Source organism: Rutidosis leptorrhynchoides, chromosome 5 (genome assembly GCF_046630445.1).
Source record: "Rutidosis leptorrhynchoides isolate AG116_Rl617_1_P2 chromosome 5, CSIRO_AGI_Rlap_v1, whole genome shotgun sequence".
Taxonomy (NCBI): domain Eukaryota; kingdom Viridiplantae; phylum Streptophyta; class Magnoliopsida; order Asterales; family Asteraceae; genus Rutidosis; species Rutidosis leptorrhynchoides.
The window spans coordinates 330319363-330607720 of NC_092337.1; the positions used below are offsets into that span (position 1 = coordinate 330319363).

At 33.2% G+C, this 288358-nt stretch overlaps 1 protein-coding gene across 1 annotated transcript; it reads left to right on the forward strand.

The window, feature by feature from the left end:
- Nucleotides 1-345: 345 nt before the first annotated feature.
- Nucleotides 346-795, forward strand: LOC139849548 (uncharacterized). The gene has a single exon (XM_071839191.1). The coding sequence runs from the start codon at nt 346-348 to the stop codon at nt 793-795; it is 450 nt and encodes a 149-aa protein (XP_071695292.1).
- Nucleotides 796-288358: the final 287563 nt, after the last annotated feature.

Here is a 288358-nt window from a genome sequence, read left to right on the forward strand (position 1 = left end):
CAGATTCCAAAGACTTGTGAGGCTGGAAAAAAACACAAGTGTATCAGTAAAAGACAAACTTGTTTGGGATGGAGAAAAGGTCACGGCAAAATGGGACTGGTCAAGGGATCCGTATGGGCGAGCTACAAGAGAACTTTCTGATCTTGGCATTTTGTTAAACTCAGTTTGCTTGAACCCGGATAAGCTTGACACTTGGGGATGGGACGGCAGCAGCAACAAATTGTTCACAACGAAGGGCCTGACACAATTGATAAACGAGAAGACGATAGGTATGGATGCAAATGCGAAGGGAACAATGAAAAACAATTTAGTACCAAAAAAGTGGAAGTGTTCATTTGGAGAGCCATGAAAAAACGTCTACCGGTGCGTACGGAACTAGATAAAAGAGGGATCGATCTCCACTCGGTCCGTTGTCCTTTATGCGACAATGATCTCGAGTCAGAAGGTCACTCCCTCCTCTCGTGTTCAAAAGTGGTTGAGGTTTGGAATAAAGTATATGGATGGTGGAGTTTAGGTGGGGTAATGAATTTGAGTCTTGAAGATCTTCTACAAGGGGATGTGAGACAACAATATTCGGATTCGAGCAAGCTCATATGGCAAGCGGTGATTTGGGTATCTACCTATCTTTTGTGGCGAAATAGAAATCATGCGGTTTTCAAAAATAAATGTTGGAGCGCTCCGGTTGCATTAAGCGAAATCCAAATCAAAAGCTACGAGTGGATTGCGAAAAGGAACAAAGGAAGGGTAATTGATTGGCACAATTGGTTTCATAGCCCGTCATGTTTTCTTGTTTAAATTTGTTGTGGTATTAAGATGCTTGCTTAGCATCTCTTTGTACATGTAAATATTTGTTGCGACTGTACTAGCCTGTATGGTTACAAATAGTCCATGCAGGTCCTATGTGCACCTTTGTAGCTTTGAGAATTGGGAATATAATTTATTGCTTTAAAAAAAAAAAATCATCAACAACATTGAAAATATTATTAGAAATAAAAAACCTATCAAGTTTACTGAGTGTGTTATCAACTTTATTGCGATAAGTGAACCGAATACCTCCGAGGGGGATCTCGTATAACTCATTTGCATCAATGAAATCATTAAACGAACGAGTTTCTTGCGGGCAAAACTCTGAGCCGCATCGATCATCTCTACACCTTACCGCATTCCAATCACCCATGAGAATATAATCTCCTGGGTGTTCAGTCATAAAATTCGTTAACTTTTGCCACAATAACTCTTTATCCGCTAATGATTGGGGAGCGTATACGTTAACCATAAAAACCTCCAAGTTTTCTTTTATCCACATCCCCTTAACAATCACATAATATAAATCACACCACATACAAATCTTAGAGAAAGAATTAGGATCCCATAACGAGATAATACCACCCGAGAACCCTCTAGCTAAAGACAAAGCATAATCAAAATTGGGATTGCCCCTAAATGATTTCAAACGAAACATATGAAGACGAGACATCTTAGATTCCTGAATCCCCAAGAATTGAACCTTTAATGAAATACACATTTCCCTTATCCAAGAACGCTTGGCGATCATTTCGGACCCGTAACTATTGATGGACAAGATCTTCATTTAAAACTATTAACTTCGTTTACACGATTCAGAAGCTTATGACAACCATTTAAATTATAACCTAATAGTTCTCCAATACCAAAGATATCTTCACTCTGCTCAATGGAATTCGACCCAAAACGAAACTCTGGGTCACTGTTAAACTGTTGGAAAATTAGTTAAAAAACAAGTGTGTTTTTCACCAACTTTGGACACTAATTAATATATGATAAATTTATATATATTAATAATCATTTAGTGGGTTTTGTAGTCCTTGACAGGGGCTTTACAATGACTTAAAGTGTGTCCAAAACGAATTAAAGGTGAATGAGATATCGAGTCTCAAAGTTGATAGGTTTGTGCAAAATTAACTTGAAGAATAAAAGTGTTTTTGTCCCACATCGGTTGTGGAAGCAAACCTAAGGCTATAGTCTTCACTATAAATAAAGGTCTTAGGCTTGTAGAAATATACACCAAAAACTAGAGAGCACAAACACAATTAGTTTTTCTCTCTCAGCTGCAACAAGGTCTCCCCGTTCCGGTTACCTTTCAGGCAAGTGTTCAAGTCCGGCAGTACGCTGCTTCGAGCCAGTGTACCCTGGGAATAGACGTCGAATCTGTTTAAGGGAATTGTGTCAAACACAAGCCCGGTTCAACCCTTCAATTCGGTTAGATCGTCAAATCGGGTAGATCGTGTTAGAATACAACTACAAAGTCAATAAAAGTCAAATTACCATTTTAGGTAATTTGACTTTAGGATCAGAAGATGTTATCTTCATCATTTCCATATTTAGAAGACCACAAGACAGCATATGGTTCCAAGTTTCAACGGATATAAGTCAACCACAACAGTCAACCCCCACAGCATCTTTCCCTTTAGAGTAAAGTGGTTCCAAAAGTAACAATGGAGCCTAACTTCATTAGGAAATAGCTGTTAGAGATTTTTGTGTATAAAAACACTTAGCTTTGTAACAGATTAAAAACAATTAAGCTTGTATCAAATACTTAAAAGTTATCAATACAAACGATCATTTTCTTATTAATTTTACATGGTATCAGAGCTAACGGTGTCGATCTTGGATCAAGACAACCGTTTTTTTTAGCTTCAATCATTTTCCCAAAAAAAAAAAAAAAAAAAAAAAAAAGAAAAAGCTTCCATGTCAAAAATTGACGGTAGCTTAATTCATCGAACCAGCAGTAGTATGAAACCTGAACAACTGAGGCTGATTAAAAATAGTTACCTTAATGTTCTCTGTAAACCACCACTGGTCACCACCAGAACCGAAAACTTCATAGCCTACCAAAAAGGAAAAAGGCTGAAGATGGCGGAGACGGCGACAACAGTGGCAAAGACGGCAGCGACAGTGGCGACTGGAGCAGCGGTCAGAAACAACAGTGAGGTAACAACAAACAACACTTCAGCAATCAATCGAGGTACAGGGTTGAGATTAAAAATCTCAAACCCTAATAAAAACTCCTATTTTAATTTGCATAAATCAGGAAAAAGGGTGAGAAAAAAACCCTCAAGCCCGAATTTTAACCCTGGTATTAAACTTAATAATTCGACTAAAATGGTGAGGAAAAAGACCTCTAACCCTCTGTTGCAACAACCGATCAAATTGAAAAGGGAAAACCCTATACAATTGCGAGAACAATCAATTGTTGAAATAAATCACTTCTGGTGTCTTCAACATGAAGAATAGGGTTAAACCCTAAATTAAAAACTTCACAAATTAACGATGAGATGGAAATGGGTGGGATGAGCTGTAAAGTGAAGCTCTCTTCCCAAGTTAGAAACCCTTCAAGTAACAAGGAGGCAAATAAAGGGTCAAATGACTTTTCAAGGAATGAATCACACAGTTATTTTACAAATAAAGAGTCAAAAGAAATGTTTGAAAATAAAGGAACATTCTCGAATTGTAATTTTAAGTCTAATAGACCATCAATTATTACTAGCCCTTTTAAAATGTCCTCTAATATATGTCATGATGAGCCAAAAATTAACCCAACTAAGATTACCCATTTTAAAGGTAGTAAAAATAGCAATGGCCCAAATATAATCAAGTCTACTTGCTGTACATCCTTTAATGATAAAAAGTCTTCAAATTTAAAAAATAAGCATTCTTATGGGGAAATTAATATTGTTACAAACAAAATAAAAAATAATAATGAATGGATTTTTGACTGCGGTGCTACCCACACCATGACTTTTGAAAAATCCGATTTTTGTTCCGAATCAAAACCTCGGGTCAATAAAATTCAAACGGCCAATGGGGACATTGTTCAAGTTGAAGGGGGTGGGAGAATTGACATTACTTCGACTATGAAATTGTCCAACTGTTTATATATTCCAACCCTGTCTCATAAACTGTTGTCTATTAGTCACGTTACAAAAGAATTAAATTGTTCCGTTTTACTACACCCCACTTTCTGTATCCTACAAGATATCAGGACTGGGGTGATTATTGGGCGTGGTACCGAACGGGGTGGGTTGTACTATGTGAACGAAGTAACCCAACAAGGTACCGTGATGCTTGCTCACGGAACACCTACGAGGGAAGCTTGGTTATGGCATAGAAGGTTGGGTCATCCGTCTGCAGGCTACTTACATGCTTTATTTCCAAGTCTTTTTCCGTCCAATGTTACTTTAAATTGTGAAACGTGTATTTTGGCTAAAAGCCACCGAAGCACTTTTAAACCTAGTAATACAAGGAAAGATGTACCTTTTACTTTAATTCATTCGGATGTATGGGGTCCTGCACCAGTTATTGGAGGAAAAACTTTTCGATATTTTGTCTTATTTATTGACGATCATACCCGAATGACTTGGATTTATTTTCTAACCCACAAATCAGAAGTTTTTGAGAAATTTTCTCACTTTTATAAAATGGTACAAACCCAATTTAATAAAAACATACAAATGTTAAGATCCGATAATGGGGGTGAGTTTGTAAACTCATCAATGAAACTTTTTTGCGAAAATAATGGGATTATTCATCAAACCTCGTGTGCTCATACTCCTGAGCAAAATGGTGTTGCCGAACGAAAAAATCGACTACTTTTAGAAATGACAAGAGCATTATTAATTGAATCCAAGGCTCCGAAAAGTTTTTGGCCCGAAGCTCTTGCTTCCGCTACCTATCTTATCAACCGATTACCTACTAAAATTTTGGGCACAAAAACTCCTAAAGATACTCTTTCCCAATTTCATACCCTTCCGACCTCAATTAGCATTGAACCTCGCATATTTGGGTGTTCCGTCTTTGTTCACATCCCAAAAAGTGAGCGCACCAAACTAGATCCATGTGCAGAAAAGTGTGTGATGGTTGGTTATGGGATCAACCAAAAAGGGTATCGGTGCTATAGTCCAAAGAAACATCATGTCTACACTACTATGAATTGTGACTTTCTCGAAACTGAATATTTTTATCATACCCAACTCACGAGTGAGGGGGAGAAAGAGGATAACGACACTCTAAGTTGGATACAATGGATACCTAGATCCGACAATATCCAAACATCAACACCAAACCCAAGTCCCAATTCACCAAACTCGAGTCCTGAGTCACCAAACCTAAGTCCCGAGTCACCAAACCTAAGTCCCGAGTCACTAAACTCAAGTCCCGAGTCACCAAACCCAAATCCCGATTCACCAAATACTGTGCCACAAGATTCTGATCCCACCGAAATCTCCTCAAACAATGAACATCCAGTTCAAGAGGAACAAAACAACACAACTTCCGATAACACAAATGAAAATGAAACCACAGAAAGATATGTCTTACCTCAGAGAGTCAACAGAGGTATACCGCCAAAAAGATATTCTCCGGAACAAGAAGCTAAAAGGTCAAGGTATCCTATGGCTAATATTGCACAGGGAAACCTATCAAGTGAAGCGAAAAAGTTCAATTCGGCTCTATATTCTGAAGAAATCCCATCAAGTGTTGATCAAGCCATGAAATCTGAAAAATGAAAGAAGGCCATGGAGGAAGAAATGGAAGCACTCATGAAAAGTGACACATGGGAGAAATGTGTCATTCCTCTAGGGAAAAAACCAGTAGGGAATCGATGGGTGTTTACAATAAAATACAAACCAGATGGTACCATTGAAAGATACAAAGCCCGGCTAGTTGCCAAGGGATATACTCAAACATATGGAATAAATTATTCCGAAACTTTCTCACCAGTTACGAAGATTGATACTATCAGGGTTCTTTTCTCAGTTGCTGCAAATGAAGAATGGCCACTTCACCAATTTGATGTGAAGAATGCCTTCCTACATGGTGAACTAAAAGAAGAAGTCTATATGGAAGCTCCTCCAGGATTCTCCAAAAACTTCAAAAATGGGGAAGCTTGTCGACTTAAAAAATCTTTATATGGGTTAAAACAATCTCCAAGGGCTTGGTTTGGGAGATTTACTTTATTTATGAGAAAATATGATTTCAAACAAAGTAACTCGGATCATACTCTCTTTTTTAAACGAAAAGGAAATTTAATTACATGCTTAATCATTTATGTTGATGATATGATAATAACAGAAAATGATAAAGATGAAATTTCTAACTTAAAAATGAACTTATTTAAAGAATTTGAAATGAAAGACTTGGGCAGACTTAAATATTTTTTGGGGATTGAGGTATTACGGTCCCAACAGGGAATATTTATCTGTCAAAGGAAGTATATTCTTGATTTTCTTGCAGAAACAGGTATGATTGATTGCAAACCAGCTGACACTCCAATGATTCCAAACCAAAAGCTATATATGGAAGATGAAGCTGATCTTGCTGATAAAGGGCAATACCAAAGGATGGTGGGAAAACTCATCTATCTTGCTCACACTCGGCCAGATATAGCACATGCAGTTGGAGTTGTGAGCCAGTTTATGCATCAACCACAGGTTCACCATATTGAAGCTGTAATGAGGATCATCAGATACTTAAAGAAAACAACAGGCAATGGAGTTGTATTCAAAAAGAATGGGCACCTTGAAGCACAAGTTTATACGGATGCAAGTTGGGCTGGAGAAAAAGGAGATAGACGATCAACTTCAGGTTTCTTCACAATAGTTGGAGGAAACTTAGTTGCGTGGAAGAGTAAGAAACAAAAGGTCGTTTCCTTATCAAGTGCCGAATCAGAATTTAGAGGAATCGCAAAGGGAGTGGTGGAAGCTTTATGGATTCGAAAGCTCTTGACAGAAATAGGATTCCCCCCAAAAGAAGCTATCCAAATCTTGTGAGACAATGAAGCAGCAATCGCTATTTCAGAAAACCCCGTTCAATATGATCGAACTAAACATATTGAAATCGATCGACATTTTATTAGAGAAAAATTAGATGGTGAAATCATTTCTTTACCATCAATCAGATCAGAAGACCAACTAGCCGACATCCTCACCAAATCAGTCAACGGAAGACTCTTCAGCGAAGTTCTCGGCAAGTTGAACATTGGAAACCCCACTATTCAACTTGAGGGGGAGTGTTAGAATACAACTACAAAGTCAATAAAAGTCAAATTACCATTTTAGGTAATTTGACTTTAGGATCAGAAGATGTTATCTTCATCATTTCCATATTTAGAAGACCACAAGACAGCATATGGTTCCAAGTTTCAACGGATATAAGTCAACCACAACAGTCAACCCCCACAGCATCTTTCCCTTTAGAGTAAAGTGGTTCCAAAAGTAACAATGGAGCCTAACTTCATTAGGAAATAGCCGTTAGAGATTTTTGTGTATAAAAACACTTAGCTTTGTAACAGATTAAAAACAATTAAGCTTGTATCAAATACTTAAAAGTTATCAATACAAACGATCATTTTCTTATTAATTTTACAGATCGTTCTATCCTTTTCGTTCTTATTATGATTATTTATTATACATATTGTCTATCTGATTATTACGTTTGTGATAATATGTATAATTGTTTCAGTTTCGTATACAATTTTCCTACAAACTTAAACAGATTTTTATATATAAAATTACGAAACTGATGGGATTAACAAACTTAATAAACTGTTGGATATATTCTTAAGAGGATTGAAGTTCAATATTTATGTTACATAAACTGAATAATTATATTATTTTGTGAACATCTCTACGAGTAATAGTTATAAACTGAATTGGCATGGCATGTTTTTAATTAGTTTAATATATACATTTGCTTATGATTGAAAATTGTTACGGAGTATATAATATGAATACTGATATTATATCTATTACGATCATACATGTTATTTGCGAATTAATCTAGGGTAGCCACCGCTCGTTAATTACTCCGTAGCTGTTTATTTGCGTTGTATATGTATCACCGACGTATATTTTGCTAATGATAATGATTTGTTTACTAATATAACCGTTATTATGCATCAAGTCTAGAATCTTTATGGTGTTAATTGCTTATACAAATATTGAGACGTGGATATCATAAATTACATATGTGGGCCTCCTTAGTTGACTGCATTGGACACGTTTTGAAAAAAAAAAAAAAAAAAAAAGTAGCTTATTATAAGTGACACTCATCGAAGGTGTTAAAGTAAATAAAAATTAGAGCGCTTCCTTCACTAATATAGAAGATATTGTAACGATCCTAGATTTTTTAACGTTTATTTATTAATAATTGTTATTATTAATACTTTTGATTTATCGAATGTATGTTATTACATTTACATGTTGTCATGATTGCCCGTACTTGACTTTAATTGCCCGAAACGTCTTTGTGACACACGAAACTTTCACGAATAATATTTTTAGAATATTATTTACATTCATGATTAAGTTTTATTAATCATTTTAATTAACTAAAGTTATTAGTTAATTACTTGGGCCTTTATTAGTGTTAATGGACTTTTACTTGGATTAATTTGTTAATTAATACATACTTGGGCTTTATGATTGAACATGGGCTTATAAAGCCCACCCCACCCATATTAATGGACTTAGTTAGCCCACTAACACTTGTAAGTATCACTTTTTAGAATGAACTAGTTAGTTTAAGAGACTTGGAGTCTAGTTACTACACAATCCCCATGAAATCAACTCCATTAACCAACTTTTAATACCTTTACCATGCATGAACTAGTGGTTTTTTTGCCTCCCCCTTTGTTGAGCTGCAGGCCGTCGGCCTTGGGGACCCTTTAGGGGTGTTTTGGTTCAAATTTTCTTATTACAAACTCACTAGTTTTCTCTCATTCCATAACACACACATACTTGCTTTTATTTTCTCTCTTTTCTCTCATAGATTTGTAAGTAACTTGAACACTTTTCTCTCTTTTCTCCTTGCTTAAAACCTTTACCATAACAACCCTTAAACATCATCATCATTTGTTGTTCAATGTTGTTTTGTTACATGTTCTTGTTTAATGTTCAAGTACTTACTTGTTGTTGTAGTTATTCTTTACTAATTTCAAGAATCAAACTTACTAGTTTGTTCTTCATTTATCTTGTTCATAACAAGAACACACAAGAACTAACTTACTAGTTATGTTCTACAATTATTGTTTTAAAAAGATTGTAAGTTCATGGTTGTAAATCATACTTGAAGCTCATGAAGTAAACTTAAAGTTTACTTTCTAAAGATCAAACTTTGGTTTGAATCTTTAAAGTATGCAACCCATGAACTTATTAACTTGTTTACCTAGCTTATTTACTTCATTTACTTGCACTTTAATTTCATGATTTATGTTCTTGTTGGTCAAGTGTTACTAGTTAACATTGATCTCATTAATCTTGAACTAAAAGTTAACTTTAAAAGTTCAAGAACATGTAAGTAAGCTTTCTTTAATTATAACTTTGTACACTTATGTTAGATATAGACTTTTGAGTCTTGGATCTTCAAGATCTAACTAAGAACTATGTTCTACATCTTAAGATCTTGATTAGTTAGTTTACTTTCAAGTTTGTAGTTCAATAATACTTTTACATTTCTTGTATGTGTTAAATCTAAGACTTTTGATGTAACTTTGGTTCATCAAAACACTTGCAACACTTAAGTGAGTTGTGCTTCATGTCTTAGACTTACACTTGGGTTATGATGGTCAAACCTTGGTGAAAATGATGCAAACACATCAACGAGTTGTACACTTGAAGCTATACGCATCAAGGATGAGACCCATGATAAGCATCGAGCACCAAGAACCACAGGAACCTAATAACCCCACTGTTTTACTGTTTATGTGTCTGACCTGTACGACCTAGGCTACTGTAATTATGATTTTTAGATATCTCTGTTCGAGTAGATAACTTTTCATATAGGACTCGTCTTAATCCGAGTTACGGTTTAGGATTTATGGCCCTCCGATCGTCACTATGTCCATTTAACGTTGTGCTGAAAATTCAGACCTACTCGCACTTAGGCCGTCGCCACGGTCAAACGAAGACGAGTTTGCTTCTGTAATTTTTACCACACTTAAAGGACTAATAGACGGAGCCATGGCCACTGGTCTCACCTTATTTCAGTAGGTATAGAGGCCATGGTGACTGACCGAACTCAGCCTTTGTTTAAAACTCTTACTTGAACGAAACTTACTTTACACCTTTTGTTTAATGATGAATGATGATGACCTTTAAGACCTTATTTACATACTTTTAAACCTATTCGGATGATTTTCTGACTTAGTACTATTTGACTTCGGTTGAGGACCCGTTTGGACAACCTTCATTACTTGCTTACTTTCCGAGTCATACTTTACCGCTACTTTATCATTGTGAGTTATAGCATTCCCTTTTTACTTTAACTTATTTTGGGAACTGAGAATACATGCGGATTTTATGTTTTACATACTAGGCACGCGTACTTAAACTTTATATATGTGTGGGTTATATAACGGCAGAAACATTCCCTTTAGCTCGGTAACGTTTAGTCATTGGTTTTTGAACCGGTGAACGCGAATCTTAGATATGGATCCATAGGGTTTGATATCCCCACTCGGGCTAGTCACGCTAGCATTTAACGAGTGTTTAATACTTCGTAAACATACGCACTTGCCAAGTGTACTTTCAGGGGGTATAAACGTTAAGTTAGTTACCAAGTGCCCACAGTTAACATATACTTTATCATACTGTTTTGAAACGCTCTTTGTAGCACTGAAATCTAGTGGCCTACCTTACATACTGTTATACTTAAACTATAGCTCACCAACCTTTGTGTTGACGTTTTTAAGCATGTTTTTCTCAGGTGCTTAAGGTTACTTGCTTCCACTATCGTGCTAGTCTTGCTGTAGACACCCGCTGCTCTAGAGTCATCACCGCATGAACTGTTTATCTTGCATTCAAACTTTAATACATTTGAAACTATGTTTTGTAACGACCTAAGGGTCACATACATTTATTCATTCTTGCTATTCGTAGAAGCATACAGTTGGTGTAAAACAAATGATGTCGGTTATGACGTCATCTTTTTATCTTGAATGCAACTTCTTTTGAAACAGCATATAGTACTTAACCTTGTAATGATCCTGTTGTTGATGATTCGTACACGATGGTTTTGTACGGGGCATTACATTTGGTATCAGAGCATTAGTTGCAGGGAATTAGGTTGCAGTAGTGAGTCTAAGACCGACCCGAGTAGGATTCACTAATAGGACTAATCTACAACTTGCTAGTTTACTTGTTTTCGCTGAACTTACTGCATGCTGCTGCTTACTTTTACTGATATATGCCGTATGCTATTACATGATTTCACTACTGTATGATATTACTTGCTTTCGATTGCATGCTACTTCTATACGATTCGTTATTATTGCCATGCTACTTATTGTTATACATGATTTAAACTGTTGGCCTAATACATGCTTGCTTTATGACTTACTGACATGGAAATATTTATTTTTCCTTGTTCAGATGTCGGATACTCCACCTGCTATCATTTTGGGCAGTTCAGACTCGTCAGCCACCCCACCTGCTGCTGCTGCTGCCGACACACCGATCCCGCTACCCACGAGTGACCCCGGCACTTCATCTTCCGGGACTAGCAGCCAGGTGCCTGCCCCAGTGGTTACTTCTAGCGGAGCCCAGGACCCTTCGGAGATTCCAGCTCCATCTGCCCCTGGACCCTCAGGATCACAGCCCCGCTCCGGTGAGATTGTGATTCCCGCGGAGTTTGGGGAAGGTCCTTTCCGTAACCGGTATCGCCATTGGTGCCGACGCGCCCCTGATGGACGTCTCATTCCGATCGGACCCACTAGGTACAATCAGATGATGGCCGCTCAAGGACGACCAGTTCAGCCACCCGTACAGCCACCACATGATTCGGATGACCCATCATCCACTGATGCTTCATCCGACGACACCTCCTCAGACGACTCCAGTGATGATGAGGACCCTGCTGATATACCTATACAGGCACCCTCCACCCCGCCGAAGAAGCGGTACTATTTTGATGGCACCGTCATTCCAGGGGTGAATGGAGGTCGTGCTTTCACTGACGCATTTGGTCGGCGTCGTAGGGTTACTGCTCGTAAGCGGCTTGTGCCGTACCCTGTCGACCCACAAGTGCGTAAGGCACCCCGTTACGTACTGACGATTTCTGGAGCTGGAACATCTGCACCCCGTTATGTAATGTCTGCACCACCGGCACCACCCGCACCGCCAGCACCGCCAGCACCGCCTGCCCCACCATCTCCCACTGTCGAGGAATTGACAAGGGAGGTGGAGATCCTCCGAGCTCGAGTTGCTGAGCTAAAGGACCAGATGGCCCATGTTATGGACATCCTACACCCACCTTCACCGTAGGGCTTTTGTATTTAGATTTCATTATGTAATCTAGTTGTAGTTTTATGTTTCACTTATGTATTGTACGGACTTATTCAGATGTATGCAACTTATTATTAATGAATGGAACTTTGCGTTATTTAATTCTTGCACGATGTTCTATTTACATTACTGTACGATGATTCTGTGGTATTTGTACCTAGATGCGTTATTTAATAACATGTGATGTGTTGATTCCATGTTGGTTGTCGTATACTGTATTATTACTATTTGAATACTGGATTTTGACTTGAGTCAAAATTTTTGTTTAGAACATCATGGCTGACTGTCGATCCACACCTACTGCTGCTCAAATTGAAGAGATGATCCAAGAACGTGTAGCCGCAGCCATTGCGGAAATGCAACCCCAAGCTCCACCGCCACCGCCACCACCACCGGTTATTCAACCCATTCGAAATGGGTGTACTTACAAGGAATTCCAGAGCTGTAAACCACATAACTTCAGCGGCACTGAGGGACCGGTTGGTCTCACTAGATGTTTCGAAAAGCTAGAATCAGTATTCCGAGTTAGCAACTGTTCGGAGGACAACAAAACCAAATTTGCTTCTTGCACGCTGTCTGACGGCGCGTTCACGTGGTGGAACACAATGGCACAGGCACAAGGCATTGATGAGGCGTATGCTACGCCATGGGAAGAATTTAAGTGTGCCATGATTGAGGAGTATTGTTCGAGAACCAAGATACAAAAGATGGAAATGGAATTCAAGCAGTTAAAGGCCTTTGGGAACGACCTTGATGGTTACAACAGGAGATTTTTGGAGTTAGCCCTGATGTGTTCGACAATGGTCACCCCAGAATTCAAGCGTATGGAGAGATACTTTTGGGGACTCCCTAAGTCCATCAAGGGTAATGTCACCTCGTCCAAGCCACCGAATGTTCCCGAAGCAATGCGCATGGCGCATACACTCATGAATCAAATCACCATTGATGAGCCGGAGAAGGCTAAGTTTGAAGCTGGTAGTAGTGAAAAGAGAAAGTGGGACAACAACAACAGGGGGAGAACCTACGATCAAACCCCCGCCAAGAGACAAAACAGCAATGGTGGAAACCCCAACCCCAACAACAACACCAACTCCAACCCGAACTATAAGGGAACCCTACCTCAATGCAAGAGGTGTTACAAACACCACACTGGGTATTGTAATATTGTTTGTGAAAAGTGCCAACGGACTGGGCATATCGGGAAAGACTGCAAGGTCACCACTTTGAATGGGAAGCCGAACACCAATGGACTGAAGAAGTGTTATGAATGCGGACAGACGGGCCATTTCAGAAATGCGTGTCCAAATAAGCGAAAAGATGGTGGATGACCCCGTGGTAGAGCTTTCAACGTTAATGCAAGGGACACACGCGAAAACCCCAACTTGGTGACAGGTATATTCAAAATCAACAATCTTTTAGCTTCTGTCTTGTTTGATACTGGTGCGGATAGAAGTTATGTATGTAGATATTTTTGCGATAAGATTAATTGGTCATTAGTCCCGTTAAAAGAGAGTATGCTTGTCGAAGGTCGCCATTGAAAAACTTGAGAAATTTGGCCATATTAGTCGAGGAGCTATTATCAACATAGCTGGTGCAGATTTCGAAATTGATTTGATACCTATCAAATTGGGAAGTTTTGACGTGATCGTCGGTATGGATTGGTTAAGCAAGATAAGAGCCGATATTATTTGTGGAGATAAAGCTCTTCGTATACCACACGGAGACGGTGAGCCACTGATCATCTACAGAGAGAGATGTACCTCGAAGCTGAACCTCATTAGTTGCGTGAAAGCGCAAAAGATTATGAAGAAGGGACGTCTTGCTGTCCTAGCGCATGTGAAAACAGTAGAAACAGAGGTGAAGAGTGTGAACAACGTTCGAATTGTGAACGAATTTTCCGATGTCTTCCCAGAGGAATTGCCCGGATTATCGCCGCCAAGAGCAGTAGAGTTTCAGATCGACTTAGTGCCAGGAGCTGCACCTGTAGCTCGCGCACCTTATAGACTCGCACCTTCCGAGATGCAAGAATTACAGAGTCAACTACAAGATCTGTTAGATCGAGGATTTATCCAACCAAGTTTCTCGCCTTGGGGCGCACCTATTTTATTTGTGAAGAAGAAGGATGGATCCTTCCGTATGTGTATCGACTACCGTAAACTCAACAAATTGACAATCAAGAATCGGTATCCCCTGCCCCGAATTGACGATCTTTTTGATCAACTACAAGGATCGAGTGTCTACTCAAAGATTGATCTACGGTCCGGTTATCACCAGTTGAGGGTGAAGGAAAGCGATGTAATGAAGACCGCATTTAGAACTCGTTATGGTCATTATGAGTTTCTCGTGATGCCATTCGGATTAATCAATGCACCTGCCTTGTTCATGGATCTCATGAATCGAGTCTGCAAGCCGTACTTGGATAAGTTTGTTATCGTCTTCATAGATGATATCCTCATCTACTCTAAGAGTGAAGAAGAGCATGAGCAACACCTCCGACTAGTACTTGAACTCTTGAGACAAGAGCAACTTTACGCCAAATTCTCCAAGTGTGAATTTTGGTTGAAGGAAGTTCAATTTCTGGGTCATGTTGTGAGCGACCAGGGTATCAAAGTTGATCCCGCCAAGATTGAAGCCATCAGAAAGTGGGAGACCCCCACTACTCCAACTCATATTCGCCAATTTCTAGGTCTCGCCGGTTACTACCAAAGGTTTATTGAAGGTTTCTCTCTGATTGCGCGTCCTTTGACCGCGCTGACTCACAAGGGCAAGAAGTTCATTTGGGAACCCGCACACGAATCAGCATTTCAAACTTTGAAGAAGAAGTTAACCACCGCACCTATCTTATCGCTTCCCGAAGGCAGTGACGACTTTGTTGTTTATTGCGATGCTTCGAAAAGTGGTTTTGGTTGTGTACTGATGCAACGATCAAAGGTTATCGCTTATGCCTCCCGACAACTGAAGATTCACGAGCGGAACTACACTACGCATGATCTTGAACTTGGAGCCGTTGTCTTTGCACTCAAATTGTGGAGACACTATTTGTATGGAACTAAGAGTACTATCTTCGCCGACCACAAAAGCCTCCAACACATCTTCGATCAGAAGCAACTAAATATGAGACAGCGTCGATGGATCGAGACGCTCAACGACTACGATTGTGAACTTCGTTATCATCCTGGCAAGGCCAATGTTGTAGCTGACACTTTAAGCCAAAAGGAGAGGACGGTACCTCTTCGTGTTAGGGCTCTGAACATCACCATCCATTGGAACCTCAACAGCCAGATCAGAGTAGCCCAAGATGAGGCTCTCAAGGAGGAGAATATATCTCACGAACATTTGAACATACTTGTCTCTCGATGCGAGGTTAGGGAGTCTGGACTCCGATGTTATGCCGGAAGAATTTGGGTACCTTATTATGGAGATCTACGGAGCCTTATACTTGATGAAGCCCACAAGTAGAGATATTCGATTCATCCCGGAGCGGGAAAGATGTACCACGATCTTAAAGAACAGTATTGGTGGCCGAATCTTAAGAAAGACGTTGCGACTTATGTTGGTAAGTGTTTGACTTGCTCGAAGGTTAAAGCCGAGCATCAGAGACCTTTTGGGTTACTTCAGCAACCGAAAATCCCACAATGGAAGTAGGAAAGGATCACAATGGATTTCATTACTAAGCTACCAAAGACGGTGGGTGGATACGATACTATATGGGTTATTATTGACCGTCTTACCAAATCTGCACACTTTTTAGCGATGAAGGAAATGGATACAATGGAGAGACTTGCTCAACTATACATCAAGGAGGTTGTATCTCGTCATGGTGTACCTTTATCGATCATCTCAGATCGCGATCCCCGTTTTGCTTCTAGATTTTGGCGTTCCTTACAAGAAGCCATGTGAACCCGTCTCGACATGAGTACTGCTTATGATCCACAGACTGACGGGCAAAGTGAACGAACGATTCAGACATTGGAAGACATGCTGTGTGCATGTGTCATCGATTTCGGAAAGGCCTGGGAAAGGCATTTTCCACTCGCCGAATTTTCTTACAACAACAGTTATCACTCGAGCATTAATGCTGCACCTTTTGAAGCATTGTATGGCCGTAAGTGCCGATCTCCTATTTGTTGGGCTGAAGTAGGCGAAAAGCAAATCACCGGACCCGAGGTAGTCCACGAAACGACGGAGAAGATTGCTCAGATTCAAGCTAGACTTAAGACTGCCCGTGATCGCCAAAAGAGTTATGCTGATCTTAAACGTAAAGACTTTGAATTCAACGTGGGTGACCGTGTAATGTTGAAGGTTGCACCTTGGAAAGGTGTAATCCATTTTGGAAAATGTGGAAAGTTAAACCCACGATACATTGGTCCTTTCAAAATTTTGGAACGTGTTGGACCCGTTGCTTACCGTTTGGATCTACCAGCATAATTGAGCTCAGTTCATCCTACCTTCCACGTGTCAAATTTGAAGAAGTGTCTTGCTGCACCCGAACTTATCATACCAGTGGAAGAACTTACAATTGATGACAAACTCCACTTCGTGGAAGAACCTGTTGAAATTATGGATCGTGAGATCAAAACTTTGAAACGCAACAAGATTCCGATCATCCGAGTACGATGGAATGCCAAACGAGGACCTTAGTTTACCTGGGAGCGAGAGGATCAAATGATGCAGAAGTATCCTCACCTTTTCCCGACTCCTCCATCTACCTCAGCTTAAATTTCGGGACGAAATTTTCTTTAACAGGTGGGTAATGTAACGACCCTGGATTTTCCAACGTTTATTTATTAATAATTGTTATTATTAATACTTTTGATTTATTGAATGTATGTTATTACATTTACATGTTGCCATGATTGCCCGTACTTTACTTTAATTGCCCGAAACGTCTTTGTGACACACGAAACTTTCACGAATAATATTTTTAGAATATTATTTACATTCATGATTAAGTTTTATTAATCATTTTAATTAACTAAAGTTATTAGTTAATTACTTGGGCCTTTATTAGTGTTAATGGACTTTTACTTGGATTAATTTGTTAATTAATACATACTTGGGCTTTATGATTGAACATGGGCTTATAAAGCCCACCCTACCCATATTAATGGACTTAGTTAGCCCACTAACACTTGTAAGTATCACTTTTTAGAATGAACTAGTTAGTTTAAGAGACTTGGAATCTAGTTACTACACAATCCCCATGAAATCAACTCCATTAACCAACTTTTAATACCTTTACCATGCATGAACTAGTGGTTTTTTTGCCTCCCCCTTTGTTGAGCTGCAGGCCGTCGGCCTTGGGGACCCTTTAGGGGTGTTTTGGTTCAAATTTTCTTATTACAAACTCACTAGTTTTCTCTCATTCCATAACACACACATACTTGCTTTTATTTTCTCTCTTTTCTCTCATAGATTTGTAAGTAACTTGAACACTTTTCTCTCTTTTCTCCATGCTTAAAACCGAACCATAACAACCCTTAAACATCATCATCATTTGTTGTTCAATGTTGTTTTGTTACATGTTCTTGTTTAATGTTCAAGTACTTACTTGTTGTTGTAGTTATTCTTTACTAATTTCAAGAATCAAACTTACTAGTTTGTTCTTCATTTATCTTGTTCATAACAAGAACACACAAGAACTAACTTACTAGTTATGTTCTACAATTATTGTTTTAAAAAGATTGTAAGTTCATGGTTGTAAATCATACTTGAAGCTCATGAAGTAAACTTAAAGTTTACTTTCTAAAGATCAAACTTTGGTTTGAATCTTTAAAGTATGCAACCCATGAACTTATTAACTTGTTTACCTAGCTTATTTACTTCATTTACTTGCACTTTAATTTCATGATTTATGTTCTTGTTGGTCAAGTGTTACTAGTTAACATTGATCTCATTAATCTTGAACTAAAAGTTAACTTTAAAAGTTCAAGAACATGTAAGTAAGCTTTCTTTAATTATAACTTTGTACACTTATGTTAGATCTAGACTTTTGAGTCTTGGATCTTCAAGATCTAACTAAGAACTATGTTCTACATCTTAAGATCTTGATTAGTTAGTTTACTTTCAAGTTTGTAGTTCAATATTACTTTTACATTTCTTGTATGTGTTAAATCTAAGACTTTTGATGTAACTTTGGTTCATCAACACACTTGCAACACTTAAGTGAGTTGTGCTTCATGTCTTAGACTTACACTTGGGTTATGATGGTCAAACCTTGGTGAAAATGATGCAAACACATCAATGAGTTGTACACTTGAAGCTATACGCATCAAGGATGAGGCCCATGATAAGCATCGAGCACCAAGAACCACCGGAACCTACTGACCCTACTGTTTTACTGTTTCTGTGTCTGACCCCTATGACCTAGGCTACTGTAATTATGATTTTTAGATATCTCTGTTCTATTAGATAACTTTTCATATAGGACTCTTCTTAATACGAGTTACGGTTTAGGATTTATGGCCCTCCGATCGTCACTATGTCCATTTAACGTTGTGCTGAAAATTCAGACCTACTCGTACTTAGACCGTCGCCACGGTCAAACGAAGATGAGTTTGCTTCTGTAATTTTTATCACACTTAAAGGACTCATAGATGGAGCCATGGACACTGGTCTCACCTTATTTCAGTAGGTATAGAGGCCGTGGTGACTGACCGAACTCAGACATTGTTTAAAACCATTACTTGAACGAAACTTACTTTACACCTTTTGTTTAATGATGAATGATGATGACCTTTAAGACCTTATTTACATACTTTTAAACCTATTCGGACGATTTAATGACTTAGTACTATTTGACTTAGGTTGAGGACCCGTTTGGACAACCTTCATTACTTGCTTACTTTCCGAGTCATACTTTACCGCTACTTTATCATTGTGAGTTATAGCATTCCCTTTTTACTTTAACTTATTTTGGGAACTGAGAATACATGCGAATTTAATGTTTTACATACTAGGCACGAGTACTTAAACTTTATATATGTGTGGGTTATATAACGGCAGAAACATTCCCTTTAGCTCGGTAACGTTTAGTCATTGGTTTTTGAACCGGTGAACGCGAATCTTAGATATGGATCCATAGGGTTTGACATCCCCACTCGGGCTAGTCGCGCTAGCATTTAACGAGTGTTTAATACTTCGTAAATATACGCACTTTCCAAGTGTACTTTCAGGGGGTATAAATGTTAAGTTAGTTACCAAGTGCCCACGGTTAACATATACTTTATCATACTGTTTTGAAACGCTCTTTGTAGCACTGAAATCTCGTGGCCTACCTTACATACTGTTATACTTAAACTATAGCTCACCTACCTTTGTGTTGACGTTTTTAAGCATGTTTTTCTCAGGTGCTTAAGGTTAATTGCTTCCGCTGTCGCGCTAGTCTTGATGTAGACACCCGCTGCTCTAGAGTCATCACCGCATGAACTGTTTATCTTGCATTCAAACTTTAATACATTTGAAACTATGTTTTGTAATGACCTAAGGGTCACATACATTTATTCATGCTTGCTATTTGTGGAAGCATACTGTTGGTGTAAAACAAATGACGTCGGTTATGACGTCATCTTTTTTTTTATCGTGAATGCTACTTCTTTTGAAACAGCATATAATACTTAACCTTGTAATGATCCTGTTGTTGATGATTCGTACATGATGGTTTTGTACGGGGCATTACATTTGGTATCAGAGCATTAGTTGCAGGGAATTAGGTTGCAGTAGTGAGTCTAAGACCGACCCGAGTAGGATTCACTAATAGGACTAATCTACAACTTGCTAGTTTACTTGTTTTCGCTGAACTTACTGCATGCTGCTGCTTACTTTTACTGATATATGCCGTATGCTATTACATGATTTCACTACTGTATGATATTACTTGCTTTCGATTGCATGCTACTTCTATACGATTCGTTATTATTGCCATGCTACTTATTGTTATACATGATTTAAACTGTTGGCCTAATACATGCTTGCTTTATGACTTACTGACATGGAAATATTTATTTTTCCTTGTTCAGATGTCGGATACTCCACCTGCTATCATTTTGGGCAGTTCAGACTCGTCAGCCACCCCACCTGCTGCTGCTGCTGCCGACACACCGATCCCGCTACCCACGAGTGACCCCGGCACTTCATCTTCCGGGACTAGCAGCCAGGTGCCTGCCCCAGTGGTTACTTCTAGCGGAGCCCAGGACCCTTCGGAGATTCCAGCTCCATCTGCCCCCGGACCCTCAGGATCACAGCCCCGCACCGGTGAGATTGTGATTCCCGCGGAGTTCGGGGAAGGTCCTTTCCATAACCGGTATCACCATTGGTGCCGACGCGCCCCTGATGGACGTCTCATTCTGATCGGACCCGCTAGGTACAGACAGATGATGGCCGCTCAAGGACTGCCAGTTCAGCCACCCGTACAGCCGCCACATGATTCGGACGACCCATCATCCACTGATGCTTCATCCGACAACACCTCCTCAGACGACTCCAGTGATGATGAGGACCCTGCTGATATACCTATACAGGCACCCTCCACCCCGCCGAAGAAGCGGTACCGTTTTGATGGCACCGTCATTCCAGGGGTGAATGAAGGTCGTGCTTTCACTGACGCATTTGGTCGGCATCGTAGGGTTACTGCTCGTAAGCGGCTTGTGCCGTATCCTGCCGACCCACAAGTGCGTAAGGCACCCCGTTACGAACTGACTATTTCTGGAGCCGGAACATCTGTACCCCGTTATGTAATGTCTGCACCATCGGCACCACCCGCACCGCCAGCACCGCCTGACCCACCATCTCCCACTGTCGAGGAATTGACAAGGGAGGTGGAGATCCTCCGAGCACGAGTTGCTGAGCTAGAGGACCAGATGGCCCATGTTATGGACATCCTACACCCACCTTCACCGTAGGGCTTTTGTATTTAGATTTCATTATGTAATCTAGTTGTAGTTTTATGTTTCACTTATGTATTGTACGGACTTATTCAGATGTATGCAACTTATTATTAATGAATGGAACTTTGCGTTATTTAATTCTTGCACGATGTTCTATTTACATTACTGTACGATGATTCTGTGGTATTTGTACCCAGATGCGTTATTTAATAACATGTGATGTGTTGATTCCATGTTGGTTGTCGTATACTGTATTATTACTATTTGAATACTGGATTTTGACTTGAGTCAAAATTTTTGTTTAGAACATCATGGCTAACGGTCGATCCACACCTACTGCTGCTCAAATTGAAGAGATGATGCAAGAACGTGTAGCCGCAGCCATTGCGGAAATGCAACCCCAAGCTCCACCGCCACCGCCACCACCATCGGTTATTCAACCCATTCGAAATGGGTGTACTTACAAGGAATTCCAGAGCTGTAAACCACATAACTTCAGCGACACTGAGGGACCGGTTGGTCTCACTAGATGGTTCGAAAAGCTAGAATCAGTATTCCGAGTTATCAACTGTTCGGAGGACAACAAAACCAAATTTGCTTCTTGCACACTGTCTGACGGCGCGCTCACGTGGTGGAACACAATGGCACAGGCACAAGGCATTGATGAGGCATATGCTACGCCATGGGAAGAATTTAAGTGTGCCATGATTGAGGAGTATTGTCCGAGAACCGAGATACAAAAGATGGAAATGGAATTCATGCAGTTAAAGACCGTTGGGAACGACCTTGATGGTTTCAACAGGAGATTTTTGGAGTTAGCCCTGATGTGTCCGACAATGGTCACCCCAGAATTCAAGCGTATGGAGAGATACTTTTGGGGACTCCCTAAGTCCATCAAGGGTAATGTCACCTCGTCCAAGCCACCGAATGTTCCCGAAGCAATGCGCATGGCGCATACACTCATGAATCAAATCACCATTGATGAGCCGGAGAAGGCTAAGTTTGAAGCTGGTAGTAGTGAAAAGAGAAAGTGGGACAACAACAACAATTGGGGGAGAACCTACGATCAAACCCCCGCCAAGAGGCAAAACAACAACGGTGGAAACCCCAACCCCAACAACAACACCAACTCCAACCCGAACTACAAGGGAACCCTACCTCAATGCAAGAGGTGTTAAAAACACCACACTGGGTATTGTAATATTGTTTGTGAAAAGTGCCAACGGACTGGGCATATCGGGAAAGACTGCAAGGTCACCACTTTGAATGGGAAGCAGAACACCAATGGACCGAAGAAGTGTTATGAATGTGGACAGACGGGCCATTTCAGAAATGCGTGTCCAAATAAGCGAAAAGATGGCGGACCACCCCGTGTAGAGCTTTCAACGTTAATGCAAGGGATGCACGCGAAAACCCCGACTTGGTGACATGTATATTCAAAATCAACAATCTTTTAGCTTCTGTCTTGTTTGATACTGGTGCGGATAGAAGTTATGTATGTAGACATTTTTGCGATAAGATTAATTGGTCATTAGTCCCGTTAAAAGAGAGTATGCTTGTCAAGGTTGCCATTGGAAAACTTGAGAAATTTGACCATATTAGTCGAGGAGCTATTATCAACATAGCTGGTGCAGATTTCGAAATTGATTTGATACTTATCAAATTGGGAAGTTTTGACGTGATCGTCGGTATGGATTGGTTGAGCAAGATAAGAGCCGATATTATTTGTGGAGATAAAGCTCTTCGTATACCACATGGAGACGGTGAGCCACTGATCATCTACGGAGAGAGATGTACCTCGAAGCTGAACCTCATTCGTTGCGTGAAAGTGCAAAAGATTATGAAGAAGGGACGTCTTGCTGTCCTAGCGCATGTGAAAACAGTAGAAACAGAGGTGAAGAGTGTGAACGTCGTTCGAATTGTGAACGAATTTTCCGATGTCTTCCCAGAGGAATTGCCCGAATTACCGTCGCCAAGAGCAGTAGAGTTTCAGATCGACTTAGTGCCAGGAGCTGCACCTGTAGCTCGCGCACCTTATAGACTCGCACCTTCCGAGATGCAAGAATTACAGAGTCAACTACAAGAACTGTTAGATCGAGGATTTATCCAACTAAGTTTCTCGCCTTGGGGCGCACCTGTTTTATTTGTGAAGAAGAAGGATGGATCCTTCCGTATGTGTATCGATTACCGTGAACTCAACAAATTGACAATCAAGAATCGGTATCCCCTGCCCCGAATTGACGATCTTTTTGATCAACTACATGGATCGAGTGTCTACTCAAAGATCGATCTGCGGTCCGGTTATCACCAGTTGAGGGTGAAGGAAAGTGATGTAATGAAGACTGCATTTAGAACTCGTTATGGTCATTATGAGTTTCTCGTAATGCCATTCGGATTAACCAATGCACCTGCTGTGTTCATGGATCTCATGAATCGAGTCTGCAAGCCGTACTTGGATAAGTTTGTTATCGTCTTCATAGATGATATCCTCATCTACTCTAAGAGCGAAGAAGAGCATGAGCAACACCTCTGACTAGTACTTGAACTCTTGAGACAAGAGCAACTTTACACCAAATTCTCCAAGTGTGAATTTTGGTTGAAGGAAGTTCAATTTCTGGGTCATTTTGTGAGCGACCAGGGTATCAAAGTTGATCCCGCCAAGATTGAAGCCATCAGCAAGTGGGAGACCCCCACTACTCCAACTCATATTCGCCAATTTCTAGGTCTCGCCGGTTACTACCGAAGGTTTATTGAAGGTTTCTCTCTGATTGCGCGTCCTTTGACCGCGCTGACTCACAAGGGCAAGAAGTTCATTTGGGAACCCGCACACGAATCAGCATTTCAAACTTTGAAGAAGAAGTTAACCACCGCACATATCTTATCGCTTCCCGAAGGCAGTGACGACTTTGTTGTTTATTGCGATGCTTCGAAAAGTGGTTTTGGTTGTGTACTGATGCAACGATCAAAGGTTATCGCTTATGCCTCCCGACAACTGAAGATTCACGAGCGGAACTACACTACGCATGATCTTGAACTTGGAGCCGTTGTATTTGCACTCAAATTGTGGAGACACTATTTGTATGGAACTAAGAGTACTATCTTCACCGACCACAAAAGCCTCCAACACATATTCGATCAGAAGCAACTAAATATGAGACAGCATCGATGGATCGAGAAGCTCAACGACTACGATTGTGAACTTCGTTATCATCCTGGCAAGGCCAATGTTGTAGCTGACGCTTTAAGCCGAAAGGAGAGGACGACACCTCTTCGTGTTAGGGCTCTGAACATCACCATCCATTCAAACCTTAACAGCCAGATCAGAGTAGCCCAAGATGAGGCTCTCAAGGAGGAGAATATATCTCACGAACATTTGAACATACTTGTCTCTCGATTCGAGGTTAGGGAGTCTGGACTCCGATGTTATGCCGGTAGAATTTGGGCACCTTATTATGGAGATCTACGGAACCTTATACTTGATGAAGCCCACAATTCGAGATATTCGATTCATCCCGGAGCGGGCAAGATGTACCACGATCTTAAAGAACAGTATTGGTGGCCGAATCTTAAGAAAGACATTGCGACTTATGTTGGTAAGTGTTTGAATTGCTCTAAGGTTAAAGCCGAGCATCAGAGACCTTCTGGGTTACTTCAGCAACCGGAAATCCCACAATAGAAGTGGGAAAGGATCACAATGGATTTCATTACTAAGCTACCAAAGACGGTGGGTGGATACGATACTATCTGGGTTATTGTTGACCATCTTACCAAATCTGCACACTTTCTAGCGATGAAGGAAACGAATACAATGGAGAGACTTGCTCAACTATACATCAAGGAGGTTGTATCTCGTGATGGTGTACCTTTATCGATCATCTCAGATCGCGATCCCCGTTTTGCTTCTAGATTTTAGCGTTCCTTACAAGAAACCATGGGAACCCGTCTCGACATGAGTACTGCTTATCATCCACAGACTGACGGGCAAAGTGAATGAACGATTCAGACATTGGAAGACATGCTGCGTGCATGTGTCATTGATTTCGGAAAGGCCTGGGAAAGGCATTTGCCACTCGCTGAATTTTCTTACAACAACAGTTATCACTCGAGCATTAATGCTGCACCTTTTGAAGCATTGTATGGCCGTAAGTGCTGATCTCCTATTTATTGGGCCGAAGTAGGCGAAAAGAAAATCACCGGACCCGAGGTAGTCCACGAAACGACGGAGAAGATTGCTCAGATTCAAGCTAGACTTAAGACTACCCGTGATCGCCAAAAGAGTTATGCTGATCTTAAACATAAAGACTTTGAATTCAACGTGGGCGACCGTGTAATGTTGAAGGTTGCACCTTGGAAAGGTGTAATCCGTTTTGGAAAACGTGGAAAGTTAAACCCACGATACATTGGTCCTTTCAAAATTTTGGAATGTGTTGGACCCGTTGCTTACCGTTTAGATCTACCAGCACAATTGAGCTCAGTTCATCCTACCTTCCACGTGTCAAATTTGAAGAAGTGTCTTGCTGCACCCGAACTTATCATACCACTGGAAGAACTTACAATTGATGAAAAACTCCACTTCGTGGAAGAACCTGTTGAAATTATGGATCGTGAGATCAAAACTTTGAAACGCAACAAGATTCCGATCGTCAGAGTACGATGGAATGCCAAACGAGAACCTGAGTTTACCTGGGAGCGAGAGGATCAAATGATGCAGAAGTATCCTCACCTTTTCCCGACTCCTCCATCTACCTCAGCTTAAATTTCGGGACTAAATTTTCTTTAACAGGTGGGTAATATAACGACCCTGGATTTTCCAACGTTTATTTATTAATAATTGTTATTATTAATACTTTTGATTTATCGAATGGATGTTATTACATTTACATATTGCCATGATTGCCCGTACTTCACTTTAATTGCCCGAAACTTCTTTGTGACACATGAAACTTTCACGAATAATATTTTTAGAATATTATTTACATTCATGATTAAGTTTTATTAATCATTTTAATTAACTAAAGTTATTAGTTAATTACTTGGGCCTTTATTAGTGTTAATGGACTTTTACTTGGATTAATTTGTTAATTAATACATACTTGGGCTTATGATTGAACATGGGCTTATAAAGCCCACCCTACCCATATTAATGGACTTAGTTAGCCCACTAACACTTGTAAGTATCACTTTTTAGAATGAACTAGTTAGTTTAAGAGACTTGGAATCTAGTTACTACACAATCCCCATGAAATCAACTCCATTAACCAACTTTTAATACCTTTACCATGCATGAACTAGTGGTTTTTTTGCCTCCCCCTTTGTGGAGCTGTAGGCCGTCGGCCTTGGGGACCCTTTAGGGGTGTTTTGGTTCAAATTTTCTTATTACAAACTCACTAGTTTTCTCTCATTCCAAAACACACACATACTTGCTTTTATTTTCTCTCTTTTCTCTCATAGATTTGTAAGTAACTTGAACACTTTTCTCTCTTTTCTCCTTGCTTAAAACCGAACCATAACAACCCTTAAACATCATCATCATTTGTTGTTCAATGTTGTTTTGTTACATGTTCTTGTTTAATGTTCAAGTACTTACTTGTTGTTGTAGTTATTCTTTACTAATTTCAAGAATCAAACTTACTAGTTTGTTCTTTATTTATCTTGTTCATAACAAGAACACACAAGAACTAACTTACTAGTTATGTTCTACAATTATTGTTTTAAAAAGATTGTAAGTTCATGGTTGTAAATCATACTTGAAGCTCATGAAGTAAACTTAAAGTTTACTTTCTAAAGATCAAACTTTGGTTTGAATCTTTAAAGTATGCAACCCATGAACTTATTAACTTGTTTACCTAGCTTATTTACTTCATTTACTTGCACTTTAATTTCATGATTTATGTTCTTGTTGGTCAAGTGTTACTAGTTAACATTGATCTCATTAATCTTGAACTAAAAGTTAACTTTAAAAGTTCAAGAACATGTAAGTAAGCTTTCTTTAATTATAACTTTGTACACTTATGTTAGATCTATACTTTTGAGTATTGGATCTTCAAGATCTAACTAAGAACTATGTTCTACATCTTAAGATCTTGATTAGTTAGTTTACTTTCAAGTTTGTAGTTCAATATTACTTTTACATTTCTTGTATGTGTTAAATCTAAGACTTTTGATGTAACTTTGGTTCATCAAAACACTTGCAACACTTAAGTGAGTTGTGCTTCATGTCTTAGACTTACACTTGGGTTATTATGGTCAAACCTTGGTGAAAATGATGCAAACACATCAACGAGTTGTACACTTGAAGCTATACGCATCAAGGATGAGAACCATGATAAGCATTGAGCACCAAGAACCACCGGAACCTACTGACCCTACTGTTTTACTGTTTCTGTGTCTGACCCGTACAACCTGGGCTACTGTAATTATGATTTTTAGATATCTCTGTTCGAGTAGATAACTTTTCATATAGGACTCATCTTAATCCGAGTTACGGTTTAGGATTTATGGCCCTCCGATCGTCACTCTGTCCATTTAACGTTGTGCTGAAAAATTCAGACCTACTCGCACTTTGACCGTCGCCGCGGTCAAACAAAGACGAGTTTGCTTCTGTAATTTTTATCATACTTAAAGGACTCATAGACTGAGCCATGGCCACTAGTCTCACCTTATTTCAGTAGGTATAGAGGCCGTGGTGACTGACCGAACTCAGCCTTTGTTTAAAACTCTTACTTGAACGAAACTTACTTTACACCTTTTGTTTAATGATGAATGATGATGACCTTTAAGACCTTATTTACATACTTTTAAACCTATTCAGACGATTTACTGACTTAGTACTATTTGACTTAGGTTGAGGACCCGTTTGGACAACCTTCATTACTTGCTTACTTTCCGAGTCATACTTTACCGCTACTTTATCATTGTGAGTTATAGCATTCCCTTTTTACTTTAACTTATTTTGGGAACTGAGAATACATGCGGATTTTATGTTTTACATACTAGGCACGAGTACTTAAACTTTATATATGTGTGGGTTATATAACGGCAGAAACATTCCCTTTAGCTCGGTAAAGTTTAGTCATTGGTTTTTGAACCGGTGAACGCGAATCTTAGATATGGATCCATAGGGTTTGACATCCCCACTCAGGCTAGTCGCGCTAGCATTTAATGAGTGTTTAATACTTCATAAACATACGCACTTGCCAAGTGTACTTTCAGGGGGTATAAATGTTAAGTTAGTTACCAAGTGCCCACGGTTAACATATACTTTATCATACTGTTTTGAAACGCTCTTTGTAGCACTGAAATCTCGTGGCCTACCTTACATACTGTTATACTTAAACTATAGCTCACCAACCTTTGTGTTGATGTTTTTAAGCATGTTTTTCTCAGGTGCTTAAGGTTAATTGCTTCTGCCGTCGTGCTAGTCTTGCTGTAGACACCCGCTGCTCTAGAGTCATCACCGCATGAACTATTTATCTTGCATTCAAACTTTAATACATTTGAAACTACGTTTTGTAATGACCTAAAGGTCACATACATTTATTCATGCTTGCTATTCGTAGAAGCATACTGTTGGTGTAAAACAAATGACGTCGGTTATGACGTCATCTTTTTAACATGAATGCAACTTCTTTTGAAACAACATATAGTACTTAACCTTGTAATGATCCTGTTGTTGATGATTCGTACACGATGGTTTTGTACGGGGCATCATAGATATGCTTAATTATGTTAATAAGATCGTTTAAGAATGGTGTGATTAAATTGCTTTGATAGATTAATCTTTAATTGGATTAAGCTAGTATTGTGACCTACATCATAAATTGTTTTATGATAACATGTATATTTGATTAATTCGGAGTTCTATTTTGTGGTATATTATAACATGGATCTTGTTTGTAACTCGTGAATTGCATAATTGATCTGTATTCTTTATTCTGATATGCTAAGGTTTTGCCAAAATCTGAAGCATATGTTCTGCTACTAATACATAGTTGGTAGTCTGCTATTATTGTCGAATGTGGATCTTTCTCATGTTGAAAAACCTAGAAAGTTCATCGGTTTGAACTTTAAACGTTGGCAGTAAAAGATGTTTTTTTTACCTGACCGCATTGAACCTTGCGAGGTTCTTGACTGAACCTTGCGAGGTTCTTTACTGAACCTTGCGAGGTTCTTGGTTGAACCTTGCGAGGTTCTTGACCGAACCTTGCGAGGTTCTTGACCGAACCTTGCGAGGTTCTTGTCCCAAGTTGCTAAAGAGGAACATGATGCTCAAACTGTAAGTGCGGTTCAGGCTTGGAATCATTCGAATTCCTTATGCCGCAACTAAGTCATGAATGACATAGTTGGTTCGTTATATAACATGGTATTGAACATTTTTTTTGGGACCATTTTTGAACCGTTTTCCGGACGGATTTCGGACGATACGTTCCAAACAGTAATCGAAACTAGTTATGGATTGTCTTTGGAACAACAATGAGATAGTTTTAAACTGTTATTGGACTGGTTTAAACTTGTTGGTTTAACAGTTGGGCTTTAACCTGTTTGGTTTACATGTTTGTGTTTAAACCTGCTTGGTTTAACAATAGGGTTGAAACCTGTTTGGTTTAACCATTTGAGTTGAAACGGTTTTAGGTTAAAACCTAGTTGGTTTGAAACCTGTTTAGTTTAATTCAGGTTGTTCATGATAAACCGAAACTTTGATTTTTAGTTGTAAACTCAAATTAATTCAGTTCACGTAATACTTGTTGTAATGTTAACAACAGTTGAGCCACTGAAACCTTCTATTTTGTTAAACAGTTTAGTTTTCAGATGATTTATGAAGTTAACTTCATTGGTTCTAACACCAAGGAATGGTAGATTTATACAGGGGTTATCTGTCATGTATGTGTAATGGAGAAAAGCTCTTCATGTATAACTCTGCCTTTGATGATATCAATGGCAAGTGAATTGTAATCCTGAAATAAACTCCAGGAAAAGAACTTACATTGAACAATGTGTTATATGTTCATGAGATTCATAGAAATCTGGTGTCCAGATGGTTGTTAACCATATTTGGTGTCAGAATATAGTTTGAATCTGATAGGGTCATGTTGACCAAGAATGGAAGAATATGTTCAAAGTAAGTGCAATTCTTGTTAACAATGATATGAATTAGGTTGTTTCTAATTCTGCTTATGTAAAATGTGTGGCATGAACGACGTGGTCATTGTTAACATAAATTATATTCGTAGTTTGATGACATTGAACTGCATACCAACATTCTATGTTGAATTGTGTGATGAAGGAAAATAAACAAGATTATCCTTCAAATCGGTTGAAAGAATAACCGAACCCTTGATATGATCCACATTGATGTGTGTGATTTGAAATCCATTTCAACCAGGAATGATAACAAGTACTTCATTACGTAATAATGATAGCATGAAGTATTGTTATGTTTACTTATTGAATAGTAAAGATTAAGCAATTGAGAAGTTTATTGCTCATAAAAACGAAGTTGAGAATCAACTTGAACGAAAAATCAAGGTTGTTCGTAGTGATAGAGGTGGTGAATATGTAGCACATTTTGCTGATATTTGTTCACAAAATAGCATTAGACATGAATTCACCGCTCCTTACTCACGTCAATCGAATGAGACTATTGAAAATAATAGAACCTTGAAATAAATGGTGATTGCCATGTTGTTGAGTTCTGGTCTAAGCCAGCCAATGTGGGGGGATGTCATCCTATCGCAAACTATCTTTTAAATAAGATTCCCCAAAAGAAAAAGGATGAAACCCCATACGAGTTATGGTGGAAAAGAAAACCATCCTATGAGTACCTCAAAGTGTGGGGGTGCCTAGCAAAGGTAGGTGTTCCACTACCTAAGGCACAAAAGATATGATCAAAGACTGTTGATGCATATTTATCAGATATGCTGAACACAATAGTGCTTATCACTTCCTTGTGCATGAATCCAAGGTTTCAGATATACACAAAGGTTCAATAATAGAATCGAGAAACGCTTCATTCTTCAAAAATGTATTTCCATACATTACAAATGAACGTGAAAGTTCATCTATAATAGACGAGAAGGTGTTCATGATGAGACACCTAATGAGCTAGTTCAAGAGGAACTGGTAGATAAAGGAATTTCCTCAAAAGGATCTCAATGGAGAGATTCCATCAGATATTTATTTTGCGATAATAAATTGAATTATTTGATATCGACGCGAGGAATTTCTAAGGAAAATTCTATTTATATAGAATTAAAGGACTTTCCTCGATAAATGGCATAAACATCATGTTATAGAGGAACTAATACTGAATGTATGAAAAGATATACATGATATTTTAAACCTTCTTAAATGGTTATATTTAAGGCGGTGTTTAAGTATATGAAGTCGATTTTGTCATGATACAAGGTATATGGTATGAATTTTCTTGTGAGTAAAGCTATGGAGAATATGAATGATGCGTCATTTATTCTAATGCTTTGAACATAAAGTCTATGGAGTACTAGACTTGGACTTGTTAATGATGATCATCTGCAGAGATCAGTTAACAACTAATATTTCACTGTGTTGCATTTATTTAAAGATAAAATCGTTTTCATTCAGTAATAGAAGCATTTGGTATATTTTGAAACCAGATTTGTAAACATCATTGATGATGTGAATTATTCCATTTTGTGAGGAAGATGATGTTGAAGATAATTATAAATATAAAGATGACAATCTTTATTATATTTTTATCTTGAGATCTGAATTACCTAATCAGCATTCAGATACAAATATAATTTGAGTACGAAACTTTTGTTAAGTTTTCTAAATTCGACGTCTCTAGGTCAAACCTTGAATATGACTAAGAATTGCTCAAATGTGTTAAAAATATAGATCACAAAAGATGTAAATCTTATGTGTGGGCATTTGAACGATTCATTGATTAGAATCATATTAGATATATATGATTATGATATCAAGTTGCAAGACATGTGGGGGAAGCTTTATAAGGATAAGCGGTAACCCTAGTTGGTTGTGTAAAATGAACACAGTAGCTTGAAAATGTGGGGGTGTCTTGCATTTTGATAGCAAGAACATGATACATGATAATGCGTTCGAATGTATCTAATGAGTTGTACTCGATTCGACTTAACATATGTTGTAAGAAAGATGAGTAGATACAAGAGTAATCTAAGTACATCTCATTGGAGTTGTATGATTCCAGAGCGACAAGTGGATATGTATTCACACTTGGAAGTGCTGCTATTTCGTGGAAATCATGTAAACAAATGATTATTGCTAGACCCACGATGGAATCATAATTCATCGCTTAAGATAAAGGTGGTGAAGAGGCAGAATGGCTACGTCAATTCTTTGAGGATATACCAAGATGGCCTAAACCGGTGTCGGCCATAAGTATACATTGTGATAGCCAATCGGTAATTGGTAGAGCTCATATCACAATGTGTAATGGTATGAATAAAAATATGAGACGTAGACATATATAGTACGACAACTAATCTCTACAAAAATTATCATTATTGACTATGTGAAGTCAAAGGATAATATTGCAGATCCGCTGACAAAAGGCTTAAGCAGAGAGTTAGTATATGAGTCGTGCGTGGGAATGGGACTGAAGCCCATGAAAAGCTAAGTTTATATGAAGGAAAACCTAACTCAGTTGACTGGAGATCCCAAGATCTGAGTTCAATAGGACAACCTACTTTATTGAACTGGCGACGGTCACTGTGGGGGAGATAATTACTAAACTAGAAACCCCTACACTTTTAAAGGGAGTTTACTAATTAAGAGTAGACTTTCTAGTCCATTCCTAAAAGTGACATGTACGAGGATAAGCCTATGGCTTTTAATGATTCAATTGAAATAACCATACGTGGTTAATCAGTAGCCATTCGGTGGTGAATCACCTATGTGAGAGAGAAGTGGGGTCGCTTCGAAGGGTATTGTTGGGGCACAATACTTGATAAGATCTCGCAGAACCAGGCTAATGTTCATGACCATAGCGAACATAACTATGAGGACTTGAAGTTGTCAGGGAGAGTGTTGTGTGAAGCGTATTGTCACCTACACAAACGGCAGACGAGTTCAAAGACATCGCCTTCTACTAAGAGCCAGTAGACTAAGTGCGTTTTAACAAGCAAAAGTTCAAAGGGTAACACCTACTTATCGTATGCAAGATTCAACCACTGAAACTTAATAGGAATATTGTTGTTTCTAATATCGATCTCCATTCATGTGGGGGATTGTTGGAAAATTAGTTAAAAAACAAGTGTGTTTTTCACCAACTTTGGACACTAATTAATATATGATAAATTTATATATATTAATAATCATTTAGTGGGTTTTGTAGTCCTTGACGGGGTCTTTACAACGACCTAAATGTGTCCAAAACGGATTAAAGGTGAATGAGATATCGAGTCTCAAAGTTGCTAGTTTTGTGCAAACTTAACTTGAAGAATAAAAGTGTTTTTGTTCCACATCGGTTGTGGGAGCAAACCTAAGGCTATAGTCTTCACTATAAATAAAGGTCTTAGGCTTGTAGAAATATACACCAAAAACTAGAGAGCACAAACACAATTAGTTTTTCTCTCTCAGCCGCAACAAGGTCTCCCCATTCCGGTTACCTTTCAGGCAAGTGTTCAAGTCCGGCAGTACGCTGCTTCGAGCCGGTGTACCCTGGGAACAGACGTCGAATCTGTTTAAGGGAATTGTGTCAAACACAAGCCCGGTTTAACCCTTCAATTCGGTTAGATCGTCAAATTAGGTAGATCGTTCTATCCTTTTCGTTCTTATTATGATTATTTATTATACATATTGTCTATCTGATTATTACGTTTGTGATAATATGTATAAATGTATAATTGTTTCAGTTTCGTATACAATTTTCCTACATAAACATCATGCGATGGGTGTTACAATTTACAGAGCACCCTGAATGTTGTTTTTCCATTCTCTTGTTATGTTCCTTAGTATAACCAGGAGGATAAGACTTGTTCGTGCTCGTAGCATCACAATTTATGTCTGCGTTAACCGTAGCCTCACCATGCTCACCATTAACCAAAACATCCACCTTACTGTTTTCTTCTTTACGGCTTGAACCCGAATCTAAATCGACACCAGCAAATTCTTTAAAAGGATCTGTTTTAGTCTGCGTTTCTTCAACGTACGAATGACCAGAGGAGTTACTAAGGAGCTCCTCATTAATAGATGCATTTTCAAAACTGTTACTTGATTCGATTGTTGAATCAATATCAAACCCCCAAGAACCAACTTCATGACTATAGACCTCTACCTCTTTGCCACAAACTACTACCATAACAGAACTTGAGATTGGTTTCTTTTCATAAGTTGCTATACATACTCGTCCCGAAGATAAAGGCACATTACTATTAGCTTCAAAGAAAAGGAAACGACCAAACAATGATACCACTTTCTTGAACGCGTTAGTACCCCAAGCACAAGTCGGTAGCCCAGAGATTTTGATCCACACAATTCTTTCATCGATAATAAACTCATCGAATGCATCCTTTACACATGTGAACATTCCTTAAAAGCCAAATAACTTTCCTTCGATTCGAACTTCAACCAAATCCAAAAACCATCCACATATTGAATTTTAAAATCTGTGAAACCTTCTGTTAAACAAACTCGATAAACAGTAGACAGTGCACCCATATCTTTAACCTTAACCATGATGACATGATCATTTGCCTTCACCTTTATTAGGTCCGATTCCATGAGAACAATTTTTTTCAAATGAGTTTTTTGCGCCGAAACCTTAGAACTGTACGATGAACCATCAGCTTCATCAGGAACCTTCACAGGTGGACTCGGAACATCAGAAAGAATAGGTTTAACAGCAGCAATATTGTTTTGTGGATTCGTTTGTGTAGCTTGTTTCTGGTTATTGACACTAACATTCTTAGCCTGATCCGATGCAATACCACCATATCTGGATGCTTCTACAAATAAATGGAAACCATCGATCCAAACATCTGCTAGCCAATTTTCCATGGCCAATATATGTTTTACACTTATAAACCTGATAAACGCAAAACGCTTACCGGTTCTTGCATGTTTCTTTGCAATATACACATCGACCAAGCATCCGAACCCATCAAATGCCTTCCATAGCGAGTCAGTGTTTGCATACTCTGGAAAATTAGTGATGAAAAAAGATTGATAATCTTTATCAGACCTTTTCTGGAAATCAATGTCAATTTTCCGATATGTAGGTTTAACGTTTCTTCGTTCCTTACGATACCATCCATCCCTTAACGGAGTATTTTGAGTGTTACCGACCATGGTGATAAGTGTTTGAACCCGCTTAAGATCACCGGAAATTGGAACGAGTGGCTGCTAAATGCTAGCATTTATGATGATCATGTTTAGCGACTCCAAGCTCAACATGTTCAGCCGTCCTTCGAATGTATTTCGATTGTTTAGCTAGTCCCTGCTCGCATTCCTCTCGTATTCTTTGTAAAGTGTCTTTAGCATGATCTTTATGCTAGATACCCAAATGTGATGTTTATAATATCAATACAATTTTGTCTTAAAAAAATGTGAACTTAAATTTCGTTAATCAAACTCGATGTTTTTAATGGTAAAATTCATCAATGAATTCTTTTTGTTAAATATATCACTAATGAATTAATATTTTATTTAAAATCAAATATTAATCGTTAGAATATAAAATTTTCAAAAGAATAATATTTGTAATATTTACCAAAACATTACTCCGTGAAATTGCTTTTAAAGTATTTACAATAATAGAAATTTACCCCACTAGATTATTTTAACGTCAGTATCGGCATCACCTTGAGGATTTAACCACATTCGCGATCATATGTCACCCACATACGTGTTAGGAGGAAACTCAAAATCGCAACAACCCTGGCAGTACGGTTGAAGGTTGAGAAAACCCCCTTCAAAAAGTTAATTGATGACAGTACCACTCATGTAATGACTCGGTGGTTTTACCCCACTAGATTAACTATCCATCCTTAAATCACTTTTATAGTGAAAGGATTTCGGATAACTAATTTATTAAGAGATCTTCTTTATCTATTTGCAAGTCTGTTCTATGTAAATTTTTGTTTGTGGTGTGGATATGTAATAATTCTTTCACTACCAACACCCTAACCCCCTAAGGGATGACTTATTTCCAAATATGTTCGATAAGCTTTTGTCGAAGTAGATGATGAATAATCGAATTCCGTAATTCTTTATTCATGTGAATGTGCATTTCAACTCTCTCCACAATTGATCTTTGTGGAAGATGAGCCAACCTATAATTCTCTTCAAGTCGACACATTGCACGTTAGTTGTCTTCGGTGATCATATTGTGCAATACAAAACCAACAAACATAATTCTTCGGATTCTAGCGATATAGAATTGTCCGCACGAATTTTTAATAATTTTCCAACGAACTTGTAGTACTCTAAATGCCCGTTCGTTATCTATTCGTGCATATTCTTGATACTTTTTGAATTTTGATGTTTGTGGACCAGGAAAACTTTTGAACAATTTTACTAATGTCGCCCAATCTGGATAATTTGATTGGTTAGATAGTAACCCTTGAAATGTCCCGTTCATATTGATTTTAAACGTTTCATATTAATTGATTTCGTTGCGAGGTTTTGACCTCTATATGAGACGTTTTTCAAAGACTGCATTCGATTTTTAAAACAAACCATAACTTTTATTTTATCGATAAAGTTTTAAAATCATAACGTAGATTATCAAGTAATGATAATCTAAAAAATAACGTTTTACACACGACCATTACATAATGGTTTACAATAATATTACACATTGATTTAAATCTCCGAATGCAGTTTTTAAATAATATATTACAAGCATGCTGACTCCAATTCTTGTCCTTAAATTAGCATGCAACAGCGGAAGCTCTTAATAATCACCTGAGAATAAACATGCTTTATACGTCAACAAAAATGTTGGTGAGTTATAGGTTTAACCTATATATCAAATTGTATTAATAGACCACAAGATTTCATTTCCATTTTTCATAAACATCATGCATGCATATAGCAATCTGCATAAAAATCATTCATATGTTGAATACCTGGTAACCGACATTAATAAAATGCATATAAAATATCCCAAAAACAGAAATGCATCTGTATTAATAGCTCGAAGTACTAAAGCATACCATTTTCCAGTATAGAGGGAGTTAGTGCCCGTAGATCTACCTTTAGGATTCACGTCAATTAGGGTGTCTGTTCCCTAATTCTTAGGCTACCAAGCTAAAAGGGTGATATTTGGTATTTATAATCAAACATAGAATGTAATTTCAAGTACTTGTGTCTATTTTGTAAAACATTTACAAAACTGCATGTATTCTCATCCCAAAAATATTAGATAGTAAAAATGGGACTATAACTCACTTTCACGTATTTTCACTTCGTCGAAAAATAAGACTTGGCCACGGGTCGATTCACGAACCTATAAAAAATATATACATACATATCAAAGTATGATCGAAATATGTTCACAATATTTTTTATTACGTTTTGATGATTTAAATTGTTAAGTTAGCAGTCCAACGTTAGTATTCCACAATTAATTGTCCACAGTTAGTAGTACAGAAATAAATCAATATAATTTCTCGAAGCAATCCACGACCCAGTGTATACAAGTCTCAGACTCGATAACAACTCAAAGTATATATATTATTTTGGAATCAACCTCAACCCTGTATAGGTAACTCGATCATTACCGCATATAGAGTGTCTATGGTTGTTCCAAATAATATATATAGATGACGTCGATATGATATGTCAAAACATTATATACGTGTCTATGGTCTATCAAGATTACATAATATATACATGTATAATACAATATAAGTTAGTTAAGTTATGGTTAGTATAAATTTGTTACAAATTTCACGTAGCTACAACAAGCAAATTTATCTAATTTTGTTTTACCCATAACTTCTTCGTTTTAAATCCGTTTTGAGTGAATCAAGTTGCTATGGTTTCATAATGAACTGAAATTTATGAAACTAAACAGAAAAATTATAAGTTTATAGTCGTAAATACAAGTTACAAGTCATTTTTGTAAGAGTTAGTCATTTCAGTCGAAAGAACGACGTCTAGATGACCATTTTAAAAAACATACTTCCACTTTGAGTTTAACCATGATTTTTGGATATAGTTTCATGTTCATAAGAAAAATCATTTTCCCAGAAGAAAAACTTTTAAAACAAAGTTTATCATAGTTTTTAATTATCTAACCCAAAACAGCCCCCGGTTTCACTACGACGGCGTATGTCCGGTTTTACGGTGTTCTTCGTGTTTTCAGGTTTTAAATTATTAAGTTAGCATTTCATATAGATATAGAACATATGTTTAGTTGATTTTAAAAGTTAAGTTAGAAAGATTAACTTTGTTTGCGAATAAGTTTAGAATTAACTAAACTATGTTATAGTGATTACAAGTTTAAATCTTCGAATAAGATAGTTATATATATATATGAATCGAACGATGTTATGAACATCATTACTACCTCAAGTATAGTAGGTAAACCTACTGGAATTAACAAGAAATGATCTAGATCTTCAAAGGATCTTGGATGGCTTGAAAGTTCTTGAAGTAGAATCATGACACAAAAACAAGTTCAAGTAAGATTTTCTACTCGAATTAAGATAGTTATAGTTATAGAAATTGAATCAAAGTTTGAATATAAGTATTACCTTGAATTAGAAAGATAACCTACTGTAAGTAACAAAGGTTTCTTGATCTTAGATGATTACTTGGAATGAATTAGAAAGCTTGGAAGTATACTTGCAAACTTGAAAGTATTCTTGATTTTATGAAACTAGAACTTATAGAATTTATGAAGAACACTTAGAACTTGAAGATAGAACTTGAGAGAGTTCAATTAGATGAAGAAAATTTAAGAATGAAGGTGTTTGTATATGTTTTAGGTCGTGATATATGGATTAGATATAAAGGATATGTAAGTTTGTTTTCTTGTAAATAAGTCATGAATGATTAATAATGTTTTTATAATCTTGCTAAATAATTCATACTAGTTTACAAAGAATGGTTCCCAAATGTTTGATGACTCATTAAGGGCAGTTAACAACTGATCATTGAAGTGTATATACCAATAGTATGTACATCTAGGAGCTGTGTATTGTACAAGTACGAATACGGGTGCATACGAGTAGAATTGTTGATGAAAATGAATGAGAATGTAATTGTAAGCATTTTTGTTAAGTAGAAGTACTTTGATATGTGTCATGAAGTCTTTCAAAAGTGTAACAATACATCTTAATACATTACATGTGTATACATTTTAACTGAGTCATTAATTCATCGTTAGTCGTTACATGTACATGTTGTTTCGGAACCTGTAAGTTAACGATTTCGTTAAATGTAATTAATCCCATTGTTATTATATCTAATGAGATGTTAAATTATTAAATTATTATGATAACATGATGTACTAATATATCTTAATATGATATATAAATATTAAGACGTTATTACAACGATAATCGTTACGTATAGATATCGTTTTGAATTTCTTAGGTTAGTAGTCTTGTTTTATGTATAAGGTTCATTGTTACTATAAATAATAAGATACTTACTTATCATTTCATCATGTTAAACATATATATATATATATATATATATATATATATATATATATATATATATATATATATATATATATATGTCCATATATATAATATCATGTCATATACAAGTTATAACGTTCGTGAATCATCGGACAAACTGGCTGGTTAAATGTTAACACAAAATCCGTTTCAATTAATCAAGTCTTAAAAAGTTTTATTGCTTAACATGTTGGAAACATTTAATCATGTAAATATCAATTTCATTTAATATATATAAACATAGAAAAGTTCGGGTCACTACAACCCTTGTTGAAGTTACACCCACACACCGTAGAATTTCATGATGGCGCTGTATCTTGAAGTAACTCGTTAAATAAATCCTACTAAGTAAGCTCATTTATGTCATTTTTTGAACCAACAGGTCCAAAGTAAGCGTGTCACATCTATAAATCATACGAAGCCAACGCTTCTAACATGATTGCTGAGTATCCATGGTCGCCTCGTATAGAATGCATTTGTATATATATGGACAATTTTTCCATGCCCAATGCATACAATCTTGACTACCTAGCATTCCCGAAAATCATGTATTTCTGAATGTATGGAAATTAAACATTGTACGTCGTTTGGAATCGGTTTTCTCAAATATTGAATTGAGTACAAGTGAAACCCACTTTTACAAAGGTTATTTAAACAATCGTAAGCTATTTTTTGGCCCATATGTAAATACTCATCAAACACATCGTCAAAAATACCGTATGCTAATTATCGTATCGCCAAATTACATTTTGAAATACATAGCATCCCGCCTTTGACGAAGATATATAACATGATAAGGTATTGGTTCTTGAGAGTAAGACATAAATGTATGACATATGCGGATAAAAAAGACTTGCTCATCCTATAATGTCTTTGAAAGTAATCTTCGGGAAAGTCGGCTCTTTAGAAAAATAATCATCCCATAAACAAATAGCAGTTCCCTATCTTTCAGTAAGAATCTTCTAGGTGACCTAGGATTCGGTTCGACAATTTCTTCATCTTCTTCATCACTTAACATATCAACATCGAGTGCGAGATTTGGAAAATTAGCAGTCGCAATTGCTAATGCATCTCACGTAATATTGTCAATAACGTTTCGAGACATATTGAATAATATTAAATAGAATTTGATATGGTTTATGTTGAATAAAGAGAGATAAATTAGATGTAGTTTGTGTTGGTATATATAATGTAAAGAAGTATAATAAATATTAAATGAAATGTGCCATTAGAAGGCCAACGGTTTTCTAGCTGTTTGAATTTTTCATTTTGGTTCATGATTATGATTGCTATTCTATAAAAAATTGATGGAGATCTTGGATATTTTTTAAAGGCAAAGCAATCAAGCCTTTCCATCGGTGCCTGATATCGGCTAAAAAGTCACGTTTTCACCCCGGTATTGAGGCCCAAAAACAATAAAGTTCCAAGCTTTATCGTCAAAATACTCGCTTCGTCGGTTTAAATTGAAGATTATGTGATTACGAAGACGGTGAAAAAAGAATCGAGAGAATCGGACCTAAAACGAAGATTTTAGAGCAAAAACGGTGAAAGACAAGAAACCAAGCTACGACCATGGAAATCAAGTTGCGATCCAGTGAAATCTGTGACGACCCGGAAATTTCCGACCAAATTTAAACTTAATCTTTATATGATTTCGACACGATAAGCAAAGTCCGTAATGTTGAAGTCTCAAAAACTTTTGAACTGTGTTCATGTATTCATTTACCCTTTGACTGTTCTCGACGATTCACGAACAATTATGTGTAAATAGATATGTATGTGTGTGTGTGTATATATATATATATATATATATATATATATATATATATATATATATATATATATATATATATATATATATATGTATATATTAAATTGAGAAATATTAATAAAACATTAAACGGTTTGGTTGATATGAAAATAAATTATGAAATTTATTATATGACTTGAAAACGTTAACAAAGTATTAAACGTATATAACGTTATACTTATTCGTTTTAGATAAACATCTACGTAATAAAACGTGTTATGTGAAACGTGTAATACAATATATTTCGAAAGATTAGTACATTTTACAACATGTCAAGAATTAGATTATTAAAGTTATTATCATTATCTTTTATATATTGATATAAATTTTAGAAATTATAGGATTTGAGTGTCACGTCTTCTTTAAAAAGAATATAACTTTATAAATATCTGGAACCACTTTTGACAAATTGTTACCGAGCCATTTTAATAAGGATAAAGGTTTTAACGTTATCTTAAAATTTAGAATCTTTCTAGAAACCTTTTGACAAATTATAAATGATAACGGTCCGTGATTCAATTAATATAAATAACTTACAACGTGTAATAAAAAACGTGTTTATATATATTTTGAATTATTTAATAAACAATATTAGTATTCAATTATTGAATCGATTGATATTTAGATAAGTTAACTTATGAGAATTTGATGCATGAATAAATTATATCAATTATATGTTTTAAAATATAAACGTTATATGATATAATAATTTCTATTATTTAAACGATTCTAAAATGAACTTTGAAATATAATTAGTTTCGAAAAATTAAATATTATATTACTAAATAAATATTTAACTTATATATATATATATATATATATATATATATATATATATATATATATATATATATATATGTGTGTGTGTGTGTGTGTGTGTGTGTGTGTGTGTACAAACTATATTTTAAATATATTTATCTTACAATGTGATAAAATATAATATTAACTAGATACAAAACGTTTTGATTTTATATAGGTATATGTATATATAACGAGACGATGATGTATTGAAGCAAATGACCAAAACACTCAAACGTTCAAAGTATACTTCGAGTGATATAGTTTATTAATGAGTTAAGTCTAAATGTTAACAAAGGTACACTTCGCGAACGTAAAGTACTAGATATTAAAGTGTACGAAGTAACGATCGAAAAACCAGAACCGAGACTTAAGTCGAGCGTAAACGTACAAGTTATCGGAACTGAAATTACAAGTCATCTATACTCGTAAATATAATATAATATATATATAATTATATAAATTAAATAAATAAATAAATAAATAAATATATATATATATATATATATATATATATATATATATATATATATATATATATATATATATATATTAAATATTAATAAAAAGTGTCGGCAAAATAAGTTAAGAGTTCATGAGCTGGAAAGAGAAGCCATGTGATCGCATGGCCATTGCTCCTTTGACCCATGCGATCGTATGGTGTGGTTAGGTGGGCAAAATGTGTTTAAATACGAACGAATGCTGGTTCAGTTTTCTCATTTAATCTCTTGATAACTCTCTCTATATATATATTAATTATTATTATTATTATTATTATTATTATTATTATTATTATTATTATTATTATTAATAAAGATTATTATTAATCCTAATATTATTATTAGTAGTATTAGTATTATTATTATTAGTATATACATAAAATAGTACGACGGGGTCATGAGCGAGTTATTTCAAAATGGGTTTTACGAGCGGGATAGAGCTAAGGAAATTATGGGTTATAGCTATGGAGGTTATGGGTATTGTTTGGGGGTATTACTCGTGAGAACAAACTAGTGTTTATCATTTCCGTTACGTCTACGTACTTTCCTGCAATATTGAATCACAATATTGATACGTGAGCATTCATATCTTATCTTTTATATATTAATAGTGTATTCCTGACTAGTGCTCGAGTATATATGATTATGCATGCTTGTATGTTTAATTTCGTCGTTAAATAGTTTATGATAAATCACGAATATAATTCATATGATATTGAGATAAGGTATATGATATGCATGTCATTGGAAAGCTGACGAAAAATTAATAACTTTTCATTTAGGAATCGTGTGATTTCGATGAACGAATTAAAAGATATGGTCAACTGAATTATTATTAATTCTATTATTATTATTATTATTATTATTATTTTTATTATTATTATTATTATTATTATTATTATTATTATTATTATTATTATTATTATTATTATTATTATTATTATTATTATTATTATTATTATTATTATTGTGATGACCCGGAAATTTCTGACCAAATTTAAACTTTAATCTTTATATGTTTCCGACACGATAAGCAAAGTTGTTAAGTTAAATCTCATGAATTTTAAACTGTGTTCATACATTCATTTAACCTCGACCAAATTTTAATGATTCACGAACCATTATATGAACGGATATGATTATATATGTATATGTGTATACACTATAACTTGAAAACGTTAACAAAGTGTTAGACGTATAATACTTTACATGAACGTATTTGTTTCAAAATATAATTAATATAATTATCTACGACATAAAACCTAATATTTAAAAACATAATTATATATATATATATATATATATATATATATATATATATATATATATATATATATATATATTAGCCGAAATATATATATGATATCTATACATAAATAATACTATATGTATATTGTTAAAATGTATAAATATTAAATATACATAGTATAAAGAATATAAATATTAAATATTGTATAATTAATAAATTGTGATATGAATATAGGTAATTACAAGATTAAATATAATTATTATATTAATATCATTATTATTACTTTTATTATTATTATTATTAATGTTAATATTAATATTAATATTTGTATTATTAATACTATTATTAATAGAAAATATATAGATATGAAATTGGATACAGGTAACTTGCTATATCTTAATTATTACTGGTATTATTATTAGATATTATTATTACCATCATCATTAAAAATAATTATTATTATCATTAATAATAATATTATTATTATTATTATTATTATCATTTCTATAATTATTATTATTATAATTATCAGTATTATTATTATTAATATCAGTATTATTATTATTAATATTATTAGTATTATTATTATTATTATTATTATTATTATTATTATTATATATTACTAATTATTAATTATTAATATTAAATTAAATATATAATATAAATTAGATATATACGTGCATGAGATCTATATCTCTTTCATCTTTATTTTTTTCCCTTTCTTTCTATTTGCTCGTGAATTCTTACCGATCCAATCATCACCACAAAAAAATTCGATCAATATTGTTGCTGCATAAAAATCAATTACTTGCATGATATACATCTACTACTGCTATTTGAAGAATCAAACAGATATTCACAGAAACAAAAACCAATTTTCTTTTTCGCGATCTGTTTCAATCCATGATCCCTTTTCGAATCAAACACCAAAATCTAATAATGTAGAGTTAATAGGAATCATCCAGTGAAGCTCTATGTAAATTTTTGAGCTTTAATTCATCAAATTGAATGTTAATTTGATAGTCAAAGATTTACGGCAAAAAGTCAAATCGAAGTTCTTCTTTCAAATTAAGATGTTTGCAGTGGTTTTTAAGTATCAATTCTGGGTGTTGAGTGACTGATATGTGATTTATAACAATTCATATGTTGGGATTATAGCTTGAAAGGATCGAATTGGATGATTTGAATTTGAAGGTATATATATTTATTCCGGTTCTGTTACAGATACATATATTTATATAATTTTTTTTCTTGACAATCAATATACTTCTTAAATGATGACTGCTGATGTTGATGAAACCTTGTAATCCTTGTTTGAATAAATCATGTAAACCGCCACTTATTAGTTATTTTTCGATTTAAACAATAAAGTATGATGATGATAACTTGATTCTGTAAATGGTATTGATGTGCTGCAGTGTTGTTTACAGTAGCAATAATATGATGATATTGATATTAAGATAATGTATGACATATGATGAGATATGATATGATAATTATAATAATACATTGTTAAGCTTATGATGATGATAATGATACATATACGATGATGATGAAATTAGATGATATGAGATGATATTTGATATCGTGTTAATGATAACCGGGTATGATTATGAAGTATGATTATGAATTACAATTTATGATTTATGATTTATAATTATGAGTTATGAATTTTGATTATGATAATTAATTTTTTTTTTGATATGAATATGATTTAGATGATGAATAGTTATGATGTTAAAATGATGATGGTAAAATGATGATGTTAGAACAGCAATAATAATGATTCAAGAATGATAATATGATGATATTGATATTATATGAAATAGACATGTTGATGATAATCGATTATGGTGTATGATATGGTAATCATGATGGTATAATACCTGTCATCATAAATATTACAAATAATAATAATAGTAATAATAATAATAATAATAATAATAATAATAATAATAATAATATTGTTATTATTATTATTATTATTATTATTATTATTATTATTATTATTATTATTATTATTATTATTATTATTATTATTATTATTATTATTGTTGTTGTTGTTGTTGTTGTTGTTGTTGTATTAATCTGATTATTATTATTGTTGTTATTATTGACAGTATTAAAATTATTATTAGTTAATTATCATTACCAATTTATGTAGTAAATATTATTTTTACAAAAATGAATAATATTATTATTATGGTTAAGTTAAGTATTATTATAACTATTATACTACAATTTATTATTACTATCATTAAATATTAGTGTTATCATCATATTTACAATTGTTATTATTACAATTATTATAATTATTATCATAACTATAATTATTATTATCATCATTAACATTAATATTAAGATTTTATTTATTACCACTAATATGATTATAAGAATTATTATTTATATCAACATGAGTATTATTATTATGTAATTACTAAAATTATTAACACAACAATCATTAACAGAAAAATTAATATTTTTATAGTTATTATTATTAATATTATTATTATTGTCAATAATAGAGTTATTAACATTATTACCTATATTAGTAATATTAAGTATTATTATTATTAATGTTAGTATTTTTACCATTTCCAATATTATATTAATATTATTATAATTACTATTTTAAAACGAACAATATACTTAATACATATAACATAATAAACTTTATATATTTTATATACAAAATGAATATATGAAACATAAATATATATATATATATATATATATATATATATATATATATATATATATATATATATATATATATATATATATATATATATTATTAAGATAAAAAGGATATAATTAATAAATTCTATATATATAAATTTATTCGATTACAATTGTGAATATTAATAAATATATAAATGATATAGGTTCGTGAATCCGAGGCCAACCATGCATTGTTCAGTATCGTCATATGTATTTTTACTACAAAATACAGTATAGTGAGTTTCATTTGCTCTCTTTTTAAATGCTTTTGCAATATATATTTTTGCGACTGAGAATACATGTGCTTTTATAAATGTTTGACGAAATAGACACAAGTACTCAAAAATTACATTCTATGGTTGGATTATCGAATCGAATATCACCCCTTTTAGCTTGGTAGCCTAAGAATTAGGGAACAGACACCCTAATTAACGTGAATCCTAAAGGTAGATCTACGGGCACTAACTCCCCCCATACTGGAAAATGGTATGCTTTAGTACTTCGAGTTTATATTATACAGATGGATTTCTGTTTTGGGGATATTCTATATGCATGATGTTAATGTCGGTTACCAGGTGTTCAATCCATATGAATGATTTTTAAACACTTGCGAGTGTATGATTATTGATTAAAAGAAATCTTGTGGTCTATTATATTATTGGAAATGATTGTTTATGATAAACTAATGAACTCACCAACCTTTTTGGTTGACACTTGAAAGCATGTTTATTCTCAAGTATGAAAGAAATCTTCCGCTGTGCATTTGCTCATTTTAGAGATATTACTTGGAGTCATTCATGACATATTTCAAAAGATGTTGCATTCGAGTCGTTGAGTTCATTAAGATTATTACTAAGTCAATTATAGTTGAATATATTATGAAATGGTATGCATGCCATCAACTTTCGATGTAAAGAAAGATTGTCTTTTAAAAACGAATGCAATGTTTGTAAAATGTATCATATAGAGGTCAAATATCTCGCGATGTAACCAAATGTAATGTATTCGTCCAGATAGATTAGGACGGGTCATTAGAATTATTACTATCGTCGTTATTATCATCGTTATTGTTACTATCTAATAATTATTATTTTTATTATTATCATTATCCTTATTAATATAAGTATTATCATTAAAAATTGTTATTATTATTAGTATTACTATCATTATTATCATTAAGGTTATTATGAATATTATTATGAATATTATTATTATTATTATTATTATTATTATTATTATTATTATTATTATTATTATTATTATTATTATTATTATTATTATTATTATTATTAATTATTATTATTATTATTATTATTATTATTATTATTATTATTATTATTATTATTATTATTATCATCATCATCATCATCATTAGTATTATTATAATAATTATTATTAGTATCATTATCATTAAAACTAATATTAGTATCATCTAATTATTATGATTACTATTATTATCATTATTATGAATGCGATATAAAAGAGGACTAAAAGCTATTAAACAAATCGATTAGAAATTAATGAGTATAAGTATCATGATGAAATTAAAATATTGTAAGATATTGAGTTAGATAAAAATATCATTTTCATTATTTTTATCATTATTATTATTAAAAGTATCATTAATATTAAAACTATCATTTTTATTAAAATTATCATTTTTAAAAGAAATATCATTGTTATTATAAAATATCATTATTATCATTTTACTATTATTATTATTAAAAATTATCATTTTGAATAGAATTATTATTTTTATATAAAATATTATTAGTATTACAATTAATATTAAAAAGTATCATTATTACTAAAATTATCATGATTAGAATTATCATTTTATTATAATTAATATCATCATTATTAAATAAATATTGTTATTACTATTATTAGCAGAATAATAATAATAATAATAATTATTATTATTAGAAAATAATACAACTTTTACTCATTATTATTATTATCAATATTATTTTATCAAATAAATATGTGATACAAAGATATTTTTACCAGACGTAATATAATTACATTAATAATACATATCACTATATTTTTATGATATTAAGTGAATCTTATAAACTTTATTACGTAAGATATATAAAAGTGTATTTTTATCATATATAAGTTTTAATATAATTTTTTATTTATTAATAAAGGACTTGTATTATTTACTCTAATAAAATTTGATAAATATATTTAAATATATAAAACGACTATATTTAAGTTATATAACAAACATGTATAGATTTTGGAAGTCATTTTAGGCCAAGTTAACTTTTGTTGACTTTTGCATATCGATCTCGAGCATTAGGATTGTTACACTACGACTTGACCTAAATTGTTAGACAGATATTGATCAACAGATAAATATATATACTTAATATAGGTTCGTGAATCCGAGGCCAACCCTACACTTGTTCAATGACGTCATATGTATTTTTACAACAAAATACAGTATCGTGAGTTTCATTTGCTCCCTTTTTAAATGCTTTTGCAATATATATTTTTGGGCTGAGAATACATGCACTGCTTTTATAAATGTTTTACAAAATAGACACAAGTAATCAAAACTGCATTCTATGGTTGGATTATCGGTATCGAATATGACCTTTTTTAGCTTGGTAGCCTAAGAATTAGGGAAATGGCCCCTAATTGACGCGAATCCTAAAGACAGATCTATGGACCTTGACAATTCCCATTCGGGTTATGAATGCTTTATTACTTCGATTTATCATATCTGATGAGAGTCCCTGAATGATGGGGATATTCTATATGCATCCTGTTAGTTCGGTTATCAAGCATTCACCATATGAATAATTTTTATCTTTATGCAGTTTGCGAAATGCCTGATATGAGATGATGTTTATGAAAAATGGAAATAAAAATCTTGTGGTCTATTAAATTATTGGAAATGATTGTTTATGTTAAACTAATGAACTCACCAATCTTTTGGTTGACACTTGAAAGTATGTTTATTCTCAGGTTTGAAAGAAATCTTCCGCTGTGCATTTGCTCATTTTAAAGATATTACTTGGAGTCATTCATGGCATATTTCAAAAGACGTTGCATTCAAGTCGTTGAGTTCAATCAGGATTATTATTAAGTAAATGACAGATTAGGTCACTTATAGTTTGGATATTTTAAAATGGTATGCATGTCTGTTAACTTTTGATATAATGAAAGTTTGTCTTTTAAAAACGAATGCAATGTTTGTAAAATGTATCATATAGAGGTCAAATACCTCGTAATGTAACCATATGTTATTGTATTCGTTCTTATGGATTAGGACGGGTCATCTCATGTGGTATCAGAGCTGGTTTAAGCTGTCTCTTTGGCTTAATCGTAGAGGGGGTTCTCACAGTGTTACTTGTGACGAAGCATTGGCTCTTACTCCTCGCGATCTGATTATGGTTGGCTTTCGTCGAGAGGCGGGCTGTAAAATCAGTGTCTGAGGTACGCTCAGTGGTCACCAAGCGGTTGGCTGGGAAGGCACTGAGTGGGATGCGTCCCCACATATGACATGTGGTATCAGAGCGGTGGTCTTAGCGAACCAGGTCTTGTATTAGTGTGTCTAACTGATAGATATTAAGATGTATTAGTAAGTCTAGACTTCGACCGTGTCTGCATATCAAAAGTTTTGCTTATCATTTTGGTCGGAAATTACCTGCTTATCATCTTAAGTCTAGACGCGTCTTACGGTATTCATTGCATAGATAGTGTATAGAAAAATTCAGATCTTTACATATCTATTACAGTAAACTCTGTATGACATCTTTCGAAAATTTCTCCGTGACTTATGGGATCTTGGTATTATATATATATATATATATATATATATATATATATATATATATATATATATATATATATATATATATATATATATATATATATATATATATATGTAAAATATGTATTGAAGAATACCAAATGAAATCCTATAATCTAATTCAGTTCAAAATTCATTTCCCTGATTATACAAGCTGGATCCCATATCTAGTTCAAATTCCTTAGATTCCGACAGCTATTCCGATATGGTTTTCCAATCAAGCTCCGAAAGCAGTGTGATCGGAATGAATCAATCAATTAGCCATCATCTATTCTGGATGAATTGGGGATGGGTTCGTAGCCTACTTAATCATTGGAGACAAGAAGAAGGTGATCCCTTCCATCCACTACATTTCCCTCTTGGCGAAGAACCTGAAGCACTTACCGGCGAACCTGTTCGAGACACCATTTTCTTTCTCATTTCTAGAGTATCTCGTCACAATAATATACTATCTCAAGTTCTAAATCTTATTCATCCGCTCGTCCGAACCGACAATCATCCCGGTGTAATAGAAGAAGTCAACGAGCTTCGCTCTCGGGTAGTAACTTTGGAGAATATGGTGCAAAGGTTACAAGCACCAGCAGCATCACCGACATCAGCAGTAACACCATCATCAACACCAACAGTACCATTACCACCATCAACAACAACCTCCACATCCCACACCACAACATCACAATTTGAACCTTGAGCATCAACATCATACGCACTGTAAGTACCAAGGAATACCAACAACAATAAACGATGAAGTATTGATTTATAACTTCATCGAAGAAGTATTCTGCAGAGAATATGTGATTTCTAAAAGTTTTAGAGATTATTTATTCTAGTTCTAATTGTAAACCAGATGAGTGGGCGAATACAAATGATGAAATGAAACCCTGACCGGAATGGTGCACGATTTACAAGCTAGACTTGTTATACCAACAACATCAGCAGTACCGTCAGCATCGTCAGCACCAGCAACATCTAACACATTGCAAGCTCCGCCAGATCCATAATCACCGCGAACAACATCACTAATCAACAACAAGTATGTCATATAAACTAGTTATGAAGTATTAACTCATTTCCACTGAAGAATTTATATGTATATCTTATATATAAAAATTTTTGGAAACCATAGTATATCTTTTCTTACTAAGTTATTATGTATGGATTGAATAAGGGTAGATACTACTCGGTTAATTCATATTACTAATATGCAATGATGTACATCCTTCGTTAAAGACTTAACCATCGTTAACTATAATCTCCGTTTCAATTCAATGAATTCCATTTCATAATAAACCAAGTGTATAATTCAATTATATGTTTGAATTTACACCTTCATTTTCGATGTACTAGAAACTTTCTAGAAAACATCATTCATATCTCGCGAAGTTCACAAGAATTCCACGAGCACCAACATCATTCACTGAGGAAATACCAATAAAAATGAACAATGAAGTATTGATTACATTAGTGAAATACTCCGCAGAGATTATGTAATCTTTAATGTTTTAGAGATTATTCATTTCTAATTCCAGCCTAAAATCAAATGAGTTTAATTTAATATTAACTCATTAAATCTGTATTATATTTGAAGAAAATATACATATATTTTCATAAAGACTGTAATAAAATTCCCTTGTACAAAATATTACTTGTGAAACTTTTAACGGGTAGGTAATACCCGAGAGATATATAAATTCACAATTAATATGTTACATTCTTCGATTCTGATTCAGCAAATCATCAACTATACTCACTACTTTCACAACAATATACATTCTTTCATAAAAACCAGAAAAATATCCATTTTGTTCAAAATTCTAGAACATCATATGTATATTGACGATGACAATCTGCGTTCAAACCCTTCATGATTCTTAAAACCCCTCAATTAAGAAACAATCGAGATGATGATCCAACCATATGTTATCCACAGTCATGCACTGGAAAAAAAAACTCCCGGAACCTAAGTAGAAGTTTAACACAAATTCGTGATCCATTGGCGTGGTAATTACCGAAAATAACTTTACAATACCTCTCCAAAGTAGCCAATTTTGTCACATCTCCAACAAATCAACTTCGACTTTCATTCGAATTAGCCTTATTATAACCTTGATATATACGTTTGCCCTTTTCGTCGTCGTTACCGGGGAACCGTTTATGTCCCACCACATTAGCAGTAAACTTACCAACAATTTTGTTGATCTTTGACTTTCAGAAAAATCATTATATTCAATGAAACCCTATCATATACTCATCCGCACCTTGTAATGAGAATTGCCATACCAATTACAGGGAATCAGCAATCAGTATTTTGAAATCTCGCAGCATATCTACATCAACAGTTATATGTATACATATAACATTTATCTCTTAGAATTATGATCTTTCATTCTGAAATTCTGAAAAGCAACCAGTCTATGAATCAATACTCTGAATGTTGAAAAAGTTGAATGAAGCAGCAAAAACTGTAAACGATCTTAACAGTCAAAAGTTTGATGATAAAGAATAGTGGATGAAGAAGCTCAGAAGATGAGAAAATTTGGTACTGAAAAACGGATTGAACAAACCATGAAGGAGGCTGTAGATAAATCACAAAGGCTAAACCTTCCTTTAAAGAATCCAAATGATTCAATATCTGCTAAAGTCATTAACGAATACCTTGCTCCTGACTCTAAACCTTTACGACAAATCTTCTTCTTCATCCTTCGATATTAGAAATTCTAAGATATCATCGTATCTTTCATTATAAATATCCTCGATATTTCTGAAGATATTTTCATAAATATCCTTATCTGAAATCATTTATCTCTTCGCGCTATCTGCGTTAAGTCATAAAGGAAACTGTTTTAGTTTCTAAATTCCGAAAAATTCGAATTTAAAATATGAATGTTTTTGGAGTGGTGTTGGGAAATGAAGCATGAGTTAGTATAATATAATGACAATTGATCAACGTGATTATATTACAGTAAGTCATGCTGAGTTTCTAATGGAACGTGATGATTCACAGATCATAACGTCATCATGTGCCATGTTACACGACTCTTGTATTCTATTTAACCTCTAAACATATCAAGAAAATATTTTTCTTGATGATTCGGCCTTTTCCATGATATTCTGGTAATTTGACAAATCAAGATCGTGCAATTACAATTTCTTTCTTAGAACATTAACTATGGTCATTCCGAAATTCATACCTACGAATTCTGGACCATTACTTGCGGTACTTAATGGCAAGAAGAGAAAACAAAAGAATGAAGCTCCGAAGTAGAAATGGGAGTATAAATCATAGCAAAATGGAGAGAGCATTAACTTTGGATGTTAAGGATTATAGAAAGACAGAAGTAGAGACATCGAAATATAAGGAAGATATAAAACCCAACAACAACCCAGAAATTACAAACCGTATATATCGATGCATATAGTAACATAAAGACACGGAAGGACTAAAAATACTATAAAACCAAGAGTATAGTAGAAGTGAATAGATTCTTCCGGCGGCAGATGAAAAAGAAGAATAACAGATATGAAAATTAGGAGAATATCAAGAATCAGAACTGGATGGAGCATATTGACGAATGCTTTAAAGTATGAATTGAGGGGGAAAGAATAGAAGATGTAAAAAATAAGGAAACAAAGGGAGTGGATTTATAGTAAAATATCCGACAGAGAAATCGAAACAGATTATTGCATTTAAACAAAGAAGATCCTAATTTCCTTAATTACCGAAGGACCAAATCTTATTACGAAGATTTTCTCTAAATCCCTCGAACTTCGAAAATTAACTCTATCTACCTTAAAAGATATGACGAAACTTTACTTTTCTCATTTCACTTTTCTGTGATAGCTTCACTCGTACTCTTCACAAAATCAAATTATTTTATCTATATTACTCAATGATGATAAAACTCTAATTTTCAGCTCGTATGCGTCATGAAAACATACTTATTGTCAGCAATGACGATCCCACTCAAATTTCGGGACGAAATTTATGTAACGGGTAGGTACAGTGACGACCCGAAAATTTTTGACCAAATTTAAACTTAATCTTTATATGATTTCGACACGATAAGCAAAGTCTGTAATGTTGAAGTCTCAAAAACTTTTGAGCTGTGTTCATGTATTCATTTACCCTTCGACTGTTCTCGAAGATTCACGAACAATTATGTGTAAATAGATATGTATGTATATATATATGTGTATATATTAAATTGAGAAATATTAATAAAACATTAAACGGTTTGGTTGATATGAAAATAAATTATGAAATCTATTATATGACTTGAAAATGTTAACAAAGTATTAAACGTATAACGTTATACTTATTCGTATTAGATAAACATCTACGTAATAAAACGTGTTATGTGAAACGTATATATATATATATATATATATATATATATATATATATATATATATATATATATATATATATATATATATATATACAGAGAGAGAGAGAGACAAAGTATATTGAACTTATATATAAGCGGTTTCGTATACAATTAATAGATATAGTAACACCTGATTGATATTAAACAAGTTAATACAAACTTATGAGGATAAACATAAGTTCTAGTAATAGATTATGTGATCTGAATATAATTAGTTTTAGAAGAATAAACTTTATGATAATTATCTGATTTAGTTTCAAACGTATGAACACGTTTTCAGTCTAAAAGAATTCTATTATTAAAACGTTTTATAATGTAATTTGAATATGTATATAAAACCTAAGTAAAGTTTTATGCTATGTTTTATGCTATATATATTAAATCACATTTACACACACACACACACACACACACACACACATATATATATATATATACATATACATATATATATATATATATATATATATACATATATATATATATATACATATATATATATATATATATACATATATATATATATATATATATATATATATATATATATATATATATATATATATATATATATATATATATATATATATATATATATATATTGTTTTAAAGATATAAAACGTAATACAATATATTTCGAAAGATTAGTACATTTTACAACATGTCAAGAATTAGATTATTAAAGTTATTATCATTATCTTTTATTGATATAAATTTTAGAAATTATAGGATTTGAGTGTCACGTCTTCTTTAAAAAGAATATAACTTTATAAATATCTAGAACAACTTTTGACAAATTGTTACCGAGCCATTTTAATAAGGATAAAGGTTTTAACGTTATCTTAAAATTTAGAATGTTTCTAGAAACCTTTTGACAAATTATAAATGATAACGGTCCGTGATTCAATTAATATAAATAACTTACAACGTGTAATTAAAAACGTGTTTATATATATTTTGAATTATTTAATAAAAAATATTAGTATTCAATTATTGAATCGATTGATATTTAGATAAGTTAACTTATGAGAATTTGATGCATGAATAAATTATATCAATTATAGGTTTAAAATATAAACGTTATATGATATAATAATTTCTATTATTTAAACGATTCGAAAATGAACTTTGAAATATAATTAGTTTCGAAAAAATAAATATTATATTATTAAATAAATATTTAATTATATATATATATATATATATATATATATATATATATATATATATATATATATATATATATATATATATATATATATATATATATATATATATATATATATGTATGTACAAACTATATTTTAAATATATATATCTTACAATGTGATAAAATATAATATTAACTAGATACAAAACGTTTTGATTTTATATAGGTATATGTATATATAACGAGACGATGATGTAATTAAGCAAATGACCAAAACACTCAAAGGTTCAAAGTATACTTCGAGTGATATAGTTTATTGATGAGTTAAGTCTAAATGTTAACAAAGGTACACGTCGCGAAATGTAAAGTACAAGATATTAAAGCGTACGAAGTAACGATCAAAAAATCAGAACAGAGACATAAGTCGAGCGTAAACGTACAAGTTCTCGGAACTGAAATTACAAGTCATCTATACTCGTAAATATAATATATGTATATATATATATATATATATATATATATATATATATATATAATTATATAAATTAATTAAATATATATATTAAATATTAATAAAAAGTGTCGGCAAAATAAGTAAAGAGTTCATGAATTGGAAAGAGCAGCCATGCGATTGCATGGCCATTTCTCCTCTGACCCATGCAATCGCATGGTGTGGTTAGGTGGGCAAAATGTGTTTAAATACGAACGAATGCTGGTTCAGTTTTCTCATTCAATCTCTCGATAACTCTATATATATATATATATATATATATATATATATATATATATATATATATATATTAATTATTATTATTATTATTATTATTATTATTATTATTATTATTATTAAAGATTATTATTAACCCTAATATTATTATTAGTAGTATTAGTATTATTATTATTAGTATATACATAAAATACTACGACGGGGTCATGAGCGAGTTATTTCAAAATGAGTTTTACGAGCGGTATAGAGCTAAGGAAATTATGAGTTATATGGAGGTTATGGGTATTGTTCATGTAGTGACCCAAACTTTTCCATGTTTATATATATTAAATGAAATTGTTATTTACATGATTAAGTGTTTCCAACATGTTAAGCAATCAAACTTTTTAAGACTTGATTAATTTAAATAGGTTTCATATAGACAATTGACCACCCAAGTTGACCGGTGATTCACGAACGTTAAAACTTGTAAAAACTATATGATGACATATATATGATTATATATATAGTTAACATGATATTATGATAAGTAAGTATCTCATTAGGTATTTTAACAATGAGTTATATACATAAAAATGATACTATTGAATTTAAGAAACTCAAAAACGATATATATAACGATTATCGTTATATCAACGTCTTACTAAGTACATATGAATCATATTAAGATATTGATACACTTAGTTAATTATGTTAAATGATAATTAAATATATCATTAAGTGTATTAACAATGAACTACATATGTAAAAATAAGACTACTAACTTAATGATTTCGAAACGAGACATATATGTAACGATTATCGTTGTAACGACATTTAACTGTATATATATCATACTAAGATATATTATATATCATAATATCATGATAATGTAATAATTTAACATCTCTTTAGATATAATAAACATTGGGTTAACAACATTAAACATGATCGTTAACTTAAAGGTTTCAAATCAACATTTACATGTAACGACTAACGATGACTTAACGACTCAGTTAAAATGTATATACATGTAGTGTTTTAATATATATTCATACACTTTTGAAAGACTTCAAGACACTTATCAAAATACTTCTACTTAACAAAAATGCTTACAATTACATCCTCGTTCAGTTTCATCAACAATTCTACTCGTATGCACCCGTATTCGTACTCGTACAGTACACAGCTTTTAGATGTATGTACTATTGGTTATACACTCCAATTATCAGCTCTTATCAGCCCATGTGAGTCACCTAACACATGTGGGAACCATAATTTGGCAACTAGCATGAAATATCTCATAAAATTACAAAAATATTAGTAATCAATCATGACTTATTTACATGTAAACAAAATTACACATCCTTTATATCTAATCCATATACCAACGACCAAAAACAACTACAAACACTTTCATTCTTCAATTTTATTCATCTAATTGATCTCTCTCAAGTTCTATCTTCAAGTTCTAAGTGTTCTTCATAAATTCTATAAGTTCTAGTTTCATAAAATCAAGAATACTTCCAAGTTTGCTAGCTTACTTCCATTCTTGTAAAGTGATCATCCAACCTCAAGAAATCTTTCTTATTTACAGTAAGATATCTTTCTAATACAAGGTAATACTCATATTCAAACTTTGATTCAATTTCTATAACTATAACAATCTTATTTCGAGTGAAAATCTTACTTGAACTTGTTTTCGTGTCATGATTCTGCTTTAAGAACTTTCAAGCCATCCAAGGATCCTTTGAAGCTAGATCCATTTGTCTCTTTTACAGTAGGTTTATCCACAAAACTTGAGGTAGTAATGATGTTCATAACATCATTCGATTCATACATATAAAGCTATCTTATTCGAAGGTTTAAACTTGAAATCACTAGAACATAGTTTAGTTAATTCTAAACTTGTTCGTAAATAAAAGTTAATCCTTCTAACTTGACTTTTAAAATCAACTAAACAAATGTCCTATATCTATATGATATGCTAACTTAATGATTTAAAACCCAAAAACACGAAAAACACCGTAAAACCGGACATACGCCGTCGTAGTAACACCGCGGGCTGTTTTGGGTTTGATAATTAAAAACTATGATAAACTTTGATTTAAAAGTTGTTCTTTTGGGAAAATGATTTTTCTTATGAACATGAAACTATATCCAAAAATCATGATTAAACTCAAAGTAGAAGTATATTTTTCAAAATGGTCATCAAGACGTCGTTCTTTCGACTGAAATGACTACCTCTTATAAAAACGACTTGTAACTTATATTTTCGACTACAAACCTATACTTTTTCTGTTTAGATTCATAAAATAGAGTTCAATATGAAACCATAGCAATTTGATTCACTCAAAACGGATTTAAAACGAAGAAGTTATGGGTAAAACAAGATTGAATATTTTTTTTTTATTGTTGTAGCTACGGGAAATATTGTAACAATTCTATACAAATCATATCCTAGCTAACTTATATTATATTATACATGTATTCTAATATATTATGTAATCTTAGGATACCATAGACACATATGTAAATGTTTTGACATATCATATCGACCCATGTATATATATTATTTGGAACAACCATAGACACTCTATATGCAGTAATGTTGGAGTTAGCTATACATGGTTGATGTTGATTCCAAAAATATATATACTTTGAGTTGTGATCTAGCCTGAGACGTGTATACACTGGGTCGTGGATTGATTCAAGATAATATATATCGATTTATTTCTGTACATCTAATTGTGGACAACTAGTTGTAGGTTACTAACTAGGACAGCTGACTTAATAAACTTAAAACATTAAAACGTATTAAAAATGTTGTAAATATATTTTGAACATACTTTGATATATATGTACATATTTGTTATAGGTTCGTGAATCGACTAGTGGCCAAGTCTTACTTCCCGACGAAGTAAAAATCTGTGAAAGTGAGTTATAGTCCCACTTTTAAAAAATAATATTTTGGGATGAGAATACATGCAGTTTTATGAATGTTTTACGAAATAGACACAAGTAAATGAAACTACATTATATGGGTGAATGATCGAAGCCGAATATGCCCCTTTTTCTTGGTAACCTAAGAATTAGTAAACCGATCTACTAATTGACGCGAATCCTAAAGATAGATATATTGGGCCTAACGAACCCCATCCAAAGTACTGGATGCTTTACTACTTCGATGTTGTTTTTATCATGTCCGAAGGATTTCCCGGAATGATAGGGGATATTCTTATATGCATCTTGTTAATGTCGGTTACCAGGTGTTCACCATATGAATGATTTTTATCTCTATGTATGGGATTGTAACGTCCTCCCAATAGGGTCTGGAAGGAACGTCACTAATATCAAAACATACCAACATATTATAATAAACGAGAACAATACTAAATGATGAATTTAACTTTAATGAGTACGCAGCGGAAAATGAAATATCGTTACAATAACAGGAATAACAATATCATAAATGTTTACATGCAGAAGTAATAAATGCGATATCTCTTGATCCTATGTCCAAGTAGCATCACATAAGCAGTAAGTATAAGAGCTTGAATCAAACAGTACCTGAGACAAAACATGCTAAAGTGTCAACCAAAAAGGTTGAGTGAAGTTCATAGGTTTAACAAAAAGTTTGTCGTTGTTTTAGACCACAAGATTTAGTTTGTAAAGTTGATCTCCCGCAGGATCAAAAAGTTATGCCAATGCGTGATATTTAGACTAAACGTTCAAGTTTGCCCCATGACAAGTTGTGTCTGTCCTTGTCTGTTTAATTTCATTATTAAGTAATACAATGACTTGGTCAAATGTATCGGGGACGTTACTCCCGATAGGCCTATCCCCAATAATTAAGCATGCCGCAGCAATTAAAAATATCATTGTAGGGACTTAGTCGGACATAGCCGAGTATAGCATAGTTTAACAGTTTGGTACTTGTGTCTAAAGTGTAAAAAGTAAAAACAGCATGTGTCTCACCCTAAGTAAAAGTAAGTAAGTTTGCTAGCAATAAAGAGGGGCTATGAATTCACCTTAGTAAGTAGAGAGAGAGTTATTCCTCGGAATAAAGAGTTGAACGAGTGAGCAGGAAAATCAACCTATTGACATTTAAGAGTAGTTAAGTGTTTTGCCCATGTTTAAGTTTAAGTATGTGTTTAAGTATAGTTTGTTTTACTAAGTTTCTATTCCTAGTAAGTTACTATTTTTATAAAGTTTCCATTTTTAGAAAGTTTCTTATTTTACTAAGTTTCTATGACTAGAGAGTTTATACTTTTATCAGTGTTTTTCATTTTAGGATACTTGTCGTATTAGATAAGCTTCCAATCACCCCTTTCCCTTCGAATGGCTAATTTAGATCTAGGGGCTTGAGCCATAGGACCCTTTAAATCGGAAATCCAAACCCTCTGCCTAGAATCTCATAGAAACCATTCGTCAAGAAAGTTCGAAGATCTATACATCTCTAATACATATCCCAAAATGTTTTTATGTTACAATATAAGTAGTAGGTTATAGGTGCTAGTAATAGTAATAGTGTATACATGTTATTTATTTTATTTTTAATTGCATATAATTTATAGCATTATTTACATGTTTCAGTAAAAATAATAACTGAAGTAAAAAGTAAAAAGTAAAAAGTAAAAAGTAAAAAGTAAAAAAAAATAAAAAGTAAGAAAAGAATACTTACTAGTAGTAATTCTTCAAAGAGAGAATGAGAGAAATTTTGGTGTGAGTTTGAATGAGAAATGAGGGGTATTTATACTTGAAAAAATTGTAAAAAGAATAAAATAATTAAAATAAAAAGAAATATTTTAATTCTTAATGGGATTTTAAAATTAAAAAATATTAAATGTTAGGTCATGGGATAATGCACAAAATAAAATAATAAAAGTAGTTTTTCCATTACAATTTTTAATTAAAAAGTAATTTATTTATTTATTTATTTTTTTCATTTATTTTAAGGTTTTTTTTATATAAATAAACAAATTGATTTAATGCTTTTCCAAGAATATTTGTCAATAATATTTTATTTTTTATTTTTATTTTTGTTTTATTTAATTAATAAATACAAATTTTGCATAAAAATAATAAATAATTCGGTATTTTGTATTTTTAATAATAATTATGATTTTAATTATTAAACTATAGTTTTAGTAAGTTTGTAAATATTATTACATTTATATATAATTGGATTTATTATATAGTTAAATATATAATACATTAACTAAATAATAAAAGTGATACAAAGTTTATATACTTAGTTAAATTATGTCAAATTATATAAATTAATAATATATTATTTATTTAAGCGTACATTGTTGACTAAAAATTACTATTCGGTCAATATTTAATTGTATATAACAACCCTTAATACATATAGTCAGACATATAACCCTAGGGTTAATTTAGTAATTTAGAAGTCGAAAAGTGAGGGTTGTTACAGTACCTCCCCGTTAATAAAAACTTCGTCCCGAAGTTTTAGGTAGACTTCTCAGATGCATCAGCGGTTGAGAAGAGATGGAGATATTTCTGTTTCATTTGGTCTTCACGTTCCCAGGTATGTTCGGGGCCTTGCGTGTTTTCCAAAGGATAGAATATTGTTTTGTTTCAAGCGTTTAAGTCATACAAACCATAATCTCTATAGGTTCTTCTACGAAGTGCATTTTATCATTAATGCAGAGATCATTCAAAATGATGATGTTATGCAAGTCATTTCAGTAAATTGGATACATGAAATGTGTTATGAATAATATTGAGCTCATTTAAAACCTTGAGCGTTTATGCTGCAATATTAGGCAGACAAAACAGAGAGGAGTTCATGAAAATCATAGTCATGAAATTTGATAGAGATCATCATTCTTTATAACAAGAATGATGAATTAGAGTTTTATCGACATTAAATAATATGGATAAAGTAATTCGATTATAGAAAGAGTATAAACGAAGCTATCGTAAAAGAGTAAATGAGAAAATTAAATGTTCCCCTTAACTTTTGACGTAGTTACGATTGATTTCAAGATTTCAAGGAATTAAAGAAATCTTCGAAATCTTTATAAGATTTGATTTTCTGGTAATTACGGAAATTAGGATTTTCTTTAATTAAATGCGGTGAATTGCCTCGATTGCTGTGACTGGAATTTTTGCTATAAATTAGCTTCTTCCGTTTCATTATCTTCACCACTTATATACTTTCTTTCTCAATTCATACTTCCAAAAGTTTTGTTAATATGCTCAATCTAGTTCTTGTCTTTGACATTATATTGGTTATCGCCACAATCATCCTTCTTTTCCAACTCCCACTAGAGGAGTCTATTTACTTCTACTATGCTCTAGGATTTATTGTGTTTTTAGTTCTCCCGTGTCTTTATATTGCTATACGCATTGATATACACGGTTTGTAATTTCAGTGTTGTTATCGGGATTTACATTTTCCCTTATATCTCGAAACTTCATGCTTTTGTAAAGCAAGTAACGGTCCAGAATTCGTAGGTATGAAGTTTCGAATGATCATGATATTCAAAGCAGAAAGAAAGATAATAGCACGATTTGATTTGTCATATTACCAGAATATCCGGAAAAGACCGAATTATCAAGAAAAATATTTTCTTGATATGTTTAGAGTTTAAATAGATAAGAGTCGTGTAACATGATAAATGATGATTATAAAGTCTATGAATCATCATCTTCCATTAAAAATTTAGCATGACTTACTGTAATATAATCACGTTGGCCTGACGTCATTATATTATACTAACTCATGCTTCAATTCCCAACACTACTTCAAATCATTCATAATTTAAACTTGAACTTTACAGAATATAGAAACTAAAACAGTTTCCTTTATGATGTTATAAAGATATCGCAAAGAGATAATTAATTGCTGACAAGAATCGTTATAAAGATATCTTCAGAAATATAGAGGATATTTATAACGAAAGATACAGTGATATCTCAGAATTTCTTAGTTCCAATGACGAGGAAAATTCTTTTGTTTCCTCTGCATTTAATGCTACCATATCTGAATCATTGGTTATCAATCCGAGATGGTTTCAAGAAATTTTATTTTTTAGATGATTAAACGCTGATTGTAATCGTCAACGGATCTAATGGTTAACGAATAGGCGTTGTTGATGATAATTTCTGTGGTTTGATGTGATAATTCATCATAGAATACGAATGAATATAATTCATGAATGTAGTGATCTTTAGGAAGATAACACCTGCTAAAGCTTTACTTGAATTCTGGTATGTTAATTTTAGAATGTGTAATTAAATTTGTATGAAAATGATTGTGTATCACAGTGAAGGCAGTGAGTATAATTAATGATTTATGAATCGAAATTGAAGAATGTACAGTGTATTTATGTGAGATGTAAATATTTCTCGGGTATTACCTACCAGTTAAAATATTTTCACAAATAACAGTTTTTACAATCTTTATGAAGATATACGTTCATATATGTATTCTTCATATATAATCATGGATTTAATGAGTTATTATATATTAAACTCATTTGATTTGCGGTTTGGAACGAGAGTAAATAATCTCCAAAATCTTAGAGATTTCATAATTGTTGCGAAATATTTCGCTAATGAAGTTATGAATCAATACATTCATCGTTATACTTGATTTATTATGAAATGGAGTTTATTGTGCTGAAGCAGTGATTAACAATTGTTAAGTCATTAGCGAAGGGTGTACATCATAGCATATTAGTGATATGAATTAACCAAGTAGTACATACTAGTTGAGATTCTCACGTAATTGCTTAGTACGACAAGATTTATTATTGTTCCAAATCATATATATAAGGTATACATATATAATTATTCACGAAGAATGAGTCAATACATCTTAACTCTTTATTGCTAATATTCCTTGGTATCTATGGGGCGCATCATGTTGATGTTTGAGGTACTGAGTGTGTTGTTGAGGCGGGGGATGCGAATGTTGTTGTTGATGAAGCTGATGCTGTTAGTGGTGATGTTGATGGTACTGATGGTACTGGTGGTGATGCTGGTTATGCTGCTGGTGCTGCTGCTGGTGTTTGTAGGTTTCGCACCAGATTTTCCAGAGCCACTACTCGAGTGCGAAGCTCGTTGACTTCTTCTATTATTCCGGGATGATTGGTGGTTAGAACAAGGGGGTGAATAAGATCTAGAATCTTCGATATTATATATTCGTGACGGGATACCCTGGAAAGAAGAGAGAAAATGGTGTTTCGGACTAGTTCGCCGGTAAGCGCTTCAGGTTCTTCGCCAAGAGGTGAATTCGGTTGGTGGAAGGGATCACCTTCTTCTTGTCTCCATTGATTGAGTCGGCTACGAACCCATCCCCAATTCATCCAGAATAGATGATGGCTGATTGGTTCGTTTGTTCCGGTTACGCTGCCGTGGGAGCTTGAAGAGTTTGAGAAATTCATATTATATGTTTGGAATAGGGTTTGATATGAAATGGGTATTGAATACCGAATAATATATTCGTCTCCTTGAATACGTATTTATAGCAAAAAGATTTCCGTAATTTACGGAGGAAATTTAGGATAAGTGGTAGACAAAGTTTATAGACATGATAATATATGATAAGATATGATGTGTCATCCATTTATGTAATAATGGTGGTATGACGTGGTGAGATTTGTAACCAGATATTGATTAAAGAATTTCAATTCGTATACTGTGATAACCCAATAATATTTTTCCGGTTCGCAAACCGATGCATAAAGGCATAAGATACGTGAGTGTTTGAAGTAGTAGCAGGAGCTTGTGGACGAACCGTTATCTTCAATAACATATAGAATTTTGATAAACTTGATAGGTCATAAGTTTGAAAAAAAAAATTAAGTGGAATAAAGATGAATATGATATAAACGAAACACTTTATTTTATTAAGAACAAGGCTTTAAACAAGCCTTCTTATTACACGATTCGGGGATAGAAATAGTTTAAGGCCTAGCCTTTGCATAGATAGAAAATAACTAGGAAATATTAAGATTGAAGTAGTCTTCATATTTCTTCTTCTCGTTCTCAACCTCCTTCATAAACTTCTCAAACTTGTCGTTCTTCTCCTTTTGTTCCTCATAAAGATACTCGATGTTATCATAAAGATTGGAAACATCATTGTTGATTACATGGTACTTGTGGTCCCTCATAGAAAATTGATTATTCACGCGGTTTTCCTCCATCTTCAATCTAAAGTCAACATCTTCTCTTAGGTAGGAGAGATATTGCTTCCCCCATCGGCCATTTCTTGTAAGGGTGCAAACCAAAGTCCACATCGGTCATGGGATAAAACAAATGTATGTATATAATCTCTTTCTTTAGCTCAGCATTTTCCTCCATGAGCTTCTTGATTGCTAGGTCTTTTTCCTTCATTTGAGCATCGATCCTTGCAATATGGCGAATAAGGTCATCGGTAGTTTTTCGCAGATTCATGAGCTCGTACTTGGCATCAACTTCATCGTAGAAAGGAGATCGGGATCTTTTCTTTGACGGCCCAGTTTCTTCAAGACATTTTCTCTTGTCTTTATTCCTTGGGGTTGGATAGTATTCAGGAGACCCATGTAACTTTAGAGTAGTATTTGGCTATAATTTGGTGAGGGAGGACCACCAAAGTCATAAGGTGGACTTTGGAATGGTCTTTCTGTGGAAGACCTTTCAGTATCTTTTTCGGTTGGCTTGAAAAGATTCATTTTGGTCATTTGATGATAATTAGACATCCTAACATTAGGAAGGATATTTTGATTAGAATCTTTAAGCATAATCGTTAAGATTATGGGGCAATCCTAAGTGCTTTAATTCTAAGGCAGGAAAGGTTATAGTTTCCTAGATTCCTAAGGCACCCTAGCTAACAAGTAAGGCACACATAAAAATGCAATCCTGGTTCTCTATAACAGCCTGGTTATGCTCTGATACCAATCTGTAACGTCCTCCCAATAGGGTCTGGAAGGAACGTCACTAATATCAAAACATACCAACATATTATAATAAACGAGAACAATACTAAATGATGAATTTAACTTTAATGAGTACGCATCGGAAAATGAAATATCGTTACAATAACAGGAATAACAATATCGTAAATGTTCACATGCAGAAGTAATAAATGCGATATCTCTTGATCCTATGTCCAAGTAGCATCACATAAGCAGTAAGTATAAGAGCTTGAATCAAACATTACCTGAGACAAAACATGCTAAAGTGTCAACCAAAAAGGTTGAGTGAAGTTCATAGGTTTAACAAAAAGTTTGTCGTTGTTTTAGACCACAAGATTTAGTTTGTAAAGTTGATCTCCCGTAGGATCAAAAAGTTATGCCAATGCGTGATATTTAGACTAAACGTTCAAGTTTGCCCCATGACAAGTTGTGTCTGTCCTTGTCGGTTTAATTTCATTATTAAGTAATACAATGACTTGGTCAAATGTATCGGGGACGTTACTCCCGATAGGCCTATCCCCAATAATTAAGCATGCCGCAGCAATTAAAAATATCACTGTAGGGACTTAGTCGGACATAGCCGAGTATAGCATAGTTTAACAGTTTGGTACTTGTGTCTAAAGTGTAAAAAGTAAAAACAGCATGTGTCTCACCCCAAGTAAAAGTAAGTAAGTTTGCTAGCAATAAAGAGGGGCTATGAATTCACCTTAGTAAGTAGAGAGAGAGTTATTCCTCAGAATAAAGAGTTGAACGAGTGAGCAGGAAAATCAACCTATTGACATTTAAGAGTAGTTAAGTGTTTTGCCCATGTTTAAGTTTAAGTATGTGTTTAAGTATGTGTTTAAGTATAGTTTGTTTTACTAAGTTTCTATTCCTAGTAAGTTACTATTTTTATAAAGTTTCCATTTTTAGAAAGTTTCTTATTTTACTAAGTTTCTATGACTAGAGAGTTTCTACTTTTATCAGTGTTTTCCATTTTAGGATACTTGTCGTATTAGATAAGCTTCCAATCACCCCTTTCCCTTCGAATGGCTAATTTAGATCTAGGGGCTTGAGCCATAGGACCCTTTAAATCGGAAATCCAAACCCTCTGCCTAGAATCTCATAGAAACCATTCGTCAAGAAAGTTCGAAGATCTATACATCTCTAATACATATCCCAAAATGTTTTTATGTTACAATATAAGTAGTAGGTTATAGGTGCTAGTAATAGTAATAGTGTATACATGTTATTTATTTTATTTTTAATTGCATATAATTTATAACATTATTTACATATTTCGGTAAAAATAATAACCGAAGTAAAAAGTAAAAAGTAAAAAGTAAAAAGTAAAAAAAATAAAAAGTAAGAAAAGAATACTTACTAGTAGTAATTCTTCAAAGAGAGAATGAGAGAAATTTTGGTGTGAGTTTGAATGAGAAATGAGGGGTATTTATACTTGAAAAAATTAGGTAAAAAGAATAAAATAATTAAAATAAAAAGAAATATTTTAATTCTTAATGGGATTTTAAAATTAAAAAATATTAAATGTTAGGTCATGGGATAATGCACAAAATAAAATAATAAAAGTAGTTTTTCCATTACATTTTTTAATTAAAAAGTAATTTATTTATTTATTTATTTATTTATTTATTTTTTTCATTTATTTTAAGATTTTTTTTATATAAATAAACAAATTGATTTAATGCTTTTCCAAGAATATTTGTCAATAATATTTTATTTTTTATTTTTTTATTTTTATTTTTGTTTTATTTAATTAATAAATACAAATTTTGCATAAAAATAATAAATAATTCGGTATTTTGTATTTTTAATAATAATTATGATTTTAATTATTAAACTATAGTTTTAGTAAGTTTGTAAATATTATTACATTTATATATAATTGGATTTATTATATAGTTAAATATATAATACATTAACTAAATAATAAAAGTGATACAAAGTTTATATACTTAGTTAAATTATGTCAAATTATATAAATTAATAATATATTATTTATTTAAGCGTACATTGTTGACTAAAAATTACTATTCGGTCAATATTTAATTGTATATAACAACCCTTAATACATATAGTCAGGCATATAACCCTAGGGTTAATTCAGTAATTTAGAAGTCGAAAAGTGAGGGTTGTTACAGGGATGTATATTGAAATATGAAATCTTGTGGTGTATTATTATGATTTGATAATATATAGGTTAAACCTATAACTCACCAACATTTTTGTTGACGTTTTATTCTTTTGTTATTCTGTTCTGCTCGTGACATTATGTCCAACCACACATCAATTCTACGAAATGCAAGATCGATCATCTTTATATTTTTATTTGTTTGTTTGTTTGAATCATTCAATTCAGTTAACCATCAAAATCACTTTTTATTTTTTTTTTATTATTTTTATTTTTCTTTTTGTCCGTGTTTGTTTGTTGATCCATACAAATTCTTTATAAACAATCAATCAATTCCTCCACTCAAAATCACACCAAAGAACTTTGCTTTTTGTTGTCCGTTTCTTAACCCACCATAATTTCTTCTTTATCTTTACATATATATAAACGAATTCTTATATGTATATATATATATGTGTGTATATATGATAATATATATAATCACCAACATCTTTACCTCTTTAAAACTATCACTCTTCACCCATCACAAACAACACTATGAAAACAATACTGCTACTACTATACTCTACCTTCTCACTTCTATATTGTTATTCGAACAACTCAACCACCTCTTAACCGACCACCACCCTATGATCACCTTCGACAACCTCCATAACCGAACACCACTTCCAACCACCACCTTTTATCATCAAAACAACCAACTCAGTCTACTCTTTATTTACTACGACTGCAACTATATCCCTGGTGCTTGTCACTATAAAACACCCCCAACGAACCACCACCCTCCACATACTTCAAACTCATTTAAACCACCATCCTTCAATCTCATCTCCACGACCACCGGTGAACCCCAACCTGCAACTTGTTTTGATTACTACGCTGGCTATTATAATTCTGTCAATCCAAGCTGAGCGCCACTCATGAACCACCAAAACAAATCATACGCCACCATGAAATGTTTCTGTTTTCTGTTTCCGGAAATGACAAACAATAGACATCGAACAAAGTTTATTACTTTGTCAATTTAAATAGATTAAAGATTATAACGCTTTATAAAAGAATCCAAGACAAATTGTTGGATGTGGGACACGATTTAAATTCATGGCACGTTCCTTTTATATTTTGTTGGCCACCCATGTGGCGTTTCATTTCTTTTGTTAATATAGTAGGACGCACTCCGTAATTATTATTGAATTGTGAGAGATGGGAACCGACACTTTTACCCCACTTGGGGATTAAAGAAATGGAATTAGAAGCTGGATAGCAGATTTTGAAAAAGGGTCGAATAAAGGGGATCTTTGTATATATATTTTTTTTGTGGAACACAAAATAATTATGATCATAAGGTGGCAGACAAGGGAAGCAACTTGCGTTTTTTTTATATTTACTTCCTTCTTGGCCGACTAGTGGGGTGGTTAAAGGGGAGGTGATGTAATACCCATTTAAAACGAATCTAAGGTTGATTATTCAGCAATGTTAAATCGTGTTGTTCCTGCCAGATACACTCGAGGTATACATGTTGGGCTACAACATGACGGGCTGCAGAGATTTAATTGTTTTCTGTTTGGATTTTTAGATCAATATTGGGCTCTCAAAGAAACGGTCCACAATACAAGCTCGTTTATATATATATATATATATATATATATATATATATATATATATATATATATATATATATATATATATATATATATATATATATATATACTGTTCGATTTCCTTTTCCTATTATGATGATGATGAACAAAAATTATGGATATGATAACATGATCATGATGGTGTTATCGAAGAAGATGGCGAAATGATTATGATGATGATAGTAATACGATCATGGTGTATGGAAGCTTGAAGAAGAAGAAGAGCAGACGATATAGAATATATAGATTATTGTTCGATTTAAAAATAGAAATGGGAAGGCAGAAGGATGGTTGGGCATCTTATGTGTTAAGCGAGAGGTCACGGGTTCGAGCCCGGGCGTGGACAACTATTTGTTTTAGAACTCTTGTGAGGTTCGTGAATCCGAGGCCAACCCTACACTTGTTAAATGCCGTCATATGTATTTTTACTACAAAATACAGTATGGTGAGTTCATTTAATCCCTTTTTACTCATTACATTTTTGGGCTGAGAATACATGCAAATGCTTTATTAACTAATTTACAATATTTATATGCGTGAGTTCATTTTCTCCCTTTTTTACTCTTTACATTTTTGGGACTGAGAATACATGCGCTATTTTTACAACTGCTTTATTAAATGCTTTTGAAATATATTTTGAACTGCGAATACATGAAATGCTTTTATAAATGTTTGACGAGATAGACACAAGCAAAACATTCCTCGAATGAATTATTATGCAGACAGAAGTTCTGCGGATTATTATTGAATTATGTGGACATGATAATTGCCACCATTGAATTATGTGGACATGATAATTGCCACCATTGAATTATGTGGACATGATAATTGCCACCAATTGATGTGAATGTTATGTATCGAGAGAATGATTTTATACACAGGTTATGTGTATGTTATTTTTGTGCACGAGATATGTGTACTGTTACTAAGATTTATGAAAAATGATTTCGTACACGAGAAAGGTGTACTGTATTTAAAAGATATCGCATGTACATTACAGGTGGGTATAGGATTCGGGCCCATTTGTACCATGCAGCATTTAAATCTTGTGGTCTATCAAAATGATGAATTTTATTGTTTTATGATAAACCTATGAACTCACCAACTTTTTGGTTGACACTTTAAAGCATGTTTATTCTCAGGTATGAAAGAAATCTTTCGCTGTGCATTTGCTCGTATTACATGGAGTCGTTCATGGCATATAGAGGTCCGTTCATCGCAATGGTACCGGATGTTATTGTATTCGTCCAAGAGAATTTAGACGGGGTATGACACCTTCCATCCTAGAGTTTCGTAGACGCCACCCGTCAAGAAAGTTTAATGATCAAAAATAAATCCAATACATTTATTTGTTCGTGAAAATATTTACTCCCAAATATTTTACGAAAGTATAATATTAATCGTATATTAGAAATCACGCGCATAGGAATACGACACTTTAAATTTTACTTATACAATATATTATGATAGTTTGAATATATAAGTTTTTATATTATTATTTACTAATCTTTAATTTAAAATAATATTTGATTAATACTTATATTTTATATATATATATATATATATATATATATATATATATATATATATATATATATATATATATATATATATATATATATATATATATATATATATATATATATATATATATATATATATATATATATATTGAATTTGCTTTTATTAACCATATAAATTGCAAATAAATGTAAATAATGTTCAAAAATTCATACAACTTAGTAGAAATATTTTAGAAAGTAATTAGGTATTTTATAAGTAATATAATATGTTAGTGATAATTTTTAATAATTAAAATTGATTTATTCAATTTTATTATGTTTCACATGAATATAATAACAAATAAATTATAAATTCGATTTAAATACATATAAAAATGATAAAAATTATTATTGATCAGAATGATGTCATATTAAGGTTAGGAAACCTTTAAAATTATTTTATTTGATTTTTCTCTAATTATTCCTTATATATATATATATATATATATATATCGTATATACATATACATATATATATATATATATATATATATATATATATATATATATATATATATATATATATATATATATATATATATATATATATATATATATATATATATATATATATATATATTCATTAATTCAATTTTAATTTCAAAATAAATATAATTCTGAAATATTAATCCATAAAAATATTTTTATAATTTACAGTAATATCTAATACTAATTATAACGTGTTATATATATTTGCTTCAATTATAATTAATTTATAGCATTATTTACATATTTCGGTAAAAAATAATAAATAGAAATAAATAAATAAAAATAAAAAAAAAGAAAAGAATACTTACAAGAAGTAGTTCTTCAAAGAGAGAAATGAAGGTTTAAGGTGCAAGTTCAAATGAAGAAATGATGGGCTATTTATACTTGAAAAAATTAGGTAAAAATAATAAAATAATTAAAAGAAATAAAAAGAGAAAAATATTTTAAGTCTTAGTTGGTTTGATAATGGGATTTTAAAAATTAAAGGTATTAAATTTTAGGTCATAAAATAAAATAACAAAAGATTTTTTCCATTAACATTTTAAAATAAAAAGTAAAAGTAGTTTATTACTTTATAAAAAAATAAATATATTCTTTTTTTTTAAATGGGCTGTCCCTTTTTTTTAATTTTATATATTATTATTTTTTAATTTTTTTTAAAGAGAATCTTGATCCAAATATTTATTTGTCATTTTATAATTTTTTTATTTGTATATATATATATATATACCTAAATATACATGTGTATATATATATATATATATATATATATATATATATATATATATATATATATATATATATATATATATATATATATATATATATATATATATATTTGTTTTTTTAATATTTATAATTTAATCCTAATCATTTTTAATATTTTAAGTTTTATAATTTATATATTGGACATTATATACTAATTATAAAGTTAATTATTTAACTTTATATATAGTTTCGTACCGGGTTTTTATATACTTTCATATAATATTAATAGTTAATATAATTTACTTAATATTAAGGTTAGAGTTTGAGTTATCGACTGAAAATTCATCATCCGGTCAACGTTCATTAAATAATCATCGATTGCGTTTTAATAACAACCCTAACGTTAGGGATAAAATAGTTAATTCAAAGTGAAAAATTGAGGGTTGTTATAACCTGTCTTCACAAGCCAGCCAGTTTCTTTACAAGCAACAACGACTATCCGCTGGGGGTACTCCTTTCTTCCCGTTACTAGCTCAAATTTTAATTATGCCACATCCTAACTAATCACTAAGTGTGGGATTCCAACCCAAATACACACTCGACAAATATCCCAAATCTCTAACTAAAACTCCTAAGTGTGGGATACACTAGGAACATTGGGGACAATGTTCTTCTAAGCATGTGATGTTGGTATAATTATTTTATGCTGAATTTAAATAACCCCGAAGATTCCGAGTTCTTAAGCCAAATTTCAAAATTTTTAACAAGAGAAAGCCTTTTCGAAAAAGTACTTTCGAAAACCTAAAACGTTTGTAAATAAAATTAAGGCTTAAGTAAGGTAGAAATCTTGTTGGGACGAACCGAATCTCTAATAGAGCATTGCATGACTAGGCATTATCGACCTAAATTGATTATGGTGAGGCACCCAAATAAGACCATATAAGCATTCATCCTTAATGCTTCATTATTTTCCGTTGGGAGTGTCTATGTCTGTACTCAGAATCAGAACTTGCTCTTGGTCTGCATTTTCGAGTAACAAAATGTGATTCGTGTATAATCAGAAGAGCTAGCCATTTGAAAAAATAAGCCTTTCACACCTTCACCACTTCTACCACAGCAAACCCTCATCCACATCATCTTTACTATCACTCAAAAAATCCAGCAAATGAGATTCCTTCCGATAACCCGATGTTATAAACCTCTCAAGTATCATGGAAAAGGTATTGAAAAAGTTTACCGGAAGAAAGTTTCTCGAGATAAAATCTCCAAAAAAAAAAAGAAAATAAAAGTGCCTCTAAAAAATATCAGCACTCCTATCTATCTTATATTTTCGAAATTCCGAATAAAAGTCTTCAAAAAGACTATATTACTCCTTCCTCACTCTTTAAAACAACTTCACCATCACTCCAAAATTCCTTTCCATTATTCCAAATTGACAAATGACCTAGAAGCTATGGTTATTACCGTTTTTACATTAGTAGTAAGGATTTGAGTCTTTATCAAGCCTATGACGATGGGTGCAACATGAATGGCTATGAGTTAATTCATTTCTTATATCTATATGGAACCCTAAACACTTATGTGATTTGAGTGACCCGTGAAAGCTAGTGTAAGTTATGTAACCTCCTCGCATGCTTGAAGAGATTGTTTCAACCCTGACATAGATAACTCACCTTATTTTTCGCACTTATAATAAAGAGCAAACCGCTTAGCCTAATAAAAAGGAAACTACAAAAATATTTCTTAAAGTAAAAATGAGAAGTTTGCTTGAGGACAAGCAAAGTCTAAGTGTGGGATATTTGATATCGGCTAAAAAGTCACATTTTCACCCCGGTATTGAGGCCCAAAAACAATAAAGTTCCAAGCTTTATCGTCAAAATACTCGCTTCATCAGTTAAAATTGAAGATTAAGTGATTACGAAGCTGGTGCAAAAAGAATCAAGAGAATCGGAGCTAAAACAAAGATTCTAGAGCAAAAACGGTGAAAGACAAGAAACCAAACTACGACCAAGGAAATCAAGTTGTGATCCAGTGAAATCAGCAAACCAAAGCAGGCCATATGGTTTTCCATACGGCTTGCCATACGGCCTGCCAAACAGCCCAGGCAAAAGGCCAGGAAAAACGGCTGACCAGTGCAAACGGCCTACCATATGGCTTTCCAGCCGTATGCAGGACAATTTCAAGTCTATTTAAAGGGTCTTTGTCTTCCATTTTTACACACACTTCAATTCACTTCCTTCTCTCTCTTACTACAATATTAGTCATACCTTCAACGTCTTCGACTCCGTGTGGGAAACCTAGGACCCGTAGAAGAACGTCGAAGATTGTATTAGGAGCGGTTTAGTGTTTGAAGTTGTCAATTTTGTATTCGAAACTCGTTTAATCTACTGGTACTTCTACCCTTTGTCTTTATATAATGTCTTTCATTATTATGCTTTGTGATATTGTTGCCATGATTAGCGAATAGTTATATTTAGTGTATGCTATGATGTAGTCAGTTATAATGCCGAAATAATCTTATGGTTAGTGTATGTTGTCGAGATGCTTTCCGATTATGCTTTAAACTCAATCGCTTTTCCAACTAATAGAATGTAGTTATTAGCTTTGTTATTGGGAAGTCACGAACCCGATTCAGAGTACACTATCTGTGTCACCCCTTGGTAAGAGAAGTCTATAAGATACAACGTAAGTTTGATTGAGGTACACCGGTTGTAGTAAGTCCACCGATATGGCCAAAAAGGACGGTTTTATTTGTGCGGTGTCGTTAGGTCGCAACACGTCAGAATCAGCCACCAAGAAGGGGTACTGTTTTAAATTTATATTTAGCAGGGCCTAAATCGTACTACTCATTATTATGAGTAAGGGAAGTATGACCTAGGGTCGTATTTTTAAGATATCAGTAGAATCGAACCTATATTTAAAGCTTAAGATGGTTACCTAATTTTGGGGTTTTCTAGTTTATAAGATAGATAAAGTAGAAGCAATAAAATTTGTAATTCAGATAAGGTTAAACAAGTGCATACTATGATTTCATCAGTTATTCTGCCGAGACTATGGAATGCTGGCTCATGAATAGGTAGAGGCCTTGTATTCATTACACTGGTCCTAAACGCCCCTGTCATAAGACATGTCACTGGGTAATGCGACAAGCTTGAAGATTATGAATAGACAGCAACGTCCCTTACCCCCGATGCCCGTACAGTCTGACTACAGGCATACATATTCAGATGTCTCATCCAATTGAGCGACTCGGTTGGGTGACGTATTAACATTCCAAAAAGGTCTAAAATTTCTTAAGCATAATAGAATACAGGGTTTACCATATCCGAGAGATGTGATGTGTTTCAATGCTTTCATTAATGATTGGGTTTAAAAGATAGTTAGGCCCTTAAAAGAGTTCAACCATAAAGAACACCATGGCCAAGTCAAGTTGACTTCCATGAACACGTTCGGTTATCCCAACGGTCCAATCCTTTATGTGTTTAAAAAAACAGTTCCTTAATTAACCAAGATAGTGTACTCTGGATCGGGTTCGCGAATTCCCAATAACAAAGCCAATAACTACGTTCTATTAGTTGGAAAAGCGATTGAGTTTAAAGCATATTCGGAAAGCATTTCAACAACATACGCAAATCATAATACTATTTCAGCATTATAACTGGTTATATCATAGCATACACTAAAGATAACTACTCGCTAATCATGACAACAACATCACAAAACATAATGATAAAAGACATTATAATAAGATAAATGATAGAAGTACCAGTAGATTAAACGAGTTCCGAATACAAAAGTGAAAACTTCAAACTCCAGACCGCTCCTAATACAATCTTCGGCGTTCTTCTCCGGGTACTAGATTTCCCGCATGGAGTCGAAGACCTTGAAAGTATAACTAATATTGAACAAGAGGGAGAAAGAAGTGAATTGAAGTGTGTGTTGGAATGAATCATAAAGACCCTTTAAATAAGCTTGAAATTAGCTTGCAAATGGCTAGCAGGCCGTTTAGAAAGTCGTTTGGCAGGCCTTATGCAGGGGCCGTTTGCCCAGCCAGTCCTTTTAACGTGCCCGTTTGATCTGGGCATATGGCAGGCTATTTGCCATACTGGCAGGCCATTTGGAAGCCCGTTTGACAATCCGTTTGGCTTGCTGATTCACTGGATCGTAACTTTATTTCTTGTCTTTCACCGTTTTCGCTCTAGAATCTTCGTTTTAGCTCCGATTCTCTTGATTCTTTTTGCACCGTCTTCGTAATTACTTACTCTTCAATTTTAACCAACGAAGCGGGTATTTTGTCAATAAATTTCGAATCTTTATTGTTTTTGGGCCTTAATAGCGGGGTGAAAACGTGACTCTTTAGCCGATATCAAATATCCCACACTTAGACTTTGCTTGTCCTCAAGCAAACTCTCATTTTTACCTTAAAAAATCTTTTCGGAGTATCTTTTCTAATAGCCTAAGCGGTCTGCTTTTTATTATAAGAGTGAAAAGTAAGATTAGTTATCTATGTTTGGATTGAAACTATCTCTGCAAGCATGCAAGGAGGTTACATGACTTAGGATAGCTTTCACGAGTCACTCAAATTACACAAGTGTTTAGGGTTCCCTATAGATCTATGAAATGAATTCACTCATAGCCAGTCATGCTGTACCCATTGTCATAGGCTTGATGAAGACTCAAATCCTTGCTACTAATGTGAGAACGGTAGTAACCATAGCTTCTAGGTCATTTGTCAATGATGGAAGGGAATTTTGGAGTGGTAGTGAAGTTGTTTTTGAGGGGTAAGAGAAAGGGGTAATATAGACTTTATGCAGACTTTTATTCGGAATTTAAGATAGATAGGAGTGCTGATATTTTTGAGAAGCACTTTTGAACTTGTCTTCATTTGACAATCATTTTCGTCAAGCTCTTCTTCGGTGTTTCACTTTATAAGTTCTGCTCCTTTTTTCAGAACTTTGAATTTTTATTTAATTTTTTTTGATGATGAACATTTCATCTCGAGAAACTTTTGGCCGGTAAACTTTTTCAAGACCTTTGTCATGATACTTGAGAGGTTTATAACATCAGGTTTTGATATTGCTCTAAACGAACATATATTTAGTAGCAATATCATTCCAATATGTAATATTTTTAGTTGTAATTGTTCTATTTTTAAGTTGTAATCGTTTAAATAAATAACTGCGAAGACAAAAGGCGAAAACGAAGATTTGAAGACGTAAACGTCCAAAATGCTCAAACGTACAAGTTAAACTCCAAGTGGTTCAATTTATTGATGATTATCGTCTAAATATTGATAAAAGTACAAGTCACGAAACACAAAGTACAAGATATCTAAGCATACGAAAAGCCGTTCAAAAATCCGGAACCAAGACATAAATCGAGCATCAACGCGCGAGTCAACGGACCTAAAATTACAAGTCAACTATGCACAAGAATATAATATAATATATATAATTAATATAAATTATATATATATTATTTATATTTAAATAATATGTCGACAAGCTAGTATACAAAAATAATTGGAGCTGGACAGCCTGGCCATGCGAGTGCATGAGAAATGCACTAAAACCCCATGCACTTGCATGAGCCCATGAGAGTGCATGGGAAATACATTAAAATCTCATGCGAGTGCATGGGCACCAGATTAGGCTTCTGCTCGACGAAAAAAGGACACCATCTATATATCTCTCCCTCTGTTATATATATATATATATATATATATATATATATATATATATATATATATATATATATATAATATATATTAGTTTAGTTTTATATTAGTTAGTTTGGGTATTGTAAGGATTATTTTACGGGTTTTATAGTCGAAATTCTGTCCGTGTAAAGCTATGCAATAAATAATCATCGTAAGTTATGTTATTCCTTTTTAAATTAATGTCTCGTAACTAAGTTATTATTATGCTTATTTGAGTCGAAGTAATCGTGATGTTGGACTAAATATTAAGATGGGGTTATTGGGCTTTGGACCATAATTGGGGTTTGGACAAAAGACCGACACTTGTGAAAATTGGACTATGGGTTATTAATGGACTTTATATTTGATTAATATAGAGATTTACAATTTGATGTATTTATAAATAGCCAAATACGCTCGATCGGGTACAGTGAGCGGGATATTTATAAATACTAATAATTGTTCATTTGACCGGAGACGGGGATTGATTAATAGTCAATGGACTCATTAAAATAGGGGTGGATTACATACAAGGGTAATTGGTGTAATTGTTAACAAAGTATTAAAACCTTGGATTACACGCAGTCGATAACCTGGTGTAATTATTAACAAAGTATTAAAACCTTGTTACAGTTTAAATCCCTAATTAGTTGGAATATTTGACTTCGGGTATAAGGGTAATAGGACGGGGACACTCGCCCTTTATAATTATGACCGATGAAAATAATTCTGGACAAAGAACAATTAACCCAGGGTAATAAATTAAAATCAAAACATCAAACATCATGATTACGGAAGTTTAAATAAGCATAATTATTTTATTTTATTTCTTATCGCAATTTTGATTATCGTCATTTAAATATCGTTATTTATTTTACGCACTTTAATTATCATCATTTATCATTACGCTTAAAATATAAAATCGACAAGCCAGTCATTAAACGGTAAAACCCCCTTTTATAATAATAATAATTGTAATATATATATATATATATATATATATATATATATATATATATATATATATATATATATATATATATATATATATATATTTATATTTATATTTTGAACAAATATAGTTGTTTAAAATATAGTGTAAAATAAGCCGTCTCCCTGTGGAACGAACCGGACTTACTAAAAACTATACTACTCTACGATTAGGTACACTGCCTATAGTGTTGTAGCAGAGTTCAGGTATATCCCATTTGTAAATAAATAATTAAAACTTGTGTAATTTGTATCGTATTTTGTAATAAAAATAATGGTATAATCGTATACCCCCGCTACCACATCAAGTTTTTGGCGCCGCTGCCGGGGAACCGGTGAAACGCTATATTTTAATCTATATTTTTAAAAATATAATTTTATATAAGTTAAATAAAAAAAAGAAAAAAAAGAAAAAAATATATATTTTTAAGATTTTGTTTAAAATATATAGAAATAAAAAGTATTTTTGTTTTATTTTTAGTTTTTAGATATAAGTTTGTTTTTATTATTTTGTAAAAATTAAAAATCAAATAGATATATAAATTAATATTGGGCCGAAGCCTGATTAAAAGCCCGAATTGTTTCTGGACTACTTAGCCATGCGATCGCATGGTCAGTAGTGCAAAACCCATGCGATCGCATGGGATGACCTGACACAGCCGAAACCATAAAAGCATTAATTACGGAGTAGGTTAATATTGTTAATATTATTTAAATTAAGTAGGGTTTAATTTAATTAATATTTAGCTATTAGTTTTAGTTTAATTTGTAATTTTAGTTTTATTAATTTTATTAAATATATAGAATAATATAAATTAATATTTTTATATAAAATTTTATTTTTATCTTTTTATATCTTTTTATTAATTATATTTTTTTAATCGTTTAGTTCGTAATTATAATTTAGTTTCATTTACGATGCCGCTTTTTCCTTTAGAATTTTTAGACTTTAGGCGCAACTTTTAGTTTTAAGTTTTTAGACGATAAACTTTAATCCGCTATTTTAGTTTCTAAGTTTTAGTTTGTTTTTCGACTTTTATTTTTAGACTTCTTGTTTTTCGACGCTCTTTTTCTTTTTCATTTCTACACTCTAGTTTTTAGGACATAAAATTTTCTTTATTTTCTTTAAATTTCGAAGAAAAATTATTGTAAGCGATTAAATTAATTGACGCCAATTTTCTGGTTCGTAGTAATAGTTGGATTTATTAGTGGCGAGTTGTGGACTTCTGATTTAAAGGGTCCTGGCTACCTGCTGTATCTTTTGGCTATTCGAAACGTGGGCAAAAGTAGAAAAGTCTATTAATTTGATAACTTATATAATTTTTACTTTTATATCTAATAGGATATTTAGTAAATGCACCACATTGTAGCTAAAATTTGATAATAAGTATACAATGGAAAATCTCGAAAATATTTTGGAAACTCTTTCTAACATACGAAATCAATACCCTCAAACGAGTGTTGATGACAATTCGTTCGGTCAATCTTGGATCACCAATGACGAAACAATAACTGGTTGTGAAATCTGTGGAAATTATTATTCAACATGGGAATGTTATTATTACGTTCCTATGGAAAATTACACACCCATGGAACTTAAATGGAATGATTATGAGGAATACAATTCAAATTGAGATTATTCCCAAGAATATATCCAAACTCAACAACCAGAGGACGAGGAAAATTATGTGTTAGAAATTTTTTTAGATTATATGAAAATCAAACTCGAAGAATTTGATGCTCAAAATGAACAAATAAGAGAGTTTGCAAATAGGCAAGCTGAAACTCTATCAGACTACACACCTGTTGATCTGAGGAGTATTGTGCAAGAAAATCTCATATCATCGAATTTTGATGAATTCGAGAGCTCCGAAATCACCAATTATCCCGAAGATACTTTTTATTCGGTTTTACCAATTTCACAACATATCGACACATTAGCCTCTACCGAAAAAATCATCAATCCATCAACGGATGAAGAAGAAGTAAGGGTGACAAATTGGTACTCTTGGAAAAACGATAACGATGAAAACTTTACCCCCGAGACCAAAGTGGTGGGACCGATAAGGACCGTTAATGAAGAAGAATTTGCTTCAATCCCGAAATTCACCATTTCACAACCTTCCAACCCAATATTCTCAATAAACGAGTCATCTACCGAAGATGAACTACGAGCTGTAATAGATATTGACACCTCGAATTTTACCCAAGTGGGTAATAGAGGTGAAAACTTTGATTCCGAGAATGAACGGAAGGAAATGTTAGGAATTGTCCACCCTATAGAAATATGTATGTCGGTGTATAACGATCCATTTGACCAAGAACCAGAGAAGAGACATATCCATTTACTAAAAGCTACACTTAAAAAAGAATTAAGTAGTGACAATCGGGCGGGTCTAAACTTTAAACCCATTGATATATTATACACCACCCGAGATGTAATTAAATGGCTCACTATTCTAATTCGTGGAACTTATTCTACCGACTTCACATGTCGTCAGCTAAGTGTGGGGAAGTCTAACCCCACTTAACGTTAAATACGGGGTTCGGGTTAGTGCATAACTTGTTAATAAAAATGCTTGATAAATTAAGGTAAAAGACACATTTTCAAAGATTAGTAAACAGTTCAGAAAAGCAACCATTTTTAAAGAAAAACATGTGTGATAAAATAACAAAAGTAATGAACGATGAGGCGCGCCATCTATCATTCAACGAGCTTTAAAATTACAAACTGGGTATTTTTAATCACTTTTATACACTAATCACCCTCATAAATTTATAATTATAGTCTGATTTCATGCAAATGAGGGTATTGCACGATCTTAAGTGTGGAGAATGGTTATAAATTCTCTCAGGTTTATACTTGGCTTATTTTCTAAATTTTATGAAAATTTGAAAAAATTTCAACTAAATGAATTCAAAATCATGTTTATACATATTTATGAATGATAAAACTAGGTGTTAATACCGAAATTGTCGTTACCTCGGAAAGGACATAAATTGAGAAACAACCTAAAACGCTTGAATTTATTTATTAGAAAGAAAAAGACGCATGAGAAAAGTCAAGTGTGGGGAGAATGTACCAAGTTATTCAATTAAAAACTATCTATCACATAATTCTGTAAAGTTATTGCAGGTGCTTTTGTTTTGGACTAAATTAACTGTTTTACCCGGTATATTGTAATAAAGATGAAAGAAAAGATAGATCTACACGATGCATCAATTCCTTCATTGAAAGGATGTAACGTCTTCCGAGAAAGAAATGCGCTTCTTGATGTAGGTCAGGAAGTTGTCATCCAGACCAGTTGTAGAGTCTACGAAAAAACTTGAAAAGTTTTCTCGAAAATCAGCTGGAAATCCACGGACCTCAGCATCAAACAGGGTCGCCAAGTGGTCAGACTTATCCTATCCGTGAGAGGATCTGTCTCGTAAAATGGGGAGAGCGCAGTGCAAATTAGCTTGATAAGACTAATGAATCAGACCCCCAGAAAGGATAATCTCCATAAAGATTAAAAATCAGCATTTAAGCCTGATATTACTCAATCCTTGAGATTGACCTTAAAGATTGAGAATTACAAACTCATGGAATTCAATGATATCTAAACTCGAGCTTGAACAAGAAAATATGTTGATCAAATTAAAACTGATTTGTTTTCTGAAAACCTATTTTCAATGCGTTCATTACCATTGAACGTAAAATCCTGAGAATTCGTCAGAATGCATTAGGTCACCTGAACCAAATCGGGTGTCAACCATAAGAACGGTGGTTGCATAGCATGGTCGAAGACAGGACCTTGTGCCAGACCAAAAAATTATAGGGTGATCTTTACTATTTCTGCTACAAAGGATAGTAATTGCATCTGACACGTTATGGACCATGATTATCTGCATGTCATTAGACATTTCCTTAACAGTTGCTTGTTCAATGCTTTCCTTTACAACCGGACGGTAGTTTACTGAAAGGTAATATACGGAGTAAGTAAACTGGACGTGTTGCTTTTCTAATAAAAGGGTAGCAAGTGGGTGACACAAAATCGCAAGTTTTGAGCTAAAATTTTAAAATCTGAAACCCACACAACCCACAAAAACATTTTGCAAGCACTGGTGAATACTGATGTATAAAGTGTGAGAATAAAAAACTGATTCGAGTGAAGTGTGATTTAATTTCAAGTTATGTATTGCTTGAGGACAAGCAACGTTCAAGTGTGGGGATATTTGATATTGCTCCAAACGAACATATATTTAGTAGCAATATCATTCCAATATGTAATATTTTTAGTTGTAATTGTTCTATTTTTAAGTTGTAATCGTTTAAATAAATAAGTGCGAAGATAAAAGGCGAAAATAAAGATTTGAAGACGCAAACGTCCAAAATGCTCAAACGTACAAGTTAAACTCCAAGTGGTTCAATTTATTGATGATTATCATCTAAATATTGATAAAAGTACAAGTCGTGGAATGCAAAGTACAAGATATCTAAGCATACGAAAAGCCGTTCAAAAATTCGCAACCAAGACATAAACCGAGCATCAACGCGCGAGTCAACGGACCTAAAATTACAAGTCAACTATGCACAAGAATATAATATAATATATATAATTAATATAAATTATATATATATATATATATATATATATATATATATATATATATATTATATATATTTAAATAATATGTCGACAAGCTAGTGTACAAAAATAATTGGAGCTGGACAGCTTGGCCATGCGAGTGCATGATAAATGCACTAAAACCCCATGCACTTGCATGAGCCCATGCGAGTGCATGGGAAATACACTAAAATCTCATGCGAGTGCATGGGCATTAGATTCAGGAAATATTCCTATAAATACCAGGCTTCTGCTCGACGAAAAAAGGACACCATCTATATATCTCTCCCTCTATTAATATATATATATATTATATATATATATATATATATATATATATATATATAATATATATATAATATATTAGTTTAGTTTTATATTAGTTAGTTTGGGTATTGTAAGGATTATTTTACGGGTTTTAAAGTCAAAATTCTGTCCGTGTAAAGCTACGCGATAAATAATCATTGTAAGTTATGTTATTCCTTTTTAAATTAATGTCTCGTAACTAATTTATTATTATGCTTATTTGAGCCGAAGTAATCGTGATGTTGAACTAAATATTAAGACGGAGTTATTGGGCTTTGGACCATAATTGAGGTTTGGACAAAAGACCGACACTTGTGGAAATTGGACTATGGGTTATTAATGGACTTTATATTTGATTAATATAGAGATTTACAATTTGATGTATTTATAAATAGCCACATACGCTCGATTGGGTACGGTGAGCGGGATATTTATAAATACTAATAATTGTTCATTTGACCGGAGACGGGGATGGATTAATAGTCAATGGACTCATTAAAACAGGGGTGGATTACATACAAGGGTAATTGGTGTAGTTGTTAACAAAGTATTAAAACCTTGGATTACACGCAGTCGATAACCTGGTGTAATTATTAACAAAGTATTAAAACCTTGTTATAGTTTAAATCCCTAATTAGTTGAAATATTTGACTTCGGGTATAAGGGTAATAGGACGGGGACACTTGCACTTTATAATTATGACCGATGAAAATAATCCAGGACAAAGGACAATTAACCCAAGGTAATAAATTAAAATCAAAACGTCAAACATCATGATTACGGAAGTTTAAATAAGCATAATTATTTTATTTTATTTCTTATCGCAATTTTGATTATCGTCATTTAAATATCGTTATTTATTTTACGCACTTTAATTATCATCATTTATCATTAAGCTTAAAATATAAAATCCAAAAACAGTCATTAAACGGTAAAACCCCCTTTTATAATAATAATAATTGTAATATATATATATATATATATATATATATATATATATATATATATATATATATATATATATATATATATATATATATATATATATATATATATATATATATATATATATATATATATATATATATATATATATATATATATATATATATATATATATATATATATTTGTACAAATATAGTTGTTTAAAATATAGTGTAAAATAAGCCGTCTCCCTGTGGAATGAACCGGACTTACTAAAAACTATACTACTTTACGATTAGGTACACTGCCTATAGTGTTGTAGCAGAGTTCATGTATATCCCATTTGTAAATAAATAATTAAAACTTGTGTAATTTGTATCGTATTTTGTAATAAAAATAATAGTATAATCGTATACCCCCGCTACCACATCAGGTTTTCGGAAGGAATCTCATTTTCTGGATTTTTCGAGTGATAGTAAAGATGATGTGAATGTGGTGGTGAAGTAGAAGTAGAAGTAGTGGAGGTGCGGAAGGCTTATTTTTGACAAATGGCTAGCTCTTCAGATTATAACCGAATCACGTTTCGCTGCTTTGGAAATGTAGATATAAAGCAAGTTCTGATTCTGAGCACAGACATTGGCACTCTCAACGGAAAATAGTGAAGCGTTAAAGATGAATGTTGGTCTTATTTGGGTACCTCACCATAATCAGTTTAGGTCGATAATGCCTAGTCATGCAATGCTCTATTAGATATTTGGTTCGTGCTAACAAGATTTCCATCTTATTTAAGCCTTAATTTTATTTACAAACGTTTCAGGTTTTCAAAAATACTTTTTTGGAAAGGCTTTCTTTTGTTAAAATTTTTTGAAATTTGTCTTAAGAACATGGAATCTTCTTAGTGGGTTATTTTAATACAGCATTATACCAACATCCCACACTTAAACGAATATTGTCTTCAATGTTCCTAGTGTATCCCACACTTAGGAGTTTTAGTTGAAGATTTGGGAGTATTTTTCTAGTGTTTATTTGGGTTGGGATCCTACACTTAGTGATAAGCTAGGATGTGGCATAGTTTTAAAGTTTGGGCTAGTAATGGGAGGAAAGAAGTACCCCTAGTAGATGTTGCTTGTGAAGAAACTGGCTGGCTTTCAATCCTTGCGTCCTTTATTGATCGGCTCATTTGTCATCCTTTATTCTTCTACTCTACTTTATTGTACGGGTTGCCTCCCGAGAAGTGCTTTTGTTTAAGGTCGTTAGCTCAACCCTAGTGATGCTTAAAAAGAAAACATTCCTCGCTGGTGGTTGTAATCTTGGTCTTCTCGAGGGAATGTGAGTCTTGGTGGGTAAATCCTGAGAATGTGTCTGACCAAAAGTGGTAGAAGATCCGGTACTTCTCTTGAAGATCTTCTGAAAGATAGGCAGTGTGTAGTTTCAGCTCGTGATAAATCTTGAAGTTCGATGAGAATATGATCACGGCTCTGCGGGTTGATCCATGAATGTCAATCATAGAGGAAGTGCTGGTGGTGATTATCTCTCTGATGGGATGCTCATTTTGGAGGTCTTCAAATAGTATAAGAAACTGTATCTTTAGTATTTCGAAACCTTCGAAATAGTGATATCCACGGTAAGAGTCTGTAGCTTTGCCCAGATTGGTCAGAAGTCGAAGCTGAAAAGAAGTGAAAACAATCCTGACCCTTGCATTAATGTCACCGTCTTTGAGTATATCTCCCGACATGCGGCTTTAAATGTAAAACTTGGATCTGTGGATTCGTGGAAGATACGTGCTATCTGCTTCGTGATGTAGGTTGCAATGTTGACTCGGTCTGGTTCAAGATGAGAGAACAGATTGTTGCGTCGTACTTCTTCTGTAACTGCATCTCGTAACTCTTTGATAATCAGATCAGCGTGGTGATCAACTATTATATAAATCTCTAGTATGTCTGGTGTGCTTTCGAAATTATCTCTTTCCAAGAGAGCGAAAAAGCTGTGAATATCCGCGATCATTTGCAAATCAGAGTGAAAAGTCGGGCTTCCGGTTGAAAGATCCATATGCTTCCGGATGAGAGTTGTGCTCGTTGGTTTGCTGAGAAAGGAAGTGCAGATCCTAGTAAGGCGTTGTAAACCTTAGAGTAAATGATCTTCTGATCTCGACAGAATCTTGTCCCAAGGATAGTTCGTACTACTGAATCGTGCTCTCGTTGCCTTTCTTCGCGGTATATGATCATAAAGGGTATTGATAAAGTCTTGAATGCGTTCTTCTAGGATTTCAACATCATTGTCTTCTCTTTGGAGATAGAGGTTGTATTATTCTCGGATAGCCATGATTCGTTCCGTTAAGTGTAGCGTGAAATCAATTGTTGATTTATGGATGGCTTCGAGAATATCTTCAAATTCATCGTTGTCATTGATGAAAGTTATCATGTCGGCTTGTGTAGATATGACCGGAATCCGATCTGAAGAAGAGTCCGGCTCCCCTTGATCTGGTTCGGTTGGAGAGTGTGAGTTATCCAGAATGTCTGCATGTTGCTCTTCCTCGTTATCATCGGGGTAATGTTCTTCTGAGAATTTGCCTGATGAACGGGCTTCTTCAGTATTCTGGTTCTCCACTTTGATACTCGGAGGGTCAATTTTTATATCTTTAACCTCAACCTTATCAGTCTTTTTTCTTAAAACGAATGATTAAACTGTGATCTTCTGTCTCAAGCCTCATTAATTCTTCATGACGCTTAATGCTTAGAGAGGGTATTATCGCAGTTTCTTTTACATCTTCCATTACCTCTTCCTCTTCAGATTCTTCCTCTTCCTCTATTTCTTCATTTGAGCTAGTAATGGGAGGAAAGAAGTACCCCTAGCAGATGTTGCTTGTGAAGATACTGGCTGGATTTCAATCCTTGCGTCCTTTATTGATCGGCTCATTTGTCATCCTTTATTTTTCTACTCTACTTTATTGCACGGGTTGCCTCCCGAGAAGCGCTTTTGTTTAAGGTCGTTGGCTCGACCGTAGTGATGCTTAGAAAGCAAATATTCCTCGCTGGTGGTTGTAATCTTGGTCTTCTCGAGGGAATGTGAGTCTTAGTGGGTAAATCCTGAGAAAGTATCGGACCAAAAGTGGTAGAAGATCCGGTACTTCTCTTGAAGATCTTCTGAAAGATAGGTAGTAAGTTTAGGCTCTGCTGGTTTATCCATGAATGTCAATCATAGAGGCGGTGCTGGTGGTGATTATCTCTCTGATGGGATGCTCATTTCGGAGGTCTTCAAATAGTGTTAGAAATGGTATCTTCAGTATTTTGAAATCTTCGGAATGGTGATCTCCACGATAAGAGTCTGTAGCTTTGAACAGATTGGTCAGAAGGCGAAGCTGAAAAGAAGTGAAAAGCAATCCTGACCCTAGCATTAATGTCACCGTCTTTGAGTATATCTCCCGACATCCAGCTTTAAATGTAAAACTTGGATCCGTGGATTCGTGGAAGATACGTGCTATCTGCTTCGTAACGTAGGTGGCAATGTTGATCGGTCTGGTTCAAAATGAGAGAACGGATTGTTGCGTCGTACTTCTCTTGTAACTGCGTCTCGTTACTCTTTGATAATCATATCAGCTTGGTGATCAACTGTTACATAAATCACTAGTCTGTCTGGTGTGCTTTCGAAATTATCTCTTTCTAAGAGAGTGAACAAGCTGTGAATATCCTTGATCATTTGCAAATCAGAGTGATAAGTCGGGCATTCGGTGGAAAGATCCATATGCTTCCGGATGAGAGTTAGTAGTGCTCGTTGGTTTGTTGAGAAAGGAAGTGCAGATCCTGCTAAGGTGTTGTAAACCTTAGAGTAAATGATCTTCTGATCTCGACAGAATCTTGTCTCAAGGATAGTTCAGACTACTGAATTGTGCTCTCGTTGCCTTTTTTCGCGGTAGATATGATCGTGAAGGGTATTGATAAAGTCTTGAATGCGTTCTTTTAGGATTTCAACATCATTGTCTTCTCTTTGAAGATAGAGGTTGTATTCTTCTCGGATAGCCATGATTCGTTCTGTTAAGCGTAGCGTGAAATCAATTGTTGATTTACGGATGGCTTCGAGAATATCTTCAAATTTATCGGTGTCATTGATGAAAGTTATCATGTCGGCGTGGGTAGATATGACCGGAATTCGATCTGAAGAAGAGTCCGGCTCCCCTTGATCTGGTTAGGTTGGTGATGTAGTGCGAGGTGTATATGAAATAGTTATATTTTTACTACGAAATACGATATAATTTATACAAGTTTTATTTATTTATATAGATGGGATATACCTAAACCTTGCTACAACATTTATAGGCAATGTACCTAATCGTAGAGTAGTGTAGTTTTTAGTAAGTCCGGTTCGTTCCACAGGGATTTAGTGATACGTACTATATTTTTAACAACTATATATATATATATATGTATATATATATATATATATATGTATATATATATATGTATATATATATATATATATATATATATATATATATATATATATATATATATATAAGTAGTAATAATATTATAAAAAGGGGGGTTTTACCGTTTAATGACCGGTTTGTCGATTTTATATTTTAAGAGTAAAGATAAATGACGATAATATAAATGACAGAATTTAAATTGCGATAAAGTAAATTGGAGTAATTAAAATGATAGTAAATAAAGGTACGATGAAATATGAAATAAAAGTATTATGCTTATTTAAACTTCCGTAGTCATGATGTTTGACGTTTTGATTTTAATTTATTTATCTGGGTTAATTGTCCTTTGTCCTGGATTTATTTGATACCTATCTGGTTTTTTATCCATAATAGTCCATCGGCCATTATTATAAAATGTTCGTCAAATTAACCTTATTCCCGAAGTCAAATATTACAACTAATTAGGGATTCGAACTGTAACAAGGTTTTAATACTTTGTTTAATAATTACACCAGGTTATCGACTACGTGTAATCCAAGGTTTCAATACTTTGTTAACAATTACACCAATTATCCTTGTATGTAATCCACCCCTGTTTTAATGAGATATGAATATTAATTTACCCACTTGATCAGAATGAATAATCAATTACCCAACCCGAATAATTAATTAAATGATCGTAAAAGATGTCGCATAAACGTCACTAAATAGAACATACATAATCATTTTAATAATTATTAGATTAACTAATTTGAAGATAGGTTCGACAGGTTCCAATGAGTTGTCATTCGATTAGACAATACCCCCTATCTATTAATAGTTAATAGTCCAATGTCCACAAGTGTCGGTCTTTTGTCCAAACCTTAATTATGGTACAAAATCTAATAACCCTGTCTTAATATTTAGTCTAACATCATGATTACTTTGGCTCAAATAAGCATAATAATAACTTAGTTACGAGACATTAATTTAAAAAGGAAGAACATAGCTTACAGTGGTGATTAATCGCGTAGCGTTACACGGACAGAATTTCGACTTAAAACCCGTAAAACATTCCTTACAATCACCCAATTATTATTAAACTTAATTTAAAATTAAAATTATAATTAAAAATATAATTATGATTACAGAGGAAGAAGAAGAAAAAGGTATATATTACTCGTCAATTCGCTGGCCTTTTATAGATGTCAGCTGATTTTGGGATCCATGCGATCGCATGGGTTCCCTTTGTTATTTCCATGCGATCGCATGGACAGGCTGGCCAGCATACATTACTTTGTTTTCTAGTTTTGCCAACGTTTTATTATATAATATAATATATATATATAATTTTAAGAATTATTTATATATTATATTATATTTATGTGCATAGTTGACTTGTCATTTTTGCTCCGTTGCGTCACGCGTTGATAGTTGGTTTATGTCCCGGTTCCGGATTTTCGAACGTCCTTGCGTACTATTTAATATCTTGTACTTTGCGTTTTGCGACTTGTACTTTTGTAATTTTGAGACGTTTCTCATCAATATTTCGAACCACTTGGATTGTACTTTGTACTTTTTAGCTTTTTGGTCATTTGTGTCTTCAAATCTTCGTTTTCTTCTTTTGTCTTCGCACTTATTTATGTAAACGAATATTACATAAAAATAGAACAATTACAACTAAAAGCTTTACATATTGGAAGGATATTGTGCCTAATTATATGTTCATTTGGAGCACTATCAAATATCCCCACACTTGAGCGTTGCTTGTCCTCAAGCAATACAGTACTTAAAATAAAATCACACTTCACTTGAATCACTTTTTTATTCTCATACTTTATACATCAGTGATTTTAATACGGCGGTATAAACAATGATAGTAACGATGTGGTTTACAGTCCCACATGACTATAAAAATTTAGATCCTTTAAGGAAATTGGATCTTTATGAAAACATTTGATCTTTTGAAAATTCATTCTAGCTTTTACTCTAGATGTCACGACTCGGAAAATTTCGACTAATTTTGAACCAAACTTTCGATACGATTTAATACTTTTGACACGATAAGAAAAGTCTGTAATGTGGAGTCTCAAAAATTTTGAACTGTTTCATACAATCATGTAACTTCGACCATTGCCGACGATTCACGAATCACTAATTGTAAATAGAAATGTACATATTTTAAATATAAATATATATATTTTGAATTATAATTTATGATGTAATTGTTAGAAACTAATTATGTAAAATAAAATAAAATAAAATAAAAACTATTTAAAACATATCTATATATATAAATAAAGTATATTGACTAAGTATATATAGTTTCAAATTCATTTTGTACTCATCCGTAGCACTCAATTGTCATTTGATGAATATTAAACAAGTTAAAAACGAACTCAGGGTAATATAAAACTTTACGTTAGACCTTAATTAGGTTATGTAAAATTTAGGGTTATTGAAAATATATTTTTTTACCTTGATGAGTTAAGTTTTAATACTCCGTACATTTTACTTGGGATTGAGCGCTAATGACAAGTCCATTTTTTTTTTAGATTTGTTTTACACAGTTAATGACCTAAAGAAAAATATGTATTTAAATTAAAAGATAGTATTCATCTGGAACTTTTGCCTGTCACCTGATTAGCAAGGGAAGATGGAATATTACCCAAATTTTGGATGTCGACACATAATGATCCAAATTAGTGACTGCTAAACTGTTTCCTTTAATTATATAATTCTTTATTACTTTTGTTGATTGGTTGATTCACAATCATAAACTATACGGAGTAATATAATTGCATATATAATTCATAAGATATAGATAGATGATATACACCTAAGTAAAAACCCATCACCACACCCTTTATCCTTTTCTTTCTTTTTCTCTGCTAACCCCACCGCCTATGAACAACCCCCACTCGTCACCATCTTCCGTGAGCTACCCTAACCACCATCTTCAACCTCTAACCACCCATCTCCTGCTGTCCACCGTGAAGACCACCATCACTCGCCACCACCATCAAGAACAACCATCCCTCTCACTACCTCTCTATCTTCTCCTTTTTGTTTTCTTTTCGGGAACCATCATCAACAACTAAACCACCGGTTCATCACCACCGTCATAATTTTTGTGAACCTATCTTCCATCACTGCCACTATCGATCTCCACCCTTCGACCCATCTAAAAACCATCACTAGATCACCACGAAATCTTCTTCTGTTATTGATCCGATCACCACCACTCTCTCTCATCAGCTCTCTCACTCTTCTCTCTTCTTCTTCTTCTTCATGAATTAAACCACCTGCAACCATCGCCTTGTAAACTCTTGTTTATTTCTGTTTCAATTTTCTATTGGTGCTGCTCGTGTACACTGCTGCAATGCTTTCCTGTTTCTGTTTCTTCCTCGCATCATGATCATGTCTCACACCCGTCACCACCATTAACTGTTAGCTGATTTCCAGTAAACCGAATCAAAACACACGGATTGTTGCTGTTGTTACATTATTTTTCTGTTTTTAATTGATAAAGATTATGATGATGATGATGAGAGGATAGAAGATGATGAAGATAATAATTGATGTTGATCGAGCTGTTTTCCATTTACTCTTCTGTCGAAACCCTACAAGCCCCACCACAATTACATCAAGCAATTCAATTTAAAACGTGTTCTTGGGCCGTGAATGTTTGGATCAACTATATTCTTGGACTTGTAACACGATTTGGGCCATGTCAATGTTAGGATTATTTTTTTGAGCCGTGATAATTAATAGGGTTTTTAGAAAAAGAAATAGGAAACAGAATCAAACGGGTTAAAAAAATTAATGGGTTGAGTTAATCACAGAAAACAGAATTGGAGGGATGGTTAGAAGGGTGTTCGGGTTTGCGAGAGGTCTAGGGTTCGAGACCCAACAGAGTCATTTATATTTTTGAAGTTCATTTCATTAAGGTAGTCTTTCAAATACAATTATTATTATTTTATTGCTATTATTATTATTATTATTATTATTATTATTATTATTATTATTATTATTATTATTATTATTATTATTATTATTATTATTATTATTATTATTAAACTAACACTAAATAATAAAATCATAATTATTATTGTCAAAAGTATTACTATCATTATAGTTATTAATATAAATATTAGCATCATTATTATTATTAGTAAAATCATTATTTTTATAATTATTATTTATTATTATGAAAATTAACATTTTTATTAAAAAGTATCATTTTTAACCCTATTATCATTATTATTATTTTTACAATTACTAATATTATTTTAGTATTACTATAATTTTAATAAACAAATGATATATATATATATATATATATATATATATATATATATATATATATATATATATATATTTATATGTATATATACAAAAATATATTTACCATATATAGCATAACAAAATTTATATTTTTATTTATTTTGAATATATAAAATGAATATATTAAACATATAGGTTAATAATATAAAAATAATATAACTAATAAATTTATATATATATAACTTTGTTCGATTACAATAATGTGTGTTAATATATATATATATATATATATATATATATATATATATATATATATATATATATATATATATATATATATACAAATGATATAGGTTCATAAATCCGAGGCCAATCTTGTATTTGTTAAATGACGTCATATGTATTTTTACTACAAAATACAGTATGGTGAGTTTCATTTGCTCCCTTTTTAATTGCTTTTGTAATATATATTTTTGGGCTGAGAATACATGCACTGCTTTTATAAATGTTTACGAAATAGACACAAGTACTTAAAAATACATTCTACGTTGAGTTGTACCACTGGCATACTTCCCTGTAGCTTGGTAACTACTATTTACATGGGTATTGTAAACGCGAATCCTGTTGATAGATCTATCGGGCCTGACAACCCCAACCGGACTGGACGACCAATATTCAATGGTTGCACAGTACTTCGTTTTGTAGGCTACACTTGGTACAGTGTAGTGAGATTTCATAATAAAGGGAATATGCGACGTTGATTAATAGTTAAGTATGGTTACCAAGTGCTCAACCACTTAGAATGCTTTACATACACTTGAAAATGTATTATGTTTATGATTATGAAATCTTGTGGTCTATTAATATATTGAAATGATTGTTATAATAAACCTATGAACTCACCAACCTTTTGGTTGACACTTTTAAGCATGTTTATTCTCAGGTACGAATTAAGTCTTCCGCTTTGCATTTGCTCAATTGAAAGATATTATTTGGAGTCATTCATGGCATATTTAGGTCAGTACCTCGCAATGGGACCAGATGTTGATGACTTCGTCCAGGGGGATAAGGACGGTCAGTAACACCCCAGGTAAAACGTTCCCCGTAACATGATATTGTCTGCTTTGTAGAGATAGGGACGTACCCTTGTCTCCCCCGTAGGTTGTTCACGGATTTTTCTAGGCGACCAAACACGACGAGCACTTTCTCAGTAGGTCACCCATCCTGGTAGTGCTCTCGCCTGAGCACGCTTAACTGCAGAGTTCTCATGGGATCTACTGCGCTTGTGGTCCCAAAACGCGTCATGCTAGGAAAGGTCTCCACACCCTTATAAGGCATGCTTCGTTCCCCTCTCCAACTGATGTGGGAAGGATGTAACACGGATGTTACAATCCTCCCCCTAATGGGACACAGCGTCCTCGCTGTTCACGTTTGGTTCGGGGCCTGGCTCTGATACCATTCAGTAACACCCCAGGTAAAACGTTCCCCGTAGCATGATATTGTCCGCTTTGCAGAGATAGGGACGTACCCTTGTCTCCCCCGTAGGTTGCTCACGGATTTTTCTTGGCGACCAAACACAACGAGCACTTTCCCAGTAGGTCACCCATCCTGGTAGTGCTCTCGCCTGAGCATGCTTAACTGCAGAGTTCTCATGGGATCTGCTGCGCTTGTGGTCCCAAAATGCGTCATGCTAGGAAAGGTCTCCACACCCTTATAAGGCATGCTTCGTTCCCCTCTCCAATCGATGTGGGACGGATGTAACACGGATGTTACACTAGATAAGTTTCCGGAATAACCCTTCACCAATGTTTGCAAATTGTTTTTGTGGGTTTGGTGGGTTTCAGATTTGAAAATTTTAGCTCAAAACTTATGGTTTTGTGTCACCCACTTGCTAACCTTGTATTGGGAAAGCAACACGTCCAGTATACTTGCTTCGTATATTATCTTTCGGTAAACTACCCTCCGGTTGTAAAGGAAAGCGTTGAACAAGCATCTGTTAAGGCAATGTCCCGTGACATGCTTTTGATTATGGTCTATATCGTGTCGGATGCAATTACTATCCTTTGTAGGAGCAATAGTAAAGATCACCCTATAGTTTTTCGGTCTGGCACAAGGTCCTGTCTTCGACCATGCTATGCAACCACTGTTCTTACGGTTGACACCCGATTTGGTTCAGGTGACCTAATGAATTCCGGTGAATTCTTAGGATTTTACGTTCAATGGTAATGAACGCATTGAAAATATGTTTTCAGAAAACAAATCGGTTTTAATTTGATCAAAATATTTTCTCGATCAATCTCGAGTTTAGATATCATCGAATTCCATGAGTTTATAATTCTCAATTTTTAAAGTCAATCTCAATGATTGAGTAATATCAGGCTTAAAAGCTGATTTTTAATCTTTAAGGAGATTATCCTTTCTGGGGGTCTGATTCATTAGTCTTATGAAGCTAATTTGCACGGCGCCCTCCCCATTTTACGAGACAAATCCTCTCATGGTTAGGATAAGTCTGACCACTTGGCAACCCTGTTTGATGCTGAGGTCCGTGGATTTCCTGCTGATTTTAGAGATGACTTTTCTAGATTTTTCGTCAACCTACAGCTGGTCTGGACGACAACTTCTTGACCTAAATCAAGAAGCGCGTGTCTTTTTCGGAAGACTTTACTTCCTTTTAATGATGGAATTGATTCATCGTGTAGATCCATCTTTCTTTCAAATATATTACAGTAAATCGGGTAAAACGGATTAGTTTAGTCCAAAGCAAAAGTGCCTGTAATAATCTTGTACAAACATATGTGATATGTGTTTTAAATAACTTGGTAAATTCTTCCCACACTTAGCTTTTATTTATTTTTTTCTTTGCCTTTTTATTCTCCTCTATTCCATTTTAAATGAATTCTAACGTTTTGGGTTGTTTATCCATTTAAGTTCTCTCCGAGGTAACAATAATTTCGGCATTAACACCTAGTTTTATCGTTCATAAATATGTATAAACATGATTTTGAATTCATTTAGTTGAAAATTTTTCAAATTTTCACAAAATTTGGCAATTAAACTAAGTGTAAACCCGAGAGAATTTATAACCCTTCCCCACACTTGAGATCATGCAATGCCCTCATTTGCATAAAATCAGACTATAATTATAAATTCATGAAGGTGATTAGTGTAGAAAAGTGATTAAAAATACCGAGTTTGCAAACATATTATTTTATATCACATTTGATATTTTGCGTCTTGTCGTCAATATTAGTAGCTTTTGCTGAACTTAATGTCAGTCTTTAAAAGTGCACTGTTTTACCCTGTTTTGTACATGAGATAACTACAAACATATATATACATACTTTTACAGATATATATTTTTATTTTTTTTATAAAACATTTATTTATTAAAACAATTTAAATGAATAATTTTTAAAATTTTGTTTCCTTTTACTTTAAGTAGTTTCGGTATGTTTACCTAGTCCGTTCCTTGACAAAATTTAAAATTTGTCGTTAAAGCGATTGTTTTAAAAGCAAAGATTTTTGGGTTTTTTAATTTTTTTGGTATACTTTAGATCAATAAAATTAAAAATAATGATAACAAAATTTTTCGCCCCGCCCTCGGTTAAAGCAATTTCGGTTCCATGACCTAGTCTTCAACTTACGATGAATTTTAGAAATCATTTTTTAAACTTAATGAAATAAAGTAAATTTTGTTTTTAAATTCACACAAAACTTAAATTAAAAAATGCATATTAATTTCATACAAAGCCTACAAAAATAAATTCAGAATGGGGGGAGAAAACTAGTTCTTTAGTGTCTGCTAGTGGAAAAGACCAATCGGATTCCATTCTCGGAACTACACGAGAACAGAACAACTAACTCTAGACAGCATTTTATTTTTAGAATATCTGAATCTCCCCACACTTAGGTAGCTGTGGTGTCAAAATTGTGATTAATTTCATCGTCAATTTCTCTTGGACCATAATCAACTTGCATATCTGTGACTTTTGCTTTAAGCCATTGGTCGGATTCTTGTGCAATATCCACAAATTCAACTAGTTTTTCCTTTTCTTTAGGCGATAGATTGGTTACTAACCGGTTACATAACTTAAAGTTCCCCTTGGTTCTAGCATCGCGAATCCGTTTAATAAGTTTCTTTATTGAACAATTAATAACGAGGTCGTTTAATTTCGTATCAACAATGGGGTTCTTTGTTATCAGGTCATCATTAGGTGTTACTTCATTTTCCCCACACTTAGGCGTTTTATTATTATTAAGCACTACCGTTGGAGTTGGTAAAACAACATGGTTCTTACCAATCATTTTTGTTGGTTCAACGGTTTTGGTTGGTGGAGATTTAGTCTTTCGAATCACAAAGGTGATCGATTTTTCACCATCACTAAGTGTCATTCTACCTTCTCTTACATCAAATAATGCCCCGATGGACGTTAAGAATGGTCGACCTAAAATTAGAGGAATGTTTGAGTCCTCTTCTATGTCAATGACAATAAATTCGACTAGAAAGGTTAAATTACCTACTTGAACGGGTAGGTTGTCAGCAATTCCAACTGGGTGCCTAATGGTTTGATCAAAGAGTCGGACACTTATTTTCGTTGGACTTAACTCACCTACTCCTAATCTCTTATATAATGAAAGAGGCATAACACTCACACTTGCACCTAAATCTGCTAGTGCATCATACATGACACAATCACTAAGTAGACAAGGAACAATAAATTCACCCGGATCACCCACCCTGGGTGGAACTTTTGGTGGAACTGTCTTCACCGAGTTTATCTTTACGGTTTTTGTTTCTTGCACTTTCTTATTCTTCTTCTTCTTTCCAGAGGTATCACAAACTTTATTACCTATTACTTGCTCATAATCAACTCCTTTTCTTGAAAACGGGATGGGTGGTCTGTATGATGCCACCACTGGCTTTACATACTCGGGTGGTGGTGGTGGTGGTGTAACTTCTTCAATGTTACTCACATCTAAAACCTTCCCATCTTCTGGAGCTGGTTTTTCAGAATTTGTTGACACCATATTAACATTCTCATTCCGAGGATTTACTTCAGTATTACTCGGTAGCTTTCCTTGTTCTCTCTCACTCATCATGCTAGCAAGAGTACCTACGTGTTTTTCTAGATTCAAAATGGAAGCTTGTTGAGTTCTTAATGACTGATCAAATCTGTCATTTGTTTGGGTTTGAGATGTAGTAAATTGTGTTTGAGATTCCATTAGCTTTGCCATCATTTCTTCCATATTTGGCTTTTTCTCTTCGGTTTGTTGTGGTGGTTTATACAAGCTAGGTCTTTGTTGATTGAAAGTGTTGTTTTGAGTTGGTTGGTTATTCGGACCTTGTTGGTTGTACGAGTTATTGTTGGGTCCATTTGGATTGTAAAGAATGTTTTGATTTCGATTGAAGTTTGGCCTTGGCGATTGATAATTATTTCCCAGCCTTTGGTTCATGTAGGAAACATTCTCACGTTATTCCATCGTTTCCTCGATGTGACAATCTTTTGTTAAGTGTGGTCCACCGCATTGCTCACAACTGATTTGTATTGGCTAGAATCGGCTCTAGCCGCTTTAGATGAACGAAAGATATCTTTTTCCTGGTGCCACTCATGTGAGTGGGAGGCTGTGTTATCAATGATTTTGTAAGCCTCAGTTGCGGTTTTCTTCATAATGGAACCACCAGCTGTTATGTCGATGTCTTTTCGTGTAGCAACGTCGCATCCTTGGTAGAATATTTGTACTATTTGATAAGTGTCTAAACCGTGCTGAGGACATCCTCTCAACAACTTTCCAAATCTTGTCCACGCCTCATATAGAGTTTCATTTGGCTTTTGCGTGAACGTAACTATTTCTCCTTGAAGTCTCACGGCTTTAGATGCCGGAAAGAATTGTTTAAGAAAATTTTCAACTAAAACATCCCATGTATCAATCGCCCCTTCAAGTAACGATTCTAACCAATCTTTGGCTTCTCCCTTTAAAGTCCAGGGAAACAACATGAGATAGATCTGTTCATCCTCAACTTCTCTGATTTTGAATAGAGTACAGATCCTATTAAAGGTTCGAAGATGTTCGTTTGGATCTTCCTTCGGCGTACCACTATATTGGCATTGATTAGTTACCATGTGTAGGATTTGTCCTTTGATTTCATAATCTGGCGCATTAATGTCTGGCTTAATAATGGCGTGACCTTGGCCAGTGCGTGTGGCTCTCATTCGATCTTCCATACTTAGAGGTTCCGTTACTTCCATAATTGAAATTGTTGAATACGAATCACTAGAGGATTCTGATTTAACGGTTTGTGGTTCAGGAGGAATGATTAGTGGTTCAGGATCTCTGAATTGTCCCTGAATATCCTCCGGATTCTCAATTGTGAGGTCGGGTTCAAAAAATGGATTATCGGAAATTTGAATTGGAGTACTTGGTCGACTAGATGGCGATTCTAAAGAAAAATCAACGGCGACAATGTTGGCTAGATGTCTTGATCGAGTTACAGGTGGTGAAAGTATGAAAGGTGGTGAACGTTTTGCTCGCTGCATTCACTGAATATCCTATTAGTTATAAAAGATAAAAATTATATAAGTTATCAAATTAATAGACTTTTTTGATTTTGCCCACGTTTCGAATAGCCAATAGATGCAGCAGGTAGTCAGGACCCTTTAAATCGGAAGCCCACAACTTGCCACTAAAAAATCCAACTATTACTACGAACCAGAAAATTTTGGATGTCTATCAATTTAACCACTTAAAATAATTTTTCTTCGAAGTTTTGAAGAAAAAAAAATCTATGTCCTAAAAACTAGAGCGTCGAGAAATAAGAAAGAAAAAGAACGCGTCGAAAAACGTCGAAAAATAAAAGGTCGAAAAATAAAGGTTGAAAAAAAATAAAAAGAAATTAGCGCGTCGAAACTTAAAAGGTACTAAATACTAAATATTAACAATTGCGTCTAAAGGTATTAAAGCTTAAAACGTATTCTAAATCCAAAACGGTAATAACTTAAAAAGGCACTAAAACTTAAAACGGCGTCGCAAAATTCTATTGCACCTAAATCTTAGTCTAAAGAAAAAGCACTTAAGGGATTTTACGGCAAGGCCTAAAAATCTAGAAATAAAAATAACTACGGCAAAATACTAGTCTTAAAACTAATTACGAACGAAAAATATACAATTTAAATGAATTATACGATTAAAATATACAATTTATAAAAAGAAATAAAAATGATAATATTACTTATTTTTATAAAAATATTATTTTTATATTATTATTTTATAAAAGTTAAGTTTATATATTTAATAAAACTAATTATAACTTAAAAATACAAATTAAATAAAACTAAAACTAATTAATAAAATAATTAACCCTAATTAGGTTAATAATAATAATAATAATAAATAATTTAAATCCTAAACCGTACCAGCTCTGGGATCAGACCTGTCAGACAGGCTCATGCGATCGCATGAGTCTTCTGTTATGAGGCCATGCGATCGCATGGACTGTGGATCCAGGCCATAAGTTGGGCTGCTACAGTGTTCGGCCCAGTTAGTTTTAATTATATATATATATATATATATATATATATATATATATATATATATATATATATATATATATATATATATATATATATATATATATATATATAGATTTTAATTTTTACAAAATAATAAAAACAAACTTATATTTAAAAAAAACTAAAAATAAAATAAAAATACTTTTTAATTTTATATATTTTAAACGAAATGTTAAAAATATTTATATTTTTATATATATACATATTTTTTTTCTCTTTTTATTATTTTTAACACTTATTATAAATACAAAATATTTTTATGAAATAAGAAATAATATATTTTTACAAAAATATAATTTTACTAAAATATAGCGTAAAAATATAGCGTTTCGCCGAGTCCCCGGCAGCGGCGCCAAAAACTTGATGTAGTGCGAGGTGTATACGAAATTGTTATATTTTTACTACGAAATAAGATACAATTTACACAAGTTTTATTTATTTATATAGATGGGATATACTCAAACCTTGCTACAACATTTATAGGCAGTGTACCTAATCGTAGAGTAGTGTAGTTTTTAGTAAGTCCGGTTCGTTCTACAGGGATTTAGTGATACGTACTATATTTTTAACAACTATATATATATTATATAAAAGGGGGGTTTTACCGTTTAATGACCGGTTTGTCGATTTTATATTTTAAGCGTAAAGATAAATGACGATAATATAAATGACAGAATTTAAATTGTGATAAAGTAAATTGCAGTAATTAAAATGACAGTAAATAAAGGTACGATGAAATATGAAATAAAAGTATTATGCTTATTTAAACTTCCGTAGTCATGATGTTTGACGTTTTGATTTTAATTTATTTATCTGGGTTAATTGTCCTTTGTCCTGAATTTATTTGATACCTATCTGGTTTTTTGTCCATAATAGTCCATCGGTCATAATTATAAAATGTTCGTCAAATTAACCTTATTTCCGAAGTCAAATATTCCAACAAATTAGGGATTCGAACTGTAACAAGGTTTTAATACTTTGTTTAATAATTACACCAGGTTATCGACTACGTGTAATCCAAGGTTTTAATACTTTGTTAACAATTACACCAATTATCCGTGTATGTAATCCACCCCTGTTTTAATGAGATATGAATATTAATTTACCCACTTGATCAGAATGAATAATCAATTACCCAACCCGAATAATTAATTAAATGATCGTAAATGATGTCGTATAAACGTCACTAAATAGAACATACATAATCATTTTAATAATTATTAGATAAACTAATTTGAAGATAGGTTCGACAGGTTCCAATGAGTTGTCATTCGATTAGAAAATACCCCCTATCTATTAATAGTCAATAGTCCAATGTCCACAAGTGTCGGTCTTTTGTCCAAACCTTAATTATGGTACAAAATCCAATAACCTTGTCTTAATATTTAGTCTAACATCATGATTACTTTGGCTCAAATAAGCATAATAATAACTTAGTTACGAGACATTAATTTAAAAAGGAAGAACATAGCTTACAGTGGTGATTAATCGCGTAGCGTTACACGGACAGAATTTCGACTTAAAACCCGTAAAATATTCCTTACAATAACCCAATTATTATTAAACTTAATTTAAAATTAAAATTATAATTAAAAGTATAATTATGATTACAGAGGAAGATGAAGAAAAAGGTATATATTACTCGTCAATTCGCTGGCCTTTTATAGATGTGAGCTGATTTTGGGATCCATGCGATCGCATGGGTTCCCTTTGTTATTTCCATGCGATCGCATGGACAGGCTGGCCAGCATACATTACTTTGTTTTCTAGTTTTGCCGACATTTTATTATATATAATATATATATATATATATATATATATATATATATATATATATATAATTTTAAGAATTATTTATATATTATATTATATTTATGTGCATAGTTGACTTTTCATTTTTGCTCCGTTGCGTGGCGCGTTGATAGTTGGTTTATGTCCCGGTTCCAGATTTTTGAACGTCCTTGCGTACTATTTAATATCTTGTACTTTGCGTTTTGCGACTTGTACTTTTGTAATTTTGAGACGTTTCTCATCAATATTTCGAACCACTTGAATTGTACTTTGTACTTTTTAGCTTTTTGGTCATTTGCGTCTTCAAATCGTCATTTTCTTCTTTTGTCTTCGCACTTATTTATTTAAACGAATATTACATAAAAATAGAACAATTACAACTAAAAGCTTTACATATTGGAAAGATATTGTGCCTAATTATATGTTCATTTGGAGCACTATCAGTTGGAGAGTGTGAGTTATCCAGAATGTCTGCATGTTGCTCTTCCTCGTTATCATCGGTATAATATTCTTCTGAGAATTCGTCTGATGAACGGGCTTCTTCAGTATTCTGGTTCTCCACTTTGATACTCGCAGGGTCAATTTCTATATCTTTAACCTCAACCTTATTAGTCTTTTTCTTGAAACGAATGATTAAACTGTGATCTTACGTCTCAAGCCTCATTAATGCTTCATGACGCTTAATGCTTAGAGAGGGTATTATCGCAGTTTCTTTTACGTCTTCCATTGCCTCTTCCTCTTCAGATTCTTCCTCTTCCTCTATTTCTTCGCTGGGATCCTCTTCTTCCATTTTTGGGTCGTCTGCAGATTGTGATTCGACACCCATTTCGATATCATCAGCTGGTGGTGAAGACTCGTCATTGGAAGTGTATGCCTGTAGTCAGACTGCACGGGCGTCGGGGGTAAGGGACGTTGCTGTCTATTCAGAATCTTCAAGCATAACATATTACCCGGTGACATGTCTTATGACAGGGACGTTTAGGACCAGTGTAATGAATACAAGGTCACTACCTATTAATGAGCCAGCATTCCATAATCTCGACAAAGTAACTGACAAAATCATAGTATGCACTTGTTTTAACCTTATCTGAATTACAAATTTTATCGCATTTTCTTTACTTTATCTTATAAACTAGAAAACCCAAAATTAGGTAACAAACCACTACTCCTTCCCTTTAGGATTATCTTAAGCTTTAATTATAGATTCGATTATATTGATATCTTAAAATACGACTCTAGGTCATACTTCCCTTACTCATAATAAGGAGTAGTACGATTTAGGCTCCGCTAAATATAAATTTAAAACTACCTACCCCCTCTTCGATTGGCCGATTTTGACGCCTTGCGGCCTGACGACACCGTATAAATTAAACTGTCCGTTTCGGTCATATTAGTGCCCTTGAGGGCGATCCTCATGGGCGATCCTGTTGGTATTGGTCTAATTAACCATGCTTTATTTTATCCTTTGTTTATAAGATAATTGTTCACTTCGATTTCAAAGAATTAATCATCAATCAACAATCAACAATATATATTATTTGATCACCTTTATAGAAGTATCGACATCAAATTTTTTTGGCTAAAGCATATGTTTTTGGAGTGACTTTTGAAACTAAGTACTTTGCATGCATGCATTTACAGAACCAATATACCCGGCCTTGAGAATCCCATGTTTGCCACCTCATCCTGTAGCTGAACTTGGCAACGTTGAGTTAGGCTTACGTGGCATCCATCTTGAACCTCATTTTCTTTTTGGTAAACCCTAAAAAAAACTGGATTTGCGAAGGCCGATTTTGTCAATTTTTCGTCATCTGTTACTAAACCTATGTTTTGTGAAGGCCGAGTTTTAAAAACCCTAACTTGAACCTCATTTCTCCATATAAAAAAGTAGTTTCGGGCTCAGTTTCATCAAACCATTTTGTTGCCAACTAAATACAACATATTTCACAACTAAATACAGATAATGACTAAAATGATGTCATTAAATACAACTGTAATAACATCCATTTTTTTAACACACAAGAAGTCTTAATTATTTAAACCACAACATTATTACATAAATCCACGTAATTAAGTTTAAGTTTACACAAAGATGTTACTTTATTACAAATAATTGTTACAAAAGTTCATATCAAAGTTCATTCGTCAAACATGTCTTCAATCACCAGCACCCAGCCCAAACAACAGTACCTAAACCTGCAGGGTTGGAAATTGTGGGGGAGTTAGCACAAGGCTAAGTGAATGAAATCTATTAAACAGGACAAGCTTAAGTACCAAACATGCAATCACATCACTAACATGCCATCTACCAACTAGCATACAAGTACAAGACAATACGAGAATCGACGGCTCCTACGGGCACACGACCCAACCTAACTTGGCTCAGTTGACCTCATACGGACTACAACCTTCCTAGGCACGGTTGAAAGTCCCTAGCCTCCCTAGGCACGACTAGTTTCAAACACAGTTCGCACATAAGATCACATAACAACAATAAGCACGCAATATCCAACTAGCATGACAACCTTATCTAAACATGACATTAATATCACAATAAAGCATGATAATAGCAAGGGCGGATCTATATTAGATCCGGTGGTAGCACGGGCTACCACTGAAATACGCGATGCATTGGAAAATTTTCGGAGTTTTGAACTAGTGATACCACTGGATAGTGTAATTTGTTGTGTATGACACCACTGGATGGTGTAATTTTTTTTTAAACTTTTAACTAGTGACACCAGTGCCTCCGAAACCTAGATCCGCCACTGGGTAATAGAGTAAACCACAGTAGCATGTCATGCTACTTAAACTCTATCCGGAGATAGACCCACTCAACGATTAATCGTGGAACCAAGGATTCCGACTAAGTTGGTCAGAATAAATTAACTACATTTATTCTCCCACCACTCTCTTTCAATTTTCATCACAATTACTATTTTCCACGTTATAAAAACTACATTACAACCTTTTATCGAGATATTTATTTCGTATACATATGTAACGTAATTAATCTCGTAAAGAGAACCCGTATTTGAATTTGAATAATAATATAATAATTACAAATATAAGTATAATTATAATGTATAATAATAAAGTTTACTTTAAAAATGAGTATTTATATTTTTAATAATATAATAATTATTAATAATAACAAATGTCTCTTGAAATTTTTTGAAAAATTAAAATACAATTATTATATGAAAGTTGTACAACATGCTTCAAAGTTTGTACATGTGTTCATGTGGTATTTTGTAAAAAATTGTACAATTAAAGTTTGTCCATATGGTCATGTGAGTATTTTATTATAAGGTTGTACATAATACTTCAAATATTGTAAATATGATTATGATGTGATTGTACCATAAGGTTGTACATAATGCTTTAAATATTGTACATATGGTCATGAGGTGTTTATTATAAGGTTGTACATTATGCTTTATATATTATACAATTAACATTTTAATATTTTTATTAAAAAAAATTATTATTTTAATGACATTATCATAGGGGTTTAGATTTTTTCTATTCATTTTTAAATTTTTTTAAAGTTAAATAATACTTATTTATGATATCATCATTTTAGAGATTTATACAGTAAGAAAATGGTAGTTGGTTCTTCGTGAAATCTGTAATAAGGCTTTGTAAACGATTCTGTTGCAAATAAATGGTTGAATGGTGATTGGAATTGGTTGTGGTCTAAAAATGACATTTGCAGCCGAAATTTGAAAGTGGATATTTTTTATAAGACTATCAGCAATAGTTGGTTGTCTTCAATTGTTGATACATGTTCGCGCACCATTTCGACTAACTTGTTGCCTAACGAATTATCCAATGTGCAGCTTGTTGATAGAATGTCTAGGTGGACATACACCTTGAATACAGTTGGTGCTTTTATGGTGAAATCGGCGAGATAATAAAATGATAGCAGATTGCTATTGTCATCTTCTAATATAGCAACGGATTGGTTCTATTTTTTATTGCGGAAAGTGAATGTTCTAATTGTGGCGTTTCAAGTTAATGTGCTACCGCTTTATTGGAATCTTTCGGTCAAAGGATTAGAGATCAACACTATCATTTGCCGGTTTGTTAAGATGGGATAGAGCATCATACTCATTTGTGTTTTGGGTGTTCGGTGGAGGTTGAGTTATGGAGAAAAATTCGTATTTAGTTGGAGTGTGATTTCTCATCGGTTTCTTCTTGGGAAGATGTTATGTCATGGATTGCGGGATGTCAAGTTTCTTCTACTTGCAAGAATCAAATCATTACGGTTGTTTCATGGGTGTTATGGCTGTTTCGGAACAGCATTATGTTTAATGAGTCATCTTTTGTGTTTAATGAGTCATCTTATAGTAGAAAGTCGTTTTGATATAATTAGAATATTTTCTTTTTGTTAGGTAGTTTCTAATTGGAATTTTGGCTTCAAAAACTATTTTAATTTCTTTCTTAACATTTTGTTATGGAGCGTTTATTAATACAATCATTTTTGGAAAAAAAAAAAAAAAAAAAAAAAAAAAACTTTGTGAATGCTCTAAATAAGTTGGGCTGTCAAAGCCTTACTATATTGGGCGTGGGCCTGCATTATTGAGCTATGTTACGATATTTAATTAGGCTAAAAATAGGTATTTGATGCAAAATGCAATTAATTAATATATATATATATATATATATATATATATATATATATATATATATATATATATATATATAACAAAATCACGAATCACAATCATTAAATGAATAAATGTGGTTTTAACGATTAACGATATTTGTTTATGGTGTACTTAATATATATATATATATATATATATATATATATATATAACAAAATCACAAATCACAATTATTAAATGAATAAATGTGGATTTAACGATTAACGATATTTGTTTATGGTGTACTTAATATATATATATATATATATATATATATATATATATATATATATATATATATATATATATATATAGGGTGAGGATTCATGGGGAACTAGGGTAGTGAGAACCTAGAGAACTCATTTACGCGGAGGGGTATTTTTGACATTTCACCATTAAAATACGCCGCCTCCTGTATCGATCAAAACGTTCCCTATTTCCAACTGAGATCAATCGTCGTGCCCTAATTTTTGAGATCAATCGAACGTTCCCCCAATTTTCAACTGAGATCAATCCAAAATCACAAACTAAAATGACGAAGATGAAAAATAAATCTATAAACGAATCTGAATCAATTAGTTCAAGTTCGTATAAAAAGAGGCGAACACTTGAATTAAGCGTATCAAATAACGAAAGCGTTTGTGAAACGTCTGTTGATCATTCTGATGATGTTAAAGACGATTCTACTGATGTTTTAGCTTCTTTTCACTATAGAGATGGTTCTCAAGGTAAATTCACCTAATAAAATCACCTGAAATGCTCAATTGTACGTATATTGAATTAGCTAATTACTCTCTTTCGTCTGTATCTTGCCCAGTTAGATCACCTAGTTAAAATCACCTAAAAGCTTATTGGGTCAATATGCACGCAGGTTGAGTCAATCTGCACGCAAGTTGGGTCAATGTGCAAGCAGGTTTGGGCAATATGCAAGCAGGTTGGGTCAATCTGCAAAGCAGGTTGAGTTAATCTGCATGCAGGTTGGGTCAAATCTGCAAGCAAATTGAGTCAATCTGCACGCAGGTTGGGTCAATGTGCAAGTAAGTTAGGTCCAATGCGCAAGCAAGTTGGGTCAATCTGCAAGCAGGTTGGGTATTTCGTAATTTGTACAAGCAGATTGGGTTAAATCTGCAAGTACCTGAATGATTCATTGTTTTCACCCGATCATCATCATCATCACTCCCTGCAACATCTTCTTAATAGATATAACATATTAATATTAATCTGCACATATCTAGCAACTAATATATGCATATAGATTGGGTCAAATGTGCAAGTAGATTGGATTCAATCTGCAAATATTTTTTGGATCAATGTCCATCTAGTGAATTCACCTTCACCTTCGTCTATTATGTATTATATATGGTGTATTTGAACTATTTAAATACTCAGTCTGTATCCAACACTTCAGTCTGTAACTTGCCAAGATTGAAATTTAGTATTAATCTGCAAAGATTTATTTTTCAATCACCTAGTTAAAATCACCTAGTATATTCACTTTCACCCTTGACCTTCACCTTCATCTCTCAATCTGTGTATATAATTTCAGTCTGTATGTGAAAAATACAGTCTGTACATACTTAAGTGTATAACATTGTTATATATATATATATATATATATATATATATATATATATATATATATATATATATATATATATATATATACATATATATGTATATATATATGTATGTATATATTGCAGAAACAAAACAAAGTGATTTTTGATGCTGTATCCTTGTACAAATCAGAGGGTAAAAGTAAAGGAAAAAAGAAAAATATGGAAGTGAGTTTTAGATTAAAAGTCAAGAATAATTCAAAGACAAAGAGTAAATTTACAAACAGAAAAAAGAAAACAAAAGTTACAAAGTATAAACCAAAAAAAAATAAATAATAATAATCTATTGTTACAAGGCAAAGTCCAAAATCATTATTTAAAGTTATAAAAAACTTAAGTGCTGAACAGAAAAATTTCAAAGTTTGATACCTTTTAGAATTAATAAATTACCTGGAAGATTGTGTTTATGGCTTGTTGAAATATTGAATGCAAGAGAGTTGAAACTTGATTTAGGGTCGGTAGTACTTCAAATTACAAAAGAAGATGTATATGATATACTTGGATTTCCAAGTGGAGAAATACATTTAAATGCCGTAGAGAGAGCATGTATCGGTACAACATGGTTTATTAATAATTTCAGACGTTGATTTGCGAAAGTTGCTAGAAAAACACAAAGGATATTTGTCAAAAGTGTTCAAGACTCAATTATGTCTAGTAAAAATGGGGGATTTGATTTTAATTTGAAGATATTAGTATTGATAATGACAATAATGACAGAAGGTGTTAAAAATAATTGTGTAAATCAAAAATTCCTTCCATCAATAGCTACAATAGATGATGTGATAAAAATGAGTTGGTGTGGATATATTCTTGAATGCCTGAGAAGAAGTAAAGATGATTGGTGCACGGATAAAAGTAAGAATTGGTATGTTGGTCCTTTGACGTTTTTGGTGGTGAGTATTCATTAACTAATTTTTGTGTGAGAATAATTAAGTATCATACATATAGATATAAAAAAAATCTTACAATTTGTTTACATGTCATTTCTTTTAGGTCTGGTACGTTAGACTTCAATGACAGATCAACATGTTGATAAAGCAACACCTGAAATAATGAACTGGACAACTGATATGTTGATGGAAAGAGAACAAGATGAGTTAAACGATGGGGGTTTTGGGAATGAACGTATCTTAAAGAATTTATATAAAATGAAACAAAAAGTTGTTTATAGTCCACTAACAACAATAGCAGATGAAGATAAAGGTATGTTAATCAATATTTGAAAAAATTTTTGTTTTAAGAAGATGTGAAAAACTGTATTTGCAAAGTAAGTTTCAAAAAATTTAATTAAATATGATGTTGCAGGGAGTGATGATGATGATGATGATGATGGATTGGGTGAAGACAATGAAGACACGGGTAACGGTGATGATGGAATGATTCATTCAGGTAATTGATTTGTTGAGTCAAAATTGTTTTTCTCACAAGGATTTATAAGCAGTGACATAGCCAAAACAGACGGTTTATTTTAGTGCGATGTCGTTAGGTCGTTAAACGTCAATTCAGGATATCAGCAGGGGCTGAATGTTTAATTTATATGTGCTGGGCCTAAATATATTATTCCTTCCTATGAGTTAGCAAGGGCAAATATGACCTAGGGTCGTTCTTTGAGCGGTCGAATTTGAAACGGAGCTTATTCAGATAATTTACTAATTAAGATAGGGTTTGTACACAATTTAGTATCCATGACTAGTGGCCAGGTACACCTTGTGTGGAGAGGCAAGATCCTTTTAGTCCCAATAAATTTTCGACTGTTCGGTAAATCTAACAACCAAGTCCAATCGGTTTATTCTAGACACCACTTTATCCGGAATATTAAATTATGTAAAGGCTATAGTTGGGTTGATTTGATTTATAATTGCATTTTAAAATATTAAAGCAATATAACTAAAATAAGCTAGCTAGCATGCAATAGCTAAGGACAGAGAAGACGTGGTTCACCATGATTTAAGATAACGTAGTATCTGGATGATTGGGAGACACTCATTGGATAGATATACCTTGGTGTAAATACTAGATTCCCTACTAATTGATTTTTCGATTAGCATGTCACGAGGAACTAGGCTATCGTGATTCTGATCCGATGGACTATGCTCAACTCCCGATACTTTATCCAGTTTAAGTATATAAGCGGCCCATCTTGGATGCAATGCATACCTTGGGCGCACGAATAAAGTAGCATATATATATATATATATATATATATATATATATATATATATATATATATATATATATATATATATATATATATATATATATATATATATTATCCAACATTTCTTAACACCTTAGTGTATCATCCAAGTGAGTGGTTATGATTGTGTTTCGAATTCCTTTCTTCAATGGTTTAGTAAAATCTAAGGGTTCGTAGACAAATTAGAACATCTGATAGTTCTCAGTCATCCTTAAGGATTTAAAGCTTAGTTTGTATTGTAGTGCGTTAAATTTTCATTTATGATTTAAACCAGCCCTTACTTAAATCGACCCAATAAATCCCTTAGTTATTCACCATGTACTAGACTTATAGTGGTTCCATAGCTTCTAACCTTGTCCATGCTCAAGTGGTCCTATAGTACATCAACACTGTACTGTACTGTTGGATAATATTTCCTCGACTCTTATACTCTTAGCCAATGTCTTGATCTGGTCCTACGGTAATTCTCCATGTACTTTATAGTATTTCCGATGGGTTCATACCTTGACTAATGTATACACACAGATAATTAATTACCTTATAATTGTCAACTTTATAAAAGGTTTTAATCACGTTTATTGGTGAAAGGACAATAACAACGAGGTTTAATATCATAGACAGAAAGTAACTACGAAACGATAATCATCCCTACTAACATTATTAAATTATGGCAAGCAATCAAACAATTACTCACACATCATGGCAATAAGCATTTCAATCATTAATAAATCACAAACATCAAACAAGAACATTATGACGAATTAATAAAAGAAAGGATAGATAGTACCGGATAATAATGCCGAATAATTGATGTTAAAGCTAAGGGGTATAAAATACTATTAAATTTTATTAGAAAACACTATTAAATACGATACAATTTTACACAAGATATTTATTTATTTATAGAATGGATATACTTAAACCTTGCTACAACACTTATAGGCAGTGTACCTAATCGTACAGTAGTGTAGTTTTTAGTAAGTCCGGTTCGTTCCACAGGGAAATCTTTAAACAAAGCTCAACGCTATATTAGTTTACTTTTATAAAAATACAAATATATATATAAGTAATATTATTATTATAAAGGGGGGTTTTTACCGTTTAATGACCGGTTTGTCGATTTTAAGATTTTAGTCGCAGTTAAAACCTAATGTAAAATATAAAATAAATACAAGACTTAAATTAAAGCGTAAAGTAAATAACGATAATGAAATTGCGAATAATAAAAATGCGATAAATAAAATTGCGATAATTAAAAAGTACGATAATTAAAAGTGTGATTAAATAACAATAAATAAAAGTGCGATAATTAGAAGTGCAATTAAATATAAAATAAAGGAAATTAAATATGAAATAAAAGAATTATGCTTATTTAAACTTCCGTAATCATGATGTTTGACGTGTTGATTTTAGTTTTATGCCCATGGGTTAATTGTCCTTTGTCCTGGATTATTTAATATGTCCGTCTGGTTTTTGTCCATAACAGTCCATCAGTCATAAATATAAATTGCAAGTTTCCTTGTCAAATTATTATTATACCCGAAGTTAAATATTCCAACTAATTGGGGATTCGAATTGTAACAAGGTTTTAATACTTTGTTTAATGAATACACCAGGTTATCGACTGCGTGTAAACCAAGGTTTTACTACTTTGTTAACAATTACACCAATTACCCTTGAATGTAATTTCACCCCTGTTTTAATTATTCTAGTGGCTATTAATCCATTCCCGTGTCCGGTTAAATGAACGATTATTCGTACATATAATTACCCCGCCCATCGTGTCCGATTGAGTGTATATGGTAATTATAGGGACGCCCAATTGTAAATCTTTATATTAACATTAACAAACTTTCATTTAGTTAAACAAATATAAAGCCCATTAATAGCCCATAGTCTAGTTTCCACAAGTGTTGTTCTTTTGTCCAAACCCCAATTATGGTACAAAGCCCAATTACCCAATTTTAGTAATTAGCCCAACATCATGATTACTTCGTTTTAAATAAGCATAATAATAACTTAGCTACGAGACATTAATATAAAAAGGTTGAACATAACTTACAATGATTAAAAATAGCGTAGCGTTACACGGACAGAATTTCGACTTACACCCTTACAACATTCGCTAACATACCCTTATTATTAGAATTATAATTAAAATTAAAATATAAATTATATATATATATATCGTATATATTGAGAGAGATAGATATCAGGTTATTAAAACTCGGCAGAAAACTGGCTTTATATAGGACCTGACCAACATTTTCACTCCATGCGACTCGCATGGATTTTGTGCCTCTGGCCATGCGAGTCGCATGGCTACCCTGGATCCAGCCAAATTGCTTTGTTTTCTTCTTGCCGACGTAATATAATAATAATATATAATATAATATATAATTATATATAATTATATATATATTATATTATATTCTTGTGCATAGTAGACTAGATATTTTTGGTCCGTCGCGTCGGGCGTTTCTTCTAGGCTCAGGTCCCGGTTCCGGATTTTCGAACGTCCTTGCGTACAATTTAATATCTTGTACTTTGCATTTTGAATCTTGTACTCTTGTAATTTCGAGACGTTTCTTATCAATAATTGGAACCTTTTTTATTGTCTTTTGTACTTTTGAGCTTTTTGGACCTTTTTGTCTTCAATTTGTCGAATCTGCCTTTTATCTTCTCTTTTTAAAATTTAAACGAATATCGCTTGTAAATAGAACAATTGCAACTAAAAGCTTGTCTTTCTTGAGGAATAATGCTATGAAATATATGTTCGTTTTTAGCATTATCAAATATTCCCACACTTGAGCGTTGCTTGTCCTCAAGCAATATCGTCTTGAAATACTAGAATCACTTCTTTATTCTTCACACTTTGTACATCAGTGATTTCTATACGGCGGTATAAACAATGGTAGTAACGATATGGTTTACAGTCCCACATGACTATAAAAATTTAGATCCATTAAGGAAATTGGATCTTTATGAAAACATTTGATCTTTTGAAAATTAAATCTAGTTTTTTTACCCTAGATAAGTTTTCCGGAATAACCCTTTACCGGTGTTTGCAAAATATTTTTGTGGGTTTGGTGGATTTCAGATTTGAAAATTTTAGCTCAAACTTGCGGTTTTGTGTCACCCACTTGCTAACCTTGTATTTGGAAAGCAACACGTCCAGTTTACTTGTTCCGTATATTACCTTTCGGCAAACTACCGTCCGGTTGTAAAGGAAAGCGTTGAACAAGCAACTGTTTAAGGCAATGTCCCGTGACATGCTTTTGATTATGGTCTATAACGTGTCGGACGCAATTACTATCCTTGGTAGGAGCAATAGTAAAGCTCACCCTTATAATTTTTCGGTCTGGCACAAGGTCCTGTCTTTGACCACTATGCAACCACCGTTCTTACGGTTAACACCCGATTTAGTTCAGGTGACCTAATGAATTCCAGGTGAATTCCTAGGATTTTACGTTCAATGGTAATGAACGCATTGAAAATAGGGTTTTCAGAAAATAAATCGGTTTATAATTTTGATCAAAATATTTTCTCGTTTAAGCTCGAGCTTAGATATCATCGAATTCCATGAGTTTGTAATTCTCAATCTTTAAGGTCAATCTCTAGGATTGAGTAATATCAGTCTTAAAAGCTGATTTTTAATCTTTAGGGAGATTATCCTTTCTGGGGATCTGATTCATTAGTCTTATCCAGCTAATTTGCATGGTGCCCCCCCATTGTACGAGATAAATCCTTCTCATGGTTAGGATAAATCTGACCACTTGACGACCCTGTTTAATGCTGAGGTCCGTGGATTTCCTGCTGATTTTAGTGATGACTTTTCTAGATTTTTCGTCAACCTACAGCTGGTCTGGACGACAACTTCATGACCTAAATCAAGAAGCGCGTGTCTTTTTCGGAAGACTTTACTTCCTTTTAATGATGGAATTGATTCATCGTGTAGATCCATCTCTTCTTTTCTTTCATCGGGTAAAACAGTTTAGTTTAGTCCAAAGCAAAAGTATTTTCAGTTATTTGTTACAGATATATGTGACATATGTTTAAAATAACTTGGTAAATTTTCCCACACTTGGCTTTTATTTTCCTTTTTATCGTCCTCTATTCCATTTTAAATGAATTTTGACATTTTAGTTTGTTTCTTAATTTATGTTCTTTCTGAGATAACAATAATTTCGGTGTTAAAACCTAGTTTTATCGTTCATAAATATGTATAAACATGATTTTGAGTTCATTTAATTGAAAATTTTGAAAAATTTTACTAGAATTGGGTAGTTAGTATATAAGACTAGGGCTGTTCTTTTTTATCAGAGAGCACTAGATTCTAATACAACTACTGCTTTACTAGTATTTTTAATGGTAACCAAGTGTTTAATATAAAAATTTTAAAATCCGAAAGAATTTAACCCCTTCCCACACTTAAGATCTTGCAATGCCCTCATTTGCAAGAAATCAGTAACAATTTAAATTATTGAGGGTGATTTGTGTGAAAATGATTAAATTTTTACCAAAGTTTCCAAATATATTGGCGTTTGTTTGCTGAATGATAAATGGTGCACATCATTTGTTCATTCCGTCTTGTTGTTATTTCACATATATTTTGCATCTTGTCGTCAAAATTACTTGCTTTTGCTGAACTTAATGCCAGTCTTTGAAAACGCGTTGTTTTACCCTGTTTTGTGCATAAAATAGAATACATACAATACAAATATAATCATACATGTAATTTGAAATGGAACTTTGGCATCCCACTTTCAAACTATAAGAAAAATATTAGTACACAATAATAATAAGAATATCAAACATTACATAAACGTAATAAAATGTTAAGTGTTTAAAATAAAAAATAAAAATTATAAATTACCAACTTATCTCTACTGATCAGGAGGTGGGTTAGGAGGATAATTAGGATAGGGATCCCAATTCATGTTCGGATCAGGGTTCCATGGCTGTTGATAGGTGAACTGGTATGCTGCGTCATAATCATATGAATCATAGGGTGGTCTCATTTCTGGCTGATGTGCGGGATAGTATGCGGGTCGGGTCGGATAATACATCTCGCCAGGCTGCAACTGGCTTATAATTTGGCGCTGATGATAATCCCATCGGCCATGCTCTCGTTGCCGGGAATGCTCGTAGTCATTCCGACGTTGCCATGCCTCGTACTGCATATGCCTATCATAGTTCGTCATGTATTCATCCTCCATACGAACGCCTAAATCAAGAGCAGTCTCCCGAACAACTCCTATAATGTTGTTCGCCTCTTCCATTTCGTCATCCGAACCTCTTTCTACCTGTCGCTGAGGTCCCTCGTATCGATATACCCGACCACGTCTCATCAATAATACCCTTGCACCGTGATAAAGGTTTGAACTTATAGTTTCACCTTCGTCCTCTATTTCGTTCATTGGACCCCCTTGGTGCTTATCCACACCTAAATACTCTCCAATGAGAGTAATGAAAATACCACCACCTATAATACTCCCCGATTTCATCCCCGAAACTACATTAGCGAGATAATAACCAACACAATAGGGAATGTTAACGAAACTCCTCGGGTCTCTAATACACTTGAGGTAGAACAAATCGTTTACGGTCAATTTCTCCTTATTCTTACCCCTTTGTGTAATTGTGTTTGCTAAGAATCTATGAATCACCCGGAGTTCAGCTCTATCTATATCTAAGTATGTATGATTTCCACTGGCGTGAAATTCATTAAAGTGGGACATACGCCTCCAGACGGCGTTAATATCAAATTCCCTATCTATCCTTTCTCCTTGGGCAATCAGGCTATTACAGTCGGGGCTCAAAAGTTCAGCAGGGGTGTAAATCTGTAAGGCCCTGGCTAAATCTATCATGGACATTCTGTACATGCGTCCACCTAACAGAAATCTAATAAAGCTTCTATCATCTATCCTCCTAACATCACTGTTTAACTTAATAGTACTAAGTAATTCTATACACCATTCCCTATATATGGTTCTACGAATTGAAAATAGGCGCATCCAATCGTTAAACTGAGAATTACCATACCTTTGCACCAATAATCCCCGAATCGGTTCGGCAAGGTCAACTGTTTCCAAAGGTACCCAGTCAATTGCCCTTGGCATTTCAACAACCTTAAAGTAGAGAATGTGCATGTTCTTTTGATAATCTGGATACTCTATCCAACATCGATCAAATCTCAGATTTGGGTGTAACTGATCTTCATTAATGTCTAAGCTCAGAATCATTTGATGTGGAGCGAATTGACGAAACTGATTCATGAATAATTGATCTTGATCGTGATAAGGAATATGTTGCTCCTCATGTTCTTCTTCTTCTTGTTGCATATGTTGTTCTTGTTCATGAAACATTTCTGGTTCGGGCTCTGGTTGTCTGGACGATGATGCACCGTCCGTATCTGTATTTCTCTGCAAAACACATTAAACACAAAATTTGTGCATCCAAATATGCATTAGTGTTAGCAAAATAATAACTTGAAACAATTATGATGACATGTTCAATTCATAACACATTTTATACATATTTTCTTAACAATAACAATTCTACACTTTTACATACGAAAATGTGTACAATGTTTTATCACATTTAAACTCTTAAACATGTCAACAATAATCATTATAGCAATTAAACACTTGTTACATGGCATTCAAATCAAACTAGTGCTCATTTTCATATTTTTGTCAAGTCTACACTTTGTCAAATAAGCATATACGAAAAATGTACATCAAGTTCATAAGCATTTATCTCAAATAACATGCCAAAATAATCACTACTAGCAATGAAACAAGTTTAAAATGGCCTTTACATTAAATTATCCAAGTTCATGAATTTTTTAGACTTAAAAAGTCCACTTTAATTCTCAAAAACATGTTTAGGCTCAAAGTTTGGATCAATTAACTACCTAAACATGTTACACTACTTAATTTAGCAACAATTCATGAAAAAAATCGGCCATAACCTGTTTATATCAAAAAGCCCCAAATTGCTCAAGAACACAAACCCTAGATTCTTAAAAATTTGAAGCTTTTAGCTTCAATTCATGTTAAATAGCTTCTATCTAGGATATACATGCATAATATAACAACAATTTAGCTCTAATTACACCTAAAATTAACAAAATCAAAATATAAAATTTCTAGCTCAAGAACACAAAAATTCGAATTTAAAGAGATTAGGGGTGAAATCTTTACCTTTCTCCTGAAGGGGTTGAGACTACTGAATCTAGGCATGATTGTTGTGAAGTTTTGCAAAAAATTTGGTGAAAAATGATGAATTTTTAAGGGGATTTGGGAGAGTTTTCGTGTTTGTGTATGTGTGTTTGTGAAAGAAGCAGAACTCGACTGAAACTTGTATCTGACCTGTTTTTCTGGTCCATGCGAGTCGCATGGTTTTGCTCTTACCCCCATGCGAGTCGCATGGGGTGTAATTCTGGTAATTTTTTTTTTTTTTTTTTTTTTTTTATATAAAAACCTTATACTTTTAAAACATAAAATTTAATAAAATTTTAAAAATTTTGTTTCTTTTTAAGACGAGGTCGTTTCGGGACGATGCCCTAGTCCGTCCTTCGACAAAATTTTAAAATTTGTCAATTTCAAGCAATTGTTTTAAAAGCTTAGATTTTTGGGTTTTTTCAATATTTTTGGCATACTCTAATTCAATAAGATTAAAAATAATGATAATAAAAGTTCTCGTCCCTCCCTCGGGTAAAGCAATTTCGGTTCAAAGACCTAGTCTTCAACTTACGACGAATTTTAAAAATCATATTCTTAACTTAATGAGATAAAGTAAATTTTTGTTTTTAAATTCACACAACTTAAATATGAAATTCAAAATTATTATTAAAAATTCACACCAAACTTAAAAATTAAAATGCATAAAATTAAAAATAAAAAAAAAAATTCACACCAAACTTAATTTAAAAATTTATAGATTCATATCAAACTTATATTAATTTTTCAAATATTTACAATTTTAAATATATTGTTTTTACAAAGTTTACAATATTAATTTAAGATTTAAATATTAATTTTAAAAACATGTTAAAAATAAAATTAAAAATCTTTTTGTCTTTTTATCCCACTTTAATCAATAAAATATTATCAAAAATATGCGCCCCTCTTTTCGGTAAAGTAATTTCGGTTCCAAGACCTAATTTAACTCATGACGAATTTTTGAAATATTTTGGGTCGATTGTTTAAAGATATTTATACCTTAAGAATAAACGTTAAATTTCGCAGTGATGTAATAAATTTTTGAATGATATCAATAATTTCGGTCGCCAAACCTAATTTTATTTAATACCAATTTAATACTTTTTAGCGAACAAATTAGCGTTTATTATCAAAAGGTTAAAAATAAAAATAAAAATAAAAACTGTACAGACATACCTGTGAAATAGATTTCTTAGTTATATGATCTATTCCATTCATAAGATAGTCGATTTAATTGGTTCTCCAAGGCTGCATAGGCGTAACCTCGAGCATTCAGTGTCTTTTCCTCTAAACATATGAACGGTCCGTCTCTACATAAAGTAACAAATTCGGTATTTGAATAGGTTTGATTATTTGAACATTTACCTCCATGTGACCATTTTCCGCATTTGTGACATCGTTCTAGGTGTCGTGCTCTTCTTTTCGCTGCGGATTTTGATTTTCATTTACCAAATTGTAACTTATTATCTTCGCATCTGGATTCTTTTCTAACTCCGTCCATTCTTTCTCTGATTACTGATACTAATTCGCTCGGTAGTATGTCATTATTACGTTTAGTGATCAAAGCGTGTAACATTAGACCATGGTTTAGTTCACAGGCAGTCTTCATTTCGTAAAAACCTAAAAAATAAAAATTCAGAATGGGGGGAGAAGACTAGTTCTTTAGGGTCTGCTAGGGAAAGACCATTCGGGTTCCATTTTCGAGAACTACACGAAAACAGACAATCTAACTCTAACAGAAATATATATTATCCTTTAAAGATTTGATTCTCCCCACACTTAGTTAGCTGTGGTGTCGAAATTGTGATTAACTTCGTTGTCGACTTCCATCGGACCATGTATGTAATGTTTAACTCTGTGACCATTAACTTTAAATTCAATCCCATTTGAATTTATTAATTCTATCGTTCCGTATGGGAAAACTCTTTTGACTATGAATGGTCCAGACCATCTTGATTTCAATTTTCCAGGAAATAGCTTGAATCGTGAATTGAAAAGAAGAACTCTGTCTCCTTCTTTGAATTCTTTTGAACTTCTGATTTTTTTATCATGCCATTTCTTCGTTCTTTCTTTATAGATTAACGAATTTTCGTATGCTTCATGTCTTAATTCTTCTAATTCATTTAGTTGACTTAATCGTAGACGTCCGGCTTCATGTAAATCAAGATTACATGTCTTCAAAGCCCAAAATGCTTTGTGTTCAATTTCTACTGGAAGATGACATGCTTTTCCATAAACAAGTCTAAAAGGTGTGGTTCCAATTGGAGTTTTGTAGGCTGTTCTAAAAGCCCAGAGTGCATCCTCCAATTTAATGGACCATTCCTTCGGATTTGATCCTACGGTTTTCTCTAGAATACGTTTTAAAGCTCGGTTGGTATTTTCAACTTGTCCACTTGTTTGTGGATGATATGCGGTGGAGATTTTATGAGTTACTCCATATCTTTTAAGAACTTTCTCAAGTTGATTATTACAGAAATGAGTACCCCGATCACTTATTAAAGCTTTCGGTGTTCCAAACCTTGCAAAAAGACGTTTTAAAAAGTTAACTACAACTCGTGCATCGTTCGTTGGGAGAGCTTGTGCTTCCGCCCATTTAGATACATAATCAATGGCTACGAGTATATATAGATTATTATGAGATTTTGGAAATGGACCCATAAAGTCAATACCCCAAATGTCAAATACTTCACATACTTGGATGACATTTTGTGGCATTTCATCACGTTGACTTATTTTTCCGGCCCTTTGACATGCATCACAGGATTTGCAAAGAAGGTGTGCGTCTTTGTAAATTGTAGGCCAATAGAATCCAGCTTCATAAACTTTTCTTGCTGTTAGTTGAGGCCCATAATGCCCTCCTGTTGGTCCTGTGTGACAATGATTTAATATTTTACTGGCTTCATCTCCGAATACACATCGGCGTATTATTCCATCGGGACAACTTTTAAACAGATGTGGATCTTCCCAGAAATAGTGTTTTATATCACTGAAGAATTTCTTTCGTCTTTGGTACGATAATCCTTTTTCAAGGAATCCACAAACTAAGTAGTTTGCATAGTCTGCAAACCATGGGATTTCTTTATAATCTATCTTCAATAGATATTCATCAGGAAAGTTGTCTTGTATGGCTGATTCATTTAGAACTTCTAATTCGGGATTTTCAAGACGAGAAAGATGATCAGCGGCGAGATTTTCTGCTCCTCTTTTATCTCGGATTTCAATATCAAACTCTTGTAAGAGTAAGATCCAACGGATTAATCTTGGTTTAGCATCTTGTTTTGAAAATAGGTATCTAAGAGCAGAATGGTCGGTATAGACCACCGTTTTTGCTAGAACGAGATATGATCGAAATTTGTCAAAAGCAAAGACAATAGCAAGGAGTTCTTTTTCAGTAGTTGTATAGTTCGTTTGTGCTCCTTGTAATGTCTTACTAGCATAATATATAGGTTGAAATCGTTTTTCAATCCTTTGTCCTAAAACGGCTCCCATTGCAAAATCACTTGCATCGCACATTAGTTCAAATGGTAGATTCCAAATTGGTGTTATCATGATCGGCGCATTAGTGAGTTTTTCTTTAAGAATATTAAAAGATTTGATACATTCATCTGAAAAGATGAATGGCGCATCCTTTTCTAGGAGTTTATTCATAGGAGTGGCAATTTTAGAAAAATCTTTTATGAAACGTCGGTAAAAACCGGCATGCCCTAGAAAACTCCTAACTCCTCTAACATTTGTGGGATGTGGAAGTTTAGCAATTACATCTACTTTAGCTCTATCCACTTCAATTCCTTCTTTTGAAATTTTATGTCCAAGAACGATGCCTTCTTTAACCATGAAATGGCATTTCTCCCAATTAAGTACTAGATTTGATTTTTCGCATCTAATTAGCATTCGTTCCAGATTAACTAGACATGATTTAAATGTATCTCCGAAGACTGAAAAGTCATCCATGAAAACTTCCATGCATTCTTCTATCATGTCATGAAAAATCGCCATCATACACCTTTGAAAGGTTGCAGGGGCGTTACAAAGTCCAAATGGCATGCGTTTGTAAGCAAAAGTACCATAAGGGCACGTGAATGTGGTTTTCTCTTGATCTTCGGGTGCTATTGGAATTTGAAAATATCCGGAAAATCCATCTAGAAAACAATAGTAACTATTTCCGGCTAATCTTTCCAACATTTGATCAATGAAAGGTAAGGGAAAGTGATCTTTTCTGGTGGCGTCATTTAATTTTCTATAATCAATACACACATGCCATCCTGTTACAGTCCTAGTAGGAATAAGCTCATTTTTCTCATTTGTAATGACAGTCATGCCACCCTTCTTAGGTACGCATTGAACTGGGCTTACCCATGGACTATCAGAAATTGGATATATCAAACCTGCATCTAGCAGTTTAATAATCTCTTTCTTAACTACATCTTGCATATTAGGATTTAGTCTTCGTTGGCGTTGCACATACGTTTTATGACCTTCTTCCATAAGGATTTTATGTGTGCAATACGAAGGACTTATTCCTTTAATATCATGAATCTTCCATGCAATGGCTGGTTTATGAGATTTCAACACAGAAATGAGTTGTGATTTCTCATTTTCAGTAAGAGAAGACGATATTATTACAGGTAATTCAGATTCACCATGTAAATAAGCGTATTCCAAATGGTTTGGAAGTGGCTTTAACTCTAATTTCGGAGGTTCTTCTATCGATGATTTATATCGATATCTGTCTTCTTCTTTTAGCATTTGAATTTCTTCTGTTGTTGGTTCATATCCATTAGCTATAAGTGTAGCTAACATTTCAGCTTCATCAATTGGTTCATTACCTTCTCCTAAAGAACATTCTCCTGTTCCTTGTAATTCTGGAAATTCTTCTAATAATTCTGCATGTGCATCTATAGTTTGAATATAATAACATGTATCATCTGCAGATTGTGGTTGTTGCATTGCTCTATCAACTGAAAAGGTAACACTCTCATCCTCTATACTTAGGGTCAGTTTCTTACCGAACACGTCTATCATTGCTTTAGCCGTGTTTAAGAATGGTCTTCCTAATATGAGAGGAACTTGAGAATCTTCTTCCATGTCCAAAACAACAAAATCTACTGGAAATACTAAAGTACCAACTTTAACTAGCATGTTCTCCATTATCCCTCTAGGATATTTTATTGATCTATCGGCTAGTTGTATACTTATTCTTGTTGGTTTCAGTTCTCCAAGGTCTAGTTTAGCGTATAGTGAATACGGCATTAGATTTATACTAGCACCTAAGTCTGCCAATGCTTCTATTGAACTAAGACTACCCAGAAAACATGGAATTGTGAAACTTCCTGGATCAGATAGTTTTTCTGGTATCTTATTCAACAGCACTGCTGAACAATTAGCATTCATAGTAACAGCCGAGAGTTCTTCCATTTTCTTTCTATTCGTGATTAGATCTTTCAAGAATTTAGCATACCTTGGCATTCCTGAAATCACATCAATGAAAGGAAGATTTACATTTATCTGTTTAAACATATCCAAGAATTTGGATTGCTCGGCTTCAAGTTTTTCTTTCTTCATTTTACTCGGGTAAGGAAGTGGTGGTTGGTATGGTTTAACATAAGGTTTATCCTTAACTGTGTTATCTTCATTATCCTTTTCAACTACCGGTTCTTTTTCCTTATCTTGATCAGGTTGTGGTTCTTGTGGAGTAGGAATAGTTTCATCAGAAGTTACAAGTATTTCAGGTGGTTTAAGTGTTGTACCACTTCTTGTGGTAATAGCTTTAGCTGTTTCATTCCGGGGGTTAGCATTTGTATCACTAGGTAGACTTCCCAGTTTTCTTTCACCTATTAACCTTGCTAGGTTACTTACTTCTTGTTCCAGATTTTGAATAGAAGCTTGTTGATTTCTAAATGCTTGAGCATTTTGTTCATTGGTTTGTTTCTGAGATGTGAAAAACTGCGTTTGAGTTTCAACTAGCTTCGTCATCATATCTTCTAAATTCGGCTTTTTATCATCGGTTTGTTGTGGTGGTTTGTTTTGAAAATTAGGTCTTTGCTGATTGTAAGTATTATTGGATACTTGTTGATTGCTAGGACCTTGTTGGTTGTTGTATGGAATATTTCGGTTATAATTCTGGTTTTGATTGTAAATCGGTCTTGGCGGTTGATAATTATTCTGATAATTATTTCCAGGCCTTTGGTTTATGTATGAAATATTCTCTCTTTGTTCCATTGTTAATTCAATACTGAGACAATCTTTTGTCAAATGTGGTCCTCCACACTGCTCACAACTAATTCGTATTGAGTGAATATCCTTAGTCATCTTTTCCATTCGTCTCTCCACAGCATCTATCTTTGCGGAAATGGAATCTAAGTCATGGCTAGAATCGGCTCTAGCTGATTTAGATGATCTAATGATATCTTTTTCTTGGTGCCACTCATGTGAGTGGGAAGCAGTGTTATCAATAATTTTGTAAGCATCAGTTTCGGTTTTCTTCATAATAGAACCACCAGCTGCTATATCTATGTCTTTTCTTGTAGTGATGTCGCATCCTTGGTAGAATATTTGTACTATTTGACAAGTGTCTAAACCATGTTGCGGACATCCTCTTAACAACTTTCCATATCTTGTCCACGCCTCATATAGAGTTTCATTTGGTTTCTGTGTGAACGTAACAATTTCTGCTTGAAGTCTTACGGCTTTAGATGCAGGAAAGAATTGTTTAAGAAATTTGTCAATTAAAACATCCCATGTATCGATCGCCCCTTCAGGTAACGATTCCAACCAATCTTTGGCTTCTCCCTTTAAAGTCCAGGGAAATAACATGAGATATATCTGTTCATCCTCCACTTCTCGGATTTTAAATAGTGTGCAGATCCTATTAAAGGTACGTAGATGTTCATTTGGATCTTCCTTCGGCGCACCACTAAATTGGCATTGATTAGTCACCATGTGTAAAATTTGTCCTTTGATTTCATAATCTGGCGCATTAATGTCTGGATGAGTAATTGCGTGACCTTGGCCAGTGCGTTTAGCTCTCATTCGGTCTTCCATACTTAAAGGTTTCAGATTCTCCATAATTGAATTTGTTGAATCGGTATCACTAGATGATTCTGATTTAATGGTTCGTTCCTCAACAATCTCTGTTTGAATGATTGGTGGTTCCGGAGGAAAGTTTAGTGGTTCAGGATCTACGAACCGTTCCTGAATATTCTCCGGATTCTCAATTGTGAGGTTGGGTTCAAAAAATGGATTATCGGAAATTTGAACTGAAGTACTTGGTTGACTGGATGACGATTCTAAAGAAAAATCAACGGCGGTTATATTTGTTAAACGATGTCTTGATCGAGTTACAGGTGGTGAACGTACAAAAGGTGGTGAACGTCTTGCTCGGTGCATTCACTGAATATCCTATTAGTTTTAAAAAGGAAAGAAAAATTATAATAAGTTATCCAATCAATAGACTTTTCTGATTTTGCCCACGTTTCGAATAGCCAAAAGATGCAGCAGAGGGGCAGGATTCGTTTGGTCTCAATATAATTGAGGACTGTTTGGCTCCAATAACCCGGTCCACGTACAAATCCAACTATTACTACGAACCAGAAAATTTTGATGTCTATTAATTTAACCACTTAAAATAAATTTTCGTAATTTTAAGAAATTTAGATAAGAAGTAGAAAAAATTCTAAGTCCTAAAAACTAGAATGGCGAGAAATAAGAGAGAAAAAGAGTTCGTCGAAAAAGGTTGAAAAAGAAAAAATGGTTGAAAAATAAAAGGTGACGGAAAAAAAAAAAAAAAAAACTTATAAAAACTTAAAAATACTTGACTAACCTAACCTTATTACTACAACTAACTTAAAATTATAATCGCAAATTGAAATTACTAATTGGAATGATAATTGGTACATAGTAAAAGGTCTAAAAATATTAAAGCTTACAAGGAAAAACTAAATCCCAAATGGAAATAACTTAAAAAAAAAACTAAAACTTAAAAAGGCGTCGCAAAATTCTAAAGCACCTAATACTTAATCTAAGGAATAAGCACTTACGAGAGTTCTACGGCAAAGCCTAAAAATCTAGGAGTAAAAATAACTATAGCAAAAACTAAGTTTAAAATTAAATATGAGCGAAAAATATAAATATTACGCTACAACGATTAAAAAGGGACAAAATATTAAAAATATACAAAAAGTTGTAAAAAGTATAATTTTTATAAAAATATTATTTTTATATTTTATAATAAAAGTATTAAGTTTATAATAAATAAAACTAGTTTAAAAGTAATATAAATAAAATAAACTAAAAACTTAATTATAATAATAATAATAAGATTAGGGTTTAATTAATAATAATAAAATAATATCCGTAATAAATGCAGAATTAGGGTTCGGTTGTGGCCTTGTCAGACCCCTCATGCGAGTCGCATGGAATAAGGGGGTGGGTCATGCGAGTCGCATGGACACCCTGAACTGGTTCAATTGGACTGGTTCAAATGACAGGTCACGACATATTTTAATATTTATTTTTAATTTCTGTTTTATATATAATATAAGATATAAATATATAATTTAAATAAAAACTTAATAAAATACTAAAATACAAATACTTTAATATTTTGTAAATAATAAAGAAAAACGTAAAATACACTTTAAAATATGTTTTTTTTTTTTATATATTTTTAATTTTTAAACAAAAATATAAATTTTACAAAAACTAATTATAACTTAAAAATTAAAAATATGGCGTTTCGCTTCGGCGAGTCCCCGGCAGCGGCGCCAAAAATACTTGATGTTAAAGCTAAGGGGTATAAAATACTATTAAATTTTATTAGAAAACACTATTAAATACGATACAATTTTACACAAGATATTTATTTATTTATAGAATGGATATACTTAAACCTTGCTACAACACTTATAGGCAGTGTACCTAATCGTACAGTAGTGTAGTTTTTAGTAAGTCCGGTTCGTTCCACAGGGAAATCTTTAAACAAAGCTTAACGCTATATTAGTTTACTTTTATAAAAATACAAATATATATATAAGTAATATTATTATTATAAAGGGGGGTTTTTACCGTTTAATGACCGGTTTGTCAATTTTAAGATTTTAGTCGCAGTTAAAACCTAATGTAAAATATAAAATAAATACAAGACTTAAATTAAAGCGTAAAGTAAATAACGATAATGAAATTGCGAATAATAAAAATGCGATAAAATAAAATTGCGATAATTAAAAAGTACGATAATTAAAAGTGTGATTAAATAACAATAAATAAAAGTGCGATAATTAGAAGTGCAATTAAATATAAAATAAAGGAAATTAAATATGAAATAAAAGAATTATGCTTATTTAAACTTCCGTAATCATGATGTTTGACGTGTTGATTTTAGTTTTATGCCCATGGGTTAATTGTCCTTTGTCCTGGATTATTTAATATGTCCGTCTGGTTTTTGTCCATAACAGTCCATCAGTCATAAATATAAATTGCAAGTTTCCTTGTCAAATTATTATTATACCTGAAGTTAAATATTCCAACTAATTGGGGATTCGAATTGTAACAAGGTTTTAATACTTTGTTTAATGAATACACCAGGTTATCGACTGCGTGTAAACCAAGGTTTTACTACTTTGTTAACAATTACACCAATTACCCTTGAATGTAATTTCACCCCTGTTTTAATTATTCTAGTGGCTATTAATCCATTCCCGTGTCCGGTTAAATGAACGATTATTCGTACATATAATTACCCCGCCCATCGTGTCCGATTGAGTGTATATGGTAATTATAGGGACGCCCAATTGTAAATCTTTATATTAACATTAACAAACTTTCATTTAGTTAAACAAATATAAAGCCCATTAATAGCCCATAGTCTAGTTTCCACAAGTGTTGTTCTTTTGTCCAAACCCCAATTATGGTACAAAGCCCAATTACCCAATTTTAGTAATTAGCCCAACATCATGATTACTTCGTTTTAAATAAGCATAATAATAACTTAGCTACGAGACATTAATATAAAAAGGTTGAACATAACTTACAATGATTAAAAATAGCGTAGCGTTACACGGACAGAATTTCGACTTACACCCTTACAACATTCGCTAACATACCCTTATTATTAGAATTATAATTAAAATTAAAATTAAAATATAAATTATATATATATATCGTATATATTGAGAGAGATAGATATCAGGTTATTAAAACTCGGCAGAAAACTGGCTTTATATAGGACCTGACCAACATTTTCACTCCATGCGACTCGCATGGATTTTGTGCCTCTGGCCATGCGAGTCGCATGGCTACCTTGGATCCAGCCAAATTGCTTTGTTTTCTTCTTGCCGACGTAATATAATAATAATATATAATATAATATATAATTATATATAATTATATATATATTATATTATATTCTTGTGCATAGTAGACTAGATATTTTTGGTCCGTCGCGTCGGGCGTTTCTTCTAGGCTCAGGTCCCGGTTCCGGATTTTCGAACGTCCTTGCGTACAATTTAATATCTTGTACTTTGCGTTTTGAATCTTGTACTCTTGTAATTTCGAGACGTTTCTTATCAATAATTGGAACCTTTTTTATTGTCTTTTGTACTTTTGAGCTTTTTGGACCTTTTTGTCTTCAATTTGTCGAATCTGCCTTTTATCTTCTCTTTTTAAAATTTAAACGAATATCGCTTGTAAATAGAACAATTGCAACTAAAAGCTTGTCTTTCTTGAGGAATAATGCTATGAAATATATGTTCGTTTTTAGCATTATCAATAATAATGCGGATAGAGTAACATTTGTATTTCTTCATAATATTCAAAGCGTTACAATGCTTGATAGCTTCTACAACTAACTACATACTAATCTCCTACTGAACACTAGAGAGCGACAATAGAGAGATGACTACATTCCTAGTCCCTGTACTTTTCTCTCTAGTATCTAGAGAGAGAAAGTAGAGAGAGAACTAATCTCCTATAAAACACTAGAGAGTGATTATAGAGAGATGATTAAGAGAGAATTGAAATAAAAATGGTGTCTGTTGAAATGAGAAATGAAGCCCTCCTTTTATAAGCAAAGCTGATGGCATTTCCGTAAATAAGTTTACCGGCAGCAAGTTTGCAATTCGGTGACCAGTTTACATACATTCGGCAGCGCGCTTTTTCCATTCTGTAGCGCATTTTTAATTAGCTATGGTCACCCATTCTTTTGCTCTGGCATGCCGTTTTTTATTGCGGCAGGCCGTTTAATAGGCCCGTTTTTCTGGAAGGCCGTTCTGGCAGGCCGTTTAATTTCCTGGCAGGCCGTTTAATCAACCCATTTTCTTGGTCACCCATTTTCCATACTTCGGCAGGCCCTTTTTTGGACTGGCAAGCCGTTCTTCTTGAAGGTTTCTAGGGTTTCACCGTTTTCGCTCTAACTTCTTCGTTTCTTGTTCGTTTTAAGCGATTCTTGTGCCCACGCGTTAGTAATTAAGAATCCTACAACATAGGATCAACTAAATAATATTTTCCAAAAACTATAAAATAATTAATTTAAACGCGAGTTATTCGTCTTTTGCCGATTTTGCTCGCTTTTCCTCGTTTTTCATCCGTTTTTAGTGATTCTTGAAACATAGCCTCTGTAATGACATATTCTTCCAAATGAAGCAAATAAATGCTTATTTAGATGATAAAGTTTGAATCTTTATTAGTTTTATGCTTAATATCGGAGGTAAAAATGTGACTTCTTAGCCGATATCATGTATCCCACACTTAGAATTTGCTTGTCCTCAAACAAACTCCTCATTTATTTTGAGTTCAAGGATACTTCTGAGGTTTTCGTTCTATATGTCAAGTGGATTATTCTTTATTATAAGAGAAAAATCAGACAAACTGTCTTCTAAAAGGGTAGAAACTATCTCTGCAAGCATGAGGGGAGATTACATGACTTTGGATTCCTTACACGGGTCACTCAAATCACTCAAGTGTTTGGGATTCCCTATCAATCTATGAAATGAATTCGCTCATAGCCAGTCATGTTGCAAGTATTGTCATAGGCTTGACCAAGAATCAAATCTCCACTGGTTAGATAAGGACGACACTGATCTTCTCCCTAATCATTCTTTCAAGAGGAAGAGCGAGTTTAAAGGCTGGTTTGTGGAGAAAAGTGAAGGTTTTGATATGGCGAAAAGGGTGATTTTTGAATCATTGAAATTTAGAGAGATTCGATAGATTTCAGTTTCATGAGGATATACTTTTTCTAGAAAAAAAAGATAGCGATAAATCCTAAATTATACAGTATTTTGATAACATTTTAAGGAGTTATCTTAGCATTTTGAAGTCAATTTAATCCTAAAACACACTAAAATTGGTAAAAAGGGAAAAAAAGTTATTCTAATGATTTTATTGAAGTTATGTATAAGACATGATCAAAATAGTTACAAATTGTAGAAAATGCTTGAAGCCGTCGGCCTGGTACCTGAAGCAGCCGGCTTGGACAGAAAGTTCTAGAAAATTCCAGAACTCTGCAGAAAACACCAGAATTCGAAAGATAGCTATAAAGCCTCCGACTTACATCTGAAGCCACCGGCCTTAAAACGTTTCGTGTACTAAAAGCCGAAGAAAAAGTTAAAAATGGAAATGAAATAAAAAAGATTGCCAGATCTCTGAAGCTGCCGGCTTGGCAACAAAGCCGCCGACTTGACCAAAGACGGTCACACGTTTATGTGCTTGCGGATCAAGTTAAACTTGCAAAAGAGGTCACCGACCAACTGAAGCCGCCGGCTTGGCCGCCGATTCGGAAAAGTATAAATTAGGGCATTTTGTATCATTTTTCAATATAGAAAAATATAGCTTAGTTCTTATTTCGTTTTCTTTTAGGGTTTTCTCTAAAACCTTTAGATTAGGGTTTATTTTCAAGTGTAATCAAGATTATCAAAGTTATTAATTCAAGTTTTTTTTCAATTACCTTTTTGAGGTATGATTCTATCTTTATATTACCGTTTATTCTGTTTTATTTACTTTAACTTCTTCTGTTCTTCTACCACTATTAACTAAACGTTCGTAGTGGTTACTTGGACGAAAACTAAAACTTTGTCTAGGAATCAGATGAAGCCGCCGGCTTCCTCAGTCCAAGCCGACGTCTTAACTGAGCCAAAGCCGTCGGCTTCATGCTTTAATCCGTATAGTTTCTGGTTCTTTTCCAGATCTGTATGCTCGAGTTTCTGTAATGATATTTGATTTTTTTTTGAATCTGCTATGTTTTAATATACTTGATTGCCATGCTTAATGATTAGATAACATGATATTAGGATTGATTAATACATAATCCGATGATCTATTATTCGATTCATGCTACTTGTTTAGATCTAGTCCATCAAACTTGTTAAATTGAATTGCATGCAACTAGCTTAACAACATAATAGTGATAAACTTGTTTAATTTGAATTACACTTATATAATAGAGTTTGATATTGTTAGGCTTAGTCGAAGATCATTTGTTTGGATATGTTTAATTAATGATTGCATGAAAACTTAGTAGTAATTGACTTTCAGCTAGTAACTTGAGTTGATCTACATGGTGTTTAATAGCTTATATAATTTGTCAGTCTATTTGCATGTTGATCCACATCATAAGGTTGATATGTTTCATGTAATTGAATTGAACATGAAGAATTGAGATGTTAGTTATGCACATCACATAAGTCCTGCCTATTGAATGATATGCAACACTTGTCTTAACCTGTTTAGGGATAATAGTTGGTCTATGATTATTATCTTGATTTATGTTAATATAAGTTATGAAACTTGCCTAATATGATTCCCGTATGAGTATTCGTTCATGTAACTGCTTTTATTTACAATTGTTTATTTTGAATCTTCAATTCCTTGTTTTATTATTTTACTATTTTGTTTAATTGCAATCATCTCTTTCCTAAGAGATAAAAATCTACAACCTTAAAACACATAAAAATATATCTTAAGTTCTTCAATAAGAATTAAATTATTCAATAAAAACAACTTAAAACGCATCTACGTTCTCTTGGGAAAATAACCTAAAATATTACATCTGATCGGGTTTTGTTGCTCGTTAGGGTGTTAAAGTGTATTAAAGGTTTTATAAATTTAAAAGCTTAAATAAAGGATTAAGTACTACTGCACATACTTTCCACACATCAGGTACTCTATTTTTGTTGAAGATTTCTTTTAGAGGGTTCTGATTTACAAAGAAGACTTTGTTTCTTTTTTGAAATCCTCCTGGGTCACAATCTTCATTTTCTTGAAAGATCTACGCTTTTATTCGAAGATTTTTCTCTTGTTAATTTTTTTTGAGACTTTGCTCAACATCTTTTTTTTTTTACGCATATCCCATCTTCATAACTTTGTCTATTTTTTCTTGTGCCCTGAGAGAAAGGTATTTCACCAGAAATAAGTCTTTTATGACCTATCAAAAACAGTCTGGAATTTTAGAATTTTTCGACAAGTGTTTGAAGTAAACTTGGTCGATCTATCTCTTGTGAATTTCTAGATTTTGGAAATGAGAAAGAAAAGGGGGTGGAAAGGGTAACGTATTTGATAGTGAATTTGGGGGTGAGTATTTTCTTATTCATCAACTCTTTGGCGTGAGTTGGTCGGTTTAAATGCGTGGAGTGGAAACGGAAATGGATGGTTTTTTTTCCTCTCTATTCATAATGATTTCAAAAGGAGTATATCACCTACACCACGTATGGCACTTACTAACCATTGGCCTCGAAATATATGTCAAGGTCAAGTTCTAACTCTAAATGGTAACATCGGCAATCTCAACGGAAAAGATAGTGAACCATTAAAAATGAATGCTTATTGGGACATTTTTGGGGTGCCTCACAATAATTATATTGGGTCGATAATTCCTAGTCATGCAATGCTCTTTTAGAGAATTAGATCATCCTTAAGAAGATTTATGTCCTCATTTGTCTAAATTTTAGAACAAACAAGGTTGATTTTCGAAAGTACTTTTTCAGAAAGTATCATTTAGCCAATTTTTTTTTAAATATACATTGAGGACAAAGAATCTAAATAGTAGGTATACTCGAAAAGCTTAGTAAAATTTTAAGTTAAGAACAATTTTCGAGCATCCCATAGCTAATTACGGTGTACTACACCACTATCCCACACTTAGAAGAACATTGTCCCTAATGTTCATTCTTAGATTTTAGGGAGATAAAATCCCACACTTAGAGTTTAAACATGTCGAAAAATTTATTTAAGCTCAAATTGGGTTGGAATCCCACACTTAGTGATAAGATTAGGATAGGGTATAGTTTAAGGATATAACGAAGAAAAATAAATAAACGAAGAGAAAGAAACTAAAAACTCCCCTAGGGGTCAGGTGTGAGCTGAGGATTTGAAGGTAGACTGAGTCAGAACCATCTTCTGCTGGATTCGAATCGGTCTTCTTGAAGTGTACTAGAGCTCATTAGGGCGTTCTCATCCTCCATTCAACATCCACCAATAACTTGCAACGAAATAATCAACGGGGTTTCTTGTTGCTTCATCATTGTTCAAAGAGTCTCTATCACAGGCATCAATAACTGTCTATTACTTGTAAAAATGGAAATGATCACACCTAGACAGGTGATTAAGCTTTAGGCTATAGACTCATAGATTTGCGTTTTGATGAAAAAGTTATATGAAAACTTGAGGATTTCAAAATTAGGTTTTGAAAATCCAACAAATCAGTGTATGACTAAGAAGCTTAATCACGCACTTAAAGTGTTGACTGCCTTTAATTTTAAGACTTTTGAAATAATGTAGCAATTAATTCATTTAAGCTCAAGACAAGTAGGAGAAGTGAATTCGTCCTAAGAAACATTGAAATTTTATTTTAAGTTTCACTTTTCACTTATTCAATTAACCTAATTATCCTAATCTAACTACTACTAAGGCTATTGTAAAATAAACACACGGGTTGCCTCCTGAGAAGCGCTTGATTTTGTTTGAGTCACGAGCCTGACTCTAGCCTTATTTTTTAGGAAATCTAGGCGGCTCGCTTGCATCCATTAGTAGACACAAGAGGTGATATTGGAACATACCGATGAGATTGGAGCGGACATAGAATAAGGTATGTCCAATGAGATGAGTAGGTGGTTTGAAGTGAATGCTTTGTTGAACTTGAGGTATAACAAAGGTATCAACTTCTTTTACCTCCTTGAGTGGTGCGGGTTAGTCAAACGGGTCCTCATCACTCAATGATGTGTATGTCATTATGTATTTGAGTGATGGTTTATAGGGTAGCCCTGACGCAAAACCCGTCTTTCTTCTTTGTGACTACAACTTGGGCATACTGTTGTACTCTAAGGATGGAGATGGGACGATGTCCATTGACGTCTCTAATATGGTAGCAACATTAACAACTACTTCGGTACTAGAATCCTCCATCTCTTTCTTCTCATCCGGGCTTTCCATTTCTATTTCTTCATCCACCTCCTCGTCATCTGGGCTTTCCATTTCTATTTCTTCATCCACCTCCTCATCACTTTGGTCGGGAGTTTCAAGTATAATTGGTTCAGAGAGTTCTTCTAGAATGAAATCCTCTCCAATCATTAAAAGATCAAAATAAGGCGGGAGTGAAGATTGGGCTTGTGTAGAGTGGTTATTCTTCTTGTCTTCTACTTCTATCTTCTTCTCTTCATTCTCAGAATATAAGGTGACTTTCCTAGTGGAGATGGTATTTATTTCGTCGTTCCCATCAGAAGGACATACAGACTTGTCGATCGTGAAAGTGACCTCTTCTCCACGGGCTCTCAAGGTGATAGTCTGTGAATAAACGTCAACGATCGCTTTGGCTGTATTCATGAAAGGACTTCCTAAGATGATAGGGGTTTTCATGTCTTCTTTATAGTCCATAACCACAAATTCAGTCGGAAAAAGGAATTTGTCGACCTTAACCATGACGTTCTCAGCTATTCCCTTAGGATATCTAGTGGATTGGTCAGCTAGCTAGATGCTCATTTGGTAGGTTTAAGGTTTCCAATTTCGAGTCTCTGGAACAGTGAGTAGGGCATGAGATTGATGCTGGAACCAAGGTCAGCGAGAGAATAGATATTACTAGATTGGTAGATAGAACAAGGAAGGGTAAATCGTCCGATATCTTCTAGTTTTTCATGAAGAGTATTTAAGAGAACGGCTGAACAATCCGCGTTCAGCGAGACATTGGGTACTTCGGGTACCTTATCCTTGGTTGATAGGAGTTTCCTAAAATACTTCTTACTATGAGGATTTTTAGACACAGTGTCCAAAAATTTACTGTCAACCTTGAAAGATTTCATCTTGTTATGTCTTTACTTGAGACGGCCCGGGAATGGAATGGGTGATTTGCCATTGGATTTAGGTGATGACTCAATGACTAATGTCGAATTAGTTTGTTTCTTTACCCGAGAAGAAACTGAAGGTTGGCTATGTGCCACCTTTAAGTCATTATTAGAAACACTACCTAGAGAATCGAGACGTTGGTTCAGCTGGCTTATTTGATTTTCTAGACTCCTCAAATGATTAGTCATGACTAAGTCATCCGCATCTTGTCTTGCTGTAATCATTAGTAGGACATCGTCTGGACTTATCTCTGGTGGGGTAATGGGTTTGGTAGGTTGGTTTTACAGATGAGCTAGGATATTATAAGAAAATAAAACAGAGTCCTCACATTCAGCTTCGTAAACCTTGGCTGGATGTGGGTTAGTACAATTCTGGCATAATTGTACTTGAGACACATGTTGCGGGAGTTTCTTCAGCTCTCCGACTTCTTTGGTGAGGGTTTCTATTTGTACCGAGAGATATTTTATGGTTTTGATAGGATCGGAGGCGGAAAGTGTGACGACCGAGAAAATTTCGACTAATTTTAAATCATACTCTCGATACGATTTAATATTTTTGACACGATAAGCAAAGTTTGTTAGGTTGAGTCTCAAAAATTTTGAACTGTTTCATATATTCAATTGACCTCAACCAGTTTCGACGATTCACGAACAATTATTTGTAAATAGATATGTGTGTGTGTGTGTGTGTGTATATATATAAATGGTAATTGGAAATATAATTGGAAAAATTATATGTTGTTGTTATTAAAATTAATTTTGTAAAATAAAATAAAATATGATATTATAATAATTATTATATAAAATATATCTACATATATAATTGAAGTATATATATATATATATATATACACATATATATATATATATATATATATACATATATATATATATATACATATACATATATATATATATACATATATATATATATATATATATATATATATATATATATATATATATATATATATATATATATATATATATATATATATATATATATATATATATATATATATATATATGATTTTGAATTTATTTAGTGAACGACTATGGCACTCATTTATCATTCGATCGATATTAAACAAGTTAGAAAGGAACTTATGTGTTTAAAAATAATGATCCGAAAATAAGTTATATAGATTATAGCTTTGTTAAAAAATATATTTAGAATCTATATGTTAAGTTTTAACACTCCGTATATTTTACTTGGGATTGAGAGTTAATAATTAATTTAATTTTTATTTAATAATTTTAAACATTTAATATATTTAATTTGAAATTATGGGATTTTTCTGAATACTTTTTACCAGCCACTGATTAACAATGGATCACGAAATACCAGTTCGTAAAAATACGGGTTCGAAAAGTGAGGCAGCTAAGGTTTTTAAACGTGTTAAATTATTGATTGATTATTAATACTATTACATGTTCCATCACTTTCAGTTTCTGTGTTTTAACATATTAACATTGATTTGAGAATTCATATATTATATACATACATACTTGCCTACACCATTATACACATGCTATCACCATTCTTCAGCCAAAACTCACCAACTTCACCTTCACCATAACCACCGTCGACACTGGGTATCACCACCCCTTAACCGCCACCATGATTCCATCATAATCCATCCATCACCACAAATCGATCACCATTTCCTGCTCGACTCAAACCCGAACACCAAACATCACCTACGGCTTACAACCACCACCAGCCACCACCTTGAACACCCTACAACCACCACTTCACCATCCTCACCGCCACTCTCTCTCTCTCTCTCTCTCTCTCTCTCCCTCTTCTCTCTCTCTTCTTCTTCTTCTTCGTGAAATCCACTAGAATCACCACCACAAAACTGCAAACTACTACTGCATCATCTGTTTGTTTATCTCTGTCATGAAACACCAAGATCACCATGACCAAACCGTTGCTACACTCGTTAACTTTTACTACGATATACTTTATGTTTTCTGTTTTCTGCCGTAAAACCCAACACCAAAACCGTCAATCACCATCACCTAGCTCCTGCAATACGTTACCTGTTTCCTCTCGCTGTTCCACAATCCAATCACCACCGTTAAAAACAATCACAACTGCTACAGTTTTGGGTTTATGTTAAATCACTGTACGATTTGAATTTAGTAGAGAAGATAACGATACATGAAGGAAAGCATGACGATGATTATGTAATATGGTGGAATGATGATCAAAATGATGAATCACGATGCATAATGATATTGATGATGTCATTTATGATGATAAGGTGATGAATTATATTGATGATAATGATGGTGAAGCACGATGAAAACGAAGAAGATGATGAATAGGGTTGTGATGTTGATAGTGATGCTCGACGAGGTGATGTACAATGATGATTTTAACGGTGTTGATGATCAAGACGATAATGGTATCACGAATAGGGATATGATTATGATGATGATAATGATGTACGGTTTATATGATGCACGATGGTTCTATGGTGATAAAGATGATGATGATCGATGGTATTATGATGGATGATACGAAGATGATGAAGATGTTGATGGTGATGCTCGTGACTGTGATGATAGATGAGTAGATATTGATAATGATATGTACCATACGGTGATGATGATGGATATCACACGATGATGATGATAAAATAAGATGATGATTATGATGATGAAGATGATGATAAAACCGTATGATGATGATGGTTCTATGATGATGTTAGATGGTATGATGATACATGATGAGTATGATGATGATCACGAAGGGTATAATTTCTATTATTATTGTTGTTACTAATATTATCAATACTATTATTATTATTATTATTATTATTATTATTATTATTATTATTATTATTATTATTATTATTATTATTATTATTATTATTATTATTATTATTATTATTATTATTATTATTATTATTATTATTATTATTATTATTATTAATTATTATTATTAATATAACCATTATTATTACCTTATTATTATGTTATTATTAATGTAATTATTAAGTATTATTATTATTAGTATTATGATAAAAATATTGTAAAGATTATAATGATATATAGATATGAGAATAAGTAAAACTATAAATAAGCCATGATATAAATAAATTATTATTATTATTATTATTATTATTATTATAAGTATTATTATTATTATTATTGTTATTATTATAGTTATTATTATTATTATTAGTATTACAATTATAATTAGTATTAAAATGATTTTAAGATCATCATTATTATTATTAACATTAATATTAGTATTGTCATTAAGTATATTATTAGTAGTATCATTATTATTAACATTACAATTATTATTAAAATTATCATTTTATATAAAAATTATCATTTCTAGTATTATTATTATTATTATTATTATTATTATTATTATTATTATTATTATTATTATTACTATTATTATTATTAAGTATATTTACTAATATTATTATTATAAAATAACACAACCTTTTATTTATTATTTTTAATATATTTTATCAAATGATTTTTTAGTTATATAACACCATAGTTAATACATATAACATATCTATATTAACATTTTTATAATAAATACTGATTATTTATTTAAAGTATATAAAATAAAAATATTTAAATTAGTTATTAATGAAACATATAATTTATTAAGATACCATTTATATCACTAATAATATATAAATTTGTTCGATTACAATTATATATATATATATATATATATATATATATATATATATATATATATATATATATATATATATATATATGATATAGGTACGTGAATCCGAGGCCAACCATACATTGTTCAGTTCCGTCGTATGGATATTTTTACTACAAAATATTGTATCGTGTGTTTCATTTGCTCCCTTTTTAAATGCTTTTGCAATATATATTTTTGGGACTGAGAATACATGCGCTGCTTTTATAAATGTTTGACGAAATAGACACAAGTACTTAAAATTACATTCTACGATTGGATTATTATACAGGATATCGCCCTTTTAGCTTGGTAGCCTAAGAATTAGTGAACCAGTCCACTAATTGACGCGAATCCTAAAGATAGATCTATGGGCACTAACAAGCCCCAGTCAGAGAATTTGAACTGCTTTAGTACTTCAATTTTATTAATACAGACGAGAGAATTCTGTTTTGGGGATATTCTAGATGCATTTTCTTAATGTCGATTACCAGGTGTTCAATTCGTATGAATGGATTTTCAGCAGTGAGCAGACCTGCACCTTATTTTTGAATTTGAAATCTTGTGGTCTATTAAAATTATTGAAATGATTATTATGATAAAGCTATGAACTCACCAACCTTTTGGTTGACACTTTTAAGCATGTTTATTCTCAGGTATGAAAGAAATCTTCCGCTGTGCATTTGCTCATTTTAAAGATATTACTTGGAGTCGATCATCGCAATAGAACCAAATGTTAAAGACTTCGTCCAGGTGGATTAGGATGGGTCGCTACAGTTGGTATCAGAGCTGGTTTAAGCTATCTCGTCGGCTTAATCGTAGAGGGGGTTCTCACAGTGTTACTTGTAATGAAGTATTGGCTCTTACTCCTCGCGGTCCGATTAATAGTTGGCTTTGCCAAGAGGCAGGGCTGTAAAATCATTGTCTGAGGTACGCTCAGTGGTCACCAAGCGGTTAGCTGAGAAGGCACTGGGTGGAACGTGGTCCCCACATGCTACAGTTAGTATCAGAGCGGTGGTCTTAGTGAACCAGGTCTTGCATTAGTGTGTCTAACTGATAGTTGTTAGGATGCATTAGTAAGTCTGGACTTCGACCGTGTCTGCATGTCAAAAAGTCTTGCTTATCATTTATTGTCGAAAATTACCTGTTTATCATTCTTAGTCTAGACACATCTTACTGCATTGATTGCATGAATAGTGTATAGACAAAATTCATATCTTAGTGTATCTGCTAATTCATATCTTAGCATATCTGTTACTGTAAACTTTGCCTGATATATTTCAAAAATTCCTCCGTAACTTATGGAATTTTGGTATTATATATACATATGTAAATTATGTATTGAAGAATACTAATCTAAGTTCTATGATCTTCCTCATATCGAAAAATCATTTCCCTGCTCTGTACGAGATGGATCCTGCAACCAGTTCCAGTTCCTCGGATTCTGACAGCTATTCCAATATGGATTTCCACTCGAGCTCCTAAAGCAGTGTAATCGGAATGGATCAACCAATCAACCATCATCAATTTTGGATGAATTGGGGCTGAGTTCGTAGCCGACTAAATTAATGGAGATGAGAAGAAGCAGATCCTTTCCACCCATCATCTTACCCTATTGGCGAAGAACCTGAAGTACTCACCGACGAGCCAGTCTGGAACACCGTTTTCACCCTCATTGCCAGGATATCTCGTAATGATTATATAATATCTCAGATTCTAAACCTTATCCATCCGCTCGTTTCAACCGCCAATCATCTCGGAGTAATCGAAGGAGTCAACGAACTTCGCGCTCGAGTAGTAACTTTGGAGAATATGGTGCACAACTTACAAGCACCAGCAGCATCACCGACATCAACAGTACCAACAGCATCAACAGCACCAATAGCTCAACATCACATGCCTCAACATCACAATCTATGCCTCGAGCATAATCTTCATTCTACATATCATTATACATCATTCATCTTCGTTACACATGGCGATTATGTAATCTCTAATGTTTTAGAGATTATGTACTCTAGTTCTAATGGTAAATCTAATGAGTTTAATATTACATTAACTCATTAAATCCACGATTACATCTGAAGAAAATATATATATAAGAATATTTTCATAAAGATTGTAATTAAAAATTCTTTTGTACAAACTGTTAATCGTGAAAATATTTTAACGGGTAGGTAATACCCGAGAAATATTTAGATTTCATGTTAACATGTTATACTATACATTCTTCAATTCGGATTCAGCAGTCATTAACAATACTGATCAAATCTACATATATACATATCCGATCACCAAAGAACAACTATTTTCATTCAATTTCATATTCGGATTTTGACCGATCAGAATCCAAGTCAAGATTTGACAAGTGGCATAATGAAGAAAATAATGGACAAAATAAAATTTATTAGTAACCAATTAATTAACTACGTAAAAATTATAAATCTATACTAACCAAATCCTAGCTAACTTTTCTTAGCTAACTGTTCCTAGCTAACTGTTCCTATAACCGTTATGACTATTTCTTTATTACATTTTGTTTATTGTCATTTTAATTATCGCAATTTTTTATCGCAATTTTAATTATCGCAATTAATTTATCGTAATTTTAATTATCGCAATTTATTTATCGAAATTTTAATTATCGCAATTTATTTATCACAATTTTAATTATCACAATTTTAATACTCGCAATTTTATTTATCGTCATTTAATTACTCTTATTTATTTTACGCACATTAAATATCGTCGGATAAATCGGGACACGTATACAATGTTTTGACATATAATATTGACATCATCTATATATATTATTTTGAATAACCCATAAGACACTATATGCGGTAATGCTCGAGTTAGCATATAATGGGTCGAGGTTAATTCTAAAATAATATATATACCATGGGTTGTGATCGAGTATGAGACATGTATACAATGGGTCACGATATGTCTTGATTAATTAAATTATATATTGAACTATTGGACTATTGGACTACCAACATTGGACTACTAACCTTGGATAATTAAAAAGTATTAAAAGAGTAGGAAATATTAATTACAACATTTTAACTTAAAATATTGTTAATAAGTTACATCTACTACAGTTAAATAATTCCTCAAGTTTGCCACTTGATTTCATCTTAAACAATCTTTTGTATCTTGATGATTACAATCTGCGTTCAAATCCTTTGAAATTCTTGAAACACCTCGGATTGATAACCAATGATTCAGTAATGATGACTTTGAATGCTGATGAAGTAGCAAAACTGTAGATGGTCTTAATGGCCAAAAGTTTGATGATAAAGAATAGAGTGTTGGAAACACTCAATAGAAAATTGATACTAGAAAGCCGATTATGCAAAACTATGAAGGAGGCTGTGGACAAATCACCAGGACTAAACTTGTATTTAATGAATCCAGATGATTCTGTATCTGATGAACTCTTCAGCGAATATCTTACTCATTATTTATTCTAAATCCTTGCGGAAGGATTTTTTCATCAACCTTCGATCTTAAAAATTCCAAAATATCGTCATAAATATCTTCGATATTTCTGAAGATATATTCATAAATATTCTTGTCCAAAATTTTCTATCTCTTCTCGCTATCTGTGTTACATTATAAAAGAAACTGTTTTAGTTTCTATCCTTCTATAAAATTTAAGTTTAAATTATGAACGATTTATGGGGAAGTATTGGGAATTAATGCATGAGTTAGTATAATATAATGACGTCAGGCCAACGTGGTTATATTACAGTAAGTCATGCTAAATTTCTAATGGAACGTGATGATTCACAGACCATACCGTCATCATGTGTCATGTTACATAACTCTTTCATTCTACTTAACCTCTAAAAATATCAAGAAAATATTTTCTTGATAGTTCTATTTTTTCCTAATTTTTTGGAAATTTAACAAGTCAGATCGTGCTATTACCATATCTTTCTTCGAACGTTAGCCATGATCATTCGAAATTCAAAAACTTAATCTACGAATCTGAGACGTCTTAATCGTTTTAATTGGAGACGGGAAGATAAACAAAAACATGGAGCTTCGGAATATAAATAAGAATATGAGCGAAATCAAACAAGAAATTACAAACTGTGTATATCAATGCGTATAGCCATATAAAGACACGGGAGAATTAAAAACACTATAACCCCAAGGTAATAGTAGAAGTGAATAGATTCCTCCGGTGGTAAATGGAAAAGAAGAATGAAAGATGCGATAGTTAGGAAAAATATCAAAGATCAGAACTAGATTTAACATTTTCAAAAATCTTTTGGAGGTATGAACTGAGGAAGAGATTATAGGAATGGTGAAAATAATGGAACGAAAGAGGTTAATTTATAGCGAGATGTCAGACGTAGCAATCGAGACAGATTACCACAATTAATTAAAGAAGATCCTAATTTTCGTAATTTCCGAAGAATCAAATCTTATATAGATCTCGAAGATTATCTCTAAATTCCTTGAAATCCGGAATCCACCGTGACTACGTCAAAAGTTAAATCTCTATCTCAATCTTTTTTGACAACTTCACTAGTACGCTTCACATAATCGAATCGTTTTATCTATATTAATTAATAATGATAAAACTCTAATTTTCACCTCATATTCGTCATGAAAACATTTTTATTGTTAGCCATGACGACAACAATCAAATTTCGGGACGAAATTTCTTTAACGGGTAGGTACTGTGATGACCCGAAAAATTTCGACTAATTTTAAATCAAACTCTCGATACGATTTAATATTTTTGACACGATAAGCAAAGTATGTTAGGTTGAGTCTCAAAAATTTTGAACTGTTTCATATATTCAATTGACCTCGACCAGTTTCGACGATTCATGAACAATTATTTGTAAATAGATATGTGTGTGTATATATAAATATATATAAATGGTAATTAGAAATATAATTGGAAAAATTATATGTTGTTATTAAAATTAATTATGTAAAATAAAATAAAATATGATATTATAATAATTATTATATAAAATATATCTACATATATTATTGAGGTATATTATATATATATATATATATATATATATATATATATATATATATATATATATATATATATATATATATATATATATATATATATATATATATATATATATATATATATATATATATATATATATATATATGTGTGTGTGTGTGTGTGTGTGTGTGATTTTTGAATTTATTTAGTGAACGACTGTGGCACTCATTTATCATTCGATCGATATTAAACAAGTTAGAAAGGAACTTATGTGATTTTAAAAATAAACGGTGATCCGAAAATAAGTTATATAGATTATAGCTTTGTTAAAAATATATTTAGAATCTATATGTTAAGTTTTAACACTCCGTATATTTTACTTGGGATTGGGGGTTAATAATTAATTTAAATTTTTTAATAATTTTAAACATTTAATGACTAAAATAACTAGATATATTTAATTTAAATTTATAGGATTTTTCTGAATACTTTTTACCTTAACAACGGAGCACAAAATACCAGTTCGTGAAAATATGGGTTCGAAAAGTGAGGCGGCTAAGGTTTTTAAACGTGTTAAATTATTGATTGATTATTAATACTATTACATGTTCCATCACTTTCACTTTCTGTGTTTTAACATATTAACATTGATTTGAGAATGCATATATTATATACATACATGCTTGCCTACACCATTATACACATGCTATCACCATCCTTCGGCCAAAACTCGCCAACTTCACCTTCACCATAACCACCGTCGACACCGGGTATCACCATCCCTTAACCGCCACCATGATTCCACCATAATCCACCATAAACCCACCATCACCACAAACCGATCACCATTTCCTGCTCGACTCAAACCCGAACACCAAACATCACCTACGGCTTACAACCACCACCAACCACTACCTTGAACACCCTACAACCACCACTTCACCATCCTCACCACCACACTCTCTCTCTCCCCCTCTTCTCTCTCTCTTCTTTTTATTCGTGAAATCCACTAGAATCACCACCACAAAACTGCAAACTACTACTGCATCATCTGTTTGTTTATCTCTGTCTTGAAACACCAAAATCACCATGACCAAACCGTTGCTACACTCATTAACTTTTACTATGATATACTTTACGTTTTCTGTTTTCTGCCGTAAAACCCAACACCAAAATCGTCAATCACCATCACCTGGCTCCTGCTATACGTTACCTGTTTCCTCTCGCTGTTCCACAATCCAAATCACCACCGCTAAAAACAATTACAACTGCTACAGTTCTGGGTTTATGTTAAATCACTGTACGGTTTGAATTTAGTAGAGAAGATAACGATACATGAAGGAAAGCACGATGATGATTATGTAATATGGTGAAATGATGATCATAATGATGAATCACGATGCATAATGATATTGATGATGTCATTTATGATGATAAGGTGATGAATTATATTGATGATAATGATGGTGAAGCACGATGAAAACGAAGATGATGATGAATAGGGTTGTGATGTTGATAGTGATGCTCGAAGAGGTGATGTACGATGATGATTTTAATGGTGTTGATGATCGAGATGATAATGGTATCACGAATAAGGATATGATTATGATGATGATAATGATGTACGGTTTATATGATGCACGATGGTTCTATGGTGATAAAGATGATGATGATCGATGGTATTATGATGGATGATACGAAGATGATGAAGATGTTGATGGTGATGCTCGTGACTGTGATGATAGATGAGTAGATATTGATAATGATATGTACCATACGGTGATGATGATGGATATCACACGATGATGATGATAAAACAAGATGATGATTATGATGATGAAGATGATGATAAAACCGTATGATGATGATGGTTCTATGATGATGTTAGATGGTATGATGATACATGATGAGTATGACGATGATCACGAAGGGTATAATTTCTATTATTATTGTTGTTACTAATATTATCAATACCATTATTATTATTATTATTATTATTATTATTATTATTATTATTATTATTATTATTATTATTATTATTATTATTATTATTATTATTATTATTATTATTATTATCATTATTATCATTATTATTAATTATTATTATTAATATAACCATTATTATTACCTTATTATTATGTTATTTTTAATGTAATTATTAAGTATTATTATTAGTATTATGATAAAAATATTGTAAAGATTATAATTATATATAGATATGAGAATAAGTAAAACTATAAATAAGCCATGATATAAATAAATTATTATTATTATTATTATTATTATTATTATTATTATTATTATTATTATTATTATTATTATTATTATTATTATTATTATTATTATTATTATTATTATTATTATTATTATTATAAGTATTATTATTATTATAGTTATTATTATTATTATTATTATTATTATTATTATTATTATTATAAGTATTATTATTATTATTATTAGTATTACTATTATTATTAGTATTAACATGATTTTAAGATTATCATTATTATTATTATTATTATTATTAACATTAGTATTAGTATTGTCATTAAGTATATTATTAGTAGTATCATTATTATTAACATTACAATTATTATTAAAATTATCATTTTATATAAAAATTATCATTTATAGTAATATTATTATTATTATTATTATTATTATTATTATTATTATTATTATTATTATTATTATATTTATTATTATTATTATTATTATTATTATTAATTATTATTATAGGTATATTTACTAATATTATTATTATAAAATAATACAACCTTTTATTTATTATTATTAAAATATTTTATCAAATGATTTTTTAGTTATATAATACCATATTTAATACATATAACATATCTATATTAACGTTTTTATAATAAATACTGATTATTTATTTAAAGTATATAAAAATATTTAAATTAGTTATTAATGAAACATATAATTTATTAAGATAACATTTATATCGCTAATAATATATAAATTTGTTCGATTACAATTATATGTATTAATATATATATATAAATGATATATGTTCGTGAATCAGAGGCCAACCATGCATTGTTCAGTTCCGTCATATGCATATTTTTACTACAAAATATTGTATCGTGAGTTTCATTTGCTCCCTTTTTAAATGCTTTTGCAATATATATTTTTGGGACTGAGAATACATGCGCTGCTTTTATAAATGTTTGACGAAATAGACACAAGTACTTAAAATTACATTCTACCATTGGATTATTATACCGGATATTAGCCCTTTTAGCTTAGTAGCCTAAGAATTAGTGAACCAGTCGACTAATTGACGCGAATCCTAAAGATTGGGTCTGTACACAATTTAGTACCCAAGATTAGTGGCCATGTATAACTTGTATGGAGAGGCAGGATCCTTTTGGTCCCAATAAATTGGCGACTGTTTGGAAAAATCCAACAACCAAGTCCAACCGGTTTATTCTAGACACCACTTTATCCGGAATATCAAATTATGTAAAGACTATAGTTGGGTTGATTTGATTTATAATTGTATTTTAAAATATTAAAGCAATATAAATAAAATAAGCTAGCTAGCATGCAACAGCTAACGACAGAGAAGACGTGGTTCACCATGATTTAAGTTAACGTAGTGTCGGGTTGATTAGGAGACACTCATTGGATAGATATACCTTGGTGTAAACACTAGATTCCTACTAATTGATTTTTCGATTAGCATGTCACGAGGAACTAGGCTATCGTCATTCTGATCGGATGGACTATGCTTAACTCTCGACACTTTATCCAGTTTAAGGATATAAGCGTCCCATCTTGGATGCAATATGTATGTGTACACACACACACACACACACACACACACACACACACACACACACACACACACATATATATATATATATATATATATATATATATATATATATATATATATATATATATATATATATATATATAATATCCAACCATCCTTAACACCTTAGTGTATCACCCAAGTGAGTGGTTATGATTGTGTTTCGAATTCCTTTCTGTCAATGGTTAGTAAAATCTAAAGGTTTGTAGACAAACTAGAACCTCTGATAGTTCTCAGTCATCCTTAAGGATTTATAAGCTTAGTTTGTATTGTAGTACGTTAAATTCCCATTTATGATTTAAACTAGCCCTTATTTAAATCTACCCAATAAATCTCTTAGTTATCCACCTTGTACTAGACTTATAGTGGTTCTATAGGTTCTAACCTTGACCATGCTCAAGTGGTCCTATAGTACATCAACACTTTACTCTACTGTTGGACAGTATTTTCTCGAGTCTTATAATCTTGACCAATGTCTTGATCTGGTCCTACGGTAATTCCCCATGTACTTTATAGTATTTTCGATGGGTTCATACTTTGACCAATGCATAAACACAGATAATTAATTGCCTTATAATTGTCGACTTTATAAAAGGTTTTAACCACGTTTATTGGTGGAAGGACGATAATAACGAGGTTTAATATCATAGATATAAAGTAACTACGAAACAATAATCATCTCCACTAACATTATTAAATCTTGACAAACAATCAAACAATTAATCACACATCATGGCAATAAACATTTCAATCATTAATAAATCACAAACATCAAACAAGAACATTATGATGAATTAATAAAAGAAAGGATAGATAGTACCGAATAATAATGCCGAATAATAATGCGGACAGAGTAACATTTGTATTTCTTCATAATATCCAAAGCGTTATAATGCTTGATAGCTTCTACAACTAACTACATACTAATCTCCTACTGAAAACTAGAGAGCGACAGTAGAGAGATGACTACATTCCTAATCCCTGTACTTTTCTCTCTCTAGAATCTAGAGAGATAACGTAGAGAGAGAACTAGTCTCCTATAAAACACTAGAGAGCGATTATAGAGAAATGATTGAGAGGGAAGTGAAAGAAAAATGACGTGTGTTGAAATGAGAAATGAAGCCCTCCTTTTATAAGCAAAGCAAATGGCATTTTCGTAAATAAGCTGACCGGCAGTAAGTTTGCAATTCGGCGACCATTTTACATACATTCGGCAGCCCGTTGTTTTGTCATTCGGCAGCCCATTTTTAATCAGCTATGGTCACCCGTTTTTTTGCTCTGGCGGGCCGTTTAATAGGACTGTTTTACTGGCAGGCCGTTCTGGCAGGCTATTTAATTTCCTGGTAGGCCGTTTAATCGACTCGTTTTCTTGGTCACCCGTTTTCAATCAGGTCACCCGTTTTCCATACTTCGGCATACCGTTTTTTTTGGACTGGCAAGCCGTTCTTCTAGAAAGTTTCCAGGGTTTCACCGTTTTCACTCTAACTTCTTCGTTTCTTGTTTGATTTAAGCGATTCATGCGCTCACGCATTCGTAATTAAGAATACTACAACATAGGATCAACCAAATAATATTTTACAAAAATTATAAAATAATTAATTTAAACGCGAGTTATTCGTCTTTGCCAGTTTTGCTCGTTTTTCCTCGTTTTTCATACGTTTTTATTGATTCTTGAAACATAGCCTTCGTAATGACATATTCTACTAAATGAAGCAAATAAATGCTTATTTAGATGATAAAGTTTGAAACTTTATTAGTTTTAGGCTTAATATCGCGGGTAAAAACGTGACTTTTTAGCCGATATCAAGCAGATTAAACTCAAAAACTACATGCAGATTAAACCCAATCTGCTTGCAGATTGACCCAACCTGCTTGCAGATTGACATAACCTACGTGCAGATTGACCCAATCTAATAGAAGGTAAATGATTTTGAACTGAATATTAAAATATTATTCTATTATTTACATTATAAATGTTATCACCCGAAATCTGCATTGATACAAAACAATATTCAGAAAAGTGATAGATCCAAGAGACGAAAAAATTGAAGATTTCTACAGATATCCAAAATGTAGGAATGTAATCAGTCAAGACCCATAAACAAAACACCTTAACAAACACATAAAATACACTAACACAAGGCATCAACACATGTACTTAAACATTCAAACGAGTACCTAAGCGTTACTTTGATCTCTAATTTCTTTAGACAGCTCATTGAAACTTGAGGTAGATGTTTCTACAAAAATATATATTGTCCTATATTAGAACTTTCTCATTGTTACATTAATAAAATTTAACATTAACTAAAATAAACAACATTAACAAAATTAAGGTGATCAATATATGTTAATACTTTTGCAAGACATCATTTTAGTCTGTCCTTCAACATTTGCAGTTCTAGTTTCCTCATTGCAGACTGGCTCTTCAATTTGTGTTGAATTTATATCCTCTTTTCCTCTATCATCCATCAGCTTTTCAGTTTCAACACTATTAATTATCACATAATTGTAGTCAATGCCATCATCCATGCTAGAATCAATAGTCATTTTATCACCCGAAATATGCATTGAAAAAAATAATATTTAGAAAAGTGATAGATCCAAGAGACTAAAAAATTGAACTTTTCTACAGATATCCAAAATGAGGATGATGGATTGGGTGAAGACAATGAAGACAAGGGTATGAATATATAATGCACATTATGTAACTATAATGGTTTTGCCTGATTATTTCCTTCACTTTTGTATGTACAAAAAAAATCTAAAAGACATGGCAGAAAGATTGCCAGTGGGAGCTGCACAGGAAATCAAATCTCCTTCCTTCACTTCTTTTGACTCCAATGTTTCGAATACTAGTGACATTTTGTTAAATCATACGTCACCTGACCAGCCTATTATGGTCAGGAGACATTATATAAAGAGCCCGATTTAGACACACCCCGCTTGCAGATTGACCAAACCATCTTGTAGATTGACCAAAACTGCTTGAAGATTGACCAATTCTGCCTGCTGATTGACCCAATCTGCTTGCAGGTAATTGATTTTGAACTGAATATTAAAATATTATTATGTTATTTGTATTATAAATGTTATCACCTGAAATCTGCATTGATGCAAAAGAAAAGTGCTAGACCCAAAAGACAAAAAATTGAAAATTTCTACATATATCCAAATTGTAGCAATGTAATCACTCAAGACCTATAAACAAAACACCTTAACAAACACATAAAATACACTAACAAAAAGCATCAACACATGTACTTAAACATTCAAACGGGTACCTAAGCGTTACTTTGTTCCTTGATTTCTTTAGACAGCTCATTGACACTTGAGGTAGATGTTTCTATAAAAATATACATGGTCCTATATTAGAACTTTCTCATTGTTACATTGATAAAATTTAACATTAACTAAAATAAACAACATTAAATAAATTAAGGTGATAAATGTAGTGACCCGAACTTTTCCATGTTTATATATATTAATTGAGATTGATATTTACATGATTAAATGTTTCCAACATGTTAAGCAATCAAACTTGTTAAGACTTGATTAATTAAAATATGTTTCATATAGACAATTGACCACCCAAGTTGACCGGTGATTCACGAACGTTAAAACTTGTAAAAACTATATGATGACATATATATGGATATATATATATAGTTAACATGATACTATGATAAGTAAACATATCATTAAGTATATTAACAATGAACTACATATGTAAAAACAAGACTACTAACTTAATGATTTTTAAACGAGACATATATGTAACGATTATCGTTGTAAAGACATTTAATGTATATATATATATCATATTAAGAGATATTCATACATGATAATATCATGATAATATAATAATTTAAAATCTCATTTGATATTATAAACATTGGGTTAACAACATTTAACAAGATCGTTAACCTAAAGGTTTCAAAACAACACTTACATGTAACGACTAACGATGACTTAACGACTCAGTTAAAATGTATATACATGTAGTGTTTTAATATGTATTTATACACTTTTGAAAGACTTCAATACACTTATCAAAATACTTCTACTTAGCAAAAATGCTTACAATTACATCCTCGTTCAGTTTCATCAACAATTCTACTCGTATGCACCCGTATTCGTACTCGTACAATACACAGCTTTTAGATCTATGTACTATTGGTATATACACTCCAATGATCAGCTCTTAGTAGCCCATGTGAGTCACCTAACACATGTGGGAACCATCATTTGGCAACTAGCATAAAATATCTCATAAAATTACAAAAATATGAGTAATCATTCATGACTTATTTACATGAAAACAAAATTACATATCCTTTATATCTAATCCATACACCAATGACCAAAAACACATACAAACACTTTCATTCTTTAATTTTATTCATCTAATTGATCTCTCTCAAGTTCTATCTTCAAGTTCTAAGTGTTCTTCATATATTCTACAAGTTCTAGTTACATAAAATCAAGAATACTTTCAAGTTTGCTAGCTCACTTCCAATCTTGTAAGGTGATCATCCAACCTCAAGAAATCTTTGTTTCTTACAGTAGGTTATCATTATAATACAAGGTAATAATCATATTCAAACTTTGGTTCAATTTCTATAACTATAACAATCTTATTTCAAGTGATGATCTTACTTGAACTTGTTTTCGTGTCATGATTCTGCTTCAAGAACTTCGAGCCATCCAAGGATCCGTTGAAGCTAGATCCATTTTTCTCTTTTCCAGTAGGTTTATCCAAGGAACTTAAGGTAGTAATGATGTTCATAACATCATTCGATTCATACATATAAAGCTATCTTATTCGAAGGTTTAAACTTGTAATCACTAGAACAAAGTTTAGTTAATTCTAAACTTGTTCGCAAACAAAAGTTAAGCCTTCTAACTTGACTTTTAAAATCAACTAAACACATGTTCTATATCTATATGATATGCTAACTTAATGATTTAAAACCTGGAAACACGAAAAACACCGTAAAACCGGATTTACGCCGTCGTAGTAACACCGCGGGCTGTTTTGGGTTAGTTAATTAAAAACTATGATAAACTTTGATTTAAAAGTTGTTATTCTGAGAAAATGATTTTTATTATGAACATGAAACTATATCCAAAAATTATGGTTAAGCTCAAAGTGAAAGTATGTTTTCTAAAATGGTCATCTAGACGTCGTTCTTTCGACTGAAATGACTACCTTTACAAAAACGACTTGTAACTTATTTTTCCAACTATAAACCTATATTTTTTCTGTTTAGATTCATAAAATAGAGTTCAATATGAAACCATAGCAATTTGATTCACTCAAAACGGATTTAAAATGAAGAAGTTATGGGTAAAACAAGATTGGATAATTTTTCTCATTTTAGCTACGTGAAAATTGGTAACAAATCTATTCCAACCATAACTTAATCAACTTGTATTGTATATTATGTAATCTTGAGATACCATAGACACGTATACAATGTTTCGACCTATCATGTCGACACATCTATATATATTTCGGAATAACCATAGACACTCTATATGTGAATGTTGGAGTTAGCTATACAGGGTTGAGGTTGATTCCAAAGTATATATAGTTTGAGTTGTGATCAATACTGAGATACGTATACACTGGGTCGTGGATTGATTCAAGATAATATTTATCGATTTATTTCTGTACATCTAACTGTGGACAACTAGTTGTAGGTTACTAACGAGGACAGCTGACTTAATAAACTTAAAACATCAAAATATATTAAAAGTGTTGTAAATATATTTTGAACATACTTTGATATATATGTATATATTGTTATAGGTTCGTGAATCAACCAGTGGCCAAGTCTTACTTCCCGACGAAGTAAAAATCTGTGAAAGTGAGTTATAGTCCCACTTTTAAAATCTAATATTTTTGGGATGAGAATACATGCAGGTTTTATAAATGATTTACAAAATAGATACAAGTACGAGAAACTACATTCTATGGTTGAATTATCGAAATCGAATATGCCCATTTTTATTAAGTCTGGTAATCTAAGAATTAGGGAACAGACACCCTAATTGACGCGAATCCTAAAGATAGATCTATTGGGTTTAACAAACCCCATCCAAAGTACCGGATGCTTTAGTACTTCGAAATTTATATCATATCCGAAGGGTGTCCCGGAATGATGGGGATATTCTTATATATGCATCTTGTTAATGTCGGTTACCAGGTGTTCACCATATGAATGATTTTTATCTCTATGTATGGGATGTGAATTGAAATATGAAATCTTGTGGTCTATTATTATGATTTGATATATATAGGTTAAACCTATAACTCACCAACATTTTTGTTGACGTTTTAAGCATGTTTATTCTCAGGTGATTATTAAGAGCTTCCGCTGTCGCATACTTAAATAAGGACGAGATATGGAGTCCATGCTTATATGATATTGTGTAAAAACTGCATTCAAGAAACTTATTTTGTTGTAACATATTTGTATTGTAAACCATTATGTAATGGTCGTGTGTAAACATGATATTTTAGATTATCATTATTTGATAATCTACGTAAAGCTTTTTAAACCTTTATTGATGAAATAAAGGTTATGGTTTGTTTTAAAATGAATGCAGTCTTTGAAAAACGTCTCATATAGAGGTCAAAACCTCGCAACGAAATCAATTAATATGGAACGTTTTTAATCAATAAGAACGGGACATTTCAGTTGGTATCCGAGCGTTGGTCTTAGAGAACCAGAATTTTGCATTAGTGTATCTTATCGAGTTTGTTAGGATGCATTAGTGAGTCTGGACTTCGACCGTGTTTACTTGAAAAATGATTGCTTAACAAATTTTGTTGGAAACTATATATTTTTAACATGTGAATATTATGTGATATATTAATCTCTTAACGCGTTTGATATTATGTGATAGATGTCTACCTCTAGAACAAGTCCCATTGACTCACCTAATAATAATGAAGAGTCAAATGTAAATTGGAATGATTCGTGGACTATTTCACAAGTTACCGAAGAGGAACCGGAAGAAGAGTCGGAACCGGAAGAAGAATCGGAACCGGAAGAAGAATCGGAACCAGATGAAGAAATAGAACCGGCGGGGGAAATAATAAAACGGTTAAGTAAAAGAAAATCCTCAACCAACCGACCAAGGTTAATTATGGTCAATGGTGTTTCCGCCAAGGAAGCAAAATATTGGGAGGATTACCAATTCTCCGATGAATCGGATTCCGACGAGAATTCTGATGATGTTATAGAAATTACCCCAACTGAATTTAAAAAGGCAAAAGAAAATAATAAGGGAAAGGGCATAAAAATAGAGAAATCTAATTCCAACCCCGATGAACTTTATATGTATCGTCAACCCCCGAAGTCCTTAAGTTGTAACAATGACCCGGGAACCTCTAAACCACCAGGTTTTTCTAAACCAATGTGGAAAATTACGGATCGTATTAGGGGAACATCATATATCCCTAGAAACTTGGCAAAATGAATCAAAACCGAAGAAGAAGAAACAAGCGAGTCGGAATAAGATAGTTGTATTCGTGTGGTGTAATATATGTAATATAGTGTGCTTATGCTTTATGATATATGTAAAAATTGCTTGTATTAAATAAGTATTTTTTTTTATGAAGCTAACTCTTGTCTATTTTACAGTATAAAAACACAAAATGGATAGACAACCCAATATTTTAAGAGACCTATCCGGAGACATGATTGATGAAATCTTGTCTAGAGTCGGTCAGAATTCTTCGGCACAACTATTTAAGGCGAGATCAGTTTGTAAGACATTCGAAGAACGTTCCAAGAATGCCTTGGTTTATAAAAGGCTTTCGTTCGAAAGATGGGGGATATCACATTGGGAAATCCATAAGTTACGATGTGTTTACTTTGACGCATATATTGCGGGGAACCCAAATGCTATTTTACGCAATGGGTTAAGAAATTATTTTGACTCAATATATCCGAATATTGGACTTCGTGATTTAGAAAAAGCGGCTAACATGCAACATAAAGAAGCATGTTATGCTTACGGATTAGTAATGTTCGCTTCTCACCAAAGTGAGAACAAGAACATCGGCCTACAACTATTAAACAAAACGTTCCCAAAAGTGACGGAGTCGGTAATTGGGGTAAGAAATGAGGTTTTTAGATTGTTACGGGACTGTTGGACATTACGTAACCCTCGTCCCTTTGACGACTGTGATGACCCGGAAATTTCGACTAAATTTAAACTTAATCTTAAATGTTTAATGATTTTGACACGATAAGCAAAGCCTATGAAGTTGAATCTCAAAATTTTGAACTATTCAATTACCCTTCGGTTGTTCTCAACGATTCGCGAACCATTATATGTAAATAGATACATATATATACTATAACTTGAAAAGGTAACAAAGTTTTAATTGCATGATACCATACATTAAACTTATTGGTTTATATATCTATTTGAATATATATGATTTCAAGTTATTTAGTAAACGATAGTAACATTCGTTTATTGATTCGATTGATATTTAGATAAGTTAACTAAAGCGTTTAAGATGAACCAGTAAAACACTAATTTGCTACAGTGTTTTCAAATTGCCACATTACCCAAAATGGTACAGTGTTTTCGAAAATCACTATTTGCTACAGTGAAATGGACTTTGCTACAGTGAATTGCTACAGTGAATTGCTACAGTGAATTGCTACAGTGAATTGCTACAGTGGTATAGTTTATGGATGATTTAAGACTATATTTTGACAAAGGTACGATTCACGAAACGTAAAGTACAAGTTTTCTCAGTATACGATAGGACGTTCGAAAAACCGGAACCGGGACATAAGTCGAGTGACGACGTACGACTTATCGGAACGAAAATTACAAGTCAACTATGCATGTGAATTTAATATAATATATAATTAATTATTAATTATATAAATTAAATATATTATATTTAAAATAAAAAAATATGTCGACAAACTAGAAGTTAAAAGATCATGAGCTGGAAATCCATCCCATGCGATCGCATGGGAAATGGTCTTGGAGGCCATGCGATCGCATGGCAGCCCTGGACAGGCCACACCTATAAAAGCTCGAGATATCTACCTCTGTTTTAATTTAAAAATTACTCCGTATTATATTTATCAATTATATTATTATTATTATTATTATTATTATTATTATTATTATTATTATTATTATTATTATTATTAAGATTAATATTATTATTAATCTTATTATTATTAGTAGTATTTGTATTATTATTAGTATTATACATAAAATACTACGACGAGGTCATGAGCGTGTCACTTTCAAAATAGTTTTATGAGCGGGATAAAGCTAAGGAAATTATGGGTAATATTCATGGGTATTATTTACAAGTCAAACCTAGTGTTATCATCTCCGTTAGGTCTACGTACTTTTCTACAATATTGAATCTCAATATTGATATGTTGAGATCTACGGTTATTTAGTAATCCGTGTTTCGATCACATTTTTGTGAACGACTTTATATGCTGCTAAGGTGAGTTGCATTTTCCCCTTTTTACTCTTTACATTTTTGGGCTGAGAATACATGCAAATGCTTTATTAACTGTTTTTACAATATTTATATGCGTGAGTTTCATAAGATCCCTTTTACTCTCTACATTTTTGGGCTGAGAATACATGCAAATGCTTTATTAACCGATATACAATATTTATACGTGTGAGTTTCATTTGCTCCCTTTTTAATTGCTTTTGCCATATATATTTTTGGGCTGAGAATACATGCACTTTATTTTAAACGCAATGGATACAAGTACATACTAAATTCTACACTGAGTTTGAACCGAAAATCCCTTAGCTTTGGTAACTGTTAACTGCCAGTTATAAGAACTGGTGGGCGCGAGTAGTAGTATATGGATCCATAGGGCTTGATATCCCCGTCCGAGCTAGAGCACTAGCCTTTTAACGGAGGTATGCTATTTGAGAAGCGTACACGTTGGTTTGCGTGTATTATTAAGATGATTATACAAAGGGTACAAATTATATATACGTTAAGTTTAGTTACCAGGGTGCTCAATTTCGTAGAATATTTTGATAAACATTTCTGGATGAAACAACTGAAATCTTGTGATCCACCTTTATATGCAGATTATATGAAACATTAAAACTATGAACTCACCAACCTTTGTGTTGACACTTTTTAGCATGTTTATTCTCAGGTTTCTTAGAAGTCTTCTGCTGTTTGCTTAGATGCTAGACAAGCTATGTGCATGGAGTCTTACATGACATATTTTTCAAGGAAACGTTGCATTCACCAAATCATCACCATGTATCTTATTTTGACTGCATTGTCAACGGAAGTACTGTTGTAAACTATTATTTATGGTGATTATCTATATGTAGAAATCATCAGATGTCGAAAACCTTTGATTTAAATATTCATTTATGGTGTGCCTTTTCAAAAGAATGCAATGTTTACAAAACGTATCATATAGAGGTCAAATACCTCGCAATGAAATCAATGAATGACGTATTCGGCCAAATGGATTTGGAGCGATCGTCACAACGACGTTGCAACACGCTGTTTTATCAACGGCCATAACGGTTATGTTCCACAAGACCAAGGATGGGAAGTAGTCCTAGTAAAACCAGAATGCATGACTTGTTTCTGGACGTATGAATTACGTGTCTTTATTGCCTTTGCTGAACGACTTGTGTACTAGCTAGAATTATCTTCACAACTATCTTGTATCAAAGTTATTGTGTGCTATATTTCATGCTTTATGTAAAATAAGCGGTATTGTAAGTTTGTAAAATATTGTATAAAAGTTTGAACGCGAAATATTATTATAATCAGTTTTTCATATAGAATTGTAGTAGTTGAATTGTATATTAGCTACTAAGTATGAGCTTAACGGGTAGGTACTACCTGAATTTAAACTTATAAAATGCTAATATGAAGAAAAAGCTTTTATAAATGAGTTCATATTATGCTACGAAATACTATTAACTACTCTTAATATTCTGTATGATTAACTTGTTCCATTTGACTATTTTGAAGGAAATGGCACCGACTACTCGACACACCGTGAATATGAATGAAGAGGAATTCCGTACTTTTCTAGGTTCAAACATAGCCGCAGTACAGGCTGCGCTACATACCAACAATAACCTTGGATCTAGCAGTACAGGAAATCGTGTAGGATGCACCTACAAAGAATTCACTGCCTGCAAACCTTTGGAATTTGATGGAACCGAAGGACCGATCGGATTGAAACGGTGGACCGAGAAGGTCGAATCGGTGTTTGCCATAAGTAAGTGTACTGAAGAGGACAAAGTAAAGTACGCTACGCATACCTTCACAGGTTCTGCGTTAACATGGTGGAATACCTATCTAGAGCAAGTGGGACAAGACGATGCGTACGCACTACCGTCGTCAGCATTCAAGCACTTGATGAACGAGAAGTACCGTCCCAGAACCGAGGTCAATAAGCTCAAGACAGAACTTAGAGGGTTACGAACCCAAGGATTTGATATTACCACGTACGAAAGACGATTCACAGAATTGTGCCTATTGTGTCCGGGAGCATTCGAAGATGAGGAAGAGAAGATCGACGCGTTTGTGAAAGGATTACCGGAAAGAATCCAAGAAGATATAAGTTCACACGAGCCCGCCTCCATACAACAGGCATGTAGAATGGCTCACAAACTAGTGAACCAGATTGAAGAAAGAATTAAAGAACAGACTGCTGAAGAGGCCAATGTGAAGCAAGTCAAAAGAAAGTGGGAGGAAAACGGTGATAAGAATCACCAATACAACAACAACAGTAATTATAACAATAATCGCAACAACTATCCTAACAATCGCAACATCAATCGCAACTACAACAAACGGCCCAACAACAACAACAACAACAACAACAACAACCACAACAATCATCTTAACAACAATAATAACCGCAACAACAACAACAATCAGAAGCAGCTATGCCAAAGGTGTGAAAAGTATCACTCGGGGTTCTGCACCAAATTTTGCAACAAGTGTAAAAGAAATGGTCATAGCGAGGCGAAGTGTGATGTCTACGGACCAGGGGTTAACAGAACGAAAGGAACAAATGGTGTCGGAACGAGTAATGGCGGAGCAAGTAGTGTCGGAGCAAGTTATGCCAATGTAGTTTGTTATAAATGTGGAAAACTGGGCCACATTATTAGAAATTTCCCGAACCAGGAGAACACGAATGGACAAGGCCGCGGAAGAATTTTCAATATTAATGCGGCAGAGGCACAGGAAGACCCGGAACTTGTTACGGGTACGTTTCTTATTGACAATAAATCTGCTTACGTTTTATTTGATTCGGGTGCGGATAGAAGCTATATGAGTAGAGATTTTTGTGCTAAATTAAGTTGTCCATTGAAGCCTTTGGATAGCAAATTTTTACTCGAATTACCAAATGGTAAATTAATTTCAGCAGATAATATATGTCGAAATCGAGAAATTAAACTGGTTAACGAAACATTTAAGATTGACTTGATACCAGTAGAGTTAGGGAGTTTTGATGTGATAATCGGTATGGACTGGTTGAAAGAAGTGAAAGAAGAAATCGTTTGTTACAAAAATGCAATTCGCATTATACGAGAAAAAGGAAAACCCTTAATGGTGTACGGAGAAAAGGGCAACACGAAGCTACATCTTATTAGTAATTTGAAGGCACAAAAACTAATAAGAAAAGGTTGCTATGCTGTTCTAGCACACGTCGAGAAAGTACAAACTGAAGAAAAGAGCATCAATGATGTTCCCATTGCAAAAGAATTTCCCGATGTATTTCCGAAAGAATTACCGGGATTACCCCCACATCGATCCGTTGAATTTCAAATAGATCTTATACCAGGAGCTGCACCAATAGCTCGTGCTCCTTACAGACTCGCACCCAGCGAGATGAAAGAACTGCAAAGGCAATTACAAGAACTTTTAGAGCGTGGTTTCATTCGACCAAGCACATCACCGTGGGGAGCTCCTGTTTTGTTTGTCAAGAAGAAAGATGGTACATTCAGGTTGTGTATCGACTACCGAGAGTTGAACAAACTTACCATCAAGAACCGCTACCCACTACCGAGAATCGACGACTTATTTGATCAACTACAAGGCTCGTCTGTTTATTCAAAGATTGACTTACGTTCCGGGGATCATCAAATGCGGGTGAAAGAAGATGATATTCCAAAGACTGCTTTCAGAACACGTTACGGTCATTACGAGTTTATGGTCATGCCATTTGGTTTAACTAATGCACCAGCTGTGTTCATGGACCTTATGAACCGAGTGTGTGGACCATACCTTGACAAGTTTGTCATTGTTTTCATTGATGACATACTTATTTACTCAAAGAATGACCAAGAACACGGTGAACATTTGAGAAAGGTGTTAGAAGTATTGAGGAAGGAAGAATTGTACGCTAAATTTTCAAAGTGTGCATTTTGGTTGGAAGAAGTTCAATTCCTCGGTCACATAGTGAACAAAAAAGGTATTAAGGTGGATCCGGCAAAGATAGAAACTGTTGAAAAGTGGGAAACCCCGAAAACTCCGAAAAACATACGCCAGTTTTTAGGACTAGCTGGTTACTACAGAAGGTTCATCCAAGACTTTTCCAGAATAGCAAAACCCTTGACTGCATTAACGCATAAAGGGAAGAAATTTGAATGGAAGGATGAACAAGAGAAAGCGTTTCAGTTATTGAAGAAAAAGCTAACTACGGCACCTATATTGTCATTGCCTGAAGGGAATGATGATTTTGTGATTTATTGTGACGCATCAAAGCAAGGTCTCGGTTGTGTATTAATGCAACGAACGAAGGTGATTGCTTATGCGTCTAGACAATTGAAGATTCACGAGCAAAATTATACGACGCATGATTTGGAATTAGGTGCGGTTGTTTTTGCATTAAAGACTTGGAGGCACTACTTATATGGGGTCAAAAGTATTATATATACCGACCACAAAAGTCTTCAACACATATTTAATCAGAAACAACTGAATATGAGGCAGCGTAGGTGGATTGAATTGTTGAATGATTACGACTTTGAGATTCGTTACCACCCGGGGAAGGCAAATGTGGTAGCCGATGCCTTGAGCAGGAAGGACAGAGAACCCATTAGAGTAAAATCTATGAATATAATGATTCATAATAACCTTACTACTCAAATAAAGGAGGCACAACAAGGAGTTTTAAAAGAGGGAAATTTAAAGGATGAAATACCCAAAGGTTCGGAGAAGCATCTTAATATTCGGGAAGACGGAACCCGGTATAGGGCTAAAAGGATTTGGGTACCAAAATTTGGAGATATGAGAGAAATGGTACTTAGAGAAGCTCATAAAACCAGATACTCAATACATCCTGGAACGGGGAAGATGTACAAGGATCTCAAGAAACATTTTTGGTGGCCGGGTATGAAAGCCGATGTTGCTAAATACGTAGGAGAATGTTTGACGTGTTCTAAGGTCAAAGCTGAGCATCAGAAACCATCAGGTCTACTTCAACGACCCGAAATCCCAGAATGGAAATGGGAAAACATTACCATGGATTTCATCACTAAATTGCCAAGGACTGCAAGTGGTTTTGATACTATTTGGGTAATAGTTGATCGTCTCACCAAATCAGCACACTTCCTGCCAATAAGAGAAGATGACAAGATGGAGAAGTTAGCACGACTGTATTTGAAGGAAGTCGTCTCCAGACATGGAATACCAATCTCTATTATCTCTGATAGGGATGGCAGATTTATTTCAAGATTCTGGCAGACATTACAGCAAGCATTAGGAACTCGTCTAGACATGAGTACTGCCTATCATCCACAAACTGATGGGCAGAGCGAAAGGACGATACAAACGCTTGAAGACATGCTACGAGCATGTGTTATTGATTTCGGAAACAGTTGGGATCGACATCTACCGTTAGCAGAATTTTCCTACAATAACAGCTACCATTCAAGCATTGAGATGACGCTGTTTGAAGCACTTTATGGTAGAAAGTGTAGGTCTCCGATTTGTTGGAGTGAAGTGGGGGATAGACAGATTACGGGTCCAGAGATTATACAAGAAACTACCGAGAAGATCATCCAAATTCAACAACGGTTGAAAACTGCCCAAAGTCGACAAAAGGGCTATGCTGACATTAAAAGAAAAGATATAGAATTTGAAATTGGAGAGATGGTCATGCTTAAAGTTGCACCTTGGAAAGGCGTTGTTCGATTTGGTAAACGAGGGAAATTAAATTCAAGGTATATTGGACCATTCAAGATTATTGATCGTGTCGGACCAGTAGCTTACCGACTTGAGTTACCTCAACAACTCGCGGCTATACATAACACTTTTCACGTCTCGAATTTGAAGAAATGTTTTGCTAAAGAAGATCTCACTATTCCGTTAGATGAAATCCAAATCAACGAAAAACTTCAATTCATCGAAGAACCCGTCGAAATAATGGATCGTGAGGTTAAAAGACTTAAGCAAAACAAGATACCAATTGTTAAGGTTCGATGGAATGCTCGTAGAGGACCCGAGTTCACCTGGGAGCGTGAAGATCAGATGAAGAAGAAATACCCGCATCTATTTCCAGAAGATTCGTCAACACCTTCAACAGCTTAAAATTTCGGGACGAAATTTATTTAACGGGTAGGTACTGTAGTGACCCGAACTTTTCCATGTTTATATATATTAATTGAGATTGATATTTACATGATTAAATGTTTCCAACATGTTAAGCAATCAAACTTGTTAAGACTTGATTAATTAAAATATGTTTCATATATACAATTGACCACCCAAGTTGACCGGTGATTCACGAACGTTAAAACTTGTAAAAACTATATGATGACATATATATGGATATATATATATATAGTTAACATGATACTATGATAAGTAAACATATCATTAAGTATATTAACAATGAACTACATATGTAAAAACAAGACTACTAACTTAATGATTTTTAAACGAGACATATATGTAACGATTATCGTTGTAAAGACATTTAATGTATATATATCATATTAAGAGATATTCATACATGATAATATCATGATAATATAATAATTTAAAATCTCATTTGATATTATAAACATTGGGTTAACAACATTTAACAAGATCGTTAACCTAAAGGTTTCAAAACAACACTTACATGTAACGACTAACGATGACTTAACGACTCAGTTAAAATGTATATACATGTAGTGTTTTAATATGTATTTATACACTTTTGAAAGACTTCAATACACTTATCAAAATACTTCTACTTAACAAAAATGCTTACAATTACATCCTCGTTCAGTTTCATCAACAATTCTACTCGTATGCACCCGTATTCGTACTCGTACAATACACAGCTTTTAGATGTATGTACTATTGGTATATACACTCCAATGATCAGCTCTTAGCAGCCCATGTGAGTCACCTAACACATGTGGGAACCATCATTTGGCAACTAGCATGAAATATCTCATAAAATTACAAAAATATGAGTAATCATTCATGACTTATTTACATGAAAACAAAATTACATATCCTTTATATCTAATCCATACACCAACAACCAAAAACACCTACAAACACTTTCATTCTTCAATTTTATTCATCTAATTGATCTCTCTCAAGTTCTATCTTCAAGTTCTAAGTGTTCTTCATATATTCTACAAGTTCTAGTTACATAAAATCAAGAATACTTTCAAGTTTGCTAGCTCACTTCCAATCTTGTAAGGTGATCATCCAACCTCAAGAAATCTTTGTTTCTTACAGTAGGTTATCAATCTAATACAAGGTAATAATCATATTCAAACTTTGGTTCAATTTCTATAACTATAACAATCTTATTTCAAGTGATGATCTTACTTGAACTTATTTTCGTGTCATGATTCTGCTTCAAGAACTTCGAGCCATCCAAGGATCCGTTGAAGCTAGATCCATTTTTCTCTTTTCCAGTAGGTTTATCCACGGAACTTAAGGTAGTAATGATGTTCATAACATCATTCGATTCATACATATAAAGCTATCTTATTCGAAGGTTTAAACTTGTAATCACTAGAACAAAGTTTAGTTAATTCTAAACTTGTTCGCAAACAAAAGTTAATCCTTATAACTTGACTTTTAAAATCAACTAAACACATGTTCTATATCTATATGATATGCTAACTTAATGATTTAAAACCTGGAAACACGAAAAACACCGTAAAACCGGATTTACGCCGTCGTAGTAACACCGCGGGCTGTTTTGGGTTAGTTAATTAAAAACTATGATAAACTATGATTTAAAAGTTGTTATTCTGAGAAAATGATTTTTATTATGAACATGAAACTATATCCAAAAATTATGGTTAAACTCAAAGTGGAAGTATGTTTTCTAAAATGGTCATCTAGACGTCGTTCTTTCGACTGAAATGACTACCTTTACAAAAACGACTTGTAACTTATTTTTCCGACTATAAACCTATACTTTTTCTGTTTAGATTCATAAAATAGAGTTCAATATGAAACCATAGCAATTTGATTCACTCAAAACGGATTTAAAATGAAGAAGTTATGGGTAAAACAAGATTGGATAATTTTTCTCATTTTAGCTACGTGAAAATTGGTAACAAATCTATTCCAACCATAACTTAATCAACTTGTATTGTATATTATGTAATCTTGAGATACCATAGACACGTATACAATGTTTCGACCTATCATGTTGACACATCTATATATATTTCGGAACAACCATAGACACTCTATATGTGAATGTTGGAGTTAGCTATACAGGGTTGAGGTTGATTCCAAAATATATATAGTTTGAGTTGTGATCAATACTGAGATACGTATACACTGGGTCGTGGATTGATTCAAGATAATATTTATCGATTTATTTCTGTACATCTAACTGTGGACAACTAGTTGTTGGTTACTAACGAGGACAGCTGACTTAATAAACTTAAAACATCAAAATATATTAAAAGTGTTGTAAATATATTTTGAACATAATTTGATATATATGTATATATTGTTATAGGTTCGTGAATCAACCAGTGGCCAAGTCTTACTTCCCGACGAAGTAAAAATCTGTGAAAGTGAGTTATAGTCCCACTTTTAAAATCTAATATTTTTGGGATGAGAATACATGCAGGTTTTATAAATGATTTACAAAATAGACACAAGTACGAGAAACTACATTCTATGGTTGAATTATCGAAATCGAATATGTCCCTTTTTATTAAGTCTGGTAATCTAAGAATTAGGAAACAGACACCCTAATTGACGCGAATCCTAAAGATAGATCTATTGGGTTTAACAAACCCCATCCAAAGTACCGGATGCTTTAGTACTTCGAAATTTATATCATATCCGAAGGGTGTCCCGGAATGATGGGGATATTCTTATATATGCATCTTGTTAATGTCGGTTACCAGGTGTTCACCATATGAATGATTTTTATCTCTATGTATGGGATGCGAATTGAAATATGAAATCTTGTGGTATATTATTATGATTTGATATATATAGGTTAAACCTATAACTCACCAACATTTTTGTTGACGTTTTAAGCATGTTTATTCTCAGGTGATTATTAAGAGCTTCCGCTGTCGCATACTTAAATAAGGACGAGATATGGAGTCCATGCTTGTATGATATTGTGTAAAAACTGCATTCAAGAAACTTATTTTGTTGTAACATATTTGTATTGTAAACCATTATGTAATGGTCGTGTGTAAACAGGATATTTTAGATTATCATTATTTGATAATCTACGTAAAGCTTTTTAAACCTTTATTGATGAAATAAAGGTTATGGTTTGTTTTAAAATGAATGCAGTCTTTGAAAAACGTCTCATATAGAGGTCAAAACCTCGCAACGAAATCAATTAATATGGAACGTTTTTAATCAATAAGAACGGGACATTTCAATAAATATATATTAATAACTTTGCAAAACATCGTTTCAGTCTGTCCTTCAACATTTGCAGCTCCAGTTTCTTCATTGCAGACTAGCTCTTCAATTTGTGTTGAATTTATATCCTCTTTTCAGTTTTCTGCAGATATCTAAAATGATGATGATGGATTGGGTGAAGACAATGAAGACACGTGTATGAATATATAATGCACATTATGTAACTATAATGGTTTTTCTTGATTATGTCCTTCACTTTTGTATGTACAAAAAGCTGAAAAACATGGCAGAAAGATTGCCAGTGGGAGCTGCACATGACATCAAATCTCCTTCCTTCACTTCTTTCGACTCCAATGTTTCTACTACTAGTGACATGTTGTTAAAGCATACTTCACTTCACCAGCCTATTATGGTTATGTGACATTATATAAAGAGCCTAATTCAGACACACTCTGCTTGAAGATTGACCTAACATGCTTGCAGATTGACCAAACCTGCTTGAAGATTGACCAAATTTGCTTGCAGATTGACCCAATCTGCTTGCAGGTAATTGATTTTGAACTGAATATTAAAATATTATTATGTTATTTGCATTATAAATATTATCACATGAAATCTACATTGATGCAAAACAATATTCAGAAAAGTGATAGATCCAAGAGACAAAAAATTGAAAATTTCAACAGATATCCAAAATGTAGCAATGTAATCAGTCAAGACCCATAAACAAAACACCTTAACAAACACATAACACACACTAACACAAAGCATCAACACATGTACTAAAACATTCAAACGAGTACCTCAGCGTTACTTTGATCTCTGATTTCTTAAGATAGCTCATTGACACTTGAGGTAGATGTTTCTACAAAAATATACATGGTCCTATATTAGAACTTCCTCATTGTTAAATTGATAAAATTTAACATTAACTAAAATAAACAACATTAACTAAATTGAGGTGATAAATATATATTAATATTTTTGCAAGACATAATTTCAGTCTGTCCTTCAATTTGTGTTGAATTTATATCCTCTTTTCCTCTATCATCCATCTGCTTTTCAGTTTCAATACTATCCATTATCATATAATTGCAGTCAATGTCATCATCCATGCTAGAATCAACAGTCATCTTATCACCCGAAATCTGCATTGAAGAAAAACAATATTCAGAAAAGTTATAGATCCAAGAGACTAAAATATTGAAGTTTTCTACAGATATCCAAAATGATGATGATGGATTGGGTGAAGACAATGAGGACACGGGTATGAATATATAATGCACATTATGTATCTATAGTGGTTTTTCCTGATTATGTCCTTCACTTTTGTATGTACAAAAAAGCTGAAAGACATGGTAGAAAGAGTGCCAGTGGGAGCTGCACAGGACATCAAATCTTCTTCCTTACTTCTTTCGACTCTAATGTTTCTACTACTAGTGACATCTTGTTAAATCATAATTCAACTTGACCAGCCTATTATGGTCAGGTTACATTATATAAAGAGCCTGATTCAGACACACCCTGCTTGCAGATTGACCCAATATGCTTGCAGCTTGACCAAACCTGCTTGTAGATTGACCAAATTTGCTTGTAGATTGACCCAATATGCTTGCACATTGACCCAATCTGCTTGCAGGTAATTGATTTTGAACTGAATATTAAAATATTATTATGTTATTTGCATTATAAATGTTATCACTCGAAATCTGCATTGATGCAAAACAATATTCAGAAAAGTGATAGATCCAAGAGACAAAAACATTGAAGATTTCTACGGATATCCAAAATTTAGCAATGTAATCAGTCAAGACCCACAAACAAAACACCTTAACAAACACATAAAACACACTAACACAAATCATCAACACATGTACTAAAATATTCAAACGAGTACCTCAGCGTTACTTTAATCTCTGATTTCTTTAAACAGCTCATTGACACTTGAGGTAGATGTTTTTACAAATATATACATGGTCCTATATTAGAACTTTCTCATTGTTACATTGATAAAATTTAACATTAACTAAAATAAACAGCATTAACTAAATTGAGGTGATCAATATATACTAATACCTTGCAAGACATCGTTTTAATCTTTCCTTCAACATTTGCAGCTCCAGTTTCCTCATTGCAGACTGGCTCTTCAATTTGTGTTGAATTTATATCATCTTTTCCTCTATCATCCATCAGCTTTTTCAGTTTCAAAACTATCCATTATCATATAATTGCACTAAATGTCATCATCCATGCTAGAATCAACAGTCATCTTATCACCCAAAATCTGCATTTTAGAAAAATAATATTCAGAAAAGTAATAGATTTAAGAGACTAAAAAATTGAAGTTTTCTACAGATATCCAAAATAATGATGATGGATTGTGTGAAGACAATGAAGACACGAGTATGAATATATAATGCACATTATGTAAATATAATTGTTTTTCCTGATTATGTCCGTCACTTTTGTATATACAAAAAAGCTGAAAGACATGACATAAAGATTGTAAGTGGGAGTTGCACAGGACATCAAATCTCCTTCCTTCACTTCTTTCGACTCCAATGTTTCTACTACTAGTGACATCTTGTTAAATCATACTTCACTTGACCAGCCTATTATGGTCAGGTGACATTATACAAAGAGCCTGATTCAGACAAACCCTGCTTGCAGATTGACACAACCTGCTTGCAGATTGACCAAACATGTTTGAAGATTGACCAAATCTGCTTGTAGATGCTTGCAGATTGACCCAATCTGCTTGAGGTAATTGATTTTGAACTGAATATTAAAATATTATTCTGTTATTTGCATTATAAATTTTATCACACGAAATCTACATTGATACAAAACAATATTCAGAAAAGTGATTGATCCAAGAGACAAAATAATTGAAGATTTCTACAGGTATCCAAAATGTAGCAATGTAATCAGTCGAGACCTATAAACAAAACACCTTAACAAACACAAAAAACATACTAACACAAAGCATCAACACATGAGCTAAACATTCAAATGAGTACCTCAGCGTTACTTTGATCTCTGACTTATTTAGACAGCTCATTGACACTTGAGGTAGATGCTTCTACAAAAATATACATGATCCTATATTAGAACTTTCTCATTGTTACATTGATAATAATTAACATTAATTAAAATAAACAACATTAACTAAATTGAGGTGATAAATATATATTAATACCTTTGAAAGACATCGTTTCAGTCTGTCCTTCAACATTTGCAGCTCCAGTTTCCTCATTGCAGACTGGATCTTCAATTTGTGTTGAATTAATATCCTATTTTCCTCTATCATCCATCAGCTTTTCAGTTTCAACACTATCCATTATCACATAATTGCAGTCAATGTCATCATCCATGCTAGAATCAACGGTCATCTTATCACCCGAAATCTGCATTGAAGAAAAACAATATTTAGAAATGTGATAGATCCAAGAGACTAAAAATTTGAAGTTTTCTACAGATATCTAAAATGATGATGATGGATTGGGTGAAGACAATGAAGACACGAGTAAAATATATTATGCACATTATGTAACTATAATGGTTTTACCTGATTATGTCCTTCACTTTTGTATGTACAAAAAAGTTGAAAGACATGGTAGAAAGATTACCAGTGGGAGCTGCACAGGACATCAAATCTCCTTCCTTCACTTCTTTCGACTCTCATTTTTCTACAACTAGTGACATCTTTTTAAATCATACTTCACTTGACCAGCCTATTATGGTCAGGTGACATTATATAAAGAGCCTGATTCAGACACACCTTGCATGCATATTGACCCAACCTGCTTGCAGCTTGACCAAACCTGCTTGTAGATTGACCAAATCTGCTTGCAGATTGACCCAATATGCTTGCAGATTGACCCAATATGCTTGCAGATTGACCCAATCCGTTTGCAGGTAACTGATTTTGAACTGAATATTAAAATATTATTCTGTTATTTGCATTATAAATGTTATCACCCGAAATCTGCATTGAAGTAAAACAATATTCAGAAAAATGATAGATCCAAGAGTAAAAAAAAAATGCAGATTTCTACAGATATCCAAAATGTAGCAATGTAATCAGTCAAGACCCGTAAACAAAACTCCTTAAGAAACACATAACACACACTAACACAAAGCATCAAAGCATGTACTAAAACATTCAAACGAGTACCTCAGCATTACTTTGATATCTGATTTCTTTAGACGGCTCATTGACACTTGAGGTAGATATTTCTACAAAAATATACATGGTCCTATATTAGAACTTTCTCATTGTTACATCAATAAAATTTAACATTAACTAAAATAAACAACATTTGCTAAATTGAGGTGATCAATATATACTAATACCTTTACAAGACATCGTTTTAGTCTGTCCTTCAACATTTGCAGCTCCAGTTTCCTCATTGCAGACTGGCTCTTTAATTTGTGTTGAATTTATATCCTCTTTTCCTCTATCATCCATCAGCTTTTCAGTTTCAACACTATTCATTATCACATAATTGCAGTCAATGTCATCATCCATGCTAGAATCAACAGTCATCTTCTCACCTGAAATCTGCATTGAAGAAAAATAATATTCAGAAAAATGATAGATCCAAGAGACTAAAAAATTGAATACAGATACCAAAATGATGATGATGGATTGGGTGAAGACAATGAAGACACAGGTATGAATATATAATGCACATTATGTAACTACAATGGTTTTTCCTGATTATGTCCTTCACTTTTGTATGTACAAAAAAGCTGAAAGACATGGTAGAAAGATTGCCAGTGGGAGCTGCACAGGACATCAAATCTCCTTCCTTCACTTCTTTCGACTCCAATGTTTCTACTACTAGTGACATCTAGTTAAATCATACTTCACTTGACCAACCTATTATGGTCAGGTGACATTATATAAAGAGCCTGATTCAAACACACCATGCTTGCAGGTTGACCCAACCTACATGCAACTTGACTAAACCTGCTTGCAGATTGACCAAATCTGCTTGCAGATTGACCCAGTCTGATTGCAAATTGACCTAATCTGCTTGCAGGTAATTGATTTTGAACTGAATATTAAAATATTATTTTTCTATTTGTATTATAAATGTTATCACCCGAAATCTGCATTGAAGCAAAACAATATTCAGAAAAGTGATAGAACCAAGAGACAAAAAAATTAAAGATTTCTACAGATATCCAAAATGTAGCAATGTAATCAGTCAAGACCCGTAAACAAAACACCTTAACAAACACATAAAACACACTAACACAAACCATCAACATGAGTACTAAAATATTCAAACGAGTACCTCAGCGTTACTTTCATCTCTGATTTCTTTAGACAGCTCATTGACACTTGAGGTAGATGTTTCTACAAAAATATACATGGTCCTAAATTAGAACTTTCTCATTGTTACATTGAAAAAATTTAACATTAACTAAAATAACAACATTAACTAAATTGAGGTGATCAATATATAAAAATACCTTTACAAGACATCATTTCGGTCTGTCCTTCAACATTTGCAGCTCCAGTTTCCTCATTGCAGACTGGCTCTTCAATTCTTGTATCCTCCTTTACATTTCCCTTTTCCATAACAACATCTTCAACACTCTTTTTTCGAGTAATAAAATTTGATTTAAAATCTTTTAGATGTTTATAGATTTTCTTCTCCCCTATTATAAAATCTTTTTTTGGGTTCCGACAAATCTTTTTCAACATTTCCAATTATATCCTTCAGACCATCTTCTTCTTTAACATTTGTTTTAATATCTTTCAAATGTTGCTCAAAACTTTTTTGTTGCTCCGATAGTGTTTTATTTACTTCATTCCTTAACCCACTCAAAACAGCAGTCACTTTATTTACATTTTCAACAATAAGATCCTTCAAAGTTTTCATCCCGTCGTCAACTTTTTTGAACTTGTCATTTACTCTACTTTGATATTTACGTACCTCGATCTGAAACATATCAAATTTATTAGAAAGACCATTGATAATTGAAAACCGATCTGCGATACTTTTTGAAGATTCTGGTTGATTAGATATTTTTGCAGTCTCTTAAGAATCCATTTCAAATGTTTCTGAATTTAAGTTTACACAGTCATCAACATCCATTTAAACAGTTCCTTCATTTTGAGTTCTCTTTCTTTTCCGCCAATAATGTTGAAACTCATTTGTATGCCCTTCAACATTTCTACTGATTGCTTCTTCAGCAACAACTACTTGGTACAGATTCTCTTGATTTACAGAGTCAAGCTATAATACATAAACACAAATATAGTATTATTATTAAGTATAACAAATAATATATATATATATATATATATATATATATATATATATATATATATATATATATATATATATATATATATATATATATATATATATATATATATATATATATACAAGTAATTAATGTTGAAGTGTTAGTTGCTTACATTATCATGAATAATACCTTCAACATTTTGCGCAACATCATTCTCTTAAACAACTTGTACGACGTATGGTTTGTCAATCCATTTCTGCATTTCTGAACTAATTGATTTATCTGTCTCATCAAAATATCTTTGGAAGATTTTATCATTCACAATCGGGACCTTATCTTTTTTATAAATATCTCCTAAAGCAAGATATGCATTCTGTCCCAAAACTTCTTCAAACAATAATGATAGCAATCCAGTAAATGGAACATTATCTACTCTTGGAGACTTATTAACCAATCTAACCAACTTGTTAAAATATAGTTCTGCAAAATTAATTCTAACTCCTGTAATATATGAGTTTAAAATCTGCAGTTCAAATTCATTCAGTAGATCGAAACTCCCTGATTTTTAACTAAGACATCTTGTTATACATAAACTTATGAAAGCCCACCATGAACAGAATTTGGGGATTTTAATTTCATTTTGTCTTCTCTTTGAATTACAATCATATCCAATTGTAATCAAATTTTCAACCAATTTCTCTTTTGGTGGAAATGCCTCAAAATCACGTCCACTAGGTAACACTAGTACCTTCCTTAAATTTTGCTTATCAAAAGCTAAACTAGTACTCCCATTTTGAATAAAACCAGTTATAACAGTGTTATCATTGTTTGTTTTACAACTATACCAAAATTCTGCTACAATTACTTTGTATAGATATGGTGGACTTTTAACATATGAAAAATGCAATGGATGTGAAAGCATAAAATTCACTAAAATTTCATATCCGATTTCAACTCTTTTTTCTGAAATAACAATATTCGCAATTTTATTGTTAGCCGTTACCTTTTATGAAATTTTACCTTCTTTGAATAGCATTACTCGATGCTTCTCCATTTCTGGCGTTGGTTGGTATATATAAACTTCAGATTTAACGTTTTTTTTTTGTTTGAACGGCTAACTGGAGGCATAATGAACTCGAGGCATAATTGATGTTGAAACGGCGAACTCGAGGAATAATCGAGAAAATGTGAATTAGGGTTTTAATTGAGGAATTTGGTTTGAACTGATCAGTTTTTTCACCTTGAATGTTTTAGTGATAATTTGAATGTGGATTTCGGTTGCCAGAAAATGAAAAAGACGATATGGCATTGGGCTTATCGAGTCATTTTTTGGGATTAGCAAGTAAATGTTTGGGCTAAAATGTTGGGTCCAAAAATTTAGAAAAATTAAAAAAAATTAAAATTAATTGTTATATTTTTTAAATAGAGTTTTAAAATATTTAAAGATTAATACTTTATATCGTGTTTGAAACTCAAATTTAAAGAATACTCACTCAATTTCACCTACCAGAAGTTATCATCACTCAAGAAACCTTTGTTGATATCAAATTCTAATTAGTGCTTCAACAACAATCATGGCTGAATGTTGGATATACAAACCTACGCAACAAGTTGCAGAAAATCCAGCAAAAACTTTTACAAAGGATAAAATTACATCTCAGGTAAGAATCAATAACCGTATAGAAACTACTGATATACCAAATGCCAAAAAGAATAAAGGATATGAAGAATTATGTGATTTTATGAAATCACATCCTCTTAGAGCATCGTATTTTAAATCTGTACCACACTTTTACATTGATTTACTAGGTGAATGGTGGTTTACATGCAACACAAACGATGATAATACTGTTATAACTGGTTCAATATTGAATGGTACTAATCATATAACTGTTGACAAAATAATTTTAAGGAAAGTTCTTGAGTTACCTACTAAAGGTAATGTTGTTGAAATTCCATCAATTGAAGAAGCAATGAAAAATTTGAAGAAAATTGGTTGTAAAAGAGATAGATCAGGGATTATGATAAATGATTTTTCTCCAAAATGGGCTTTTATAATTTCTGGGATTGTTAGAAGCCTCAGTTATATATCAGGTAGTCAAACACATTTGAAGGATTTTGAAATTCAGATTCTAAGCTCATTTATTACAGGAGATAGAATCGACTACTCTGAGCTATATTTTAAGGAGTTAGTTCGAATCGTTAATGAAGATCAAAGGAAAAATAAAGTCCCATTTATACGATTCCTCTCTTTGGTGTTTGAAGAATTTTTGAGGAAAGAACAATATCTTCTTCTTGAATAGAATCATAAGTGTAAACCGATTCATAAAATGAATTGTAAAGTCTTTCGATGAGTTATACATAAAAGATCACAACTACCCAATGTGGAGATGCAGAAATGGATAACCAATCCGTATGTGTATGGTCAAGAAGCAGAAGATTTGGAGCAAAATGATAATCAAAGACAAGAAAATGTACTGAAATTTAATTTCAATATTTACTATATAGAAATAGAAATTAATTATTATAATAAAAAGCATTCACTAATATTGTTTATGAATTATAGGTGCAAGATGAAAATGAATTTCAAAACGAAGACACGATTTTTATAGAGAATGAAGATGAACCAAACGAAGAGCAAGTTGATCATGTTGCTGTTGAAGAGAATGTGGAGCAAGTTGATAAAGTTGTTGTTGAAGAGAATGTGGAACAGAATAAACGTCACAAGCGGAAGAGAATTTCAACCCAAGTAAATGAGAAGGTCATTAGAAATACTCGATCCAAAACAAACGACAGAAATGAGAATCATATTTCAGTCGTCGATGGTCTTTCTAATAAGATTGACATAGTTAAGAAAGACCTAGATGATTTTAAAAAGAAAGTATTTGAAGAATTGCAGTCTTTACGCAATGACATTAGTGATTTGAGGAAGGATATTGCTGCAGCCACAGGCAGCAGTGGTGGTGCTATCAATCATTCATGTAATTGATTTTTCAACCGTATATTACTCTGTTATTCTTTTATGTCTATTAAAAAGATGTGAAAAAAAGCATTTGCAAATTTAGTATCGAAAGTATTAAATTAGATATAATGTCGCAGGAAGAGATGACGATGATCGATCCCGATATGATGTTCCAGATAGTGAATTGGGTAAAGACACTAAAGACATGGGGAGTGGTGGTGATGGAAAGAATCATTCATGTAACGACCCAACTTTTTCGACTAGCTTTTATGCTTTGTATTTTTGCGAAACTGCGTATTTGTGCGTACTGTGTTACTTTATTACTCCGGAACCTTGGCATACGTGTTTTATATTCATATATACTTTAAAACATGCCTTGGTGTATGTAGAATGCTTAACTTGTCCACCAGATGCTTTATAACCGTTAGTGTTACTTGCCGTTACGAATATACCGCGGACTGCGCGCACATTTGACTTTTGTCGGAACCGGAATATTTGGACAGCGAAATATTAATTATTATTTTATAATAATAATTACTTGGGCCGTTGGATGCTTAATTTTATTTATTTAATTGCTAGAGCCCAATAATTAGTCTTGTTGGACTTTCTACCTTGATGGGCTCAAGCCCACCCTACTCTAGCTAGTGACCCAATTAATTAGCCCAAGTATTATTACTAGTGACCCATAATAATAAATAAATAAATAAAGAAATTAATTAATGAGTCATACTAGCCATTTGGATAAGGATTATCCACTTTGTCACATGGGATTCTAGCATAAGGACACACTTTAGACAACCATTACCCAAAAAGCAAAATGGTGTCTGAAATGTCCCGTTCTTATTGATTAAAAATGTTCCATATTAATTGATTTCGTTGCGAGGTTTTGACCTCTATATGAGACATTTTTCAAAGACTGCATTCATTTTTAAAACAAACCATAACCTTTATTTCATAAATAAAGGTTTAAAAAGCTTTACGTAGATTATCAAATAATGATAATCTAAAATATCCTGTTTACACACGACCATTACATAATAGTTTACAATACAAATATGTTACATCGAAATCAGTTTCTTGAATGCAGTTTTTACACAATATCATACAAACATGGACTCCAACTCTTGTCCTTATTTTAGTATGCAACAGCGGAAGCTCTTAATATTCACCTGAGAATAAACATGCTTTAAACGTCAACAAAAATGTTGGTGAGTTATAGGTTTAACCTATATATATCAAATCGTAACAATAGACCACAAGATTTCATATTTCAATACACATCCCATACATAGAGATAAAAATCATTTATATGGTGAACACCTGGTAACCGACATTAACAAGATGCATATATAAGAATATCCCCATCATTCCGGGACACCCTTCGGATATGATATAAATTTCGAAGTACTAAAACATCCGGTACTTTGGATGGGGTTTGTTAGGCCCAATAGATCTATCTTTAGGATTCGCGTCAATTAGGGTGTCTGTTCCCTAATTCTTAGATTACCAGACTTAATAAAAAGGGGCATATTCGATTTTGATAATTCAACCATAGAATGTAGTTTCACGTAATTGTGTCTATTTTGTAAATCATTTATAAAACCTGCATGTATTCTCATCCCAAAAATATTAGATTTTAAAAGTGGGACTATAACTCACTTTCACAGATTTTTACTTCGTCGGGAAGTAAGACTTGGCCACTGGTTGATTCATGAACCTATAACAATATATACATATATATCAAAGTATGTTCAAAATATATTTACAACACTTTTAATATATTTTGATGTTTTAAGTTTATTAAGTCAGCTGTCCTCGTTAGTAACCTACAACTAGTTGTCCATAGTTAGATGTACAGGAATAAATCGATAAATATTATCTTGAATCAATCCACGACCCAGTGTATACGTATCTCAGTATTGATCACAGCTCAAACTATATATATTTTGAAATCAACCTCAACCCTGTATAGCTAACTCCAACATTCACATATAGAGTGTCTATGGTTGTTCCGAAATATATATAGATGTGTCGACATGATAGGTCGAAACATTGTATACGTGTCTATGGTATCTCAAGATTACATAATATACAATACAAGTTGATTAAGTTATGGTTGGAATAGATTTGTTACCAATTTTCACGTAGCTAAAATGAGAAAAATTATCAAATCTTGTTTTACCCACAACTTCTTCATTTTAAATCCGTTTTGAGTGAATAAAATTGCTATGGTTTCATATTGAACTCTATTTTATGAATCTAAACATAAAAAGTATAGGTTTATAGTCGGAAAAATAAGTTACAAGTCATTTTTGTAAAGGTAGTCATTTCAGTCGAAAGAACGACGTCTAGATGACCATTTTAGAAAACATACTTCCACTTTGAGTTTAACCATAATTTTTGGATATAGTTTCATGTTCATAATAAAAATCATTTTCTCAGAATAACAACTTTTAAATCAAAGTTTATCATAGTTTTTAATTAACTAACCCAAAACAGCCCGCGGTGTTACTACGACGGCGTAAATCCGGTTTTACGGTGTTTTTCGTGTTTCCAGGTTTTAAATCATTAAGTTAGCATATCATATAGATATAGCACATGTGTTTAGTTGATTTTAAAAGTCAAGTTAGAAGGATTAACTTTTGTTTGCGAACAACTTTAGAATTAACTAAACTATGTTCTAGTGATTACGAGTTTAAACCTTCGAATAAGATAGTTTTATATATATGAATCGAATGATGTTATGAACATCATTACTACCTCAAGTTTAGTAGGTAAACCTACTGGAAGTGACAAGAAATGATCTAGCTTCAAAGGATCTTGGATGGCTTGAAAGTTCTTGAAGTAGGATCATGACACAAAAACAAGTTCAAGTAAGATTTTTACTCGAATTAAGATAGTTTATAGTTATAGAAATTGAATCAAAGTTTGAATATGAATGTTACCTTGAATAAGAAAGATAACCTACTATATATTACAAAGGTTTCTTGATCTTAGATGGTTACTTGGAATGGATTAGAAAGCTTGGAAGTAAATTAGTAAACTTGAAGGGATTTTTGAAGTGTTCTTGAAGTGTTCTTCCTATGATGATTATAGCTTGATTCTTGAAGTGATTTTTGATGAAGATGATGATTAACTACTGGAAAAATACGTTCATAATAGTGTGTGTATGTTGAGAGAGAATTAGAAAGAGAATTGGAAGTGAAATGGAGTGAATGATGAGTGGTAATTGGTGAGTGGTGAGTGGGGTTAAAAGGAGTTCTAGTTAGTTGACTAGCTCATGGTAGAAGTTAAAATTGATTAGTCATACATGAAATAATCAAGAGTGGAATCCCATGCTAGTTCCTATTGGTATATACTCATAGTAAGTACGTTTTGAAGCTGTGTATAATACGGGTAAGAATACGACTAGAATTCTTGATGAAAGAAAAGAATGGGAAAGTAACTGTAACCATTTTTGTTAAGTATGAGTGTTTTGATATATGTCTTGAAGTCTTCCAAAAGTATTTTAATACATCTAAATACACTACATGAATATACATTTTAACTGAGTCGTTAAGTCATCGTTAGTCGTTACATGTAAGTGTTGTTTTGAAACCTTTAAGTTAACGATCTCAATTAATGTTGTTAACCCATTGTTTATTATATCTAATGAGATGTTAAATTATTATATTATCATGATATTATGATATATTAATATATCTTAATATGATATATATACATTTAAATGTCGTTACAACGATAATCGTTACATATATGTTTCGTTTCGAAATCCTTAAGTTAGTAGTCTTGTTTATATGTATATAACTCATTGTTAATATACTTATGGAGATAATTACTTATCATAATCTCATGTTAACCATATGTATATCCATATATATATCGTCATGTCGTTTTTACAAGTTTTAACGTTCGTGAATCGCCGGTCAACTTGGGTGGTCAATTGTCTATATGAAACATATTTCAATTAATCAAGCCTTAACAAGTTTGATTGCTTAACATGTTGGAAACATTTAATCATGTAAATATCAATCTTAATTAATATATATAAACATGGAAAAGTTCGGGTCACTACAGTACCTACCCGTTAAATAAATTTCGTCTCGAAATTTTAAGCTGTTGAAGGTGTTGACGAATCTTCTGGAAATAGATGCGGGTATTTCTTCTTCATCTGATCTTCACGCTCCCAGGTGAACTCAGGTCCTCTACGAGCATTCCATCGAACCTTAACAATTGGTATCTTGTTTTGCTTAAGTCTTTTAACCTCACGATCCATTATTTCGACGGGTTCTTCGATGAATTGAAGTTTTTCGTTGATTTGGATTTCATCTAACGGAATAGTGAGATCTTCTTTAGCAAAACATTTCTTCAAATTCGAGATGTGGAAAGTGTTATGTACAGCCGCGAGTTGTTGAGGTAACTCAAGTCGGTAAGCTACTGGTCCAACACGATCAATAATCTTGAATGGTCCAATATACCTTGGATTTAATTTCCCTCGTTCACCAAATCGAACAACGCCTTTCCAAGGTGCAACTTTAAGCATGACCATCTCTCCAATTTCAAATTCTATATCTTTTCTTTTAATGTCAGCTTAGCTCTTTTGTCGACTTTGGGCGGTTTTCAACCGTTGTTGAATTTGGATGATCTTCTCGGTAGTTTCTTGTATAATCTCCGGACCTGTAATCTGTCTATCCCCCACTTCACTCCAACAAATCAGAGACCTGCACTTTCTACCATAAAGTGCTTCAAACGGCGCCATCTCAATGCTTGAATGGTAGCTGTTGTTGTAGGAAAATTCTGCTAACGGTAGATGTCGATCCCAACTATTTACGAAATCAATAACACATGCTCGTAGCATGTCTTCAAGCGTTTGTATCGTCCTTTCGCTCTGCCCATCAGTTTGTGGATGATAGGCAGTACTCATGTCTAGACGAGTTCCTAATGCTTGCTGTAATGTCTGCCAGAATCTTGAAATAAATCTGCCATCCCTATCAGAGATAATAGAGATTGGTATTCCATGTCTGGAGATAACTTCCTTCAAATACAGTCATGCTAACTTCTCCATCTTGTCATCTTCTCTTATTGGCAGGAAGTGTGCTGATTTGGTGAGACGATAAACTATTACCCAAATAGTATCAAAACCACTTGCAGTCCTTGGTAATTTAGTGATGAAATCCATGGTAATGTTTTCCCATTTCCATTCTGGGATTTCGGGTTGTTGAAGTAGACCTGATGGTTTCTGATGCTCAGCTTTGACCTTAGAACACGTCAAACATTCTCCTACGTATTTAGCAACATCGGCTTTCATACCCGACCACCAAAAATGTTTCTTGAGATCCTTGTACATCTTCCCCGTTCCAGGATGTATTGAGTATCTGGTTTTATGAGCTTCTCTAAGTACCATTTCTCTCATATATCCAAATTTTGGTACCCAAATCCTTTCAGCCCTATACCGGGTTCTGTCTTCCCGAATATTAAGATGCTGCTCCGATCCTTTGGGTATTTCATCCTTTAAATTTCCTTTTTTAAAACTCCTTGTTGCGCCTCCTTTATTTGAGTAGTAAGGTTATTATGAATCATTATATTCATAGATTTTACTCGAATGGGTTCTCTGTCCTTCCTGCTCAAGGCATCGGCTACCACATTTGCCTTCCCCGGGTGGTAACGAATCTCAAAGTCGTAATCATTCAACAATTCAATCCACCTACGCTGCCTCATATTCAGTTGTTTCTGATTAAATATGTGTTGAAGACTTTTGTGGTCGGTATATATTATTCTTTTGACCCCATATAAGTAGTGCCTCCAAGTCTTTAATGCAAAAACAACCGCGCCTAATTCCAAATCATGCGTCGTATAATTTTGCTCGTGAATCTTCAATTGTCTAGACGCATAAGCAATCACCTTCGTTCGTTGCATTAATACACAACCGAGACCTTGCTTTGATGCGTCACAATAAATCACAAAATCATCATTCCCTTCAGGCAATGACAATATAGGTGCCGTAGTTAGCTTTTTCTTCAATAACTGAAACGCTTTCTCTTGTTCATCCTTCCATTCAAATTTCTTCCCTTTATGCGTTAATGCAGTCAAGGGTTTTGATATTCTGGAAAAGTCTTGGATGAACCTTCTGTAGTAACCAGCTAGTCCTAAAAACTAGCGTATGTGTTTCGGAGTTTTCGGGGTTTCCCACTTTTCAACAGTTTCTATCTTTGCCGGATCCACCTTAATACCTTTTTTATTCACTATGTGACCGAGGAATTGAACTTTTTCCAACCAAAATGCACACTTTAAAAATTTAGCGTACAATTCTTCCTTCCTCAATACTTCTAACACCTTTCTCAAATGTTCACCGTGTTCTTGGTCATTCTTTGAGTAAATAAGTATGTCATCAATGAAAACAATGAAAAACTTGTCAAGGTATGGTCCACACACTCGGTTCATAAGGTCCATGAACACAGCTGGTGCATTAGTTAAACCAAATGGCATGACCATAAACTCGTAATGACCGTAACGTGTTCTGAAAGCAGTCTTTGGAATATCATCTTCTTTCACCCGCATTTGATGATACCCGGAACGTAAGTCAATCTTTGAATAAACAGACGAGCCTTGTAGTTGTTCAAATAAGTCGTCGATTCTCGGTAGTGGGTAGCGGTTCTTGATGGTAAGTTTGTTCAACTCTCGGTAGTCGATACACAACCTGAATGTACCATCTTTCTTCTTGACAAACAAAACAGGAGCTCCCCACGGTGATGTGCTTGGTCGAATGAAACCATGCTCTAAAAGTTCTTGTAATTGGCTTTGCAGTTCTTTCATCTCGCTGGGTGCGAGTCTGTAAGGAGCACGAGCTATTGGTGCAGCTCCTGGTACAAGATCTATTTGAAATTCAACGGATCGATGTGGGGGTAATCCCGGTAATTCTTTCAGAAATACATCGGGAAATTCTTTTGCGACGGGAACATCATTGATGCTCTTTTCTTCAGTTTGTACTTTCTCGACGTGTGCTAGAACAGCATAGCAACCTTTTCTTATTAGTTTTTGTGCCTTCAAATTACTAATAAGATGTAGCTTCGTGTTGCCCTTTTCTCCGTACACCATTAAGGGTTTTCCTTTTTCTCGTATAATGCGAATTGCATTTTTGTAACAAACGATCTCTGCTTTCACTTCTTTCAACCAGTCCATACCGATTATCACATCAAAACTCCCTAACTCTACTGGTATCAAGTCAATCTTAAATGTTTTGCTAACCAGTTTAATTTCTCGATTCCGACATATATTATCTGCTGAAATTAATTTACCATTTGCTAATTCGAGTAAAAATTTACTATCCAAAGGTGTCAATGGAGAACTTAATTTAGCACAAAAATCTCTACTAATATAGCTTCTATCCGCACCCGAATCAAATAAAACGTAAGCAGATTTATTGTCAATAAGAAACGTACCCGTAACAAGCTCCGGGTCTTCCTGTGCCTCTGCCGCATTAATATTGAAAACTCTTCCGCGGCCTTATCCATTCGTGTTCTCCTGGTTCGGGCAATTTCTAATAATGTGGCCCGGTTTTCCACATTTATAACAAACTACATTGGCATAACTTGCTCCGACACTACTTGCTCCGCCATTACTCGTTCCGACACCATTTGTTCCTTTCGTTCTATTAACCCCTGGTCCGTAGACCTCACACTTCACCGCGCTATGACCTTTTCTTTTACACTTGTTGCAAAATTTGGTGCAGAACCCCGAGTGATACTTTTCACACCTTTGGCATAGCTGCTTCTGATTGTTGTTGTTGTTGCGGTTATTATTGTTGTTGGGATGATTGTTGTAGTTGTTGTTGTTGTTGTTGTTGTTGTTGTTGTTGGGCCGTTTGTTGTAGTTGCGATTGATGTTGCGATTGTTGGGATAATTGTTGCGATTATTGTTGTAATTGCAGTTGTTGTTGTATTGGTGATTCTTATCACCGTTTTCCTCCCACTTTCTTTTGACTTGCTTCACATTGACCTCTTCAGCAGTCTGTTCTTTAATTCTTTCTTCAATCTGGTTCACTAGTTTGTGAGCCATTCTACATGCCTGTTGTATGGAGGCGGGCTCGTGTGAACTTATATCTTCTTGGATTCTTTCCGGTAATCCTTTCACAAATGCGTCGATCTTCTCTTCCTCATCTTCGAACGCTCCCGGACACAATAGGCACAATTCTGTTAATCGTCTTTCGTACGTGGTAATATCAAATCCTTGGGTTCGTAACCCTCTAAGTTCTGTCTTGAGCTTATTGACCTCGGTTCTGGGATGGTACTTCTCGTTCATCAAGTGCTTGAATGCTGACCACGGTAGTGCGTACGCATCGTCTTGTCCCACTTGCTCTAGATAGGTATTCCACCATGTTAACGCAGAACCTGTGAAGGTATGCGTAGCGTACTTCACTTTGTCCTCTTCAGTATACTTACTTATGGCAAACACCGATTCGACCTTCTCGGTCCACCGTTTCAATCCGATCGGTCCTTCGGTTCCATCAAATTCCAAAGGTTTGCAGGCAGTGAATTCTTTGTAGGTGCATCCTACACGATTTCCTGTACTGCTAGATCCAAGGTTATTGTTGGTATGTAGCGCAGCCTGTACTGCGGCTTTGTTTGAAGCTAGAAAAGTACAGAATTCCTCTTCATTCATATTCACGGTGTGTCGAGTAGTCGGTGCCATTTCCTTCAAAATAGTCAAATGGAACAAGTTAATCATACAGAATATTAAGAGTAGTTAATAGTATTTCGTAGCATAATATGAACTCATTTATAAAAGCTTTTTCTTCATATTAGCGTTTTATAAGTTTAAATTCGGGTAGTATCTACCCGTTAAGTTCATACTTAGTAGCTAATATACAATTCAACTACTACAATTCTATATGAAAAACTGATTATAATAATATTTCACGTTCAAACTTTTACACAATATTTTACAAACTTACAATACCGCTTATTTTTATATATAGCATGAAATATAGCACACAATAAATTTGATACAAGATGGTTGTGAAGATAATTCTAGCTAGTACACAAGTCGTTCAGCAAAGGCAATAAAGACACGTAATTCATACGTCCAGAAACAAGTCATGCATTCTGGTTTTACTAGGATTACTTCCCATCCTTGGTCTTGTGGAACATAACCGTTATGGCCGTTGATAAGACAGCGTGTTGTAACGTCGTCAAAGGGACGAGGGTTACGTAATGTCCAACAGTCCCGTAACAATCTAAAAACCTCATTTCTTACCCCAATTACTGACTCCGTCACTTGTGGGAACGTTTTGTTTAATAGTTGTAGCCCGATGTTCTTGTTCTCACTTTGGTGAGAAGCGAACATTACTAATCCGTAAGCATAACATGCTTCTTTATGTTTCATGTTAGCCGCTTTTTCTAAATCACGAAGTCCAATATTCAGATATATTGAGTCAAAATAATTTCTTAACCCATTGCGTAAAATAGCATTTGGGTTCCCCGCAATATATGCGTCAAAGTAAACACATCGTAACTTATGGATTTCCCAATGTGATATCCCCCATCTTTCGAACGAAAGCCTTTTATAAACCAAGGCATTCTTGGAACATTCTTCGAATGTCTTACAAACTGATCTCGCCTTAAATAGTTGTGCCGAAGAATTCTGACCGACTCTAGACAAGATTTCATCAATCATGTCTCCGGGTAGGTCTCTTAAAATATTGGGTTGTCTATCCATTTTGTGTTTTTATACTGTAAAATAGACAAGAGTTAGATTCATAAAAAAATACTTATTAATACAAGCAATTTTTACATATAGCATAAAGCATAAGCACACTATATTACATATATTACACCACACGAATACAACTATCTTATTCCGACTCGCTTGTTTCTTCTTCTTCGGTTTTGGTTTGTTTTGCCAAGTTTCTAGGGATATATGATGTTCCTCTAATACGAACCGTCGTTTTCCACATTGGTTTAGAAAAACCTGGTGGTTTAGAGGTTCACGGGTCATTGTTACAACTTAAGGACTTCGGGGGTTGACGATACATATAAAGTTCATCGGGGTTACAATTAGATTTCTCTATTTTTATGCCCTTTCCCTTATTATTTTCTTTTGCCTTTTTAAATTCAGTTGGGATAATTTCTATAACATCATCGGAATTCTCGTCAGAATCCGATTCATCGGAGAATTGGTAATCCTCCCAATATTTTGCTTCCTTAGCGGAAACACCATTGACCATAATTAACCTTGGTCGGTTGGTTGAGGATTTTCTTTTACTTAATCGTTTTATTATTTCCCCCACCGGCTCTATTTCTTCATCCGGTTCCGATTCTTCTTCCGGTTCCGATTCTTCTTCTGGTTCCGACTCTTCTTCCGGTTCCTCTTCGGGAACTTGTGAATCAGTCCACGAATCATTCCAATTTACATTTGACTCTTCATTATTATTAGGTGAGTCAATGGGACTTGTTCTAGAGGTAGACATCTATCACATAATATCAAACGCGTTAAGAGATTAATATATCACATAATATTCACATGTTAAAAATATATAGTTTCCAACAAAATTTGTTAAGCAATCATTTTTCAAGTAAACACGGTCGAAGTCCAGACTCACTAATGCATCCTAACAAACTCGATAAGACACACTAATGCAAAATTCTGGTTCTCTAAGACCAACGCTCTGATACCAACTGAAATGTCCCGTTCTTATTGATTAAAAACGTTCCATATTAATTGATTTCGTTGCGAGGTTTTGACCTCTATATGAGACGTTTTTCAAAGACTGCATTCATTTTTAAAACAAACCATAACCTTTATTTCATAAATAAAGGTTTAAAAAGCTTTACGTAGATTATCAAATAATGATAATCTAAAATATCCTGTTTACACACGACCATTACATAATGGTTTACAATACAAATATGTTACATCGAAATCAGTTTCTTGAATGCAGTTTTTACACAATATCATACAAACATGGACTCCAACTCTTGTCCTTATTTTAGTATGCAACAGCGGAAGCTCTTAATATTCACCTGAGAATAAACATGCTTTAAACGTCAACAAAAATGTTGGTGAGTTATAGGTTTAACCTATATATATCAAATCGTAACAATAGACCACAAGATTTCATATTTCAATACACATCCCATACATAGAGATAAAAATAATTTATATGGTGAACACCTGGTAACCGACATTAACAAGATGCATATATAAGAATATCCCCATCATTCCGGGACACCCTTCGGATATGATATAAATTTCGAAGTACTAAAGCATCCGGTACTTTGGATGGGGTTTGTTAGGCCCAATAGATCTATCTTTAGGATTCGCGTCAATTAGGGTGTCTGTTCCCTAATTCTTAGATTACCAGACTTAATAAAAAGGGGCATATTCGATTTTGATAATTCAACCATAGAATGTAGTTTCACGTACTTGTGTCTATTTTGTAAATCATTTATAAAACCTGCATGTATTCTCATCCCAAAAATATTAGATTTTAAAAGTGGGACTATAACTCACTTTCACAGATTTTTACTTCGTCGGGAAGTAAGACTTGGCCACTGGTTGATTCACGAACCTATAACAATATATACATATATATCAAAGTATGTTCAAAATATATTTACAACACTGTTAATATATTTTGATGTTTTAAGTTTATTAAGTCAGCTGTCCTCGTTAGTAACCTACAACTAGTTGTCCACAGTTAGATGTACAGAAATAAATCGATAAATATTATCTTGAATCAATACACGACCCAGTGTATACGTATCACAATATTGATCACAACTCAAACTATATATATTTTGGAATCAACCTCAACCCTGTATAGCTAACTCCAACATTCACATATAGAGTGTCTATGGTTGTTCCGAAATATATATAGATGTGTCGACATGATAGGTCGAAACATTGTACACGTGTCTATGGTATCTCAAGATTACATAATATACAATACAAGTTGATTAAGTTATGGTTGGAATAGATTTGTTACCAATTTTCACGTAGCTAAAATGAGAAAAATTATCCAATCTTGTTTTACCCATAACTTCCTCATTTTAAATCCGTTTTGAGTGAATCAAATTGCTATGGTTTCATATTGAACTCTATTTTATGAATCTAAACAGAAAAAGTATAGGTTTATAGTCATAAAAATAAGTTACAAGTCATTTTTGTAAAGGTAGTCATTTCAGTCGAAAGAACGACGTCTAGATGACCATTTTAGAAAACATACTTCCACTTTGAGTTTAACCATAATTTTTGGATATAGTTTCATGTTCATAATAAAAATCATTTTCTCAAAATAACAACTTTTAAATCAAAGTTTATCATAGTTTTTAATTAACTAACCCAAAATAGCCCGCGGTGTTACTACGACGGCGTAAATCCAGTTTTACGGTGTTTTTCGTGTTTCCAGGTTTTAAATCATTAAGTTAGCATATCATATAGATATAGAACATGTGTTTAGTTGATTTTAAAAGTCAAGTTAGAAGGATTAACTTTTGTTTGCGAACAAGTTTAGAATTAACTAAACTATGTTCTAGTGATTACGAGTTTAAACCTTCGAATAAGATAGTTTTATATATATGAATCGAATGATGTTATGAACATCATTACTACCTCAAGTTTATTAGGTAAACCCACTGGAAGTGACAAGAAATGATCTAGCTTCAAAGGATCTTGGATGGCTTGAAAGTTCTTGAAGTAGGATCATGACACAAAAACAAGTTCAAATAAGATTTTTACTCGAATTAAGATAGTTTATAGTTATAGAAATTGAATCAAAGTTTGAATATGAATATTACCTTGAATAAGAAAGATAACCTACTGTATATAACAAAGGTTTCTTGATCTTAGATGATTACTTGGAATGGATTAGAAAGCTTGGAAGTAAATTAGTAAACTTGAAGGGATTTTTGAAGTGTTCTTCCTATGATGATTATAGCTTGATTCTTGAAGTGATTTTTGATGAAGATGATGATTAACTACTGGAAAAATACGTTCATAATAGTGTGTGTGTGTTGAGAGAGAATTAGAAAGAGAATTGGAAGTGAAATGGAGTGAATGATGAGTGGTAATTGGTGAGTGGTGAGTGGGGTTAAAAGGAGTTCTAGTTAGTTGACTAGCTCATGGTAGAAGTTAAAATTGATTAGTCATACATGACATAATCAAGAGTGGAATCCCATGCTAGTTCCTATTGGTATATACCCATAGTAAGTACGTTTTGTAGCTGTGTATAATACGGGTAAAAATACGACTAGAATTCTTGATGAAAGAAAAGAATGGGAAAGTAACTGTAACCATTTTCGTTAAGTATGAGTGTTTTGATATATGTCTTGAAGTCTTCCAAAAGTATTTTAATACATCTAAATACACTACATGAATATACATTTTAACTGAGTTGTTAAGTCATCGTTAGTCATTACATGTAAGTGTTGTTTTGAAACCTTTAAGTTAACGATCTCAATTAATGTTGTTAACCCATTGTTTATTATATCTAATGAGATGTTAAATTATTATATTATCATGATATTATGATATATTAATATATCTTAATATGATATATATACATTTAAATGTCGTTACAACGATAATCGTTACATATATGTCTCGTTTCGAAATCCTTAAGTTAGTAGTCTTGTTTATATGTATATAACTCATTGTTAATATACTTATGGAGATACTTACTTATCATAATCTCATGTTAACCATATGTATATCCATATATATATCGTCATGTCGTTTTTACAAGTTTTAACGTTCGTGAATCGCCGGTCAACTTGGGTGGTCAATTGTCTATATGAAACATATTTCAATTAATCAAGCCTTAACAAGTTTGATTGCTTAACATGTTGGAAAAATTTAATCATGTAAATATCAATCTCAATTAATATATATAAACATGGAAAAGTTCGGGTCACTACAGTATCTCCCCTCCCCCTCCCCTAAAACCTACGGCCCTAGGCCATGCCAAGTCACCAATCCTTGTCAATTTTTGCTTATAAATACTAGCCATTTTCCTTCATTCAAACACTAGCTCTCATTTGGTTTTCACACACAATTGTTCTTTCTTTCTTTCTTTCCTTTCTAGTATTACTTGTAAGTTTTCTCTTTTTCTTCTTCTTTTCCCTTCCAATTTCGTGTATCATCATCATTCTTTCATGGAGATCAAGTTCCTTTAACTTGATCTTGATTATATCTTGTTGATTCAAGCATGAATCCTTCAAGAACATGGAAGATTCAAGCTTTCTAGCTTTGAATCTTCACCAACTTTGTAGATCTACTTCTTTTATGCTTTAATCTTGTTATTTTATGATAAAGATTCAAACTTTTGTTTGTAATCTTCATGTATCTTCATGATCCAAGCTTTATGCTTCAAGATCTTCAAGAACAACCAAGATGCAAGCTTTCTAGCTTGAATCTTCATATCTTATTAATGGATCTAAGTTTTCTAACTTATGATCTTGTTATTTTGTTAAAGAAAAAAGATTCAAAGTTGTGTTTGTTATCTTCATATATCTTAAAGATTCAAGCTTTATGCTTCAAGATCTTCAAGAACAATAAAGGTTCAAGCTTTCTAGCTTTGCAACCTTGTAACTTGTGTGAATATGATCCAAGCTCTCTAGCTTAGGGTTCCATCACCTCATTTGACTTAGATCATGTTCATACTTGTTTGATTGATGTAAAGTTTGTAACTTTGTTGTAAATAGGACTTGTAATTGTGTTAAGACTAAGGATATGATGTAACCTTGGTTCATCATCCATCTAAGACTCTTAAATGAGTTGTGTTACCACTTGGTCTTAACATATTGTGTATTGATGGTAGAATCTTGGTCAAAAGTGATGCTAAACCATCAACAAGTTGTACACTTGAAGCTACAAGCATCAAGGATGAGAACCGTGATGAGCATCAAGCACCAAAAACCCCACCGGAGCAATTGTCCACTGATTTTCGTATCTGATCAGGCCACCTGGGCTACTGGAAAGTTGATTTTCAGTTAGTTCGGTTCGAGTAAATGATTTTCCGTTTAGGCCTCGTCTTAATCCGAGTTACGGTTTAGGATTTATATCCCTCCGAGAGTCACTACACCCTATTAACGTTGTGCTAAATTTCTGACCTACTCGCACTTAAACCGTTGCCATGGTCAAACGAAGACGAGTTAGGTTCTGAAAATTGGTCAGCTGTTAGGGAACTCATATACCGAGCCATAGCCACTGACTATGTGTCTTTTCGATTTACGTAGAGGTCGTAGCGGCTGACCGAAGTCAGCCTATTGTTTCGATCTCTATTCTTGTCGAACTTACTTAGCTTTTATGATGATGAATTATGATGATGATGACAATGATGAATTATGATGATGATGACATTTAAACTTATTTTATGCACTATTAGAACTTATAAAAACAACCCACTGACCTAGTAACGCTTGATTTAGGTTGACGACCTTTCGGACCGACTTACTACTTGCGTACTTTCATTATCACAATATTTAACGGGTGTTTAATACTTCGTGAACATACGCACTCGCCAAGTGTACTTTCAGGGGGTTATAAACGTTAAGTCTAGTTACCGGGTGCCCACGGTTATACATATACTTTATCATACTGATTTGAATTACTGATTTGAAACGCTTGTTTGAAGCACTGAAATCTTGTAGCCTACATTACATTACTAATTACAAACAAACTATAGCTCACCAACATTCATGTTGACTTTTTAAGCATGTATTTCTCAGGTGATTAGACGTTGTTGCTTCCGCTGTTAGACTTGCTGTTATAGACTTGCTGTTATAGACTTGCTGTTATGGACCTGCTGTATTAGATTTCCGTTGCATTACTTAGAGATGTCTCAAGCATGGAAATTTTATTTTGCATTCGTAACTTACGTTATTTTAAAATAATAGCTTTGTAATGACCTTTGTACCATGTACTCATGTTAATGTTTTCTAGTCATCTTTTGTAAAACGCTATCTCTTTACGAATGCAAACTGGTTTTCAAACAGCATATAGTGTTTGACCTTGTAATGATCATGTTGTTGATGATCCGTACACGATGGTTTTGTATGGGGCATCACAGTTGGTATCAGAGCATTGGTTGTAGGGAATTAGGTTGCATTAGTGAGTCTAGACCGACCCGAGTAGGAGTCACTAATAGGACTAATCTACAACTTGCTCGTTTACTTGTTTCTACGAAACCTGCTACATGCTACTATGTTGTATTACTGCATGTTACTGCTTACTACTACTGCATGCCACTACTTACTTCTACTGCTGTATGAACTTGCTGCATGCTACCGTTTCCTTTTACTGCTATGTAAACTCGCTGCATGCTTTTTCTAGCTAATGCATGCTACTATCTGCTTCCGATTGCATGTTACTCCTGTTTAGTACTGTTAATATTGCCATGCTATATACTGCTGTAGACGATCTAGGTTGCTGTAGTGCCTGATTACGTGCTTGCTTCATGCCTGCTATTCGCTGTACTGACTTGGAAAACTTACCTTTCCTAGTTCAGATGTTTTTTTGAACCCTTTTCCCCACACGTCTAACCCTAAGGATTAGTAATGTAATCCACTGTTACTGCCGTTCCACCGTTCCGGAGATCGAAAGTAATGTAATCCACCTGTTACTGCCGTTCCACCATTTCGGAGATCGAAACATTACTCCTCGCAATCTAGGAGGAGTACCCCTCGGACTACATGCCCACTAAATTGATCCTTGGAGGAGGAGATATGTGAGGACTTCCCGGAGTAACCGCACCCCGAGCTCACTCTAATTAGCCACATACAACGTATGAACATTATAAGGATGTTCAGTTTCTGCAAGTCGACTCGTATCCCGTACGCTTTCATGACCGTCGCTTATCTCTTTCATTCTACACCACTACTCTACGATCTAACGACACTTCTGGACTTAGGTCCCCAACACTCTTAGGAATTGGAGAAGTCAGGATGATATCTCCTTTCACAAGGTCATAGTGTCTTCCACTGATACCCATCCATACCCAAAGACTTGGGAGTCGCCTCAAGACATATTGTATTACTACTTGCTACACGTACAACTCGACACGAGACCCAGATTGAAATTCTAGAAAGGAACCTAACAACATTACCTGAACCCGAACATTTTGAAGAAATTTCGGGACATTTAGGCATTGATGCATGACCTACGGAACCTACGCACTCACACCAAGAAGCCGTGAGATTAATTATGTAGATTTTGTTTTGAGATAGCATAGATAAAGCACCGTTGGATGAAATTGAGTAGAACTGGAAGTGATCATGTTACATTGACCATATGGAGTGATATTGGAATGAACGTACGATTTAGTATAATATAATGACGCCAGGCCAGCGTGATTATGTTGAAGTAAATCATGCAGAAGTTCCAATGTTACTATATAAGGAATATGAAGCGATTCAAGGGAAATTTGGGGTAGGAACCACTTGAGTATACGCATTATGGTCTGATAAAGGTAGGAATAACCACTTAGCCTAGATACTGTACGAGAAGGGCCTGGATTGCAGAATTGATAACCCGGAAATTTGTTATAGATATAGACACCCTGGATACTTAAGGAAAAAGTTCTCAAACAGGAAAAACTTTGGATTTACTTGCGGTAGAGCAGTTGTTATCTCAGTTATGGAGACTCGCATGGATCCTGATCTTAGTTAGGGTACATTTCTTCACAACGTTTATTGTCTCGAAGTTGTTTAATACTAGAGTGATAGAAACCTTACATCTAAGAACCTTAGCGTTATGACTAGTAAGCCATTAACAACCATGAGAGTTAAGTATTCTATAGGACAAAGTAATGGTAAGCTGGCAGAGATAGAGGAATGATTTAAGGTAGTACCTTAAAATTAACAGGTGGGTCATTGGAGATGAACTCATGCCAACAAAACTTGGAAGTTTTAAAGTAGTAGTTGGAAAGGATTAGTTATCTACGCACAAGCAGATGTTATTTGAGAAAATTGATAGAATTTTTCGCGATAGTATAATAAGATTTAGTTGGAATGGACTTTAAGATTAACCTAATACTCATCAAGTTAGGAAGCTTTGATGAAATAGTTGGAACGGACTGGCTTTCAAGGATAAAAGCGTAAGTTATTTATAGTAAGAAGATTTTTCGTATACCTCGCGAGAATGGTGAGCTAAAAGCCATCTGGGCTACTTCAACAACCCGAGATCCCACAATGGAAATGGGAAGGGATGACAATGGATTTCATCCCGAAGCTACCAAAAACAGTAGACAGTTATGACACTATCTGGGTTGTTGTTGATCGCCTCACCAAATATGCTCACTTTCTAGCCATGAAAGAAACCGATACAATGGACAAACTTACACGATGATACATTAAGGAAATTGTATCCCGTCACTTCGGCGATTCAAATTCTATCTTAAGGACTAGCCAGAAATCTTATTTGATACTCATTCTTACGCAACTCTAAATCCTAATTTATTCCGAGAGATTCCTTGTTCGATGATAATCACAACATTTTCACTACTTACGTCAATATTAGTCATACTAGTTCAAAATTTTCCAAAATCAATGGGTGATTAATTCTCATCCTCATACTCTCCCATTCGTATCTCGCTTATAAGCAACAACTTTACACTTAAGCATTTTTGGTCGAAAGACTTATGCCCTACTAATAGTCATCAACTACATTTAAATTCAACAGTTTTCATTACCTCGTGACATTGATGCTCAAATGTCACCCGAAATTTTCAAAAATTTTTTACTCGATCTTAAACAATTTCTATAAAACTTTCGTTGCTTATTATATAAAATTATTCGTTTCTTATTCGTATCCAAGTCATCATGAAGACTTTACAACCGTCGAAATCTAGAGATTCATGTGTGTGTGTGTGTGTGTATGTGATGAAGGCACTTACTACCACGTCATGCAGAGCCTTCGGGCATCCACTAACACTTAAACCATTCAAAATTTTTGCGTTACCCCAGGGATCTTATTTGCCACACCTGTCAGAGCGATGATCTTTCTTACATAATTCTAAGTCCTGACTTATTCCAAGGGATTCTCATCTAGCGATATTAACATCATCAGTACTCCAACTTTAATATTGGCCATAACCTGTTTGGCATTTTTCAAAGTCAAGAAGCGATTAACTTCTCATCCTCATGCTCTATCCTTCACACCTCACTTTTTAACAACGGCTTCGCACGTGAACATTTTTGGGCCAAAGACTTAAGTCCTGATAATTGTCAAAACTACATTTAATTCATTAGTTTTTATTACCCGGTGACATGTCACCCAATGATTCAAGGATTTTCCACTCAATATTTTTCAAATCGTAACCTATGAAATACGAAAAACTATGTTTATCAAAATTTTTACACGTAGATTTTACACGTTGCTTATTTGTGCGGTCCTTACTAGATTTATGGACAAATGAAAGTACTAAAATCTTTTCTGTCACTTATGTGATTTATAAAATCATATATGTATAGATTTACCTTTACTTATTTTGGTTAGTACATACTAAGTTATACCTTCAAATTATTTAAAAATCGCTCCTTTATTGAGCTGTCTAACTTAAGTCAAATAGTTTTGTGCAAAATGGTACACGTTGTACATACTTCTAAATTTACTAGGAACTTCGTTCCGTTTATGTTGTTACATCAAACGTTTAAAGGATTTCAAAACTTCATTGGTTTATTTTATTAAAGGTTTTCGTATTAGACTACACCATGTATGGATCACACTTCTTCTTGCCCTCCGTTAGGGATGAAGCTTACTATTAAAGATCTTTGTTAAAAACTCTTGAGCCACTTTGGATGGCAGATTTATAAAATTTGTTAGGAAGTCTTTGCGCTCATAAAATGTTCCTTTTAAGGTTAAACATGGCAAAAACGCGGGCCAATAAATCAATTTTTTGAGGTACACTTAGTGGTCACCCTATTGTAGGGAAGGCACTAGGTGGGTTTCTATTCTCAAAATTTCATGGCTAATCGCAACATCCTCGTAAACCTCATCTGTAATGTTGAGATAAAAGAAATCATTTTTAATATTCTTTTCACTCGGAGAAAACCATTCTTTATGATCAAGAGTTCACGTATCTTCTCATCCGCGCATCCCCATAAGTATAAGGATAAATTCGAATAAACCCGCTCGAAGAGTTCACTCTCGTTCAAAGATTACACCTTTCGTGCGATTTTCTTTCAGAAATGTAGTATAAAATACTTTAAGAATCTATGAATCTTGTTATCCTCTTAGAAGGGACTGCTTAAAACGTCTGTAACACGGATATGGTTACTCTACACATTCCTTCCTTCGTTGGTTGCAACTATATGTTGTTCTAGTTAATGTTAACCCTAACCTCAACATGTAACTGAAAGGATAAAGTTACATTATGGAACTGTGCTTTCATTCCATCTAAGGATAAGTTCACCTGCAGTATGGTAAACTAAGGTGATATCCCTCATTGTTCGTTCAGACCGTCCTGAAGACACTATAAATAATTATGGCTTGCATTGCATATAAGTCCGATTAATCGCTTTCAGCTAAAATTTCGATTCATTTAGTGAAATGAAACATTCTTAAATATCGGGTTCTTTATACCTATGGTCTCCTTCCGAAATTTAGGGATTAGTAAAATCCGTGGCTAACACGATCCAGACACCAAATCGCATGGTCGTGATCACCATGTTTTCCATTCTACCTGTCAGCTTGGTATTGCGACATAAGCGCTCGATGTTTTAAATGAGTTTGGTAACATTCATGATGCATTTCATGCATCCAGCTTACTGAAAATGCCTGTAAGGCTAAAAACATCAAATTTCCATTTGTGGGGTATATATATTCGGATGACATATTCATGATAGCAAGAAACGAAATCAACTTGTTGATCTCTTTGGACAAGAGACTTACTTAATGGCATATACCTATTCTTACTTTTATACGCCCAAGTACCTTTCGAGGTAAATAACTCACTTCTGAGCCCACGAGTCTCACGGAACCTTGATACGCTACTTCTTATTTAAATACGGTACCATTTGTAGTCACTCCTTAAATTTCGGGACGGAATTTCCATTAACAGGTGGGTAATGTAATGACTCGACTTTTTTGACTAGCTTTTATGCTTTGTATTTTTGCGAAACTGCGTATTTGTGCGTACTGTGTTACTTTATTACTCCAAAACCTTGGCATACGTGTTTTATATTCATATATACTTTAAAACGGGCCTTGGTGTATGTAGAATGCTTAACTTGTCCACCGGATGCTTTATAACCGTTAGTGTTACTTGCCGCTACGAATAAACCGCGGACTGCGCGCACATTTGACTTTTGTCAGAACCGAAATATTTGGACAGCAAAATATTAATTATTATTTTATAATAATAATTACATGGGCCGTTGGATGCTTAATTTTATTTATTTAATTGCTAGAGCCCAATAATTAGTCTTGTTGGACTTTCTACCTTGATGGGCTCAAGCCCACCCTACTCTAAGGACTTATAATTGTGTTAAGACTAAGGATATGATGTAACCTTGGTTCATCATCCATCTAAGACTCTTAAATGAGTTGTGTTACCACTTGGTCTTAACATATTGTGTATTGATGATAGAATCTTGGTCAAAAGTGATGCTAAACCATCAACGAGTTGTACACTTGAAGCTACAAGCATCAAGGATGAGAACCGTGATGAGCATCAAGCACTAAGAACCCCACCGGAGCACTTTTCCACTGATTTTCGTATCTGATCAGGCCACCTGTGAAATGTCCCGTTCTTATTGATTAAAAACGTTCCATATTAATTGATTTCGTTGCGAGGTTTTGACCTCTATATGAGACATTTTTCAAAGACTGCATTCATTTTTAAAACAAACCATAACCTTTATTTCATCAATAAAGGTTTAAAAAGCTTTACGTAGATTATCAAATAATGATAATCTAAAATATCCTGTTTACACACGACCATTACATAATGGTTTACAATACAAATATGTTACAACAAAATAAGTTTCTTGAATGCAGTTTTTACACAATATCATACAAGCATGGACGCAAAATCTCGTCCTTATTTAAGTATGCGACAGCAGAAGCTCTTAATAATCACCTGAGAATAAACATGCTTAAAACGTCAACAAAAATGTTGGTGAGTTATAGGTTTAACCTATATATATCAAATCATAATAATAGACCACAAGATTTCATATTTCAGTACACATCCCATACATAGAGATAAAAATCATTCATATGGTGAACACCTGGTAACCGATATTAACAAGATGCATATATAAGAATATCCCCATCATTCCGGGACACCCTTCGGATATGATATAAATTTCGAAGTACTAAAGCATTCGGTACTTTGGATGGGGTTTGTTAGGCCCAATAGATCTATCTTTAGGATTCGCGTCAATTAGGGTGTCTGTTCCCTAATTCTTAGATTACCAGACTTAATAAAAAGGGGCATATTCGATTTCGATAATTCAACCATAGAATGTAGTTTCACGTACTTGTGTCTATTTTGTAAATCATTTATAAAACCTGCATGTATTCTCATCCCAAAAATATTATATTTTAAAAGTGGGACTATAACTCACTTTCACAGATTTTTACTTCGTCGGGAAGTAAGACTTGGCCACTGGTTGATTCACGAACCTATAACAATATATACATATATATCAAAGTATGTTCAAAATATATTTACAACACTTTTAATATATTTTGATGTTTTAAGTTTATTAAGTCAGCTGTCCTCGTTAGTAACCTACAACTAGTTGTCCACAGTTAGATGTACAGAAATAAATCAATAAATATTATCTTGAATCAATCCACGACCCATTGTATACGTATCTCAGTATTGATCACAACTCAAACTATATATATTTTGGAATCAACCTCAACCCTGTATAGCTAACTCCAACATTCACATATAGAGTGTCTATGGTTGTTCCGAAATATATATAGATGTGTCGACATGATAGGTCAAAACATTGTATACGTGTTTATGGTATCTCAAGATTACATAATATACAATACAAGTTGATTAAGTTATGGTTGGAATAGATTTGTTACCAATTTTCACGTAGCTAAAATGAGAAAAATTATCCAATCTTGTTTTACCTATAACTTCTTCATTTTAAATCCGTTTTGAGTGAATCAAATTGCTATGGTTTCATATTGAACTCTATTTTATGAATCTAGACAGAAAAAGTATAGGTTTATAGTCGGAAAAATAAGTTACAAGTCGTTTTTTTAAAGGTAGTCATTTCAGTCGAAAGAACGACGTCTAGATGACCATTTTAGAAAACATACTTCCACTTTGAGTTTAACCATAATTTTTGGATATAGTTTCATGTTCATAATAAAAATCATTTTCTCAGAATAACAACTTTTAAATCAAAGTTTATCATAGTTTTTAATTAACTAACCCAAAACAGCCCGCGGTGTTACTACGACGGTGTAAATCCGGTTTTACGGTGTTTTTCGTGTTTCCAGGTTTTAAATCATTAAGTTAGCATATCATATAGATATAGAACATGTGTTTAGTTGATTTTAAAAGTCAAGTTAGAAGGATTAACTTTTGTTTGCGAACAAGTTTAGAATTAACTAAACTATGTTCTAGTGATTACAAGTTTAAACCTTCGAATAAGATAGCTTTATATGTATGAATCGAATGATGTTATGAACATCATTACTACCTTAAGTTCCTTGGATAAACCTACTGGAAAAGAGAAAAATGGATCTAGCTTCAACGGATCCTTGGATGGCTCGAAGTTCTTGAAGCAGAATCATGACACGAAAACAAGTTCAAGTAAGATTATCACTTGAAATAAGATTGTTATAGTTATAGAAATTGAACCAAAGTTTGAATATGATTATTACCTTGTATTAGAATGATAACCTACTGTAAGAAACAAAGATTTCTTGAGGTTGGATGATCACCTTACAAGATTGGAAGTGAGCTAGCAAACTTGAAAGTATTCTTGATTTTATGTAACTAGAACTTGTAGAATATATGAAGAACACTTAGAACTTGAAGATAGAACTTGAGAGAGATCAATTAGATAAAGAAAACTGAAGAATGAAAGTGTTTGTAGGTATTTTTGGTCGTTGGTGTATGGATTAGATATAAAGGATATGGAATTTTGTTTTCATGTAAATAAGTCATGAATGATTACTCATATTTTTGTAATTTTATGAGATATTTCATGCTAGTTGCCAAATGATGGTTCCCACATGTGTTAGGTGACTCACATGGGCTGCTAAGAGCTGATCATTGGAGTGTATATACCAATAGTACATACATCTAAAAGCTGTGTATTGTACGAGTACGAATAGGGGTGCATACGAGTAGAATTGTTGATGAAACTGAACGAGGATGTAATTGTAAGCATTTTTGTTAAGTAGAAGTATTTTGATAAGTGTATTGAAGTCTTTCAAAATTGTATAAATACATATTAAAACACTACATGTATATACATTTTAACTGAGTCGTTAAGTCATCGTTAGTCGTTACATGTAAGTGTTGTTTTGAAACCTTTAGGTTAACGATCTTGTTAAATGTTGTTAACCCAATGTTTATAATATCAAATTAGATTTTAAATTATTATATTATCATGATATTATCATGTATGAATATCTCTTAATATGATATATATACATTAAATGTCTTTACAACGATAATCGTTACATATATGTCTCGTTTAAAAATCATTAAGTTAGTAGTCTTGTTTTTACATATGTAGTTCATTGTTAATATACTTAATGATATGTTTACTTATCATAGTATCATGTTAACTATATATATATATCCATATATATGTCATCATATAGTTTTTACAAGTTTTAACGTTCGTGAATCACCGGTCAACTTGGGTGGTCAATTGTCTATATGAAACATATTTCAATTAATCAAGTCTTAACAAGTTTGATTGCTTAACATGTTGGAAACATTTAATCATGTAAATATCAATCTCAATTAATATATATAAACATGGAAAAGTTCGGGTCACTACAGTACCTACCCGTTAAATAAATTTCGTCCCGAAATTTTAAGCTGTTGAAGGTGTTGACGAATCTTCTGGAAATAGATGCGGGTATTTCTTCTTCATCTGATCTTCACGCTCTCAGGTGAACTCGGGTCCTCTACGAGCATTCCATCGAACCTTAACAATTGGTATCTTGTTTTGCTTAAGTCTTTTAACCTCACGATCCATTATTTCGACGGGTTCTTCGATGAATTGAAGTTTTTCGTTGATTTGGATTTCATCTAACGGAATAGTGAGATCTTCTTTAGCAAAACATTTCTTCAAATTCGAGAAGTGGAAAGTGTTATGTATAGCTGCGAGTTGTTGAGGTAACTCAAGTCGGTAAGCTACTGGTCCGACACGATCAATAATCTTGAATGGTCCAATATACCTTGGATTTAATTTCCCTCGTTTACCAAATCGAACAACGCCTTTCCAAGGTGCAACTTTAAGCATGACCATCTCTCCAATTTCAAATTCTATATCTTTTCTTTTAATGTCAGCGTAGCTCTTTTGTCGACTTTGGGCGGTTTTCAACCGTTGTTGAATTTGGATGATCTTCTCGGTAGTTTCTTGTATAATCTCCGGACCCGTAATCTATCTATCCCCCACTTCACTCCAACAAATCAGAGACCTGCACTTTCTACCATAAAGTGCTTCAAACGGCGCCATCTCAATGCTTGAGTGGTAGCTGTTGTTGTAGGAAAATTCTGCTAACGGTAGATGTCGATCCCAACTGTTTACGAAATCAATAACACATGCTCGTAGCATGTCTTCAAGCGTTTGTATCGTCCTTTCGCTCTGCCCATCAGTTTATGGATGATAGGCAGTACTCATGTCTAGACGAGTTCCTAATGCTTGCTGTAATGTCTGCCAGAATCTTGAAATAAATCTGCCATCCCTATCAGAGATAATAGAGATTGGTATTCCATGTCTGGAGACGACTTCCTTCAAATACAGTCGTGCTAACTTCTCCATCTTGTCATCTTCTCTTATTGGCAGGAAGTGTGCTGATTTGGTGAGACGATCAACTATTACCCAAATAGTATCAAAACCACTTGCAGTCCTTGGCAATTTAGTGATGAAATCCATGGTAATATTTTCCCATTTCCATTCTGGGATTTCGGGTTGTTGAAGTAGACCTGATGGTTTCTGATGCTCAGCTTTGACCTTAGAACACGTCAAACATTCTCCTACGTATTTAGCAACATCGGCTTTCATACCCGGCCACCAAAAATGTTTCTTGAGATCCTTGTACATCTTCCCCGTTCCAGGATGTATTGAGTATCTGGTTTTATGAGCTTCTCTAAGTACCATTTCTCTCATATCTCCATATTTTGGTACCCAAATCCTTTCAGCCCTATACCGGGTTCCGTCTTCCTGAATATTAAGATGCTTCTCCGATCCTTTGGGTATTTCATCCTTTAAATTTCCCTCTTTTAAAACTCCTTGTTGCGCCTCCTTTATTTGAGTAGTAAGGTTATTATGAATCATTATATTCATAGATTTTACTCGAATAGGTTCTCTGTCTTTCCTGCTCAAGGCATCGGCTACCACATTTGCCTTCCCCGGGTGGTAACGAATCTCAAATTCGTAATCATTCAATAATTCAATCCACCTACGCTGCCTCATATTCAGTTGTTTCTGATTAAATATGTGTTGAAGACTTTTGTGGTCGGTATATATAATACTTTTGACCCCATATAAGTAGTGCCTCCAAGTCTTTAATGCAAAAACAACCACGCCTAATTCCAAATCATGCGTCGTATAATTTTGTTCGTGAATCTTCAATTGTCTAGACGCATAAGCAATCACCTTCATTCGTTGCATTAATACACAACCGAGACCTTGCTTTGATGCGTCACAATAAATCACAAAATCATCATTCCCTTCAGGCAATGACAATATAGGTGCCGTAGTTAGCTTTTTCTTCAATAACTGAAACGCTTTCTCTTGTTCATCATTCCATTCAAATTTCTTCCCTTTATGCGTTAATGCAGTCAAGGGTTTTGCTATTCTAGAAAAGTCTTGGATGAACCTTCTGTAGTAACCAGCTAGTCCTAAAAACTGGCGTATGTGTTTCGGAGTTTTCGGGGTTTCCCACTTTTCAACAGTTTCTATCTTTGCCGGATCCACCTTAATACCTTCTTTGTTCACTATGTGACCGAGGAATTGAACTTCTTCCAACCAAAATGCACACTTTGAAAACTTAGCGTACAATTCTTCCTTCCTCAATACTTCTAACACCTGTCTCAAATGTTCACCGTGTTCTTGGTCATTCGTTGAGTAAATAACTATGTCATCAATGAAAACAATGACAAACTTGTCAAGGTATGGTCCACACACTCGGTTCATAAGGTCCATGAACACAGCTGGTGCATTAGTTAAACCAAACGGCATGACCATAAACTCGTAATGACCGTAACGTGTTCTGAAAGCAGTCTTTGGAATATCATCTTCTTTCACCCGCATTTGATGATACCCGGAACGTAAGTCAATCTTTGAATAAACAGACGAGCCTTGTAGTTGATCAAATAAGTCGTCGATTCTCGGTAGTGGGTAGCGGTTCCTGATGGTAAGTTTGTTCAACTCTCGGTAGTCGATACACAACCTGAATGTACCATCTTTCTTCTTGACAAACAAAACAGGAGCTCCCCACGGTGATGTGCTTGGTCGAATGAAACCACGCTCTAAAAGTTCTTGTAATTAGCTTTGCAGTTCTTTCATCTCACTGGGTGCGAGTCTGTAAGGAGCACGAGCTATTGGTGCAGCTCCTGGTACAAGATCTATTTGAAATTCAACGGATCGATGTGGGGGTAATCCCGGTAATTCTTTCGAAAATACATCGGGAAATTCTTTTGCAATGGGAACATCATTGATGCTCTTTTCTTCAGTTTGTACTTTCTCGACGTGTGCTAGAACAGCATAGCAACCTTTTCTTATTAGTTTTTGTGCCTTCAAATTACTAATAAGATGTAGCTTCGTGTTGCCCTTTTCTCCGTACACCATTAAGGGTTTTCCTTTTTCTCGTATAATGCGAATTGCATTTTTGTAACAAACGATCTCTGCTTTCACTTCTTTCAACCAGTCCATACCGATTATCACATCAAAACTCCCTAACTCTATTGGTATCAAATCAATCTTAAATGTTTCGCTAACCAGTTTAATTTCTCGATTCCGATATATATTATCTGCTGAAATTAATTTACCATTTGCTAATTCGAGTAAAAATTTACTATCCAAAGGCGTCAATGGATAACTTAATTTAGCACAAAAATCTCTACTCATATAGCTTCTATCCGCACCCGAATCAAATAAAACGTAAGCAGATTTATTGTCAATAAGAAACGTACTCGTAACAAGCTCCGGGTCTTTCTGTGCCTCTACCGCATTAATATTGAAAACTCTTCCGCGGCCTTGTCCATTCGTGTTCTCCTGGTTCGGGCAATTTCTAATAATGTGGCCCGGTTTTCTACATTTATAACAATCTACATTGGCATAACTTGCTCCGACACTACTTGCTCTGCCATTACTCATTCCGACACCATTTGTTCCTTTCGTTCTATTAACCCCTAGTCCGTAGACCTCACACTTCGCCGCGCTATGACCATTTCTTTTACACTTGTTGCAAAATTTGGTGCAGAACCCCGAGTGATACTTTTCACACCTTTGGCATAGCTGCTTCTGATTGTTGTTGTTGTTGCGGTTATTATTGTTGTTGGGATGATTGTTGTAGTTGCTGTTGTTGTTGTTGTTGTTGTTGTTGTTGGGCCATTTGTTGTAGTTGCGATTGATGTTGCGATTGCTGAGATAATTGTTGCGATTATTGTTGTAATTGCTGTTATTGTTGTATTGGTGATTCTTATCACCGTTTTCCTCCCACTTTCTTTTGACTTGCTTCACATTGGCCTCTTCAGCAGTCTGTTCTTTAATTCTTTCTTCAATCTGGTTCACTAGTTTGTGAGCCATTCTACATGCCTGTTGTATGGAGGCAGGCTCGTGTGAACTTATATCTTCTTGGATTCTTTCCGGTAATCCTTTCACAAACGCGTCGATCATCTCTTCTGCATCTTCTAATGCTCCCGGACACAATAGGCACAATTCTGTGAATCATCTTTCGTACGTGGTAATATCAAATCCTTGGGTTCGTAACCCTCTAAGTTCTGTCTTGAGCTTATTGACCTCGGTTCTGGGACGGTACTTCTCGTTCATCAAGTGCTTGAATGCTGACCACGGTAGTGCGTACGCATCTTCTTGTCCCACTTGCTCTAGATAGGTATTCCACCATGTTAACGCAGAACCTGTGAAGGTATGCGTAGCGTACTTCACTTTGTCCTCTTCAGTACACTTACTTATGGCAAACACCGATTCGACCTTCTCGGTCCACCGTTTCAATCCGATCGGTCCTTCGGTTCCATCAAATTCCAAAGGTTTGCAGGCAGTGAATTCTTTGTAGGTGCATCCTACACAATTTCCTGTACTGCTAGATCCAAGGTTATTGTTGGTATGTAGCGCAGCCTGTACTGCGGCTATGTTTGAAGCTAGAAAAGTACGAAATTCCTATTCATTCATATTCACGGTGTGTCGAGTAGTCGGTGCCATTTCCTTCAAAATAGTCAAATGGAATAAGTTAATCATACAGAATATTAAGAGTAGTTAATAGTATTTCGTAGCATAATATGAACTCATTTATAAAAGCTTTTTCTTCATATTAGCGTTTTATAAGTTTAAATTCGGGTAGTACCTACCCGTTAAGTTCATACTTAGTAGCTAATATACAATTCAACTACTACAATTCTATATGAAAAACTGATTATAATAATATTTCGCGTTCAAACTTTTACACAATATTTTACAAACTTACAATACCGCTTATTTTACATATAGCATGAAATATAGCACACAATAAATTTGATACAAGATGGTTGTGAAGATAATTCTAGCTAGTACACAAGTCGTTCAGTAAAAGCAATAAAGACACGTAATTCATACGTCCAGAAACAAGTCATGCATTCTGGTTTTACTAGGATTACTTCCCATACTTGGTCTTGTGGAACATAACCGTTATGGCCGTTGATAAGACAACGTGTTGTAACGTCGTCAAAGGGACGAGGGTTACGTAATGTCCAACAGTCCCGTAACAATCTAAAAACCTCATTTCTTACCCCAATTACCGACTCCGTCACTTGTGGGAACGTTTTGTTTAATAGTTGTAGCCCGATGTTCTTGTTCTCACTTTGGTGAGAAGCGAACATTACTAATCCGTAAGCATAACATGCTTCTTTATGTTGCATGTTAGCCGCTTTTTCTAAATCACGAAGTCCAATATTCGGATATATTGAGTCAAAATAATTTCTTAACCCATTGCGTAAAATAGCATTTGGGTTCCCCGCAATATATGCGTCAAAGTAAACACATCGTAACTTATGGATTTTCCAATGTGATATCCCCCATCTTTCGAACGAAAGCCTTTTATAAACCAAGGCATTCTTGGAACGTTCTTCGAATGTCTTACAAACTGATCTCGCCTTAAATAGTTGTGCCGAAGAATTCTGACCGACTCTAGACAAGATTTCATCAATCATGTCTCCGGGTAGGTCTCTTAAAATATTGGATTGTCTATCCATTTTGTGTTTTTATACTGTAAAATAGACAAGAGTTAGATTCATAAAAAAAATACTTATTAATACAAGCAATTTTTACATATATCATAAAGCATAAGCACACTATATTACATATATTACACCACACGAATACAACTATCTTATTCCGACTCGCTTGTTTCTTCTTCTTCGGTTTTGGTTCGTTTTACCAAGTTTCTAGGGATATATGATGTTCCCCTAATACGAGCCGTCGTTTTCCACATTGGTTTAGAAAAACCTGGTGGTTTAGAGGTTCCCGGGTCATTGTTACAACTTAAGGACTTCGGGGGTTGACGATACATATAAAGTTCATCGGGGTTGGAATTAGATTTCTCTATTTTTATGCCCTTTCCCTTATTATTTTCTTTTGCCTTTTTAAATTCAGTTGGGGTAATTTCTATAACATCATCGGAATTCTCGTCGGAATCCGATTCATCGGAGAATTGGTAATCCTCCCAATATTTTGCTTCCTTGGCGGAAACACCATTGACCATAATTAACCTTGGTCGGTTGGTTGAGGATTTTCTTTTACTTAACCGTTTTATTATTTCCCCCACCGGTTCTATTTCTTCATCCGGTTCCAATTCTTCTTCCGGTTCCGACTCTTCTTCCGGTTCCTCTTCGGGAACTTGTGAATCAGTCCACGAATCATTCCAATTTACATTTGACTCTTCATTATTATTAGGTGAGTCAATGGGACTTGTTCTAGAGGTAGACATCTATCACATAATATCAAACGCGTTAAGAGATTAATATATCACATAATATTCACATGTTAAAAATATATAGTTTCCAACAAAATTTGTTAAGCAATCATTTTTCAAGTAAACACGGTCGAAGTCCAGACTCACTAATGCATCCTAACAAACTCGCTAAGACACACTAATGCAAAATTCTGGTTCTCTAAGACCAACGCTCTGATACCAACTGAAATGTCCCGTTCTTATTGATTAAAAACGTTCCATATTAATTGATTTCGTTGCGAGGTTTTGACCTCTATATGAGACATTTTTCAAAGACTGCATTCATTTTTAAAACAAACCATAACCTTTATTTCATCAATAAAGGTTTAAAAAGCTTTACGTAGATTATCAAATAATGATAATCTAAAATATCCTGTTTACACACGACCATTACATAATGGTTTACAGTACAAATATGTTACAACAAAATAAGTTTCTTGAATGCAGTTTTTACACAATATCATACAAGCATGGACTCCAAATCTCGTCCTTATTTAAGTATGCGACAGCGGAAGCTCTTAATAATCACCTGAGAATAAACATGCTTAAAACGTCAACAAAAATGTTGGTGAGTTATAGGTTTAACATATATATATCAAATCATAATAATAGACCACAAGATTTCATATTTCAGTACACATCCCATACATAGAGATAAAAATCATTCATATGGTGAACACCTGGTAACCGATATTAACAAGATGCATATATAAGAATATCCCCATCATTCCGGGACACCCTTCGGATATGATATAAATTTCGAAGTACTAAAGCATTCGGTACTTTGGATGGGGTTTGTTAGGCCCAATAGATCTATCTTTAGGATTCGCGTCAATTCGGGTGTCTGTTCCCTAATTCTTAGATTACCAGACTTAATAAAAAGGGGCATATTCGATTTCGATAATTCAACCATAGAATGTAGTTTCACGTACTTGTGTCTATTTTGTAAATCATTTATAAAACCTGCATGTATTCTCATCCCAAAAATATTATATTTTAAAAGTGGGACTATAACTCACTTTCACAGATTTTTACTTCGTCGGGAAGTAAGACTTGGCCACTGGTTGATTTACGAACCTATAACAATATATATATATATATATATATATATATATATATATATATATATATATATATATATATATATATATATATATATATATATCAAAGTATGTTCAAAATATATTTACAACACTTTTAATATATTTTGATGTTTTAAGTTTATTAAGTCAGCTGTCCTCGTTAGTAACCTACAACTAGTTGTCCACAGTTAGATGTACAGAAATAAATCGATAAATATTATCTTGAATCAATCCACGACCCATTGTATACGTATCTCAGTATTGATCACAACTCAAACTATATATATTTTGGAATCAACCTCAACCCTGTATAGCTAACTCCAACATTCACATATAGAGTGTCTATGGTTGTTCCGAAATATATATAGATGTGTCGACATGATAGGTCGAAACATTATATACGTGTCTATGGTATCTCAAGATTACATAATATACAATACAAGTTGATTAAGTTATGGTTGGAATAGATTTGTTACCAATTTTCACGTAGCTAAAATGAGAAAAATTATCCAATCTTGTTTTACCCATAACTTCTTCATTTTAAATCCGTTTTGAGTGAATCAAATTGCTATGGTTTCATATTGAACTCTATTTTATGAATCTAGACATAAAAAGTATAGGTTTATAGTCGGAAAAATAAGTTACAAGTCGTTTTTGTAAAGGTAGTCATTTCAGTCGAAAGAACGACGTCCAGATGACCATTTTAGAAAACATACTTCCACTTTGAGTTTAACCATAATTTTTGGATATAGTTTCATGTTCATAATAAAAATCATTTTCTCAGAATAACAACTTTTAAATCAAAGTTTATCATAGTTTTTAATTAACTAACCCAAAACAGCCCGCGGTGTTACTACGACGGTGTAAATCCGGTTTTACGGTGTTTTTCGTGTTTCCAGGTTTTAAATCATTAAGTTAGCATATCATATAGATATAGAACATGTGTTTAGTTGATTTTAAAAGTCAAGTTAGAAGGATTAACTTTTGTTTGCGAACAAGTTTAGAATTAACTAAACTATGTTCTAGTGATTACAAGTTTAAACCTTCGAATAAGATTGCTTTATATGTATGAATCGAATGATGTTATGAACATCATTACTACCTTAAGTTCCTTGGATAAACCTACTGGAAAAGAGAAAAATGGATCTAGCTTCAATGAATCCTTGTATGGCTCGAAGTTCTTGAAGCAGAATCATGACACGAAAACAAGTTCAAGTAAGATTATCACTTGAAATAAGATTGTTATAGTTATAGAAATTGAACCAAAGTTTGAATATGATTATTACCTTGTATTAGAATGATAACCTACTATAAGAAACAAAGATTTCTTGAGGTTGGATGATCACCTTACAAGATTGGAAGTGAGCTAGCAAACTTGAAAGTATTCTTGATTTTATGTAACTAGAACTTGTAGAATATATGAAGAACACTTAGAACTTGAAGATAGAACTTGAGAGAGATCAATTAGATAAAGAAAATTGAAGAATGAAAGTGTTTGTAGGTGTTTTTGGTCGTTGGTGTATGGATTAGATATAAAGGATATGTAATTTTATTTTCATGTAAATAAGTCATGAATGATTACTCATATTTTTGTAATTTTATGAGATATTTCATGCTAGTTGCCAAATGATGGTTCCCACATGTGTTAGGTGACTCACATGGGCTGCTAAGAGCTGATCATTGGAGTGTATATACCAATAGTACATACATCTAAAAGCTGTGTATTGTACGAGTACGAATACGGGTGCATACGAGTAGAATTGTTGATGAAACTGAACGAGGATGTAATTGTAAGCATTTTTGTTAAGTAGAAGTATTTTGATAAGTGTATTGAAGTCTTTCAAAAGTGTATAAATACATATTAAAACACTACATGTATATACATTTTAATTGAGTCGTTAAGTCATCGTTAGTCGTTACATGTAAGTGTTGTTTTGAAACCTTTAGGTTAACGATCTTGTTAAATGTTGTTAACCCAATGTTTATAATATCAAATTAGATTTTAAATTATTATATTATCATGATATTATCATGTATGAATATCTCTTAATATGATATATATATACATTAAATGTCTTTACAACGATAATCGTTACATATATGTCTCGTTTAAAAATCATTAAGTTAGTAGTCTTGTTTTTACATATGTAGTTCATTGTTAATATACTTAATGATATGTTTACTTATCATAGTATCATTTTAACTATATATATATCCATATATATGTCATCATATAGTTTTTACAAGTTTTAACGTTCGTGAATCACCGGTCAACTTGGGTGGTCAATTGTCTATATGAAACATATTTCAATTAATCAAGTCTTAACAAGTTTGATTGCTTAACATGTTGGAAACATTTAATCATGTAAATATCAATCTCAATTAATATATATAAACATGGAAAAGTTCGGGTCACTACAACCTGGGCTACTAGAAATTTGATTTTCAGTTAGTACGGTTCGAGTAGATGATTTTCCGTTTAGGCCTCGTCTTAATCCGAGTTACGGTTTAGGATTTATGTCCCTCCGAGAGTCACTACACCCTATTAACGTTGTGCTGAAATTTCTGATCTACTCGCACTTAAACCGTCGCCACGGTCAAACGAAGACGAGTTAGGTTCTGAAAATTTTTCAGCTGTTAGGGAACTCATATACGGATCCATAGCCACTGACTATGTGTCTTTTCGATTTACGTAGAGGTCGTAGCAGCTGACCGAAGTCAGCCTATTTTTTCGATCTCTATTCTTGTCAAACTTACTTAGCTTTTATGATGATGAATGATGATGATGATGACACTTAAACTTATTTTATGTACTATTAGAACTTATAAAAACAACCTACTGACCTAGTAACCCTTGATTTAGGTTGACGACCTTTCGGACCGACTTACTACTTGCGTACTTTCATTACCGACTTTATCGCTTTTGTCACTGTGAGTTATAGCATCCCTTTTTACTTTAACTATTTTGGGACTGAGAATACATGTGCTCTTTACGTTTTACATACTAGGCACGAGTACTTAAACTTAATATGTGTGTGGGTTATACAACGGCATAAACTTTCCCCTTAGCACGGTAACGTTTAGTCATTGGTTTTTGAACCGGTGAACGCGAATCTTAGATATGGATCCATAGGGTTTGACATCCCCACTCGGGCTAGTCGCGCTAGCATTTAATGGGTGTTTAAAACTTTGTAAACATACGCACTCGCCAAGTGTACTTTCAGGGGGGTTATAAACGTTAAGTCTAGTTACCGAGTGCCCACGATTATACATATACTTTATCATACTGATTTGAATTACTGATTTAAAACGCTTGTTTGAAGCACTGAAATCTCGTGGCCTACATTACATTACTGATTACAAACAAACTATAGCTCACCAACATTCGTGTTGACTTTTTAAGCATGTATTTCTCAGGTGCTTAGACGTTATTGCTTCCGCTGTTAGACTTGCTGTTATAGACTTGCTGTTATGGACCTGCTGTATTAGATTTCCACTGCATTACTTAGAGATGTCTCAAGCATGGAACTTTTATTTTGCATTCGTAACTTACGTTATTTTAAAACAATAGCTTTGTAATGACCTTTGTACCATGTACTCATGTTAATGTTTTCTAGTCATCTTTTGTAAAACGCTATCTCTTTACGAATGCAAACTGGTTTTCAAACAGCATATAGTGTTTGACCTTGTAATGATCCTGTTGTTGATGATCCGTACACGATGGTTTTGTACGGGGCATCACAATTCAGGTAATTAATTTGTTGAGCCAAAATTGTTGAATGTAAACATAAGCAGATTGAACACAAAAATTACTTGCAGATTGAACCCAATATGCTTGTACAATTATCCAAAACCCAATCTACTTGCAGATTGACCCAATCTTCTTGCACATTGACCCAATCTATATACATTTTTTAGGTGCTAGATGCATATACTAGGTACAGATGGCTATTCAATCTGTGCAGACAGACATTCGATATGTGCAGATTAATATTAATATGTTATATCTATTAAGAAGATGTGAAAAATTGTATTTGAAAAGTAAGTTTCAAAATATTTATTTAAATATGATGTTGAAGGGAGTGATGATGATGATGGATTGGGTAAAGACAATGAAGACACGGGTAACGGTGGTGATGTTCCAGACAGTGGTGGATTTATTAATGGTGGTGGATTTATTAGTAATGACACAGACAATGTTGGTGGTGGTTTAAATCTTTCAGGTTAATTGATTTACAACTAAAGATTAATATTAACATCTTATAAGAAGATGTGAAAATCTGTATTTGAAAAGTAAGTTTCAAAATATTAAATTAAATATGGTGTTGCAGGAAGTGATGATGATGATTGATGCACGCACATTGGTGATAGATTGGGTAAAGACACTGAAGAAATGGGCGGCGGTGGTGATGGAATGAGTCATTCAGGTAAACATAAGCAGATTAAACCCAAAAAATACTTGCAGATTGAACCCAATCTGCTTGCACAATTACACTCAAACACAATCTGCTTGCAGATTGACCCAATCTGCTTGCACATTGACCCAATCTACTTGCACATTGACCCAATCTAAATGCATATATTAGGTGCATTTTAAGAACATGTGAAAAACTGTATTTGAAAGTAAGTTTCAAAATATTCAATTAAATATGATTTTGCAGGGAGTGATGATGATGGATTGGGTGAAGACAATGAAGATACAGGTAAGAATGGAGATGGAATGATTCATTCATGTAATTGATTTGTTGAGCCAAAATTGTTTTTTAACACAATGATTCATAAGCATATTAAACTCAAAAACTACATGCAGATTTAACCCAATATGCTTGCACAAATTACTCAATACCCAACCAGATTGACCGAACCTGCTTGCAGATTAACTCAATGTGCTTGCAGATTGACCAAACCTGCTTGCAGGTAATTGATTTTGGACTGAATATTAAAATATTATTTTGTTATTTGCAAATTCATTTTCAAGTATTAAATTTATTTAGATGTCGCAGACAGTGATAATATACATGGATCCTCGGATATTAGAGATGGAAGCACAGGAAGTGATGATGTTAACAGTGATTTGGCTATGTTGATATGGATGAAGATGTTAACATTGAACAAGAGAGGGCTAAAAAAACCAATTATTCAAAGACGAAGGAGGTCCCAAAAAACCAATTATTCAAAGACAAAGGAAGTCTCAACAAATCATTTTTAAAAAAAAACTAAGTAAAAATGTTTTGATTAAAGATGGGGTTGATATGAATGAAGAAAAATCAATTGAGATAAATAATGAATCATAAACAAATAGTGAAAATGAAAAAGAAGGAGAACCGACCAAAAAGGAGTTGTACGAAGTTGTTGCTACAATCCTAAACGATACAGATCTACAAAAGGTACTTTAAAAAACATATGAAAAATATTATTACATATTCTTAATGTACAATTATTAACATGTTTTTTTTTATCTTACTTATGATGTAGGCAATTTTAAAGACAGTAACATTACAGCTTGGTGGGTTAAAATTTTCTATTTTTATTTTAATTAATTAATATAATTATTTTATATATGTTTACACACTTGACTGAATTTTTGTGTGTGGATTTAGGTGAACATTTTGTGTTGGATTTAGGTGAACATTTTGGGATTTGATTAGTTTGTCTTGTAATTTTAGTGAAGCACAAGAAATTATCTATCACAATGACTTCAGTTAATTTGTTGGAATGTTTATCGATCTGTACAAACCTTGTTTGTGAAAATTAATGTAATTAGTTTGTGTTCATATAAAGTCTGAATATTTACTCATAAACCAATTTGAAAAAATAAAAAAAGATACAAACTGTACCTCAGATGAAGGTGAATTTAGTAGATGAATAAAGTGAATAAAAGATGTTTGAAAAAATAAATCTGCAGTTATAATCTGCGCAAAAAAATAGAGATACAATCTATGCGCAGATTGTATGTAAAAAGTAACAATAAGATATTAAAGTAACAAAAAAGATATAAAACTGTGTGTAAAAAATTGCACAGACAATGAAAATTTAGATCAAAAGTAAAAAAATTTCATCAAACAAATAATAGGTTTTCAAACATATTCAATAGTAGGTTTTCAAACATCTTCATCAGTTACTTGTGTCTCCTATCTTATTAACAGCAAAACTATAACCTAAATTGTCCATGGCAAAATCAAAAACCTGCAAGCAGATTGGGTCTATCTGCTAGCAGAATATTTAGAAATGTGCACCATTAAAACCTAAATTGTCCATGACTAGTACCCCGAATTGCAGAATATTTAGAATGTGCTCCATTAAAACCTACAAAAATGGTTAATATAAAAATAATTAAGTCACAAAATAAAAAGTACAAAAAAATTAAATAATCTTAAAAATTTATATAAATATATAGATAATCAGAGAGTAATCAGTGAGTACTATTGATGGAGTACTTGACCAATTTTTAATGGTTTTGTTCAAGTTTGACCAGCGTTTGACTGGGTCATGTTACATATGTTTCTAGTAAAATTCAACAAAAATTGAATCTTCAAAAAATTCACCTTCATCCGAAGTACAGTTTGTGTTAACTCTAGATTTTGCTCTCTTGATCACTTCTTCAGCAGTCCTATATAAATCATAAACACAAAATTCAGTTGTTGAATTCTTTTTGTATAAAACTATAAATTCTTTGAAACAAACCTTTGCCTTGGTAATTCTGAGGATGAGCCATGATATCATTTGAAAGATCTATCACAAACCTTGAAACTAACCTTGTTCGTTTCCAATATCTGCTGCTCTTTTAGGATTCTCTTCTGCAATTTGCTTTTCTCTAATCTCTTATTTGTTTTTAAATCTGGGCAAGATCTGACATTATGCTGTGATTTACCACAATGACTGCAATTTTTGTGATAAGCTGGACCTTTTTTATTAAGAGCTTCTTGATGAGCATTTGTAATTCTCCTGTTTCCACATCCTTTGTTCTGAATATCTTGTGGTGCATGAACAGAAATGTTGTCTGGCTGAGGAATTCCAACCAAAGCAGGTATCAGGTCATTATTAGAACCCATCATTGAAGTTTCTCTAGCTTCACTAAAAACCTTATCTTTCAAATCATTTATTAAATCTCTATACAACTTCATATTTTCTAGATCACGCATATTAAGATGTACGCATTGGTCAACAAAAGAATAAATATCCTTAATATTCATCCCCAACGATCCATTATGATTTAAAAAAGAAGAACTTTGTCGATCATTTAAATGTATAGAGTGTAATGACCAACGTCTCTTGATATACTTGGACGGAAATATTGTTTTGGGCACAACATCCATTCTAAGAACATATAAAATGTGACGGCAAAAATAACCAACCCTCTAATACATTTTGCAGTTGCGCAAAATTTCATATGTTCTACGATTGACAGTAACATCACTGAATTTTGGAATCGACTCATTGAAATAATAAGGATTTGCAATTCTGTCAATAGTCTCATCAATGTTTGAAGGTTTTACACTTGTGCCCCCATACAAAACTTTGTAGTATCCTTCGACAGTTTTTGTATTTTATAACTCATATAGTATCTAGTAGCAGCTTTCATTTGACCTTGAACCTTAAAGAAAGCTGCACGAGTAAACACTTTATCTGCATGCTTCTCCATAGGATGTTGCATTTCAATTGCGGGAGTAGTATAAAGAGACTCACGATCATTTTTAGACTTCTCATATCGTTATATTTCCATTGTAGTTTCAAAAAATGATATAAATTCAACAAGAGTTGAACTCCTACTCATTAGTTGTTGAAAAACATGATTCTCACTCTCTGAACGAGAAGATGTTCTCATTAAACCAGCCATATCCCAATCCCTAAAATAAGCTGCAATCCATTTTGTCTAAGATTAAACATGTCAATCAACCAATTATGAGCATCAATATTGTATTTATGGAGAATTGAAAACCAACTTCGATCAAATTCATCAGGATCCAACTTATCAGTCCAAACAATATTAGAAGTATTAGATTTAAAACCCGCTTTAGATATTGCATGATCACAGCTCTAATTATTGAGTCGACAACTTTAACGACCCGTCCTAATCCATCTAGACGAATACATTACATTTGGTTACATCGCGAGGTACTTGACCTCTATATGATACATTTTACAAACATTGCATTTGTTTTTAAAAGACAAATGATGTTATGCGAGGTGTATATAAAATAGTATTATTTTTACAACGTAATACTATTAAATATGATACAATTTTACACAAGATATTTATTTAATTATAGAATGGATATACCTAAACCTTGCTACAACACTTATAGGCAGTGTACCTAATCGTACAGTAGTGTAGTTTTTAGTAAGTCCGGTTCGTCCACAGGGAACTCTTAAACAAGCTTAACGCTATATTAGTTTTAAATTTATAAAAATACAAATATATATATAAGTGATATTATTATTATAAAAGGGGGTTTTTACCGTTTAATGACCGGTTTGTCGATTTTTAAAACTTTAGTCGCAGTTAAAACCTAATGTAAAATATTAAAAATAAATATAACTTAATTTAAAGCGTAAAGTAAATAACGATAATGAAATTGCGATAAATAAAAGTGCGATAAAATAAAATTGCGATAATTAAAGAGTACGATAATTAAAAGTGCAATTAAATACAATGACAATAAATAAAAGTGCGATAATTAAAAGTGCAATTAAATATGAAATAAAAGAAATTAAATATGAAATAAAGAAATTATGCTTATTTAAACTTCCGTAATCATGATGTTTGACGTGTTGTTTTTAGTTTATTCCCATGGGTTAATTGTCCTTTGTCCTGGATTATTCGATATGTCCATCCAGATTTGTCCATAATAGTCCATCAGTCATAAATATAAAGTGCGAAAGTCTTCATCAAATTATTCTTATTCCCGAAGTAAAATATTCCAACTAATTGGGGATTCGAATTGTAACAAGGTTTTAATACTTTGCTTAATGAATACACCAGGTTATCGACTGCGTGTAAACCAAGGTTTTACTACTTTGTTAACAATTACACCAATTACCCTTGAATGTAATCCACCCCTGTTTCAACAAGTCTATTAACTATTAATCCAGTTCCGTGTTCGGTAAAATGAACAATTATTGGTATTTATAGATATCCCACCCACCGTACCCAGTCAAGCGTATGTGGTTATATATAAATACGTCAAATTATAAGTCTATATATTAAATTAACGAGGTATCGTTTAGTTAATATAAAGCCCATTAATAGCTCATAGTCTAATTTCCACAAGTGTCGTTCTTTTGTCCAAACCCCAATTATGGTACAAAGCCCAATTACCCAATTTTAATATTTTAGCCCAACATCATGATTACTTCGGCATTAAATAAGCATAATAATAACTTAGCTACGAGACATTAAATTTAAAATAACATTAACCATAACTTACAGTGATTAAAAATAGCGTAGCGTTACACGGACAGAGTTCCGACTTACAAGACCTTAAAACATTCGACTAACCCAACCTTATTATTATCACTAACTTAAAATTAAAATTACAAATTGAGATTACTAATTGGAGTGATACTTGGTACATTAGATAAGAGAAAGAAATTAGAAAAAGGTGCATTTTTTTTACGTCCAAAAAATGCTTGATTTATAGGTGAGGCCTGTCTCAGCTTGCCATGCAATCGCATGAGATTTCTTCCTTTAGGCCATGCGATCGCATGGCCGTCGGTTCCAGTTGTCATTCAGCTTTGCAACAGTATAGCCGCCGGATTTTTATAATATATAATATATATTTATAATTTTATTATAATTATATATATATTATATTATATTTATAGGCATAGTTGACTTGTAAATTTTTGGTCCGTTGCGTCGAGCGTTGAGAGTTGACTTTAGTCCCAGTTCCGGATTTTTGAACGTCCTTGCGTACAATTTAATATCTTGTATTTTGCGTTTTGCTTCTTGTACTCTTGTAATTTTGAGACGTTTCTTATCAATAATTGGAACCACTTTGATTGTACTTTGTACTTTTGAGCTTTTTGGTCGTTTGCGTCTTTAATTTGTTGAATCTGTCTTTTGTCTTCAGATTTTATTATTTAAACGAATATCACTTGTAAAAAGAACAATTGCAACTAAAAGCTTGTCTTTCTTGAGGGATAATGCTATGAAATATATGTTCGTTTTTAGCATTATCAAATATTCCCACACTTGAGCGTTGCTTGTCCTCAAGCAATATAGTCTTGAAATACAAATACTAGAATCACTTCTTTATTCTTCACACTTTGTACATCAGTGATTTCTATACGGCGGTATAAACAATGGTAGTAACGATGTGGTTTACAGTCCCACATGACTATAAAAATTTAGATCCTCAAGGAAATTGGTTCTTTATGAAAACATTTGATCTTTTGAAAATTAAATCTAGCTTTTACCCTAGATAAGTTTTCCGGAATAACCCTTCACCGGTGTTTGCAAATTATTTTTGTGGGTTTGGTGGGTTTCAGATTTGAAAATTTTAGCTCAAACCTTGTGGTTTTGTGTCACCCACTCGCTAACCTTGTATTGGGAAAGCAACACGTCCAGTATACTTACTCCGTATATTACCTTTCGGTAAACTACCGTCCGGTTGTAAAGGAAAGCGTTGAACAAGCAACTGTTAAGGCAATGTCCCCTGACACGCTTTTAATTATGGTCTATAACGTGTCGGATGCAATTACTATCCTTTGTAGGAGCAATAGTAAAGCTCACCCTTATAATTTTTTGGTCTGGCACAAGGTCCTGTCCTTGACCATGCTATGCAACCACCGTTCTTACGGTTGACGCCCGATTTGGTTCAGGTGAACTTAATGAATTCCAGGTGAATTCCTAGGATTTTACGTTCAATGGTAATGAACGCATTGAAAATGGGTTTTCAGAAAACAAATCGGTTTGTAATTTTGATCAAAATATTTTCTCATTCAAGCTCGAGTTTAGATATCATTGAATTCCATGAGTTTGAATTCTCAATCTTTCAAGTCAATCTCAAGGATTGAGTAATATCAGGCTTAAAAGTTGATTTTTAATCTTTTAAGGAGATTATCCTTTCTGGGGATCTGATTCATTAGTCTTATCCAACTAATTTGCACGGCGTCCTCCCCATTTTACAAGACAGATCCTCTCATGGTTAGGATAAGTCTGACCACTTGGCGACCTTGTTTGATGCTGAGGTCCGTGGATTTCCTGCTGATTTTAGTGATGACTTTTCTAGATTTTTCGTCAACCTACAGCTGGTCTGGACGACAATTTCCTGACCTAAATCAAGAAGCGCGTTTCTTTTTCGGAAGACTTTACTTCCTTTTAATGATGGAATTGATTCATCGTGTAGATCCATCTTTCTTTCAAATATATTACTGTAAATTGGGTAAAACTATTTAGATTAGTCCAAAGCAAAAGTATCTTCAGTTATTTGTACAAAAATATGTGATATATGTTTTAAATAACTTGGTAAATTTTCCCCCACTTGGCTTTTATTTTCCTTTATTTGCCTTTTTATTGTCCTCTATTCCATTTTAAATGAATTCTAATATTTTAGTTTGTTTCTCAATTTATGTCCTTTCCAAGGTAACAATAATTTCGGTGTTAACACATAGTTTTATCATTCACAAATATGTATAAACATTATTTTGAGTTCATTTAATTGAAAATTTTGAAAATTTTTACTAGAATTGGGTACTCAGTATATAAGACTAGGGCTGTTCTTTATTATCAGAGAGCACTAGATTCTAATATAACTACTGCTTTACTAGTATTTTTAATGGTAACCAAGTGTATAAGGTAAAAATTTTAAAAATCCGAAAGAATTTATCCCCTTCCCGCACTTAAGATCTTGCAATGCCCTCATTTGTAAGAAATCAGTAACAATTTAAATTATTGAGGGTGATTAGCGTAGAAAAATGATTAAATTTTACCAAAGTTTCCAAACATATTGGCGTTTGTTTTAAAAGCAAAGATTTTTGGTTTTTTTTTTTTTTTTTGCATACTTTAATTCAATAAGATTAAAAATAATGATAATAAAATTTCTCGTCCCGCCCTCGGGTAAAGCAATTTCGGTTCAACGACCTAGTCTTCAACTCACGATGAATTTTAAAATTCATATTTTTAACTTAGCAAAATAAAGTAAATTTTTGTTTTTAAATTCACACCAAACTTAAATTTAAAATGCATAAAATTAAAAATTCATATTATTAAAATTAAAAATTCACACCAAATTTATATTATATTTTTGTTTTTATACATACAAACTTATATTAAAAATATTAATTTTTCAAATATTTACAAACTTAAATTTATTGATTTAAAAAAATTCACAATATTAATTTAATTTTTAAATATTAATTTTAAAAACATGGTAAAAATTAAAATTAAAAATCTTTTTGGTCTTTTATCCTACTTTAATCAATCAAATATTATCAAAAATATACGCCCCTCTTTTCGGTAAAGTAATTTCGGCTATATTACCTAGTTTTACTCCTGACGAATTTCTGAAATATTTTGGGTTGATTGATTAAAGATATTTATACCTTAAGAATAAACAGTAAATTTCGCAGTGATGTAATAAATTTTTGTATGATATCAATAATTTCGGTCGCAAAACCTAATTTTATTGAGTACCAATTTAATACTTTATAGCGAACGATTTAGCCTTTATTACCAAAAGGTTCAAAGCAATAAAAATAAAAATAAAAACTGTACATACTTACCTGTTGTGACGACCCGGAAATTTCTGACCAAATTTAAACTTTAATCTTTATATTATTCCGACATGATAAGCAAAGTTTGTTAAGTTAAATCTCAAGGATTTTAAACTATGTTTATACATTCATTTAAACCTCGACCAAATTCCAATGATTCACGAACCATTAAATGAACATATATGAATATGTATGTATATGTGTATATGTTATAAATTGAAAATGTCAACAAAGTATTTAAATGTATAATGCTTTATATGAACGTATTTGTTTCAATATGATTATCCATGAAATTAAAAAAAAAATATATTAAATGATTGAATTATCAGAAACATTGAATTATGATTACAAGTCTCTGTTGAGAGGTCCACTATGATTTGAGAAAATCTATTCCTCTTAACGATATTCAGAATAATTTGTAAAGCTATTTATAAATAAAAATAAAAAGTGTCATTTACGAAAGTTAGACAAAAGCTAGTGAAAAATTGGTTTCCATAATATTCTATTAATCTATTTTCAAACGTACAAAAACATTTTCAGTTTAAAAAGAACTTTATTATTAAAACGTATATAACTTTTATAAATATCTAGAATCACTTTTGACAACTCATTACTTAACCAGTATAATAAATATAACGATATTTATATTTTATTTCATTAAATATATATAACGATTTAAATTAATATTATATATATTTATACGCGTATTATACATACATAGTTTTTATACTTTGACTATACTTTAACTTTACCTTTACTTTACTTTTACTTTACTTTAACTTTAATAATTCACTTTAATAATTCATACTTTAATAATTCACTTTAATAATTCATACTTTAATAATTCACTTTAATAATTCATACTTTAATAATTCACTTTAATAATTCATACTTTAATAATTCACTTTAATAATTCAAAAATCTATTATAAATAGAATTCAATAGGTTTCATTATTTCATAGAAACTTGAAAATATATTTCTCTAAACTCTCTCAATCGATTTATATATATATATATATATATATATATATATATATATATATATATATATATATATATATATATATATATATATATATATATATATATTTGCTCTGTATTATTTCAAGATATTATTAGTATACATAAAATATTACGACGGAGTGATGTCTGAGTGATTTCAAAATAGTTTTTTGAATGAGTCGAAGCTAAGGAAATTATGGGTTATACCTATGGAGGTGATGGGTATGGTTCATGGGTATGCTCGTGAGGTCAATCTAGTGTTTATCATCTCCGTTGCGTCTACGTACTGTCCTGCAATATTGAATCTCAATATTGATACGTTCGTGAATCCGAGGCCAACCTTGCACTTGTTAAATGACGTTATATGTATTTTTACTACGAAATACAGTATGGTGAGTTTCATTTGCTCCCTTTTATATATATTTTTGGGACTGAGAATACATGCGCTGTTTTTATAAATGTTTTACGAAATAGGCACAAGTACTAAAACTAATTCTACGTGGGTTTAAACCAGAAATATACCCTTAGCTTGGTAACATTAAACTACTTGTCTATGTACGGTAGGCGCGAATCCTAAAGATAGATCTATTGGGCCTGACAAACCCCATCCTGACTATGGGATGCTTTAGTACTTCGAGGTTATTTTAAACACACCTGATTTGGTGTACTTCAAAGAGTAAAACATGAACGTTAAGGCTTGTTACCGAGTGCCTACAACTTATAGAATACTTTTATACACTTGCGAGTGTACATATATTAATAAACGAAAATCTTGTGGTCTATTAATATATTGAAATGATTGTTATGATAAACCTATGAACTCACCAACCTTTTGGTTGACACTTTAAAGCATGTTTATTCTCAGGTATTAAAGAAATCTTCCGCTGTGCATTAGCTCATTTTAAGGATATTACTTGGAGTCATTCATGGCATATTTTGAAAGACGTTGCATTCGAGTCATTGAGTTCATCAAGATTATTATTATGTCAATTATAGTTGGATGTATTATCAAATGGTGTGCATGCCGTCAACTTTCGTTGTAAAGAAAGTTTGTCTTTTAAAAACGAATGCAATGTTTGTAAAATGTATCATATAGAGGTCAAATACCTCGCGATGTAATCAACTATTGTGAATCGTTTATAATATATATGAACGGGTCCTTTCACCTGTGAAATAGAATTCTTAGTGACCTGCTTTAGCCCACTCATAAGATAGTCGGACTAATTGGTTTTCCATAGCTACATAGGCGTAACCTCGAGCATTTAACGTTTTTTCTTCGAAACATATGAACGGTCCATCTCTGCATAAAGTAACGAATTCGGTAGTGGAATATGTTTGATTCGTCGAACATTTTCCTTCGTGTGGCCATTTTCCGCATTTGTGACATCTTTCAAGGTGTCGTGCTCTTCTTTTCGCTGCGGATTTTGATTTTCCTTTGCCGAACTGTAAGTTATTATTTTCGTTCCTGGATTCTTTTCTTACTCCGTCCAATTTACCTCTGATTAATGATAATATTTCACTTGGAAGGGTGTCATTATTACGTTTAGTGATCAAAGCGTGTAGCATTAGACCATGGTTTAGTTCACAGGAAGTCTTCATCTCGTAAAACCTAAAAAAAATAAAAATTCAGAATGGGGAGGGGGAAGACTAGTTCTTTAGGTTCTTCTAGGGAAAGACCATTCGGATTCCATTCTCGAGAACTACACGAAAACAGAAAATCTAACTCTAACAGAAATACATATTACCCTAAAAAGATTCGAAACTCCCCACACTTAGTTGAAATTGTGATTAACGTTATTTTCAATTGGATCATCAACAACTTGTAAATCTTTGACTTTTACTTCAATCCATTTGTTGATTTCCTCCGTAACTTTCACAAATTCAACTAACATCGCCTTTTCTTTTGGCGATAAATTGGATACTAATCTGTTACATAACTTAAAGTTTCCCTTAATCCTAGCATCGTGAATCCGTTTATAAAGTTTCTTCGTTGAACTATTAAAAACGGGTTCATCTAATTTCTTATCATCAACGGGGTTCTTTGTGATTGGATCATCATTAAGTGTTTCTTCATCTTCCCCACACTTATGCATTTTTATTGGTTTAACAGTTTTGGTTGGTGAAGATCTAAACTTTCTATTCACAAAGGTGATTGATTTATCACCATCCCTAAGTGTCATTCTACCTTCTCTTACTTCAATGAATGTCTTGGTGGTTGCTAAAAATGGGCGACCTAAAATTAGAGGAATATCAAGGTTTTCCTCCATATTAATCACTATGAAGTTTGCAACAAAGGTCAAACTTTCCACGTTAACAAGTAAATTATTTGCTATTCCAACCGGGTGTTTAATGGTTAGGTCAAATGATTAAACACCTATTTTGGTTGGTTTTAACTTACCCATACCTAATATTTTGTATAAGGAAAGAGGCATAATATTTGCACTTGCTCCTAAATCTGCGAGTCCATTATATACAGCACCATCATTAAGCAAGTAAGAAATGATAAATTCACCCGGGTCTCCTGCTTTAGTAAGTCGAGTTGGTTTGTAAACCTTTTTCGGGTGTTCTTTTCTTGGTTCTTTCACTTCTATTTGAACTTCTTGTTCACATTTTTCTTCGTTTCTTGGAATGGGAGGTTTGTATAAGAATTCTTCTTCATCACTCTAATTTGAATCCTCCATATTTTCTAATTTTGATTTTTCATATGTTGTTGATAACATATTTATGTTTTCATTTTGAAGGTTTTCTTGGGTGGTGAAATTATGATTGACTTCATTGTCAACTTCCATCGGACCATGTACGAAATGTTTAACTCTGTGAGCATTAACTTTAAATTCAATCCCATTTGAATTTATTAACTCTACTGTTCCGTATGGGAAAACTCTTTTGACTATAAATGGTCCAGACCATCTTGATTTCAATTTTTCAGAAAATAGCTTGAATCGTGAATTGAAAAGAAGAACTCTGTCTCCTTCTTTGAATTCTTTTGAACTTCTGATTCTTTTATCATGCCATTTCTTCGTTCTTTCCTTATAGATTAACGAATTTTCGTATGCTTCATGTCTTAATTCTTCTAATTCATTTAGTTGACTTAATCGTAGACGTCCAGCTTCATGTAAATCAAGATTACATGTCTTCAAAGCCTAAAATACTTTGTGTTTAATTTCTACTGGAAGATGACATGCTTTTCCATAAACGAGTTTAAAAGGTGTGGTTTCAATTGGAGTTTTGTAGGCTGTTCTAAAAGCCCAGAGTGCATCCTCCAATTTAATGGACCATTCCTTCGGATTTGATCCTACATTTTTCTCTAGAATACGTTTTAAAGCTCGGTTGGTATTTTCAACTTGTCCACTTGTTTGTGGATGATAAGCGGTGGAGATTTTATGAGTTACTCCATATCTTTTGAGAACTTTCTCAAGTAGATTATTACAAAAATGAGTACCCCGATCACTTATTAAAGCTTTCGGTGTTCCAAACCTTGCAAAAAGACGTTTTAAAAAGTTGACTACAACTCGTGCATCGTTAGTTGGGAGAGCTTGTGCTTCCGCCCATTTAGATACATAATCAATGGCAACGAGAATGTAGAGATTATTATGAGATTTTGGAAATGGACCCATAAAGTCAATACCCCAAATGTCAAATACTTCACATACTTGAATGACATTTTGTGGCATTTCATCACGTTGACTTATTTTTCCGGCCCTTTGACAAGCATCACAGGATTTGCAAAGAAGGTGTGCGTCTTTGAAAATTGTAGGCCAATAGAAACCAGCATCGTAAACTTTTCTTGCTGTGAGCTGAGGCCCATAATGCCCTCCTGTTGGTCCTATGTGACAATGGTTTAAGATTTGACTAGCTTCGTCTCCGAATACACATCGGCGTATTATTCCATCGGGACAACTTTTAAACAAATGTGGATCTTCCCAGAAATAGTGTTTTATATCACTAAAGAATTTCTTTCGTTTTTGGTACGATAATCCTTTTTCAAAGAATCCACATACTAAGTAGTTTGCATAGTCTGCAAACCATGGAATTTCATTATAATCTATTTTCAATAGATATTCATCAGGAAAGTTGTCTTGTATGGCCGATTCATTTAGAACTTCTAATTCGGGATTTTCTAAACGAGAAAGATGATCAGCGGCGAGATTTTCTGCTCCCTTTTTATCTCGGATTTAAATATCAAATTCTTGTAAGAGTAAGATCCAACGGATTAATCTTGGTTTGGCATCTTGTTTTGAAAATAGGTATCTAAGAGCAGAATGGTCGGTATAGACCACCGTTTTAGCTAGAACAAGATATGAACAAAATTTGTCAAAAGTAAAGACAATAGCAAGGAGTTCTTTTTCAGTAGTTGTGTAATTCGTTTGTGCTCCTTGTAACATCTTACTAGCATAATATATAGGTTGAAATCGTTTTTCAATCCTTTGTCCTAAAACGGCTCCCATTGCAAAATCACATGCATCGCACATAAGTTCAAACGGTAGATTTCAATTTGGAGTTATCATGATCGGCGCATTAGTGAGTTTTTCTTTAAGTATATTAAAAGATTTGATGCATTCATCTGAAAAGATGAATGGAGCATCCTTTTCTAGGAGTTTATTCATAGGAGTGGCAATTTTAGAAAAATCTTTTATGAAACGTCGGTAAAAACCGGCATGCCCTAGAAAACTCCTAACTCCTCTAACATTGGTGGGATGTGGAAGTTTAGCAATTACATCTACTTTAGCTCTATCCACTTCAATTCCTTCCTTTGAGATTTTATGTCCAAGAACGATGCCTTCTTTGACCATGAAATGGCATTTCTCCCAATTAAGAACTAGATTTGATTGTTCGCATCTAATAAGCATTCGTTCAAGATTAACTAGACATGTTTCAAAAGTATCACCGAAGACTGAAAAGTCATCCATGAAAACTTCCATGCATTCTTCTATCATATCGTGAAAGATCGCCATCATGCACCTTTGAAAGGTTGCAGGGGCGTTGCAAAGTCCAAATGGCATGCGTCTGTAAGCAAAAGTACCATAAGGGCACGTGAACGTGGTTTTCTCTTGGTCCTCGGGTGCTTTTGGAATTTGAAAATATTCGGAAAAACCATCAAGAAAACAATAGTAACTATTTCCGGATAATCTTTCCAACATTTGATCAATGAAAGGTAAAGGAAAGTGATCTTTTCTGGTGGCGTCATTTAATTTTCTATAATCAATACAAACACGCCATCCTGTTACAGTCCTAGTAGGAATAAGCTCATTTTTCTCATTTGTGATGACAGTCATACCACCCTTCTTAGGTACGCATTGAACTGGGCTTACCCATGGACTATCAGAGATTAGATATATTAAACCTGTATCCAGCAGTTTAATAATTTCTTTCTTAACAACATCTTGCATATTAGGATTTAGTCTTCATTGACGTTGCACATACGTTTTTTGACCTTCTTCCATAAGGATTTTATGTGTGCAATACGAAGGACTTATTCCTTTAATGTCATGAATCTTCCATGCAATGGCTGGTTTATGAGCTTTTAGCACAGAAATGAGTTTAGATTTTTCATTTTCAGTAAGAGAAGACGATATTATTACAGGTAATTCAGATTCACCATGTAAATAAGCATATTCCAAATAGTTTGGAAGTGGCTTTAACTCTAATGTCGGTGGTTCTTCTATCGATGATTTATATCGATATCTGTCTTCTTCTTTTAGCATTTGAATTTCTTCTGTTGTTGGTTCATATCCATTAGCCATAAGTGTAGCTAACATTTCAGTTTCATCAATTGGTTCAGTTCCTTCTCCTAAAGAACATTCTCCTGTTCCTTGTAATTCTGGAAATTCTTCTAACAATTCTGCATGTGATTCTATAGTTTGAATATAATAACATGTATCATCTGCAGATTGCGGTTGTTACATGGCTCTATCCACAGAAAAGGTAACACTCTCATCCTCTATACTTAGGGTCAGTTTCTTACCAAACACGTCTATTATTGCTTTAGCCGTGTTTAAGAATGGTCTTCCTAATATGAGAGGTACTCGAGAATCATCTTCCATGTCCAGAATAACAAAATCTACTGGAAATACTAAAGTACCAACTTTAACTAGCATGTTCTCCATTATCCCTCTAGGATATTTTACTGATCGATCGGCTAGTTGTATGCTTATTCGTGTTGGTTTCAATTCTCTAAGGTCTAGTTTAGCGTATAGTGAATACGGCATTAAATTTATACTAGCACCTAAGTCTGCCAATGCTTCTATTGAACTAAGACTACCCAGAAAACATGGAATTGTGAAACTTCCTGGATCTGATAATTTTTCTGGTATCTTATTCAACAGCACTGCAGAACAATTAGCATTCATAGTAACAGCCGAGAGTTCTTCCATTTTCTTTCTATTTGTGATCAAATCTTTCAAGAATTTAGCATATCTAGGCATTCCTGAAATCACATCAATGAAAGGAAGATTTACATTTATCTGTTTAAACATATCCAAGAATTTGGATTACTCGGCTTCAAGTCTCTCTTTTCTCATTTTACTCGGGTAAGGAAGTGGTGGTTGGTATGGTTTAACATAAGGTTTAGCCTTAACTGTGTTATCTTCATTAACCTTTTCAACTACCGGTTCTGTTTCCTTATCTTGTTCAGATTGTGGTTCTTGTGGAGTAGGAATAGCTTCATCAGAGATTACAGGTATTTCAGGTGGTTTAAGTGCAATACCACATCTTGTGGTAATTTCTTTAGCTGTTTCATTCCGGGGGTTAGCATTTGTATCACTAGGTAGACTTCCCGGTTTCCTTTCACCTATTAACCTTGCTAGGTTACTTACTTCTTGTTCCAGATTTTGAATAGAAGCTTGTTGATTTCTAAATGCTTGAGCATTTTGTTCATTGGTTTGCTTCTGAGATGTGAAAAATTGTGTTTGAGAATCAACTAGCTTTGACATCATATCTTCTAAATTTGGCTTTTTATCATCGGTTTGTGGTGGTTTGTTTTGAAAAATAGGTCTTTGCTGGTTGTAAGTATTGTTGGATACTTGTTGATTACTAGGACCTTGTTGGTTGTTGTATGGAACATTTCAGTTATAGTTCTGATTTTGATTGTAGATCGGTCGTGGCGGTTGATAATTATTCTGATAATTATTTCCAGGCCTTTGGTTTATGTATGAAACATTCTCTCTTTGTTCTATTGTTAGTTCAATACTGAGACAATCTTTTGTCAAATGTGGTCCTCCACACTGCTCACAACTAATTCGTATTGAGTGAATATCCTTAGTCATCTTTTTCATTCTTCTCTCGACAACATCTATCTTTGCAGAAATGGAATCTAGGTCATGGCTAGAATCGGCTCTAGCTGCTTTAGATGATCTAACGATATCTTTTTCTTGGTGCCACTCATGTGAGTGGAAAGCAGTGTTATCATTAATTTTGTAAGCATCAGTTGCTGTTTTCTTCATAATGGAACCACCAGCTGCTATATCGATGTCTTTCCTTGTAGTGATGTCGCATCCTTGGTAGAATATTTGTACTATTTGACAGGTGTCTAAACCATGTTGCGGACATCCTCTCAATAACTTTCCAAATCTTGTCCATGCCTCATATAGACTTTTATTTGGCTTTTGTGTGAACGTAACAATTTCTCCTTAAAGACTTACGGCTTTAGATGCCGGAAAGAATTGTTTAAGAAATTTTTCAACTAAAACATCCCATGTATCAATTGCCCCTTCAGGTAACGATTCCAACCAATCTTTGGCTTCTCCCTTTAAAGTCCAGGGAAATAACATGAGATATATCTGTTCATCCTCCACTTCTCTTATTTTAAATAGTGTACAGATCCTATTAAAGGTACGAAGATGTTTATTTGGATCTTCCTTCGACGCACCACTAAATTGGCATTGATTTGTTACCCTGTGTAGAATTTGTCCTTTGATTTCATAATCTGGCGCATTAATGTCTGGATGAGTAATTGCGTGACCTTGGCCAGTGCATTTAGCTCGCATTCGGTCTTCCATACTTAGAGGTTCCAGATTCTCCATAATTGAATTTGTTAAATCTGAATCACTAAAGGATTCTGATTTAATGGTTGGTTCCTCTACAATCTCTGTTTGAATGATTGGTAGTTCCGGAGGAAAGATTAATGGTTCAGGATCTACGAATTGTCCCTGAATATTCTTCGGATTCTCAATTGTGAGGTCGGGTTCAAAAAATGGATTATCGAAAATTTGAATTGGAGTACTTGGTCGACTGGATGACGATTCTAAAGAAAAATCAACGGCGATAATATTTGCTAGATGTCTTGATCGAGTTACAGGTGGTGAACGTACAAAAGGTGGTGAACGTTTTGCTCGGTGCATTCACTGAATATCCTATTAGTTTTTAAAAAGAAAGAAAAATTATATAAGTTATCAAATTAATAGACTTTTCTGATTTTGCCCACGTTTCGAATAGCCAAAAGATGCAGCAGAGGGGCAGGATTCGTTTGGTCTCAATATAATTGAGTACTGTTTGGCTCCAATAACCCGGTCCACGTACAAATCCAACTATTACTACGAACCAGAAAATTTTGATGTCTATCAATTTAACCACTTAAAATAATTTTTCGTTTAAATTTAAAGAAATTTTAGATAAGTAATAGAAAAAATCTAAGTCCTAAAAACTAGAGTGTCGAGAAATAAGAAAGAAAAAGAGCGCGTCGAAAAACGTCGAAAAAAATAAAAGGTTGAAAAATAAAAATAAGAAAGTAGCGCGTCGAAACTTAAAAAGGAACTAAAAAATAAGAATTAAAAGTTGCGTCTAAAAATATTAAAGCTTAAAAGGAATTCTATATCCAAAACAGCATTAACTTAAAAAGGGTACAAAAATATAAAAACGGCGTCGCAAAATTCTAGAGCACCTAAATCTTAGTCTAAAGAAAAAACACTTAAGGGATTTTACGGCAAATCTTAAAAATCTAGAAATAAAAATAACTATGGCAAAAACTATATCTTAAAACTAAAAACGAGCGAAAAATACAAATATTACGCTAAAACAATTAAAAGGGGTACAAAATATAAAAATATACATAAAGTTGTAAAAAGTACAATTTTTATAAAAATATTATTTTTATATTAATTATTTTATAAAACTATTAATTTTATAATTTAATTAAACTAATTAAACTTAAAATACAAATTAAATAAAAACTAAATTAACTAAATTAATAACTAAACCCTAATTAGGGTTTAAATTAAATAATAATAATAATTATTAACCCTAAACTGGCGTCTAAGGTTACCAGACCTGTCAACTCACCTCATGCGATCGCATGAGGTGTTAGTTGGTTTTCCATGCGATCGCATGGACTCGGGTACCAGACCTGGATATGGGCTGCTACAGTGATCGGGCAGAATGTTTTTTTTTTCTGTTTTAATTTTCTGTTTTATATTTATACAAAATATTTAAATAAAACTTATATTTTTTTTAAACTAAAATAAAAAAATAAAGAAACTTTATAAAACTTATATATTTAATAAACTCTTAAAAATATATATAAATTTTGTTTTTTCTTTTTATATTTTTGAGTATATTATTTTTTAAAACGTATTTTTATAAAAGTAAACTTAAAAATTAATAAAATTCTTTTTTTATAGCGTTGCGCTTTCGGTGTTTTAGCGGTCCCCAGCAGCGGCGCCAAAAATACTTGATGTTATGAGAGGTGTATATAAAATAGTATTATTTTTACAACGTAATACTATTAAATATGATACAATTTTACACAAGATATTTATTTATTTATAGAATGGATATACCTAAACCTGCTACAACACTTATAGGCAGTGTACCTAATCGTACAGTAGTGTAGTTTTTAGTAAGTCCGGTTCGTCCACAGGGAACTCTTAAACAAGCTTAACGCTATATTAGTTTTAAATTTATAAAAATACAAATATATATATATATAAGTGATATTATTATTATAAAAGGGGGTTTTTACCGTTTAATGACCGGTTTGTCGATTTTTAAAACTTTAGTCGCAGTTAAAACCTAATGTAAAATTTTAAAAATAAATATAACTTAATTTAAAGCGTAAAGTAAATAACGATAATGAAATTGTGATAAATAAAAGTGCAATAAAATAAAATTGTGATAATTAAAGAGTACGATAATTAAAAGTGCAATTAAATACAATGACAATAAATAAAAGTGCGATAATTAAAAGTGCAATTAAATATGAAATAAAAGAAATTAAATATGAAATAAAGGAATTATGATTATTTAAACTTCCGTAATCATGATGTTTGACGTGTTGTTTTTAGTTTATTCCCATGGGTTAATTGTCCTTTGTCCTGGATTATTCGATATGTCCATACGGATTTGTCCATAATAGTCCATCAGTCATAAATATAAAGTGCGAAAGTCTTCGCCAAATTATTCTTATTCCCGAAGTCAAATATTCCAACTAATTGGGGATTCGAATTGTAACAAGGTTTTAATACTTTGTTTAATGAATACACCAGGTTATCGACTGCGTGTAAACCAAGGTTTTACTACTTTTTTAACAATTACACCAATTACCCTTGAAAGTAATCCACCCCTGTTTCAACATGTCTATTAACTATTAATCCAGTTCCGTGTTCGGTAAAATGAACAATTATTGGTATTTATAGATATCCCGCCCACCGTACACAGTTAAGCGTATGTGGTTATATATAAATATGTCAAATTATAAGTCTATATATTAAATTAACGAGGTATCGTTTAGTTAATATAAAGCCCATTAATAGCCCATAGTCTAATTTCCACAAGTGTCGTTCTTTTGTCCAAACCCCAATTATGGTACAAAGCCCAATTACCCAATTTTAATATTTTAGCCCAACATCATGATTACTTCGGCATTAAATAAGCATAATAATAACTTAGCTACGAGACATTAAATTAAAAATAACATTAACCATAACTTACAGTGATTAAAAATAGCGTAGCGTTACACGGACAGAGTTCCGACTTACAAGACCTTAAAACATTCGACTAACCCAACCTTATTATTATCACTAACTTAAAATTAAAATTACAAATTGAGATTACTAATTGGAGTGATACTTGGTACATTAGATAAGAGAAAGAAATTAGAAAAAGGTGTGTTTTTTTACGTCCAAAACATGCGAGATTTATAAGTGAGGCCTGTCTCAGCTTGCCATGCGATCGCATGGGATTTCTTCCTCCAGGCCATGCGATCGCATGGCCGTCGGTTCCAGCTGTCATTCAGCTTTGCAATAGTATAGCCGCCGGATTTTTATAATATATAATATATATATAATTTTATTATAATTATATATATATTATATTATATTTACATGCATATTTGACTTGTAAATTTTTGGTCCATTGCGTCGAGCGTTGAGAGTTGACTTTAGTCCCGGTTTCGGATTTTTGAACGTCCTTGCGTACAATTTAATATCTTGTATTTTGCGTTTTGCTTCTTGTACTCTTGTAATTTTGAGACGTTTCTTATCAATAATTGGAACCACTTTGATTGTACTTTATACTTTTGAACTTTTTGGTCGTTTGCGTCTTCAATTTGTCGAATCTGTCTTTTGTCTTCACCTTTTGTTATTTAAAGGAATATCACTTGTAAATAGAACAATTGCAACTAAAAGCTTGTCCTTCTTGAGGGATAATGCTATGAAATATATGTTCGTTTTTCGCATTATCAACAAACTTTCATTACATCGAAAGTTGACGGCACGCATACCATTTCATAATATATCTAACTATAATTGACTTAATAATAATCTTGATGAACTCACGACTCGAATGCAACGTCTTTTGAAATATGCCATGAATGACTCCAAGTAATATCTTTAAAATGAGCGAATGCACAGCGAAAGATTTCTTTCATACCTGAGAATAAACATGCTTTAAAGTGTCAACCAAAACGTTGGTGAGTTCATTAGTTTATCATAATCGATCATTTCCATAATTTTAATAGACCAAAAGATTTCATATATTTAATTGTACACGTAACCCGAGTACATAATATCACGCGTAACCCGCGAATTAAAATTCATTCATATGGTGAACACCTGGTAATCGACATTAACAAAACGTGTCTAGAATATCCCCATCATTCTGGGACTCTCATCGGACATGATAAAATCGAAGTACTAAAGCATCCGTAACCCGGATGGGGTTTGTTAGGCCCAATAGATCTATCTTTAGGATTCGCGTCAATTAGGATTTCTGTTCCCTAATTCTTAGATTACCAGACTAAAAATGGTGATATTCGATTCGATAATGCAACCATAGAATGTAGTTTCGATTACCTGTGTCTATTTCGTATAACATTTATAAAAGCAGCGCAAGTATTCTCAGTCCCAAAAATATATATTGCAAAAGCATTTAAAAAGGGAGCAAATAAAACTCACTATACTGTATTTCGTAGTAAAAATACATATGACGTCATTGAACAAATGCAGGGTTGGTCTCGGATTCACGAACCTATATCATTTATATATCTATTAAAACATATAATGGAAATCACATAATTTCATTTATTAATTATTTAATATTTATGTATTTGTGGTTATATGGAGTTTTATACTACATTCTCTTTAAAACATGTACTTTAGTTATATATATATATATATATATATATATATATATATATATATATATATATATATATATATATATATATATATATTATACCTTAAATTATATGTGTTATATATATTTATTTTGTATATATATTTAAAATAATTAATATTTATACATTTAGTTTTATATATATATATATATATATATATATATATATATATATATATATATATATTATGATTAGTATTAGATTTAAGAATAAATAGTGTGTTATATGTATGCATTTATATAAAAATATTAATATGTTTGATATATAGTTATATAAAATATTAATAAAATTATAGTATATATAATAAGTATATTTTATGGTCAAAATCTTTATTTGTTATAATATAATAATAATAATAATAATAATAATGATGATAGTAATAATAGTAATAATAAAAATATTAATTTTTAATATGATAATTTTAATGATACTTTTACTATAACAAAAAAATTATTCTTTTAATAATGATATCGTTGTAATAATAATAATAATAATGATACTTGTAGTAAAAATGATATTAATAATATTATAGTTGTAAAAATAATAATTTTTAATAATAACAATACTAATAATGATAATAATAATGTTTATTAATAATAATAGTACTTGAAATAATAGTTGTAATGATAATAAAGATAATAATACTTGATACTTAATAATAATACTAATAATAATCATAATTGTAACCATAATCATAATAATAATAATAAATGATACTTAATACATGTATTAGTAATAATAATAATAATAGTTATAATAACAATAATAATAATAATAATAATAATAATAATAATAATAATAATAATAATAATAATAATAATAATAATAATAATAATAATAATAATAATAATAATAATAATAATAATAATAATAATAATAATAATAATAATAATAATAATGATGATGATAATAATGATGATAATAATAATGATAATAATAATACTAATAATAATAATAATAATAATAATAATAATAATAATAATAATAATAATAATAATAATAATAATAATAATAATAATAATAATAATAACTACCTTTAAAGCTTTCCTAAAAATAAAACGCCTCAAGCAGGGCTCGAACCCGCGACCTCCCGCTCACTCACAAACACCCTTAACCATAGCTCCAATTCTGTTTTTCCTAATTTATACTGGACTTTGATTTATTTAACCCGTTACTATCGTAGTCCTCTTAAAGCCCAAGGAACAAATCACCAAGCCCAATTATCATAACAATGATCACGACCCAATTACCCTTGGCCAATCGTTATAAACAAACACGGCCCAATAACAATACCCAACAACAATTAATCTTTCTTGAATGGCTGTTCGATCAATACATATCCCAAGGTGGGTTCCACGGCTGGAGCAGCCACTCACGGCCGCACAACAGAAAGAAGAAAAACATCATAATCAAATATTATGTAAATGTTTAAAATAAGAAAAGCATCATTATCATCATTACTCATACGGATCATCATCATCATTTATCCATCTCGTCTCCTTCATCAACAACGGGTCATTTAATCAGCTGCAGGTGGGTTACGATTAGAAACAGAAACATTATCGAACTGTATGAAGATGCAACTAGTGGTTCTTGGGTTGTTCGATCCACTATCATCTTCACTCTCGTTAAATCATGCATCATAACGTATTATGATTTTCGTTAATCAATAGTGAAACTAACAAGTGAGTGTTCGGTTTTTGGCCTGAACAGAAACGTACATCAACTAAAAAAATGCAGCTGCAACAGTAGGTATTGTAGTGAGCAGTAGAGAAATAGAAGCAGCAGGTTTATGATGGTTTTGAGGCTGTTTTGGTGGCGGGTTGCAACGGTAAAGTTTGTTTGTGGTGGTTGTTTGTGTTGAAGTGGGCTTGTGGTGATCGATGATGGTTTGGTGGTGATTAATTTGCTTTTGATGAAGATGATCATGGTGGGCTTGCAGGTGGATTTCGAATGGTTACAGGTTTGTTAAGTTGGTGATAGTGATCAAAGGATAACATAAAACCACCATAGTAATGATAAGGGTGATCAATGGTGTTTGTTTGGTTGTCGTTTGATGATTTCGAGCATCAACAATAGCTAGTAGTAGGACTAGTTGATCAAAAGTATTGTGTTGTTGGTTAGGACTACTATTACTATCGACCATAAACAAACACATTAATAGTGACGGGTTTTTAATATGCGTTTATGTGTTATGATGGTGATTGATTATTACAAGCGAGAATAAACAGAGGTAGTATCTTAATGGTGATGGTAGAAGTGATGGTTGACGTTTATTATGGTCGTGGGTGGCGATTTATGTTGTAGTGATAGAAGGTGTGATGGTGCTCCGATGATGGTGGTAAGCCAACGGTGGTGGCGGTTGTAGGCTTGATCGAATAGCAATAAGAATGGTGATGAATATGATGTGGGGTTGATCATGGTGTTCGCTAAAAAAAATAAACATATATAGTAGCATAGTGGCGGTGATCATGTGGTGGTTCATGGTGGACGAAGGTTATGGTGGTCAATGGTGATCCAGCGAGATGATGAAGGGTGATCGAGAAACAGAGAGAAGAAAGATGGATAGATTTCATATTAATGTATCATGTATCTAATTTATATATGAGTATATAAATATAAATTTTAACAATAATTAATAATAATAATACACTAATGATTTGCATGATTGGAAACGAATAGAAATTCAAATAGTATAAGTAATAGTTTAGCAGCTAGGTGATTAAATAATTCTACCGACAGTTGGGATATTATATCGTGTCCATTGCTAAACAGTTAACGTACAAAAGTGTTCCTAAAAATCTCAAATTTTTAAATTAATTACATTTATTTATTTTGGTCATTATGCTATAAAATTCGATCCTTAATTTGTTAAATAAAAATTACATCAACTGTCCCTCTCAATTATGGGTAAAATATAAAAAGTGTTAAAACTTAATAAATAGTTCCTAAATACATTTTTAATAAGCCTAAAATTTATAGAACTCATCTTCGGATCACCGTTTATTTTAAAATTATATAAGTTTAAATTTAACTTGCTTAATATCGATCGACTGACAAACGAGTGCTATTATCGTTTACTAAATAAATTCGAAACCATATAAATATACATTCAATATACCTTATATATATATATATATATATATATATATATATATATATATATATATATATATATATATATATATATATATATATATATATATATATATATATATATATATATATATATAGATTTATTTTAATATCATATATTATTTTATTTACATAGTTAATTAACTCATATAATATTTTAATTTATAATAATTAATATATATATATATATATATATATATATTTATATATATATATATATATATATATATATATATATTTATTTACACATAATGGTTCGTGAATCGTCTGGAATAGTCAAAGGTCAAAAGATTTCATGAAACAATTCAAAAATTTTGAGACTCGATTTAATAGACTTTGCTTATTGTGTCGAAACTATATAAAGATTAAGTTTAAATTTGGTCGAAAATTTCCGGGTCGTCACAGTACCTACCCGTTAAAGAAATTTCGTCCCAAAATTTGATTCGGATGGTCATAACTGACAATAAGTATGTTTTCATGACGCATACGAGCAAGAAATTAGAGTTTTTATCATTAGTGAGTAATATGGATAATACGATTCATTTATGTAAAGAATACGAGTGAAGCTATCACAAAAGAGTGAAATGATTAAATGCAGGTTCGTCTTAACCGGTGACGTAGTCACGGTTGATTTCCTGAATTCAAGGGAAATGATAGAACTATCAAGATAATATGTTCTTGATATGTTTAGAGATTAGATTGAATGTAAGAGTCGTGTAACATGGCACATGATGACGTTATAATCTGTGAATCATCACGTTACATTAGAAACTCAGCATGACTTACTGTAATATAATCACGTTGATCAAGTATCATTATATTATACTAACTCATGCTTCAATTCCCAACACTAATTCAAAACATTCATATTTTAAATTCGAATTTCTCAGAATTTAGAAACTAAAATAGTTTCCTTTCTGATATAACATTGATATCGCGAAGAGATGATTGATTTCAGATAAAAATAGCTATGAAAATATCTTCAGAAATATCAAGGATTTTTATAATGAAAGATACGATGATATCTTAGAATTTCTAATATCAGAGGATGATAAAGAATATTGTCCGCAAGGGTTTAGAGTCAGGAGCAAGGTATTGGTTAATGACTTCAGCAGGTTCTGAATTATTTGGATTCTTTGAAGACAGATTTATTCTTTATGATTTGTTCACAGCCTCCTTAATGGTTTGCTCAATCCGTTTTCCAGTTCCAACATTTCTGGGCTTTGCCAAGATACAATTCTTTATCATCAAACTTTTGGCTGTTAAGTCGTTTACAGTTTTTGTTACTTCATTCAACTTTTCAAAATTCAGATTATTAATTTGCAGACTGTGTGCTTTTCAGAATTTCAGAATGGAAGATCATAATTCTAAGAGATAACTGTTATATGTATACATATAACTGTTGATGTAAAAACATTGTAAGATTCAAAATAATGATTCCAAATTCTCGATAATTGGTATGGTAATTATCTTTACAAGATGCCGATGAGTTCATGATAAGACTTCAATAGATAAATATAGTGATTTGTCGGAGAGATTTAAGCCAAAGAGCAACGAGGTTGCTGGTACGTCTGCTGGTAATATGGTGGAATATAAAAGGCTCCCCGGTAACAATAAAAGAGCACGCATATATATCAAGGTAATAATAAGGTTGTTTCGAACGAAAAGTCAAAGTTGACTTGTTGGAGCTGTGATAAAACTGGCTATCTCGAACAGGAGTTGCAAAGTTATTTTCGGTAATAATAACGCTAAAGGTATTAACACAGCTATGTGTTAAACGTTTACTCAGTTTCCGAGAGTTTTTCAGGTGCATAACTATATGCATAATTCTTTCCTTCTGTAGATGAAGTGCGGTTAGTTCATCCTCTCGATTGAGGTGTTTTCAAGAATCATGAAAGGTTTGAACGCATATTGAAATCGTCAAGATACAAATGAGGTTTAAGATGAAATCAAGTGGCAAACTTGAAGAAATGTTTAGTTTCATATGTTATAATCAATATTTTAATTCATTTTAATTGTCCAATGTTATTAGTCCACAGTTAGTAGTCCACAATTAGTAGTTCAACAATTCATATATAGTTTAATATATAATATTCGAATTAATTAATACGTGTCGTGACCCATTATATACATGTCTCAGACTCGATCACAACTCAAAGTATATATATTATTTAGAATCAACCTCAACTCTGTATAGCTAACTCGATCATTACCGCATATAGAGTGTCTATGGTTATTCCAAATAATATATATAGATGCGTCGATATGATATATCAAAACATTGTATATGTGTCCCGATATTTAAAGTGCGTAAAATAAATAACAGAAATAAAATGACGATAAATAAAATTGCGATAATTAAAATTGCGATAATTAAATTGCGATAAATAAATGTAATAAGGAATTAACAGTTAGCTAGGAACAGTTAGCTAGGATTTTGTTAGCGTGGTTTCCTAACAAAATTTTTCATAGTTAATTTGTTTGTTTCTAACAAATTTTATTCTGTCAAATGTTTTCTTCACTATGCTACTTGTTGGATTCTGATAGGTTAAAATACAAATTTGAAATTGAATGAAAATGATTATTCTACGGTGAACGGATACGTATATCAGTGGTTGTAAGTAGGATAGTAATTGACTGTTGAATCAGATTCGAAGAATGTACAATATAACTTATTAATGTGAAATTTAAATATTCCTCGGGTATTACCTACCCATTAAAATATTTTCACCATTAACAGTATTAAAAAAGAATTTTTAATTACAATTTTTACGAAAATATATATACATATATATTTTCTTCAGATGTAATCATGGATTTTAATGAGTTAATATGATATTAAACTCATTTGGTTTACCGTCAAAACAAGAATACATAATCTATATAATATTAGAGATTACATAATCGCCATGAAGAACGAAGATAATTGATGTAGAACGATACGTAGAACGATGATTATACTCGAGGTACAGAATGAGATGTTGAGGCATGGATTGTTGATGGTACTGGTGCTGTTACTGATGGTACTGTTGGTGCTGATGATGTTGTTGAAACTGGTAAATTTTGCACCATATTTTCCAAGGCTACAACTCGAGTGCGAAGCTCGTTGACTTATTACTTCCGGGATGATTGTTGGTAGGAACGAGCGAACGAATAAGGTTTAGAATCTGAGTTGTGATATAGTCGTGGCAAAATACTCTGGAAATGAGAGAGTAAATGGTGTTTCGAATAGGTTCGCCGGTAAGTGCTTCTGGTTCTTCGCCAAGAGGTGAATTTGGTTGGTGGAAAGCATCTCCTTCTTCTCGTCTCTATTGATTAAGTCGACTACGAACCCATCAGATGATTTGGGGATGAATGATTGGTTGATTCATTTTGGTGACGCTGCTTTCGGAGCTTAGGTGAACATCTATGTCAGAATAGCTATCGGATTCTGAAGAACTTGAACTAGTGGCGAATTCCATTTCGTACGATTAAGTAAAGGGTTTTTCGATATGAAATGATGTTTGAATATTAGATGATATTCTAACTACATAGAATACTTATATATAGCATAAAGATTACGGAGAAAATTTCGAAAGCTGTTAGGCAAAGGTAACAGTAACAGATACGCTATGATAAGAATTAGCAGATATGCTAAGATATGAGTTTTGTCTATACACTATCTAGGCAATAGAGGCATTAAGATGTGTCTAGACTTTAAGGATGATAAGTAAGTAATTTTCGACACAAAATGAAAAGCAAAATTTTTGACATGCAGACACGGTCGAAGTCCAGACCCACTAATGCATCTAAATAACTATCAGTTAGACACACTAATGCAAGACCTGGTTCGCTAAGACCACCGCTCTGATACCAACTTTAACGACCCGTCCTAATCCATCTGGACGAATACATTACATTTGGTTACATCGCGAGGTACTTGACCTCCATATGATACATTTTACAAACATTGCATTCGTTTTTAAAAGACAAACTTTCATTACATCGAAAGTTGACAGCATGCATACCATATCATAATATATCCAACTATAATTGACTTAATAATAATCTTGATGAACTCACGACTCGAATGCAACATTTTTTGAAATATGCCATGAATGACTCCAAGTAATATCTTTAAAATGAGCAAATGCACAGCGGAAGATTTCTTTCATACCTGAGAATAAACATGCTTTAAAGTGTCAACCAAAAGGTTGGTGAGTTCATTAGTTTATCATAATCGATCATTTCCATAATTTTAATAGACCACAAGATTTCATATATTTAATTGTACACGTAACCCGAGTACATAATATCACGCGTAACCCGCGAATTAAAATTCATTCATATGGTGAACACCTGGTAATCGACATTAACAAAACGCATCTAGAATATCCCCATCATTCCAGGACTCTCATCGGACATGATAAAATTGAAGTATTAAAGCATCCGTAACCCGGATGGGGTTTGTTAGGCCCAATAGATCTATCTTTAGGATTCGCGTCGATTAGGGTTTCTATTCCCTAATTCTTAGATTACCAGACTAAAAAGGGTGATATTAGTTTCAATAATCCAACCATAGAATGTAGTTTCGATTACTTGTGTCTATTTCGTAAAACATTTATAAAAGCAGCGCATGTATTCTCAGTCCCAAAAATATATATTGCAACAGCATTTAAAAAGGGAGCAAATGAAACTCACTATACTGTATTTCGTAGTAAAAATACATATGACCTCATTGAACAAATGCAGGGTTGGCCTCGGATTCACGAACCTATATCATTTATATATCTATTAAAACATATAATGGAAATCACATAATTTCATTTATTAATTATATAATATTTATGTGTTTGTGGTTATATGGAGTTTTATAATACATTCTTTTTAAAACATGTACTTTAGTTATATATATATATATATATATATATATATATATATATATATATATATATACATTTAGTTATATTAATATATCTATATATATATATTATATGATTAGTATTAGATTTAAGAATAAATAGTTTGTTATATGTATGCATTTATATAAAAATGTTAATATGTTTGATATATAGTTATATAAAATATTAATAAAATTATAGTATATATAATAAGTATATTTTATGTACAAAATCTTTATTTGTTGTAATATAATAATAATAATAATGATAGTAATAATAATAATAATAATTAAAATATTAATTTTTAATATGATAATTTTAATGATACTTTTACTATAACAAAAAAATGATTCTTTTAATAATGATAATCTTTGTGAGGTATTAGGTTTTAACCCCAAATTATGTGTGAGACCAGCTAATTTCCTCTCAATTGCTCCTGAACCTTCCTCTCACTCACTCTCACCTAACTTCACCTCCTTCAAACAACCCTAAATCATTTGATCTCGAATTAAAGCTTGATTTTGGTGTCAAATCGTTCCTTATGTTGTTGTGATTCTAACAAGGTAAAGTTTATCTGATTTCGTGTTCAAATCAGTGTCAAAATGGGTGTTTTAGTCAAGTTTTATGAAAGTGGGTTTTGATGTCCAAAGTGGTTCAATTTGTTGTTGTTTGTGCATAAAAGTTGTGGGTTTATGTGTAAGACCCAAATATTTATTGTACATAATGTATTTATGGTGTACGATGCGTGTATGAAGTGTACGTGTTGCTTGCTCGAACTTCGAAGGAAACTGGACGTTGTCCGAAGTGACAAGGTGTGTACGTATCTTTTCAACCCCAAATAAAGTTTGAGTTGATGTTTCAAAGCCTTACCATTGGATAGAATATCTTATTACATTTCCAACGATATTTGATTCATCGAAAACGGAGCTACGGTCAAAAAGTTATGGCCAAAACAAGTTTCTGAAATCTGACCTGCATGTTGGAGCGGCGCCCCACCATTTGGCGCGGCGCGCCGAACCCGTCTGATGCAATTTTCAGCCTTTTTAAAAGGTCTAAATGAGGGGTACTTTGGTCTTTTCACTTGGGGTCGGTTTGGGGTCATCAAAACTGATCCATTGATCAGTTTGGATCACATCTCACTCATCAAACACTCCCATCCTCAAACCCTAGAGAGAGATTGAGTTCTAGTTAGAGAGAACTCCATTTGGAGAAGAAGGAGGTTGTTTCGGGTCAAACCTCAAGCATTAAAGTTTTTCTACTCGTCAACGGCATCATTTTGGCGGTATTGGTAAGTTCTAACTCCAAATTTCATTGTTGATTTTGCTATTCAAAGTTAGGGTTTGAACTTGATTTGTTGATAAACCCATTTAGACTCATGAAGTGGGTTTAGTGATGCTAGTAATCGGGTTTATTGTTAGTGTTGGTGGATTTTAGGTTGGTGAACAAATTGGCCTTGATTAGGACTTGTAATTGGGTTTAATCACTAGGTTTAGTGATTATGGAAGTGTTGGAACACTTTTAGGTGTGTTGGTTGACTAATTTTGACTTTGGGTCAAAATTAGGGTTTGGTGATGATTATGACCCAATTGTCGAATTAATAAGGTTTATAAACTTAAAATGGATTAGGTTGAAGCATAGAACCGAGTTAAATATGTTTTGGTGTCAAAACTTGCTAATGGCGTGATATTGACTTCTTATGGGTCAAATTAGGGTTTAAGTGTCATTTTGGGCAAGATAGGTATTTAACACCTATGATGGGGTTTAATTGGCGTATTAAGACCATTCTCACTTGTGTTAGTGATTATTGGCTAATTTTGGGCGCGGTTTGTACTTGGAAGTGCATTTGGGTCAAATTTGCACTAAGTGTCAAATTAGGTTGGTTTGTAAATCCAATCTAAGTGTGTTGTTGAATTTGTGATAATGGAATAGGTACTTTCCATTGACGAGTTGCAGATTATTCGGTAGCATTCTTCAAGGCAACAAGGTGAGTGGAATAATTATATGTGTAGGTATATAATGTATCTATTTGTTGTAGCGTGAAATGTGTAGTGTCGAGGTGTTAAGACACCACGTTTCACGTGAAGAGTGTAGCATCGAGGTGTTAAGATGCCACTCGGGTGTAGCATCGAGGTGTTAAGATGCCACCTAGGAGTGTAGTGTCAAGGTGTTAAGACACCACTCCGTAAAAATAATGAGTGATGCATCGAGGTGTTAAGATTCCACTCGGGGTGATGTGCCGAGGTGTTAAGGTGCCACCCTAGGGGTTAGTGGTGCGAGGTGTTAAGTGCCCTAACGGATGTTATGAACACCGATGGCATTTTCGCGAGCACCGTTCCCTTGTATTATTGGTTAACCATGGTTATTTGTGTCGTAAGCGTATTATATTATTCGAGTTATATTCATATGCGGTTGTTATGCTAGCTTGTGGTATTGGAGATTTATAGCTTGTTATTGTGATGATAAGCTAAATGTGTATGCTAGCGTGTTTGCGGTTTGGTGTGTAAGCGTATGCAAGTAGGTATAATTATATATGTATTCGTATAATTATTGCATTCACTAAGCTTTGCTTACCCTCTCGTTGTTTACCATTTTATAGGTTCGGTTTTGGACAAGGGTAAGGGCATCATTTTGGACTAGAGATTCCGCTTGATGCTAGGGGACGCTTTTGGCTTTAGTAGCTATTGGAGTTTGACCGATAGTTGGGTAGTTTAATCCCAAATGCCATGCTCATTGTGTAGTTTGGAACTTAAACTTTTTAGTGGTCAAAACTCTTAACTTGTACTAAACTTGTAATTTGGGTCGTGTGGGCCCCGCTTGTAAAACATTGATTTTATATTTGAAACAGGTTAGTTTTACATATTTGGATGTATGGTAAAAAGCATTTCGTCTAAAAGTGTCGGGAACTAGTCAATCTTTTTCGCATTTTAAGACTTTCCGGACAGACCCGAATGGCGCGCCGCGCGGCCATCCTGGCGCGCCGCGCCAGTTCACTGTGCAGCAATTTTTATTTATTTATTTTGTATTTTCACGTGGTTTGTTCGCGGGATGGTTTGGGTCGTTACAAGTGGTATCAGAGCATGGTCTAAGGGATTTAGGTGACTTGAGATAGGCGCCTAGACTTAGACTTTCTTGTGTGCGCGTTATGCGGGACTTGTAGGACTTTGAGTCAGAACGGGATTGGTTAGTGCATAGGTTTATGTGAACTAATCATGTACTAATTGTTTGTGTTGTGTTTAGCAATCATCAAGCGAGATAGACGTTGTACTAGCGAGTTAACGCGACGTGCTCGCGTAACAACGACTAGCTACCGTTGTTACGGGTGCAAATCATGTCAAACAAGCGATGTACAACGATTGTTGAGCAAGATGGGGTAGTGTGGTATATGTATATATATATATATATATATATATATATATATATATATATATATATATATATATATATATATATATACATACGTGTTATATCTTTTCGTTCCATTGGTTAATCTATTTCATTTCTTAAGAATGAAGACGGAAGATGAATACGGAACGGAAGGGCCTACTCATGAAAGGAAGGGCGAGTTAGCGGTAATGGTTGAAGCCGCAATTGGGCAATGCGTCTCGGGTTTCGCCAACGGAGTTGGTCAAGTAGTTAAAGAGTCAATCGAAGGACGAGTAACCGAAATGGTCCGGGACCAAGTGACTAAGGTTGTAAGGGAAGATTTTGAGAAGAGGTTTTCTAAACCTCGAGGTAGTAGTAATGAGGATGTACTTGCAAGATTGGAGCCAAGTGCTCCTGGTAAGAGGACAAGAAGTGCGCCTGAAGGCGTTGGAAACTTGAAGAAGAGGAGTAAGGGAGGTCATGTACCTACGTGTTATAATTGTGCTGAAAAGGGTCACCTGTCGCGTGATTCCACGCTTGCGCCTCCTAAAGACGACATATGCTTCAAGTGTCGAAGAAAGGGACACCGGAGGTCGGAGTGTCCCGAGTTGTTTAATAATCAAAGTAGAGGTGTAATTGAGGTGGCTAGTAGCATGAAGAAGGGAGCGTCGGGCCCCGGTGGGTTGAAGTGTTACAAATGTGGGCAAAGGGGACATAAGGCTCGCGAGTGCCCGTCGGGCAAGAAGTTATGTTTTTACTATTGGAAGGAAGGGCACCAAAAGCCAAAGTGTCCTAAATTGATTGCTAAAAGAGATTGTAAGTTGGGGGATTTCGCGCCTACGGGTTATGATCATCTACAACGATGTTATATGACACGCGATTGTGCAAATATGCCTTCAAGTACGATCATGTGCTTTAATTTCCGGAAGGAGGGACACAAAAGGTCGGAGTGTTCCGAATCGTTCGCCGATCGAGTTAAGAGGTTAGAGCGCGAGTATTCGATGATTAGTGAAGCACAAGGGCCCAACGATGATGTTTCAGGTATTTTCGTCTTTGGTACAAATATGCCTTATTATTGTTTATCGTGTGCCGATGGATTCGTGTATGTATTAGAGACTTAAACTTTATTTCGAGACCTAATTAGTCTCAAGTGAACGTAATTTTTTTAAGGGTACTCATAAGGGTGCGGGGTTAGTGAGCTCGGTGAAGATTCGGTTTGTTGGTGGTTTTGATGATAGTGCGCCGGGGTAGCGCTTGAGTCTTTGACTCGTTGGAACGCGCCATAGGGACGAATGCATGGCGATAACACGTAGTATTGACATGGGTGACGTTCCTAATGGAAGTACCCTATAGTGACGTTTGGTTGTCGGGCGAAGGGCGTAAGACTTGGTGCAACCAAGCATTCTTTAGTGTTAGGAAATGTTTCTACCAAGCCATAGGTATGTGCATTGGTGTTCGATTATTAGAGCATTTTTGCTTTCGTGTTGAAGTTGTTGAACCATGAGGTTCGACGGGTGGATAGAACCCTTGAGATCGAGTGTTTTGGGTCTCGATGTATGTTGGAAATGGAGTCTACGGGACGCAACGTTAGGTGCCTCTTTCATACCTACTAGCATGGTATTCGACTCCGATGGTGTTGCGGTTACATTGTACTTAGGGTACCGGATAGAAACCCTTAGGTACATGAGTGACTAGGTGGAAATTTGACAAACTATAGCAATTGGATTATTGCAAGTGTAAGGTTTGTGTAAATTGTGGTAGACTCTTCGTTCAAGAGTTTACGGATAGCTTAAATTCCTTCGTATGCTCAAGGTTGGAGCAAGATTATGGTAACGTGCGTATTAAGAGATGCAAGACGGGTGAACCTCGTCTCTCTCATAGGAGTTACGGTAATGCGATTTGGCGCATTAGTTGTTAGGTTAGTGGTCACTCTTTCTGCGAAAGTGAGCATGTGTTTATCGTCGGAATTTATTGTTAAGGACGAATTCGCAAGAATTCAAGGACTATGACCAATGAGGATATTGGTTGTGTATGTTGATTAGTGGTCATTCCACGGGATGCTATTGTTCGATGATGTGGTTACGAAGCGGAGTTCTAAGTGGGGGAGTTTATACTCTCGCACGAAGGTGTTCTATTGCAGTGATATTTGGACGATGCTCGTAGGGATTCGAAGCTAGTGTTGAGACCTACATTGGTCGATTGTGGTAAAAGTACGATTTGGAATAAATTGTACTTGTGGTTTTTGGATTTAAATTATCACCAAGGTGGTAAGGTGGTAAATCTCATTGGGAGATAATTTATGTGTTCGACGAGCAAGGTAAGATCCCTCGGTTAAGGATGTGTATGCCAGATTCTCTTCTAGGGAATTATTGTTGTGTCTATGAGTAATATGGGTGGTTCTTGGCTCGATTGTGGTAGCCGTGTGGTTACCTTTGGGAATAGAGTAATGGGACTTTGAGAAAGGTTACGATGCCTCATTATCGTATACCTTGGGTGGTAGTTACACAATAGCCATTTTGTGAACTACAAGGTGATTACGTGGTGTTTATTTGGGGTTATCTCTATGTTGACCGCGTTTGACTTAAGATAGGTGACGAGGGATATCCGGAAGGATTAGCTCTTCGTTAACCACTCGTGGTTGTGAGTGATAGCCGATTTTTACTCACACGTTGGTAAATAGTGATGCGATAGCCGTGTTTCGCTCACATATGGTTGGTAGTGTTGCAATAGCCGTTTTTGCACACTACGAATATATCACGATAGACGTTTTTGTACACCATGGGTTTCGTGTGAACTAACCTTCGCGTTGTTGGACTTGAGAACCACTGGTTGTTTTAAGCTCTGATGGTTCGGTCGTAAGGACCATGTTGTGTGATTAGTGATGTAATAGCCATATTTTGCTCACGTAATTGGGTAGTTGCGTATTAGCTATGTTTGCGCACTACTAAGGGTGTTAGATGGTAAGTGTTATCCGTAAGGATTCGTCTTTACTTGATCTTCATCGTTTGGGTTGTTGACCTTAGGTCGATATTTGGTTGTTTTTAGCATTGTACTTGGAAAGGGTACACTATAGGGTTGATATCTCGGTACGAGATCGGTTGAGTTTTCCTGATGTATGGGGGATTGAGCAGGTTTTAGTGCTCGGATTTTAGTTTCGATAAAATCGCGGGCGACGATTTTAGTTGTTAAAGGCGATTCATTGGGAAGAATTGCTTAGAAAAGTCGGATTGGGACTTATAATTGAGGACCGTTGAGTAGTTCCGAATTGGTTAAGTGGAGAAGATCACGAGGACGTGATCGAGTTTAAGTGGGGGAGAGTTGTAAGACCCAAATATTTATTGTACATAATGTATTTATGGTATACGATGCGTGTATGAAGTGTATGTGTTGCTTGCTCGAACGTCGAAGGAAACTGGACGTTGTCCGAAGTGACAAGGTGTGTACGTATCTTTTCAACCCAAATAAATTTGAGTTGATGTTTCAAAGCCTTACCATTGGATAGAATATCTTATTACGTTTCCAACGATATTTGATTCATCGAAAACGGAGCTACGGTCAAAAAGTTATGGCCAAAACAAGTTTCTGAAATCTGACCTGCATGTTGGAGCGGCGCCCTACCATTTGGCGCGGCGCGCCGAACCCGTCTGATGCAATTTTCAGCCTTTTTAAAAGGTCTAAATGAGGGGTACTTTGGTCTTTTCACTTGGGGTCGGTTTGGGGTCATCAAAACTGATCCATTGATCAGTTTGGATCACATCTCACTCATCAAACACTCCCATCCTCAAACCCTAGAGAGAGATTGAGTTCTAGTGAGAGAGAACTCCATTTGGAGAAGAAGGAGGTTGTTTCAGGTCAAACCTCAAGCATTAAAGTTGTTCTAACTCCGAATTTCATTGTTGATTTTGCTATTCAAAGTTAGGGTTTGAACTTGATTTGTTGATAAACCCATTTAGACTCATGAAGTGGGTTTAGTGATGCTAGTAATCGGGTTTATTGTTAGTGTTGGTGGATTTTGGGTTGGTGAACAAATTAGCCTTGATTAGGACTTGTAATTGGGTTTAATCACTAGGTTTAGTGATTATGGAAGTGTTGAAACACTTTTAGGTGTGTTGGTTGACTAATTTTGACTTTGGATCAAAATTAGGGTTTGGTGATGATTATGACCCGATTGTCGAATTAATAAGGTTTATAAACTTAAAATGGATTAGGTTAAAGCATAGAACCGAGTTAAATATATTTTGGTGTCAAAACTTGCTAATGGCGTGATATTGACTTCTTATGGGTCAAATTAGGGTTTAAGTGTCATTTTGGGCAAGATAGGTATTTAACACCTATGATGGGGTTTAATTGGCGTATTAAGACCATTCTCACTTGTGTTAGTGATTATTGGCTAATTTTGGGCGCGGTTTGTACTTGGAAGTGCATTTGGGTCAAATTTGCACTAAGTGTCAAATTGGGTTGGTTTGTAAATCCAATCTAAGTGTGTTGTTGAATTTGTGATAATGGAATAGGTACTTTCCATTGACGAGTTGCAGATTATTCGGTAGCATTCTTCAAGGCGACAAGGTGAGTGGAATAATTATATGTGTAGGTATATAATGTATCTATTTGTTGTAGCGTAAAATGTGTAGTGTCGAGGTGTTAAGACACCACGTTTCACGTGAAGAGTGTAGCATCGAGGTGTTAAGATGCCACTCGGGTGTAGCATCGAGGTGTTAAGATGCCACCTAGGAGTGTAGTGTCGAGGTGTTATGACACCACTCCGTAAAAATAATGAGTGATGCATCGAGGTGTTAAGATGCCACTCGGGGTGATGTGCCGAGGTGTTAAGGTGCCACCCTAGGGGTTAGTGGTGCGAGGTGTTAAGTGCCCTAACGGATGTTATGAACACCGATGGCGTTTTCGAGAGCGCCGTTCCCTTGTACTATTGGTTAACCATGGTTATTTGTGTTGTAAGCGTATTATCTTATTCGAGTTATATTCATATGCGGTTGTTATGCTAGCTTGTGGTATTGGAGATTTATAGCTTGTTATTGTGACGATAAGCTAAATGTGTATGCTAGCGTGTTTGCGATTTGGTGTGTAAGCGTATGCAAGTAGGTATAATTATATATGTATTCGTATAATTATTGCATTCACTAAGCTTTGCTTACCCTCTCGTTGTTTACCATTTTATAGGTTCGGTTTTGGACAAGGGTAAGGGCATCATTTTGGACTAGAGATTCCGCTTGATGCTAGGGGACGCTTTTGGCTTTAGTAGCTCTTGGAGTTTGATCGATAGTTGGGTAGTTTAATCCCAAACGCCATGCTCATTGTGTAGTTTGGAACTTAAACTTTTTGGTGGTCAAAACTCTTAACTTGTACTAAACTTGTAATTTGGGTCGTGTGGGCCCCGCTTGTAAAACATTGATTTTATATTTGAAACAGGTTAGTTTTACATATTTGGATGTATGGTAAAAAGCGTTTCGTCTAAAAGTGTCGGGAACTAGTCAATCTTTTTCGCATTTTAAGACTTTCCGGACAGACCCGAATGGCGCGCCGCGCGGACATCCTGGCGCGCCGCGCCAGTTCATTGTGCAGCAAATTTTTTATATATTTATTTTGTATTTTCACGTGGTTTGTTCGCGGGTTGGTTTGGGTCGTTACATTATGTTTCTAAATGTTTAGTGTAAAAGATGTAACAAGTTTTGAGGTAAAAAACGTGTCCAAAGTTGAGATTTGGTGATTTTGGGTTGAAACCCGTCACTTTGCTGCTGTTGCAGCTGATGAACTACCTTCGGCCGATGGTCGTTGACCATCGACCGATGGTCGTTGACCATCGACCGATGGTGAGGGTCGATTGGCCGGTGGACAAGACCATCGACCGATGGTGTGAGATTCTGACCAGCTGATGTAATTTTGACGATCGACCGATTGTAGGAGACCATCGACCGATGGTGTGTTGACGATCGGCCGATAGATGGGACCATCGACCGATGGTCTTAGACAGTGAAATTTTTACTAAGTGTTGATTTATAGTCGTTATGCTGTCCGCGTGTTTTTATGATTTTCAGGATGTAAATTCTGAAAGTGCATAAGTGTTAAGCATGAAAATTTTAGCGGACGCATTTTTTTACTAATTTGCTATAGTTCGCTGTCAGTGTGTCTAATCTTGATGGGAACACTATTCTAACTTGGTTTTTGCTGTTCTCAGGAGATAAGGACAAGGAGGAAGCTCAGAAATAATAACTGAGCAGTTGCTGGTAATTGGTGAGTGGGTCTATCTCCCGATAGAGTTTAAGTAGCATATAATGCTACTGTGGTTGACTCTTTTACCATGCATAGTGTTGGAATTGCTATGATAGAATAATATCGTTTGCCTGATGTTGTATGTGAAGTATGTGTACACTGTGTGATTGGCACCAGTCAGGCCTAGGGAGACTGGGGACTCGAGACCGTGCCTAGGAAAGGTTAGAGTCCGTATGAGGTCAACCGTGCCTAGGGGAGGTTGGGTCCATAGGCTACTGATTATTGAGTATAGTGTGAACGATGCACCCCCTGCATCTGGATAACTATACTGTGAATTGAGTAGCAGGGACTATTGGTAGACTCAGGCCCAATCAGCTGAGAGTCGTGTGCTCGTACAAGCCGCCGATCCTCGTATTGTCTTATTGTATGCTAGTTGGTAGTTAGCAAGTGTTGTTGTTAGTATATAGCTTGTGTGTGGCTTAAGCTATATCTGTTAGATAGATTCCATTCACTTAGCGGTGCGCTAATCCCCCACATGTTTCCCCCTTGCAGGTTTAAGTACTGCTAGTCGGGATGGGTATTGATGCAGAAGACATGTTTGACAACCCTACTCTGATGTGGACTTTTGTTTAAATAATGTTTTGTAATAACGTAACACTGTTGTGTAAGCTTAAACTTAATTATACGGTTTAATGTAATGATGTGACTTATATTGTGTTTATTATTAAAATCTTCCGCTGTGTATTAAAAAAAATGGCCAGTGTTACAATAATACTTGATACTTAATAATAATACTAATAATAATCATAATTGTAACCATAATCATAATAATAATAATAAATGATACTTAATACATGTATTAGAAATAATAACAATAATAGTTATAATAACAATAACAATAACAATAATAATAATAATAATAATAATAATAATAATAATAATAATAATAATAATAATAATAATAATAATAATAATAATAATAATAATAATAATAATAATAATAATAATAATAATAATGATAATAATAATAATAATAATAATAATAATAATAATAATAATAATAATAATAATAATAATAATAATAATAATAATAATAATAATAATAACTACCTTTAAAGCTTTCCTAAAAATAAAATGCCTCAAGCAGGGCTCGAACTCGCGACCTCCCGCTCACTCACAAACACCCTTAACCATGGCTCCAATTCTGTTTTTCCTAATTTATACTGGACTTTGATTTATTTAACCCGTTACTATCGTAGTCCTCTTAAAGCACAAGGAACAAATCACCAAGCCCAATTATCATAACAATGATCACGGCCCAATTTCCCTTGGCCCATCGTTATAAACAAACACGGCCCAATAACAATACCCAACAATAATTAATCTTTCTTGAATGGCTGTTCGATCAATACATACCCCAAGGTGGGTTCCACGGCTGGAGCAGCCACTCACGGTCGCACAACAGAAAGAAGAAACACCTAAATAGATATATATATTTTTTATGTTTTTATGTTTTTGTTTTTAATATTTGAAACTTATATTTTTACAAAAATAGATTAAAATTCTAATAAAAATCTCTTTTTTATAGCATTTCGCTTTCGGCGTTTATGAAGTCCCCGGCAGCGGTGCCAAAAATACTTGATGTTATGCGAGGTGTATACGAAATAGTTATATTTTTATTACGAAATACTATTAAATACGATACAATTTTACACAAGTTATTTATTTATTTATAGAGTGGATATACCTAAACCTTGCTACAACACTTGTAGAGAGTGTACCTAATCATACAGTAGTGTAGTTTTTAGTAAGTCTGGTTCGTCCACAGGGAACTAGCCAAGTTTAACGCTATAATTATTTTATCCTATAATTATAAAAATATAAATATTTATAAATAAAATTAGTAATAATTATTATTAAAGGGGGGTTTTACCGTTTAATGACCGGTTTGTCGATTTTATGTCTTAAGTCGTAGTTAAAACCTAATGTAAAATATTAAAAATAAATATAACTTAATTTAAAGTTTAAAGTAAATAACGATAATTAAAGTGCGATAATTTAAAGTGCGATAAATAAAATGACGATAAATAAAATTGCGATAATTAAAAAGTACGATAATTAAAAGTGCAATAAATAAAATGACAGTAAATAAAAGTGCGATGAAATATGAAATAAAGGAATTATGCTTATTTAAACTTCCGTAATCATGATGTTTGACGTGTTGATTTTAATTTATTACCATGGGTTAATTGTCCTTTGTCCTAGATTATTCGATATGTCCATCTGGTTTTTGTCCATAACAGTCCATCAGTCATAAATATAAAGTTCGAGTGTCCTCGTCAAATTATCCTTATATCCGAAGTCAAATATTCTAACTAATTGGGGACTTAAACTGTAATAAGGTTTTAATACTTTATTATCAATTACACCAAGTGTCCTTGCATGTAATCCACCCCTGTTTTATTGAGTCCATTGATTATTAATCCATTCCCGTGTCCGGTCAAATGAACGATTATTAGTATTTATAAATGTCCCGCCCATCGTGTCCGATCGAGTGTATGTGGTTATTTATAATTACGTTCAATTGTAAATCTTTATATTAAATTAACGAACTATCATTCAGTTAAATAAATATAAAGCCCATTAATAGCCCATAGTCTAATTTCCACAAGTGTCGTTCTTTTGTCCAAACCTCAATTATGGTACAAAGCCCAATAACCCCGTCTTTAATATTTAGTCCAACATCATGATTACTTTGATTTAAATAAGCATAATAATAACTTAGCTACGAGACATTAATTTAAAAAGGTTAAACATAACTTATAATGATTAATAATAGCGTAGCATTACACGGACAGAATTTCGACTAACACACTTACAACATTCGCTAACATAACCTTATTATTATTAATCTTAAATTAAAATTAAAATTATAAATTTTATATATATATATATATATATATATATATATATATATATATATATATATATATATCGTGAGAGAGAGATTGAAAAAGTAGTGAATAAAATCGATCAGAATGCGCGGCCTTTTATAGGCCCACGTTTCACTGTAGAGCTCCACGAGTGCTGAGCTTTTATGCTTTACACCTCCGCGAGTGCGGAGGTCTGGAATCCAGCTCATAGATGAAATCAAAACATGGGACGCGTATAATTATAATATATAATAATATATATAATTAATTATATATTATATTATATTCTTGTGCATAGTTGACTTGTAATTTTTGGTCCATTGCGTTGCGCGTTGAAAGTTGGTTCATGTCTCGGTTCCGGATTTTCGAACGCCTTTTCGTACAATTTAATATCTTGTACTTTGTGTTTCACGGCTTGTACTCTTGTAATTTTTAGACGTTTCTCATCAATAATTTGAACCACTTGGATTGTACTTTGTACTTTTAGCTTTTTGGTCATTTGCGTCTTCAATTCGTGGAATCTTTCTTTTGTCTTCACCTTTTATTATTTAAACGAATATCACTTGTAAATAGAACAATTGCAACTAAAAGCTTGTCTTTCTTGAGGGATAATGCTATGAAATATATGTTCATTTTTAGCATTATCAAATATTCCCACACTTGAGCGTTGCTTGTCCTCAAGCAATATAGAACTTGACTATAACTTTACTAGAATCACTTCTTTATTCTTCACACTTTGTACATCAGTGATTTTAATACGGCGGTATGAACAATGGTAGTAACGATGTGGTTTACAGTCCCACATGACTATAAAAATTTAGATTCTTTAAGGAAATTGGATCTTTATGAAAACATTTGATCTTTTTGAAATTTCAATCTAGCTTTTACCCTAGATAAGTTTTCCGGAATAACCCTTCACCGGTGTTTGCAAATTGTTTTTGTGGGTTTTGTGGGTTTCAGATTTGAAAATTTTAGCTCAAAACTTATGGTTTTGTGTCACCCACTTGCTAACCTTGTATTGGAAAAGCAACACGTCCAGTATACTTGCTCCGTATATTACCTTTCGGTAAACTACCGTCCGGTTGTAAAGGAAAGCGTTGAACAAGCAACTGTTAAGGCAATGTCTCGTGACATGCTTTTGATTATGGTCTATATCGTGTCGGATGCAATTACTATCCTTTGTAGGAGCAATAGTAAAGATCACCCTAAAGTTTTTCGATCTGGCACAAGGTCCTGTCTTTGACCATGCTATGCAACCACCGTTCTTACGGTTGACACCCGATTTGGTTCAGGTGACCTAATGAATTCTAGGTGAATTCCTAGGATTTTACGTTCAATGGTAATGAACGCATTGAAAATGGGTTTTCAAAAAACAAATCGGTTTTAATTTGATCAGAATATTTTCTCGTTCAAGCTCGAGTTTAGATATCATCGAATTCCATGAGTTTGAATTCTCAATCTTTAAGGTCAATCTCAAGGATTGAGTAATATCAGCCTTAAAAGCTGATTTTTGATCTTTAAGGAGATTATCCTTTTCGGGGATCTGATTCATTAGTCTTATAAGCTAATTTGCACGGTGCCCCCATTGTACGAGACATATTCTCTCATGGTTAGGATAAGTCTGACCACTTGGTGACCCTGTTTGATGCTGAGGTCCGTGGATTTCCAGCTGATTTTCGAGAAAACTTTTCAAGGTTTTTCGTAGACTCTACAACTGGTCTGGACGACAACTTCCTGACCTAAATCAAGAAGCGCGTGTCTTTTTCTCGGAAGACTTTACTTCCTTTTAAATTCTATTTATATTACAATAAACTGGGTAAAACTGATTAATATTGTTCAAAATAAAAGTATCTTTAATTATTTATACAAAAATATGTAATATATGTTCTAAATAACTTGGTAAATTTTTCCCACACTTAGCTTTTATTTTTCTTACTTTTCCTTTTTATTTTCCTCTATTCCATTTTAAATGAATTCAAGCATTTTGGGTTGTTTCTCAATTTATGTCCTTTCCGAGGTAACAATAATTTCGGTGTTAACACCTAGTTTTATCGTTCATAAATATGTATAAACATGATTTTGAGTTTATTTAGTTGAAAATTTTGAAAATTTTTACTAGAATTGGGTAGTCAGTATATAAGACTAGGGCTGTTCTTTATTATCAGAGAGCACTAGATTCTAATACAACTACTGCGTTACTAGTATTTTTAATGGTAACCAAGTGTTTAAATTTAAAATTTTAAAAATCCGAAAAAATTTAACCCCTTCCCACACTTAAGATCTTGCAATGCCCTCATTTGCAAGAAATCAGTAACAATTTAAATTATTGAGGGTGATTAGCGTAGAAAAATGATTAAATTTTACCAAAGTTTCCAAACATATTGTTGTTTATGTTGAATGACAAATGGTGCACATCATTTATTCATTCCTGCAGTTGTTATTTCACATATATTTTGCATCTTGTCGTCAAAATTAGTTGCTTTTGCTGAACTTAATGTCAGTCTTTGAAAATGCACTGTTTTACCCTGTTTTGTATATGAGATAAACCACAAACATATATATACATATTTTTGAAGTTGGGTATATCACCCCACATTCAAAAATTATTAAAAATCTTATAATAAAAGTTAGAAATATATAAAAACTATTATAGTATCAAAAGAAATATTAAAAGTCTAAAATTACAAGTTACCAAATAAATAAAAATAGGCATAAAAGAAAATTATGGTTGATGAGGATGGTGCTAGTAGGGATCCCATTCATAGCCGTATGTGCTGTAGAATGCTTGAGCTAGGTTATATGTAGGGTACGGTGGTCAGGTCTGTATAGTCCAGGAAGGAAATACGGGCATTGGAGTAGGAATATAGTTTGTATTTATGTGTGCACAATGACTTATGATTTGGTTTTGATGATACTGCCAATCTTGAAATGCTCGTTGTCTAGCCATTTGATAATGCTAAAAACGAACATATATTTCATAGCATTATTCCTCAAGAAAGACAAGCTTTTAGTTGCAATTGTCCTATTTACAAGTGATTCTCGTTTAAATAATAAAAAGATGAAGACAAAAGACAGATTCGACGAATTGAAGACGCAAACGACCAAAAAGCTCAAAAGTACAAAAGACAATCAAAGAGGTTCCAATTATCGATAAGAAACGTCTCAAAATTACAAGAGTACAAGATTCAAAACGCAAAGTACAAGATATTAAATTGTACGCAAGGACGTTCGAAAATCCGGAACTGGGACCAGAGTCAACTCTCAACGCTCGACGCAACGGACTAAAAATTACAAGTTAACTATGTATATAAATATAATATAATATATAATTAATTCTTAAAATTAATATATATATTATAATATATTTATAAATCGTCGGCAAACAAAGAGCCAAAGCTGGGCGAGCTGTAATTTCAAACTCCGCGAGTTGCGGAGTTTGAAGGCAAAAAATTACGCGACTCGCGGAGTTCCCCTGGACTCAATTCCCTATAAAAGCCAGCGAATTCTGATCGTAAAAATATCCAAAAATATCAATCTCTCTATATCTATACGTAAATATTTATATTTATATTTTAATTTTAATTTTAATTTTAATTTTAATTCTAATAATAAGGGTATGTTAGCGAATGTTGTAAGGGTGTAAGTCGAAATTCTGTCCGTGTAACGCTACGCTATTTTTAATCATTGTAAGTTATGTTCAACCTTTTTAATTTAATGTCTCGTAGCTAAGTTATTATTATGCTTATTTAAAACGAAGTAATCATGATGTTGGGATAATTACTAAAATTGGGTAATTGGGCTTTGTACCATAATTGGGGTTTGGACAAAAGAACGACACTTGTGGAAATTAGACTATGGGCTATTAATGGGCTTTATATTTGTTTAACTAAATGATAGTTTGTTAATTTTAATATAAAGATTTACAATTGGACGTCCCTATAAATAACCATATATACTCAATCGGACACGATGGGCGGGATATTTATATGTACGAATAATCGTTCATTTAACCGGACACAGGAATAGATTAATAGCCACTAGAATTATTAAAACAGGGGTGAAATTATGTACAAGGACACTTGCCATAATTGTTAACAAAGTATTAAAACCTTGCGTTACACTCAGTCGACATCCTGGTGTAATTATTAAACAAAGTATTAAAATCTTGTTATAGTTTAAGTCCCCAATTAGTTGGAATATTTAACTTCGGGTATAAGGATAATTTGACGAGGACACTCGCACTTTATATTTATGACTGATGGACTGTTATGGACAAAAACCAGACGGACATATTAAATAATCCAGGACAAAGGACAATTAACCCATGGGCATAAAACTAAAATCAACACGTCAAACATCATGATTACGGAAGTTTAAATAAGCATAATTCTTTTATTTCATATTTAATTTCCTTTATTTTATATTTAATTTCACTTCTAATTATAGCACTTTTATTTATTGTTATTGTATTTAATTGCACTTTTAATTATCGTACTTTTTAATTATCGCAAGTTTATTTTATCGCACTTTTATTTATCGCAATTTCATTATCGTTATTTACTTTACGCTTTAAATTAAGTCTTTTATTTATTTAATATTTTACATTTTGTTTTAACTGCGACTAAAGTTTTAAAATCGACAAACCGGTCATTAAACGGTAAAAACCCCCCTTTATAATAATAATATTACTTATATATATATTTGTATTTTTATAAAATAAAACTAATATAGCGTTAAGCTTTGATTAAAAGATTTTCCCTGTGGAACGAACCGGACTTACTAAAAACTACACTACTGTACGATTAGGTACACTTCCTATAAGTGTTGTAGCAAAGTTTAAGTATATCCATTCAATAAATAAATAAATATCTTGTGTAAAATTTTATCGTATTTAATAGTATTTCCTTGTAAAATATAAGCTATTTTATATACACCTCGCAGAACATCAAGTATTTTTGGCGCCGCTGCCGGGGAACATCTAGCTTAAAAGCCGGAAGCGCAACGCTAATATAAAAAAAAAGATTTTTATTTTTTTTAAAAATACGTTTTTATAAAAATACGTTTTATATATTCGAAAATATAAAAAGAAAAACAAAAATATAAATATAAATATTTTTAAGAATTTGTTAAATATTTAAGTTTTATAAAGTTTCTTTATTTTTATTTTATAAAAATATAAGTTTTATTTATTTTGTTTTTATTTTAAACATAAAATCAAAAAAAAAACCCGAAAAAAAAAACATTTATAAATCTAGTTTTAAGAGGTTTATTTATAAAATTATAAAATATTTCTATTTTTATTTTAGGTTTTAAAATATAAGATTTATTAAATTTATATAAATATATTTTATTTAAAACAGAGAAATAAATAAATAAAATATAAATAAAACTGACCTGTTGAATTTAAACCTGCACCTAATCTAAATTTTCGAACCCCGCGACTCGCGGAGTTTACCAGCTTTGGGCACCGCAACTCGCGGAGCAGCCCTGACACGGGTACACAGGAACCCTAAAAGCATTTATTACGGAGTAATTATTATTATTATTAATTTTTAATTAAACCCTAATTAGTTTTTGTTAATTTATTATTTAGTTTAGATTTTTAGATTTAATTTATATATTTAGTTAAATTAGTTTAATTAAATTATAAAATTAATAATTTTATAAAATAAATAATATAAAAATAATATTTTTATAAAAAATTGTACTTTTTACAACTTTTAGTATATTTTTATATTTTGTTCCTTTTTAATTGTTTTAGCGTAATATTTGTATTTTTCGCTCATATTTAGTTTTAAACATAAGTTTTTGCCATAGTATTTTTACTTCTAGATTTTTAGGCTTCGCCGTAAAATCCCTTAAGTGCTTTTTCTTTAGACTAAGATTTAAGTGCTTTAGAATTTTGCGACGTCTTTTTAAGTTTTAGTACCTTTTTAAGATATTGCCATTTGGGATATAATTTTTCCTGTAAGCTTTATATTTTTTAGACACCTTTTACCTATGTATCAATTATCATTCCAATTAGTAATCTCAATTTGCGATTATAATTTTAAGTTAGTGGTAGTAATAAGGTTGGGTTAATCGAGTGTTTTTAAGTTCTATAAGTCATTTTTTATTTATTTTTCGACGCCTTTTATTTTTCAACCCTTTTCTTTTTCGACGCGCTCTTTTTCTTTCTTATTTCTCGCTATTCTAGTTTTAGGACATAGATTTTTATTCTACTTCTTATCTAAATTTCTTAAAATTACGAAAATTTATTTTAAGTGGTTAAATTGATAGACATCAAAATTTTCTGGTTCGTAGTAATAGTTGGATTTGTACGTGGACCGGGTTATTGAAGCCAAACAGTCCTCAATTATATTGAGACCAAACGAATCCTGCCCCTCTGATGCATCTTTTGGCTATTCGAAACGTGGGCAAAATCAGAAAAGTCTATTAATTGGATAACTTATATAATTTTTCTTTCCTTTTAAAAACTAATAGGATATTCAGTTAATGCACCGAGCAAGACGTTCACCACCTTTTGTACGTTCACCACCTGTAACTAGATCAAGACATCTAGCAAATATTACCGTCGTTGATTTTTCTTTAGAATCGTCATCCAGTCAACCAAGTACTCCAGTTCAAATTTCCGATAATCCATTTTTTGAACCCGACCTCACAATTGAGAATCCGGAGAATATTCAGGGACGATTCATAGATCCTGAACCATTAAATTTTCCTCCGGAACCACCAATCATTCAAACACAGATTGTTGAGGAACGAACCATTAAATCAGAATCATCTAGTGATTCCGATTCAACAAATTCAATCATGGAAAATTTGGAACCTTTAAGTATGGAAGACCAAATGAGAGCTAAACGCACTGGCCAAGGTCACGTAATTACTCATCCAGACATTAATGCGCCAGATTATGAAATCAAAGGACAAATTCTACATATGGTGACTAATCAATGCCAATTTAGTGGTGCGCCGAAGGAAGATCCAAATGAACATCTTCGTACCTTTAATAGGATCTGCACTCTATTTAAAATAAGAAAAGTTGAGGATGATCAGATATATCTCATGTTATTTCCCTGGACTTTAAAGGGAGAAGCCAAAGATTGGTTGGAATCGTTACCTGAAGGGGCGATTGACACATGGGACGTTTTAGTTGAAAAATTTCTTAAACAATTCTTTCCGGCATCTAAAGCCGTAAGACTTCAAGGAGAAATTGTTACGTTCACACAGAAGCCGAATGAAACTCTATATGAGGCGTGGACTAGATTTGGAAAGTTGTTGAGAGGATGTCCGCAACATGGTTTAGACACCTGTCAAATAGTACAAATATTCTACCAAGGATGCGACATCACTACAAGAAAAGACATCGATATAGCAGCTGGTGGTTCTATTATGAAGAAAACCGAAACTGATGCTTATAAAATTATTGATAACACTGCTTCCCACTCACATGAGTGGCATCAAGAAAAAGATATCGTTAGATCATCTAAAGCAGCTAGAGCCGATTCTAGCCATGGCTTAGATTCCATTTCCGCAAAGATAGATGCTGTCGAGAGACGAATGGAAAAGATGACTAAGGATATCCACTCAATACGAATTAGTTGTGAGCAGTGTGGAGGACCACATTTGACAAAAGATTGTCTCAGTATTGAACTAACAATGGAACAAAGAGAGAATATTTCATACATAAACCAAAGGCCTGGAAATAATTATCAGAATAATTATCAACCGCCAAGACCTATTTACAATCAAAATCAGAACTATAACCGAAATATTCCATACAACAACCAACAAGGTCCTAGCAATCAACAAGTATCCAATAATACTTACAATCAGCAAAGACCTAATTTTCAAAACAAACCACCACAAACCGATGATAAAAAGCCGAATTTAGAAGATATGATGACAAAGCTAGTTGAAACTCAAACGCAGTTTTTCACATCTAAAAAACAAACTAATGAACAAAATGCTCAAGCATTTAGAATCAACAAGCTTCTATTCAAAACTTGGAACAAGAAGTAAGTAACCTAGCAAGGTTAATAGGTGAAAGAAAACCGGGAAGTTTACCTAGTGATACAAATGCTAACCCCCGGAATGAAACAGCTAAAGCCATTACCACAAGAAGTGGTACAACGCTTAAACCACCTGAAATACCTGTAACTTCTGATGAAGCTATTCCTACTCCACAAGAACCACAACCTGATCAAGATAAGGAAAAAGAACCGGTAGTTGAAAAGGTTAATGAAGATAACACAGCTAAGGATAAACCTTATGTTAAACCATACCAACCACCACTTCCTTACTCGAGTAAAATGAAAAAAGAGAAACTTGAAGCCGAGCAATCCAAATTCTTGGATATGTTTAAACAAATAAATGTAAATCTTCCTTTCATTGATGTGATTTCAGGAATGCCTAGATTGCTAAATTTCTGAAAGATCTAATCTCAAATAGAAAGAAAATGGAAGAACTCTCGGCCGTTACTATGAATGCTAATTGTTCAGCAGTGCTGTTGAATAAGATACCAGAAAAATTATCTGATCCAGGAAGTTTCACAATTCCATGTTTTCTGGGTAGTCTTAGTTCAATAGAAGCATTGGCAGACTTAGGTGCTAGTATAAATTTAATGCCGTATTCACTATACACTAAACTAGACCTTGGAGAATTGAAACCAACAAGAATAAGTATACAACTAGCCGATAGATCAATAAAATATCCTAGAGGGATAATGGAGAACATGCTAGTTAAAGTTGGTACTTTAGTATTTCCAGTAGATTTTGTTGTTCTGGACATGGAAGAAGATTCTCAAGTTCCTCTCATATTAGGAAGACCATTCTTAAACACGGCTAAAGCAATGATAGACGTGTTTGGTAAAAAATTGACCCTAAGTATAGAGGACAAGAGTGTTACCTTTTCAGTTGATAGAGCAATGCAACAACCGCAATCTGCAGATGATACATGTTATTATATTCAAACTATAGATTCATATGCAGAATTGTTAGAAGAATTTCCAGAATTACAAGGAACAGGAGAATGTTCTTTAGGAGAAGGTAATGAACCAATTGATGAAGCTGAAATGTTTGCTACACTAATAGCTAATGGATATGAACCAACAACAGAAGAAATTCAAATGCTAAAAGAAGAAGACAGATATCGATATAAATCATCGATAGAAGAACCACCGAAATTAGAGTTAAAGCCACTTTCAAACCATTTGGAATACGCTTATTTACATGGTGAATCTGAATTATCTGTAATAATATCATCTTCTCTTACTGAAAATGAAAAATCTCAACTCATTTCTGTGTTGAAAGCTCATAAACCAGCTATTGCATGGAAGATTCATGATATTAAAGGAATAAGTCCTTCGTATTGCACACATAAAATCCTTATGGAAGAAGGTCATAAAACGTATGTGCAACGCTAACAAAGACTAAATCCGAATATGCAAGATGTAGTTAAAAAAGAAATTATTAAACTGCTAGATGCAGGTTTAATTTATCCAATCTCTGATAGTCCATGGGTAAGCCCAGTTCAATGCGTGCCTAAGAAGGGTGGCATGACTGTCATTACAAATGAAAAAAATGAGTTTATTCCTACTAGGACTGTAATAGGATGGCGTGTATGTATTGATTATAGAAAATTAAATGACGCCACCAGAAAAGATCACTTTCCCTTACCTTTTATTGATCAAATGTTGGAAAGATTAGCCGGAAACAGTTACTATTGTTTTCTTGATGGATTTTCCGGATATTTTCAAATTCCAATAGCACCCGAAGATCAAGAGAAAACCACGTTCACGTGCCCTTATGGTACTTTTGCTTATAAACGCATGCCATTTGGACTTTGCAACGCCCCTGCAACTTTCAAAGGTGCATGATGGCGATTTTTCACGACATGATAGAAGAATGCATGGAAGTTTTCATGGATGACTTTTCAGTCTTCGGTGATACATTTGAATCATGTCTAGTTAATCTTGAACGAATGCTTATTAGATGCGAACAATCAAATCTAGTACTTAATTGGGAGAAATGCCATTTCATGGTTAAAGAAGGCGTCGTTCTTGGACATAAAATTTCAAACGAAGGAATTGAAGTGGATAGAGCTAAAGTAGATGTAATTGCTAAACTTCCACATCCCACCAATGTTAGAGGAGTTAGGAGTTTTCTAGGGCATGCCGGTTTTTACCGACGTTTCATAAAAGATTTTTCTAAAATTGCCACTCCTATGAATAAACTCCTAGAAAAGGATGCATCATTCATCTTTTCAGATGAATGCATCAAATCTTTTATTATTCTTAAAGAGAAACTCACTAATGCGCCGATCATGATAACACCAAATTGGAATCTACCGTTTGAACTAATGTGCGATGCAAGTGATTTTGCAATGGGAGCCATTTTAGGACAAAGGATTGAAAAACGATTTCAATCTATATATTATGCTAGTAAGACGTTACAAGGAGCACAAACGAATTACACAACTACTGAAAAAGAACTCCTTGCTATTGTCTTTGCTTTTGACAAATTTCGTTCATATCTCGTTCTAGCAAAAACGGTGGTCTATACCGACCATTCTGCTCTTAGATACCTATTTTCGAAACAAGATGCCAAACCAAGATTAATCCGTTGGATCTTACTCTTACAAGAGTTCGATATTGAAATCCGAGATAATAGAGGAGCAGAAAATCTCGCCGCTGATCATCTTTCTCGTCTTGAAAATCCCGAATTAGAAGTTCTAAATGAATCAGCCATACAAGACAACTTTCCTGATGAATATCTATTGAAGATAGATTATAATAAAATTCCATGGTTTGCAGACTAGGCAAACTATTTAGTATATGGATTCCTTGAAAAAGGATTATCGTACCAAAAACGAAAGAAATTCTTCAGTGATATAAAACACTATTTCTGGGAAGATCCACATTTGTTTAAAAGTTGTCCCGATGGAATAATACGCCGATGTGTATTCGGAGATGAAGCTAGTAAAATTTTAAACCATTGTCACACAGGACCAACAGGAGGGCACTATGGGCCTCAACTAACAACAAAAAAAGTTTATGATGCTGGATTCTATTGGCCTACAATTTACAAAGACGCACACCTTCTTTGCAAATCCTGTGATGCTTGTCAAAGGGCCGGATAAATAAGTCAACGTGATGAAATGCCACAAAATTTCATTAAAGTATGTGAAGTATTTGACATTTGGGGTATTGACTTTATGGGTCCATTTCCAAAATCTCATAATAATCTCTATATTCTCGTAGCCATTGATTATGTATCTAAATGGGCGGAAGCACAAGCTCTCCCAACTAACGATGCACGAGTTGTAGTCAACTTTTTAAAATGTCTTTTTGCAAGGTTTGGAACACCGAAAGCTTTAATAAGTGATCGGGGTACTCATTTCTGTAATAATCAACTTGAGAAAGTTCTCAAAAGATATGGAGTAACTCATAAAATCTCCACCGCATATCATCCACAAACAAGTGGACAAGTTGAAAATACCAACCGAGCTTTAAAACGTATTCTAGAAAAAACCATAGGATCAAATCCGAAGGAATGGTCCATTAAATTGGAGGATGCACTCTGGGCTTTTAGAACATCCTACAAAACTCCAATTGGAACCACACCTTTTAAACTCATCTACGGAAAAGCATGTCATCTTCCAGTAGAAATTGAACACAAAGCATTTTGGGCTTTGAAGACATGTAATCTTGATTTACATGAAGCCGGACGTCTACGATTAAGTCAATTAAACGAATTAGAAGAATTAAGACATGAAGCATACGAAAATTCGTTAATCTATAAGGAAAGAACGAAGAAATGGCATGATAAAAGAATCAGAAGTTCAAAAGAATTTAAAGAAGGAGACAGAGTTCCTCTTTTCAATTCACGATTCAAGCTATTTCCTGGAAAATTGAAATCGAGATGGTCTGGACCATTAATAGTCAAAAGAGTTTTCCCATACGGAACGATAGAATTAATAAATTCAAATGGAATTGAATTTAAAGTTAATGGTCACAGAGTTAAACATTACATAGATAGTCCAATGGAAGTTGACAATGAAGTTAATCACAATTTCGATACCACAGCTAACTAAGTATGGGGAGAATCAAGTCTTTTAAGGATTTTATGTATTTCTGTTAGAGTTAGATTGTCTGTTTTCGTGTAGTTCTCGAAAATGGAACCCGAATGGTCTTTCCCTAGCAGACCCTAAAGAACTAGTCTTCTCCCCCCATTCTGAATTTTTATTTTTATTTAGGAAATGAAGACTTCCTGTGAACTAAACCATGGTCTAATGCTACACGCTTTGATCACTAAACGTAATAATGACACACTTCTGAGTTAACTAGTATCAGTAATCAGAGAAAGATTGGACGGAGTAAGAAAAGAATCCAGATGCGAAGATAATAAGTTACAATTTGGTAAAGGAAAATCAAAATCCGCAGCAAAAAGAAGAGCACGACACCTTGAAAGATGTCACAAATGCGGAAAATGGTCACAAGGAGGTAAATGTTCAAATAATCAAACCTATTCAAACACCGAATTTGTTACTTTATGCAGAGACGGACCGTTAATATGTTTAGAAGAAAAAACACTGAATGCTCGAGGTTACGCCTATGTAGCCACGGAAAATCAATTAAACCGACTATCTTATGAATGGGATAGATCGTATCACTAAGAATACTATCTCACAGGTAAGTCTGTACAGTTTTTATTTTTTATTTTTATTTTTAACCTTTTGATAATAAACGCTAATTTGTTCGCTATAAAGTATTAAATTGGTATTGAATAAAATTAGGTTTGGCGACCGAAATTATTGATATCATTCAAAAATTTATTACATCACTGCGAAATTTAACGTTTATTCTTAAGGTATAAATATCTTTAATCAATCAACCCAAAATATTTCAAAAATTCGTCATGAGTTAAATTAGGTCATGGAACCGAAATTACTTTACCGAAAAGAGGGGCGCATATTTTTGATAATATTTGATTGATTAAAGTGGGATAAAAGCCAAAAAGATTTTTAATTTTATTTTTACCATGTTTTTAAAATTAATATATAAATTTTAAATTAATATTGTGAACTTTGTAAGATCAATATATTTAAGTTTGTCAATATTTGAAAAATTTTAATATTTTTAATATAAGTTTGTATGTATAACAACAAAATTAAATATAAGTTTGGTGTGAATTTATAATATGAATTTTTAATTAAGTTTGGTGTGAATTTTTAATTTTATACATTTTAAATTTAAGTTTGGTGTGAATTTAAAAACAAAAATTTACTTTATTTCACTAAGTTAAAAATATGATTTTTAAAATTCGTCGTAAGTTGAAGACTAGGTCTTTGAACCAAAATTGTTTACCCGAGGGAGGGACTAGAACTTTTATTATCATTATTTTTAAACTTATTGAATTAAAGTATGTCAAAAACATAAAAAAAAAAAAAAAAAACCAAAAATCTTAGCTTTTAAAACAATCGCTACAAAAAGACAAATTTTAAAATTTTGTCGAAGGACGGACTAGGATATCGATCCGAAACGACCTCGTCCTAAAACAAAGAAAAACAAAATTTTAAATTTATTTTATATTTGTTTTATAAGTTACGGCTTATATATAAAAAAAAAAACCCAAACACCGCGACTCGCGGAGTTTGAAAGAGTCAAATGCCGCGACTCGCGGAGAGACCAAAACCCAGAAAAAAAATAAAACGAGCTGAACAGCTCAGTTGCACACACCCACCCACTCCAAACTACGCAAACACCCAAAAAACACACACCAAATTCGCATTTTTTGACCGTTTATCATCAAATCTTTTACTAAAATCATGTTGAGAAGGATGTTATCAAGGAATTACTCAAGAAAAACGGTAAATTTCTACACCTAAACACCATTTAATCCAAAAATTAGTGTTCTTGAGCAATTTTTTCCCCAATTCGATTTTGATGCTTTTTAGTGTAATTATGCTTAAATTGCTTATGTATTATGCTTGTATAACCTAGATTGATGCTATTTAACATGATTAGAAGCCTTAAACTTCAAATTTTGAGTAATCTAGGGTTTGTGTTCTTGAGCAATTTGGGGCTTTTTGATATAAACAGGTTATGGCCGATTTTTGTCATGAATTGTTGCTAAATTAAGTAGTGTAACATGTTTAGGTAGTTAAATGATCCAAACTTTGAGCCTAAACATGATTTTGAGAATTAAAGTGGACTTTTTCAAGTCTAAAATTCATGAACTTGATTTTTGAGAAATAATTCCATTTGAAACTTGTTTAAATGCTAGTAATGATTATTTTGACATGTTATTTGAGTTGAATGCTTATGAACTTGGCGAACATTTTCGTATATGCTTATTTGAAAAAGTGTAGATTTGATAAAAATATGAAAATGAGCATAAGTTTGATATAAATTGGACATGTCATTGTAATTATTTTGATTGATGATTTTGCTGACACTAATGCATATTTGGATGCACAAAAAATCGTGTTTGATGTGATTTGCAGACTGACAGGGGTGAATCTTCATCCCAAGCTCGCAATGCTCCTGCTGAGAATGCGGAACAACAGGAGGTGGATAACTACTACAAACAAGATATACCTCATCCAGTTATGACATTTTCTGATATGCACTTGGAAGATTTGCACCCGAACTTGAGATTTGACAGACGTTGGATAGATTATCCAAAATACCAAAGGGGTTTGCATACTCTTCATTCTAAAGCTGTTGAAGTACCTAGGGTAATAGAATGGGCACCGTTAGAAGCTGTAGAATTAGCCGGGCCAATTAGGGAATTACTTACACAAAGGTATGGTAATTCTACTTTTAACGATTGGGTACGTTTATTCAACATGCGTAGACCTGTATATAAAGTATGGTGTGAAGAATTATTGTGTAGCATAGAAATAAATGATCGGGTAGCTAGTTTAACCGATCGATCTTTTATTAGATTTTTGTTAGGAGGTTCGATGCGCCACATGTCTCTACTAGACATGGCTCAGGCCTTACGTATATATACGCCTGAGGAGTTAGCATCTGCCGATTGTAGAGGGTTGATATTGAACGGTAGGAAAATTGATGAAAATTTTGATACGCATGGTGTATGGAGTCAAATGACTAGCCATCACCGATTTATAGGGGGAAATTACTCTTATTTGGATATAGATAGAGCAGAGTTAAGAGTAATTCATAGGTTTTTAGCCAATTCGATTACACAACGAGGTAAGAATAAGGAAAAGGTAAATGAAAAGGATTTGTTTTACCACATGTGTATTCGAGACCCACAAAGCGCTGTAAGTATACCTTATTGTGTGGGTTATTATTTATCAGCTATGGTTAGGGGGATGAGACCGCATAGCATAATAGGAGGTGGTATATTTATTACTTTGATTGCTGAATATCTCGGTGTGGATATAAGTCGGGGGGGATTATTAGTCGAAGAACCAGAACCCCGCGATACAATAGGTTTAAATGTATACCATGGTGCGAATGTTTTGAAGAGGCAAAATAATGCCGCAGTACAATACCATGGTAGACATCCACAGGTTGAGAGAAACTAACAGCCAGGTAATGTGGGAGGAGGAAATGAAATGACAGAAATGCAAAGGTTTATAGCTTCACAAAAGTATGAAAATGCTAGACATCGAGCATTTGAAGATTGGCAAGTTCATCAAAACCAAATCATAGCTCATTGCCAACATGTAGGTAGAAACTATATTCCTACTCAATCGCCCGTATTTCCTCCCTGGTCTATAGAGATCCAACCACCGTATCCTACGTATAACCCAGCCGAAGCATTTTATAACACATATGGTTATGCATGGAACCCCTACTGGTATCAGTATCATCCCTAGTCTATTTAGTTTTATTTATTTTATAATTTGTAATGTTGATACATTTAATACTTATATTGGAATTGTATTAGTTTTTATAATTTACTAATTTTTATTTTTTGATTTTAATAATGTTTGAATGTGGGGTAATATACCAAACTTCAAAAATATGTATATATGTTTGCAGTTTATCTTATGTACACAACAGGGTAAAACAACGCATTTTCAAAGACTGACATTAAGTTCAGCAAAAGCAACTAATTTTGACGACAAGATGCAAAATATATGTGAAATAACAACAAGACGGAATGAACAAATGATGTGCACCATTTATCATTCAACACAAACAACAATATGTTTGGAAACTTTGGTAAAATTTAATCATTTCTACGCTAATCACCCTCAATAATTTAAATTGTTACTGATTTCTTGCAAATGAGGGCATTGCAAGATCTTAAGTGTGGGAAGGGGTTAAATTATTTCGGATTTTAAAAATTTTATCTTAAACACTTGGTTACCATTAAAAATACTAGTAAAGAAGTAGTTGTATTAGAATCTAGTGCTCTCTGATAATAATGAACAGCCCTAGTCTTATATACTGACTACCCAATTCTAGTAAAAATTTTTAATTAAATGAACTCAAAATCATGTTTATACATATTTATGAACGATAAAACTAGGTGTTAACACCGAAATTATTGTTACCTTGGAAAGGACATAAATTGAGAAACAAACCAAAATGTTAGAATTCATTTAAAATGGAATAGAGGACAATAAAAAGGAAAATAAAAGCCAAGTGTGGAAAAATTTACCAAGTTATTTTAAACATATGTCACATATTTCTGTAACAAATAACTGAAAATACTTTTGCTTTGGACTAAACTAAACTGTTTTACCCGATTTACTGTAATGAAAGATGGATCTACACGATGAATCAATTCCATCATTAAAAGGAAGTAAAGTCTTCCGAAAAAGTCAGGCGCTTCTTGATTTAGGTCATGAAGTTGTCGTCCAGACCAGCTGTAGGTTGATAAAAAATCTAGAAAAGTCATCTCTAAAATCAGCAGGAAATCCACGGACCTCAGCATAAAACAGGGTCGCCAAGTGGTCAGATTTATCCTAACCATGAGAAGGATTTATCTCGTACAATGGGGGGCACCGTGCAAATTAGCTTGACAAGACTAATGAATCAGATCCCCAGAAAGGATAATCTCCTTTAAAGATCAAAAATCAGCTTTTAAGACTGATATTACTCAATCCTAGAGATTGACCTTAAAGATTGAGAATTACAAACTCATGGAATTCAATGATATCTAAACTCGAGCTTGAACGAGAAAAATATTTTGATCAAATTACAAACCGATTTGTTTTCTGAAAACCCATTTCAATGCGTTCATTACCATTGAACGTAAAATCCTAGGAATTCACCTGGAATTCATTAGGTCACCTGAACCAAATCGGGTGTCAACCGTAAGAACGGTGGTTGCATAACATGGTCAAAGACAGGACCTTGTGCCAGACCTAAAAATCATAAGGGTGAGCTTTACTATTGCTCCTACCAAGGATAGTAATTGCGTCTGACACGTTATAGACCATAATTAAAAGCATGTCAGGGGACATTGCCTTAACAGTTGCTTGTTCAACGCTTTCCTTTACAACCGGACGGTAGTTTATCGAAAGGTAATATACGAGACAAGTGAACTGGACATGTTGCTTTCCTAATACAAGGTTAGCAAGTGGATAACACAAAACCACAAGTGTTGAGCTAAAATTTTTAAATCTGAAACCCACACAACCCATAAAAATATTTTGCAAACACCGGTGAAGGGTTATTCCGGAAAACTTATCTAGGATAAAAGCTAGATTGAATTTTCAAAAAGATCAAATATTTTCATAAAGATCCAATTTCCTTAAAGGATCTAAATTTTATAGTCATGTGGGACTGTAAACAACATCGTTACTACCATTGTTTATACCGCCGTAAAGAAATCACTGATGTACAAAGTGTGAAGAATAAAGAAGTTATTCTAGTATTTCAAGACTATACTGCTTGAGGACAAGCAACGCTCAAGTGTGGGAATATTTGATAATGCTAAAAACGAACATATATTTCATAGCATTATTCCTCAAGAAAGACAAGCTTTTAGTTACAATTGTCCTATTTACAAGTGATTCTCGTTTAAATAATAAAAAGATGAAGACAAAAGACAGATTCGACGAATTGAAGACGCAAACGACCAAAAAGCTCAAAAGTACAAAAGACAATTAAAGAGGTTCCAATTATCGATAAGAAACGTCTCAAAATTACAAGAGTACAAGATTCAAAACGCAAAGTACAAGATATTAAATTGTACACAAGGACGTTCGAAAATCCGGAACCGGGACCAGAGTCAACTCTCAACGCTCGACGCAACGGATTAAAAATTACAAGTTAACTATGTATATAAATATAATATAATATATAATTAATTCTTAAAATTAATATATATATTATAATATATTTATAAATCGTCGGCAAACAAAGAGCCAAAGCTGGGTGAGCTGTAATTTCAAACTCCGCGAGTTGCGGAGTTTGAAGGCAAAAAATTACGCGACTAGCGGAGTTCCCCTGGACTCAATTCCCTATAAAAGCCAGCGAATTCTGATCGTAAAAATATCCAAAAATATCAATCTCTCTATATCTATACGTAAATATTTATATTTATATTTTAATTTTAATTATAATTTTAATTCTAATAATAAGGGTATGTTAGCGAATGTTGTAAGGGTGTAAGTCGAAATTCTGTCCGTGTAACGCTACGCTATTTTTAATCATTGTAAGTTGTGTTCAACCTTTTTAATTTAATGTCTCGTAGCTAAGTTATTATTATGCTTATTTAAAACGAAGTAATCATGATGTTGGGCTAATTACTAAAATTGGGTAATTGGGCTTTGTACCATAATTGGGGTTTGGACAAAAGAACGACACTTGTGGAAATTAGACTATGGGCTATTAATGGGCTTTATATTTGTTTAACTAAATGATAGTTTGTTAATTTTAATATGAAGATTTACAATTGGACGTCCCTATAAATAACCATATACACTCAATCGGACACGATGGGCGGGATATTTATATGTACGAATAATCGTTCATTTAACTGGACACGGGAATGGATTAATAGCCACTAGAATTATTAAAACAGGGGTGAAATTATGTACAAGGACACTTGGCATAATTGTTAACAAAGTATTAAAACCTTGGGTTACACTCAGTCGACATCCTGGTGTAATTATTAAACAAAGTATTAAAATCTTGTTACAGTTTAAGTCCCCAATTAGTTGAAATATTTAACTTCGGGTATAAGGATAATTTGACGAGGACACTCGCACTTTATATTTATGACTGATGGACTGTTATGGACAAAAACCAGACAGACATATTAAATAATCCAGGACAAAGGACAATTAACCCATGGGCATAAAACTAAAATCAACACGTCAAACATCATGATTACGGAAGTTTAAATAAGCATAATTCTTTTATTTCATATTTAATTTCCTTTATTTTATATTTAATTGCACTTCTAATTATAGCACTTTTATTTATTTTTATTGTATTTAATTGCACTTTTAATTATCGTACTTTTTAATTATCGCAAGTTTATTTTATCGCACTTTTATTTATCGCAATTTCATTATCGTTATTTACTTTACGCTTTAAATTAAGTCTTTTATTTATTTAATATTTTACATTTTGTTTTAACTGCGACTAAAGTTTTAAAATCGACAAACCGGTCATTAAACGGTAAAAACCCCCCTTTATAATAATAATATTACTTATATATATATTTGTATTTTTATAAAATAAAACTAATATAGCGTTAAGCTTTGATTAAAAGATTTTCCCTGTGGAACGAACCGGACTTACTAAAAACTACACTACTGTACGATTAGGTACACTGTCTATAAATGTTGTAGCAAGGTTTAAGTATATCCATTCAATAAATAAATAAATATCTTGTGTAAAATTGTATCGTATTTAATAGTATTTCCTTGTAAAATATAAGCTATTTTATATACACCTCGCAGAACATCACCATTTCATACTCATGTTGAGCCATAAAAATTTGCATTTCTGTCATTTGATTCCCCCCTCCCGCATTACCTTGCTGCTAATCTCTTTCGACTTGTGGATGCTAGCCATCATATGGTGCTGCAGTGTTATGTCGTTTCTTTAAAACCTTAGCACCATGATATACTTTTAAACCAATTGTATCACGGGGTTCTGGTGCTACAGTTATTAATCCCCCCTAACTTCTATCGACACCGAGATACTCAACAATTAAAGTAACAAAGATACCACCTCCTATTATACCATTAGACCGTATACTCCTAACCATAGCCGATAAATAATAACCCACACAATAAGGTATACTAACAGCGCTCTGTGGGTCTCGAATACACATGAGATAAAATAAATCATTCTCATTTACTTTCTCTTTGTTCTTACCTCGCTGTGTAATCGACTTTGCTAAGAACCTATGGATTACTCTTAGCTCAGCTCTATCAATATCAGTATAAGAGTTATTCCCCCCATGAAATCGGTTATGCCTAGTCATTCTACTCCATATTCCATTCATATCAAAATTTTCATCAACCCTCCTACCATTAACTATCAACCTTTAACAATTAGTAGATGCTAGTTCCTCAGGCGTATATATACACAAAGCCTGAGCCATGTCTAGTAGAGACATATGGCGCATCACACCTCCTAATAAAAATCTAATAAAACTACGATCGGTTAAGGTAGCTACCCGATCATTTATTTCAACACTACATAATAATTCCACACACCATTCTCTATATACACGACTACGTATATTAAACAAACGTTCCTAATCATTAAAAGTAGAATTACCATACCTTCGTGTAAGTAATTCTCTGATTGGATTGGCCAATCCCACTGTTTCTAATGGTTTCCAATCTATTACCCTGGGTACTTCAACCTCATTAGACTGAAGGGTGTGCGAGTTCCTCTGATACTTTGGATAATCTATCCAATGTCGGTCAAACCTTAAATTAGGATGTAAATCTGCCAATTCTATATTTGAATATGAAATGAATTGATGCGATAGATTTTGTCTATATTGGTCGTTAATCTCCTGTTGTTCTGCATTCTCAGGAGGAGCATTGTGAGCCTGAGATGCGGATGAAGATTCACCCCTTTCAGTCTGCAAAACACATCAAACACAATTTTTGTGCTTCCAAATATGCATTAGTGTTAGCAAAATCATAAATCAAAACAATCAATAAGACATGTTTAATCCATTTTAACCTTTATATGCATTTTCACAATATTAACAATTCTACACTTTTACAAATAAACATATATGAAAATGTATGCAATGTTCTTTAGCTTTTATCTCAAATAACATGTCAAAATAATCATTACTAGCAATTAAACAAGTTCCAAATGGCATTCATATCAATTAAATTGAGTTCATGCATTTTTGACTCAAAAAGTCTACTTTAATACTTAAAAATCATGTTTAGGATCAAAGTTTTGATCATTTAGCAACCTAAACATGTTACACTACTCAATTTAGTATAAACTAATAACAAAATTCGGATATAACCCGTTTATATCAAAAAGCTCCAATTTTGCTCAAGAACACAAACCCTAGATTACTTAAAATTTGAAGTTTAAGGCTTTTAATCATGTTAAATAGCATCAATCTAGGTTATATAAGCATAATACACAAACAATTTAAGCATAATTAAACTAGAAATCATCAAAATCAAATTAGGTACAAATTTATTCAAGAACACTAAAAATCCAAATTAAAGAGTGTTTAGATGTAGAAATTACCGATCTCCTTGAGAAACTTCTTGGTAGGATCCTTCTCAACATGATTTTAGCAAAAAATTTGATGTTTAACGGTGAAAAATCGTGATTTTTAGAGTGTTTTGTGTGTGTTTTTCGCAGAATTTTGTGTGTGTATTGTGTTGGGGACTGGTCTGTTCGACCAGTTAACCCTTCTGAGTTTTTCAACCTCCGCGAGTGCGGATGTGGGTCCCTGTCAAGTACCGCGAGTGCGGTTTTTTTTATAAAAAAACTTTTAACCAATAAAACATAAATTAATAAATTTTAAAAATTTGTTTCTTTTAAGAATGAGGGCGTTTCGGATCGGTGTCCTAGTCCGTCTCTCGACAAAATTTTAAAATTTGTCATTTTAAAGCGTTTGTTTTAAAAGCAAAGATTTTTGGGATTTTTAAATGTTTTTGGCATACTTTAAATCAATAAGATTAAAAATAATGATAACAAAATTTCTCGTCCCGCCCTCGGGTAAAAAAATTTCGGTTCAACGACCTAGTCTTCAACTTACGACGAATTTTAGATATCAAATTTTTAACTTAATGAAATAAAGTAAAATTTTTTTTTAAATTCATACCAAACTTAAATTTAAAATGCATAAAATTAAAAATTCATATTAATATTATTAATATTTTTATACATTAATTTTACAAACTTTATATTGAAAATATTAATTTTTAAAATATTTAAAAACTTAAATATATTGATTTTAAAAATTTACAATAATAATTTAATATTTATATATTAATTTTAAAAACAAGGTAAAAATTTAAAATGAAAAATCTTTTTGGTCTTTTATCCCACTTTAAACAATCAAATATTATCAAAAATATACGCCCCTCTTTTGGGTAAAGTAATTTCGGTTACATAACCTAGTTTTACTCTTGACGAATTTCTGAAATATTTTGGATTTATTGATTAAAGATATTTATACCTTAAGAATAAACGGTAAATTTCGCAGTCATGTAATAAATTTTTGTATGATATCAATAATTTCGGTTTCGCATACCTAATTTTATTGAATATAAATTTAATACTTTATAGCGAACGATTCAGCGTTTATTATCAAAAGGTTAAAAGCAATAAATAAAAAAATAAAAACTGTACATACTTACCTATGAGAAAGATTCTCAGAGACCTGCTTTAGCAGACTCATAGGAGAGTCGTGTGATTTGGTTTTCCAAAGCTACATAAGCGTAACCTCGATTCTTCAATAACTTTTCTTCTAAACATATGAATGGTCCTTCTCTGCATAGAGTAACAAATTCGGTATTTGAATATGTTTGATTGTTCGAACATTTACCTTCATGTGACCATTTTCCGCATTTATGACATCTTTCAAGGTGTCGTTCTCTTCTTTTTGTTGCGGATTTTGATTTTCCTTTACCAAAATGTTTCTTATGATGATCTTTTCTGAGTTCTTTCCTCACTTCGTTCATTTTTCCTCTTACGAATGATACCAGTTCACTCGGGAAGATGTTATTATTACGTTTAGTAATCATAGCATGTAGTAGTAGGCCATGGTTTAGATCAAAGGAATTCTTCATCTCGTAAAACCTAAAAGAAATAAAAATTCAGAATGGAGGGAGAAGACTAGTTCTTTAGGGTCTGCTAGGGAAAGACCATTCGGATTCCATTTTCGAGAACTACAAGAAAACAGAAAATCTAACTCTAACAAAAATACATATTACCCTAAAAAGATTTGAATCTTCCCACACTTAGTTAGCTGTGGTGTCGAAATTGTGATTAACTTCATCTTCAACTTCCATTGGATTATCTATGTAATGTTTAACTCTGTAACCATTAACCTTAAATTCAATCCCATTTGAATTTATTAATTCTACTGTTCCGTACGGGAAAACTCTTTTGACTATAAATGGTCCAGACCATCTTGATTTCAATTTTCCAGGAAATAGCTTAAATCGTGAATTGAAAAGAAGAACTCTGTCTCCTTCTTTAAATTCTTTTGAACTTCTGATTCTTTTATCATGCCATTTCTTCGTTCTTTCTTTATAGATTAATGAATTTTCATATGCTTCATGTCTTAATTCTTCTAATTCGTTTAGTTGACTTAATCGTAAACGTCCGGCTTCATGCAAATCAAGATTACATGTCTTCAAAGCCCAAAATGCTTTGTGCTCAATTTTTACTGGAAGGTGACATGCTTTTCTGTAAACGAGTCTGAAAGATGTGGTGACAATTGAAGTTTTGTAGGCTGTTCTAAAAGCCCAGAGTGCATCCTCCAATTTCATGGACCATTCCTTCGGATTTGATCCTACGGTTTTCTCTAGAATACGTTTTAAAGCTCGGTTGGTATTTTCAAATTGTCCACTTGTTTGTGGATGATAAGCGGTTGAGATTTTATGAGTCACTCCATATCTTTTGAGAACTTTCTCAAGTTGATTGTTACAAAAATGAGTACCCCGATCACTTATTAAAGCTTTCGGTGTTCAGAACCTAGCAAAAAGACTTTTTAAGAAGTTGACTACAACTCGTGTATCGTTAGTTGGGAGAGCTTGTGCTTCCGCCCATTTAGATACATAATCAATGGCAACGAGAAAGTAGAGATTATTATGAGATTTTGGAAATGGACCCATAAAGTCAATACCCCAAACGTCAAATACTTCACATACTTGAATGACATTTTATGGCATTTCATCACGTTGACTTATTTTTCCGGCCCTTTGACATGCATCACAGGATTTGCAAAGAAGGTGTGCGTCTTTGAAAATTGTAGGCCAATAGAACCCAGCATCGTAAACTTTTCTTGCTGTAAGTTGAGGCCTATAATGCCCTCCTGTTGGTCCTGTGTGACAATGGTTTAAGATTTGACTAGCTTCATCTCCGAATACTCATCGGCGTATTATTTCATCGGGACAACTTTTAAACAAATGTGGATCTTCCCAGAAATAGTGTTTTATATCACTAAAGAATTTCTTTCGTTTTTGGTACGACAACCCTTTTTCAAGGAATCCACATACTAAGTAGTTTGCATAGTCTGCAAACCATGGAACTTCATTATAATCGATCTTCAAAAGATATTCATCTGGAAAGTTATCTTTATATCCGATTCATTTAGAACTTCTAATTCAGGATTTTCAAGACGAGAAAGATGATCAGCGGCGAGATTTTCTGCTCCCTTTTTGTCTCAGATTTCAAAATCGAATTCTTGTAAGAGTAAGACCCAACGGATTAATTGTGGTTTGGCATCTTGTTTCGAAAATAGGTATCTAAGAGCAGAATGGTCAGTATAGACCACCGTTTTACCTAGAACGAGATATGAAAGAAATTTGTCAAAAGCAAAGACAATAGCAAGGAGTTCTTTTTTAGTAGTTGTGTAATTCGTTTGTGCTCCTTGTAACGTCTTACTAGCATAATAAATAGGTTGAAATCGTTTTTCAATCCTTTGTCCTAAAACGGCTCCCATTGCAAAATCACTTGCATCGCACATGAGTTCAAATGGTAGATTCCAATTTGGAGTTATCATGATCGACGCATTAGTGAGTTTTTCTTTAAGAATATTAAAACATTTGATGCATTCATCCGAAAAGATGAATGGAGCATCCTTTTCTAGGAGTTTATTCATAGGAGTGGCAATTTTAGAAAAATCTTTTATGAAACGTCAGTAAAAACCGGCATGCCCTAGAAAACTCCTAACTCCTCTAACATTGGTGGGTTGTGGAAGTTTAGCAATTACATCTACTTTAGCTCTATCCACTTCAATTCCTTCCTTTGAAATTTTATGACCGAGAACGATGCCTTCTCTAACCATGAAATGTCATTTCTCCCAATTAAGAACTAGATTTGATTGCTCGTATCTAATAAGCATTCGTTCAAGATTAACTAGACATGATTTAAATGTATCACTGAAGACTGAAAAGTCATCCATGAATACTTCCATACATTATTCTATCATGTCATGAAAAATTGCCATCATGCACCTTTGAAAGGTTGTAGGGGCGTTGCAAAGTCAAAATGGCATGCGTTTGTAAGCAAAAGTACCATAAGGGCACGTGAATATGGTTTTCTCTTGGTCCTCGGGTGCTATTAGAATTTGAAAATATCTAGAAAACCCGTCAAGAAAACAATAGTAACTATTTTCGGCTAATCTTTCCAACAATTGATCAATGAAAGGTAAGGGAAAGTGATCTTTTCTGGTGGCGTCATTTAATTTTCTATAATCAATACAAACACGCCATCCTGTTACAGTCCTAGTAGGAATAAGCTCATTTTTTTCATTTGTGATGACAGTCATGCCACCCTTCTTAGGTACGCATTGAACTGGGCTTACCAATGGACTATCAGAGATTGGATAAATTAAACCTGCATCAAACAGTTTAATAATTCCTTTACTTAACAACATCTTGCATATTTGGATTTAGTCTTCGTTGGCGTTGCACATACGTTTTATGACCTTCTTCCATAAGGATTTTATGTGTGCAATACGAATGACTTATGCCTTTAATATCATGAATCTTCCATGCAATAGCTGGTTTATGAGCTTTTAGCACAGAAATGAGTTGAGATTTCTCATTTTCCGTAAGAGAAGACGATATTATTACAGGTAATTCAGATTCACCATGTAAATAAGCATATTCCAAATGGTTTGGAAGTGGTTTTAACTCCAATGTCGGTGGTTCTTCCTTCGATGATTTATATCGATATCTGTCTTCTTCTTTTAGCATTTGAATTTCTTCTGTTGTTAGTTCGTATTCATTAGCGATGAGTGCGGCTAACATTTCAGCTCCATCAATTGGTTCAGTTCCTTCTCCTAAAGAACATTCTCCTGTTCCTTGTAATTCTGGAAATTCTTCTAACAATTCTGCATGTGAATCTATAGTTTGAATATAATAACATGTATCATCTGCAGATTGCGGTTGTTGCATGGCTCTATCAACAGAAAAGGTAACACTCTCGTCCTCTATACTTAGGGTCAGTTTCTTACCGAATACGTCTATTATTGCTTTAGCCGTGTTTAAGAATGGTCTTCCTAATATGAGAGGAACTCGAGAATCTTCTTCCATGTCCAGAATAACAAAATCCACTGGAAATACTAAAGTACCAACTTTAACTAGCATGTTCTCCATTATCCCTCTAGGATATATTTACTGATCGATATGCTAGTTGTATACTTATTCGAGTTGGTTTCAATTCTCCAAGTTCTAGTTTAGCGTATAGTGAATACGGCATTAAATTTATACTAGCATCTAAGTCTGCCAATGCTTCTATTGAACTAAGACTACCCAGAAAACATGGAATTGTGAAACTTCATGGATCAGATAATTTTTCTGGTATCTTATTCAACAGTACTGTAGAGCAATTAGCATTCATAGTAACAGTCGAGAGTTCTTCCATTTTCTTTCTATTTGTGATTAGATCTTTCAAGAATTTAGCATACCTAGACATTCCTGAAATCACATCAATGAAAGGAAGATTTACATTTATTTGTTTAAACTTATCCAAGAATTTGGATTGCTCGGCTTCAAGTCTTTCTTTTCTCATTTTACTCGGATAAGGAAGTGGTGGTTGGTATGGTTTAACATAAGGCTTTGCCTTAACTGTGTTATCTTCATTAACCTTTTCAACTACCGGTTCTATTTCCTTTTCTTGCTCAGATTGTGGTTCTTGTGGAGTAGGAATAGAGTCATTAGAATTTACAGGCATTTCAGGTGGTTTAAGTGTAATACCACTTCTTGTGGTAATGGCTTTAGCTATTTCATTCCGGAGGTTAGCATTTGTATCGCTAGGTACACTTCTTGGTTTTCTTTCACCTATCAACCTTGCTAGGTTGCTTACTTCTTGTTCCAAATTTTGGATAGAAGCTTGTTGATTTCTAAATGCTTGAGCATTTGGTTCATTAATTTGTTTCTGAGATGTGAAAAACTGCGTTTGAGATTCAACTAGCTTTGACATAATATCTTCTAAATTTGGCTTTTTATCATCGGTCTGTGGTGGTTTATTTGAAAAAATAGGTCTTTGTTGATTGTAAGTATTGTTGGATACTTATTGATTGCTAGGACCTTGTTGGTTGTTGTATGGAACATTTCGGTTATAATTCTGATTTTGATTGTAGATTGGTCCTGGCGGTTGATAATTATTCTGATAATTATTTCCAGGCCTTTGGTTCATGTATGAAACATTCTCTCTTTGTTCCATTGTTTGTTCAATACTGAGACAATCTTTTGTCAAATGTGGTCCTCCACAATGCTCACAACTAATTCGTATTGAGTGAATATCTTTAGTCATCTTTTCCATTCGTCTCTCGACAGCATCTATCTTTGCAGAAATGGAATCAAAGTCATGGCTAGAATCGGCTCTAGCCACTTTAGATGATCTAACGATATCTTTTTCTTGATGCCACTCATGTGAGTGGGAAGCAGTGTTATCAATAATTTTGTAAGCTTCAGTTGCAGTTTTCTTCATAATAGAACCACCAGCTGCTATATCTATGTCTTTTCGTGTAGTGATGTCACATCCTTGGTAGAATATTTGTACTATTTGATAAGTTTCTAAACCATGTTGCGGACATCCTCTCAACAACTTTCCAAATCTTGTCCACGCCTCATATAGAGTTTCATTTGGCTTCTGCGTGAACGTAACAATTTCTCCTTGTAATCTCACAGCTTTAGATGCCGGAAAGAATTGTTTAAGAAAATTTTCAACTAAGACATCTCATGTATCAATCGCCCCTTCAGGTAACGATTCTAACCAATCTTTGGCTTTTCCCTTTAAAGTCTAGGGAAATAACATGAGATATATCTGTTCATCCTCAACTTCTCTGATTTTGAATAGAGTACAAATCCTATTAAAGGTACGAAGATGTTCGTTTGGATCTTCCTTAAGCGCACCACTAAATTGGCATTGATTAGTTACCATGTGTAGGATTTATCCTTTTAATTCATAATCTGGCGCATTAATGTCTGGTTGAGTAATTGCATGACCTTGGCAAGTGCGTTTAGCCTTCATTCGGTCTTCCATACTTAGAGGTTCCAGATTTTCCATGATTGAATTTGTTGAATCTGAATCACTAGAGGATTCTGATTTAATGGTTTCTTCCTTGACAAATTCTGGATGAGTGATTCGTGGTTCAAGAGGAATGATTAGTGGTTCAGGATCTCTGAATTGTTCCTGAATATCCTCCGGATTCTCAATTGTGAGGTCGGGTTCAAAAAATGGATTATCGGAAATTTGAATTGGAGTACTTGGTCGACTAGATGACGATTCTAAAGAAAAATCAACGGCAACAATATTGGCTAGATGTCTTGATCTGGTTACAGGTGGTGAACGTATGAAAGGTGGTGAACGTTTTGCTTGGTGCATTCACTGAATATCCTATTAGTTATAAAAGATAAAAATTATATAAGTTATCAAATTAATAGACTTTTTTGATTTTGCCCATATTTCGAATAGCCAATAGATGCAGCAGGTAGCCAGGACCCTTTAAATCGGAAGCCCATAACTCGCCACTAACAAATCCAACTATTACTACGAACCAGAAAATTTTGGATGTCTATCAATTTAACCACTTAAAATAATTTTTCGTCGAAGTTTAAAGAAATTTTAGAGAAGAAATAGAAAATTCTATGTCCTAAAAACTAGAGCGTCGCGAAATAAGAAGGAAAAAGAGTGCGTCGGAAAATAAAAGGTCGAAAAATAAGCGTCGAAAAACAAAGATCGAAAAATAATAATAAGAGAGTAGCGCGTCGAAACTTAAAAGGTACTAAATACTAAAAATTAAAACTTACGTCTAAAGGTATTAAATCTTAAAAGGAATTCTATATTCAAAACGGCAATAACTTAAAAGTCACTAAAATCTATAAAATATTAAGGCGATAAGCGACGTCGTAAAATTCTAAAGCACCTAAATCTGTGTCTAAAGAAAAATCACTTAAGGGATTTTACGGCAAAGCCTAGAAATCTAGAAATATAAAATGGCTACGGCAAAAACTATATCTTAAAACTAGTTACGAACGATAACTTATACAATTACGAATAAAAAGATACAAAATATAAAAATAAAACTTAAAGTTATAAAAATACAATTTTTATAAAAATATTATTTTTATATTATTATTTTATAAAAGTATTAATTTTATAAGTAATAAAACTAATTAATACTTAAAAATACAAATTTAATTAAAACTAAAACTAATTAAATAATTAAACCCTAATTAGGGTTAATAAATTAATAATAATAATTATTAAAACCCTACTGCGTAATAATTACTGTACTAGGTTTCAGTCTGGCAGGCTCCGCGAGTGCGGATTTTTTCTGCACAGGATCTCCGCGAGTGCGGAATTTAATAATATTGGGTTCGCTAGTTGGGCTTAAACAGTTCGGCCCTGTTCAGTTTTTAATTTAAAATTTATTTTGGATTTCGAAAATAAACTGGCCCAGTTCAGTTTTTAATTTTTTTTTATATAAAATATAACTTAAATAAAACTTATATTTTAACAATTACTTATTAGATTTTTATAATTCTAAAAAAAAATAAACTTTTTTTTAATTAAAACACCTAAATAGATATATATATATTTTTTTATGTTTTTATATTTTTGTTTTTAATATTTAAAACTTATATTTTTACAAAAATAGATTAAAATTCTAATAAAAATCTCTTTTTTATAGCGTTTCGCTTTCGGTGTTTATGAAGTCCCCGGCAGCTGTGCCAAAAATACTTGATGTTATGCGAGGTGTATACGAAATAGTTATATTTTTATTACGAAATACTATTAAATACGATACAATTTTACACAAGTTATTTATTTATTTATAGAGTGGATATACCTAAACCTTGCTACAACACTTATAGGCAGTGTACCTAATCGTACAGTAGTGTAGTTTTTAGTAAGTCCGGTTTGTCCACAGGGAACTAGCCAAGTTTAACGCTATAATTATTTTATCCTATAATTATAAAAATATAAATATATATAAATAAATGTAGTAATAATTATTATAAAAGGGGGGTTTTACCGTTTAATGACCGGTTTATCGATTTTATGTCTTAAGTCGTAGTTAAAACCTAATGTAAAATATTAAAAATAAATATAACTTAATTTAAAGCGTAAAGTAAATAACGATAATTAAAGTGTGATAATTTAAAGTGCGATAAATAAAATGACGATAAATAAAATTGCGATAATTAAAAAGTACGATAATTAAAAGTGCAATAAATAAAATGACAGTAAATAAAAGTGCGATGAAATATGAAATAGAGGAATTATACTTATTTAAACTTCCGTAATCATGATGTTTGACGTGTTGATTTTAATTTGTTACCATGGGTTAATTGTCCTTTGTCCTGGATTATTCGATATGTCCATCTGGTTTTTGTCCATAACAGTCCATCAGTCATAAATATAAAGTGCGAGTGTCCTCGTCAAATTATCCTTATATCCGAAGTCAAATATTCCAACTAATTAGGGACTTAAACTGTAATAAGGTTTTAATACTTTATTATCAATTACACCAAGTGTCCTTGCATGTAATCCACTCCTATTTTAATGATTCCATTGACTATTAATCCATTCCCATGTCCGGTCAAATGAACGATTATTAGTATTTATAAATATCCCGCCCATCGTGTCCGATCGAGTGTATGTGGTTATTTATAATTATGTCCAATTGTAAATCTTTATATTAAATTAACGAACT

What these genes read in the sequence shown, in the direction of transcription:
- LOC139849548 (XM_071839191.1), top strand. Translation starts at nt 346, where the DNA reads ATGAAAAAACGTCTACCGGTGCGTACGGAACTAGATAAAAGAGGGATC.